Here is a 286782-nt window from a genome sequence, read left to right on the forward strand (position 1 = left end):
AAAAATATTACAATAAAAAATAAAAATAAAGTTTGCCATGGTGATGCAATTCTAAAGCAGTAGTTTTCAAACACTGTTCCGCATGATTATAGGAGTCCACAGAAGTTTACGGGGGGTTACTTAAATATGGTGTATAACTGAGCGGAAATACAGCTTTTCAAAACGACCGATCTTCTCATGCAATGCAGAGCTGCAAGAAAATGTGGGCATGCATTCATTGCAAGAATATTCCTCTGCCAATGGAAATGGCAACAAGTACAAAGAGCACAAGGGATGCGGGTGGCGTTGTGGGTTAAACCACAGAGCCTAGGACTTGCTGATCTGGAGGTCGGCGGTTCGAATCCCCACGACGGGGTGAGCTCCCGTTGCTTGGTCCCTGCTCCTGCCAACCTAGCAGTTTGAAAGCACATCAAAGTGCAAGTAGATAAATAGGTGCCACTGTGGCGGGAAGGTAAACGGCGTTTCCGTGCGCTGCTCTAGTTCGCCAGAAGTGGCTTAGTCATGCTGGCCACATGACCCGGAAGCTGTATGCCGGCTCCCTCGGCCCATAAAGCAAGATGAGCGCCGCAACCCCAGAGTCGTCCACGACTGGACCTAATGGTCAGGGGTCCCTTTACAAAGAGCACAGCCTTTTCAGTTTTGGCCCCAATATGTTTAAGTGCCCTCCCTCTCATGGTACCTATGTCCACCTGGCTTCATTTCTTACTTTCCTTTAGGTGAGCAGTAAATACAGTTTTGTTTCATGAGGCATTTGGCCCTACTGCTTCCCTGGAATATCTGGTCTTTTGTTTGTTGCTTTTATAGTCAGACTACATTTATTGTTCATTTAAAATGGTCTCAATGAACAATAAGTGTGTTTTTCAGCAGAAAGTTGAGGTGGAAATGCTGAGAGATACACAGTGCTTTTTTTAATTTAAACAATGTTTAGGGGGACTCATTAGAAGAAAATCCCTAAGTGGGGAAACAGCCCAGTGAGGACTGAGTTTGCTCAGCTGACTGCTGCTGTACAGAGGAATAAGCGAAAATGGAATTGAGGGGCTTGAACCTGCAACAGTAGCATTCTACAGTCTCAATTTTTTTTTTGTAGATCCCACTTTTGCCTGATAAAACTAAATTAACTGTCTTTTGGGCAGGACTTTGTACTTGCAGTTTGTACTTACTGCCTTTTGCGCATGCAAGTACATTCTAGTTTTTCCAGTTTAACAAGTTAAAGCATGGGGGTGGGGAATAAGACTTGCGGTCACCATCAACAAATACCAGCAGAGTAAAAAACAACACCAAACTGGTTAACCTTCCTTTTTATGTTTGTTACAATCATTTCCAGTGTGTTCGTTGCCGTTGCTTTGAACAAGTTTCAATTTGTTAGCTGATCCACATATAATTATGGCGAGGCAGAGTACAGTAGTACCTCGGGTTACATACGCTTCAGGTTACAGACTCCACTAACCCAGAAGTAGTGCTTCAGGTTAAGAACTTTGCTTCAGGATAAGAACAGAAATCGTGCTCCAGCAGCGCGGCAGCAGCAGGAGCCCCATTAGCTAAAGTGGTGCTTCGGGTTAAGAACAGTTTCAGGTTAAGAACGGACCTCCGGAATGAATTGAGTATTTAACCTGAGGTAAAAAAAGGTAAAGGCACCCCTGCCCGTACGGGCCAGTCTTGACAGACTCTAGGGTTGCGTGCTCATCTCGCTCTAGAGGCCGCGAGCCGGCGCCGTCCAAAGACACTTCTGGGCCCCGTGGCCAGCGTGACGAAGCTGCAGCTGGCGAGCCAGCGCAGCACACGGAACGCCGTTTACCTTCCCGCTATAAAGTGGTACCTATTTATCTACTTGCACTTAGGGGTGCTTTCGACTGCTAGGTGGGCAGGAGCTGGGACCGAAAGACGGGAGCTCACCCCGCCGCGGGGATTCGAACCGCCGACCATACGATCGGCAAGTCCTAGGCACTGAGGTTTTACTCACAGCACCACCCGCGTCCCTACTAACCTGAGGTACCACTGTATAAATAACATAAATATATGGCAAAGCTTACAGGCAGAATTAGAAACCAGGAAGAGGACCTCTTTAATAAAGAATGGGGAAAGTTTATAATTTAGTTGAAAAGCTATTGTAAAGAGTTACATACATTGGTAGGATTGACAGAAAACTTGTAGTAAAAATTTGAACAATGGATGGACAAAATGTTTAGGGGGATGCGTACCCCCAGAAAAAAAGCACTGAATATAATAAATAACGAAGACCTTGGGGGAAATATTTTAGAAGTCACAGACAAAAAACAAAGAAACAGGCAGAACAAGGTCATTTGAGTAGTCTGTGAGACTTTGGGATTACACTTTGCATTACAATTTTTCGTCTTCAGTTTGACTGCTCCAGAAATGCTTTATAAGGAAGGAAAGACTGTTTCTGGGAGAATATCTGGTGCTTAAACTTATTTGCTGGTGGTTTCAGTCTTCCTGAAGACAGAGGACTAATTTAGATTTGGAATTGTGCCTTGTTTAAACAGTCTCTGGTTGTAAAGACAAGCAGGAAAGAGAAACAACAATGGAGACTCTGCTCTTGGAAATACTCCTCCTTCTTCTTAGCATTAGTCAGAACTTGCAGGATTGGATCCTGTGCCCCTTGATCTAAAGAAGAGAATTAAAGCAAAGCGTTATAATGCTTGTGTTAGCAATGCTGAAGATTAATTTTAGATAACACACAAGGTTGAGTAGAAGCTAAAGTTCATGCTTATTCTAGAACATCAAGTAATAAAATATTTCACTTCTTAACTCTTCCCTCTCCTCAGTAGGGAGTAAACTGAGTTGCCAACACAGACTTTACGGAAGTGAAATATTTTACCAATGCAGTAATTCAACTGGTTTTGTTTTTTTAAAATTGGGCCTTTTTTGTCAGACAATGTGACAGATGGATAAATATTTGTGCCCCACTATAATTTTGTTTGATGCATTTCACATTATCATTGCTATCTGTGTAAACAGGGGCTGCCCACTGCTATGGGGGGACTTCCTGTAGACAATAAGATCTTATTTTTGTGTGTGAGAGAGACACAGACAGACAGACAGACACAGAGAGAAACCTCACAATGTTGCTGCATAATGCTGCAGCACGATTGCTGACAGCAGTGAAACCTTGTCAGCATATAACAGCTGCACTCACTCTGCACCGGGTGTTAGTTTGCTACTGGGGCAAGCTCAAGGTGTTACCATTAGCATATGAAGCCCTTAGCAACTTGGGACCAGTTGACCTATGAGATCTCGTTACCTCATATGCGCCAGCTCAGAACTGGCACCACTACAGGTGACATAAATACCCATTCCACATTTGTAAGAACTTGATCGTTCAGTGTTGCAACACCTGCACTCTGCCCGTTGAGATCCAGCAGGTACTCTTGCTGCACTGTTTTCGGCACCTGCCCCAAACATTCCTGCTTAAGGCAAGCCTATGCAGCCAGATGCTTAGTAAAGTCAAAGGAACTTTTAATCTGTTACAGTATTTTAACTTCTGTATGTTTTTAAAGGGGTGTAAGGGGTGTTACGGAGGGATGAGGGTGGCGCTGTGGGTTAAACCACAGAGCCTAGGACTTGACGATCAGAAGGTCGGCAGTTCAAATCCCGGCGACGGGGTGAGCTCCCGTTGCTCGGTCCCTGCTCCTGCCAACCTATCAGTTCAAAAGCACGTCAAAGTGCAAGTAGATAAATAGGTACTGCTCCAGCGGGAAGGTAAACGGCGTTTCCGTGCGCTGCTCTGGTTCACCAGAAGCGATTTAGTCATGCTGGCCACATGACCCGGAAGCTGTACGCCGGCTCCCTTGGCCAGTAAAGCGAGATGAGCGCCACAACCCCAGAGTTGGTCACGACTGGACCTAATGGTCAGGGGTCCCTTTACCTTTTAAGGGGTGTTACAGAAGGGGTAGTGGGGGAGACATCATGCTCCTCCTGGGGTAGTTGGTCCACCTTTGGTCCCCACGCTACATTCACCTCTCATCTGTGGCTCCTAGAAGCTGCCAGCATGCAACAGCAGCCACACCTCGGGAAAGGTGACTTTATGAGTTTGAGTTTGTAGTCTCTGTTTGAACTTGTGATCCTTGTCAGAATACATGCTTTTGAATGGATTGGTATTTGTTACTACTGACTATTGATTTGTGAGTAGGGATCACTCCCACTATTGAAGCTTACATTGGCCTGAGTTCTTGGCGTGTTTTTTTCCTGGTACACCTCAGGAGAAGGCATGGACTGGCCGGCTAAACCAGGTGAGGGTAGCTGATGGGTCTCAAACCCTCTGGAGTTAGGGACTTCCACTACATGCAAAGACAGGCTCCGGCAGATGGAGCAGACGAGACCAATAGTGGGTCCAATGGTCAAGAAGGTTTCTGCACCTGCTGTAGAGGGAGGGAAGTGAGGGGCAGATGGGGCTTGTCAACCTGGGAAGTTAGCTCACCTGGAAGATGGAAAACCCTGATCCTAAACCTCTGCTGCCTTGTGGGATATTTTGGGGAGAAGAAAAGGCTCGGGAGTAAACCCTACACAAATCCAGAGTGGAGTCCCAAATATGGTTGGATGGCGACTTATACAACTCCTTGCAGCAATTCCGGCAGCCAAGTTGGTGCCACACTTATTGCTCTGCTTTCCTTTGGACCACATCAGCAAGGCCAAGAGCAAGGTCTGAGCATCTGAGAACCTCCACACACACTCCCCAGGGGCACGGGTGGCACTGTGGTCTAAACCACTAAGCCTCTTGGGCTTGCCAATCAGAAGGTTGGCAGTTTGAATCCCCGCGACGGGGTGAGCTCCCGTTGCTCTGTACCAGCTCCTACCAATCCAGCAGTTCAAAAGCACGCCAGTGGCAGTAGATAAATAGGTACTGCTGCAGTGGGAAGGCAAACGGCGTTTCCATGTGCTCTGGTTTCTGTCATGGTGTTCCGTGTGCCAGAAGCGGTTTAGTCATGCTGGCCACATGACCCGGAACGCTGTCTGTGGACAAACTCTGGCTCCCTCGGCCTGAAAGTGAGATGAGTGCCGCAACCCCATAGTCACCTTTGACTGAACTTAACCATCCAGGGGTCCTTTACCTTTACACACTGCCCAGGTTTGCGCCTTGGGAAGGACGCTTTGGTGCTGCTATCACAGCGGTTTGACTTCATCCCTGGAGACCTGCTCCATTGTCTCTTGAGAAGGACTGATGCCAACATGTTTTAAAAGAAGGGTTCTGGGGAAAGAGAAGTGGGAAGAGAGAAAGGAGGTTTAGGACCAACAGTAAAATTTTATTCTTTTGCATAGTATATGAACAAAACTTTTGCGTAGGTGTCACTGTTAAGTTCTGGGTAAACATATCAGACGCCACAGCGATTCTTCAAACAGCTCTTGTTTATTCACAGGCCAGAACAGAACTGAAGGGTTCAGCCAGCCTGCTTATATAGTGCTCCACTACAGCGCAACAGTAACCACTTTCTGTAACTATCCAATCCCTGAACAGCCCTTTGATCCCTTATTTGCATATGTGGAGCTGAGTGAAAACTATCCACAGTATCCCCCTGCTGGCCCAGGGCGAAAACCTCAGTACATAACAGTCACATTAACAGGCACTTTATTTTCCATATTGCCTGCAGCAGTGATGCCTCTTTCTGAATATGACCGATTTGTTTGAGTGATTCTGCGACTTAAAAGCTTCGAAGAGGAACTTTTAACAGAAACGTACAGTATCTTTAAAAAACTGGGTTGTGAATTTTCCTTTTCCTTTTTTTGTGTGTAAACCGCTTGGGGGCTGCTTGGCGTTCAGAAAACCAAGCGGCTTACAGATCCTACGAAGTAAATAAACAGATAAAGTTGCCCTGCTTGAACAGCCGGAAGGGGGCGCGCCTTCGAATCCCTCTCCGCGCATGCGCCTTCCGAGGGGGGGGGAGTGACAGAGGCGGCGCCTGTCACGTGAACGCCGTCCTCCTCCTCCTCCTCCTCCTCCTCCTCCTGACGTCGCGCGTCTTTTGCGTCAGGGCGTGGCGAAGGTCCCGCTCCCCGGCCGGTTCCCGCGGGGGTGCCGCTGTCAGAGCAGTTGCCGAGAGCGGGAGCTGCTTCGCGCGCGGCGCCGGGCTGGGCTGCAGGACGCGCGCCTGCGTGCACGTGCACGGGAGCGCGCGAGATTCGGGGCATCCTTTCGCCGCCATGAAGCCCCGGCGGGTGAGTGTGGAGTCAGCTGGGATCGGGGGTAGGAGTGCCTAGTGGTTAGAGGAGGAGGAGGGCGAGACGGGGACCCGGGCCGGGCCTTCCTCCTCCTCCTCCTGCAGGTGGCTGGTGCCTGCTGACCTCGGGCAAGGGTAAGGCCAAGGCCCTTCCGGACCGCTCGCTGCAAGGCGGGGCTCTCTTGCTTCCCTGCCGCCTTCCTCTCGCGGTCTCGCTTTCCTCCCTGGCCTCGCCTCCTTCTTGCTGGAGGTGTTTTTCTTTGCCATTGTTGGGGAGGAGATCCTGTTTTGCTTGGGAAGGGAAAATATGAAATAATAAGAATTTGAAAGGCACAGGGGCAGAGCTGGCAAAATAACAACAGCAATAATAATAGTAATAATAATAGTAATGATAATATTTTGCTTTGAAAGGCGCAGGGGTAGGGCTGGTGAAATAATACTAATACTACTACTACTAATAATGTTTCGTTTTGAAAGGCACAGTGGAAGAGCTGGCAAAATAATAGTAGTAATAATAGTAATAATAATAATTACTAATGTTTTGCTTTGAAGGGCTGCTGAAATACTACTACTACTACTACTAATAATAATAGGAGGCAGAGCTGCCTCAAAAGTGTGGGAACATCCCCCAACCCCCACCCACATATTTTCGTGCACATAAGGGACATTTCCTGTGTTTGTTATGGTAGACGTGTGTTAGCAATACATATAATACATTTGTGGGGAGGGAACCTCAAAGAGAAATATTTTGATTCCCAAATGAATTTGAAGAGGATTTCCTTCCTGCCAACTTGCAGGGCTAAGGCTGCTTGGTAGGCATGAAGAAGCTGGCCAAAGAACTTTGGTTGAGGGTGTGGGGTGCAGGGAGGGGAGGAGAAACAGAATATATATAAATATATATATGCATGTGAATGGAGGATTTTCAATACAATGACTTAACCGGTACTCACATTCGATTTTCAGCAGGTGAGTCATAAGGTCCAGACATGCAAAATCTTATATAAAACTCTGTTATACCCAATTGCAATTTAATGTATTCCTGTTGTGTTTTATGATTTCCCTGATATTGTAAGCGAGCCAGAACTGGTCTGTGACCGTAATAATAAAAAAATCAATTCAACACCAGCACAGAGGGCATTGGCTTTCCACACCAGGGCTAAAAAGGATCGCAAACTCAAATATTTCCACGAAAGTAGTTGGTCAGATTTTTCTGCCTTCCTTGCAGCAGCTCAGTTCTTCACAAACCAGCCAGACTGTGTGCACAGTTTAAAGCGCATTCCCCCCCCCCCAAAAAAAATAATAATTCTGGGCACTGTAGTTTGTAGCGGGTTGCTGAGAATTGTAACTCTGTGAAGAGTAAACTACAGGTCCCAGAATTCTTTGAGGGAAAGAATGTGCTTTAAAGGTCTAGTGTATAGGCAGCCTCATCACCAAAGGATGAAAAGAGGCGTTTGGAGCAAAACGGCTGGGTTTCCTCCCCACTTCAGAAGTGGAAAGAGGGGTAAGAGAAAGAGAACAGCTGTCGTACCACTTGTCAGGAGGAGTGCAGAGGCCTGGGCAGGAGTTGGCAAGGTTTACCCTGCCTGGGCTAGTTCACACCAGCGGAGATACCTCTGCGAGCCAGATTTCCGGCGTCTGCATCAGCGCAGATGCGATTTCCGGCGCCACGGAAGCGAGTCCCCGTGCCGTGCTGCACTGGTTTAGCACAGCGTGCAGGCAGTGGCGTAGCGTGGGGGGTGCAGGGGGGGGCGGCTGCACCGGGCGCAACATCTGGGGGTTAGGGTTAGGGGGCGCAAATCCACGGGTTAGGGGGCGCAAATTACTTGCCTTGCCCCGGGTGCTGACAACCCACGCTACGCCACTGCGTGCAGGGACTCACTGAGCAGGCTGCTTGGTTTGGGGGCGGCTTGAGGACCGGTTAAATGCCCCCCATGGGCCGCTTGTGGCCCCTGGGCCTTTGGCTGCCGACCCCTGGACTGGGGAATGGAGAAGGAATCTGTGGCACCTGAACGCTGCTGCAAGGAAATAGGAACTTAACAGACGGAGGAAAATAAAGTGGAAGTTTTAAAATACTGGCTGCTGCTCCTGTTCAGTCAACCAGGAACGTGCTTGGGTGGCAAGATTTAAGACGCACCAGCAGCAGTTTCCTGCAACTTGTGTCCTGATGCACAGAAAATGAAATATATTTAGCACACGATTGGTGGCAATAGTGATCTACTTAGTCTGAGAATATATGAGGAATGACTCAGTTGGCAGAGCATGAGCCTCTTCATCTCAGGGCCATGGATTTGAGCCCCACATTGGGTGAAAGATTCCTGCGTTGCAAAGGGGGGTTGGACTACATGACCGTCATGGTCCCTAGAAGTCTGTGATTCTGCAATGTAGATTTGTTATTGACTGTTACAGTTTAAACATCGAAAAAGAATGAGTAATGGATTTGGCGGAGCTGCTTAAAAGGAAAATGCTGTGGGTTTAAATAAAAACGGCAAAACATTGGAGCTTTTCCTGGCTAGGCCCCAATTGTTTTAACCATACTTGGTTGCTATGTGGGTAGACTCTTGTAGACGCAGAAATGGACAGATTGACGGGGAGAATTAGGAACCAACGTGACCAGAGATTCTCCGAGGACTGGAAGAAATTTACAGAGTATATCAAAAATTTCTGTGATGAGCAAATAACGTTCTTTGGCTTTCAAGAAGCTCTGTGAAATTACTGTTAGAAATATTGTTTAAAAAATATGATGTGATTAAGAGTATTTGAGTTCAATATAATATTGGGAAATGTGAGACGAGGATAAAAAATAAACGGAAAATTATCAGACAAGCTGAGGGAAGTTCTGGAAAAAAGGGTTTAAGTTAAAAATGGATGTATAATTTTGTAAAAATGTTTTTTTTTATGGAAAATCTAATAAAAATATTTATTAAAAAAGAAAAAAAAATCCTCAGATAGTAAATCAGGGGTGTCAAACTCAAATTCATCGGGGGCCGCATCAGCAGTTTGGTCACCCTCAAAGGGCCAGTTGTAGGACTATGTGTCCACTCTTTATTATTCATAAATTATTGTCACTGCATTCAATTATTGATAATAATAAACCGCATCATGAAGCAAAAATATTTCCTGTTTGAAAACAAATATATTTACATCACTAAATTCTGAGCACATTAATTCTACATGATATGTTGTCAAATTATTATAATGGCCACAGATCTTCAAATTTTAAAAACAAAACTTTGATCCCATGCAAGAAAACAAGGTTAGGGCAACTTTAAAACAATTTTAATGTCCAGTCGTTAAAAAATAGCAAAACAGTGAGGGGATGCACAAAACTAATAATTAAAATGGGGGGAGGGAATGGAAAACCTTAGCATCATGGGTGTAGCCAAGGGGGGCAGAGGGGTAGCTGCCCCTCTCTAAATCAATAAAAATCATTCCCTCGCATTCCTCCGCCATGAATATGGAGAACTTCGTGGCCAGCGAGAGGCTCGTGAACGCGGCCTACGTGCGGCAGGGGTCGCAGGGGCGCCATGCGCACGAGCTCCGCTTGCGGGCCTTACCGGAGCAGATAAAAAGCTGGGCTCGTCGTTTCTTTCCCCGCTGAGGGAAGCGGGAGTGGGGGCGTGGCCTCGTCTCCAGAGGCTCCGCCCACCCGCCTGCCTGCTTTTCAGGCCGTGCATGCGCTGAAGAGGCGGCTTTCTTGTGTCAAAAAAAAAAAAGCGCGAGAATAAAAGGTGAAGGCTGGCGGCCGGCGGCGGCTACACGGGCCACATGACGAGGTCTGGCGGGCCGGATTCGGCCCGCGGGCCTTGTGTTTGACACCCGTGTAGTAAATGAACTTTGCACCGGTTGCTGGAAATATATGAATGTAGCCGCCACCTGAACCACCTTGGGGGTACAGTTCCATAAGTGGGGTGTTGTGGGGGGGGGGAAGCCCTCTCTCTGGTTTCTTACCACTTCATCTCAGTTGACAGAAGGGCCTCTTCAGATGATTATAATGCATGGACAGATTGATGTGGAAGGAGAGATTCTTCCACGTATCCGAGCCTCAAGTTATGTCGTATTGAATAATCTTGTTACTAGCCTGGGCAATAGAGTAGAGCAGCTTGGACCAGCCATTTCTCCCTTTCCCAACTTCCACTCCAGATACGGCCCAAAAAGTACACAGACATTCCCAGTGCTTCTCTTTTTAACCTGCCCTTTAAGACCCTGCCTTCTTTGTGAAAGTGATTATTTGGAGAAAGTTGTTTACCCAGAGCTCTGCAAGAAGAAAGTAAGAAAATGAAACTGTTTGGGAACTCTGGTGAAACTTGGAAGCAATTTATCTGTTTGCTGAGCTGAGTGAAGTGCGAGTAGATAAAAGAAGATAGCGAGCAGTAAGAAAGGGAACTAGGCTTGCAGGCTTCTGTTTTTCTTTTTGAAGAGAATGGTTTGCATTATACATGTTTTCAGTCCATGGAAGACTTAACTTTTCTTCCCAGTTACCTTCTGTAATTAAATGTACTATGAATTTTATGATAATGGTCCCTGCCAGAGAAACCTGAAATTAACTTTGCGTGGACCTAAGATAGTGGTTAGTGAAACGCAGGAATTAAATTGCATCCTAAAAAATCCAGACATGGGGTGTCAGTTGAGATGGGATGAGGTGAAGATTGCATAAGCTGATCAGACTACTAAAAATTACTTTAAACTTTTCTTTGCTGACTTCAGTATAAATATTTTCAGGGTGTTTCATACTATTACGGGAAAAATAGTTGGCCCAGACATGTCCATATATGTGTGTGTGTGTGTGTGTTTTCAAATTTAAACAAATCCATCCAAATTATTTAAATTCAATACATTTTCCCAAAAAGTAATTACTGTATTTTTTGCTCTATAAGACGCACCAGACCACAAGATGCACCTAGTTTTTGGAGGAGGAAAACAAGAAAAAAAATATTCTGAATCTCAGAAGCCAGAACAGCAAGAGGGATCTCTGCGCAGTGAAAGCAGCAATCCCTCTTGCTGTTCTGGCTTCTGGGATAGACGCGCAGCCTGCATTTGCTCCATAATACGCACAAACATTTCGCCTTACTTTTTAGGAGGGAAAAAGTGAGTCTTATAGAGCAAAAAATACGGTAGGTTTCCCACTCCCGTTGCAAGAATATGTCCATTAAATTCCTGAGGTTACTGCTTCATTCTTCTTTGATCACCTTCTCAACCTTCTGTTAGTTTTAATCCATTTTCATAGCCAGCCGATTTGGGCTCAGACATGTCCTCAATGCTTTTAAAGCCAGGTGTTCCCCTTTTACCCAGTGTTTAGGATAGTTTGGGTCTTTCGGGGGAATGCGTAGCAAAGTACATAAAACTAAGCCGAGTTACGTACAGCTTTGTTCACTCTTTTTGTAGGAGAAGAGAAGTCAACTGTGAAGACAGAACAAGCAGCATGATGGATTCAAAAGACCTTGTCCTGAACAAATCAACGGCAGACCAAGTCGGTCACCGCATTGTAAAAGTTAGCTCAGGCAAACATTACTTCTGTGGTTATTGCGCAGCCATCACAAATGTGGCCGTCACCTTCCCTGTCCAGAAAGTCCTCTTTCGGCAGCAGTTGTATGGCGTACGAACCAGAGATGCGGTACGCCAGCTGCAGAAAGATGGGCTCAGGAATCTGTACCGTGGGATCCTTCCACCGCTCATGCAGAAGAGCACAACCCTGGCGATCATGTTTGGCCTGTATGAGGACCTGTCTTCCGTACTCCTGAGGCACATGAGCGCGCCTGAAATTTTGACCCGCAGCTTGGCAGCCGTGCTCGCTGGGACCACGGAAGCGGTCCTGACCCCCTTTGAGCGCGTTCAGACACTTTTGCAGGACTACAAACATCACGACAAATTTACAAACACTTACCAGGCGTTCAGAGTTCTCCGAGACCATGGGGCCAGGGAATATTACCGGGGGTTAGTGCCAATCCTCCTCCGGAACGGCCCTAGCAATGCTCTTTTCTTCGGTCTCAGAGGACCTATCAAGCAGTGTCTGCCTGAAGCCACAACTTACAGTACTCACTTGATCAATGATTTTATTTGTGGAGGTCTGTTGGGTGCTATGCTGGGCTTCCTCTTTTTCCCACTGAACGTAGTAAAAGCTCGCATGCAGTCACAAATCGGCGGGGAATTCCAGTCTTTTTCCAAGGTTTTCATGAAGATTTGGCTGGAGCGTGACAGGAAACTAACGCACCTCTTCCGAGGCGCCCATCTGAATTATCACCGGTCTCTGATTTCTTGGGGAATAATCAATGCGACGTATGAATTCTTGCTCAAATTATTGTGAAAAGTGCTTGCGAAGTTCATTTTCTCAGCTGGGCGCCAGACAAACACAGAGCTGTCAATTTCTAGGGAGAAATCAAACACACTAATAACACTGAACTCCAGCATAATAGTTAATCAGTAGGTCAAGATGCCAGTCTTAATCAGTGCCTACTTAGCTCAAAATGTATTCAGTCATATTAATGGCCTTTCAATCTGTGGGTGCGAGTGAACTGTACGGCTAGAACAATTGTTTGAAAAGTTTCCTTGGATATGCCTGAAAATGGATTCACCCACGGCTTTTGCTCCAGATCACCGTCAACTATTCTCACACTCCTGGTGATCAAAAGAATGCACTTTGAAGAAATGTTTAAATGGGCGGAAGACTGATATTTAATTTGTCGCTTGGCCCTTTCGGAACAAACAGTGGCATGCTGTAATAAACTCCCAAGATGTCTCAAGTCTCCCCTTCCCCACTTTTTTAAAAAAATATTATTCCTTGAGCAGAGACTGCCAAATTTTGAAGAGAAATCCTTTCCCCCAAACCTTAAGGTTCTGTAAAAGTTGTCAAATAGCTTTTGCTAGACTGTTGATGCAAATGACACCTTGTCGAGATTTCGTATTAAATTTCAGAAACTGAATTCACTGTAAGCTCAGTGGTGGGAGTATCTGTTTAAAAATAAATAGGTGTGCGCTGCTGGAAAAGTGAGGAAAGCGTTTAAGTGCCCTTCATGTTACACTGCCACCTGACTTGTCAATGTGGTCTTTTGTGTGGCTCTTTATACTACTAAGTTTTGTTGCAAATGAATATACTTCTCCGAAGGGTTGCTTTAGGGAGGATGGTGCGAATGACAATTGGTGCAATCCAACCAAAATTATGCATTTCCCCCATCGAATTCTCTCCCCCCCCCCGGTGATATTTAAACTGCTTTAGCTTTTTCGGTGGGTTGTGGTCTATTTGTTAATACTTTCTACAATTCTGGCATAGCTAATTGGTATTCGGATCTGAAATGTTATGTGCTGTCACCTAAACTTTGAATGCTCTAGTTAAGCAAGGCTTTATGTGCTTGAATGAAAATGACTTACCCAGGTATTGCAATTTTAAGGCTATTTCACTGTGGTTGAAAAAGGAATTTAAATAGCTCCTTTCACACGCTGCTCAGGCTTGTTTTATCTTGGGAATGTGCCTCATACACGGCCCCCTCACCTGTATAGCATTCAGTATAGAATCAATACAGGTAAGGTCCAGTTCATGAGATCCGTCCACTCACTTTACAACAGAGAAGTTGTTGACTCAGGCCTTGCAAATATATATATATAAAACTCGCATCAAGCGTGCGAACTGGCCCATAGTTCGGTACGAAGGACCATGCATGTATGTAAAAAGGACATAAGCTTCTGCAAGCTGATTTTCTCTGTTTATTCAATCATGCTAATAAACATTTTTCTGCGCATTGGAATTCAGGTAAACAGCAAAAGATGAACAGAAGCAACCTAAGAGGTTTCAAGTCAGAGAGGAAAGCATGTCTGAATACCAAAATAATGCTCTTAACGGGGTGGGGGAGGGTGAAATTATTTTGTATAGTTTTTTTGTTTTTTAATGCAAATAGGAGTTAATATTTTCCTTATTTGTGGTACACAGGAAAGCTTTCCCTAGCTGAAGTGATAATCCTCCAAGCGTTTATCCTCAGAGTGAGGGTTTTTTTTAAAAGTGGAACTAATATCTCACTATTGAGATGGTGTGGTGTTTTTTGCTTCGTTTTTTACTTTATGTTGCCTGTTGTCAACCTGAAAATTGCCCTTCAACAGCAGTTTGTGAACCCGTTTTATCCTATTTCTTGATTCTTGTACTGTACCAGTGTATGCTGTTTAGCCTCACAGATTGCCAAGCACAAAATGAAAGAATGTTTGATATTTTGAATGTTGTGATTATCTGCATTTAAATAAAATGTCTGTTGGAATGTTTAGCTGGTAAAATCTGATTTTACCAGTGTGTTTTTTATTTTTTGATATCTTTCCCTTGATGGAATAAACAAACATGAATTTATTTGCTGCAATGAAGTAGACTAGCATTTTTCAAACATTATCTTACAAGTTTAGTCCATGTGAGATTAGAAGTATCTTGAACACTTGAAAAAGGAAGGCAATGAAGAATATTCTTCTTGTTGTCAGACTTCCCTTTCTTCTTCTCAATTTATATTGCATTGTTAGAAAATAATTGCATAAATAGCATAATTCCACGAGTGAGTTTTGGGGTGCAGAATTCTGTATAACAACATGGCGGAGTAGAGACTATACTACCATATTTAGAAACTTTCTCAGTAATAATAGGCATAGCCATCAGTTGGGCAATAACACAAGAGTTAGGTACCACCATGGTAATTGTCTGCCTCTTGCCCAGTTCATGGGGTTCAAATCTCACTACAGCCTCGCTGAAGTTAGAACAAGGCCCTTGCTCAACAAGACCTTGGCTACATTCAGCAGGAAGGCTGGTAGTACAATAGCTTTGTAAACAAGCATTTTGGTTTCCCTGTGAATGTCCTGGTCCTCAAACACACTGCACTTCAATCAGGAGAAAGCTGAACTCGCAGAGCTCAGGCGATGCTGAATTTCATCTTCCAAAGCAACTACTCTATTCCGAACTTTAAAATGGTAAGCGTAATGCTGGTGGTCAACAAAAGAGGTTCAAGGCAAATATTTAAAAATGTAGTATAAACACCGACAACTGAGAACCGCTTGCTTGCAAATTGGAGTTGCAATGTGCTTTTTCAGTAATGTTGGACTAGATTCCCTTTGGAATCCCGGCTCCACAATTCTAAGCAGGTTGAGAATTAAGTATGACCCCTAGTGGGGTTTTTTGAATAGTGCACCATCTGCTCAATACTGTGATTCCCTGGACCAGCACAACAGCGACCAGCTTCAGGTTCTATAGGTTTTGTTGTTCTTCCAAAATATAGCTAATTAATTTGCTTCTGGCCGGGCAGGCATGCTTCTTTTTGTCGTTTAGTCGTGTCCGACTCTTCGTGACCCCATGGACCAGAGCACGCCAGGCATTTCTGTCTTCCACTGCCTCCCGCAGTTTGGTCAAACTCATGCTGGTAGCTTCAAGAACACTGTCCAACCATCTCGTCCTCTGTCATCCCCTTCTCCTTGTGCCCTCCATCTTCCCCAACATCAGGGTCTTTTCCAGGGAGTCTTCTCTTCTCATGAGGTGGCCAAAGTATTGGAGCCTCAGCTTCAGGATCTGTCCTTCCAGTGAGCACCCAGGGCTGATCTCCTTCAGAATGGATGGGTTTGATCTTCTTGCAGTCCATGGGACTCTCAAGAGTCTCCTCCAGCACCTGAATCCAAAAGCATCAATTCTTCGGCGATCAGCCTTCTTTATGGTCCAGCTCTCACTTCCATACATCACTACTGGGAAAACCATAGCTTTTACTATACGGACATTACTTTACATTACTTTACTATACTGGCATTACTTTACTATACTATACGGCAAGGTGATGTCTCTGCTTTTTAGATCTAGGTTTGTCTAGGTTTGTCATTGCTTTTCTTCCAAGAAGCAGGCATCTTTTAATTTCATGGCTGCTTCACCACTGTCACCATCTGCAGTGATCATGGAGCCCAAGAAAGTAAAATCTCACTGCCTCCATTTCTTCCCCTTCTATTTGCCAGGAGGTGATGGGACCAGTGGCCATGATCTTCGGTTTTTTTTTATGTTGAGCTTCAGACCATATTTTGCGCTCTCCTCTTTCACCCTTTAATTCCTCTTTAATTCCTCCTCACTTTCTGCCATCAAGGTTGTGTCATGCTTCTTTAGGCTTATGGTATTCTGCAGGAATTAAAAGGTGACAAAACAATGCTTTCAAAGCATATGTGTGTGTACATTTCACACTTCAAAATCACAAGCAGAATTGCTAAAGCTTTAGGTTGTGTGTCCTAATATATAAATGTATAGGAATAATGCAAGGTCAACCCAAGAATAAAACACTTGGCATTAACCCATAACTTAGTTTACATCCAGATTTCATGCATTTTTCTTAGAAAGAGCCACTGATTTCTAAGGAACTTTGAATAAATAAGCATAAAATAGGTATTGCTCTCAATGCTGTGTTTTATAACCGGAGAACAAGTAGCTATTTCAGTGTGAATTTTCTCTTAACTGAGGGATGGAAAGTTTTTCCTTTCCTGAGGACAATGTTAGTTTCTACTAAGCCAGAGTAAAATTAACCTGAAAATGTTCTCACTGTGAATTTTTGCACCTCAATTTAAAAAGAAAAAACCAAGATGGGGTGATACTGCATATTCCATTTTGGGAGCATTAGTTTCCTAACAGAGTATAACTACAAGGCGTATAAATCATGCCACTGAAAAAGTTTGTAGTGAAGATTACACATTACTGATTCTAGAATGTATTTTAATTAATTGACTGTGCAATTTTATGTACTGTGCTATTTTTACCTGTTGTTAGCCACTCTGAGCCCGGCTTTGGCCGGGGATGTGGGATATTATCTATCTATCTATCTATCTATCTATCTATCTATCTATCTATCTATCTATCATCTTGCAGTGGCCTCTGCGGAAGAGCCAACAGCTCAGAACTCAAGAGAGAAAAGAACAAGATGTGGAGCGTTTTGCAAAAATATTTTTCCCCTCCACCCCTTTTCCTCCTCCTTTCACCTGGGTTTTTTTTTGGGGGGGGGAGGGGGCAGAGAGCTGTTCCCTATCTCCATGCCCAGCAGCCTTTGAGACTGTTAGCATAGCAGATAACCTCAAATATGGCAAATGGGTATTTTCTGGATTATGACCCCCCATTTTATTTTAAATGCCTTTGGTGCAAATGTATCCTCCTAGACCAGGCATGTCCAACTTCCAAGAGACTGCGATCTACTCCCACTATTTAAAAAAACTGACAGTGATCTACCCATTGTTGAGCTTTTTTATGGGAGGATGAGCCAATGTTGCTGAGCTTTTTGTGGGTGGAGGGTGGGTGTCTATTTTTATTTAAATCCCATCAATGCTCAGTCTTACAAATCAAGTCTCACCATTCAAAATGATGTCTAAAACAAAGTTTGTAGACAACAGAATAACTAGCTTTTGCAACACACATATACGTATATTGGATTCAAATGACATTTCAGGAAATAAGAAACCTGGGATTGCTGGTATTTAGGGCAGCTTCCCTGCAAGAGGAGTCAAGCTCCACAATCTCATGAGAAACAGATTCAGAGGACCAGAAATTCCCCATGCAGGCAACGCACAACTCTGAGGGTTCAGTCAAAAGGTTTGGTCAAAACTGTATTTGCAAACGTATTTTTATTAGCCAAATTTTATACAAGTTTAACACTTCAATATGGCCTCCTTACGAAGTTACATACCCCCCCAATGATGTATTTTATTTTACAAATTTATACCCTGCCATTCTTTTCAAAACAACTGACAGTGACGTATCGCAGCCGAAACCATTGTCTCAATTTCAAAAACTCCTTTCTTCGTAAAAACTACTTTTTGGTCTTCTAACCATAGTATCACTTTTCAGGGTTTCATCGTTAGATAAGAGCACATGCCACAGAGACTCTAATTTTTCAAACAGATAGTAATCAGATTGTTTTAATGGTCGTTTGAGCTGCCAGAGCACTTCTGTGCACTAATGTGGAACATACCCGTTTCTTTATAATCTCATGTAATTTAAAATCTGTTGCAATGGTCTCGTTGTAGCTCTCCTGCCAACCCCCAAATCGGTAAGAAATGCACCCTATCATCCCTCAAGATCAGCTTTCTAGCCAATTTCAGGATGCTGAACCTCTTTTGTGGGAGTGAGGCAACACACACACAGCATGCCAGCTCTCTGTTGCTTGCACCCTAGTGATGGACCTAGCATTCATTCGGAGCATTGATTTTTATGACATTTATCTAGATCTTTTTGCAATCTGCTCTAGCAGTTCAGGACAAATTACTTAAGAGACATTGCTGTATTCTCAGGAATATTGCTGGTTGTGTATAACTGGAGTGATCCAAACATTCAGTCTGTGCACAACATGTTCAATGGAGACGTGGGGATCCTTTATGATCACAGATTCTACTTTGGCCATCTCTTTGTTGTTATGGGGAGTTCAAAGCCTTCTGTTTCCTGGATCATCTTCAAAGCTTTTGCTGCCATGTTAAAATTCCACTGTCCAGTGTCTGATCCTGTGGAATGATGAGGCAGAGTCGCCATAATCGTATGCAGCAGGTGCTACTGATTGCCGGCAGTATTTACCCTTCCTTTTGTCAAAATGAAACTACACAAATATGATGGTTCAATTTATTTCACACAAGCGTATGTAACGGTGAAACAATTTAAAGCTATTTTAATGAAGATCTGCAGAATGCTTCTAAAGGATGTTAACAATTATGTGCTAAGAATTCTGTGTTGTTACTGCCACAGGAGAGAAAGTATCATTCTGACAAATCTTTTTGACCGTATACGGTGGGCCTTTTCTCAGATGGAGTAGCATCCTTTTGTGGCTCGCAAGGCACATAAATCACAGGCCAGCGGGCCTTTATAATGTTGCAAAATGGAAACAGTACGGGGCAACATTTTAGTTTGATATTGGAAAAAAAATGGTTTTATTAATTCCAAAAGCCTTCCACAATGATGGAAGCCATCATAGGGTTTGGACACAGTTCAACAGAAAATTCTGCTGTTCAAGTCTCATCTCAATGAGATTTGTGCAGGACTTCCTGCTCAATTGTATATCTAAGTTTTTGGGCACATATTCAGGTGAACAACTAACACCCCTTCCCATGCCCATACATTATTATAGAAGGTGCTCCTGTACAAGACTCGTGAGGGCAAGATGTTAAGCTATCCAGTTCTCAATAAATTTTATATCTAGTTAAACAAGGAAGAATAACTGTGCTTCCAGTCATTTTTGGGGTGGGTTGGGGGGGGAAGAACTGGCAATAAACAGCGTACAATTGTAGGAACTCCAGCCAACAGATTGAACTATAGCAGAACAATACCAAAATGGAGCAACAGCATTTCCCGTAGTTCACAAAAAAACAAACAAACAGAAAACAATGCATTTGCTGGCTGTATCTAACCTAGTGTGCGAGAAAACTGCTTCATTCCTAGAATAAGAAAAATACAGCGAACTCCAGGCAAAGGAAGCATGTGGGCTGTGTCTGGGGGTTCCCCCCCCCCCCTTCTCGTGCCCAGCTAGCATCTTGCACTAAGAGTCGCGTGGAAAGACAAGACTTAGAAGTGCTGCCATGCTACATCCAAACGACACAGGTGGAATCAGCAGGAGGAAAGAGGGAGAATGAGCAGGAGGTCTGGTGTGTGAATTCAGAATCACAGCACTCACACATACGCACACACACACGCACACATAAAGGGCTGGATTGAACCTGTCTTTTTTTTTTTTTGTTTCCCAGTCCAAGGGTCAGAGTAACTCTGTACTCGTCCAAATTTACAAGTTTTTCTTTTTTTAAAAAAAAAGAACACTCCAACTAAACCGAAGTAATTTAAAAAAGAAAAAGTCTAATGTTCTTTTCAAGGCAAGAGGTGCCTAGAACTTTGGCTGATATAAAGAAACACGACCACTAAGGCACCCGGAGGCAATCTGACAGTGCGTCGGCGAGAACTTGGTGGTCAGGACCACGTCGTTGTGCGAGTAGAGCGAGCGGATCTCTTGCAAGGGGGCGGCTTCTTTGGGCAAACAGTCCACCAGTTCACTGCACTGGGTGTCAAATCCCAACAAGCGAATCCCGTAGCCGTGCGGGGAGGAGATCATCCGGCCGTCGGGGCTGAAACAGAGTTCTTTGATATAGCCCCGGCCGACATTGGCTTCCTCAATGCAATGAGTCAATCGGAGGGAACAGCGAGGAGAAACGGGCCGGACCGGAGTTCCTTCTTGGAATTCGTAGACACAAGTCCACTACAGCAAGGGGCGAGGGGGAGAAAAGCACAATTAATCCACTTTGCTAACTGCCAGTTCATCCTACTCATGTGGGTCCAAGAATATAACTTGGATTACTGCAATGCGCTCTACGTGGGGCTACCTGTGAAGGTGACCCAGAAACTACAACTAATCCAGAATGTGGCAGCTAGACTAGTGACTGGGAGTGGCTGCCAAGACTATATTCGCTCCCGGTACATTTCTGAGTACAATTCAAAGTGTTGGTGTTGACCTTTAAAGCCCTAAATGGCCTCAGCCCAGTATACCTGAAGGAGCGTCTCCACCCGCATCGTTCAACACGGACACTGAGATCCAGCTCTGAGGGCCTTCTGGAGGTTCCCTCCCCATGAGAAATAAGGTTACAGGGAACCAGGCAGAGGGCCTTCTCGGTAGTGGTGCCTCCCTGTGGAATGCCCTCCCATCAGATGTCAAAGAAATAAACAACTATCTGACTTTTAGAAGACATCTGAAGGCATTTCTCTTCAAGAAAAGAAAATTATTTGCATATAAGGTAAAGTAAAAGGTAAAGGACCCCTGGACGGTTAAGTCCAGTCAAAGGTGACTATGGGGTTATAGCGCTCATCTCGCTTTCAGGCTGAGGGAGCCGGCGTTTGTCCACAGACAGCTTTCCGGGTCATGTGGCCAGCATGACTAAACCGCTTCTGGCGCAACGGAACACCATGACAGAAACCAGAGTGCACAGAAACGCTGTTTACCTTCCTGCCACAGCAGTACCTATTTTATTTACTTGCACTGGCGTGCTTTCGAACTGCTAGGTTGGCAGGAGCTGGGACAGAACCCCGTTGCAGGGATTCAAACCACCAACCTTATGTGATACCACACACACACACAAAAAAATACCTCTTGGTCATCAGTGTTACTTGAGCATCGAAGAAGTGTAGCCCATCCTTTGGGATGGAGCTGCAGCGATGTGATGCAGTTCCCACGGTCTCTCTCTCCGGGAACTTCTGGGGTTAAAACCTCAAGACTATTGCGCGGAGATCCACCTGCAGGGAGAGAAAGCATCACTGTCGCTATCCCCCTTTCATTTCCCAAACTGCTTGTCAGCCAAAGCAAACAATGGACCATAAGAACTATAGTATGAATGGAAGTCTACTGTACTGCACTGGGCCCAGAGCTCATCGAAACATGCAAGTGTGTGGCCTGTAGTTATCAAAGGACAAGCATGAAGTTCTGAACCAGTCCTCAAGCAGCCTACATGGAGTTGCAAGGCTGCATTAACTTTATTGAACCTGAATGTAGGAGACTGTTTTTAGCTTCTGGTACACCCTTGCTGGTAGAACACCCCCCCACACACACTTGGTTTAACCCTGTTTTAACACACCTTCTCGCTGGGTAGCTCGTACCATATGCTTCTCAGACACTGGGTTTGTGTCACTCTGATGACACGGTGACCCAGCGCTCCGAGGAATGGACGACGTGGCAGATGTCAAATCTGAGAAGAAAGCAGTAACATATAAAATGAAATGTACAGAAGGGATCCTGTTCAACCAGTCTCCTGTGTTCCATCACTCTAAACCAGTGGTTCCTAACCTTTCTTTGGCCATGCCCCACCTAAGCATCTCCCAAATCCTGACCCCCCCGACATATACCGTATTTTTCGCCCTATAGGACGCACTTTTTCCCCTCCAAAAATGAAGGGGAAATCTGGGTGCGTCCTATGGGGCGAATGCAGGCTTTCGCTGAAGCTTGGAGAGCGAGAGGGGTCGGTGCGCACCGACCCCTCTCACTCTCCAGGCTTCAGGAAGACATCCGCAGCCTAGAAAGCCCTGTGGGAATTCCGCAGGGCTCCCCTTGCTGCGGATAGCAGCCTGCCGCCCGGCGGGCAAGGCGCGCTGAAGCAGAGCGCCCCTCGCGCCGGGCAGACATTCGCAGCGTGGGGAGCCCTGCAGGAGTTTCCCGCAGGGCTCCCCTCGCTGCGGATAGCAGCCTGCCGCCCGGCGCGCAGGGCGCCCTGAAGCAGAGCGCCCCTCGCGCCGGGCAAACATCCGCAGCGTTGGGAGCCCTGGAGGAGTTCCCCGCAGGGCTCCCCTCGCTGCGGATAGCAGCCTGCCGCCCGGCGGGCAAGGCGCGCTGAAGCACAGCGCCCCGCACGCCGGGCAGACATCGGCCAGCCCCAGAAGCTCGGGGGAAAGCAGGGAGGCGCAGCGCCACCATCCCGCTGTTCCTCGACCTGGTTCGGTTTCCCCGACCTGGTTTTGGGGGGGAAATAAAGGGGGGGGGAATTCCTTTATTTCCCCCCCCCCAAAAAAAACTAGGTGAGTCCTATGGGACGAAAAATACGGTAATTCTTATTATTCAAAAAGTGAACTCCTATTCATGTGGAGGAAGCCTAAAAGGCATTCACTGTTAATAACTGGTTCTCGAATTGCCTCCCTTAAAAATCAAATTGCCCCCTGTGGGGCGTGTGCCCAATTTGGGGAACCATGGGTTTAAACTCTTCCCTGTGGATGTCTGCTAATGTCAGAGCCCATGGAACTTCTTGATAAGCTTCTAATTTAGGTTTCTCTTATTTTCCTCCTAAGGTTGTGGACAACAGTTTGTCTTAAATGGTTACTTGTCGTAGTCGCAGATAAGGAAAAAGTTAGCAGGGTTTTTTTTATTAAAAAGACACAACTCAAAACCACTACAAAGCAAAGATTTACAAACTGGCTGCTGTGAAACCCTGGGATTCTGGAAGCTGATCAGAGTTCTTCAGTGAGTAGATCAGTAATGGTGAATCTGAAAGGCATCTTGGACACACCACTACCAATGTTCCTTCCACAGATGCTGCAGCCACAGGGAAGGCTTGGGGCGGGGGAAGTCTAACACATTCAGTTCACATGAGCTGATGGTGGAATCACAGCAGGGACTATATATGAACTTTGAGCGCATGCCCTAAAACACTACCCAGAATCCAATGCATCATGTAAAGACTTTTCAGTGGACAAGTCGATCTTTTGTAAACCGCTTTGAGGTTTTTTTAAAGCAATGAAACGGTGCATAAACTTGATGAAATGCAATAAATAACAGATGGGTTGGCTAATTCACTGCTCACAGCACAGCACCCCCAGCGCTAGCTATCTCTTGTTAGGTGAATGAATTGCAGACATGACACGGGCATATACTAATCCAAACACAAGGACTTACCCGAATTGGATGTCGTTCTCCTAGCTCTTAAAATCGGATAGCTGACAACCTCTAAGGATTTGGTTAAGTCCAGATCGTGTAAGATCAGGAGATACCCAGAGGAGGTTGAGATCAACATTTTGGAACAGTCTGGTGTCAACCTCATGCGCATGAGAAAGCGGGTGTGAAAGAACTTCTTGTGAGGGCAACCATCTTCTGTGCACCTGGGGAAAGAGAAGCATCAAACCACATCCATTGTCGGCTTCTAGTTCCAAGAATTCAATTTATTTATTATATTTCTATTATCACCCTTCATCCGAAGATCACAGGGAGGTTTACAATATAAAAGCACAAAAATACATAACATAGTAACAAACATACACAATACTCCCTCAGTTTTAAAGGTCATAGATTATTTAATTACCCAAAGGCCTGGGAGGAGAGGAATACTTTTGTCTGGTGCCTAAAGATATGTAACAAAGGCGCCAGGCGAGCGTCCCTGGGGAGAGCATTCCACAAACGGGGACCACAGAAAAGGCCTGTTCTGTTGCTTTTCACAGAGTAGGCACATGTGGAAGAACCTCAGCCTTATATTTAAGGTGGTATGTATCTTAACAGTAATATAGTGCTCATTGTAACTCCTCCGTTTCTACTTCAAACAGTCTTACCTAATGTTACATTTGCTTCAGGTTACGTGTTTTTGGGTTGCAGACCGCGGGAAACCCAGAAGTACCGGAACAGGTTACTTCTGGGTTTTGCTGCTTGTGCATAAATGCCAAATCACGCTGGCAGCTGCACAGACACGGCGCTTCAGCTTGCGAACCCTGTGGGTTGCGGACGTGCCTCCGTCATGGATTACGTCCGCAATCCGAGGTTCCACTGTACAATGAAAGAAGGAGATAAGGCTGGTCTCACTGGGTTACTTTTCTGGTCTGGGGTTTGTCTATACACAAGCTCTGTTTACAAGACAAGGCTACCTGAGTCAGATCTTATGGAGGAAATTTTGCATTAACACATCCAGCTACACTGGGTGTTTTGCTGTGAATACTGAAAGACTGTTGAGACCAAACAACACAAATTCCAATGTTCTTTCATTCCTTCTCTCTTTCTCAACTGTTCCATGTTTTCAGGCTTAATACAATCACAATATTGCTTAGTAGTGACAAAGGATTACTACCTCTAGCCGTAGGATTGGTTAAGTATAAAGCATTGTAATTGTAATCCAGCGATTAGTATTTAAACTCCCTCTCACGCTTTGGCTCCCAGTATGTATCTGGGCACAAGTCAGTGTTGGTGCTGACCTTTAAAGCCCTAAACAGCCTCAGCCCAGTATACCTGAAGGAGCGTCTCCACCCCCATTGTTCAGCCCAGACACTGAGGTCCAGCTCCGAGAGCCTTCTGGCAGTTACCTCACTGAGAGAAGTGAGGTTACAGGGAACTAGGCAGAGGGCCTTCTTGGTAGTGGCACCTGCCCGGTGGAACACCCTCCCATCAGATGTCAAGGCATTAATTGACTATCTGACTTTTAGAAGACATCTGAAGGCAACCCTGTTTAGGGAAGTTTTTAATGTTTGATGTTTTATTGTGCTTTTAATATTCTGTTGGGAGCTGCCCAGAGTGGCTGGGGAAACCCAGTCAGAGGGGCAGGGTATAAATAAACTATTATCATTATTATTATTATTATTATTATTATTTGGAACTATCAAGGGTTGCTTCAAGTGAGCATGCTCAGAAGTTCATTCTTATCAACTGAAACCAGAGTTATATCTGTTATTTGAATTTTGAGAGGGATGCCTTGGCTTGCTGCAGACTGTGGGGGGATGGGGATGACAGCAGGCAGACTTTTACCCAGCCCCTTTTTCTATACACATCTACTTGGCACTTGTTCTATTTAACCCACACACTGAGTCTATGCAACCCCAAGTGCCATAACACTATGTTTGCAACAGGCAAGTTTGCAAATGAGGTACAGAATAAAGGCATTTCAGAGCAACAGACATCTATCTCCCTCAATATTTCCATATCAAGAGAGATGCCAGTTTAAAACCTGCTTACCTGTTGGTATCCCAAATGATAACATTTCCATCAAATCCCGATGTTACCAACAGTCTTGTGTTAGTGTCATATTCAATGTTCTTTACCCAGCTAGTGTGACCATGCAGAGTACACACTTTTGTGTCCAGCTTCCTCAGATCCCAAAGTGCTATGGTAGTGTCATCAGAGCAAGTTGCAAACAGTCTGTTATCAAGAAACCTACAAATAAAATGGACAAGGAGGGAGGCCATTTCGTATCTTGAAATTCATGCAAAACCTCTCTAAATCGCCCCCCCAAAAAAGAAACTTTGAGATGACAGCCACATGAAGAGAAATGCCAGGATATTGATTTTCATAACATCTTGATGTGGAAACAAAGACCGACATTGTCAGATTGGAGGTGTCTATTCGGGAGCTAGCTAGAGTTTCAGAAACAGATTTAGCAAGCTGCCAAAACGCATTCCCATGTTTGGATTGGTTTCATCATCCTTTCAATGCACATTTGTTCCCGAGATAACATCAAAACATGCAAATTTCAATAGAGCATTACACTGTTATCTGATGCAATGAGTTGTCCAAGATGTGCACACACCTGTGCTTCTTTAGGGAAGGCACCAGCCGAAAAACAAAAACGCTTAGCAATTTTTTGGGGGTGGAGGGAGAGAATGGCAAGTGACAATTACAACTATTTGGGGATGGGTGGTGAAGCAGTGTACAGAGGGAAAGGTCCGACTTGTACACCAAGAAGGCAGTTTCCTTGGTTCCATCGCAGACTAGCTTCAAACCAAGAAAGAGATTCAGGGATGGGCAATGCAGACAGGGGCTGCCTCAGTTTTCTGTGCCTGTTTATGGGCAACAGCATTCAAGTTCTGGCTTGCAGCAAAAAGTTAAAAATTAGTACCATGACTCTCATTACTAATTGATGGGAGGGAAAAACATAAAAGAGAAAACAGAAGATATGTTTGTCTCTACAGCATCAATGCTTCCAGAGCTTAAATAAAGCAAGTACTGGAATTTTAGATATCTGTAACTGGCTTTTATTTCCCAGCCAACCAACCTGATATTATTTACACAGTCCTCGTGAGCTTCGGAGAGAGTTTTGATGTGCTTTGAAGATATGGGATCAAAAAGAAGGACTTCTGTCTGTTCACAAGCAACAGTTAGCACTGACCTGGATAGGAAAGAAACAAGAAACAGGCTATTATGCCCAAAGAAACTCAACACCCTCTCAATGACGTCTGGTAAAGAACAGAAAGGTTTCCTTATTTAAAGGGCACACAAACACAAGAGCTGAAACGTGAATAATAGTTCCAAAGGCAGAGGCGTTCCATGGAGTAGTTTGCAGAATTTCTACGCACTGGATTTTTTAATTAGAACCACATTTATTTTCTCTCATTTGCTGCAATGTAGTGGATCGTGAATCAATTAATTAAATGCCACCAACTGATCACATGTTATATGACCACAATCAAATGATCCATGAAACCAGAAGGCAAAGGGACATGCTCCTCTCACTACCCAACCCAACCATATGTTTAATCAAAGTGTATTATACCACTTTAACTGTCACAGCAAGAATTCTGGGAACTTTGGCTTGTTAAGGGTGCTGGGAATTGTAGCCCTGTGACAAACTACAGTTCCTAGGATTCTATGGGGAAAGCATGACTGTTAAAGTCATATAACAGTATGGCGTGGATATTACTTTGCTCTCGCCTATCCCAAAAGGCCACTCCTATTTGATCAAACTTCAGTGTCCAATTCTCCTCCCCCAATTAGGTATGTGCAACAAAACTCTTAGGTGTGATGTCATCATGTTCATTAAGTAAAACAAAGATGAATACCACTCAGTTGCTTCTTCCACAAAACTCCACACTTCCAATGCCAATTGACTCACTAGTTGCTATGTCACTGGACTAAGCATTAGGACCACCATTTACCAAGAATCACTGGGGGTGAGGGGTGCAGAATGAAAGAAAAGAGGAGACAGAGAGAGAAGAGATGACTCTCATCACCATTATCTCAAGCACCCAATTTACTTTTCCTGTGAGTAAATGACTGGGATGGAAGGGGAAAGACTTCTCCACTCCTGGTGTAGACAATGCCAGGCTAGACAGACAATGGTCTGAATTGTTATCCGGCAGCTTCCTATATCCCTGCTACTAGAAAATGCACAGTAAGTACTGAAGCTTAGACTGGGAAGAAATGCACTTATGGACATCAGTTATCGATAGGCATCAGAGATATATCATGTGTTTCCAGGGATGCCCAACAGATGGGGTGAAAGAGCAGAAAACCTTGTTGAAAGTCAGGGACAAGTTCATAGAATCACAGAATTGTGGAGTTGGGACTCTGAGGGTCATCTAGACCAACCCGCTGCAATGCAGGAATCAAAACATGCAGTGCCCCCCCCATCCAATTTGAAACCATACCAGACCCTGCTTATTTGCAAATGTGCTAGCAGTTTTATTGCTGCACCACTATCTCTAGTTGACATAAGACTGAAATGAAGGTGGATTTACAAATCAGGTTTAGGTTATTTTAAAAACATCTGTATGTGCCATACGAATGCACACCAACAGCTTTAAATGTGGCACCAACCCTCATGTAGTTTATGAATACTGTGTTCTTATATTCATGCTGGAATACACTTCAAAAGTCTTGTGGGGCCAAGTACTCGAGTGTAGAATTCCTCAACACTTTCACAGGGGGCAGAAAGATCCTAAATCAGATTGCAATGCAATACAGTATTACAGAAGATTAAGATATGGGGACGAAAGTCAGTAAGCATGTGCAGGGCACAATTCTATGCTTCAAATTTCAATACCAGCTGCTAGACCCATACTTCGGGTTTTTGGGTGGGTGGGTGTAGCAGAGAGAATATAAAGAAGCGAAACATAATGTAGCTCCCTATCTAAATAGATCCCTTTTGAACACTGCAATACTATGTCCAGTTCTGGACACCGCAATTTAAGGATATTGACAGGCCGGTGTGTATGCAGAGGAGGGCGACCAAGGTGATCAAGGGTCTGGAAACCAAGCCTTAAGAGGAGCAGTTGAGGGAGTTGGGTATTTTTAGCCTGGAAAAGAGGAGAGATGATAGCCATCTTCAAATATCTCAAGGACTGCCACACGGAGGATGGAGCAAGCTTGTTTTCTCCTGCTCCGGAGGGTAGGACCTGAACCGAGTAACTTCAAGTTATAAGAAAGGAGATTCCAACTAAACATATGGGAAATTCTGACATTTACAGATTCTTCTGTAAATGTAAATTTACAGGTTCCTCTGTAAAATTTACAGATTCCTCTGTAAATGTGGATCTGAATGATTGTACTGTTATAATTAAATACTTGTAAAATCAAATAAAATCCATTTCAGGAAGGAAAAAAAAAACTTTCTGAGAGGAAGAGCTGTTCGACAGCGGACAGGGCTCCCTGGGAAGCTGAAGGACTCTCCTTCCTTGGGGTTTTTTTTAAAGCAGAGGTTGGGTGGCCCCCTGCCCTGTACGACCCAGCCGATCTTTCTGCCTCGCAGAGGGGGTGGGTCTAGATGACCCTCGGGGGTCCCTTTCCAAGATTTTACGATTCTCGGAAGGCGAGCTTCCCACCGACGGCAACCTCCGCCTTCCTTACCCGCCAGGGGAGTACTCCAGGTTGAAGACGGCGCCGTGCGTGCGGGTGATGGGCGAAACCGAGTCGGCGGGCTGGATGGCGCCGTAGAGCCCCGTCATAGCGCGGAACGTGTCCCTCGCCGGCTCCACGCAGCGGCCGCCATGGCCCAGGCGCCGCCCGCGCACCCACGCGAACAGGCCCCCGCCGGGCACCGAAACGGCGGCCGCCGCCACCGCTGCTGCTGAGGAGGCTGCTGCCGCTGCTGAGGCGGCGGCGGCGTCCGGGGGCGGCGGTTCCCGGGGGGGCGACGGAGGCGGCGGCGGCGGCGACTGGTCCCCCTCGCCGCGAGGCGGCCGCTCCGGCGTCGGGCCCCAGCGCGCCTTCCAGCTCATCCCGAGCCCGGCCCCGCCGCCACCGGCAGCGGCATTCCTCTCTCCCCCTCACACACCCTTCGGCCTCCTCCGCCTCCTTTCCCCCCGACTTCCGGTGCGGGGAGCACCCTTCGAAAAGGCGCCGGCCGGAAACACGGACCCGGCTCCTAAGGGCCGCCGCGATTCCTTTCCCCCAGAGGGGAAGTTCCCTGGCGCCCTGCTTTTAAAGCCTCGCCCCTTATTAAGGCCACGCCTCCCTTGTGGGTCGCCCCGCCCCCTGTGATTTCTGCCCCCCAGAAGCAAGCTGGGGGCGAGGCGGGGGGGAATAAAAAATAAATTGTTACAGAAATTACCGCCCCCCCCCATATTTAAAGTTGTTAAATATTACAAATATTATGTCTGAATGTATCCTTTCAACTTGACAGCTCAGGGAAGTTACCTAACTTTACAATAATATAAAATCAACTCCTTGCCATTCCAAAGCTATTTTCCCCTTGGAAAAGGACTCCAGGAAGTTCCCAGAGGTGACAATTGCTGGGCTCATTGGTAGCCAAGGGAAGCCAAATTTCATCACCTGACTTGCCTCAGGCTCCAGACATGCAAAGGAAGTTCTATTGTACTTTTGGGCGGTGGGCACTTCAGTCATATTTGTCTGTGCTAATCTTATACCTGAGTCTTGCCCTGCCATGTCTGCTTATGCTAATCTTGTACCAAAGACTTGCCTGGACATATTTGCCAAAGTTAACCCCTCCCCTTTTGTGACATGTCAGTGATGTAGCAATGATGCTGTACGAACTGTACTCTGGGATATGGTGGGAAAGGTTTAAAAGTCTTTGTCACCCCGTCCTCGGGGTTCAAATTTGCTCTTTGAACCTAGACTTTGGTCTACAGCTATTTGCTCCGGTTGGCTGGAATCCTTCCTTTATTCCGCAGTGACCCGCGGGCTCTGCCCGATGAGCTGGGTGACTGAGCTCCGTAAATTTTTCCGTAACAAAATGTTTGTGGGGGAACATTTGGAAAAGACCCTGAGGCAGTGAAAGACAGGAGGGCCTGGCGTGCTCTGGTCCAGGGGGTCACAAAGAGTTGGACACAACAAAACGACTAAACAACAAATTTGTAATTTACCTAGGAGACCCCTATAAGCAGATGGAAACATTAGCAGGATGGCAATACCACTTGTAATGTAGTAATTATTATTATGGACAAAATGGAGAGGCATAAAATACGGATTACTAAATAATACGGATATGCAGTTGAAAAGGTTGACAATAGGTCCCATGGAGGGGAAGGTGGGAAGTCCAGGGATTCAGAGAAATCTCTAAATATGGGTATGTATTTTGCATTGTTAGAACTGTAAAATCAAATAAAAACTATTTCAAAAAATATGTGTTGGTAACTTGGGAAAGAATGATCTTGCACTGTTGAGATTGCCGTGTTCCTTCATGCCATCAGATTTATCTGAATTTTTAAAAATAAACCATGTGTTTTTGTGTGTATTCTCACTGAGTAGCAGACCCATCTGAGGTGTAATTTCAGCACTTATTAGAATGATTTCAAATTGCCAGCTGGCTGCTAAGATAGTACACACAGCTATTGCTGCCAGAGTAAATAAAGGAGTAAACTGTTTTCAGGGATTTAGAAAGCACACTAGTACCACTATACTTGACAATTTTTATCTTGTTTATTTACCAGTCTGAAATGGAATGCAATGACCAAAGTACATCATTAAACCTGCAGAGATTTAACTTTCTTGCACAATGGGGTTGGTTATTTATTTAGCTGTATATTTTCACTGGCTTCCTTGCATACCAGGGTTAAATATTGACTTCCTGGAAGACACAGGATGGTGAAATGAGAGGCTCCGTAATTACTCTTCGTAGGCTCGCCCTATTTTTATTTAACAGATAACTTGGGAAACCTTTCACATCTTTATGATTTGAGTTTGAGATGGTGCAGATGGAAATGTTCCTAAGAAGATATATAGGGATATAGTTTATATATAGTAAAGGGCTATCCTCTTCAGCAGGGCTTTTTTTCAGGGTGGCTCACCTGAACTCAGTTCCGGCACCTCTCAAGTGGGTGCCATTATAAGAGAACAAGGGAGGCACTCATGGTGAGTTCCAGCTCCTCTTTTTCTAGAAAAATAGCACTCCTCTTCAGGACTTCAATAGAAAGTACATTTCCCTTCTCATTGGATTCTTTGCCTGCCACTTTTAACTTGTACCCGCCACTTACTAATTAGTGAACTTTGGCCCTAGCATCTGGAGTCCAATTTCCTTCCAAAGATTTGGGTGCTATTTGGTCTTCTCTTTCTCTCTCAGTGTCCTTCCCATGGTGTAGTATTCTGGGTTTGGCTGCATACCTGTGAACTGAGCTATGCGATTTGCCATGGCAAAAAAGGCTGAAATGGCGCCTATGTCCCAGGCATCTTCTCGGTCAAAGCCGTGTGCCTCCAGCTTCTGAAAGTGTTCTTTGGTGATGGTATCTGCTCGACAGACAGCGAGTGCAAACTCGAGCATGGCTAGCTCACGATCACTTAGGTCAGCCATTTTCCAGTTCACCATGATCTGCACAGAAACAAAGCAGTAGGAAATCATAAACACAGCTGCTGGGGTACGTAATGGCCAAGTGTGGGACATAAAGTGACGGGAAGTTTTTTCTGCCTAGAATGTTCAGTTCATATTAAGTTCACCTGTTCCTGTCCTTAATGTGTGGTTGCCCACATCTATGGAATGCGATCGATGGTTATGCCCTTTTAAGTTGTGCTATATCAATCATTAGTTTAATAAAGGAGTATATCAATCATTAGTGATAGTTTAGTAATGGAGGTTTTCATACCTGTCTAACTCTGTGTTCCTTTCCCAACCTTTAATCTATTGATGATTAATGCCTATATGCAGCCTATATGCAACCCTTGCTTTGTCTTTGTGTTAACCAATCAGCAACAAGCACATACGTGGCAATGCTGTAATATTCAATAAAAGGGACTCCCCGAGACATGCTCGAGTGATGCCTCCCGTATGACACTTGTCACTCGTCTGTCGTTTATTTCAACCCAACAATAAAGGACATATATACAGGCAGCATCAGACCAGTGACAAACAGACCGAGGGCTGAAAAGAAGGATTAGGGAGTGACCTTGAAGATGAACTGCAATGCATCGCTGCAAAGAAGTAAAGTGCTCCCCCAATCTTTGCTCTTGTTTTGGGTTTTTGGCATTCGGCAGTCTCAAGAAACAATGGAGTGCGCCTCCGTGGGTGAAGTCAAACCACTAAGTTAGCAGCAGTGATTTGACCTCCCTAGGACGCAAGCCTGGGCAGTGTGTATGGAGGTCCAGGGATGCCCAGACAACCAGACCCACCGTCTCAGCCTCGCTGATGTGGTCCAAAAGAAAGCAGAGCAACATGCTTGCAACCAGCTTGGCTGTACAGAAAAGGGAATATTGCCAAGTGCAACTCCTCAGCTTTGTGGCATGAGAATTAGCACCTAGCAAACTGCCCTTTTCCATACAATTCTTAGCCTTGGGCAATGACCTTTTTAAACACTGCCGCATGAGGCTTTTAAATGCACTTATCTAGTTATAAAGTGCCCAGCATCTTGTAATGTTATAGTCTTCCCCAAGCTGCTGCTTTTAGATAGACTCCAATTTCCATCTGCTGCAGCCAGCTCGGTCAATGATGAGGAATGATAGAAGTTCCACTACAAAACACCTGGAGGCCACCAGGTTAGAGAAAGCTAATAGAAACTAATCATAAAGGTAAAGGTAAAGGGACCCCTGACCATTAGGTCCAGTCATGACCAACTCTGGGTTGCAGCGCTCATCTCGCTTTATTGGCCAAGGGAGCCGGCGTACAGCTTCCAGGTCATGTGGCCAGCATGACTAAGCCGCTTCTGGCGAACCAGAGCAGCGCACGGAAATGCCGTTTACCTTCGCGCCAGAGCGGTACCTATTTATCTACTTGCACTTTGACGTGCTTTCGAACTGCTAGGTTGGCAGGAGCAGGGACTGAGCAATGGGAGCTCACCCTGTCATGGGGATTCGAACCACCAGCCCTCTAATTGGCAAGTCCTAGGCTCTGTGGTTTAACCCACAGCGCCACCCACGTCCCCAAAAGGTTTGTATAAATATGAATATAATAAATTATAATTCCATAATTTTTGTTCAGTAATCTTTCGAAGTTTCTTTTAAATTACGATACAGCGGTACCTTGGTTTACGAACAGTCCTGTTTACGAACTATTCGGTTTACGAACTCCTCAAAACCGGAAGTAGTGTCCCGGTTTGTGAACTTTACCTCGGTCTATGAACGGAAGCCGAACAGTGGAAGGGCACCGGCAGCGGGAGGCCTCATTAGGGAAAGTGCACCTTGGTTTAAGAATGGATTTGGTTTAAGAACAGATTTGGTTTAAGAACGGACTAAGTTCGTAAACCGTGGTACCACTGTATATGCTAAATTACAATCACATTTCCAGTGCACCGCACAAAAAGGAAAAAACCTACTATAAAGATTTCACCAGAATAATTTGCATAAACTAGCATTCAAATTCAGACTCAAGTCCCCTTCATGCAATTCATTCATCTCTCTCTCTCTATTTTGCAAGCTGTAGGTAGAGCCCGGATTTTTGCCTGAAGCTGGAACAAGCGCAGAAGCAAGGTCGCAAGTGGAAGCTTTCTAGTTAAAACCAGTGGCGTAGCGTGGGTTGTCAGCACCCGGGGCAAGGCAAGCACCCGGGGTTGTCAGCACCCCCTAACCCGTGGATTTGCGGCCCCTAACCCGTGGATTTGTGCCCCCTAACCCTAACCCCCAGATGTTGCGCCCGGTGCGGCCGGCCCCCCCTGCATCCCCCACGCTACGCCACTGGTTAAAACAGCACAGAAGTGAAAGGCGCACATACACACTAAGACTAGCAAATACGGGTTTCTCGCCTGATCTGCCAGCACTGGTTTCTTAGAGTACATCCGATGTAAGGCGCCGTGTGCAATTACACAGTAGGGAACCTTGTTTGCAACACTCGTAGCCACGATAATGAGCTCTTTGTCAGCCATGCTAAGGTTTCCTGTGGGAGGAAAGACATGCAATGGGTGGATAATATATCTAGTCATGGGAACGAGTCACTTAATCCTGGTCTTATGCGCTTATACCCTGTATCTGAGGGTACTATGCATCTGTTCTATAATTGCTTTCGTGCCTAGGTTTCCAACCAGTGTGCCGTAGCACCCTGGGGTGATTTGAATGATGCTCAGGGGTGCTGTGAACAGCACTGGCCCCATCCTGCCCTCATTCCTTCCCTCCTCTCAAGTTCTGGGTGTTGTCTAAGTCAGCTTGGTTTCATTTCTGATGAGGGGGTGGGAGAAAACTGAAGCCCCAGAGCACCTTAAAAGCTCCCAGGTCCACCTTGAGGCATCTCCTTCATGGTATGATGCAACTCAGAAACCGGAGGACCTTTCGCACATCGGCCCAATTTGCCCTATAATTTGGAGTGCACACAGAGCCGTTGCTCACCCCAGCATATTTTGGTGTGGACTACTCTGGGATTTCTCTTTTTTATGAGAACTGGTATAAAAATAGAAGAGTAGATGATAATAAAATTGCCACTGGGGGTTTATGACCGTTGGAACAGGAAAGAAGATCATAGTCTGATCGCCATGCTTACCTGTCTCCTTGTTCACGACGGCACTGAAACAAGCAAGGAATGCTCTGAGTTCTGTTGGGCGGTGAGACATCACCTTGAGCACATTGGGCAAAAACCCACGCTGTTCGGGAATCGAGGGGGGGAAAGCTAGTCAAGACACCTTAAAATTGCCATTAAGGGAAGAGTCTATACAATGTCATCCATTCTCAGATATAGCACAATTAGCTAAGGGCCATTCGCTAGAAAACTGCAGGCTGATGCCAAGTCTCTCGTTCCGAATCATCCAAGCAGTGGAGAAGAGCCACTTTGCAGAGAAGATCCTAATTTCTCAGCCTAATCTCTCCACTCAGAAGAATCAGGCAGTGGCAGAGATCCGCTGTCTGAAGCTCTGCAGAGCTGCTACCAGCCAGAATAGACCATACATGGGGAACATGCTTGATGCTTTACTGTGCTTAATGTGTTTAATTACCGTATTTTTCGCTCCATAAGACGCACATGACCATAAGAAACACCTAGTTTTTAGAGGAAAACAAGAAAAAAAATATTCTGAACGAAACGGTGGATGTATGATTTTTGTGGTTCTTGCTGTGGGCACAGACATGTGATTTGACGGTGAGTTTGGGGTAGCCCAGTGCAAAAATCCTGAGGATCCATGTGGAGCTGTGCTTTGTAACCACGTTTTTGCGCCATTGCGGCCCCACAAAACAGTGGGTGCATGTGTTTTTTGGTGCAGGCTGTAGCCATGGACATGCTATGTGATCTGATGGTGAATTTGGGGTGACCCAATGCAAAAATCCTGAGGATCCATGGGCTTTTACCTCCCCCCTCCCAGGCAGCCTCCTTTATCGCTAGCGTCCCTTATCTCCCTCCCAATCGCTTACTGATCAGCTGCTTCCTTTCAACACTCCTTTCCCTCTTGTTTGCCTTAGTGTCTTTTCCTTAGCTGGAGCAGTTTTTTGCTCCTCCTTTTCTTCTAATTTCTCTCCTCATTGCTTTAGTATTCCTGTCTCCTCTCCTTGCAAGTTTGCTTTCTTTACCTCCCTGCTCCCAGGCAGCCTCCTTTATTGCTAGCGTCCCTTATCTCCCTCCCCGATCGCTTGCCGATCGGCGGCTTTGCTTTACACCCACTTTCCTCTCCCCTCCCCAAAAAAGCAAGATCTGCTTTTTGCCCCTGGGCAATTCAGCTCCAGGGACCATGCATTTGCTCCATAAGATGCCCAGACATTTCCCCTTACCTTTTAGGAAGAAAAAAGTGTGCCTTATGGAGTGAGAAATTAGGTTAACCTTTGTCCCTCCAGATGTTGCTGAACTACAACTTCCATAGCCCTAGGAAGCATGGCCAGGGATGCTGTGAGTTGTAGTTCAGTTCAGCAAACCATGCAGGGCAAGGCGAGTAAATTGGCTGACCTGGGATTAAGGCAGCTTTTTAATAAAGTCTAGCGCGTATTCTTTGCCGCAATTTTGCAAGCCTCTGACATGCTAAACCTAATGGAGTGAACCGGTTGGCCTGCTAGGTGCTCAGCTGTCTTATAAGGTGATTCCAGTATATCAGTCTTACCTTTGCTTCTTCTCTCTTCATAAGCGCTGCTATATCGTTTGGCAAATCCTCCTCCTTAGGTAGCGGAAAGCGCTCAGTGGACTTAGTGGCGTTCCTCTCGCCTGTGCTATATGCATGGTTCGAAGCTGCAGTTCTGGGTCTTACCCCAAAGCTCCCCATTGCACCAGGAGGCAGGAGCTAAAACACAGAAAGGACGAAATGACCCATTTGCCGTAGTATCGTGCAAAGTTGGCTCCGTCAGCTTCAAGTGTTATTTGTAAAATGATTAACTGCACAGTTTAGGATCTGAAAAAAATGTTCGGCACAGGGATGGGGAACCTATAGCTGTACAGATGTTGCTGGACGTCCACTCCCATGATCCCTGACCATGGGCCATGCTCACTGGGACTTATGGAAACTGGAGTTTGGCCATGTTTGCTGGGACTGATGGAAGCAACATCTGGAGGGCCACAGGTTCCTCATCTCTGCAATAAAGCAATCTGATGAAAAGAGCTTGGAATCATAGAATTGTTGAGCTTGAAGGGACTCTGCAACCTTGGCGTTATCAGCACCATACCCTTATGGTGAGAACCAGTGTGGTCTAGTTGTTAACAGCGGTGGACTCGTAATCTGGTGAACCGGGTTCGCTTCCCCGCTCTTCCCCATGCAGCTGCTGGGTGACCTTGGGCTAGTCACACTTCTCTGAAGTCTCTCAGCCTCACTCACCTCACAGAGTGTTTGTTGTGGGGGAGGAAGGGAAAGGAGAATGTTAGCCGCTTTGAGACTCCTTCGGGTAGTGATAAAGCGGGGTATCAAATCCAAACTCTTCTTATTTAGGTAGAAATATCCTCTATTCTTTTGCAATGAAACAGACGTTTGTGCAAACAGAGATATGGGGAAATTGTGCTCTTAACGCTTACAGGAGTCAGGTATTTGTGTAATGGCTGGATAGCAACATAGGGAAACACTCTTTCTTCTGTTAAGATTAAAAGTTGATCCCATTGACATCTTGTTCCAAGGCATATTTATGGAGTAGTAAAGGCCCATTTAAATCAGCCTGACACTCTTTGGATAAACACAAGATTCTTCCGAATCCCAAGACTTCCCTCTTCCCCTCCGTGGGTTCTTTAAGTAACTTTTAAACTGCATATTATAAGTCCATCCAATTTACAGTCCTCCAAAAACTATGTATCATTGCAAGAGTTATTTAAAACCAGCCAAAGAGTTCAAGTGTTTACAGTGGTCTTTCAAATATAATATACATTTGTCCCATTCTTTGTTGAAGTTTTGATCCTCCTGGTTTCTGATTTTCCCGGTTAATCTAGCCATCTTTGCATAGTCCAATAGTTTCATCCAGTGCTTTTTCCTGGGGGTACACATACCCCTAAACATGAGATGCTCGGCAGCATTGCTGGAAGCATTGCTGGAGGCCCCCCCCCCCTTTCTCCCTCTTGGATTTACTTTAATGGTTGCGCATGGCATATAGGTGACCAGAGAGAGGTGCGGGGGGGGGGGGTGGAAACACTGCAAGGCAAAACTGAAGAAGTCAAGTGCCTGCGCCAGCCGGAAGTCCCTCGGCTCTGGCATTTGGCACTCACTCTCCTTAACAGGAGTTTTGCACCTCTCGCCCTCGGAGGAGCGCACCACCTTTTCAGAACCAGCGCTGCAGCCATTTGATCTCCCAGCCCGGCAAGCCGCCAGTCAGTGCCGAGCAGACAATATACTGTCCGAAGCGAGGGGGATGAATGGTCTGACTCGATGTCACCTGTCTAGCCAGGGGCTGAACTAGATCGACCAGATCTAGGCGCCCTGGGTCGCGCAAAGACGCAGGGAGCCAATGGCACCGCTGCGCCACGGAGACGCGCGCTCCTTTCTGGACCACTGCCATCCTCCGAAGCGCGCATCGACAGCCAGGGTTGAACGCCTGTGGCGATGAAGATACTCACGGAGGGAGAGCCCCGACGGCCGAGCTGCAGGAGGCTGCTGCGGAGAAGCCGCCACATTGCCAAACCGCGGCTGTTTTCCTTGCGCTCCTGGGCGGCACCGACGGAGGCGCAGGCGAGGCGGAGAGCCGTTTTCTAGTAACCCAGCCAAGCGCGCTTGCAGGACGACGTCTCCCCTAGCCCGCCCACATTTCGACACTTCCCCAGTGTAAGGGGGGGGGGGGGAATCTATTTAGACCACAAGGAACAGCAGCCCGTGGAAAAGTAATGAGTAGCAAGTCCCGCCCTGTTGAAATCCCTACATAGTCAACAACAAGTGTTCCGCAGGAGTGAATCATAGAATCATAGTTGGAAGAGACCACAAGGGCCATCGAGTCCAACCCCCTGCCAAGCAGGAAACACCATCAGAGCACTCCTGACATATGGTTGTCAAGCCTCTGCTTAAAGACCTCCAAAGAAGGAGACTCCACCACACTCCTTGGCAGCAAATTCCACTGTCGGAACAGCTCTTACTGTCAGGAAGTTCTTCCTAATGTTTAGGTGGAATCTTCTTTCTTGTAGTTTGGATCCATTGCTCCGTGTCCGCTTCTCTGGAGCAGCAGAAAACAACCTTTCTCCCTCCTCTGTGTGACATCCTTTTATATATTTGAACATGGCTATCATATCACCCCTTAACCTCCTCTTCTCCAGGCTAAACATGCCCAGCTCCCTTAGTCGAGTGGGCAGATTTCAAATTGTAGGCTCTGCTTCTGTTTTCTTCTGGAATCCTGAGATTCCCCTTAACTGGACCTGGTGCAAAATCCATGTACATTACTTACTTCCTAACCATATCTATGTAGAGGCAATTGAATTCAGTGGAATTCATTCTCAGGTAATTGGTTAGGATTAGGATCGCAGCCCTAGAATTAAAGAATTCTGAATCCAAGAAGTTGAGTTGGCAGAAGTGACAGGAGCTCATAGTCCTTCCACACACAAAAAGCCATTATTGGTTACCCAAGCTTTTTTTTATTTTAAAAATATAATTTGGGGTGGGAAGGCAGTTGTGCTGTTGCTGCTATTGTTAAAGAAAAGGGAGTCACATAAACGTTTTCCAATCTACTGCAAATCACCCAGAGATCAGGAGATCCAGAGATTTCCTGCCTGCCCCTAATCTAGTGATTGGCAGCTGTTCTCTGCAGTTTTAAGACAGGCTTTCCCTGCCCTTCCTGGGAACATCAGGGATTGGACCAGGGCCCTTTTGTATCCGAAACAAATACTGTACCACATGGGTAGGCAAACTAACATCCGGGGGCCGCATCTGGCCCAATAGCCTTTTAAATCCAGCCCGCGGACGGTCCAGGAATCAGCATGTTTTTACATGAGTAGAATGTGTCCTTTTATTTAAAATGCATCTCTGGGTTATTTGTGGGGCATAGGAATTTGTTCATTATTCTTTTCCAAAATAAAGTCCGGCCCCCATAAGGTCTTAGGGACAGTGGACTGGCCCCCTGCTGAAAACGTTTGCTGATCCCTGCTCTACCACAAAACTACAGCCCTTCCATCAATCAGAAAAGACACCACCCATGTGTTGTCAGCTGAATGCGGATATATTGTAGTCATGGCATGACTGGTTGTACAAGTGTTGTCAAATTGCACTTGGGCAAAAAAAATGAGAGGCACAAATACAAGATGGGTGACACCTGCTTGAGAGCAGTACATGTGAAAAGGATCTAGGAGTCTTGGTTTGACCACAAACTTGACATAAGCCTTCAGTGTGACGCGGCAGCTAAAAAAGCCAATGCAATTTTGGGCTGCATCAATAGGAGTATAGCATCTAGATCAAGGGAAGTAATAGTGCCACTGTATTCTGCTCTGGTCAGACCTCACCTGGAGTACTGTGCCCAGTTCTGGGCACCACAGTTCAAGAAGGACACTGGCAAACTGGAACGTGTCCAGAGGAGGGCAACCAAAATGGTCAAAGGCCTGGAAATGATGCCTTATGAGGAACGGCTAAGGGAGCTGGGCATGTTTAGCCTGGAGAAGAGGAGGTTATATGATAGCGAAAGCCTGCATTCGCCCCATGGGACGCACACACATTTCCCCTTCATTTCTGGAGGGGAAAAAGTGCGTCCTATAGGGCGAAAAATACGGTAGTTGCTTATTCCCCTTGTAAGAATGAAAGAAACAGTAAGACACCAAGTTTGCTTAACAGAGCTGTGGGATGCTGACTTGAGAAAACTTTCCCCATTTGTATAGGTTGGGAAAATGCAGATGGGATTGTTCCTGAGAAGACCTTCCAAGGAGACCAACGAGATTTTACACTTGTAGAGGAAAGGAGATCTTCCTCCAGATCTTCTCCAGTGTATACATAAAAAGCTCTTTCCAATTTCTGGCCGTTAAAAGATTTGCCACAGCAGATACGTATTTGCTCAAATACGTTTAATAGAAACAACAGATATGACAAAAGTGTTAACTCTGCAGTTATGAAGAAATCACAGTATACAGCTTATTACAATCAAAAGAAACTGAGCAGCAAATCTCCAATCTTGCTGTGTCTTCAGAGCACCTCATTACAATTGAGACCCTACCGGAAAACGTTTTTCAAAAGTATAGCACAACAGCAAGTGAAGCACATTTCATTTCTCAGTGGATGCAACATGTGCCCATCTTGACCTTCTGCCTGTCACTGACCCCAATGTCCTTGGAATGATTTGGGTGCCAGCAAGCCTTGTTAGGGGGCATCGTTCCTCTCTTTCTCTCTCGGTATCCTTCCCATGATGTAGAATTCTGGGTTTGGATGCATCTCTGTGAAGTGAGCTATGCGGTTCGACATGGCAAAAAAGGCTGCAATCGTGCCGATGTCCCAGGCATCTTCTCGGTCAAACCCGTTCGCCTCCAGTTTCTGAAAGTGCTCCTCGGTGATATTATCCGCTCGGCAGACGGCGAGTGCAAATTCAACCATGGCCCTCTCCCGATCACTCAGCTCGGCCATTTGCCAGTTCACAGTGACCTGCACAAAACCAGAGCCAAGGGAGGTTATTGGCAGTTATGACCAACCGCTAGACCAGTTACGGGGACCAAATTTACAGGCAGCATTACCGTATTTTTCGCTCGATAAGACGCACCTTTTCCCCTTCAAAAATTAAGGGGAAATGTGTGTGCATCTTATGGAGCGAATGCAGACTCCTTGGCTTCAGTGATAGCAATGCGAAGCCTCCGAAGCACAGAGGGAGAGCTCCCCCTGTGCTCTGGAGGCTTCGCGTTGCTTTCGCTGAAGCTGCCTGAAGCCCCCGGAGCGCAGCGGGAACTCCCGCTGCGCTCTGGGGGCTTCAGGCAGCTATCTGCAAGCCTTCGGAGCGCAGCAGGAGTTCCCGCTGCGCTCCGAAGGCTTGCGGATAGCCGCCTGAAGCCTGGAGAGTGAGAGGGGTCGGTGCACACTGCTTCGCTTCGCTGGAGAGGCGCTGCACAGTTTTCCCTCTCTATGCAGCACCCCTTCAGCGAAGCGGGAGGAGAAATGGAAGGGGCTCCGTTTCTCCTGCCGCTTCGCTGAAGGGGCGCTGAGCAGAGGGGGAGATTTTTTTTTTCTGTTCTCCCCCTCCTATGGTCCGGTGCATCCTATAGAGTGAAAAATACAGGAGAGAAATCCTAAGCAAGGGAGTGAAACAGAAGAAGATGGAGACAGACGAGCAAGACAGACACGTGTACCAACCTGATCTGCTATCGCTGTTTTTTTGGAGTATATCCGATGTAGAGCGCCGTGTGCAATCACACAGTATGGACACTTGTTAACAATACTTGTGGCCACAATAATGAGCTCTTTGTCAGCCTTGCTTAGGCTTCCTATAGAAGAAGAGACATGCAGACGGTGGGTCATATTTCTAGAGCGGCAGTGGCATTGAGTCACTTAACCAAAATGCAAAAATACCACCATATAGAGATAAGATAGGACTCCAAAATAATAAGGGTTGGAAGATGTCCAAATGCTATCCGTTAGAAGCAGCAGCAGGTATACTGAAAAAAGCTCTGGATGGCTTAGTTGGAACAGGAGGAGACTCTTAATATCAAGGTCATGGGTTACAAAACACATCATAAAAATAAAAACAAGAACCACCCAATCATCCCTCCTGCCCCCAACACATTTAATTTTTTTAAAAAAGATATTTATTAAAAGTTTTTTAGTTACAGAAAAAAAGTATATAAGAAAACAGAAACAATGAAAAATTTAACAAACAATACATCAAAAATAAGAAAAAAAGAAAAAAGAACATCAAAACAGCATAATAAAGAGAAGAAAAAAAGAAAGGAAAAAAAACTACATCCAAATTCCAGATCATTATCTTTCATTTACTTGTTTCCTCGACTTCCTCACACCTCCCTTTTTTGTATTCTAGTTCAAATTAGCTAATTCAGCAAATCCCTTCCCTCTTTCTCAATTTTTTGTTCTATAATTTGTCTTAACATAATCTAACTTTAAATTTTCTACTTTAGCCCATTAACAATCAATTCTGCCCCCAACGCATTTAAAAGGGCATTGACTGTCAATCAGTCAAAGGCCTGGTTAAAGAAGAACGTTTTCGCCTGGTGCCTACAGGTGTATAATGGAGCTGCCAGCTGAACCCCCTGGAAATTAATAATAATAATAATAATAATAATAATAATAATAATAATAATAAAAGTTTATTTCTACCCTGCCCATCTGGCTGGGTTTCCCCAGCCACTCTTTCAACAGAAGTTTAAAAATACATTAAAACATCAATCATTAAAAACTTCCCTAAACAGGGCTGCCTTCAGATGTCTTCTAAATGTCATATACCTTATTTTTTGTTCTATAAGACTCACTTTTCCCCTCCTAAAAAGTAAGGGGAAATGTGTGTGCGTCTTATGGAGCGAATGCAGGCTGCGCAGCTATCCCAGAAGCCAGAACAGCAAGAGGGATTGCTGCTTTCACTGCGCAGCGATCCCTCTTGCTGTTGTGGCTTCTGAGATTCAGAATATTTTTTCCCTTGTTTTCCTCCTCCAAAAACTAGGTGCGTCTTGTGGTCTGGTGCGTCTTATAGAGCGAAAAATACGGTAGTTGTTTATTTCTTTGACATCTGATGGGAGGTGTTCCACAGGGCGGGCGCCACTACCGAGAAGGGAAGTGAATTCCACAAACAGGGAGCCACTGCTGAAAAGGCCTCATCTCATTTTGCAACCCTCCATATCTCTCATGAAGAAGAGCCTCGGAAGATGATCTCAGGGTCTGGGTAGATTCATTAGGCGAGAGGCAGCCCTTGAGGTAATGCAGTGCTGAGTTGGGGTTCTGGAATGCCGTTATTTGTTTGTTGGTTGATTAGAGGCCTTTAAAGAATCTTGGAGCCGGTGGAAATTATTATTGCCTGGTACTTATTTCTGTTGACAGAACCAAGGAAGGCCTGTGGCATGAGTGCTCATCTTACCCATAGGTAACCCTAGTGGAATTCAGCGACAGTCACATAAGATAGACCAAGTATGGTTTCTGTTCTTACCTGTCTCCTTGTTCATGATGGCATTGTAATAAGCAAAGAATGCTCTAAATTCTGCCGGTCGGTGAGACATAACCTTAAACACGTTGGGCAAAAAACCAGTCTGTTGGAAGAATTAAGAAAAACACAGCAGTCAATCACCTTAAAATAGTTAAGAGAAGATGCTGATACAGTTTTCTTCTTCTTCTATTATTATTATTATTATTATTATTATTATTTCAATTTAGATGCTACCCTTTATCAGAAAATCCCAGGGCGGTGTACAACGTTAAAAACACATTACAGAACATCAACAATAAAAGCATAATAAAAACATGACAGACAGCCTAACAGTAAAATAATCATCTTAATAACATTCCACTCCCCCACAATTTCACGGGTCAATTCCTAGAAAACGGCAAGTCTCCCCTTCTCAATCCTCCTAGCAGTGTGGGAGGAAGTGGCAAAGCACATGTTTTGCACTCAGGTCTCAGCTTATCAATCCTTGGTTTCTCCACTTAAAAGTTTTAGGGAAGCAGGGTCTAGGAAAGACCCTCCCCTCTGCCTAAAACCCTGGGTAAAAAGGTAAAGGGACCCCTGACCATTAGGTCCAATCGTGACCGACTCTGGGGTTGCAGCGCTCATCTCTCTTTATCGGCCGAGGGAGCCGGCGTACAGCTTCCGGGTCATGTGGCCAGCATGACTAAGCCGCTTCTTGCGTACCAGAGCAGCGCACGGAAATGCTGTTTACCTTCCCGCTGGAGTGGTACCTATTTATCTACTTGCACTTTGAGGTGCTTTCGAACTGCTAGGTTGGCAGGAGCTGGGACCGAGCAATGAAAGCTCACCCCGTCGCGGGGATTCAAACCGCCGACCTTCTGATTGGCAAGTCCTGGGCTCTGTAGTTTAACCCATAGTGCCACCCACGTCCCCCTAAAGCCCTGGGTAACTGCTACTTATTACAGTAGACCATACTGGACAAGATCTACAAATTGGCAGAGCTGGGATAAAGGTAAAGGACCCCTGGACGGTTAAGTCCAGTCAAAGGCGACTATGGGGTTGCAGCACTCAAATCGCTCTCAGGCTGAGGGAGTCAGCGTTTGTCCACAGACAGCTTTTCCGGGTCATGTGGCCAGCATGACTGAACCCCTTCTGGCGCAACGGAACACCGTTACGGAAACCAGAGCGCACGGAAACGCTGTTGACCTTCCTGCCGCAGTGGTACCTATTTATCTACTTGCACTGGCGTGCTTTCGAGTTGGTAGGTTGGCAGGAGCTGGGACAGAGCAATGGGGGCTCACCCTGTCGAGGGGATTTGAACCGCTGGCCTTCTAATCGGCAAGTCCAAGAGGCTCGGTGGTTTAGACTGATGGGCAATGAAGCAAGGCACAGATGCCGGCCTAATCCTGCCACTCTCTTGTAGCCACCAAGCACACAGAAAACGTTTTGCTCATCCTAACACTGCTACTGTTTCTAGTGTGGGTCCAACTGTGACCACATGGAGTATAGCATCTAGATCAAGGGAAGGAATAGTGCCACTGTATTCTGCTCTGGTCAGACCTCACCTGGAGTACTGTGTCCAGTTCTGGGCACCACAGTTCAAGAAGGACACTGACAAACTGGAACGTGTCCAGAGGAGGGCAACCAAAATGGTCAAAGGCCTGGAAACGATGCCCTATGAGGAACGGCTAAGGGAGCTGGGCATGTTTAGCCTGGAGAAGAGGAGGTTAAGGGGTGATATGATAGCCATGTTCAAATATATAAAAGGATGTCACATAGAGGAGGGAGAAAGGTTGTTTTCTGCTGCTCCAGAGAAGCGGACACGGAGCAATGGATCCAAACTACAAGAAGATTCCACCTAAACATTAGGAAGACCTTCCTGACAGTAAGAGCTGTTTGACAGTGGAATTTGCTGCCAAGGAGTGTGGTGGAGTCTCCTTCTTTGGAGGTCTTTAAGCAGAGGCTTGACAACCATATGTCAGGAGTGCTCTGATGGTGTTTCCTGCTTGGCAGGGGGTTGGACTCGATGGCCCTTGTGGTCTCTTCCAACTCTAGGATTCTAGGATTCTATCTCTGAATGCCAGGTTGACGAATGACACCTCCATCTGGCTGGTCCCTCCAACTTTCTTAAGAAACTAAGCAGAAGAGCATATTTATTGCATTTCTCTCCCAACTTTTTCTCCAAGGAGTACATGGTTCACTCTCCTCCCCAGTTAATCCCTACAACGACCCTGTGAGGTAGGTTAAGAGGTTGTGACTGGTTCAAGGTCACCCAGTGAGCTGCATGACTGAGAGGCGATTTGAACCCTGAGCTCCCAGGTCCTTGTCCGACACTAACCGCTACACCACACTGCCTTTCTAGAGTACTTCTGCTATGGGCAAGCTACTTAAATTCGGTAGCTAAATAAATATGAGGAAAGCAAAATGCCACTTATAGACAAGGATCTGAAATAGTTTCCTCGAAACTTGAATTTGTTTTATTCTGGATTGTTTTATTTGATGCTTTGATGTGTTGTAAACTGCTTTGAGATTTTTTCTTTAAACGGTAAAGCGGTATAGAAATGAAAAATAGAAATAAATAAATAAATAAATAAATAAATAATTATTATTATTATTTATACCCCATCCATCTGGCTGGGTTTCCCCAGTCACTCTAATAACAAAGTGCATTGCAAAAAAAAAGGCGCCTACACATTCCATTTTGGCGACCATAACCTAGGTTTAAGGTGCCATTTGGTGATTAGCTTATATATTTGAGTTTCTAACACTGTTTCTAGTCAAAGATAAATCACACAGCTCAGTAACTTCTCGATATGAAGGTCATATCACCTAGTGTGCCAAATCAAGACAATCTAGTTTTTGGTTCTCCCTCCCTCCGAAATCCAACCATTCATTAAAATCTGGCTTTAAGATGGTTCCATGTTTCTTTGAAAGGACAAGATTCCACCTCCCCCAGCAGATTCCCCCCTTACCTTTACTTCCACTTCCTCCATGAGCTCTACTATATCATATGGCAAATCCTTCTTGTTGGGTACTGGATAGCGCCCGGACGGCTTGCTGGCACCCCCTCCCTCTGTGCTGCTCACATGGTTCTGAGGTGCAGAGTGCTGAGGAGTTTTCGGGGAAGACGCCAAACCGCGAGGCAGAAGCTAGAAACACATAAATAAAGGGAAATATCTTCTGTTTGACAAAGCGCAGCATCATGATGTTGGCTTCCTTGGTGTAGAAAACAAACCCAAACTGTAAACCCACTAGCGTGGGGATGGGGGAACCTGTTTCTGGATCCCATCCCATCATCCCTGACCATCATCAACCATCCCTGGTGTTGAGAGGAGCTGGAATCTAACAACATCTGGAGAGCAGCTGGTTCCCCATCTGACAATTCCATGTGGATCTAGAAAGCTGGATCTCTCTTTGGCACCACTGCAGGGCTAGAATGCAAAAAAGGCTAGGATCCAACGCAGTGGGGTTTTTTTAAAGGAAATCAACAAGGTAAAGGACCCCTGGGAGGTTAAGTCCAGTCAAAGGTGACTATGGGGTTGCAGCACTCATCTCACTTTCAGGCCGAGGGAGCCAGAGTTTGTCCACAGACAGCGTTCCGGGTCAGCATGCCTAAACCACTTCTGGCGCAACGAAGACACCGTGACGGAAGCCAGAGCGCATGGAAATGCCATTTACCTCCCCGCCGCAGTGGTACCTATTTATCTACTTGCACTGGTGGGCTTTCGAACTGCTAGGTTGGCAGGAGCTGGAACAGAGCAACAGGAGCTCACCCCGTCACGGGGATTCGAACTGCCGACCTTCCGATTGGCAAGCCCAAGAGGCTCGGTGGTTTAGACCACAGCACCACCCGTGTCCCTACAATGCTTGAAGAGGAGAGCTTCAAGCAGTGCTGAAACTGAGTGACTTTTTAAAAGCAAATACTGTAACTATTTGCCAGATGGTAAAGCCACTGGCCGCATGTAGAACCACTTTCATGGTTCTATGTGACTCCTGGCACAGATATATAAACCTGAGTGTCTTCAGTTTCCCAGGGCTCACATGCCTCAGTGTTTGGGGCTCAAATATCCTGGGTTTTTGGGTTAACTGCCCATCATCTCCTAAGCACTCTCTCCCATTACGCTTCTTCCAGCCTTCAGGGCTCAGGCTCTTCTCTTCTCATTATTGTGTAGGGCAGGGACAGCCAATAGCTCAGTTGGTTAGAGCGTGATGCTGATAACGCCAAGGTTGCAGGTTTGATCCCTGTATGGGACAGCTGCATATTTCTGCATTGCAAGATGATGGACTCGCATACCCTCCAACATTTCTCTGATAAAAATAAGGACATCCCATTCTGATAATGATAATTTTACTATTTATACCCCACACATCTGACTGGGTTGCCCCAGCCACTCTGGGCTGCTTCCAGCATATAGAAAAATATAATTAAACATTTAAAAAACTCCCCTATGCAGGATTGCCTTGCGGGCCGGATAACTCCATACCTGCCAACATTTCTCCAATGAAAATAGGGACATCCTAAGTGGGACATTCCGGGATCAAACCAGAAACCAGGACGGCTTCTCTTAACATCCCTGGAAAACAGGGACACTTGGAGGGTCCGCAGCATCAATTAGAGGCAAGAAACTGAGCATAGTCTTTCTGCTGGGGAAGCCTTAAGGGCTGACCTCTCAGAACACTGGATTAGATGGGAGCTTTAGTCTGATTCTGAAGGCTGCTCTTAAAATTCCTACATTCTAACACATTCCAGTTCCAGGCTTCTGTGAACGGAATGTGAGGCTGACTTATTGGTTCAGCAAGCTATCTCAAGATGGCAAGAAATATGATATGGGTAGCTCAGCTGGCTAGCGCATGGCGCTGATAATGCCAAGGTTGCAGGTTCGAACCCTGTAGGATAGCTGCATATTCCTGCATTGCAGGGGGTTGGACTAGATGGTCCACAGAGTCCCTTCCAACACTACAATTCTATGATTCAATGTGGTGCCTTCCATATTTTATGGACTACAATAAGTAAGAAGGCTTGCCAAACATTTTCCTACTTTAGAGCTCTTAAAATTAAAAGGTCTAGCGTGCATTCACAAGAGAGGGAAATCAGCTAAGCTTTAAAGTCAATTTGCATAGGCAGTAAAATTTGCTTGTGCTTTTCCAAATTGTATTTCTACTCTCGTGGGCTTTTTGCTTTCCTCTGGGCAAATGATGTGTTCGAGACACTGTGTTCTTATTTTTAAAAGCAAACAGACCTATTGTTCTAATCAAACATGGATGCTGCCTTTCCTAAATGCACCAAGCGCTTCGGAGGCAGCATACAGTGTTGCGATAGAACAATGGATTGACTGTTATGACTAATAGCTTTTAAAAAGAAGAACGGTATCACCAAATTCGAAATAAGACCTCAAGTGTGAACGTGCAGAATTGGGGGAAGGATTTACTTGTTGGGCTGTAGATGAAGATGAAGAAGAAGAAGAAGAGAAGAAGAGTTTGGATTTGATATCCCGCTTTTCACTCCCTTTTAAGGAGTCTCAAAGCGGCTCACATTCTCCTTTCCCTTCCTCCCCCACAACAAACACTCTGTGAGGTGAGTAGGGCTGAGAGACTTCAAAGAAGTGTGACTGGCCCAAGGTCACCCAGCAGCTGCATGTGGAGGAGTGGAGACGCGAACCCGGTTCCCCAGATTATGAGTCTACCGCTCTTAACCACTACACCACACTGGCTCTCATGGGGATGGGCAAATCTGGCCCTCCAAATATTGTTCAACTCCATCTCCTATCTGCCTCGGTCAGCATGGGCACAGGTCAGAGATTATAGGAACTGATCCAACAATATTTGCATGGCCCCAGGTTCCTGGTCCTTGGCATAAAGCAATGAAATGAGCTGTTCACAGTGTGAAAAAATACCAGCCATTCTTTTGCAATGAAACAAATACTTGTGCAATTAAGAGACACACAGAGCAATAAGCCATTTCACTTAGACTAGCAAAGGCAGAACTCGTCTTTCTGTTGAAATCTCCTTGCATTGTTTGTTAGGCAAACAACACCCAGTTAGCGAAATTTCTTCAGTCATCTCTTTATTCCTGACCATAATAGAAAGTCCGTTTCTGAATGTCAGTGTTATCAGGATGACCCCGGGTTAGAGTTTCACCAGTGGGTCTGCATAATTAAGCCTTTAACAAGCAGGTTGTTTGGGGAATATTTGAGGCAGTTTGTTGAAAAGTGCATATAAAATGCAACCCCAACATAAAGGTAAAGGTATAGGGACCCCTGACCATTAGGTCCAGTCATGGCCGACTCTGGGGTTGCGGCGCTCATCTCGCTTTATTGGCCAAGGGAGCCGGCATTTGTCCACAGACACCTTCCGGGTCACGTGGCCAGCATGACTAAGCCACTTCTTGCGAACCAGAGCAGCGCACGGAAACGCCGTTTACCTTCCTGCCAGAGTGGTACCTATTTTCACTTTGACGTGCTTTCGAACTGCTAGGTTGGCAGGAGCAGGGACCGAGCAACGGGAGCTCACCCCGTTGCGTGGATTCGAACCACCAACCTTCTGGTCGGCAAGTCCTAGGCTCTGTGGTTTAACCCACAGGGCCACCCGCGTCCCTAACCCCAACATAAAGCAATGCAAAACATTACATATTTCAAAAAGCAGGATTTTTTTTTTTTACTTTGCGGGGATTGCATTTATGTATTTCTAACCAAAAACTGCTAGAAGCTCTTGGAACTTCTAACAACAGCAGCACCACCCTCTCTCACCCCCCCCCCCCCGCCTTACACATAAACTTTTCCAAGCATGAAAAGAGAAATTGGTTAAGTAACAGAGGGGTCACTGGGGCAGCTTCTCTTTGCTGGACTGCATTCCAAAAAAGTGACCCCGTGAGTTCATTTAAAAAGCTACCCTGCCAGTGTCAGTGCAAACAAAGTCTTATCATTAATACCCTCATATTGGAGGTGTGGGGCTATGGCTACGCCAGTCCTGCAAAGTATAGAACCACAGAATTGCAGAGCTAGAAGCGACCTTAAGAATCATCTAGTCCAACCCCCTGCAATGCAAGACTACGCAGCCGTTCCATACAGGGCTTGAACCTGCAACCTTGGCCTTATCAGCCCCAAGCTCTAACCAACTGAGCTATGCAGGCTCCAGAATTCAAATGCTATACCCATTTTGCTGGGTGGAATTACGAGCCGCGTGTGCAAACTTTGAAGTGCTATCCTTGCTTTAAAAAAAATGAAAATGTTTCTGGAGGGGGGAGGGGCTTCTGTGCACCTGGTTGTAGCAAGAACGAAATTAATTAAGAGTTAGAGGGGGGCCAAGGGATTCAAGGAAAGAACAGAGGTTTTCAGCACTTAAAGTACAGTGGTACCTCGGGTTAAGTACTTAATTCGTTCCGGAGGTCCGTTCTTAACCTGAAGCACCACTTTAGCTAATGGGGCCTCCTGCTGCCGTCACGCCACCAGAGCACGATTTCTGCTCTCATCCTGAAGCAAAGTTCTTAACCCGAGGTAATATTTCTGGGTTAGCGGAGTCTGTAACCTGAAGCGTATGTAACCCGAGGTACCACTGTACATTCAAAGCACACGGTTCCCTCCAAAGGGGAATCCTTGGAGCTGAGGTTTGTCAAGGATGCTGGGAAGGGTAGCATCATTTTCTTTGAAGTAGCTTTGGAGAGTTTTTGGGAGGCTCTCTCTAATTCAGGCACAGGCAAACTCAGCCCTCCAGATGTTTTTGGGACTACAACTCCCATCATCCCTGACCACTGGGATGATGGGAGTTGTAGTCCCAAAACATCCGGAGGGCCGAGTTTGCCTATGCCTGCTCTAATTTATTTGTGGTTAAGATGGGACTGAAGGACCATGATGGGGTGGTTTGCGTTTCTTCTGTTTTAAGGGTAACTTCTACTGGAGCTTTTAAATTATTATTTTAATGTTACGTATGTTCGTTGATTCAACCAAGGGGATCAGACCTTACAGGAGCAGAATGCTATTTAGTCTGGACAATGTGCCCTGGCACCAGGACTGCAATGTGTGGCTGGTGTCTCCCGGGTGAGACGTTATAGAGACCCCTGGTTTTTTTTTTAGTATGTTAGCAATTTGTAATGGGGCTACATGACCCTCGGGATTCCTTCCAACTCTACCATTCCATGACCGGTCGCCTCCCCTTGCCTCCTGGGCGCGCCGGCCCTGCCTACCCCGAGCGCAAACGCGCAACCTGAGCAGCGCGTAAAGACGCAGGAAGCTGCGCCAAGGGGGAAGCGCCCCCTTCTGGAGCGCTGCCCGCTTCCCGGACGCACATGTCCCGCGAGGACATCCCAGCCGAGCCGGGCTGCCTTTTGCGCTGGGCTGGGGGATACTCACGCCCAGGGAGCCCCGACTGCGGAGCTGCAGGAGCCTGGTACCCAGGAGGAGCCGCCTCGCCATCATGGTGCCGCGATCCGGCCGCTGCGCGATTTGGGAAGGGCCGAAGGACGAGCAGGCGCGGCTCGGCGCCTCCTCCTTTATACCCAAGCGCTCCTCCGGAGGCGAGAGCATGCGCGCTTGGCCGGAAAGGCCTCCCTTAGCCCGCCCCACCCCCCCAAGCCACCGCCCCCCATGTCGACACGGGACCCTACTTCCCAACGATGGAGAACTTAGTTGGGTTTCCTCGCGCGCTCCCATGCGTGTGTGCATTGCAGTGGGGTGGACTAGATGTCCCTTGGGGAACCCTTCCAATTTTATGATTGTGTCTGTGGGTCACATTGCACCTTCCGAGAGCGAATGGCAAATGTGGCCAGGTGCTATTGCAGAAAAACTCATCTTTTCGCAGCCTCCCTGCAGCCAAAAAAGCCTTTTATTGCAAGGTGTGCCATGAGAGTCACGCGCCCCCGGCTTCTTTAATTGCACAAAACAGACACTTGACATTGTTCTTTTTGCAATCGAGCATTGTGCAGATTTTTTGAAATAAATAAAATAGCCAGGTTTCCCCACAGTAGGCTTTTATTTTCAGCCCGACCTGGAGATCTCGAGGGATTTCTCCATGCTACCATTGAATTGCAGCCTTTATTTAACACATCAGCTTCCACCCTGCCGCAAATAACTACTGCTTGCTCTGGGTCTGCATTGCCGAAGGGGAGCTTTTTCTGGCCGGCAGCCGGAGGATTGAGGATTGTCGGGTTTCTGTGGGCTTTTGAGTTTATGCGTGTGGTTTTTTAACATTACAGTCTGCTTTGGAAAGGCGTGGTAAAAATCTTCCAGGAAACTGTTTTAAAGATGCCATCAGTATCATGTCTCCGGCTCCTGGGTAAGCGGCTCAAGCGTTTAGCGTTAAGCACCAGAAATCAAAATATAAAATGGCTTTTCTTCCAAATCAAGTGATAACGCTTTTTGAAACACTCAAACGCTGCCTCGTCCCAAATATCACCGCAACCGGGATAGCTCACGAGACTCTTAATCTCAGAGTCGTGGGTTCAAGTTGCATACAGGGCAAAAAGATTCCTGCATTGCACGGGGTTGGACTAGATGACCCTAGGACCCCTTCCAACTCTTAGCATGCTATGAATCAGAGCCGTCCAATTAAGTGAACTACAACCCCCAGAATGCACCTTGACCGGTTTGTGACGTTAGAAGGAAGTCTCGCACGGTGATACCACATCACATGTTCAAAGCGATCTGCGCGTTCTCAAGGAAACAGCTCCCACCTGGGCGCCTTTAACTGCCCTGTTTTTGCAATCAGATTGACTCCGAAGCAGAGAAGAGGAGCCTGTTCAGCATCTTGTTATTTAGTCTCCGAGGGAGGTGAGTTGCAAACGTCCAGCAATTGCCGACCATTAAATGGCAGTAACTTCTTCAGCTGATTTGGGCGTTGGTGCGCCCGCGCGAGTCGGTTTTATTTTACATTTAAGTCTTTCGCTTGATCAAACGCTGGCCCTTTATTTTGTTGCAATGCTAATTAAGGCATCCTAGCTGATTGGATCCCATTATCTAGAAACAGCCCCTTTTAAGACGTTATATAGTGGGAGGGGAAGGAGGAGTCGTGTACCCCTGATCTCCTTGTGTTTATTGTAACGTCTGAAAGGGCCCCTGCGGGTACAAGTGGACATGCTTTGTTTGGAAAAGCATGTGGCCGGCGAGGGATGCAGCTGGGAGGCTCGTGGGCTGGCGGAGGAAGGTGACCTTGTGCCATTCACATATTTGCGAGGGGCTTGCCACGTGTCAAAACATGACACACGACCTCTCTTGTGTGCATGCACAGAGAGCAGCCGCATGTGCTTCTCCCCATCAATATTTTCATGCTCATTATGATCACTGTAAAGGTAAAGAGACCCCTGACCATTAGGTCCAGTCGTGGCCGACTCTGGGGTTGCGGTGCTCATCTCGCTTTATTGGCCAAGGGAGCCGGCGTACAGCTTCTGGGTCATGTGGCCAGCATGACTAAGCCACTTCTGGTGAACCAGAGCAGCACACGGAAACCCAGTTTACCTTCCCACCGGAGTGGTACCTATTTATCTACTTGCACTTTGACGTGTTTTCGAACTGCTTGGTTGGCAGGAGCTGGGACCAAGCAACGGGAGCTCACCCCGTCGCAGGGATTCGCACTGCCAACCTTCTGATCGGCAAGCCCTAGGCTCTGTGGTTTAACCCACAGCGCCACCCACGTCCCTTATGATCACTGTAGCAGACACATAAAGCACAGATAAAAATGCAAATCTAGTGCTGCATTGGCAGCAGTCTAGAGGGCCAATTTCTGCCAGATCAAGTTAAAATCTGTTTTTCAGCGTACTAACATCTTCTACATTTGTCTCTGCACAGCTCCCCAAATTGACCTGCAAGGGCATAGCAAAAATGACGACCTGCTGTGAGTATGCAAGCGAGACGAGCGCTTGTGGAGATCAGCAGGATCAGTGTGAGGTTGTTTTCCGGGAAAGTGGCGATGGGGAAAACCTCTGGGACACCTTTGAGCTTCTGCAGATTGATGTGGGATGTGAAAGCCCCAGGGACCAATTGGCAGAAAACAAGAATTGGTGTTCGGTATGTACAGTGCAAACGACAGACCTGTATTTTGAAATGAGTCCGTAAAGTTGTGGGGCCACAATAATCCACACAAACAGCAGCTGCTGCCAATATCATCATCATCAACCTTTATTACGGTCCAGAGACCCAACAAATCATTACAAAGCAATACACAATTCATACAGCCTACCTCCAGGTTAAACAAGCATTTTGTTCAGAATATAGGGATCATTTGTTCTTGCAACCACGATAAAAACTTTGCCACTGCTAATGTTCTAGCATTTGTCCGATCTTTCAATAGGAACCTGACATAGTGAGCCTCTGATTTTCCCGGGAAAGGTACCAGCAAGGGTAGTATCAGTTCAGCCCTGGCTTGCTCATATTTTGCACAATGCAACAAAATATGTTTTATGGAATTGATGTCTTGAGCACATGAGCAAAATCTGTCCTGGTAGGGAAATATATATCCAGCCACATGGTTTGAGAGTCCAAGCATTGATGACTGGCAATTTCTTTTTCAAACAAGGGTGATATTTTGCTTTCAGAAAGTCTGAAAGGTCAGCCACGTTGTCTCGGCCTGCTGGCTTCTTCACTTCCGAGGCAAGACACATGACACTCTTTAATCCATAGAATATAATCCATAGAATCGTAGAGTTGGAAGAGACCACAAGGGCCATCGAGTCCAACCCCCTGCCAAGCAGGAAACACCACCAGAGCACTCCTGACATATGGTTGTCAAGCCTCTGCTTAAAGACCTCCAAAGAAGGAGACTCCACCACACTCCTTGGCAGCAAATTCCACTGTCGAACAGCTCTTACTGTCAGGAAGTTCTTCCTAATGTTTAGGTGGAATCTTCTTTCTTGTAGTTTGGATCCATTGCTCCGTGTCCGCTTCTCTCCATTTGTTAACCGCACTTGTTAAGGCAGAGGGCAAGGGTAGTGTAGTGTAGTGGTTAGAGTGTAGCACTAGAACTGAGGAGACCAAGGTGCAAAGCTCCATTCAGCCATCAAGGTCCTTGTATGACCTGGAGGCAGTCCCTGCCTCTCGACCAAACCTACTGTACAGGGTTGTTGTGAGGATGCAATGGAGGACAGGAGAAGGAAATATTGGATATAAACATGGTGGGGGTGACAACTGTAGTAGTTCGCCTCTTTCTTCCTGGTGTGAACTGCTGTCGGCATAGTTTCCCCTTTATGCTTCTCAGCTGTTGACTCCTTTGTGTGTGAGCCAAGCTGGTGTGAAATGAGGGCAACTGGTGAATAGATTGTAAAAATGATATTATCCTAGCAGAACTGATTGATACTTGTGCATAATAAACAAATGGAATAAATATCTCAGAGGAATATATAGAAAAAGTTATAAAACAAACTCTGCGATAAAACCAAGACAAGATAGAAAGTACGACGAGAACAATTGGAAGTTTATTACAGAAGACTTTATTGGATAAGCTATGATGCCATATAAATAATTGGCTTTTTAACTGATATTCTTTTGTTATTGTTAATTCCTTTTTTATTTTTATTTTCTTTATATTCCCCCCCTCATTTTCGTGTATAACTCTGTTGTAATCATTTGTAATGTACGACTTTATCTGTAATACAAGACGGTATTTTAAATCAATAAAGACGATAAAAAAAAGAGAGGGTAACTGGTGAATAAGGAGGGCTGGCTCTGTCAGAATTCCTGTTGTTGCCTGCAGTGTGGAGGTGGATATTAAAGAGCCCAGTGGCTTCTCTTAACCTGTGTAAGTACAGATTTTTTTAAAAAGTGGGGTAACACACAGGTTACTTGCATTGTAAGGGGTTGGACTCGATGACTCTTGTCGTCCATTCCAAATCTATACTTCTGTGATTCTATGTGTCCAAATGTAAACATGATTACATCTAGGTTAAGACTAGGGCTGCAAGCCTTGACACAAGGAGAACAAGCAAGGTCAATCAAGTATCTCACCAGGTAATGTGCACCAATGGAGCTGTGTATGTTTAGGAGGGGGAAATTTGGGAGCTTTTAAAAGCACACACACCATTTTGAATTCTGACAAGACGGTTGTGTTGATGAATGCTCCCCTGAGTAATTTTAGACTTTTTTCTGTTTTCTTTACATTAAGAGAAACGTTTTAAGGAAGCAGAGGCACTGGGAGAAGATAATTTCGGCAAAAAAGAGCAAAAGGAAATACGAGCGAGAGCGGCGCAAAGCTAAGCACGCGGAAGGAAAAGGTACAAGCGAAATTGCATTTTTTCTCTCCACATCTCTTAAGACCATAGTATGGGGAGCCATGGGGTTTGGTCACAGCTGATCACAGGCCCTTCGTGAAGTGGGACAAGCCTCCCCAAAAGACAGGAGCAGAACATCTGCTTTGCACTCGGAAGGTTCTGAGTTCAAATCCTGGCATCTTGAGGTAGGACTGTTAAAGGCTGCCTAAACCTTGCCAACAAAGGTCCATATAGTTAAAGCTATGGTTTTCCCAGTAGTGATGTATGGAAGTGAGAGCTGGACCATAAAGAAGGCTGAAGAATCGATGCTTTTGAATTATGGTGCTGGAGGAGACTCTTGAGAGTCCCATGGACTGCAAGAAGATCAAACCTATCCATTCTGAAGTAAATCAGCCCTGAGTGCTCACTGGAAGGACAGATCGTGAAGCTGAGGCTCCAATACTTTGGCCACCTCATGAGAAGACTCCCTGGAAAGGACCCTGATGTTGGGAAAGATGGAGGGCACAAGGAGAAGGGGACGACAGAGGACGAGATGGTGGGACAGTGTTGTCAAAGCTACCAGCATGAGTTTGACCAAACTGCGGGAGGCAGTGGAAGACAGGAGTGCCTGGCATGCTCTGGTCCAGGGGGTCACGAAGAGTTGGACATGACTAAACGACTAAACAACAACAAAACCCTTGCGAGCTACTGCCAGTCAGTGTGGGCAGCTTGAGCCAGTGTAAGGCAGCTTCCTATGTTCCTGCTATCATTGGCCTTCTCCTGCAATGTGCAGATGCAAGAGAATGCTGTGTCTGTTTTAGGGCACACTTTCAGTTCCTGCAGGGTAATGTTGAGGCTTTTCAGGCCTGCCTCCTATTCTGCATGAGCTGAATTTACACACCAGAAGATGCTCCACCATCTTTTGCAACGTTCTGGAGTGCTGGGTTTGTTCGCAGAAAACATCAAATGTGGAAAAGCTTCTCTGAAGCTAACAGGCATGAGAACCACTGCCTTAAAATGATGGTGCTTGATTTAGAGGCATTGCTTATTTATTCTCTTAAAAACATCTTCCAATGAACTTTTACTGAGAAATCTGTTTATTTTAAGACTCCCTGTGTGCGTAGATAGTTTTAGATGTGAGATCCGAGCTTTTTAGATGTGGGATCTGAGGTTGAAGCAATCAACTTGGGATCTCTTAAGGGGCCTTGTTGGCACCCAAAACATTCAAATAAATGGAGTGTGGTTGTGGATCTTGCTCTCACATACATTCTGGTAAGATGCATAACTACTGTTCTTCCACGTATGAATATGAACCGTGATAATTCCTTCCAAACTCCACTATCAAGCTGTAAAAATGACCTTAGTACCTAGAAGGCAGGCGAGTAATCTCGCTGACTTCATCACACAGCCTCTCTGTACAGGGAGATTTTGACCTGTGAGGACTTTCAAATAGGGCACAATCTCATCAAGGACCTTGCTATACACCAATACTACGTCTGCACGTTTTAATTTGGCTTAGATGTGAGTGACTGGATGTTCTCTCCTCCCCCCCCCCCATACAATTCTCATATTTGCCTGGGTTTCAGATGCTGTTCCCCAGCTCAGCAAGCGGGATTTGAAAGTGATTGCAAAAGCGCGCCTTCTGGAGGCCAAGGAATCGGGCCCTCGGCTGTGTATCGATTTGAGCATGACCACTCACATGACGAAGAAGGTAGTGGCAGTGAATCCTCTCCACCATTTTTTTTCATGGCTAGCTTAAGGGTATTGTGGGCCTCTGCTCTTTGGCTGAGTAGCCACTACAGTGGTACCTCTGGTTACGAACGCTTCAGGTTACGAGCTCTGAGCTGTCCGGCCTGTGACCGCCGCTTCATGCGCAGTGATCACCTGACAAAACACATGACGACAAAGAAAGTGCCCAGCTGGCAGACAGAGGTTGGCAAACTGAACAGAATTGCAACCATGGAGAAGCCTAAGAGTGAGACTCCTTTGAGCATGCTTCTGCCTATGGTGTCTTCTGGCTAGCAGGCCTGCTTTGGAAGATGAACATTTCAAGAGGAACTTGGGTGGTTTCCAAAAAACCAGCTTTGACTGTTTTTTGTTTTCTTTTTTTTAAGTGTCCAAGAGTGGTTGCATTTATATTGTGGAGGAGGAGGAAAATCCTATAAAGACTTCTGCCCTCTCTTCTTCCTCCCCATCCCTTCGTATTAAGCCCTATTTAAATGTTAGCGTTTTATTTCTGTCAAAAAAATGTGGGGGAAAGTACACAAAGTGCTAGGGCAAAAAGGCCCGTTGCCGGTTTTCCTGATCATTTTTCTTTTCTTCCTCGCAAGGAGACAAGCCGGCTTGCTGCTCAGATAAGGCGGCTTTATGGGTCAAACAAGAAAGCTCAAGCCCCTTTCTGGATCTACCTCACAGGGTTTGTGAAAAACAGCCCAATTTACGAAGCATGCCAGAGGATGAATGATGGATTTGCCAGTTATCTTGTAAGTATGTCCCCCTCCTGCCTTCAGGAAATACAGTGGTACCTCGGGTTACGTACGCTTCAGGTTACATACGCTTCAGGGTTACAGACTCCGCTAACCCAGAAATAGTGCTTCAGGTTAAGAACTTGGCTTCGGGATGAGAACAGAAATCGTGCTCCGGCGGCGCAGCGGCAGCAGGAGGCCCCATTAGCTGAAGTGGTGCTTCAGGTTAAGAACAGTTTCAGGTTAAGTACCGACCTCCGGAACAAATTAAGTACTTAACCCGAGGTACCACTGTAAAGTCAGCGACATTTTGAAGAGCAAACAAAGCCATTCCTTGCTGGAAGAACTAAGAATGTTGAGGTGATTAATCCTGGAAATGTCCTTTCTAGAGTTGCTCAATGTTGAAGCCGTAGATAAATGCTAATTTCATTTCATTATCTGGAATTTGTAATTGCCATTTGCTTATTATTTAGCAGACCTTGGAAAAACAAATATCCCCAGGCTTGAATTGGGCCAGAGATGGCCTTTTGTTTCCAAAAGATGTCTGCCGACTGCCTTTTAAAAAATTAAATCCCATACATATGTGTTATATTGTTTTACTATTTTTCAGATGGATGTTACTCCAGAAAGTTACCTTGACCTGTTTCCTTTAGAAAGACTTGTGTATCTTACTCCAGACTCCGAGAACGGTACGGCGTTGCAGCTTTCTGTTAAAGCTTTTGATTCTTTTAAATGAATAAGTTCTTGCCTTGGGGATTTAGGTTTCAAGTCATCCTGAGCAAACTTGTCTCCAGCCTTTTGCTAGTCTCAGGCTGTGATATTCAGCTCTCAAATTTGCATCTTGTTTCAGCATCCTCTCAAACCATCAGTGTAAGGCAATGCTTTGTGATGATAGTGCTGGACGAGCATATCCCAGCCTAAGCAACAAATCTTAGATTTGGTTCTTGGTCAGAACAAATGGTGGCAAATGAGAGATATCAATGCAGCATTAAGTAGGCCTCTGTATTTTCAGATTCAGGTCTTTTTCTAAATGTGAAGTCCGGGATCAACTTCACTTTGGGGTGGGTGAAGCAGATCCCAGGCTCTCTACAGGTGTTTTTGGCCATGTTGGCTGGTGGCTTGAGGGGAGTTGGAGCCCTAACCAGATCTGGAGCTTCCACCACACTCTGGTGATAGTACGCAGTTCTGCCTATGTGCTCATTGCTAACAGAAATACAAGCAAACCTCTGATGTGAAGCGTGGAGAAAGTGATTATATTGAAAGGGGTCAGCAAACTTTTTCAGCAGGGGGCTGGTCCACTGTCCCTCAGACCTTGTGGGGGGCTGGGCTATATATTTTTTGGGGGTGGGGGAATGAATTCCTGTGCCCCACAAATAACCCAGAGATGCATTTTAAATAAAAGGACACATTCTACTCATGTAAAAACACGCTGATTCCCAGACTATCCACAGACCGGATTTAGAAGGCAATTGGGCCAGATCCGGCCCCTGGGCCTTAGTTTGCCCACCCATGATCTTGAAGAACGGAATACTGAATGGTATAGTTTTTGTAAAATATACAGGGATTCATGACATGTAAAATGAACCATGGAAAGAGAAGAAGGGAAGTCATTGATCTCTTAAGGATGTAAAATGAGTCTTTTTAAATTTTAAATCGGAAAATTTAATAAAAATTATATGTAAAAGAGAGAGAGGGAAAGTGATTATCTTCTGCAGCAAACTTCGCATGGACACTTCAGATTTCCAGAGTGCTTGTTAGCTTGCTTGTGGATCAGCTTCACGTGTCTGGAATGACACATATTTGTCTCTCCATGTTAGTCAGTAGAGCATGAGACAATCTCAGGGTTGTGGGTTCAAGCCCCAAAAGATCCCTGCATTGCAGGGGGTTAGACTAGATGGCCCTCGTGGTCCCTTCCAACTCTTGATTGAAAAGTAGTGCTGTATCCACAGTTGCCTGGCAGAATAGAATTTTTTTCAGCAGGCATTTAGAAGCTGGCACAGAAGGCGCCTGCTGAATCTCTAGTTGCAGAGAGTTTTATTTTATTTTATTTTCAATTTTTTTTATTCGTTTTCACAACATTATAAACAAACAAACACATAAAACAAACAAACATAAATCATAGCCTTATTAAAAATTACACTTATTAACATTGTTAAGTGACTTCCTCGCTTCCCCTTGGTTGAATTTCATTGCATGTCCTTCTAACGGTTTTCCAAATCACAGTTCTTAAAAAAAATTAACTTAAACATTAACATCCTTAGATCTTCACATTATGAAATTAAACATATTAATTCATCACTTAACTTAAATAAAATCCTAAGCCAATTAAGTATCTGCAAGCTGTTTTCAGTTAATTTAACTTAACATATTTAACTAGGTAATCATTAAATTTGATCCAATCTTCCTGATACTCCTCCTCCTTCTGGTCGCGGACTCTTCCGGTTAGGTTGGCTAGCTCCTAAAAATCCATCATCTTCATCTGCCATTCTTTTATTGTTGGTAGTTCTTGGGTTTTCCACTTTTTAGCTAACAAAATACGAGCCGCAGTTGTGGCGACAGTTGTAGTTGCAGAGAGTTTTAAGGAGAGTTTGGATGGCCATCTGTCGCAGATGAGATCCTTGAGATTCCTGCATTGCAGGGGGTTGGACTAGATGACCATCAGAGTCGCTTCCAGCTAGACAATTCTATAATGTTTCTGTTGCCATTCTAATGCTGTCTGTAATGGTTCTAGGGGTTGCTTGTGCGTAAGTTGCCGCCACTCCTGGCTAGGTTACCTGGTTGAACCCTTTCTGTCTGGACAGCCTCAAGTTTCGTGGCTGCCTCAGTCGCTGGCAGAATCCGTCAGTGGGCGTTTCTTGAGCCTTTTCCAGCATAAAAGCTGTTTGACGCCCAGTCTCCTCCTACTCTCCCTGCGCGGAAGTCTTCTGCGCAGGGAGGGTGTGGGCAGCGGAGTACCCGTACTCTCTCCGCTGGTCTCCGGCGAGGAGTCCTGGAGCCACCTCTCCGATTCCCCCATCTGCCCCCCTTCTCCACTGGTGTTACGCTGATTTCCTTCCCCAGCGGATGGGCTGCCTCTCTCCCTACTGGGACCCTCTCCGGCATCCCTCTGGAGCCTTCTCTCCGCCTCCAGCTCTGATGGCAGTTCCCTGACACTGTCATATAAATGTTCCACTGTTTTTTTGTTTACACACGTGCTCACGTTTCTTTTTTGCATTCCAGCTCTCAAGGAAGTCGACCCGCAAAAAGTGTACATCCTCGGAGGTTTGGTGGACGAAAGCATCAAAAAGGCAAGTGTGTGGCACACGAAATAAGCTAGGGTTTTGATGGAAACGTCTGCACGTTTTCAACTTTTAACATTAGTCATGTTGCGGCTTAGGCCTGTGCTTCGGTATCCTCTCGTAGTAAAAAAGCTCCCATACCTTTTCAGGTGGTAGTTGGGAAGAGGAAATTTCAGCGAGTGCTGCTTTCTTCACTTTTCCACAACACTGTATTCCGGTTCTTGCTGCTAGAAGAAAATTATTAGGGTGTCCAGCTGGAACTCTGTTCCTTTTAAAACTAGTGAACGCTCTGTGGGGTGGCTGTAGCAGCTGTTGGGTCTTTGTGTATAATTTTTCTGTTTTACAATTTAAAATACTCATTTTGCATCCTTAAGATGTCAATGACATCCCTTCTTCCCTTTCCATGGTTCATTTTACATATCGTAAATCCCTGCCTATTTTACAAAAAACTATGCCATTCAGTATTCCATTATTACATCCACCAAAACTTACGTGCACTGCTTAATTTATCTTAATGCTGCCAGCGTTTTCAGCTGCACAGTGGTACCTCGTTTTTTGAGTGTCTCGGAAGCTGAATGTTTTGGTTTTCAAATGCTGAAAACCCGGAAGTAAATGTTTATGTTTTCGAACGCGCCTCAGAAGTCGAACACGCCTCAGAAATGCAGCCTTTTGCTGCATTTCCCCCCAATTTTCTCCATTGACTTTGCAGACTGCCCTTTGCGCTTCGGCTGTCAAATGTTTCAGAAGTTGAACGGTCTTCCAGAACGGATTACTTTCAACAACTGAGCTACCACTGTACACAATTATTTCCCATATATTCAATAAACGTTTCCCCGTCTTCTTTAAACGTATGTTCTTATTGTTCTCAACTCAGCTGTTGAGTCTTTGGGTTGAATTGCAGCTCACTCACGGGCTCCTGGTGAGACAGTCCCCAAGGGACCATTTGTGTGACTTTTCTTTTATATATATATATATTTGCAGAGACTCACCTTCCAAAGAGCCCAGGAAGAACATCTGCAAACAGCACGGCTGCCGATCCAAGAGTACATGGTAAAGAACGTCAATGCAAAGAATTATCACTCCACAACATTGGCCATCAATCAAGGTGAGGTTCTTGCAGTGTTTGCTGGAAGTTTGTTAGAATTCCTGGTCCATGATTGCAGTCATAGGATTGTTGTCTTTCACATGACGGTGTATTTTGACTCCACAGAGTGGGAAGTGATGAAGACAGGATGTTTGTTTTACTGTGTTCTGTGAAGTGGGACTATTGTCCTTTGTTCTTTTTCTCTTTGCTGTCTGATGCTAGAGAGAGAGGGAGCCATGTTGCAGTGCTCCGCGTGTGTTTATACGTAAATAAAGTAGATTAGCCAAAATGCTGAGTTGCTGAGGTCTGTCACGCAAGGTGCGCAAACTCCCTAAGTGTGCCTGTGGCTGTTGGCATCGGTCACTGTGATGTTCGGGCAGAAGAAAGCTTATGAAGCTCCTGAACGATCGACCAGGAGAGAGGGAACATGCCAGTCAGGCATGTGTCTCTATCAGGGTCCTACTCGAGTGTAGGCTGAACTCCTGACAGGAATGCATCCCTTAAGTGATGTGTTGCTGCCAGTTTTCCAATGCAACCTGCAGCTGCTGTTTGTTCCATTAAATAGGAGGGTATCCTAAGGTATTTCCCCCTCTTTTTGAGCTGGGACACCATAATGACGCTGTCTGCTCAGGTCCCAATGCAATGGTCTTATTAATGTTGCTTTATGTCGTGCACAGTGGAAGCTGGTCCATTGATATAATTCCATAACTTAAACCATTATTTATCCTGATATAATTTCCCGTTGTCACCGATAACTGTTGAAGAGCTATAAGATTATATTGGAATTTTGTGTAAAAGAGTGTATGATAAAGTACATTTAGGAGATAAGAGAAATAGGCCTTTATCAGTTTGGGGAGGATTTCTGGGGGCGTTTTTCAATATGATGTTGGAGATCTTCTAAACCTTCTATCTATATGATATTGCTCATTTATTTTGAACAAAGGAAACAATAATTATAATCCCTGTTGCAAGAAATGTAAATGGAAGGGAGGTTTGGGCAGCTGGATGGGCGGGGTATAAATATTAAAATGATGATGATAATGATGATGATGAATGGGTTATTTCCCTACCAACCTTAGGCTGCCATCAAACCTAGTTGTCTGCCTTATTACTTCTAACCAGCTATAGCTCCCCCTGGTGTTGGTCTTCCAGTCTTATGCCCTACCCTTCCCAGTGGGTACCGGCCGCTCCTAGTAGCTCAGTCTTGTGAAGAATGGGGAGTTTGAGAAGCAGGGAAGGGAGGAAAACTTTGGATAAAGTAGAAAGCCTCCCATTGTGGTTAGGCTGGTAGAAGCAAGAGCATTCTAGAGATCTTACGTGGTTTGTTTTTTTGGCTCATTCTCGCAACCAGATGGCCGCCTGTACCTATACTAAAATGAGGGGCATAATTCAACCAAAGTTGAACAACTTCAGGCACTATTGATTTTACTAGGACACCGCTGAGCCTGTGCCTGACACTACTGTTGAAATCGACAAGTCTTGCTTACAGCAATGCTTATACCCCTTGCACATTTTAAGCTTGTGACAATTTTGGTGCTTGGGATTGAAGAATATCCATTTTGCTGTCTCTCACCTGTTCCTCAGGTTGCACTGTTATAAAAGGTACTGTGTAACTCGATAGTATGAGGACTACTGAGCTAGCTATGTGTTCATGGAGCATTAGATTTCAGCTAATTCTCTATATCAGAGATTTTAGGAGACTCGTAGAGAATTAGCTGACTCCCTGGAAAAGACCCTGATGTTGGGAAAGATGGAGGGCACAAGGAGAAGGGGACGACAGAGGACGAGATGGTTGGACAGTGTTCTCGAAGCTACCAGCATGAGTTTGACCAAACTGCGGGAGGCAGTGGAAGACAGGAGTGCCTGGCGTGCTCTGGTCCAGGGGGTCACGAAGAGTCGGACACGACTAAACGACTAAACAACAACAATGCTCCATGAGCACATAGCTAGCTCAGTAGTCCTCATACTCTCGAGTTACACAGTACCTTTTATAACAGTGCAACCTGAGGAACAGGTGAGAGACAGCAAAATGGATATTCTTCAATCCCAAACACCAAAATTGTCACAAGCCTAAAATGTGCAAAGGGTTTAAGCATTGCTGTAAGCAATGGGGAGGTTCCATAAACAAGACGTTCTAGCTGCTCTGCCGCCTAATAATAAAAAAATTCTGCAATGTCACAATTGTCTCCCACTTTTCATCCAGTTCCCACTAATCCCTATAATAATCACATGTGTTTCTCTCAGTGCTTGATGCCTTGTCAACTTTCTACGAGACCAAGAGCTGGGAAGAAGCCCTCAAAGCTGCAGTTTCTCCTGGAAAAGGATACGTTCTTCAAGACACAGCACAGTGAAGCGAGGAATCGGCATGCAAAAGCAGGAGAGAAGTTGATAAGGAGGCGGCTAGGTTAGGACCTGCCTTCAGTGACCCTCACCTGCTGAACTGATCCCCACTTCTCTGGAGCCAATCCGTTGTGGGGCTAAACAGTTGCTTGTTGAATCTGTGTTAGGAGATGGGGTTAAAATACCCTTGACCTCCTTTAATATTGTTGTTAGTGACCAATGACGAAAACATTTTTTCCTTAGGTAAACAGGGCATTTGTTCTGAGAGCTGCTGCTTTTTTTTGTTAGCGGTAAAGTGTTTAATAAATTTATTTAATAAACAAGCAAGTGTCCCAAAGCTTGGTTGCGTGGACACCGGTTACATAGCGCTGCGTACGGGGTAGCCTTGGGCTCAGTTTGCGGAACTCTTGACGGGAGAACGTGCAGTGGCAGCTTTGCATCCCTTCCTCTACTTTGCGTGCAGAGACCATGGGAGACGTTGAGAAGGGCAAGAAGATCTTTGTTCAGAAGTGTTCGCAGTGCCACACAGTTGAGAAGGGAGGCAGGCACAAGACTGGCCCTAACCTTCATGGTCTTTTTGGCCGAAAGACTGGTCAGGACGAAGGTTTCTCTTACACAGAGGCCAACAAAAGCAAAGGTATAACCTGGGGAGAAGATACACTGATGGTTTACTTGGAAATACCCCAAGAAGTATATTTCAGGAACCAAGATGATATTTGCTGGCATTAAGAAGAAGGGGGAGAGAGCAGATTTAATAGCATACCTTAAGGAGGCCACTTCTAACTACAGTGGTGCCCCGCAAGACGAATGCCTCGCAAGACGGAAAACCCGCTAGACGAAAGGGTTTTCCGTTTTGGAGGTGCTTCGCAGGACGAATTTGCTATGGGCTTGCTTCGCAAGACGAAAATGTCTTGCGATTCCTGGGGTTTTTTCCCCGCTCCCCCCCCCCTTTTTCTAAGGCACTAAGATGCTAATAGCCTTTTAGCAGCTAATCCGCTAATCCCTTAAGCCTTTAATAGCCGCTAATAGCCGCTAAACTGCTAATAGCGCTAATCCGCTAATAGGGTTGCTTCGCAAGACGGGAAAACCGCTAGACGAAGAGACTCACGGAACGGATTCTTTTCGTCTTGCGAGGCACCACTGTAATGGCTTCTGCTGCCTTATTTATTTCAGCACACAAATGGAAATGACTCTCTATGAGATTGGTTTTTAAACTTTCTATTTTTACATGTATTATATTTTAACAACTTCAAAAACTCGTCAGCCAGAGAACTTTTGATCATGGATGGTTCCTAACATATGTACTTGTTCTTGTATTATAATTTATAGAATTGTGCAGTCAGGCTTGAATGAGCACAGGCAGGGTGACTGTAGTGTTTCATGATCATGTAATTAAAAAACAAACAACCCCTGTCAAAAAACAAACAAACAAAAAACAATCAAGTGTCCCATCATTGTCTAATGGGTGGGTGACTTTTCCAACCTTTTAGCTGCAAGCAAGCTGATTATACGACATTCTAGTTCTGTGTGTCAAGAGAGCGGTGCCTTATTCAAAGTGGCAGCAGTTCTCCAGGACTGCAGATTGGGCATTCCCAGCCCTACCTCGAGATGCTTGGGATTGAGACTTTCCACATGCCAAGCTGATTGTCACAGAGTGAGCCGGACAGTCAATTACACAGTTCAGAGTTGGAGTTACGCAACTCTTGATTAGCAAAAACACAATGGCTGAGTGCTGGGCCTAATGAACACAGCAGCTCATTCCTGGTAAGTCTTCCTCCATGAAATCAGGTGCTGAGACTAAAGGTCCTCACTTCCTCACAGCCATCAATGTCTCGTTCTCTCCAGGGCTTTCCCCAAGCAATTGGAGACTGCGCCTGCATACCTGTCTTTGCTCCTCCTGTTTCATGCCTCTTCTGGCTCTGAGAATTGGGGAAATAGTTGCAACAGGAGGGGGAGACATCTCTTGTCTCTTCACCAGAGTAATCTCATGTCTCCTGGCTCCCATCCTCTTCTGCCTCTGATTCCAGACTTCTGTTACAGACTCTCCCAGCTCACTAAGCCCTGTTATCTCCTCAGCTTCCGATACCTCCTCTTCCCCAGTCTTCTTCTGATCACTCAACAACAGTCCATGACACAGAAACTGTGACCCTTCTATGAATGTGTAGCTCACGTAGAGGAGGACCTACAGTGATGGATTATGGGACTTTAGGACAGGACAGTAACGTATCAGTCATTTCATTTATTGTTGTTGTTGTTTAGTCATGTCTGACTCTTCGTGACCTGGACCAGAGCACGCCAGGCACTCTTGTCTTCCACTGCCTCCCGCAGTTTGGTCAAACTCATGCTGGTAGCTTCGAGAACATTGTCCAACCATCTCGCATTCAGGCGGCTACCCTCTTGCTCTCCAGGCTTCAGGTTCCTTTCGACCTGCTCTTTGGGGCTGGTGGGGGGAAGCCCACCACCAGCCCCAAAGAGCAGGTCAGGGAGCAGCGGAAAGGCGCAGCAGAGAGGCTCCTGCCATAGCCGCGCGTCACCTCTCCAACCGGGAGAGGGTCGCGGGGCTATGGCGTCTTCGCTCCATAGGATGCACACACATTTACCCTTCATTTTTGAAGGGGGAAAAGTTCGTCCTATAGAGCGAAAAATACGGTAGCTATGAATTATAAATTAACATGTGCCATTAAGGTAAGATGGGGAATACTCAGGAGAAATGATTTTGAGAAGATATGGAGGGTGTTTGTAAAATTTGTACCGTTAAAACGGAAAGGGGTCATACCATTGCAAGAAGTGCTGAAATTTTGGGAGGTTGGATAGTTACAATGGAATGGTCTTGGGGGGTGGGGTGCACATTTTTATTCATATTTATTTATGATTTATTATTTTGTCAAAAAAGAAAGAAAAAAAGAAAGTCATCCTGCTCAGACAGCACCATGAACCAGGTGTTCAAATAACATTTTAATATCGAGTAAAGAGCTGTTTTCCTTAAACTCAGTGCCATCAGCTCAGCTGGTTAGGGTGTGGTGCTGATAACGCCAAGGTTGCTGGTTCCAGAAGGGACAGCTGCATATTTCTGCATTGCAAGGATAGATGATCCCCTGGGTGCCTTCCAATTTTGATTCCTTGAGTACCACTTTGTTTTTTTACTATATTAATTTTGTGCTCACTTGCATCCTTCCTTGCCTGTCTATCATGAGTTTGGACTCCCCAAATCTATTGGTTCTGCCTCCTTGCAAGATATTTAATGAGGTTTCCACCAGAGACCTGGTTGGTTTCTAGTGAACAGTGATGGTTTAAAAGTTAGGGGTAGCCAACGTGCTGCACTTCAGATGTTTTGTAGTACAACGCCCATCACCCCTGACCATCAGCCATGCCGGGATGTCTTATTCCAAAACATCTGGAGGCAATTTCACTCACTGATTATCCTGCTTGGGGGAACCCCTGTACCCTCATGTCACCCGCAATCTATCATGTGGGTCCCAAATTCAAGCTCTTGTGGCTATTGCCAAAGTACCCTACAATTTTGAGACCCTAAATGTAGCTTTTGAATGGGGTGTGTGTGTTTATTTGCTTTTAAAATAAACCATTTGTGGTGAGGGCTGACTGATTGGAACTCAGATGACGAAAGCTCTATGACAAAACTAACTGGTTTATTGTGGCAGGAACTTTGAGAAGACAACAGCTCAATCCAAACGAGATGCATGAAGTAGACAAGAGTACATACACAGGAGGCCTGACAGATGAAAAGCTAACGGGGGGGGCGTCCCTCTATAAGTGCAGCTAAGAGTTTGTGGAAAGGTAACAAGCAGTGGCCTCGGCCCAGTATACCTGAAGGAGCGTCTCCACCCCCATCATTATGCCTGGACGCTGAGGTCCAGCGCCGAGGGCCTTCTGGTGGTTCCCTCATTGCGAGAAGCAAAGGTACAGGGAACCCGGCAGAAGGCCTTCTCGGTAGTGGCGCCCGCCCTGTGGAACGCCCTCCCATCAGATGTCAAAGCGATAAACAACTACCTGACATTCAGAAGACATCTTAAGGCAGCTCTGTTCAGGGAAGTTTTTAATGTGTGATATTTTAGTGTATTTTTGGGTTCTATGGAAGCCGCCCAGAGTGGCTGGGGAAACCCAGCCAGATGGGTGGGGTACAAGGAATATTATTATTATTATTATTATTATTATTATTATTATTATTATATGGACAGATTCTGCTTCTCAGGTAAACAACCTTTATGTCACTTTCAGAATACTGGCTGCTAATGGAATCCATTTTCCAAGGAAGTTCTGTACTGAAATCCAATGAGGAGGCGTGTCCAGCATGACAGCTCCTCCCTGTGGCACTGAAGCAAGTGGCTATAAGCAAAGGAAAGCATCTCACAACACTTCCTGTGAGGCAGGAAGTGTGCACCGTCAACCTTCTGGATCACTGCCAATCAGCCATGTCCACTGACAGGCTACTGCTGGGGAGCCATTAAGTCCAGGGTGGCTAATCTATGGCTAACCTGGACTACAACTCCCATCATCCCTGCCCACTGACCATGCTGGCTGGGGTTGATGGTCATTGGCACAGGTGCTGGGTTGCTCCAAAGACTGAGAGGGCCTGGCGTGTGTGTGTGCATGCGTGATGTGTGTGTCTCGCGAGGCCAGTGCAGCCTTCTGCTAGGACATGTTGGATCCAGCGCAGGGATGTTCAACAGGTCAGTCGCGATCTACTGGTAGATCCCCGGGAGGTTTTGGTAGATCGCGGTCGATCGCTGGGTCCCTTTCCTTAGCATTGGTAAAAGATAATCTGCTCCCGCCCCAGCCTCCATTGTTGCACAATCTGCAGAACGGAAGATGGAGTTTACTCAGTGAGGCTGTTTGTTTCCCCCAGCGATCTGTTGATGAGTGGCTGTTCCCCTTTCTCCCTTGAGCTTAGGCGTGAATCCTCAAAAATCAGGGCTTACCTGCCTAAAAAAAAGCTCAACAACTTTGACCCGAACCCAGTTTCTTGTGAGTTGGCCACCCCTGGTCTAGTGGAAGGCTGCACTGACCTTCGCAGTGTCGGGAGCTCCTGCGCAGTTCAGTACAACCTCACACCTGCACACTGGTCCCACGGCATTTCCCAACACTGCACACACTGTTGCAGCCTCCTGCTGGGCCACGCAGCACGGGAGATGCCCCGGGGACCAGTGCGCTTGGCGTGAGGTCGCACCAAACTGCACAGCATCTCCCGACACTGCCACAGCTGCGGGAAGGCCCAATGGGGCCTGCCACAGACACTGGAATATTGAACTTTTTTTGGGGGGGGCAGCTGCCCAAGATGGCACCGCTGGGCATTGGAAGTCCAATAGGTACAATGAGGCATTCTGTTCCCTACACTGGAGCCACTTGGATTAGATAATTATCTGCTCTCTGCGTTGTTTTGTCTGAAAATCCATCCCAGTCTGCATCGCTTAAGCACAAGGAGCCCTGATTTTTCACCCAAGCGCACGGAATCGTCTGATGCGCTTCCCTCAACCTTGGCTGATATCTGTGCAGTTTGGCACACCCAAACTATAACTTTAGAATGTTCTCAGTACTTCAGTCCGGGTGACAGGCAGCACTCTCTCTCAGCTATTATGGGTTAGCGGCAAATTGACACTGGAGACTGCATGCATATAACTGCAGCTGTTTACACCCTGAGTCACACAAAACAGATGAATCTCTTGTGTTCTTTACCTGTGACACATGGGAGGGGGGGAAAGCAAGTTGGACATGCACCAAAATACTATTCTGCATGAAGGCTGAGCAATCCTGTCAAGTTCAACTCATTTAAGCCATGAGCACTGATATCCATTAGAGAGGGGGACTGTTCAATTGCTTGCTTCAGTCCAGCTGTTACATATCAGCTTGTCTTGACTGGGAGGAGGGCTTTTAAGGGCAGACACCTGGCTTCCCCGTCGTTGCCCGTTGAAAGTCGGACAGGCACCTGTGCAAAATCCTCCCATCTCATACACAAGACGAGGCCCTGAATCGTTGCATGAGGCAGAAGAGGGCTGCACTGAGGGCAGTGTACTGGCACACGAGGAGTCTTATGCTCAGCTGGGGATAGCCCCTCTCCCAAGCTTGTTGTGCCGCTTGGACAAATTGGCGATAGCTGTACACGACATCTCTCAGGTTGACCGCGAGGTCTTTGTGCCTCTTGCTGCAAAGGCCACAGTTTGTGAACTGAAAGCACACTTCGGTCAGCCGGAGAAGGTTCTGGAAGGTCTCCCGAATGGCGTTTTGCGTCTCCGAGGAAGGCCCATGTGCTTTGATAACTTTCTGGCAACTGGACATCAGCCTTTGTGATTCTGTGTGCAAGGTGTTCTTGTTTTCTGAAAAATGGGCCAAACATTTATCCCGAGGGTGCTTGATTCTGCTTCCCCCAAACTGCCGCAAAATTCCCTGTAGGTCTATAATATTATCTAGCAACTGGTGGAAGTCAAAAGGTGAGGCACACGTTCTATCCTTTAAACAGCTCAGCACTTGAATATGAGAGTCTGGAAGCAAGACGTGATTTCTGCAGTCTTTGGGGTTACCATTCACGTAGTTATGCTCTAGAATAAATCTTGTGGAGTGAAAATCTAAAGACGGTGAACTTCTTGTTGTTGGTGGGGTCGTTAACGGCTTCTCAGAAGGACCACGTGCAGCTGGACTGGCAAATTCTAATTCTGCCTCGTCTAGCCCATGGAAACAACTTGCATAAGTCAACCGGCAACTGCACCTGTCTGTTTTATGTTTTGGCGAGAATGACTCTGCGGTGTTCACTGCAGGTGGAGACTCTGTGGTCTTAGAGCTCACTGGTCCTTTAGCATCATCTGCTGAGTTACCAGAACACAAAAAAGACAACTCTGAAATACCGCTTTCCTCACTGAGCCTCGTAGACAGATTGTCATGCGAAAAGCCATCCACCCCGTCTGAAATGCCAGCTTTTCCCTGCTTCATACTCTTCTCTGTAGGGACAACTTGGGGACTGGGCAGTTTATTTTTACAATCCACATGGAAGGCATCATTTGTGAGCGCTCTTTCCTCTGGCTTCTGGTCACCAGCAAGCTCTGAAGACCTATCCAGAGGAGGAGTCATGGTTGACGACGACCATTGACTTGGGACATCATTGTTTAAAGAGACCTGATCTGCAACCAGGTCACTTTGGCCAACAATTCTCTGGTGCTTGTCATCTACCTTCTGCTCTGTTTCTCTTCGACCTCCCACTGAACTAAAACCAAGCTGAGAGTGGTGTGTCTTGATCCATGAAGCACCTTCACACTTGGAAAGGAGCTCATTTACTTTGGAGAAACCCAGCCTTTTGTCATCTTCAGATGTTGCTACAGAGCCTTCACTCAGCGTTTTGCTGGTGTCTTCTTGGAGCAGTAAGTTTCCGGGAGGTGCCTGGCTTGAGCCACGTGAGGCCAGGTCACCTTTGATTCTTTTGCAGGGACCTAGCACAAGCTGCTCGTATTTCTCCACCTTCTCAGCAGCAAGGAGATCCTGTTCCGAGGTTGGCACGTGAGGCGACACTTTCCCTTGGTAGCTGTTCAGAGACCCGGAGGGTTTGGTAGTGGTGTGTATTATCTCCTCAATCAATACATAGCTGACTCCTCCTGCATTGCCAGATATTTTCTTTCCTCCAGAGACACAATGGTCCTGAACTCGGCTAGCTGTTTCTGGAAGACCTTCTGGTTTTTCTTTGTAAGTGGTGTCAAGGTCGTGAAAGGAGATTTCTGAGACAGCTAAACTACCGTCTTGCTTCACTGTGGAGAAAGAGCTACGGGCGAAGTCTGAACTCTCTATCCCTTCCTGAGCACCCTGAAGACGAATGGCCAAGACAGGACACACAACTGAATCGGTTAATGACTTGGTTTCTAGTGAATCGGGCTCCATCTCCATTAAGACAGGTGTATTTTTGGCTATCTGAGCTATCTGTTCGACCTCAAGGAGAGCAGAATCTCTCTCGGGGTCCCTCAAGGAGGCCACAACGGGTGAGGAGGAAAGACCTGAAGACCCAGGTTCTCCTTCACAGGACAACTGATCAGTGTTTTCCAGGGACTGAGTTGGAGCTTGAGGGAAAGTAACTTGGGAGGTGTAATTTGTCTCCAGGAAAGACCTCCTCTTTCTTAGGCTGTTGCCACACCTTGGTTCCTTTTCTGGCCTGTGTTTTGTCCTCCTGCTTTGCCTTGACAGAACATTTTCACCCAAGCTGCAGCTGGAAGACACTTTCAGGGTGCTGCAGTCTTGTACATTTGGCCGGGCCGGGCCTGCAGAACCTAAAAATAAGGAAGAGACTATCAGTGTGAAGAAAGAAATGTTATTAAAAAAAAAATTATGAGGATAAATGATCTGTTCGTTTAAAACCAGTGGCTATTGATACCTCAGTGTTTGCACTACCAGTTTTTAAGGCTTTTTAAACTGCTTAGATGTCGTCTTTGGCATTAAGCAATAAACAGTGGTACCTCGGGTTACAGACGCTTCAGGTTACAGGTGCTTCAGGTTACAGACTCCGCTAACGCGGAAATAGTACCTCGGGTTAAGAATTTTGCTTCAGGATGAGAGCAGAAATTGTGCTTTGGTGGCGCAGCGGCAGGCCCCATTAGCTAAAGTGGTGCTTCAGGTTAAGAACAGTTTCAGGTTAAGAACGGACCTGCAGAATGAATTAAGTTCTTAACCTGAGGTACTCTGTACATGCATGCATACATAAATACTTGCCTGAAACACTTTACAAATGTGAAAGCACAACATTTATGTTAAGAATTATTATTTGCAACCCACTACTATCCACTACTATCCTTGAAGGGACGCGGGTGGTGCTGTGGGTTAAACCACAGAGCCTAGGACTTGCCAATCAGAAGGTCTGCGGTTCGAATCCCCGTGACGGGTGAGCTCCCGTTACTCAGTCCCTGCTCCTGCCAACCTAGCAGTTTGAAAGCACGTCAAAGTGACCGATTCTGGGGTTGCGGTGCTCATCTCGCTTTATTGGCTGAGGGAGCCAGCGTACAGCTTCCGGGTCATGCGGCCAGCATGACTAAGCCATTTCTGGTGAACCAGAGCAGCGCACGGAAATGCCGTTTACCTTCCCGCCACAGTGGTACCTATTTATCTACTTGCACTTTGACGTGCTTTCGAACTGCTAGGTTGGCAGGAACTGGGACTGAGCAACGGGAGCTCACCCCGTCGCGGGGATTCGAACTGCCGACCTTCTGATTGGCAAGTCCTAGGCTCTGTTTGTAAAAGTAAAGCAACAGTTCAGTGCAATCTGTCAATCAATCCATCAACTGATCATGACCCCCACCCCAGGGAATCCCTTTGGCCTCACCTGCTTGCGCCTCTGCCTGTGTCACCCTTTCATAGAATTCCTCGTCTGAGCTGGCATCTCCGAAGCCGGGGGGTGGAGCCAAGATAAAGCCCCGCGTGCCACCTCCACAGAGCCCCTCGTCTCCCTCGGGGCCATTCAAAGAGCCACCCTCTGGGCTGTCGCTCTGGGCCGTCTTCTCTCCGCTGCTGGCCGGGGAAATGTTGGCACAAAGGCTGTAGTATTCCATGATGTTGCTCTCCGACAGCTTGGACTCCAGAGCAGTAGCGGCCAGCTCAGTTTCCCTTCGGAATTCTCCGTCCGGCTGCGCAAGCGGCTGGGGTGGCAGGAGGAAGGAGAACACAGACTCCTGCGTCACTCGGTTTCCCTCTTCTCTGTCTGCACCCAAGAAGGCCTTGCCGTTGCCCATCAGTTCCTGAAGGGTGGGGGCATACAGGTGGAAAAACTCTGGCTTGCTTGAGGAACACGTTTCCAAATCGTCCTCCTCGAGAGCGTCCAGAGAGTCGCTCGAACCGCTGGTCTTCAGCCCCCGACTCTCCGTGTTGGCCGAGTCAGAGGCTTCCGACAAGCTGTCGTTTGTGTTGTCGTACCCGTTGCAAAAGCTCGTCCCTTCGCCCTCCAGATCCTTCCTTTCTTGCTCCAGTGCCTCCTGCTCTCCTTCGTCCTCAAGCAGGGGGCTGGCGCAGTTGTGCCGGGGCGACTGCGTGTCTGAAAAACGGTCCAAGGAAGAGTCCGGCTCAGATGACTCTTCGGAATCACTGCAGGTCCTTGACTCATACCCTGCCAAGATGGAAATAAGGGCTTGTCGGAAAGGGGTAAAAGCGTCGCAAGAGGTGTTGAAATTTGGGGAGGTTGGATAGTTACAATGGAATGGTCTCGGTGGTGGGGTGCACATTTTTATTCTTAGTTATTTATGATTACAGTGCTACCTTGGTTCTCAAACACTTTGGTTCTCAAACGCCTTGGTTCTCAAACGCCTTGGTTCCCAAACTCCAAAAACCCAGAAGTAAGTGTTCCGGTTTTCAAACGTTTTGCAGAAGCCAAATATCCGGTGCAGCTGTCGGCTATTGTTTCCGGGGCGCCTACACCAATCAGAAGCTGTGCTTCTGTTTTTGAACATTTCGGACTCCGAAACGGATTAAATTTGGCGTTTTTGTTTTTGCTATTTATTTTGTGTTTTTGTTTTTTGAGGCTTTTTTGGTTAATTTGTTTTTGTGACTGTGTGACTGTGGAAATGGATAAAAGCCCCCCATCCAAACAATGACTATCATCAGTGCAGGTAAGAAAAAAAATTGATTTTAATTTTGATCATCTACAATACTGTCTTATTTATTTTATTGCACAGTACATTGATTATTGCTTTCATATTATGGATCAATGGTCTCGTTAGATAGTAAAGTTCATGTTAAATTGCTGTTTTAGGGGTTGTTTTTAAAAGTCTGGAACGGATTGATCCATTTTGTATTACTTTCTATGGGAAAATGCGCCTTGGTTCTGGAACGTTTTGGTTTTGGAAAGGACTTCCAGAACGGATTTATACCACTGTATTCCTTTGTCAAAATAAAAAAAAGAATCTATAAAATGTATTTTTTTTTTTAAAAAAAGGAAATACAGCTTTTGTGGAGTTCTTCAGGTCTGCAATACTGCTTAGAGCAGTGGTTCTCAATACTTTTTTCCTCTGGGCTACATATTCAAAATAAAAACCTACTTGTGCCACACCGATTTTTTAATTGATAAGAAATACATTGGAAGAAACTCCTAGCAGTGCTTGATTTATAACACAGAGCACAAATACCGTATCTGCCTGAATATAATCTGCATCTTTAAAATTGGAGGGGGGGGGGAGAAAAAAAAGGAAAAATACCCGAATATAAGCCACTCCATTCCTCGCTGCTCCTGGCTGCATACTTGGGGGGGGGGGTGCACACTGCGTTGCTGCTGGCCTTCCCCTTCCTCGCACTGTCCCTTCCCAGCCTTGGGGGAGAGGACAGGACTACGCATGGGGTGCATAGCTGCCAACTTTGAAAATAAGGGACCAGCAATCTCGAAAATAAGGGCTCAGCAGCCAAAATAAGGGATTTTTCAGACACAGGTATGTTCGACTTCTGAGCCCCTCCGAGCCAAAGGCAGAAAGCCCAGCCAGCAGTCAAATGAAGCCTCAAGCAGTGGTTCCCACAGCGCAGCAACCCGGCAAAGGGGATGCAGCAAGGGAAACCACCGTCACCTCTCCACTGGGGAGTGTTGAGCAAAGGCGAGTCCCCAGCCAATGCGGCCAATTTGATTGGCACAAGGCATGCAAGCTCCACCCCCCCAGTCGTTCTCAGACTCCTTATTGGTTGAACAACGCAGCCAAGCAACACAGTGGGAGCCTCCCTCCTCCCTGGCCGGCAGGGAGGGAGGGAGAGGAGCTGCTTCCTTTGAAACCCAGGAAATTTAAGGGACATCATCAACAAGGGCAGCAGCGGGACACAGCACTGGGATAAGGGACCTTCCTGCCAAATAAGGGACAGTTGACAGCTATGATGGGGTGGGTGCTGCTTTGCCCTGCTCCTGGCTGCAAACCGTGAGGTCGTGAATATAAGCTGCACTTCAACTTTTCATGGTTGGAATTGGGGGAGAAAGTGAGGCTTATATTCAATCCAATACGGTACTTCATAATATGTTCACGGGACTGTAAGAGTCTTCCTGTTTGGTCACTGCTCTCGGGTTGTTTTTACCTTCCTCGGCGGAGATACGATGCACCGGAGGCTTTTTCTCCCCCCAGACGAATATGGAACTGCTCGAATCGACAAACAGCCTGCAATAGCCATGGATGAGACAAGCGAGGTCTTTGGCGTTGTTCGTTTCCAGCAGCAAAGTCAGCAGCTTGAAGGAGGGGAAGAAAAAGCAGGCTGAAGACATCTGCACAAACCCTCACCCACACCAAGAAACCTTCTTTGCCTGTGCCACCTTTTCCTTTTTTTTAATAATATTTTTTATTAATTTTAACATATAAATTGTAAAATGTACCACAAAACTTATCACTTATACAATCTTTTTAGACTTCCATCAGCCCTTCTGATGATCCACCGTTTTAACGACTTCTTATGCATTTCTTAACTTTATATTGCCTTTACATCTCTTAACAAATCATCCTCCCCCTTGTCCATTTTTATAATACAGTGGTGCCCCGCAAGACGAATGCCTCGCAAGACGGAAAACCCGCTAGACGAAAGGGTTTTCCGTTTTTCAATGCGCTTCGCAGGACGAATTTCTCTATGGGCTTGCTTCGCAAGACGAAAATGTCTTGCGATTCTTGCAAATTTTTTTCGTTCCCCAACCCCTTTTTCTAAGGCACTAAGCTGCTAATAGCCTTTTAGCAGCTAATCCGCTAATCCCTTAAGCCTTTAATAGCCGCTAATAGCCGCTAAACCGCTAATAGCGCTAATCCGCTAATAGGGTTACTTCGCAAGACGAAAAAACCGCTAGACGAAGAGACTCCCGGAACGGATTCTTTTCGTCTTGCGAGGCACCACTGTACTTCTAATAATACTCCTCACAAAACTTCTTGCAACCCTACAAACAACGTCTGTTCTTCACAAATACTTTTCAAATAGTCCGTAAATTTACTCCAGTCTTCCGTGAATTTCTGGTCTCGCTGGTTTCGAATCCTTCCTGTTAGTTTATCTAATTCTGCATGGTCCATTAACTTCATCCTCCATTCTTCAATTGTCAGTAAGCCTGTGCAACCTTTTCCATGCATGAAATGCTCGTGTACATGTTACGACTCCATGCATGGTGAGTGTGTCCACACACATTGTCTATGCACACTCACACATGTGGTCCAAGGAGGAAGAAATGCAACGGGCATTTATTATGGTTTGCAAAACAAAAGGAGAAGGTGCCCTCAAACTGGTTCCAGCTTCTGGTTTGTTCATGCTGCGAACAAAATATACCCTGAAAGCACATTTGAAGCACATTTCCGCCCCCACTGGAGTTTGTTGAGGGTTGCTGGGAATTGTTAACTCTGTGAAGGCGAAACTACAGCGCCCAGAATTCTTTGAGGGAAAGAATGTGCTTCAAACATGGTGTTACAAAAGTTGGGTGCCTTCCATTCTCTCTGTCAAGCGGTGACAAGAGTCCAGGACTGTGTTCCATTGGAAGATTGAGACACAACAGAGACCATTGTAGCTTTAAGAAATACGGTCTATTCACCTATTTACACCTTCAGTCTGCATTGGGTGGGGGGTCCATTTCCTCTTTCTTAGTAAAGCACAGAATGGTGGATTTTGAAACGTGACGTAAAATAGATCTCCCTTCCACCCATAGTCCAAAGAATTCTTAAAGTTATGGCTCAGGACCACAATACCTCAAGGACGGCCTCTTCCCATATGAACCTACCCAGACCCTGATATCATCTTCTGAGGCCCTCCTTCATGTGCCTCCTCCTTGAGAGGTCTGGAGGGAGGCAACACAAGGAGGGCCTTCTCTGCAGTGGCTCCCCATCTGTGGAATGCTCTCCCCAGGGGAGTTCGCCTGGCGCCTTCATTATACACCTTTAAGCGCCAGGCAAAAACATTCCTCTTCAACCAGACTTTTGTCAGACATGCGATGCCCTTTTAAAATGTGTTGTGGAAATGTGTTTGTTTTTATTATGTATTTTCTGTTTTTTCAAATTGTGATTCTGTGTTGCGAACTGCCCTGAGATCTGTGGGTATAGGGTGGAATACACATTTAATAAATAAAAATAAGTAAGTATGCGGGTGGCACTGTGGTCTAAACCACTGACCCTAGGGCTTGCCGATCAGAAGGTCGGCGGTTCGAATCCCCGCGACGGGGTGAGCTCCCATTGCTCGGTCCCTGCTCCTGCCAACCTAGCAGTTCGAAAGCACGTCAAAGTGCAAGTAGATAAATAGGTACCGCTCTGGCGGGAAGGCAAATGGCGTTTCCGTGCGCTGCTCTGGTTTGCCAGAAGCGGCTTAGTCATGCTGGCCACATGACCCGGAAACTGTACGCCGGCTCCCTCGGCCAGTAAAGCGAGATGAGCGCCGCAACCCCAGAGTTGGCCACGACTGGACCTAATGGTCAGGGGGTCCCTTTACCTTTAAATCAAAGTCATAGTTACCTTGATATCTTGGAGGTAGATTTTCACCATGCTCACTTTGTCGGATTCTTCGGTCAGCTCCAGTCTGCTGATGTTCGCAAATTCTGCCAGCATGGTGACTATGTTCAGTTTGGTATTAACCACTTGGCTGATTCCATATTTGGCTCCCACCAGCAGGGCCACACATGATTCTCTGTCCTGCAACTACGTGGAGGGAAAGTTTGCTTATACTCCAGCGGACAACTTCTTACCCATGGTAAGATCCCATGCATGCATGTTCATGGTCAACGAGGACTTGCACGTGGGAATGAGCCCTCATGCGTCAAAGACCACAGACAAAACTTTCTACCACCGCCCTCAATATTTTACAAAGAAGAATGTAAACACACTCAACTGCAAATCAAGGAATGGAAATGGGTGACTCAGTGTCTACACTGATTGAGAAACAGTGGGCTCATTCCCAGAGAAGAATGGTTATTAAAGATGATGGACTATGCCAAAATGGCAAAAATGACCAGGAAGATCAGAAACCAACTGAATAATAAATTTAATAAAGAATGGGGTATTTTTTTAAAAGTTACTTAGAAGAACACTAAGCAATTAAAAAGACTGGCAGGATTTTGACAACACTTGTAACAAGAACTCTGGTAAGAATTCAGCTAAAAAGAAATATGGAGAACATTACACAATGCAGCTGGAAAAGAATAATTCTGGAACCCACGCAGGTTTGAGGGGAAATCCAAGGATTCAGAGGATTCTACTTGTATATGATTATGATCTATATATGAATGCGAATGTTAAATGCAAAATAAAAGAAAATAAAGAAAAGAGAAACAGTGGGCTATTGACCAAGTTAGTTTCAACGCCCTTTGACCTCAAACAGACGTTTCTGAAAAGTTCAGATACTCTTTTAAGCATAATTTTTGAGCTACCATCTAAAAATAATATAAATAATGGGCAGGATTCAACTAAACTGCTGCATGTGCAGAATAAATTTAGCTCATACAATGAGACATTTTGCCCTCTCCCCTTGCACCACCTAAATCTGCTCTGGAGGACTGGGGGAACCCCCCCCCCAAAAACAGATTTAGAAGGAGGGTTGGCGGCCGGGGGTGGGGGGAGTCTTGTTGCACAAGCAGACCACAAATGCTCCATTTAGCGCTATGTTGAATTCCACCCAACATTTTCCTATTCTGGAACCTGGTTCTACTATTCTCCTAGCAAGAGCATTTATTTTTGTGTTTCTATATTGTAAACTGCCCTGTGATCTTTGACTGGAGGGCAGTACAGTCGTACCTTGGTTCTCAAACGCCTTGGTACTTGTATGTTTTGGCTCCCGAACACTGAAAACTCGGAAGTAAGTATTCTGGTTTTTGAACGTTTTTTGGAAGCCGAACGTCTGACGCGGCTTCCGCTTGAGTGCAGGAAGCTCCTGTAGCCAATCGGAAGCCGCGCCTTGGTTTCTGAACGTTTTTGGAAGTCAAACAGACTTCCGGAACGGATTATGTTCGAGAACCAAGGTACAACTGTATAGAAATTTAATAAGGAAGTAATTTTGACAAGCTCCTCCAATGCCGTTCTCCTGTGAAGTGTGTGTGTGTGTGTGTGTGTGTGTGTGTGTGTGTGTGTATTAGTGGAAATAGCATTAAAATGCATTATATTAGGGAACGTAGCTTGCAAAGAAACATATATTAGGTAACATTGCATACAAAAATTGCTTTTTAGGTGAAATTCGCTCCAAGATGCTGATGCATTTTCTTAAGGACTTTAAAAAATAAATAAATCACAGACTGAGGTGGATACGTGGAGACGTGAAATCAAGGTTGGAAAAGTGAGAAACGACGAGTACCCAAAACTGACAAATTTGTCCATCCCTACCCTGGACCCAGACTGCTTCCACGCTCTTGAGTTCTCACAGTAAAGGAGCTGAAAAAATACATCAAAAGTGTCTTTCAGAGATTGCTGATACACTGTGTTAAACAGATAACGACCTTACCATTAGTGTGGCATTGAAGATCTTTCCTCCATAGAGTTTCAGATCCCCCAGGATCTGCAGATAACACAGACGCACATGTGCTGCTGAGAGGAGGTGCTGCAACGGTGGAGAGGAATGCTTAGCCATAGTTCAGAAAACCAGCTATTGTACAAATCAAGGTAAGCAATGGCAACGCAATGCTGAAACGATAATCTAAGACAGGGGTGGGAAGCCCTAGGAACTATTTTTTTAAAAAAAGATATTTATTAGAAGTTTAGAAATTACAGAAAAAAGAAAAAAGAAACAGAAAATACAATAAAAAAATTAACAAAACATACATTACAATTACAATTGCAATACATAAGAAAAAAAAGAAAAAAAGAAAAAGGAATATAGAAACATAAAAAGGCAATAAAACAATACAGAGAAAAAAAACAAGAAAAAAGACACTAAACACACACATCCAATATTCCATATCTTTACCTTTCATTAACTTGTTTCATCAACCTCCTCACACCTCCCTTTTTTGTATTCTATTTCAGTTAACTATTTCAGCAAATTATTTCCATCTTTCTCAATTTTTGTTCTATAATTTATCTTAACAGTCTAACCTTAAATTTTTCATTTTGTCCCGTTATCAACCAGCTTTTACTTAATTCTTTATTACATTTCTGCTAAAACCATATGGCTTCATTCCAGCATCCTTCTAACATTCATTAATTTTACAATGTTTTTGTAGAGGGAAGCCCTGGGAACTAATGCATACCTCCAGGTCTCTCCATATGACCTTTGGGAGTCTTACCAGACCCCACCCTCTTCCCAGACATACCCTCTTTCCCCAAACCACACCCCTTGCCAGCCCCTCTTCCTATGCTCCTTGACTACTTTTGCCTGGCTGGAATTTGTCCTTGGACCTACCTTCTACCCTGGTACAAGTGGCGGTGACTATACAATGGTACCTTGGTTCTCGAACATAATCCATTCCAGGAGTCCATTCGACTCCCGAAACTGTTCAAAAACCAAGGTGTAGCTTCCCATTGGCTGCAGGAGCTTCCTGCACTCAAGTGGAAAACCAGAACCAGGGAGCTTATTTGTTCGGCAACTAAGCTGTTCAAAAACCAAGGTACTAGTGTATTGCTCTACCAAGCCCCATCACTGTTAGCCAGGTGTTTGGATCAACCTCTAGTGTATGAGTCACTTAGTAGGCTTAAGAGTTTAATATTCTGAGAACATTCTTTCATATGCGGTGGACTTGTAAAAGGGTAAGAGTATTGGGAAATGATCCATAATGAATTGAAATAAATGTTTAGAAGTACTTCTTCCCCCACAAACCTTTCTGTTGGGGATAAGTCAGATGAAAATTCCCAGGTGTCAAAAAAGGTTATTTATTTATGTCACTACTGCAGCCTGTGTTTTGTTAGTCCCAAAAATAAAAAGTGAGTGAGGTCCCAACCAAAGAAGAATGGCAACTTAAGTTGACAGCATATGAACAGCTTGCAGACTTAACATATAGAAAAAGAGAACAAGAAGAACATATGCTTAGAGAATTATGTTTATTGAATATATGGGAAATAACTGTGTACAGCTGAAAATGCCGGCTGCATTAAGACAAATTCAACAGTGTAAATAAGTTTTGATGGCTGCAATAATGGAATACTGGATGGTATGGCTTTTGTAAAACATGCAGGGATTTCTGATATGTAAAATGAACCATGGAAAGAGAAGAAGGGAAGTCATGGATATGTTAAGGATGTAAAAATGAGTTCTTTAAATTGTAAAACAGAAAATTCATATATATATATATACAAAAAAGAGGAGAGTGTTTAATATTCAGCTTGCATCACAAGCATGCAGCCAAACCAATCTAACTCTTTCCCACATTGTGTTCTTTACTTTAGTCCACTAAATCTGGAATGGAGAACCTAGACTACTCTAGACTACTGATCAAGATCACTGAACAGATTTGTTCAACAGCAGCAAGCGAACTCCGTAAAACAAAGCAGTCAGGGATCTTTCTGAGATGTGCTAAAGCAGCATTACCTTTTGTCTCGGATCCAGCAAGAGCTGATTCCTCTTCATGTGAAAGCTAATGGCCTTTTTGATGTCTTTGCCTTTCATGTTTCGGAGCAAAGTTGGGGAAATGAAGTTTTCGATTCCCCAGTCCTTCCTGTTCAAAAACAAAACAACAACAACAACAAAACCAGAGAGCAAATGTCGGAGAGGATAACCCTACAGAACTGTTTGTGTTTAAAGAAAGTCATCCCAGAGAGGGAGGGGGGTCATTGGCTGCGTATGATAGAGGTGATCAGAAGCTGCTTGACTCTGCTTTCTGGTGCTAAAAGGTAAAGTTAAAGGGACCCCTGACCATTAGGTGCAGTTGTGACCGACTCTGGGGTTGCGGCACTCATCTTGCTTTATTGGCTGAGGGAGATGGCGTACAGCTTCCGGGTCATGTGGCCAGCATGACTAAGCCGCTTCTGGCAAACCAGAGCAGCGCATGGAAACACTGTTTACCTTCCCGCCAGAGCGGTACCTATTTATCTACTTGCACTTTGAAGTGCTTTCGAACTGCTGCTAGGTTGGCAGGAGCAGGGACCGAGCAACGGGAGCTCACCCCGTTGCGGGGATTCGAACCGCTGACCTTCTGATCGGCAAGTCCTAGGCTCTGTGGTTTAACCCACAGTGCCACCCGTGTCCTAATGGCATAGTGAAAGGAAGAATTTGCTTTTTCCTTTTCCCCCACCAGTGCCATCATTATTGCAGGGGATCATATGCAGTGGGGGAAAAATTAGCACACCAGGAGTTGCCATTGTGGCACTAAGACATAGAGATGGGAAAATCTGTCTCAGTTTCCCCAATCCTAAATTCAATTTGGGATAGTTTTCTAAGCCCTCATAAAAAATTGCTCAGCATTTTCCCCTAATACAATGCATGTTTGTATGTTATTTCCACTAGCTTTTATGCATTTCAACATCTATTTGACACTAGTTTTGCACATACCTACTTGGCTAGAGAAGTACATTGCCACATTCGGAGAAGTGTGACTTACTCTATATATTTCAGAGAGACTTTCTGTGGCTGAGCACAGGCGATAATCCGCTCTTGGATGTGCAGCGCAGCCAGCCGTAAAGCAACGCTGCACTTCATCTCGACAGCAAATCTCTCCTGAAGCACATCACTGCAGCTCTGAAAATGACAGAGCCAGGTTAGCAAGATGAGAAAGACACCATTTCATTCATGCAAGCTATTCCCATCCACAAGCAACCACTCCATCCGTTCTCTGCAAACCCAGAAGTTGGTGTCCCTGGTAAATGGTCCTGTCAAGCAGAACTTAAGGGCAGAAGTCTAGGGTCCCACTCAGCAAAATAAGTAGGAGGGCCCCAAAATGCAGCTGATCTGGCTTATAACATTTTAAAGTGTTGTTGTTGTTTAGTCGTTTAGTCATGTCCGACTCTTCGTGACCCCCTGGACCAGAGCACGCCAGGCACTCCTGTCTTCCACTGCCTCCTACAGTTTGGTCAAACTCATGCTGGTAGCTTCAAGAACACTGTCCCACCATCTCGTCCTCCATCGTCCCCTTCTCCTTGTGCCCTCCATCTTTCCCAACATCAGGGTCTTTTCCAGGGAGTCTTCTCTTCTCATGAGGTGGCCAAAGTATTGGAGCCTCAGCTTCAGGATCTGTCCTTCCAGTGAGCACTCAGGGCTGATTTCCTTCAGAATGGAGAGGTTTGATCTTCTTGCAGTCTCTCAAGAGTCTCCTCCAGCACCATAATTCAAAAGCATCAATTCTTCGGCGATCAGCCTTCTTTATGGTCCAGCGTTCACTTCCATACATCACTACTGGGAAAACCATAGCTTTAACTATATGGACCTTTGTTGGCAATGTGATGTCTCTGCTTTTTAAGACGCTGTGTAGTAATATACCATCTAAAGACCCCCTTTACCATAAGACCATTACATCCAAACTGTAAGATGACCCCAATCCACCACTGATGATGGTAGAGGACACCTAGCAACAATTCTAACAGTAATTGTTTGTTTTTCCCAGTGGCTTGCCAAAGCTGCAGAGTCATAGCATCTCCTACATATGCATACATGAATATATACATACATATGCAAGCACACTGGAATCCAAAACAATGACTCTCAAAACGTAATGGAACACAAATGTGAATAAACATGCTCAATGAATATACAAATACAAAATACTACGTACTTGCTTTTATATTCCTATTACTGTATTTGTTAAGATTTACAACATACATGCTTTGGGTTTTTCTCCTTGATAAAATCCAAGTTAAAAAAAAAATCATAGATCAAATTATCTGAGTCAGATTCACATCTGAATATGGATGCTGAAGTTCTCAAGAGCTGCAAATTTGAAAAGCCTACCAAGTGCATTGTGTTTTGGATCTTGTTTTAAAAATGCGTTTTTAAAAAAATGGAAAGCACCATTTTTGTGGGATCTATGAGCTATGTATGTGACGCACAGTTGCTAATCTATGCAGGCACTTCAGTGGGATGTGACAGCAGCAGAGCTGTGGCAAAAGTATAATATTGAGAAATACCTTTTGGGTTCCTGTTAAAAAGGTGAAGGTACCCCTGCCTGTTCGGGCCAGTCTTGACAGACTCTAGGGTTGTGCGCTCATCTCACTCTAGAGGCCGGGAGCCAGCGCTGTCCGCAGACACTTCCGGGTCACGTGGCCAGTGTGACAAGCTGCATCTGGCGAGCCAGCGCAGCACACGGAACGCCGTTTACCTTCCCGCTAGTAAGCGGTCCCTATTTATCTACTTGTACCTGGGAGTGCTTTCGAACTGCTAGGTTGGCAGGCGCTGGGACCGAGCGACGGGAGCGCACCCCGCTGCGGCGATTTGAACCTCCGACCTTTCGCTTTTACCCACAGCGCCACCCTTGGGTTCCTGTTAGGTGTTGCTAAAAACCCCAACCAAGGCACACAGGGCTATAGATTGACACATGATGGATTACCACATCACCTGCAAATAGAGATACTCAAAGGCAACTGGATCTTGCTGCAACAGATCCAGTGGATCCCTGGGTATAAAGCAGATTCTGAAGAGGCAGCGGTAATCATGAGACTCTTTCCTCTGAACTACCTGAAATGAAGAAAAAAGAGAATTACTGCCACAACACAGTGATTTGGCTCGGTATCCAGCTTCCTGAAAATGTCCACTCTCATTTTTGATTTTTGTAATAAGCAAGTTCTTCTTTTTTTTTGTAAATAATTTTTATTCAATTTTTCCAATATAAAATTTATACAATTCTTTTTTTTATATCCATTCTCTTTTTTGACTTCCCTCAACTTGACTGATACTCCTTCCCTTCTTAATTTCTTACACATTTCTAAAACCTTACTTCTATTATTTTTATAAATTAAATCTTATTTTACTCATATTCTAACGTTTCTTGTTACAGAGCTTCATTAAAGCTTACAAGCGTTATTTGATTTTCACTTAGTTTGTGCATATACTCTGTAAACTTTTCCCAGTCTTCTATAAATCTCTGATCTCATCGATTTCGGATCCTTCCCGTCAGTCTATCAAGCTCTGCATAGTCCGTCATCTTCATTCTCCATTCTTCTAATGTAGGTAGCTCCTCTTGCTTCCATTTCTGAACCGTAATAAGCAAGTTCTTACGGTTTGCAAAGATGGTTGCTTGAGAAAGTGTGGGCAATTCTTAATTTGTGTGTGTGCTCTAGTGGAATAACATTGAGAGAGCCTGTGTGGTGTAGTGGTTAGGAGCAATGGACTCGTAATCTGGGGAACCGTGTTCGCTTCCCCGCTCCTCCACATGCAGCTGCTGGGTGACCTTGGGCCAGCCACACTTCTCTGAAGTCTCTCAGCCCCACTCACCTCACAGAGTGTTTGTTGTGGGGGAGGAAGGGAAAGGAGATTGTTAGCCGCTTTGAGACTCCTTCGGGTAGTGATAAAGCGGTATATCAAATCCAAACTCTTCTTCTTCTCTTCTTTTAACAAAGCTTGTTTGCCATTTTCTTTCAAGATCAAATCAATACTATTTTGATCCGTTTTCATGGGGCCCCAAAAAGGAATGGGGCCCACAGGCAGGTGCCTATTTTGCCTATTTGGTAACCTGGCACTGGGGTAACTGTTGAATATGATATCTTAGGGCTAGGTGGGTGGAGTTTCACTATCCAGTTTAGCTCCTCGCACCTCCCTTGTCTATAGTGGAAGTGGAATAGATTTTGCAGAACAGTATATCAGGATTATCTGGAGTGTATTGGGGGGGGGACACCATTTGCCTGAAGTCTACCTGAAGTCTGATATGACTCAAAGGACATTCCAATGGTGTTTTAGACAAAGAACAAACAAACATATGATAAAGTCAGGACTTATGAGCTACCACCACCAGCAACACCTAGAAAGGGGGCCAGAGATTTGCTTGACAAACAGAATGCATGGCTGTTGTAACACTATTCTGAAATGCTAGCGGGAACAGATCCTTCTGAGAATTGGCATTTTGGAGGGCTCCAATGAAGCTGCTCTCAGTCACCCACACATTCTGAGGAGCCATCCCCCCCTTTTAGTAGCTGCTAGTCTAGACGGACTAGCACGACCAATCACTTATTTATATCTTCCGATGAAGTATCTCAAAGCGATTTCACAATACAACACAGGCAATTGCATATAGTGGTACCTCAGTTTTCGAACGTAATCCATTCCGGAAGACCGTTCAACTTCTGAAACATTTGAAAACCGAAGCATTTACTTCTGGAAGACTCAATATGGAAGCCGCGTGGCACATTCGACTTCCAAAAAGCATTCAAAAATCGAAGCAGTTACTTCCGGGTTTTGGGCATTTGAAAACCGAAATTTTCGACTTCCGAGACATTAAAAAACTGAAATGTTCAACTTCTGAGATGTTCAAAAACCGAGGTACCACTGTATTTTAAAAATCCAGCTGAAATAATTGCACTAACATTTAAACGTGGGCTCTGCCTTTCCCCTCAGAATGGAGCCCAAGGCTTGGATTAGTAAAGGAGCTCGTTAGGAGTAATAATCAGAGGGGCCGTTGTGCCAAAGCATTGAGGGTAGCTCAAACTCCCTGCAACAGGAAGTTATCAATCTGTAATGTACAGTGGTGCCCCGCAAGACGAATGCCTCGCAAGACGGAAAACCCGCTGGACGAAAGGGTTTTCCATTTTCTGAGGTGCTTCGCAGGACGAATTTCTCTATGGGCTTGCTTCGCAAGACGAAAATGTCTTGCGATTCTTGCAATTTTTTTTCGCTCCCCATCCCCTTTTTCTAAGGCACTAAACTGCTAATAGCCTTTTAGCAGCTAATCCGCTAATCCCTTAAGCCTTTAATAGCCGCTAAACCGCTAATAGCGCTAATCTGCTAATAGGGTTGCTTCACAAGATGAAAAAACTGCTAGACGAAGAGACTCGCGGAACGGATTCTTTTCGTCTTGCGAGGCACCACTGTACTTCCTGTTGCTCTTCCCATTTGTCCACCGCCCTTCGCTGATGGGAGCACCAAAAGTACTGCAACTGACCTGTCCGATGAGTTCATCCTCATGTAGAAGATACATCTTCAACACATTGTACTGCTCTTCCAAGACCAAGGCAAAATAACCAATACTCCGGATGGAGAGCTTCTCTTTCAAAGTGAGAATAATGTCCTGCCAATTATTGATGGGAAAGCAACAAATTAAGCAGCAAATCTATGCCCCTGGATAAATTATCTGGGGCTACGCGTGGATATTCCCGCAGCTGGGAGTACACGTCAGGCAACGTGAAGCGTCCATCTTGGGTGGCAGATCTGGAGCACCGTTAATGGCAGCAGAATGGGCGAGAGGCAGAGCTGACCCATGGGGAGAATTCCTTGGCAAACTACCCTTTCAAAGGTATCTGAGATGTTTCAGAGCACAGCAGGTTTCTTGATACAAAAGCTTACCCATTGCGATGGATTGTCTAATTCCAGGGGTTACTAAGCACCCCAAATCTCATGGGTTTCACTGGGATTTTATAATGATTTGGGGCGGGGGGGAGAATAAGTCATGCCTATATGGGTTAAAACAGATATTAGCATGGGGTACAACCCATCACAGAGTTATGGATGCTTGCCTTGTTTTTGTATTTTGCGTTCCCATTTTGTATTTGTATGTTGTGAACTGCCCTGTGATGTTCAGATGAAAGGCGACATACAAATTCAATTTAAAAATATAAAAATAAAAAGAACCAGTGGTACTTAAGCACGCATCACATAGATTTTTGTGATAAAACACATCAGGCCACAGCAAAATCTACCAGGCAGAGCATCCTACAGAAACAGCAAGAAATCAAAACTAGATAAGCTTACCAAATAAGCCCTAGTTGGGCATTTCTCTACCTACACATCAACTGTAGACCCATCACCTGGTCTCCTGCCAGCTCCACCCGCACTCTATCTATGCATTGGGGAACGTCTGAATAGAGAAGCCCACTGAATGTGTGTAGGATACCCACATGACCCTGTGCTCAGCAGACTCCCCTCATCAATTCTTCCCCCAGTGCATGGATAGCATGAAGGCAGGGCTGGCAGGAGGCAGGACAGTGGGGTGGCACTAGGATGCACAGCCCTGCTACTCCTTTGCACAATGTTACATGGAGAGGGAGCAAAATTGCCTGAATGGGGCTATTGATACAGGTAAAAAGGTAAAGGGACCCCTGACCATTAGGTCCAGTCGTGGCCGACTCTGGGGTTGCGGTGCTCATCTCGCTTTACTGGCCAAGGGAGCTGGCGTACAGCTTCCGGGTCATGTGGCCAGCATGACTAAGCCACTTCTGGCGAACCAGAGCAGCTCATGGAAATGCCGTTTACCTTCCCGCTGGAGTGGTACCTATTTATCTACTTGCACTTTGATGTGCTTTTGAATTGCTAGGTTGGCAGGAGCAAGGACCGAGCAACGGAAGCTCACCCTGTCGCGGGGATTCGAACCGCCGACCTTCTGATCGGCAAGTCCTGGGCTCTGTGGTTTAACCCACAGCGCCACCCGCGTCCCGCATTGATACAGGTAGGAAGTGCTTTATAATAATAATAATAATAATAATAATAATAATAATAATAATAATTTATTTCCCCAGCCACTCTGGGCGGCTCCCAATCAAGTGTTAAAAACAATACAGCATTAAACATTAAAAACTTCCCTAAACAGGGCTGCCTTCAGATGTCTTTTAAAGATAAGATAGCTGCTTATTTCCTTCACATCTGAAGGGAGGGTGTTCCACAGGGCGGGCGCCACTACCGAGAAGGCCCTCTGTCTGGTTTCCCGTAACCTCACTTCTAGCAATGAGGGAATCGCCAGAAGGCCCTCGGCGCTTTACTGGGGTGGCACAAGTCACCCATTCAAGACTGGTGTGTGTGTGTGTGTGTGTGTGTGTGTGTGTGTAACCTCCATATTCTATTTCCAAGACACTTCTCAATACCCAAATGTTCATTTATGCATCAGGCCCCAGCACCTTCTGCAATATAATAAAACTCAAAACATAACAGGTAAAATCTAGGGTCCGGCTCAGAGTACCTTGACAGTAGTGCTGGAGTCAAACTTGAAAGCTTTCGTCTGTCCGTTTTCCAGATACACCTTGAGAACGTTGGGCATACACAGCAGAGAACTTCCCTGGAAGACCAAAAGACACCATCTAGCCGCCATACAGTGTTTTCCTTTGGTTCAAGTGTTCTGCCTGGCAGATCTATCGGGAACATGTCATCTTCGGCGATCACATACGACCCAAAGGCAAACAACGGGATCTCTTAATACAATTATTATCACACCTACAAAATAAGCTTCACTTAGCCCAGGGTCGAGGACCCCAGACCTGGGGGCCTGAATATGGCCCCCAGTCCTCTCTATTTGGCTTTCGGAGCTCTTGCCTCTCCCCAGGTCACACTTCGCACTGGTCTTCCTTTGCACCTGTAGTGGTTTTCCCTGGCTGGAATGTGCTCTTGAACTCTGATAACAACTCTTCCTTATCTGGACAGAGGATAGGTAAAGGTAAAGGGACCCCTGATCATTAGGTCCAGTCGTGACCGACTCTGGGGTTGCGGCACTCATCTTGCTTTATTGGCTGAGGGAGATGGTGTATAGCTTCCGCGTCATGTGGCCAGCATGACTAAGCCGCTTCTGGCAAACCAGAGCAGCACACGGAAACACCGTTTACCTTCCCGCCAGAGCGGTACCTATTTATCTACTTGCACTTTGACGTGCTTTCGAACTGCTAGTTTGACAGGAGCAAGGACCGAGCAACGGGAGCTCACCCCGTTGCGGGGATTTGAACCGCTGGCCTTCTGATCGGCAAGTCCTAGGCTCTGTGGTTTAACCCACAGCGCCACCTGCGTCCCTGGACGGAGGATAGAGAGGGGTGAATGAGGAAGTTTTAACCAAACTGAATGTCATTGCTACATTCCCCATCTGCTACATCCCCAATGCCCACCAAAGTCAATAGGGCCCAAGGATTAATTTAAATTAGGGGAGGGTTAGGAATTCGATTCAGTTCCCATTTAAAAGTGAACTTGCCAGATTTTCCCTTTCCAAAACGATACAAAAACTGAAACGCAGCCGTCCTGTAAAAGGCACACTGCTGCGAATTTTGCAATGCACTTCCCGAGCCAAGTAACCTGTACAAAAATGCATGTGCCCGACTGGTGTGCATAAAAATGCCTACACCAGTGAAAATAATGTACAAAAGCATTCAGTATCATATTAGGCAAAAATGCTCTGTAAAATGTGTGACAATATTGCATACAAATGTGCATATTATGAAAATTTCGCCCAAAAATGCTAATGGAAGTGAATAAATTTGATTATAATTGGAATATTGTTGTTTAATAATGATATTGGAAAGCTCTTACATTCAGGTACAAGGAAACTCAGGAGGGAGTTACTAGAGGAAGTCAATTAATATGTTCATAAGGTTGGATTTTTAAACAATTAAGTTCGTTTTTATTGTTTGTTTGTCATCTTTTTTCCTTTGATGTATTCTTTTGTTTTTGTTTTGTTTTGACCTTCGGTTGTGCAATGTTTGATGCAATATTTGTAACAATTGTGGAAAATTTAATAAAAATTATTGGGGGGGGGAAATGCTAATGGATTTTTGTTAGGACTTTTTTTTTTTAAAAAAAGCAAATTGACACAGAAATGTGGAGAACTTAATCTGAGACAGATCAAATGAGAAACAGAGTGGAAGTGACCTTGACAATATTAACTCATTCCTATTTTAAATTGAGCTGCTATTATTAATAATAATAATAATAATAATAATAACATTATTGTTATTATTATTATTGTTTATTATTATTATTATTATTATTATTATTATTATTATTATTATTAATACAGTGGTACCTCGGGTTACATATGCTTCAGGTTACAGACTCTGCTAACCCAGAAATATTACCTCGGGTTAAGAACTTTGCTTCAGGATGAGAACAGAAATTGCACGGCAGCAGCAGAAGGCCCCATTAGCTAAAGTGGTGCTTCAGGTTAAGAACAGTTTCAGGTTAAGAACCTCCAGAACGAATTAAGTACTTAACCCGAGGTACCACTGTATTATGTATTAATTTATATGCTACTTATATGCCAGATTGGCTTCTAAGGGGTTTACAAAGTAACATGTCATGAGGCAGCACACCACCTCATGTCATTTTTAAATTTTTAAGTATTACGTTTGTAAACCGCCCTTCATGCAAAGGATCACAGGGGGCTTCCAGCATAAAAACACAAAATAAAAACGCAAAATATACAAGGTAACAATAGCAAACAAAGCAAAACACCCATGTTTGGGAGATGTCAAAGATTCTCTGCCATTTCCACGGATGGAAAATATCCTCTTTGCCATCTCCCAGACATCTGGCAGCATATTGCCCTCTCCAGAACACACTGTTTTATAGCAACAGAATCAAATTAAAGTGTTAGTCAAATTGCGGCACTGCAGCCCTCTCCTTTGCTGAGTTGCCCAATGCAGGCACGCTCTATTCTACTTGCCCCATGGGGCCAGGATCCTAGAAGATGTGATTTGGTCAAGCGCCATCAGTTTCCAGGCCCTTGGTGCAATGTGGTTTACTTATATTTCTGTACCGTCCTCCCAGAAAAAAGGTCAGGGCAGTGCACAGCCATACAAAAAATAAATAAATAAAAGAATCAAAGTCAGACCATTCGTCTGGCTACCTCAGTATTGTCTACAAAGACTGCTAACAGATCGCCAGTGTTTCAGACAGGGAACATTTTCACCCCACCCCGGAACCTTCTACACTAGAGGCCAAAATTGTGGAAACCTTTTGGGGAAAGTGTATTTCCGAGGTCTGATGGCTCATGGCCCTGTGGGTTAAACCACAGAGCCTAGGACTTGCTGATCAGAATGTCAGTGGTTTGAATCCCTGTGACGGGGTGAGCTCCCGTTGCTCGGTCCCTGCTCCTGCCAACCTAGCAGTTCGAAAGCACGTTAAAGTGCAAGTAGATAAATAGGTACCGCTCTGGCGGGAAGGTAAATGGCATTTCCGTGTGCTGCTCTGCTTCACCTGTATGCCGGATCCCTCGGCCAATAAAGCGAGATGAGCACCACAACCCCAGAGTTGGTCAGGACTGGACCTAATGGTCAGGGGTCCTTTTACCTTTAACACCTGATTGGCTCTCTAAACACTCATGCTCATTGGCTACATTCAAATGAAGCCAAGCTACTGCATATCAACCTAAGCAATTTGGGTTTCCTTTTTCTGGTTATTTGACTATAACTTTTGACAGAATTGAACAAACTTGTACATTCTTCATTAAATTATCTTTTCAATTCTTTGGCAAACTTTGAATAACTCTTGCAACGTTACAAAGACTTTGGAGGATTATAATTTGGAGGAACTATAATATGCAGTTGAATAAGATATTTAAAGGACCCACAGAGGGCAGGAGGGGGTCCTAAGATTCGGTAGAATCTTTATTCTAAAATTTAAATGTGCAAATTGTGTGTATTTTTTTGAAAAATCAATAGAAATTATTATTAAAAAATCTTTCCATTGGTAAATAATTGTATGATAATACTCCAAAAAGAAAGTGGTGTTATGAGCCATCAAACCTCGGAAATACACTTTCCCCAAAATGTGTTCCACAATTTTGGCCGCTAGTGTACATGCCAGTGGCATAGCGTGGGGGGTGCAGGGGGGGCCGGCCGCACCGGGGGCAACATCTGGGGGGTGGGCACGCTCGCACTCGCAGCTCTCTACCTGGCTCACTCACTCTCTCTCACTGCAGTGCTGGCTGTGCGAATCCGATCCGAGCCGCCGGGTCGCCGCCCACTGTGGAGGGGAGGGTGCCAGGCGTGCGGTGCGGTGCGGTGCGGAGAGAGAGCGAGGGACTATCTGGGGGAGGGACAGTGCAGTGGGGGGGGGGGCGCAAATTACTTGCCTTGCCCCGGGTGCTGACAACCCACGCTACGCCACTGGTACATGCAGAACTGATGCGCAACTGCTGTCCATTCCTGCACTAGTTTACTTACTTAAGCAGCTTGTACAGTCAGTCAATGACCATTCGGCTTCCAGAAGGCATTTTGTGGCTATCCATGCTGGATTATTTCTTAGCAGCCATTCTTTAATATTAATAAACTTCAATATTAAAATTCCCAACCGAATAGCATTTTACTGTTGGGTTTTATTATTCTGCGATTTTGGTTTTAAGTCTCCTTTGAGCCCTTTTAGCAGAACAGCAACTGGCAAATCATTTGTAAGCAGAAACCGAAGTCTTGGGTTGAATCAAAAGCCCAGGTTGCACAACGCACTTTCAATGGACATGACAAAGTATACGCCGATCCGGAGCTCATCATTTTTACCTTGCAAAAAATCCTTAGATGACCTCGTGCTCCCATATAGCTTTGTCTTAAAGCAATAAACAAGACTTACCCTGGAAAATTAAGGTTTTAAAAGCATTTGGTCTCATCAACAATTCATGCCCTCAGACCGAAGGTTCATATTTCAGCTGCATGAAAGCCCTTCTGGGCTTTTTCCAAGCAAAACTTTTGTTTCGGAACAATGTTCTCATTTAAACTGATCATTCTGATATGCATTTTTTTTTTTTTAAAAAAAGCAAGTTACTATGCCGTTTTTGAAAACCTGCTAAAATTACTTGGAAGTGCTCTTTTCCTGCACAGCCACAGTGGCTGTGCTCAGAGGGATCGCCATAGGGTACAACTATGTGTCATTCTCTCCCCCACTTGCCCTTTGGGGCCTGCATTCTGGGAGGTCAACAGTAGGTGGAGCCAGGGTCAACATTAAGCAGAGTCAAGTGGAGTTGACTGATAGTGGGGCAGTGACCCTTTTCCCTTAAAGGGCCAACCTGCACTACTATAGCTTATAGGGGACGCGGGTGGCACTGTGGTCTAAACCACTGACCCTCCTGGGCTTGCCTATCGGAAGGTTGGCGGTTCGAATCCCCACAACGGGGTGAGCTCTCGTTGCTCTGTCCCAGCTCTTGCCAACCTAGCAGTGTGAAAGCACACTAGTGCAAGTAGATAAATAGGTACCACAGAGGCGGGAAGGTAAACGGCATTTCCATCACGGTGTCCCGTTGTGCCAGAGGCAGTTTAGTCATGCTGGCCACATGACCTGGAAAGCTTTCTGTGGACAAACGCTGGCTCCCTCAGCCTGAAGCGAGATGAGCGCCGCAACCCCATAGTCACCTATGACTGGACTTAACCGTCCAGGGATCCTATACCTTTTATAACTTTACTCTAGCTCAGGGGTTGTCAACCTGGTCCCTACCTCCCACTAATGGGTGTTTCAGGATTCTAGGTGGGCGGTAGGGGGCTCTATGGCACAAGATGAATCCTCCTATCACCGAGCACTGAAAATTTTAACATCAAGAAAGATGCATTAGTGGGCGGTAGGTATAAAAAGGTTGACTACGCTGTGGGTTAAACCACAGAGCCTAGGACTTGCCGATCAGAAGGTCGGCGGTTCGAATCCCCGCGATGGGGTGAGCTCCTGTTGCTCAGTCCCTGCACCTGCCAACTTAGCAGTTCGAAAGCGCGTCAAAGTGCTAGTAGATAAATAGGTACCGCTCTAGCGGGAAGGTAAACGGCGTTTCCGTGTGCTGCTCTGGTTCGCCAGAAGCGGCTTAGTCATGCTGGCCACATGACCCGGAAGCTGTATGCCAGCTCCCTCAGCCAATAAAGCGAGATGAGCGCCACAACTCCAGAGTCGGTCACGACTGGACCTAATGGTCAGGGGTCCCTTTACCTTTACCCCTGCTCTAGCTTATACTCCTTGGGCTGGATGGGGCTGTGGACTGCATTCCCAGACCCCCCCATCCCTCGTTACAACAACCTGTTGCAGTGCTTGCTCCGTGTACATTCAGGCACCAAGAGGTTTTGTGATGAAAAACAAGCCTCTGTATGGGGATATTTCAAGTGTGGGCACTGAACGCCCATGGAAGAAAGTTTTCTCTTTATTCCAGCTGAACACAAGGCAGCTTGCAATCAGCACACACACACACACAAATGGACTAAATAATGTAAAACAATTTTAGTTTCCATTTTCTACCAGAGGAAATCTTTTTTAAAAGAACCGTAAAAGGTTAATTGCCTGACTTCAGTACTCTTTTACCATAGTAGGGAAATAAACTATTAAAGCAGCCCAACCCTTCTAAGAATGAGCAGTAGATTTTGTTTATTGTTGTAAGGTAAAGGGACCCCTGATCATTAGGTCCAGTCGTGATCGACTCTGGGGTTGCGGCGCTCATCTCGCTTTACTGGCCGAGGGGTCGTTATGCTTCTATTCTGTTTTTCCTATGTTTAGATCTAACCCAAGATGGACTGAAGCTGGCTTGTGGCAGGCTGGAATGCATCAAACCGCAGCATTTTGCAAGAAACCACAGGATGGTTCTGTGGATTAAAAAAAAATGAACCGTGGAAACGCACAGGATTCAGAGTAAACCGTAACGGGTACACAGCCAAAGAGGGGCACAAACAAGGAGGTTTTGGCAATACACAGATATATATAAATCATAGAATTGTGGAGTTATAGAAGGGACCGCGATAATCATCTAGTCCAACCCCCTGCAATGCAGGAATATGCGGCTGTCCCATACGGGGACTGAACCTGCAACCTTGGTGTTATGAGCACCATGCTCTAACCAACTGAGCTATCCTTAAACTGGTTATCAGTCCTAAGCACAACTTTCAATTCCACTAGCCCAGCACAGGGCAGCCAACAAGATGCCTTCGTGATGTTAATGACCGACAACCCCCATGCATATGTATTTTGACAATCTGACCATTGCTCCAAGGCTGTTTCTTCCGGCATAATGGCTGCGTTGGCACATACCTGAGTATGTCCGTTCACGACTACTTCCTCTGCAAAGCGGACTTTGACGGGATTTGTCTTGAGCCTGGCTCTTTTCTCGGCTGTAAGAAAGGAGGATTTAGGGCCACCCTGCAAAGACAACGGCATTGGGTTTGCAAATTACAACACCCTGACAGCAACATGGTAACATGACAACAAACCCTGTCGATTCGACATCATCACGATTTTCGCAATCTCACCTAAGGAGCAGCAGAAGAAGAAGAGTTTGGATTTTATATCCCGCTTTATCACTACCCAAAGGAGTCTCAAAGCGGCCAACATTCTCCTTTCCCTTCCTCCCTCACAAGAAACACTCTGTGAGGTGAGTGGGGCTGAGAGACGTCAAAGAAGTATGACTAGCCCAAGGTCACCCAGCAGCTGCATGTGGAGGAGCGGAGACGCGAACCCGGTTCCCCAGATTACGAGACTACTGCTCTTAACCACTACACCACACTGGCTCTCCCCCCATTGGTGGGGGTGGTCTGCCCCAGGTGTCATCACTGGGGGGGGGTGACATTCGGTGTGCCACCCGCCCGTGACTCCCAAGCCTGCCCCGATCTGTCAGGGGAAGGGGTGGAGCTGCGCTGCTTTTCCCCTTCTCCCCTTCGTTTTGACAGCTCGGGGGAGGCTTGGGAGTCGCTGGCGGGTGGCGCGCCATTGCCCCCCGCTCCCAGGATGCTTCCTGGGGTGGGGGGTGTTGGGATATTCCATTTCACCTTAAGGAACAGGCATGATTGTTGTGTGTCACATGTCTGTTTACATTCCAGCACAGTGTGCTGGGAACTTCCATTTGTCTATAGCTTTTGCTTTAGCCATTTTGCTTTGGACACAAAGGAGATCAGACATGTTTCCTTTTGCCCTGATGTACACTGAATAGCCTGCCTGTAAATATACTCACACAGCCTCTTCTGTTTGTGCAGAGTTTACTCTGCTGAGTAGTGTGCCCTAGCTTCTGAAGCTCAGGTCGCAGATTCATGCCGCACCAAGGACTGGAGTCCGCCTGGCACACCGGCCGGGGGGCTGGAGCCAGCTGGGGGCCTGCCAATTGCCCCCGTTTCCTTGGTTGCATGCCAACAGGGGGAGCCTCCCCCGAGCTGTCAAAAGGAAGAGGGAAGGGAGGAAGGCTGCTGGCAAAGGGGTTCACTCACCCCCAGGAAGCAGCCCGCCATGGGCGGCTCAATCTCTGGGACGCACGCCTCTGCACCCCCCTGGGACTCTCACCCCGACCTCCCTGTGGGCGGCTCGCCCCGCCCCTGGGAGCACAGCATGTGTCCGGCTCCAGGTGCCGGAGCAGCTAGCTCCGCCTCTGCTATCAAGCCATTAAAAATAGTCCTTTAAGGAGAAGGACTTCCTTTTCATTTGCCTACGGCAACCCAATGCAGAGAAATGGTAGCCTAATGATCTGTTGTTGTTGCTGTTTTAAAAAACTGCTTGCAGATCAGAAATGGAGAAATGTGTGGAGTGGGAGACAACGCTTTCGCTCTTTGAATTGCTCCAGATTTATTGACTGAATGTGCACTCTCACCCAGAAATAAATAAATAAGTGGCTTACAAAACAAAACCATGCTCAAAATGTGAAATGTCGTCATTGAAACCCACCAAAAAGCTGGGGCAATATCCAAGTTACAATGGAGACAGAGTAAAACAGATCAGATTGAATGGATTATTGCAATAACCTGCAGTTTCTATAAGAGTCTGCATTTAAAGCAAGTGAATAAAGGAGCAAATTGAGTGAATTTGGATATGCAGAGGAGATTAAAAATAAATTTAAGGAACGGCAGAAAGAGGGGGAAGGAAGTCCAGTTTTGAAATGTTAAAATGATTGTAAAATTAGGGAAATGTATAAAACTAGTGAAATGTATAAACTTGAAAAGTATAAATAAAATTTGAAAAGCTGGAAAAAAAACCCAAAATAGCTCAGATTTAAAACACAATGAAAACATCAGAGCGAATGAGAAAGTCTTCACTGGGCACCAAAGTGGACCCCACTCATATGGCTGTTCTCACGGGAGGGTTCTAAATGCAGGGAAACATATTTGGAGAGTGATTTGGAACGGGAAAACAGCAGGAGGGCAAGGGTTAAGCACCACCTTGTGCCTGCTTTTCTTTACCCCCTAGCTGCCCCCTGGAAGCAGCTTATCTTTATCTTGACAGGCTGTCAACAGGATACGGTCACACACGTTGGCATGCAATGGGTGGTCAACCCTCTGTCCATAATGTTGCACTAATGCCAGGATGGCAGCCACAGTACGGTGAGGGCAAAATGTCCGCCACTGATGTGTGTGGCCTCTCCAGAGCTGCAAAAAGTGCATGTTCCCTGGTCTCAGGGACATCTCCCCCTACCCATCCTTTGTAACTCTTAAGATTACCTCCGGGAGCATCTCGTTTGCGCACACCCACCAGGAGGCCAAACCCTGACCCCCCAGGGAACATTTCAAACCCCAGTGGCACATGAAGGCAATTTACCGAGGTGCATCGGAGAACTGTAAACTGCAGAGTGTCTTCTGATTCCCTATAAAAAAGAAAAGAAAAGAAAAGAAAATGAAAATATACAACCGCTGTTTCCACAAGGGAGATAATACATACCCTGGATAGTAGCAAAACTACCTTTTATCTAAAGACGTACTACAGTTGTACCTTGGGTTAGATACGCTTCAGGTTACATACGCTTCAGGCTACAGACTCTGTTAACCCAGAAATAGTGCTTCAGGTTAAGAACTTTGCTTCAGGGTGAGAACAGAAATCGTGCTCCAGCGGCATGGCGGCAGCAGGAGGCCCCATTAGTTAAAGTCGTGCTTCAGGTTAAGAACAGTTTCAGGTTAAGAACGGACCTCTGGAACGAATTAAGTACTTAACCCGAGGTACCACTGTATGAGTTACTGACTTCACCCAGACCCCATTGCTTTCAGTACCACTTATACACACTTATGATTTCCGGGTCATGTGGCCAGCATGACTAAGCCGCTTCTGGCAAACCAGAGCAGCGCACGGAAACACCATTTACCTTCCTGCCGGAGTGGTACCTATTGATCTACTTGCACTTTGAGGTGCTTTCGAACTGCTAGGTTGGCAGGAGCTGGGACCGAGCAACGGGAGCTCACCCCGTGGCGGGGATTCGAACCGCCAACCTTCTGATCGGCAAGTCCTAGGCTCTGTGGCTTAACCCACAGCGCCACCCATGTCCCTAAAGGGAAATTTATAATTTACCTTAAAAACCATTGTAAACAGTTAAAATTGTTAGTAGGATTGGAATAACACTTGCAGTTTAATGGTGGATTTTGGACATGAGATGTAAAAGATTTGGATTATTATGAAAGATGCAGGAGGAAATGATTAACAAGAGGAGCCACAAAAGGGAGGAGGGAAGTCCAAGAGATTCTTTGGAATCTTGTTTTTATGTTGTGTATGCGATTGTAAAACTTTAATCTGAAAAATCAAATAAATGGATTTATATATATATAAAAGGAGAGAACCAGTGGCGTAACGTGGGGGGTGCAGGGGGGGCCGGCCGCACCGGGCGCAACATCTGGGGGCGCGCGCTTGCACTCGCAGCTCTCTGCCCCTACCTGGCTCACTTACTCTCTCTCACTGCAGTGCTGGCTGTGCGAATCCGATCCGAGCCGCCGGGTCGCCGCCCACTGTGGAGGGGAGGGTGCCAGGCGTGCGGTGCGGAGAGAGAGAGAGGGACTATCTGGGGGAGGGACAGTGCAGCGGGGGGGGGGGGCGCAAATTACTTGCCTTGCCCCGGGTGTTGACAACCCACGCTACGCCACTGGAGAGAACTTAAGCTTTTCCTGGAGCCCAGCTGCATTATCTAATGCTTTGGGCATCCTCATGTATAGCACCTTAAAAGAGCGGTTGCTTGTTCCCCGGTAACGTCCTCTTCAGCTGCTTTGTTGTTTATTGCAATGATGTGATCCCCCGGCAAAAGCTTCCCGTCAGCGGTGCTGCCTGCAAAATGTCAGGGCCTTGTTAGGGACAAATGATCTCTCTGGGTTTACAAAATCAACTCGCATTGCAGAAAGCTGGAGCCTCACTTCAGACATCTTACAACATGAAAATGCAAACCAAAGTTACCCAAAGAGCCGTAACTGCACCATTGAGTGACTCCATCCCACCATAGTCGGCTCAGGAAGGAATGGTAGTGCTCATCCTCAGAAGCAGGAGATGAGTCATGCTGGCTATGTCCCCCTCTTGCTGCAACAAGCTCCCCTCTCCTCGGTCTCCCAGAACCAGAAGAGGTATGAAGAGAGGAGCAGAGACAGGCACATCGGCGTAGTCTCAGATTGCTTGGGAAGGACCCGGGAAGGAGGAGATTCACGCAGTGTTGTGAAGCTAGGGACCTTCAGTCTCCACAACTGTGACATAGGGGCAAGACCTATGACGAAGAGTTGCTGTTCCCAAAAATGGAAAGTAGTAGTCCCAGCAAAGGAAGAATGATACAAAAACTTATGGAATATACAAAAATGGCCAGAAGAATAAGAAATAAAGATAACAAACTTTTTATAAACGAATGGAAATGGTTTATTGAATATTTACAGATAAACTGTAAACAGATAAAAACATTGGCAAGATTATTGTAATAACCTGCAGCTATATAAGTGTGTGTGTGTGTGTGTATGTGTGTGTGTGTGTGTGTATGAACATATATATATATATGAACAGCTTTTACCAAAGGTGTCATGGACTTTGAAGACACTCGAACTCAGAACGCAAGGCAGAAACATGTTAAGAGGGTGGCACACTTGGCAAATCCACACCATGATCAACTCCCACCCGGGAACCAATGTCCCCACTGTGGAAGGACGTATGCTTCCAGAATTGGCCTCCACCGTCACTTACGGACTCATTGTTAAAACCGTGTTTATGGAAGACAATCTTACTCGGCTACGAGTGATCGCCAAAAAAGAAAGAAGAATATATGAATGATAAATAAATGAGTAAGTTAAGTTAATTTGGATATGCAGAGGAAATTGAAAATAAATTTAAGGAACTGCAGAAAAGGGGGGGGGGAGGAAGTCAAGATTTAAAATGTCAAAATGAATGTAACATCAGTGAAATGTATGTATCTGAAAAGTTTAAATAATTTGCTGTGCTCATTAGACCTGGCGCTCCTGAGCAGACCTTGTCAGTGGTGTAGCGTGGGTTGTCAGCACCCGGGGCAAGGCAAGTAATTTGCGGCCCCTAACCCGTGGATTTGCGCCCCCTAACCCATGGATTTGCGCCCCCTAACCCTAGCCCCCTAACCCTAACCCCCAGATGTTGCGCCCGGTGCGGCCGGCCCCCCCTGCACCCCCCACGCTACGCCACTGGACCTTGTTCCTTCGAATAAAGAGTTAACTTTGCCTACTCTGTGTGATTCATTCCTGCCACCCACCCCCACCGCCCTGTCATCATTGCATGTTATTTGGTGTTACCTTAGAGAGATATCACAGTCCCCATGTGGGACGAGGAAGGCATCCCTACCTGCAGCAACCGAGGTGATAAGAAGGGGAATATTCTGGGAAACTTCAAAGCCATAATGTCCAAGTAGCACATCTTTTTGGACCTCCACTGTGAGCTTCACGCGAGTTGGATGCTGATTAATGCCGTCCGATGCTCTGTCGCCCACTGACGCTCTCCCCCTGCAAAAAAATTTTTATATAAGAAAAATGCTTAAGAAAGTTGTTCATAGGAATTGATGAATTGGGGAAAAAATGTTTAACATAATTTTTGTTAAAAAAACAGAAGCTTTTTTTTTATTAGGAATTGTAGGTGCAGAATTACCAAAAGATAATAAATTTATTTTTATGTATGTGGCGACAGCAGCACAGATGCTCTCAGCCCAGAGACGGAAAGAAGACAAATATGAATGGCAGACCAAGTTGACGGAATATGCCGAAATGGCAAAAATGACGGGAAAGATCAGAAACCAGGAAGACCAAATCTTTATCAAGGACTGGGATGACTTTAAAACATATTTGAGAGATCACTGTAAACGGTTAAAATCAGGAGCAGGAATATAAAAAAACACTTGAAAAGAAATGTGGACTTTGGATATTATGGACATTTATTATTAAGTAGATTACAGTAAATTGGATATTATGGACATTTATTATTACGGTAGGTAGATTACAGGAAAAGATGCAGGAACAAAATTATAAAAATGGAACCCATGGAGGGGTAGATGGAGGTCTGAAGGTTTGAGATAACCTTTTGTGTTCTTTGTTGCTGATGTTGTTTGTTTGAATTGATATGTTTGTTATGTAAAACTACATAACTATTATGTAAAATTAAGTAAATAAATTTATATATGAAAAAGAAGGTTGTCCATAGGGATGCAGGCAGGTATCCTTTTCCATCCCACTCTGTAGTCCTTTTAATTCTGTTGGGAGCCGCCCAGAGTGGCTGGGGAAACCCAGCCAGATGGGCAGGGTATAAATAAAATAAATAAATATAAATACTTTCCGGTGCATTTTTGTGTCACTTTCCATATTGCCAGGAAGTCTGATCTTTTTGGAGAACCGAGTCTATTGCACAGGGCCTCCCAATCGACTAGAAATTCACAACCTGAATTTGCTAGGACGTTATTGATTCCTTCCTGAAAATAGCAACTGTTTGGAAGTGTCTGCCATGGACTGGCTTGGACACAGAGGAATGGCGAGAGGCACAAACTGGGGGACCCCCAAGAGAAGAAGGCTCAACTCTCCAGGGTTTCAGACAGGGCTCTCTCCCAGATGTACCCAGAGACACTGGGGATGGAACCTGAAATCTTCTGCATGCAGGAAAAAATAAGGTTAGAATGTGTTAAGATAATTATAGGATAGAAAACAGAGGAAGATGGAAAGGAATTGCTGAAACAATTGACAGAAGTGGAATACAAAAAGGGAGGTGTGAGGAGGTCGGTGAAACAAGTGAATGAAAGATAAGATATTGAAATTGTTTGAGGTGTTTTAAACTGTTTTTGTTTGGTTTTGTTTAATGTGTTAGTGTTATGTAGTGTTTTTGTATTGTATTGCATTGTTCTTTTCTTTTCTTTTCTTTTCTTTTTTCTTTTCTTTTCTTTTCTTTTTTGTTTTGTTTGGTAGGGTTTAAATTGTTGGAAAATAAAATAAATATTATTTTCACACAAAAAAAGAAAAAAAAATCTTCTGTATGCAAGGCAGATTCTCCACCACTGATGGGAAAGAAATCAAATACAACAACAACAACAACAACAACAACAACAACAACAGTAATTTTGTTATTTATACCCCACCCATCTGGCTGGGCTTCCCCAGTTACTCTGGGCAGTTCCCAACAGAATATTAAAAACACAGTAAAACATCAAACATTAAAAACTTCCCTAAACAGGGTTGCCTTCAGATGTCTTCTAAAAGTCAGACAGTTATTTATTTCCTTGACATCTGATGGGAGGGCGTTCCACAGGGTGGGCACCACCACTGAGAAGGCCCTTTGCCTGGTTCCCTGTAACCTCACTTCTCACATTGAGGGAACCGCTAGAAGGCCCTTGGAGCTGGACCTCAGTGTCCAGGCTGAATAATGGGGGTGGAGATGCTCCTTCAGGTATACTGGGCCGAGGCCATTTAGGGCTTTAAAGGTCAGCACCAACACTTTGAATCGTGCTCGGAAATGTAATGGGAGCCAATGTAGGTCTTTCAGGGCTGGTGTTATATGGCGGCCACTCCCAGGCACCAGTCTGGCTGCCGCATTCTGGATTAGTTGTATAGTGAGTAAATAATAAGTAATGGCAATGACAACAATGTGCAGGTATTGGGGCATAACATTTTTCTTTTTTTTCTGCCAGAAGGACAGCAGCTGTGGGAGGGGACCACTTGTTCCTGCTTCAGGTGAGGAACACCAGGATGATGTCACAAAAGCCACTGTTTGCATCAGAAAATGTCAGGATGAGGTCACAGCCTTTGTTCTCCAGGCAGGCAGCCTGGGAGCCCAAAGAGAGAGGCTCTTATTGAACTGGAAGGAAGGGGTAGAGTTAGGCGGAAATGACTGGCAGAATCCGAGACCAGGGAGAAGAGTCAATGGAAGAAGATTGGAAAAAAATTAAAGTATATTTACAAAAATACTGTAAAATTAATGAATGTTAGAAGTATATTGGAATGAAGTTACACGGTTTTAGCAGAAGGGTTATTAAGAATGATATGAACATTAAGTGTTAATGCGTTAAATTGGGAAATTGAAAATTAAATTGTATTATGATAAATTAAAGATTAAATTAAGGAAGAGGGAAAGGATTTGTTGAATTAGATAATTTGAACTAGGATACAAAAAAGGGAGGTGCGAGGAAGTCGAGGAAATAAGCTAATGAAAGATGTGGATATAAAATTTGGATGTGTGTTTTTACTTTTGTTTCTTTTTTTATGTTGTATTGTTGTATTGTTTTTATTTCAGTTTCTATTGTGGATGTATTGTTTGTTGAATTTATGTATTGCTTTTTTCTTTTTCTTTTCTTTTTTATTGTCTTTCTTGTTATAAGTATAAAATACCCAATAAAAATCTTATTAAAAAAAAAAAAGGAAGGGGTGGACTTGGCAGGCAAGTTGTTTCAGCCATTCTAGGACTTCAGCTTACAGCAAGTGCCCTGGGCAGGCAGGGAGGCAGGAGAAGCTGGCATGAAAAGAACCGGAGATAATGGAAGTAGGCACAGGAATGTTGGCAGCACTCCGGGTATCGCAGGGTGACAACTTCCAGAGCTTGCCAGGACGTAGCATAGTTTAAGTGGCAGACGGGCAGAAAGAATAGCAAGCACTGGCACAGCAGCCTGGATAGATTAAGGCTCCAGCTTTCAGCATATGCCCCAGAGAGGGCAAAGAAGGTGAGAGAGAAATCAGAGAGCAGCAGTGTTGAGTGGAGCAATTGCAGGAGGCAGAGGCTGGCATTTTCTGAGACCACACAGCCTGGTGTGTGTGAGAGAAAAAGGCAGGCGGGCAGACCAGGAACAGAAGGATATGTGAGAAGAGGTGTGATGGCCTGGGATTCGGACTCGGAGGCTGAACCTGAGGAATCCCAGCCTGCACAGGATTCCCCTCCTCCAGAACCAGCTGAGCCGGGGCTGGGGCCTGAGTCTGAAGGGTCCTTACCTGTGCTGGATCCTCAGGTGCAGGCACCAGCTGAGTCTGCTCTGGCTCCTGAGGGGATGGAGGACCCATTGCCTGCAGGTGCTCCACTCTCAGCCCCGTCAGAGGAAGCTGAGGTTGCCTCTGGGTCCAGTAACCCTCCAGCCTCACCTGAGCTGCAGAGGCTCAGGGCAGAGAGGCAGAGGGAACTAAGTTCCCGCAGGAGGAGTGCTCGCCTCCAGGCCAGGAGAGGCGAGACACCTGTGGACCGGGGCCGCCCTATGCCTCGGGGCAGATAAAAGCCAGCCAGCCCCAGTCCCAGGTTGCGGGAGCAACATTGTTGGTTGCTAGTTCCTGCCTGCACCCTGTCCTGCTCTTCTGCCTGAGTTCCCGACCTCACCCAACTCCCTGCCTTGGACCCAGCTACAGCTTTGACGGACAGCCTCCATACTGCACTCTTGATCTCGGACTGGACTCGGACCTCGCCGCACGGCTAACCCTCGGGAGCAGCACAAGAGGAGAATAAAGAGAAGACTGGCAGGGGAAACCAGGATTTGGACAGGAAGTGTGTGTGTGTGTGTGTGTGTGTGTGTGAGTGGACTGCCATCGGAACAGGGAAGGATAGCAGAGGGGCAGTTGGGTTAGAGGGAACCTCCGAAAATCTTGCGAAGCAGTTCCTCTTCCTGTCATGGGGAAAGCCACACCTCCAGTGGGGAAGAGGGGAAGGGACCAGGAGATGCTGCTGGGAGCCTCAGCACCGCTCCTGGTCAAGCCGGCCAGGAGGGAAGCACTGGGTGCCGGGAGCCACCCAGGAGCCACCCCATCAACTCCCCAGCTCAGCTTTCCACAACCAGAGGCAGCCAGCAGGGACCATACATGCCGAGGTTCATCACCACCCAGAGAAGGCGGGTGCAGTGGCGTAGCGTGGGGGGTGCAGGGGGCCCGACCGCACCGGGCGCAACATCTGGGGGTTAGGGTTAGGGGGCGCAAATCCACGGGTTAGGGGGCGCAAATCCATGGGTTAGGGGGCGCAAATTACTTGCCTTGCCCCGGGTGCTGACAACCCACGCTACGCCACTGGGCGGGTGGGATGATTGGGATCCGTTAAGAGAGATAGCTGTTTCACAGCCTCTCTCAACAACACCCTCCCGACTTTATGTGGTTTCACATATACGTGCAGAGTCCAGGTACATAATCCTCTCGTGGGGAGATGCCCGTTTCCAACAATCTATTAGAATGCGTTATACATAGGGCTGCCTCTGAAGACGGTTCGGAAACTTCAGCTGGTGCAGAATTCAGCGGCCAGGTTGCTCACCAGAGCAAGATGGTCTGAGCATATTACACCAATCCTGGTCTGACTGCACTGGCTACCAATTAGTTTCTGGGCCCAATTCAAAGTGCTGGTTTTGACCTATAAAGCCTTAAGCGGCTCAGGACCACAATACCTCAAGGACCGCCTCTTTCCGTATGAACCTACCCGGAACCTGAGATCATCTTTTGAGGCCCTTCTTCGTGTGCCACCTCCTTGAGAGGTCCAGAGAGTGGCAACATGAGAACAGGGCCTTCTCTGCAGTGGCTCCCCATCTGTGGAATACTCTCCCCAGGGAAGTTTGCCAGGCCCCTTCATTATACACTTTTAGGCGGCAGACAAAAACGTTTCTCTTTAACCAGGCCTTTGGTTGATCTAATTTACATTACTTTTAAAATGTTTTTTTTTTCTGGGGCTGGCTGGCTATTGGGTTGCTGTTTTTATTTTTATTAGGTATTTTTGTGGTTTTCTATATTGATTTTATTCCGTGAACCACCCTGAGACCCCCAGGTATAGGGCAGTATATAAATCCAATCCAATCCAATCAATCAATCAATCAATCAATAGAACACAATAAAATTAACCCAACATATCACCAAGTAATAATTAAACAGAAATCTACTCTTAATCACAACAAATAATTACTAAACTATAATCAATAATAACAACAGCAGGTTGCAATGCATAAAATGCTACAATCGAGGGTAAAAATTGAGGGTGTTTGCTACTTGCATAGTGAAGGACTGCTGTAGGAATATCAGCCGAGGGTCTGGTAATAGGTACTGCTTGCCATAACTACCACCTGAGGCCCAAGTGACAAGAGGAGGTACAAGAAAACACCCACTTCCAAACTATGCCCCTATGAAACTAGGGTATCCCACATCCCCCCTTTTAATGACATTTCCTTAAAATTCTTACCTGGCTGCATGATCCCGTGACCGCCGCAGCCATTTCGCTACCATCTGCTCTATCCGACGTGCCTTGCGTGTCTCCAGATCTTCCATTTACCTGTGCAAGAAACATGCCATCCCTATTATTATTAATAATAATAATAATAATAATAATAATAATATACCACCCTATACCCGGAGGTCTCAGGGCAGTTCACAGAATAAAATCAAGATATAAAACCACAAAATACCTAATAAAAATAAAAACAACAACTCAATAGCCCCCCGCCCCCCAAAAACCACATTTTAAAAGGACATAGAATGTCTTTATCAGATGACAAGAATTCATTGGATTTTCCCCAAGAAGGTTCACTTTTGGAGTCTTCAGGCAAGGAGACCCCACGTTCCTTTCTGTTACAGAAATATTCTTCATGTGCAAGGTTTAGTTAAGAGTTATTACTAAGACCTATCTCTGTAAACATAAAAGCAGAAGTTATCGGTGTGTAGATAATGAGTTCCAAACTCTTTTTAAAGGTAGGCATGCATAAAGTAATTTGGAAGCATGGGAGGGAGAAAGCAATCTTTTTCTAAGAATGATCTCTAACTAGGGAGCCAGTGTGTTGAGTTTGAGCTGGGGGAGACTGGATTTAAATAATTATTTCAGCCAAAATGCTTAGGCCCCATCTGCACTATACGTCCAAAGCAGTATCACATCACTTTAAAAAGCCATGGCCTTCTGCAAAGAATCATGGGAACTGTAGTTTGCCAAGGGTGCTGCGAGTTGTTTTTTTTTTTTTTTTTTTTTAAGTAATTTTTATTTTTCCACATAAAAAACAAACATAACAATAACATAAACAAAAACAATAACAAACATATAAAATGGACCTCCCCATACCACCCCTTTTCTGCATCCTTATTTCAGATTTTTCAGCAACTTTTTAGTCAAACAATGTATACCTTTTTTTCCATCAATTAAATTTTCTTTAACTTAGTATTAACAGCTGTAGCTCTTTACCTCTTATTGCCCTGAACCTTAGTTTTCATCCAAATTACAACGATTTTTAAGATATTCTTTAAATTTACTCCAATCTTCTTCCACCGCCTCCTTCCCCCGGTCTCGAATTCTGCCAGTCATCTCCGCCAATCCCATATAATCGATCACCTTCGACTGCCATTCTTCCAGCGTGGGTAGTTCTTGCGTTTTCCAATACTTTGCTAGGAGAATTCTTGCTGCTGTTGTGGCGTACATAAAAAATGTCTTGTCCTTCCTTGACACCATTTGGCCCACCATGCCCAAGAGAAAAGCTTCTGGTTTCTTGAAAAAGGTTCTCTTGAGAACTTTCTTAATTTCATTATAGATCATTTCCCAGAATGCCTTAATCTTCGGGCAGGTCCACCAAAGGTGAAAGAAGGTTCCCTCAGTTTCATTACATTTCCAGCATTTGTTACTGGGCAAATGATAGATCTTCGCTAACTTAGCAGGAGTCATGTACCACCTGTAGATCATTTTCATAATGTTTTCTCTTAAGGCATTACATGCCGTAAATTTAACACCAGTGGTGCACAACTGCTCCCAGTCAGCAAGCTCAATATCATGTCCAATATCTTGTGCCCATTTAATCATACTAGACTTCACCATTTCATCTTGAGTATTCCACTTCAGCAACAAATTATACATCCTTGATAGGTTTTTAGTATTGGGTTCTAACAATTCTGTTTCTAGTTTGGATCTCTCCATCTGGAAGCCTATCTTTCTGTCCTGTTTAAATGCTTCATTTATTTGTCTATAATGTAGCCAATCTCTCACCTTATCTTTCAACTCCTCAAAACTTTTCAGTTTCAGTTGTTCACCATCCTGTACTATAATTTCAGAATATTTAGGCCAATGTGGCCCCATATTCAATTTTTTCACCTCTTTGGCTTCCATAGGTGACAACCACCTGGGGGTTTTACTTTCAAGTAAATCTTTATATCGAATCCAAACATTGTACAAAGCTTTCCTGACAACATGATTTTTGAAACCTTTATGAGATTTTACCTTATCATACCATAGATATGCATGCCAACCAAATCTATTATCAAATCCTTCAAGATCCAAGATGTCTGCATTCTCGAGGCGCAGCCATTCTTTCAACCAGCAGAATGCTGCTGATTCATAGTACAGTTTTAAGTCTGGCAGGGCAAAGCCTCCTCTATCTTTAGCATCTGTTAAAATCTTAAATTTTATTCTAGGCTTTTTGCCCTGCCAGACAAACTTGGATATGTCTTTCTGCCACCTCTTGAAACAATCCATCTTGTCTATTATTTGTAAAGTCTGAAACAAAAATAACATTCTAGGCAATACATTCATTTTGATAACGGCGATTCTTCCTAATAGAGAAAGTTTCAATCCTGACCATGTGTCTAGATCTTTCTTAACTTCTGACCAACATTTATCATAGTTGTCTTTAAATAGATTCACGTTTTTCGATGTCAGATTTACCCCCAAATATTTAACTTTTTTTGCTAACCCCAAACCAGTTTCTTTTTGGAATGCCTCTTTTTCCTCATTTGTTAGATTTTTCTCCAGCACTTTAGTTTTTTGTTTATTCAATTTAAATCCTGCAACTTGACCAAATATTTCTATCAGTTCTAAAACTCTTTTTGTACTAGTGTTCGGCTGCTGTAATGTTAAGACTAAGTCATCTGCAAATGCTCTTAACTTATACTCTTTCGCTCCGAACTGAATTCCTTTTACCAACTGGTCCTTTCTAATCATGTTTAACAATATCTCCAAGACTGAAATAAAAAGTAAGGGAGAAATGGGGCATCCTTGTCGTGTTCCTTTCTCTATAGCTATCTCTTCAGTTACCACATTATTCACAATTAGTTTTGCCTTCTGTTTAGAATATATTGCACTTATACCATTTTCAAAACCTTGGCCTACCCCCATCCCCTGGAGATTCTTTTTCATAAAGCTCCAACAAATGTTGTCAAAGGCTTTCTCCGCGTCCACAAAAATCAATACTGCTTTTCTATTAATGTTTGTTTCCAATAACTCCACAATGTCAATTATATTCCTTACATTGTCCGACATGTGTCTTCCCGGGAGAAAGCCAGCTTGATCTTTATGAATCTCACCTATCAACACTTTCTTAAGTCTTTTTGCTAAAATGTCTGCAAATATTTTGTAATCCACATTTAAAAGTGAGATCGGGCGGTAGTTTTTAACCTGGTTCTTTTCAGTCTCAGTTTTTGGTATAAGTGATATAAAAGCCTCTCTCCACGATTCAGGTGCCCCCTTCCCTTCCAGTATCTCATTGCATACTTCTTTCAATGGTTGTACTAGACAGTCTTTCAAAACCTTGTAATATTTAGCCGTCAGGCCATCTGGTCCTGGAGATTTTCCCAATTGTGTCTTTTGAATGGCTTCCTCTATTTCTTGTTCTGTTATTTTTTGATTCAAAATCAGCCTGTTCTGTTCCGAGATTTTTGGTAGTCCATAATTTTCCAAAAATTCATCTATCTCTTGTTCCTTCACAGGCCCTTGTGAATATAATTTCCTGAAATAACTTTGAAAACAGTTACTTATCTCATTCGGCTTACATATACTCCTTCCATCCTCCTCCAGACAAGTAACAGTGTTCAGTTTCTGTCTTTTTTTCAATTGCCATGCAAGAAGCTTCCCACATTTATCTGCTGATTCAAATGTCCTCTGTCTCATTTGTTTAATTTTCCATTCTATCTCTTGGTTTGTAAGTTCCATATACTGCATCTGATAATATTTTATTTCTCTCAATATTTCATGAGACTTTGGATTGGACCTCAATTTCTTTTCTCCTTCCTTCATCTTTTCCAGAATTCTACTTTTCCTTTCATTTTGTTTTTTCTTCTTAATTGAATTCTGTTGTATCAGGAAGCCTCGCATCACGGCTTTACTTGCGTCCCAAATTATTCTTTTTTCAACTTTTGTTCTTAAGTTAATCTCAAAATAATCTTTCAATGTCCTTAGGGCCTTTTCACAAATTTGTTCATCTCTAAATAGGAAGTCATTCATTCTCCACCTAAAGGATCCAGTTGTTGTCAATTTCATTTCCATCTTCACTGCGTTATGGTCGGAGCAGGTTTTTGGGCAGATTTCCACTTTTTTTATCTTTGCAGCCATCACACTAGATACCCAGATTTGGTCGATTCTTGTCCATGTCATTTTAGATTCCGAGAAAAAAGTTCCCTCTCTTTCGAGAGGGTTTCTAGTCCTCCAAATATCTATTAGGTCCATATTTTCTGTCATCTCAAAAAAGATCTTTGGTAATCTACCTTCTTTAGAGATCATTTGTCTTTGTGCTTTATCCATATTTGTAGAGACCACTCCATTCATGTCCCCCATCATTATTATTTTGCAGTCGAGATAGTCCATCAAAGTCCCATGCAACTTCTTAAAAAATTCTGCCTTCCCGTCATTTGGCGCGTATACTCCAACAACCAAATACTTTTCTCCTTGAATCTGTACTTCAATTGCCAAATATCTTCCTTCTTCATCTTTAAATTTGATTTTTGGATCCAATTTTTCTTTTGCATAAATCACAACTCCTCTCTTTTTGACTTTGTCAGAAGATATAAATTCTTGTCCTAATCTTTTATTCACGAGCAATTTTCTATGTGTCCTGATTATATGAGTTTCCTGTAGACATATCAAATCCAATTGCTCTTTTTTCAAGATATGAAAAACTTGACGTCTTTTTCGGGGATGGTTCAAACCATTACAATTCCAACTAAGAAGTTGCAGTGACATCTTGATTATTAAGCGTTTGTCCCTCCGACTGCCCCAAGTTTGTCTTCTTCTTCAGTTGTTGATTGTGGTAGGCCGTATGATAAGTTTGCTATATCCACTGGTTCTCCCCCTTCTGCTGTTAGTCCTTGTGCCGTTCCTTTCTGCAGGTCCTCCAAATTTCTCTCCAAGAAATCTTCTTTCTCCTGTACTGTTCTTATTCTCACCTTCTTCCCTTTATAGTTAAAGGACAATCCCTGTGGGAACTCCCACCTGAAAGGTATGTAATTTTTCCTCAGCAAATTGGCAAGATCTCTATAAAAGGTTCTCACTTCCAAGATGTATCTAGGAATATCTTTAAAAATCAGAGCTTGAGTGTTCTCAATGACCAAAGCTTTTTGGTAATGCAGGTTCAATATCTTATCTCTCTCCTGCTTGGTTCTTAGGGTAATCAGACAATCCCTTGCCCTTTTAACTTGTTTTCTGCCAAGTCTGAAAGCCGTTGTTATTTCTATTTCATCATCTTCCAAATCCTCTCGCCAATTTTCCAAAATTGCCTCTGTGAGGAATTCCTTCAGGTCGTCCCCTTCGTTCTCTGGAACTTGCCTTAGTTTCAAATTTCGTTCTTTCCTCTGTAATTCCAATAGGGAGAGAGCTGCCTCATGCTCATTCACTTTTTTCTCAATCGGCGCAAGTTTCCCCTGTGTCTCTTCTGCAATTGCCTTCGCACTCGTAGCAATTTTCCTAGTTTCTGTAGATTCCTGAATCAGTCTATTAATAGATTCCGTATTAGTTGTCACAGATGTAGTATTCAAGTCCAGTCTCACTGTCAATTCTGTCAATTTTTTTGTATTTTCTGTGGATTGCTTTGTTAAAGCCTCAAGGGATTGATTAATTTTCAGTAGTGCCTGTGTCATAGAATCCATTGATGCAGCTGTTGAGCTTTCTGGTGCCGGCACTGTTTGGCCAGAAATTGAGGCTCTTTTCTTTTGTGTTACCTTAGTTTTAGATCTGGTTCTTATCTCCTCAGCTGTGCCGCTCATGTCCCAAGGTCGTTCTCACAGGAAAAACTCGCGATGGAAAATCCCACTGTTAGTCACACTTTTCCCCTCTTGATCCTCAAGAGGGAGCAATTAACAATGTCCAAATTCGGGGAAACAAAGAAACAGGAAGCCAAATGTGAAAAGTCCGAAGTCCGCCATTAAAGTTATTAAAAACACTTTTCCTCTGATGGATTTAATTAATCAGTTTCACTAATAAAGTCCCCTTCAAGTTCTACAACTTTATCCAACTTTCCGACTTTTTAATGATGCTCTTAAAAGACCCATTCCTCCCGGTGTTCACTCCTGGCAGGTCGTCCCGGGGGAGTCAGGGCGATGGGAAACCTTGTTTCCTTTTCAAATTAAAGAGTATCTTCACAAGACTGTCTTTCCCCCCCTTCTCTTGCCGATCGGGGGGGAAGGATACATTTGACAGGTCAGGGTTAAAAGTTCAACTGTAACTTTCTTGCAACTGCAGCGAGGTCTGACGTTGCTTTAGATTTCTGCAGTCCGGGGGGGGCAGACTTCCTTATTTTATGCCGTCCCGTTTTCAGCCAAATTTTTTAAAATTTTGTTGTACCGTCTTTTTTCCGCTCTTACTCACGGGTGTTCAGTCCGAATTTTCTTTTCAGGAAGGAATCGACGCTCTCCGCTTATGGCGACGCGGCTTCACTCTGCGAGCTGGGTTGCGACTCTCAGCACCGCGCTCACACCCGATGCCGCTACGGAGCCTTTAAAAAGGCTCTTTCGCAATACCGGGGGGCGCAAAAGGTGCCCGCCGAGTCTCCTTGTTCACAGGCTTCAGCGCCTGTGATTTTAGGGGTCCCCCGCTCGCCGTAGCGGGTCAGACCCGAACTCACAGAGCAGTCCTGCCTCGGAGCTCGAGGCAAGGACCGCCATTAAGCGCTGGCGCCGACCGGAAGTAGGGTGCTGCGAGTTGTTAGGAGACCCCTCTTCCCATCACAGAACTACACTTCCCAGAGTTCCCTGGGAAGAGGTAATCTGAGGCCACAGTCTGTACAGATTTGCTTGAAGGAGGGTTCAAGGTCCAGTTCTACAGCAAGGATAGGGAACCCATGGCTCATAACAACAACAACAACAACAACAACAACAACAACAACAGTTTATTATTTATACCGTATCCATCTGGCTGGGCTTCCCCAGCCACTCTGGGCAGCTCCCAACAGAATATTAAAAACACGATAAAACATCAAACATTAAAAACTTCCCTAAACAGGGCTGCCTTCGGATGTCTTCTAAAAGTCAGATAGTTGTTTATTTCCTTGACATCTGATGGGAGGGCATTCCACAGGGCAGGTGCCACCACCGAGAAGGCCCTCTGCCTGGTTCCCTGTAGCTTTACTTCTCACAGTGAGGGAACCACCAGAAGGCCCTCAGAGCTGGACCTCAGTGTCTGGGCTGAACGATGGGGGTGGAGACGCTCCTTCAGGTATACTTCAGATATTGTTGGACCTAAACTCCCATCATCCCTGACCACTGGTCATATTGACTTGGTCTGGTGAGAGGTGAAGTACAGTAACACCCAGAGGGAACTTTCTTTCTATTGCTGGTTAGCATCTGCTCAAGTTCTGCCCTCGGAAGATCTAGCTTAGATCCGGTTGCTTCCAAAAGCTGGCTAGAACAAGGCAAGCATGAGAGCGAAGGGGAGAGGAGTATAACCCGGAGAATAACTGCTGGATGTTAATTGCCTCAGGTCTTTATTATGAACGTCTAAGATGCATTGCAGGATGGTACTTCAGAGGACCAAAACCCAGAGGGGAAAGTCTTACGAAGGCAACAGTGGCGATCACGGACAAAGTATTTGTTCTCCGCAAATATGCATACATCCAGTTTCTTCCAGGAAGGCTGAAAATGTTCTTTGCTGGGAGAGAGAACAAGTTCTTTGATGAGTGTCTTTGATGAGTGTTCAGTATGGAAACATACACTGTGTCCTGGGTGCATGAAGAGACCGTAATGGAAACAAAGCCCATTGCTGCTTTGAAAACGCTAGCTAATTAGAGAAATTGGCTGACCCAAGGAGAGAACTGACGGCTCCGCTATGGGGTGGCTGTCTCAGGTGGGTCATTAAGGCTGCAGATGGGAAGACAGACAGATCTGACTCAAAGAGTCTGCCAGGAAACTACTTGCAAAACCCATACTGAGTTGCAAGACTCACACTTGGCTAGTTATCATTAAGTAAGCATTACCTCTTGCCCTTGATTGGCTCTGTGTGATGGCCTGGGACTTGGGCTCGGGCTCAGAACCAGAGGAGACTCAGTCTGCATCGGATCCTTTGCCTCAGGCATCATCTGAACCAAGTCTGGGGCCTGACCCTGAAGAGTCCCAGTCTGCACAGGTTCCCCTGCAACAAACACCAACTGGGCCGAGTCAGGGGTCGGAGCCTGCCCTGGCTCCAGATGCGGGGATTACCTCGTTGCCTGCAGCTGGGCCATCACTTACAGCTGCTCCACTACTGGTTGGGTCAGGGGAGGCTGAGGTGGCCTCTGGGTCTAGTAACCCACCAACGTCTCCCGAGCTGCAGAGACTAAGGTCTGAGAGAAGGAGAGACCTGAGTACTCGCAGGAGGAGTGCTCACCTTCGGGCGAAACAGGGAGGTGAATCTCCGGGGGGATCAGGACCGGCCGCTACCCCGACAAAGATAAAAGGCTGTCGGACCCCCGCCTCAGGTTGCAGGAGCAACGTTGCTGTATGCTAGATCCTGTCTGCGATCCTGTACCTGTCCTTGCCTGGTTTCCTGCCTCGTGTCCTGCCTTGGCCCTGTTGGACTGACTCCCAGAGGAACCTTTGGATTCTGGACTGTGTTTCATGGGTTACCCCCAGGCCCAGCACACTCTTCCTAAGACAGGGTAGGTAACATGGTGTCCATTGGATGTTGTGGGACTCCAACTCTCATCAGCCCCAGCCAGCATGGCCAATGGTCAGGGATGATGGGAACTGTAGTTCAGCAGCACCTGAAAGGTCCCATGCTAGCCCCTCCTGGCCTAAGCAATAGCTCCATTTACATAACGCCTCAAAGCAATACATGTGGGATATGTCATGTCACCTCAAACCAACAATGCATGTTTTCTAGATAGGCACATGATAGGAGCTGAAGCTCAGAGCTTTCCTGCAAGTTTGCTAGAGAGAACTCCCATTGTGCCCTGACAGGGGAAGGGCGTAGCCATATAAATATTCTCCTTGTGCGCAGGGCTGGATTTACGTATAAGCTAAATAAGCTATAGATTAGGGCCCCACTCTCTTGGGGGCCCCCAAAAAAAATTAAAGGGAAAAAACACCTGGATGTACATTTCCAAAATATAAGATAAAAATAAAATAAAACCTACATACAGCAACAGTGTTTTGTGTTGTGTAGGCTCCTATGATGTAAGTAATGGGCTCCGCCTGCTAGCCTGCTCCCTAAAATATCACTGGTTTGCTCATTTCTACATATAGGGTGCCTACATTCTGCATGGACTGGTTGCATGGCTACATGTGCAAATGGGTTCAGATACCTATTAGGTCCATAAATTACCATATAGCATATATTCAACGCAAAAAACAGTGACAATTTGTTGTTGACAAAGGACAGCTGGACATAGAAAGGGCCCCATTACCTTCAGTAGCTTAGGGCCTCATCAAACCTCATCAAATCTGGCCCTGGCTGTGTGGGCACATCCTTGGTTGCCTCTCTTCACTCTTACCTCTTCATCTCAACGCCAAGCCAGAAATGTCAGAACAATCTGTATATCTGGGCTTAACTGCTCAGACACCATCTTCAACCAGACTTAAGTATGTCTTTGAAACGGAATTACCATTTTAAGCCTGTAAAAGCTATGGTTTTCCCAGTAGTGATGTATGGAAGTGAGAGCTGGACCATAAAGAAGGCTGATCGCCAAAGAATTGATGCTTTTGAATTATGGTGCTGGAGGAGACTCTTGAGAGTCCCATGGACTGCAAGAAGAACAAACCTATCCATTCTGAAGGAAATCAGCCCTGAGTGCTCACTGGAAGGACAGATCCTGAAGCTGAGACTCCAATACTTTGGCCACCTCATGAGAAGAGAAGACTCCCTGGAAAAGACCCTGATACTGGGAAAGATGGAGGGCGCAAGGAGAAGGGGACGACAGAGGACGAGATGGCTGGACAGTGTTCTTGAAGCTACAAACATGAATCTGACCAAACTGCGGGTGGCAGTGGAAGACAGAAGTGCCTGGCGTGCTCTGGTCCATGGGGTCACGAAGAGTCGGACACGACTGAACGACTAAACAACAACAACGGACAAAGCTGCTGTATCTGATATTCTGCAACAGAAACTATAAGTGAGTAAATGTTATTTTTTTACCTTTTACAAGGCTGTTTGGGTGATTATGGTTTTAAATATATCCTCTCCTAGCATAGGTATTTCAGAGGCAGTCAAGATCTTTGTTTCACCAAGCGCCTTTTGGACAATTCTATTTACCCGTATTTGTGGCTTTATGGTGGAGCCTTCTGAGCTACAGTTGATGAACATTTTCTCTTTAGAATGTTGTTCTCTCATTGAGTGAGTCAAATTTATTTGCCTACCACCCCAGTTCATTAGAAAACAAGGCTCCATTTAGAACATGATAAGAGTCGTGCTGCACAAAGATGCAAGTCAAATGAATACAAGCACTGAGATTGCTATGGTTACAAAAACCAAGGGAAATGCTATCTGGAAGAGGAAGCTGATAAGGCATTTCCACAGCAGTTTATACCGAATGACACAGGGCATTAAATTAATATCCTCATTTCTAATTTTCTCAGCAAATCAGGTTTCTCATAGGTGGTAAACTTGCCTGAGTCAGATAAACAAACAAGCAAGAATATTGAACTTCTGGGAGCCGTGAGTCTATCTAGTAAAACACTCTGAAGGCAAAATGTTCTCTGGTCCTTTTCATTCATTCCCATGCTACACTGAGGCTCCATCTGCACCATACAGTTAAAGTAGTATCGTGCCACTTTGATCAGTCATTACTTCTCTCAAAGAATCCTGGGAACTGTGGTTTAAGAGAGCTAACAGTTGTTGTTGTTTAGTCGTTTAGTCATGTCCGACTCTTCATGACCCCATGGACCGGAGCACGCCAGGCACTCCTGTCTTCCACTGCCTCCCGCAGTTTGGTCAAACTCATGCTGGTAGCTTCAAGAACACTGTCCAGCCATCTCGTCCTCTGTTGTCCCCTTCTCTTTGTGCCCTCCATCTTTCCCAACATCAGGGTCTTTTCCAGGGAGTCTTCTCCTGAGGTGGCCAAAGTCTTGGAGCCTCAGCTTCAGGATCTGTCCTTCCAGTGAGCACTCAGGGCTGATTTCCTTCAGAATGGAGAGGTTTGATCTTCTTGCAGTCCATGGGACTCTCAAGAGTCTCCTCCAGCACCATAATTCAAAAGCATCCATTCTTCGGCAATCAGCCTTCTTTAGTTGTTAAGAGAGCCCTATTCCCTTTGCAGAGCTAGATGGGCCTTTAATCTGATCCAGCATTCATGATCTTACATTCTTATGCATTCCATGTAATGTAAGTTACGGAGCATGAAAATGTGCCTCATTTTTCTAACTTAGAGGTGAGCTTCAGTTACTTAAGTTTTTTTTTTGTGTGTGTGTGTGTGTGTGTGTGTGTGTGTGGAAAGCACAGAAAAGTTCATCCCATCTTCTATTATTCCCATTTAGAAACCACATTGTTGTTAAATATAGTGAGCAAATCACACGTAGATAGTTGCGTAATATAATGGTATGAGTTTGTGGGTGCCTTGACTCCCCATAATTCCTGGGTGCCAGATTCTCCACTAAATTCCATGCTCTAGTGAGTGTTGGGGTTTAATCATTGCTTGGAGTACCGAAATGGGCTGCCAGATGTTGAATTTAGCAGTGTCAAAATACAGACCAAACCAGTTTTTCTGTGCTCTGGAAATCACTCTGGAGAAGAGCCATTAGGTAAAGGTAAAGGGACCGCTGACCATTAGGTCCAGTCGTGACCGACTCTGGGGTTGCGCGTTCCTCTCGCTCTATAGGCCGAGGGAGCCGGTGTTTGTCCGCAGACAGCTTCCGAGTCATGTGGCCAGCATGACTAAGCCGCTTCTGGTGAACCAGAGCAGCACACGGAAATGCCGTTTACCTTCCCGCCGGAGCGGTTCCTATTTATCTACTTGCACTTTGACATGCTTTTGAACTGCTAGGTTGGCAGGAGCAGGGACCGAGCAACGGGAGCTCACCCTGTCGCGGGGATTCGAACCGCCGACCTTCTGATCGCAAGTCCTAGGCTCTGTGGTTTAACGCACAGCGCCACCTGCGTCCCTGGAGAAGAGCCATTAGGGAGAATTAAAAAAGAGGTAATAGGTGATTAACAAGGAGATACTCTGTGCTGGGTGGCAGTGAGCCTCCCGTTTCCCTGGGGGGTAGTTCGCAGGCAAAAAGCAGAGTTGGCTGAGATATAGGATAGACAGAAAAAGTGTTGGTTAAACGCAGAAAGCTGAGCAGGGGGACAGAGGGCCTTTCCGATTTCTGCTGGCATCCAAGACTGTGGCCATGGGAGAAGAAAGAACCTATTGGAGCGTAATGCTGTGGCCCCCTCCATCATTGGCTCAGGTTGTATATATACGTGTAAATAAACCATATATCATAAAGACACCACAGTTTCCACTGCCTCATTTCCAAAGGAAATACAAACCCTGGAAATACAAACCTAGACTCCTGGAATCTTGCACCACTGAGAGATTGGGATGGTGTGTAACCATATAGTGTAGCCCACTGACCCATGCAACCCTCATACAGGCCTCATTTCTACGTTGTGGCCAGCCATGGTTAATGCTGCACCATGTTTGTACCTTTCTAGGCTGTCGCTTTCCCCTGCTAATTCACAGAGGAAGCAAACCAGGACTGTATCCAAATCAGGGCTTTTTGGTTTGTTTCACTCTCAACAAACCACAATCTGTAGCTTGCGTTTGTTCTTGGCTTGCCAACCATGGTTTGTTGGAGTGAAACAAACCACAATCCTGAGTTCAAACACAATGCTAAGCCAGGGACCATGGTTTGCTTCCTTTGTGCTAGCTGCGAGGAAATAAATAGTTCAGAATGGCACATTCATCGCAAACTGTTAACTTTTCTGAAATGCACAGCTGGGCCAAAATGGTTCCTCCCTTTCTAGAGCTTTCTTTAGGGCCTAAGGTTTAGGCCAAAGTTATGCAAAAAAAAGTGCACTCCTGGACGAAACAAGCTGCTGAATTAAGTGCACACGCCTGCAAAGGAAGAGAGCTCAGCACTTCAGCAGCTATTGATCAACCTGTCATGATCGTTCCAAACTTGCTGTGGTTAAAAGGTAGCATGACTTCTGTTTGCTTTGGGCTTTTCTGCCCTCCCCTAGGATAAACGATCTGACTCAGAACCCAAATGAATAAACTGAATCCAACCGCGCCGCGAGACTTACGTGTGTGTACTTAATGTTGGCTTTAACCCAGAGGAGTTGTTCACGTGCTTCGCATTTTGTGAGATTGGCTCGCGCCTCTGGATGCTACCTCTTGCTTAGTGTTTGGGACATTGGTTCATCTGCCTTTCTGCCTGTGCAAGAAGATGAGAAGTATGTGATAATTCAGACAAGACTTTCAGTAGCACATGGGTCTAGGATATTCTCCCCTTTTTGTGCTATACAAATATTAGTATTCTAGTATGCTGGAGGGATGCGGGTGGCACTGTGGTCTAAACCACTGAGCCTCTTGGGCTTGCCGATCAGAAGGTCGGTGATCAAATCCCCAGGATGGGGTGAGCTCCCGTTGCTCAGTCCCAGCTCCTGCCAACCTAGCAGTTCAAAAGCACACCAGTGCAAGTAGATAAATAGGTACTGTTGTGGCAGAAAGGTAAAGGGTGTTTCCGCGCACTCTAGTTTCCATCACGGCGTCCCATTGCGCCAAAAGCGGTTTAGTCATGCAGGCCACATGACCCGGAAAGCTGTTTGTGGACAAACGCTGGCTCCCTCAGCCTGAAAGCGAGATGAGCACCACAACCCCATAGTCACCTTTGGCCGGACTTAACTGTCTGGGGGTCCTTTACCTGGGGGGTAAGACACATGTGCCTCCTTAATTTTCTTACCCCTACTGCAACTCAAGAACGTTGGATGCCCTGGAATCAAGCATAAGCTGAATATACTCGCAATTATTGCCTGTGCCACAACTGAAAAAAAGTAACAACAGAATGTCTGTGCTAAGTTGTGGGTGAACATATCAGACGCTACAGCGATTCTTCAAACAGCTTTTGTTTATTCACAGGCCAGGACAGAACTGAACTGAACTGAAGGGTTCAGTCAGCCTGCTTATATAGAGCTCCAGTACAATGTAACTGTAGCAACTTTCGAAAACTATCCAATCACTGAACGTCACTTTCGATCCCTTATTTGCATAACTATCTACAGTATCCCCCTGCTGGCCCAGGGTGAGAACTTCAGTACATAACAGTCTCCACTGATGTTCTAATGCAGGGATGAGGAACCTGCAGATGCTATTCTGCTCAGCTTCCATCAGCCCCAACCAGCATGGCCATTGGTCAGGGATGATGGAGGATCAGAGCTTAGCCACTCCTGTTCTGCTGGCACACGCAACTAGTCGCCTTCAGTTTCTATGGCTCCAGATGGAAAGAACATTTAGGTCTCAGTGAGCATTGCAATGAGAGAGCAAACGAGGGCTGCGCAGGTTATGCTTGTGCAGTTCCTTTGCTAAGGTAAAGGTAAAGGACCCCTGACCATTAGGTCCAGTCGTGACCGACTCTGGGGTTTCGGCTCTCATCTCGCTTTATTGGCCAAGGGAGCCGGCGTACAGCTTCTGGGTCATGTGGCCAGCATGACTAAGCCGCTTCTGGCGAACCAGACCAGCGCACGGAAACGCCGTTTACCTTCCCGCCGGAGCGGTACCTATTTATCTACTTGTACTATGACGTGCTTTCAAACTGCTAGGTTGGCAAGAGAGTTCCTTTGCTAGGTTGCGACTAAAGAGGGAGAAAGGAATCATTCTGCACTCCGCTTCATCACAGGCAGCCCTGTTTCTGTTCCTCTGCAGTTCATCTTCTGCCACAGACTATGTTATCTGTCCCACTGTTTGTTCTGGCAAAATTACATAACTGATGTAATTAATTAGGTAAATTACGTAGTTTACATTGTCATTGTGTTACTGCATCCTATTCATTTCAGTGCAAAGGAAACTCAAGGCAAATGAGGGGGGGACTATAAATGATGTATCATTTGTTGACCAAATGCAACAGCAACAAACGCTGAATTATATTCGCTGGATTGTTCTCTGTTCCAGACATGGGGCGAATAAGTGAGCGCTGGCAATTTCTGCTCCTGTTTTTGTCAGGATTCTCTGGCATCCCCAGTTGGAAGAACCATCTTTTTTTTTTTTTTTAGGAGGCGGTTGCAATGCTTCTCACCCCTCCATTCCAAGACCACCAGTGAATCCAAACATAGGCCAAAGATCATCTCAGTTGTCCCTGTCAATTTTGGTTCTTTCGGTTTCTCATTTTTCTAGTCTTAGATCCAGCTCTCTACCTTTCTGCAGCAATTTGCATTAAAAAAAAAATATTCGTGGGAATTCCTCAGCATTTTAAAGCGAATTTCTCCTAAAAAACACATTTTCTCATATGTGTTTTTGACTAATGTACACATTTTTTGCAAGCAGTTTCTCCTAATACAGTGGTACCTCGGGTTACATACGCTTCAGGTTACATACGCTTCAGGTTACACACTCCGCTAACTGAGAAATAGTACCTCAGGTTAAGAACTTTGCTTCAGGATGAGAACAGAAATTGTGCTCCAGCGGCATGGCAACAGCAGGAGGCCCCATTAGCTACAGTGGTGCTTCAGGTTAAGAACAGTTTCAGGTTAAGAACGAACCTCCGGAATGAATTAAGTACTTAACCCGAGGTACCACTGTATAGTGTACTTTTGTATGACATTTTCACTAATATATCTGCTTCTTAATATATTCATTTTTGTAATTATTGTTTGGTTGGAGAACTGCATTGCAAAATTCCGAGTAGTGAGGATAGCTGTGTTTCGGTTCTCATATTGTTTTGGAAAGTCCAAGTTTGACAGAGTTGGGTTTAAATGCATACCGAATCAAATTCCTACTCCATCCCTGCTCACTGCCCTTGCAAAAACCAACACAAAACTCCTTCCCAATGACCCTGGGTTCCTTAAACGATCTCCTTCCAGCAGAAGTGGTTAAATGTAATACATATACTTTAAGCAGGAAAGAACCACTTTCTTGCCACATCATGATCATTAAAAAAACCAGGCTTGCAAAACAGACCTTAGGAAGGGGGTGGGAAATCCTAAAGCTATAGCTGACAAGCTTAAAAGCTTTTGTGATGGGCCGAGAGATGCACTGCCTGTGATAATTGCCAACTGAAGGCACATGATGCTTTTCCATCATTTCAAGGACAGGAGCGCCGAGAACTGTGAAATCCCATCGGAGCCGATCCCTTGCATTAGCCACGCCGATTGTTAGAAATACGTCAGTTGCCATTTGGACGCAGACATCAAGCAGCCCGGCCTTGTCAGCGTGGGAACTGCAGCAAGCACGTCAATTGCATCCAAAGAGACCCTTCTGTTGGGAAATGCAGAAGAAGGGCAGGTAGTCACAGGCCACCCGACATTTTGCTCCTTTCTACGTGCTGGTAAATCACATCGGTTTCTGCTGCTGGAGGAGTGTGTGTGTTTGCAAAACCTGTTTTCCTGCAGTACATCCTATCCCGGGAACACAAGGCACAATGTGCACCATTAGGGTTTGTGGCAGGAAGCAGAGTCCCTCATTAAAAAATTGAGAACAAACCCTCCAAGCGTCCCCCGAGCCAAGGAGATAAGTACCGTATTTTTTGCTCTATAAGACTCACTTTTTCCCTCCTAAAAAGCAAGGGGAAATGTGTGTGTGTCTTATGGAGCGAATGCAGGCTGCACAGCTGTCACAGAAGTCAGAACAGCAAGAGGGATTGCTGCTTTCACTGCGCAGCGATCCCTCTTGCTGTTCTGGCTTCTGAGATTCAGAATATTTTTTTTCTTGTTTTCCTCCTCCAAAAACTAGGTGCGTCTTGTGGTCTGGTGCGTCTTATAGAACGAAAAATACGGTAACTATACAACCTTTAGAAGACACCTGAAGACAGCCCTGTACAGTGGTACCTTAGTTCTCAAATGCCTTGGTACTCAAACAACTTGGAACCCAAACACTGCAAACCAGGAAATAAGTGTTCCCGTTTGTGAACTTTTTTTTTGCTCCGTTTTGAGTGCCACATTTCTGTTTTGAGTGTCTGTCTGTTTTTGCTATTTATTTTGTCTTTTTGTTTTTGTGGCTCTTTTTTGTTCTGTTTTTGTGACTGCTTGGAACCCAGTTCAGCTACTGATGAATTAGTTGTGTGATTACAGTACATTGTTTATTGCTTTCATTTTATGGATCGATGGTCTTGTTGGTTAGTAAAATTCATGTTAAATTGCTGTTTTAGGGGTTGCTTTTAAAAGTCTGGAACAGATTTATCTGTTTTGCACTGCTTTCTATGGGAAAGCGTGCATTGGTTTTGGAACGCTTTGGTTTTGGAATGGACTTCCAGAACGGATTAAGTTTGAGAACCAAGGTACCACTGTTTAGGGAAGTTTTTAAATGGCTTGGGGGTTGTGTAACTCGATACCCTCCAGCGTTTCTCCAATAGAAGTAGGGACATCTTACCATACCCACCAACATTTTTCTGAGGAAAAGAAGGATGTCCTAAGGAAAAGCGGGACGCGGGTGGCGCTGTGGGTTAAACCACAGAGCCTAGGACTTGCCGATCAGAAGATCGATGGTTCGAATCCCCATGACAGGGTGAGCTCCCGTTGCTCAGTCCCTGCTCCTGCTCACCTAGCAGTTTGAAAGCACACCAGTGGAAGTAGATAAATAGGTACTGCTCCAACGGGAAGGTAAATGGCATTTCCGTGCGCTGCTCTGGTTCACCAGAAGTGGCTTAGTCATGCTGGCCACATGACCCGGAAGCTGTACGCTGGCTCCCTCGGCCAATAAAGCGAGATGAGCGCCGCAACCCCAGAGTCGGTCACGACTGGACCAAATGGTCAGGGGTCCCTTTACACTTACCTTTAAGTTAAAGCAGGACCAAATCAGAAACCGGGATGGCTTCTGTAAATCCAGGACTGTCCCTGGAAAACAGGGACACTTGGAAGGTCTGCATCCAGAAACTCAACAGACCAACACCTGCTTAGGTTCACTCTGACTATCTAACAGCTATGCAGAAGATGACCTTGGCAGATGCAGTCTCTGCCCCACCCCAAACTTGCATAACATATTTGCAGTTGCTGAAAACCCCTTTCTGTACAGGATGGGAAAGGTGTACAGGACGCCTCTGGTCAGACTGGAGTCTTTGTATGGAAAAGTCCCCTCCCACTCTGTAAACAAAAGACTCTGGCTAAGCATAATAGCCAGAACAAGACCGACACAGTATCTAATGTAAAAAATCTATCTGTTCAGTACAAAACAATGTGGCTTCTTCTGTCTGCAAAGGCTAGACAAATGTGCTTCCTTCAGGAACATTATAAAGCAACACACATTTAATGCATAATGGGCTGTATCTGTACAGCCGCTCTGGGGTTTGGTTCAAAATATTACAAAAAGAAAACCCTATGATTTTGAACAAGAGCTGCGCAGTTGGAAACAAGATGTCCGTTCCATTGCCTTCTTGACCCCCCCCCCCAAAAAAATCTCAACGTAACATTAGATGCTTGTGGCAGATAAGACTGGCAATTCATTTTTCATGTGGACTATATTTTGAACAGACAGTGACAGAAAGGCCCTTTGATTCTGCCCACTGACTCACTTCAGTGTAAGTGAGGGGAAAGACTCTGTAATATTCTGTTCTGTAGCTAATAGAAGAAGAAGAAGAGTTTGGATTTGCTATCCTGCTTTATCACTACCCAAAGGAGTCTCAAAGCGGCTAACATTCTCCTTTCCCTTCCTCCCCCACAACAAACACTCTGTGAGGTGAGTGGGGCTGAGAGACTTCAAAGAAGTGTGACTGGCCCAAGGTCATCCAGCAACTGCAGGTGGAGGAGCAGGGAAGCGAACCCGGTTCACCAGATTATGAGTCCACCACCCTTAACCATTACACCACACTGGCTTAAAGTATATTTATATAAGAGAATGAGTGACACTTTTTTTTTTCAGGTCAAGCAACTTGCACAAGCAATAAAGCAAAGACTGTTGGCTGACACAGCATGGGAAGCAACTTTTCTGCTTCGTATTAGAAGAATTTAAAAATAACTAACTTTCGAATCATAGAGCTTAAAGGGACCCGAGGGTCATCTAGTCGAACCCCCTGCAATGCAGGAATTTCAAGACACAGTGCCCCATCCAAATTGAAACCCTACCAGACCCTGCTTAGCTTTGCAGGTGTGCTGGCAGTTTTATTGTTGCCCCACTAGTCATAATAATAATCACTACCACCAATCATTTTCATAAGCACTATGCAATTAATTAACTGTCCTTAGGTTTCCCCCCTTTTTATATAAACTTCTCTTAAACAACCAGAATAGGAAGCCACAGTTGAATGAGGCTGATTTTTTTATTTTTTATTAAACTAGTAAGTGTGGTAATAACACAACCTTCATTATGGCCCAGAGCAAGATACGTAAGTTGTTTCCTTAACAAATTTCTTCACCTGTTGAGATCTAACCCCAGCTGGGAGCTTTTAAATATTGTTATAGATTTTGGGTGGGGACCCCCTAAACCCTACAAATTAATAAATGGTAGGATTTTGATTATTTGGAGCATTGAAGGGAAGATTGGAAGCCTGTGGGAAAACACAAGCTAAGTTTCCTTTCCGAGCCAGGGTCTCTTCTGGGTTAGATGCATTTACATGGCATAAGGCAGGGCTAGGCAACCTAAGGCCCAGGGGCCGGATGCGGCCCAATTGCCTTCTCAATCCACGGACAGTCCAGGAATCAGCGTGTTTTTACATGAGTAGAATGTGTCCCTTTATTTAAAATGTATCTCTGGGTTATTTGTTGGGCCTGCCTGGTGTTTTTACATGAGTAGAATGTGTGCTTTCTTTAAAATGCATCTCTGGGTTATTTGTGGGGCATAGGAATTCGTTCATCCCCCCCCCAAAAAATAGTCCGGCCCACCACATGGTCTGAGGGACGGTGGACCGGCCCATGGCTGAAAAAAGTTGCTGACCCCTGGCATAAGGTGTTGATGGCCCATCTAAGAGGAATCTTGGACCTGGGCAGACAGAGGTTGCCAAGGTGATGAGATGCATGTGTGAAGTGATGGGAAAAGAGTATCCTTAGGAAGGTGTGCTGGGAAGAAGAGGGGAAAGAACAGAGACTGAGATCCATCTTGGGCAGGCTGGCTGAAGGCTAGCTGGGAGAGATGCATTGGACTCCAGTGCTGTATTGCTATGGGGAACAAGCCCCACTTGAAATGACCACGCTGTAAGATCTGGACTCCCTCCATGCAGACTGAAGGTGAATAAATAATATTTCTTTGACAGCAGCACGGATGCTACTAGCTCAGAGATGGAAAGAAGATAAAGTCCCTACCAGAGAAGAATGGCAAATTAAACTGTTGGACTATGCCAAAATGGCAACATTGACCGGAAAGCTCAGGAACAAAGAAGACCAAAACTTTCACAAGGAACGGGGAATTTTTTATAATTTATCTTGGAGACCACTGTAAGCAGATGAAGACATTAGCAGGATTGTAATAACACTTGTAATGTAACGAGTACTATGGAGATAATGGAGTTATAAAAAAGCATGGATTACTGAAAAAGATGCAGTAGAAAAGGTTTAACAACAGAATCCATGGAGGGGAAGGTGGGAAGTCCAGAGATTTGGAAACTTCAAATCTCATTAACACAAGAAGTAATTTAATAAAAGCAATGACGTTATTTTTTTTAAAATAAATTCTTAAAGCTACGGCAGTCTCCGCCGCATCTTCAGTTCTTCAAAGCAGCACAAACCCTGGGTGAATGCTTGGAACCACCTGGAATTTTGCTACCGCTTGGCAGAGAATGGGGGGTGGCAGCCAACTTTGGTAACAACTTGGCTTTGAGCCACACAAAGCATAACTCCAATAAGTTATCCAGTTTTTGCCTGCCTGGTCTAGCCCTTATCAGATGGGACAATTGCTTCACCAAAACGGTTCCGCACATTCTGCGTTCCACTTTATGATTGAGGTTGCAGTCTTTTTGATTGTTCCCATAGTCAACACTGTTACCTAACAGCTGACTAGTTTTTGTGGTGGCATGGGAGGTCCTTTGCATCTATTAGAATTAATGGCAATTGTTTTGGAATAATTTCAAACCGATGTCCTGTAATCTTGCATCTATATCTCTATTTTAAAATGTGCATCTATTAAAAAATTTGGGGGGCGGCGGCGATTGGGGTGTTGTTTTTATTTTTATTATGTATTCTGTGGTTTTATATCTTGATTTTATTCTGTGAACCACTCTGAGACCCCTGGGTATATGGTGGTATATAAATTCAAATAATAACAGCAACAATAATAATAGCCATAATTTGTGGCAGTATCATTGCAGAGCACAACTTATGAAGCTGTGTTCACCCAGCAAGTGAAGAATCTGCAGTCTCTTCTCTTAAGAGTGCCTGGGATGATGTATAAATTGCACCTTGGAGGAACTTGCCCAGTTTTAACCAATACTAATTACCGTATTTTTTGCTCTATAAGACTCACTTTTTCCCTCCTAAAAAGTAAGGGGAAATGTGTGTGCGTCTTATGGAGCGAATGCAGGCTGCGCTGCTATCCCAGAAGCCAGAACAGCAAGAGGGATTGCTGCTTTTGCTGCGCAGTGATCCCTCTTGCTGTTCTGGCTTCTGGGATTCAGAATATTTTTTTTCTTGTTTTCCTCCTCTAAAAACTAGGTGCGTCTTGTCGTCTGGTGCGTCTTATAGAGCAAAAAATACGGTATTCTCCTGTGATGCATTTTATGAGTGGTCCTCTTTGTCTTCACTCTTTGCTACAGCTTTGTTGATCCTTCTTCTGTTCCTCAGGTGTTTTCCGTCCCATCACACAAGAAAAACAACTCCTCAGGAGCACATGGCCCGATCCTTACAAATCTCCTTAATCGGATTAGACTCTGAATTATTGCGTCAATTACTTATCTGATCGTTTCCCCCAGTGCCCTAATTTTGGTTACTTTGGTAGCAAGGAACAATTCACTTTTATGAAGAATGGAAACAGCGGCTGTGTGATCATTGCTCCTTCTGGGTGGGGGAAAGCAACTCTTGTAGACAATCCTCAGGACAAAGGCAGGCTCGTTCCGGCAGAGTTTAACAATAACACAGAACCATCCCAAAAATTCATTTTCAGGACACAGGAGCTTCCAAGCTGTTAGCCTAATTATGATGGACAATTAATGGGACTTCACTTCTGAGCCAGCAGCTTTGCAACCCAGAAACAATGTGGCATAACAAAGCCATCTGTTGCAGACAATACTGCTCCTGTCCTCTCAAAGCCTCCAAGGATCTAATAGAAGACTCGTTGCAACAGAGTGGGGGAAGAACATTTTCATTTGAGAGAATCTGGTGTTTCCAAGAAGCGCAGTTCAACTGGAACTCTGCACATGCCCCTGAGACCAGGCATGCCTGTTGGTTTTGGCCTGAGCAATGAGCCTGGGGCTCTCACAGGGGATCAGAGAAAGCTAGCAGACGTTCAAGCTGGGTTCTTCACAGTAGAGGAAGTTCAAGCTAAATATCAAGGGAAGCCGTCATAAGTTCTTGCAAAATATCTTCCTATAGTGGTTGCCGTAAAGGGGAATTTAACCCCAGTGATGCATAAGCTTCATGCGTCATGCAAATGTGCAGCTAATTGGTCCCCGGAACTTCTGCTACATCTTAATGCGAGTAAATACACTTGCATTTTTTCCATGACATGCTATCGATGAAATAATAGTACATCAGAGGTGGATTTATGCTGGACCATCTACACATCTACCATCACACATCTACAATCTACAAGGGACGTGGGTGGCACTGTGGGTTAAACCACAGAGCCTAGGACTTGCCGATCGAAAGGTCGGCAGTTCAAATCCCTGCGACGGGGTGAGCTCCTGTTCCTCTATCCCTGCTCCTGCCAACCTAGCAGTTCGAAAGCACTGCAAAGTGCAAGTAGATAAATAGGGACCGCTGTGGCGGGAAGGTAAACGGCGTTTCCATGCGCTGCTCTGGTTCACCAGAAGCGGCTTAGTCATGCTGGCCATATGACCCGGAAGCTGTACGCTGGCTCCCTCAGCCAATAAAGCAAGATGAGCGCCACAACCCCAGAGTCGGTCACGACTGGACCTAATGGTCAGGGGTCCCTTTAGCTCAGTGGCGTAGCGTGGGGGGTGCAGGGGGGCCGGCCGCACCGGGCGCAACATCTGGGGGGTAGGGTTAGGGGGCGCAAATCCACGGGTTAGGGGGTGCAAATTACTTGCCTTGCCCCGGGTGCTGACAACCCATGCTACGCCACTGCTTTAGCTTTACTTATCTACACATCATTCCAACTTATTTGTTGCTTTGCGGTGCTTGCTCAGTCTTCCTGCACTGTTGCCATCCGTAGGGGCACTGTTGCACTCTAGCACAACAAAAGTAGAACAAGAACAAAACAACAACAACTGCCCTCTTGGGACATTTGTGGTATGAAAAACGTTTACTTGATTTCAGCAGGACCAGCAGAATGTCCACCTCAAAACTTCTGCAGATGGAACAACGCTGGAAGCAGAATCATGCATAGAAGCCCTGGTACCATCATGAGCACAAATAATCTTGAACACAGAATGAAGTGGAGGGGTTCTTCTTCTTATTATTATTATTTTAATTTATTACTCCCCATCACCTTAAGCTGCCAAGGCAAGTTACAACAGTCTATAACACATTATTTTTTTAAAAAAACTTACAATTACAAAAAAACCTCACAAAAAACAACATCTAATAAAAAGCAACAAAAGTTCATACAATTGCTTATATTTAGATTTCCAATGTTTCTGCATTGGGAATATTCAAGGCCATATTCTAAAAAAAAGAAAAAGGCTACTTTCCCCATGCCATTTAGTTTTAAATTAATTCTGGACAGTCAATAAGGGACACCTGGGAAATTTTGATTTCCTGGGAAAACGCCCCTGTCCTGATGTAAGCAATAATTTACCATAAGAGCAGGCTATGATTGCCCCATAGACCCCATGTGACCTTCCTGCCACTCTTGGGCAGGAAGCACCATCATCTGAAGGGTCACGACAACCCACCCTCTGCCTTTTGACATTTGACATCCCTCCACCCAACGCTGTCCTTATGAGATGATGCTGTTTGACAAATCCCCCACCTGTCCGGAAGCCCCTTTCCTGAGACTGGGGACTGCTCAGACCCCAGTTTGGTCAGTCTTCCCCACGCCAGCTTTGCCATGCTTCTCGCCATGGTCAGCATGCTGCCCAGATGCCCTCTAAGGCTTCCACAAGAGGGCACTGGACATTGTCAGAGGGTTCATGAGCACGTGAGCAGATGGGCGAAGGTGCTGAGAGACGGCTGGAAGAGGCTTATCCACCGGTAATGACAGCAGCTGTCAGAACTGATAGCTGCTCCAGCCACACTGGAACGAGCCCAAATCGCTTAGGAGCTGGTAGGGTGACAGTGGAAATCCTCAGCAAACCCTCTTCCCTATAAAGTCCAGGGCTTCTTGGTGTGCAGAGGAGCGGTTTTGCTGACCACCTATGCCACACCAGAGTTATAAGGGGAGAAGATGGTGCTGTGGTCTAAACCACTGAGCCTCTTGGGCTTGCCGATCAGAAGGTTGGCGGTTCGAATCCCTGCAACGGGGTGATCTCCCGTTGCTCTGCCCCAGCTCCTGCCAACCTAGCAGTTCAAAAGCACAAGTACAAGTAGATAAATAGGTACCACTGTGGTGGGAAGGGAAACGGCGTTTCTGTGCACTCTGGCTTCCATCATGGTGTCCCGTTGTGCCAGAAGCGGTTTAGTCATGCATGCCACATGACCTGGAAGGCTGTCTGCGGACAAACACCGGCTCCCTCGGCCAGATAAGCGCCGCAACCCCAGAGTCGCCTTTGACTGGACCTATCTGTCCAGAGATCCTTTAGCTTTAGCTTTACATTGTTAGATTTCTTTTTTTAAAAAACTCCCCACTGCACTGGATCCTAGCCCTGCAGCGGTGCCAAACAGCAGAAAGATCAAGCTATTCTAGAACTGCATGGAACTGCTAGATTTGGAACCAGCAGATCTCCAGATGTTGTTAGATTCCAGCTCCTATCAACTCCAGGGATGGTTGATGATGGTCAGATTGATGGGATGGGATCCAGAAACATCTTGAGAGTTGGAGGTTCCCCCATCCCTATGCTAGTGGGTTTACAATTTGGGTTTGTGCTTTACACTGACGAAGCCAACATCATGATTCTGCGCTATGTCAAACAGAAGCTACCATATTTTTTGCTCTATAAGACTCACTTTTCCCCTCCTAAAAAGTAAGGGGAAATGTGTGTGCATCTTATGGAGCAGATGCAGGCTGCACAGCTATCCCGGAAGCCAGAACAGCAAGAGGGATTGCTGCTTTCACTGCACAGCGATCCCTCTTGCTGTTCTGGCTTCTGAGATTCAGAATATTTTTTTTCTTGCTTTTCTCCTCCAAAAACTAGGTGCGTCTTGTGATCTGGTGCATCTTATAGAGCGAAAAATATGGCGTTTCCATTTTTTCTGTGTCCTTTACCTTTTACCTTAGCTATGCCACACCAGAGTTGCACAGGAACACAGCCTTAGCTGAAGGCTGCTTTGAAACGGTACTCTTAAGAATCTCAGGGATACAGTCTGTGCCCAGATATGTTTAGACATTAAATCGCTGTTCCCGTCAGTCTGGTTATTCTGCTTGTTCCTGCCACACCACACAAGCGTCGCTTGGGCGTGCAAACGAAAGAGGATACACAAGCTCATTGCGGAAGTGAGCTGGGTGTGTACAGTGTAGAAGCTGTACTTTTAAAGCACATTATTTCCCTCAAAGAATTCTGGGCTTTGTAGTTTACCTCTCACAGAGTTAAAACCCTACAGCGCCCAGAATTCTTGCTTTGCACGCAGTGTGCTGTGCACACAGACCATTGTGCGAGGGAGAAAGGGGGGCTCTGATATCAACTGTGTGGCAGGCAGGTAGTCCTTCATGATTCTGTTCAAATTCAGAATCAAGTACAGATTCCTGTACTCCCCGCCCCCGATGATATCTACATTTCAGCCCACTTCTTCCACAAAAAGGACTGCCCCTCTACTCTCAAATCTGTGGGGTGCCACAGAGTTAATTTAGCATGAGCATAAGGGTCAAATGCCAACTGAAAAGACATTATATACTGTAGCTGTTGTAGTTGCAGGTAGATATAGTCCTATATATATATATATATATATGCACAGAACATAGCTGGACATCATCAAGGAGTGCCAAAAACACCATCTCCAAGATTACCCATGCATTTGCAGAAAAACAAGCCCGTCAATCATTTTTACGAGTTAAAAGATATGCCTTGATGGTGATTATGAAGACACATAGGTGTTGTCTAAGTCTGACAACTTTGTGACAGGGTTGCGAGATGCGCAACGGCTGCTCCAAAGCGGAGGATAAATTTTATTGAGGTCGATATGGTGCATTGCAAAGGTTTAATTGGATGAGTTAATTAAAGATTTAATGTAATGATTTAATTGGATGATTTAAATGTATTAATTCCTTTAACCATTTATTTATTTATATTGTTATATTTTAATGTAAACATATTTTGATTGATACTGCTCTTTAATACTGTATTAGTATATAATTTTTTGGACTTTTGAAACTCTAAATATATATCCTTTGGGGTTGTGTATACATTGTTGCATTAATTCTTAATTAAAGGAATATAATTTCAACCTTTTTTTTGTCTGAAATGGAATACTAAAATTTTACCCATCCTCTCACCACTTTCCCAGTACTTCTGGCACAAACATCTCACTGCAAATTCAGCTTTAACTGAACGTAAATTATTCAGTTTATATGTAAGGTAAAGTAAAGGGACCCCTGACCATTAGGTCCAGTCGTGACTGACTCTGGGGTTGCGGCGCTCATCTCGCTTTATTGGCCGAGGGATCCGGCGTACAGCTTCTGGGTCATGTGGCCAGCATGACTAAGCCACTTCTGGCGAACCAGAGCAGCGCACAGAAACGCCGTTTACCTTCCCGCCAGAGTGGTACCTATTTATCTACTTGCACTGGCGTGCTTTCGAACTGCTAGGTTGGCAGGAGCAGGGACTGAGCAACGGGTGCTCACCCCGTCATGGGGATTTGAACCACCGACCTTTTGATCGGCAAGTCCTAGGCTCTGTGGTTTAACCCACAGCGCCACCCGCATCCCAGTTTATATGTAGCACACTACAAATTTTGATAAAGACTCAAGGAAAGACATGATGCAAATTACTTAATAAAAACTTCAAAATCCAAATTCCTCCGGTGCTAAGCCCTGTGCTTCTCCTCCCCCTCATGTTACTCTTGCAAGACTCCTACTCAACATCACAGCACAAAACAGAACCTTCATTATTTTCAAAATATTCCTGAAATTCCGGCTCCCCCTGCATTTTGAAGTTATCACCAATCAAAAGTGTAACATTCAAGCATCAGGCAGAGGGTTTAACAAAATTAGGCAGCAGCATAATAAGAGAAAGTGGAGTGTGATTTGAAATAGAAATTGTATCGATATGACATGCTGCAAAATATTGAAGTAAAAGACAAAAAGTACTTTGATTTGAAATAATTTTGATACACTGACCAAAAAAGGTACAGCATCACTCTGTAGAGTCTGCTATGTGCCAGACATCAACAATTCCTACTTAAAAGTCAAAATGGGGAAGGATCTCACAGCTAGGAAAATTTACCCAGCACCCAGTCAGCTTTTGTATAACAAAATTACGGAGCGCCTCTTGAATGTCAAACATATGGCCCAGAAGACCACTCATCTTTTGCAGTGGGTGGGGCTGGGCATCCGGGCTCTTGCAGTAACCTGGCTCAGGGGTGGGGGAATTGATGTCCCCTCTGTGCCAACCCTGGCCATGTCACCCCCGTCTGGCCAATCTATGCTGGCGGGGGGCATGGCTGCGGGTATTTAAAACCGTGGCGTGGCTGGGGGCTTCCCTCTTCCTGCAGATGGGCGGGAGTAAAGATATAGCCTGGTTTCACCCAATGCCTAAACCAAACTGCTCACATCTGTAACCAATAAAGTTGTGGCCTGTTTCTCTTGCAAGACTCCCATTCAATATCACAGGACAAAACAGAACCTTCATTACTTTCAAAATATTCCTGAAATTCAGGCTGCCCCTGCATTTTGAAGTTATCACCAACATTCAAGCACCAGGCACCAGAGGATTTAACAAAATTAGGCATAATCATAAATACTTGTGTTGGTGTGTTTATTCATCTATGGGGAGCTGTGGGTCAGGGGCCCTGGCACGCAAATTGAACCAAAATCTGGGGAGTAGACCAACTGGCTGAGAGCAACTCTAGAATCAACAAGACAATGGCAAGAGGAGAAGAAAGTTCATTCAACCAACACCTTACAACTTCTTGAGGAACTTCTTGAGGACATTTCTTTTCTGGTTGCCAAATTGGACCATATAGCAGAACAAACAGGATTTACAGGAATGCATGCTTCTAATTAAGAGCAGAGCTGGTACGGTGAGCCAGTGTGCACATAATGTTTAAGCCAAAACCATGGTTTAGTGTGAATGAGCAAGCGTGGGTTTCTGGAGAGAAGTTCATTGGGACTCACTCCTCTTCCGGTGACTCCATGCTGCTGTGAGCTGTGTCATGGTTTGGCTTAGCATTACATCTACATGCGGGTGGCGCTGTGGTCTAAACCACTGAGCCTTTTGGGCTTGCCGATCAGAAGGTCAGGGGTTTGAATCTGTGCGATGGGGTGAGCTCCCATTGCTCTGTCCCAGCTCCTGCCAACCTAACAGTTCGAAAGCCCACCAGTGCAAGTAGATAAATAGGTACCACTGCGGCGGGAAGGTAAACGGTGTTTCCTTGCGTTCTGGTTTCCGTCACTGTGTTTCGTTCTGCCAGAAGCGGTTTAGTCATGCTGGCCACATGCCCCGGAAAGCTGTCTGTGGACAAACGCTGGCTCCCTCGGCCTGAAAGCGAGATAGCGCCGCAACCCCACAGTCACCTTTGACTGGACTTAACTGTCGGGGGGTCCTTTACCTTTACCTTACTTCTGATCCCAGGCTCATTGTTTTCATCTCCCCTGACAAACCACAAGTGGTAAGTGATAGAACAAAGCTTGGCTACTGTGCATGGTTTGTCTGAAGTAAGATAAACCACAAGTTCAGACATACTTTTGGGTTCAGGTCCCAGTGGAAAAAAACTTTTGGACTCCTCAGCAATGGCAGACTGGCTTTACATGGGATATAAAATAAATGTGTGGCCTCATTTTTATGTTAATAATAAATATATTATCTGTACCTGTTGATCATATTGAGATCCTAATGACTAAGATCAATATATAAGCACCCACACATTTGATGCTGAACTAACCATACACTTTAAGCGTTGAACTTGTATGCATAACACAACACAACACAACACAACACAACACAATGTGTATCATGCAACAACTTTGTTGCAGTTGCACGGTGTTCACTTAGCAAAACATGCAACTGCACATAATCAGAAGAGGCTTCACTGTCATGCTGTCAGAGTACAGAAGCAAAGGTTTGCATAGAGTCAGAAATGTTCAGAAGCTGCTGTTCAGAACGGCGTATGCACCGAACATGAAATATACATTTTGCTACGAATTACATGAAACAAGCTAACAATGGAAAAAAAAATTTAGACAATTACAATTGGAAAATATATGGGTTGTCAATGTGGACGAAACCCCCCCCCCCTGCAAAGTCTAGCATGCTATTTATTTAACGTTAATATAATAATTGTTTTTTTTAAAAAAACTCCACACGCCCCAGTGCTCATTGATGATGCCAGTGCGTTTGTACTTATTCAGCCAGTGCATCAGAAGATGGGAACATGTTTACTTCTTGCTGAGCAATTGGTTTGAAGACTGTCTGTATAATTTCCCCTTATCTAACTAAAAGGGCGAGAGATTTTTGTTGCTGTAAAAATATAATTAATAAAAAGAGCAGCTGAGACTTTAGGGAAGAGGCTTGGAATGCCTCTGAGGAGACAGCCCTCACCCCAACATTTATTATTCTTATATAGGCTGCAGAATGCAAGAGGGATCCCGTGCTGTTGTCACTGACAATATTCTGAAAGGCTAAAATGGAAATGGGCACATTTGGGTTATGGCAAAAAGCCCCTGTGGGGATCTGGTTTATTTCAGAACACAAGCATGGAAGATAATAGGAATATTGATGCCGAGGTCACGTTACTAGAGAACAGTGGAATATGATTCTAAAACAGAAAGGCCAAATGCGTGAGGGATGGAAGGAATCGATACGTCGCCTTTTAAAGGGTTTTTGGCTCTAAAAATATACCTAGCTGAAGTGTAAGGAAGACGTCAGTTCCTCGGGCAACAGCAGGCTGGGGTTGGAAAACAAATATAATATAGATCAACCTACAAATAATATTTTCCCTGACTCACTTTCCTTGTCTAAGGTCTCCTTCATTGCAGACCCCAGCCCAAAGAAGGTCATCAAAAACCCACTTTGGGAGGTAACTAGAGCTGCGTGCATGCTAACATTCTCCCAGAGCACAAAACATGGTCCTAGGTGCAAAATTCGGCTATCTGAGCATCTCTGCTTGAGAAGCAAACTTCTGTATCTTTTCGGTTGCTGAAGTATGCTTGAAAACATGCAGGCAGCGCTGCCTGCCGAAATCTCAGAAGCTAGAAGATTTCCTGAACCAGGTGGGGCTTCATGCCCTATCAGAGATGCTGAGTTCTGCCCAATGTTGCAGGGGACCAAGGCATTGCATGCATGTGGGGGAGATCATACATCATGTGCTATGCTGAAAGGCCCACCACTGCCACCATGAGCCCTAGTGAGGCTCACAGCCACCACCACGAGGGTCCAGTGAGGTCTGCCATCGCCAGACCCTGCCCCTCAAGATTTGCGGGTGAGGCTCAGCCCCATCCTGACATACTTTGGCTGGGGCTGAAGACACCACAGCATAGCTGTCAACCGTCCCTTATTTGGTGGGAAACTCCCTTATCCCAGCGCCGTGTCCCGCTGCTGTCCCTTATTGATGATGTCCCTTAAATTTCCCGGGTTTCAAAGGAAGCAGCTCCTCTCCCTCCCTCCCTCCCTCCCTCCCTCCCTCCCTGCTGGCTAGGGAGGAGGTAGGCTTCAACTGTGTTGCTTGGCTGCCCGGCCCGTCCCCCTCCAGTCTCCTCTCACCAGCCTCGGCCCCCGGGAGCCCCTCCCCACCGGGACTGGTGACGGGAGCCTTGGGCCCTTCCGCCACCATTCTCCTCGCGGCTGCAGAACTGAGCGTCTCTGCCTGGGGCCTCCCCTCTGCCTGTCACCGCCGCTCCTGCTAGGCCGTACTGCGGCTGCACCGCCGAAGGACCCGGATGAGATGGGCAGCCTGGCACAGCCTATGAATTGCTGAGGAACCTTGAGAGGGGGAGAGCGAGGGCAACCATAGAGAAAGCAGTTCAGAGAGAGGAGGAGGAGGCGGCGGAGGCGCGGGCAGGTGTTCCAAGGGCTAACCATATTGGGGGAAAGCGGAGGAAGGACCACAAGCACTTCTCCCATAGATTTGAGGTGGTAGACTAGCATAGATGGTCTGATCTGCGGGTTTACTTCGGGCGCTATTCCCCCCCCTTCCTCCTGCCCCACCTGATGGAACTGAGAGCTGCAGATGGAGCACGAGAGAAAAGATACAGAACTGCAGCAGCATCTTCGTAGTTGGACTTCGTTTTGCGCGAAAAGTGGTTGCTGCTTGTAGTTATTTCATTGCAGTGTTTCATCAGCTGGTGTCTTGAGCAGCAACCTCTGGAAACGAAGGGCTTAAAACCGGCGTCGTTCTCCGAAATTATCTGGTCCCTTTTAACTTTGTATTTCAGCTGGTTGACCAAAATCCCTTATTTTGGCTGCTGATCCCTTATTTTCGAGGCTGCTGGTCCCTTATTTTCAAATCTGTAAGTTGACAGCTATGCACCACAGTCCTATAGAGTTGGCGCCTATGTGCCCTATACAGGTCCTTGCCCCTTGCCATGACTAGCAGTTCCAGAATTACGTAGGTTCTCAAGATGGCAAAATGTGTTATGCAAAGTGAGAAGAGAGCCAGACAAGTTTGCCTGATCTGAATAACTCACATGGGCTGTGGAAGCCATGCTAAAGAACGGGCATATTTTTTTCCACACCATAAGATCCTGTTTCTCCACTCCCCTCCTTTTAAGAATATGCTAACCAGGGTGTAACATACATATGAGATTGGATCCGAGATTTAAGCTGATGAATTTAAGGATGAGGAAGTTTCCTGCAGTGGCCCCATGTCTTGGAAATCAGTTACCAGAGTGGTGCATGCTCTAGTTATCTCCCGCTTGGACTACTGCAATGCATTCTACATGGAGCTACCTTTGAAGGTGACCCAGAAACTACAACTAATCCAGAATGCGGCAGCTAGACTAGGAATGGCTGCCAAGACCACTCCTGAAAGACCTACATTGGTTCTCAGTACCTTTCTGAGCATAACTCAAAATGTTGGTGCTGACCTTTAAAGCCCTAAACAGCCTCGGCCCAGTATACCCGAAGGAGCGTCTTCACCCCCATCATTCTGCCTGGACACTGAGGTCCAGCACTGAGGGCCAGTTTGCTCACTGTGAGAAATGAGGTTACAGGGAACCAGGTAGAGGGCCTTCTCAGTGGTGGCACCTGTCCTGTGAAACGCCCTCCCATCAGACGTCAAGGAAATAAACAACTCTCTGACTTTTAGAAGACATCTGAAGGCAGCCATGTTTAGGGAAGTTTTTAATGTTTGGTGTTTTTAATATTCTGTTGGGAGCCACCCAGAGTGGTTGGGGAAACCCAGCCAAATGGGCAGGGTATAAATTATTATTATTATTATTATTATTATTATTATTATTATTACTACTACTACTCCAACAGGTCACTTCCATTCAGGTATTAGGAAAGCCCTGAAGACCCCATTGTTCCCACTCCTCCAAGTTCTGGTGCCAGTTTTGTATCGCACTGTAGTGCTTTGGGGCTAAAACATTTGTGGTTTTATTATAGCTGGGTGTTTTTTTAATCAATGGTTTATTTGATTGGTTGCATTGGCTTGATTATCAATTATCTGTAGCTGTATTCTACTGCATTCCTTCCAATGCTGCTTTGAAATGTTTTTTGATCCTTAAAAGCAGGCTAAGTAGGTTTCAAATAAAAATAAATAAAGATCCCGAGAGTGGAGTTCTCTCCATGGAAAGGCCGTGTGCTCCTGGCACCGACTAATGAAAGCAATTTCCACCAATTTCCCTTTTCCCCTGTGGCCCGCTGGAAATCTTCCCTTTCCAGAGCAGTGTGGCGAGGCTACAGAGAAAGAAGGAACTGGCAAAACACGATGAGACGCCTTCCTCCACTTCTGTCAGAGGGAGCCTCAGCAAGTCTGAAGGCCCTTCTGCGCGAGAAAGGATTTATTCCATGGATAGGCAAACTAAGGCCCGGGGGCCGGATGATCTGGCCCAGATCTGTCCCAATCGCCTTCTCAATCTGGCCCGTGGACGGTCCGGGAATCAGCGTGTTTTTACAAGAGTAGAATGTGTCCTTTTATTTAAAATGCATCTCTGGGTTATCTGTGGGGCATAGGAATCTGTTCATTCCCCCCCAAAAAATATAGTCCGGCCCCCCACAAGGTATATTGGACAGTGGACCGGCCCCCTGCTGAAAAGGTTTGCTGACCCCGATTTATTCTGTTGCTTTATTGCAGGCATAGGGAGGGGCCAGGGAGTAGACTTGTTGAATACTTCTCAGCTGCCCTCCAACTGGAGGGCACCATAAGAAGGGTGCAACAGTTGACGGCAACCTCCTTGCGAGCCCAGTGCCACTCGCAAAAGCAGTGCTGGGCTCACAGGGCCAGGGCGCATGGCTGCTCATGGTGCCCCGTGAGTCCAGTGTCGTTTTTGCAATTCTTGCAAAAGCTGGGCTCACGGGGAGTCTTGAGCGTGACCTGCTTTGCAGAAGCAGGCAGGACTCACTCCCGTGGCTTTGAATGCAGAAATCCCCAGGTTCGTTCCCTGATATCTCCATGTAGGGCTGCGAATCTTCCCTACCCCAAATCCCGGAGAACCACTGCCAGTGGTTGCAAACAATATTAGCCCTGAGGGATAGCTTGGTTGGCAGAGCATGAGACTCCTAATCTCAAGCTTGTGGGTTCGAGTCCCATGTTGGGTGAAAGATTCATTTGGATTAGAAGATGACCCCTGTGGTCCCTTACAAGTCTGTTATTCTGCAAGCTATTATTATTATTATTATTATTATTATTATTATTATTATTATTTGTATACGTCCCTTCATTTGCAGATCTCAAGGTGATTCACAACATAAAAATACCAGAGAAGAATCACAATGCACATAATAAAAAGAAGAACAAAAACAAACCAATAACCCCCTCTTAGAACACACACAGAGACATCACTTTGCCGACAAAGGTCCGTTATAGTTAAAGCTATGGTTTTCCCAGTAGTGATGTATGGAAGTAAAGAAGGCTGATCGCTGAAGAATGGATGCTTTTGAATTATGGTGCTGGAGGAGACTCTTGAGAGTCCCATGGACTGCAAGAAAATCCAACCTCTCCATTCTGAAGGAAATGAGCCCTGAGTGCTCACTGGAAGGACAGATCCTGAAGCTGAGGCTGCAATACTTTGGCCACCTCATGGAGAAGAGAAGACTCCCTGGAAAAGACCCTGATGTTGGGAAAGATGGAGGGCGCAAGGAGAAGGGGACGACAGAGGACGAGATGGTGGGACAGTGTTCTCGAAGCTACCAGCATGAGTTTGACCAAACTGCGGGAGGCAGTGGAAGACAGGAGTGCCTGGCGTGCTCTGGTCCAGGGGGTTACAAAGAGTCGGACACGACTAAACGACTAAACAACAACACATTTGAAAGGGTATTGGATGTTAATTGGCCAAAGGCCTAGTTGAAGAGGAATGTTTTTGCCAGGAGACCACAGGGGTTTAATGAGCTAGGTGGACCAATGGATCACTTCTGTGCAAGACAGCCTCCTACATTTCTTGTTGCTTTTTTAAAAAAAATAAACATAAAATAAAATACAATGTATATCCTAATCTCCTCACCACATTCAAGGCGGCTTGCAACAGTAGAAAATACATGTATCCCAATATATTAAAAACACAACAAACATCCCTGGATGTCACAGTGCTCAATATTTTGGTCCCATATTTGGATTCTTACTGTGATACTGACAGTATGCAATTTCATTTGTATTTTACTATTGCTGTTTTATTATAGTTATTTTGTAAACTGCTTAGAGACGTTATTTCTTGACAAAAATAGGCAGCCTATAAAACAGATTTAAATAAATAAAAGGAAGCAGATCAGCATCATATATCAGGAGTGAGGAATCTGTGGTCCTCCAGATATTGATGGACTACAACTTCCATCATCCCTGACCACTGGCTATGCCGGCTGGAGGTTAATGGGAACTGGAGTCCAACAACATCTACAGATTTCCCGCCCCTGCCATAAAGAATATTATAAGCTATTATAAAATAAGGTTGCCAGGTTTTCGTTTCTGCTTGTGTGCATGTAATAGTTGCTTGACATACACAAATCCAGCAGGTGAAGGTTTTCCTGGCATGGAGATAAGTGGTGAGAAAATTTATTCAAGCGTCTTCAAAAAGGCATCAAATCAAGGCCAGTACCGTAAGGCGGAAATGCTCCAAAGCTAGGCAGTTTGACTCAGAAATGTTTTATTCCACTCCGAGAGCCATGCAGGGGGCTTGGGAAGCTGGTGGGAAAATAAGCAAAGCACAATAAAATACTGCACGCAATGTATGCCACCTACAATCCTTTCAATTTTTGAAGAGCTGTTATGCTGCCAGCTGACAACCTCCATCTTTTTGAACTTCTCTGCCCCGTTGTTATCCAAGACTTATTTGCTAAAACGCCGTTCCCTTCAAATCCCTGCAGAGAGTTTGCAAACATTCCCGGCTACCCACGACGCCCAGCAAATGAAAACACGGCAAAAATTGCTGCAGTGGGCAGACACAGTGAAGCAGAACACAAAGGGAGCACTGTCCCAGGCAGGCCGTTCCAGTCTTGGCAAGATTGCCATCAGTAGCCAAGCCTGCCAGTCCTCCCTTAGCCGTCAGGTTTACAGCTGGTGTTAAGGAAGGGCTTTGTCAGCCCATTGTCAGAGACATGGGGAAGTGAACCCAAACCCGACTTAGGAGAAGGTTGTTTTTTAACACAGTGATCCTCCTTGTCCATCGCTGGAACAGGAGAAGTTGGGTTTGGGCCTCAAGTAGGGCTCACTTCATTCCGGTGTTTTTTTGTGTGGGTTTATTCTACAACAGGTCACTGGAGCAAAAAGAGAACAGGGGTGGTAGGTTTCTGACAGGAGCACCTGCACACCATTCCCCTTTATTAGAGGTTCTCTGACGGTAAAGGACCCCTGGATGGTTAAGTCCAGTCAAAAGCAACTATGGGGTTGTGGCGCTCATCTCACTTTCAGGCTGAGGGAGCCGGCGTTTGTCCACAGACAGCTTTCTGGGTCATGTGGCCAGCACGACTAAACCACTTCTGGTGCAACAGGACACCGTGACGGAAACCAGAGTGCACAGAAACACCGTTTACTTTCCCGCTGCAGTGGTACCTATTTATCTACTTGCACTTCGTGCTTTTGAATTGCTAGGTTGGCAGGAGCTGGGACAGAGCAATGGGAGCTCACCCCGTTGTGGGGATTCGAACCGCGACCTTCTGATCGGCAAGGCCAAGAGGCTTGGTGGTTTAGACCACAGCGCCACCCGCGTTCATGTAATAGAGCAGTACCTTCTGCCTGATCTAGGGCTCCTCTTGACATCCTTTCCATTGTGCATTTGTGATAATTAATGCTCATAGCAGTAGCAGGGTGGTTATATACGTAGTCCTCTTTCAATACTGTTTGATTCTGCAAAAGCTTCAAGGTGGGCATACTGCTTTGTGCGTACCCTGTAGCATCCATCTTAAATCCTGTAACTTTTCATACCACAAATGTTCCCTTGTTGTGGAGTTTCTATGTTCTGCTTTCATTGAGGTGCAGCAGAAGAGTGCAGTGGCATGCCGTGGATTGCTAGTACCCAGGGCCACATGAAGGGGTGTTTGGGAGGGAGGGAAATGGACGGAGGATGCATGCTCATTCAGGTGCCTAATGGCATCCACTTCACCCAGGAAATTGCAGCCACAGAGATGAGGCTTCATTTTGTTGTCTGGAGAGATCACTTCCTGGTTCGCACGGAGAAGCCGTTTTCAGTGGAGCCCTGCGACGGAAGCACACAGCTGTTTTGAGGCCACACAAATAGCTGTCTTGAGGCCCTCACTAGCAATTTTGCACATGGGGCAACTTCCCCTCCAGACGGCAATAACTGGGGAATTATGCAGGTGGCGCTGTGGTCTAAACTTGGGCTTGCTGCCACAATGGAGTGAGCTCCAGTTGCTCTGTCCCACCTCCTGCCAACCTAGCAGTTCAAAAGCATGCCAGTGTAAGTAGTTAAATGGGTAGGGAAGGTAAATGGCGTTTCCGTGCGCTCTGGCTTCCGTCACAGTGTCTCGTTGTGCCAGAAGTGGTTTAGTCACCTGAAACTGTTCTTAACCTGAAGCACCACTTTAGCTAATGGGGCCTCCTGCTGCTGCCGTGCTGCTGGAGCACGATTTCTGTTCTCATCCTGAAGCAAAGTTCTTAACCCCAGGTAATATTTCTGGGTTAGCAGAGTCCGTAACCTGAAGCGTATGCAACCTGAAGCGTATGTAACCCGAAGTACCACTGTACAAGTCATATGGTGTTTGAGATGGCAGTGAAGCATCCAGATAGGAATATTGGGGAGACAGTTGGAGATGCAGGACTTGAATGAGGAAGACAGTTTAAAAGTAGAGTGATAGAGGTGACTTGGGTGTCATCTGTGTGGCGCTGATGGTCTAAACCGTGCAACGGGGTGAGCTCCTGTTGCTCTGTCCCAGCTCCTGCCAACCTAGCAGTTCAAAAGCATGCAAGTGCAAGTAGATAAGTACCGCTGTGACGGGAAGGTAAATGGCGTTTCCGTGTGCTCTGGTTTCCGTCATGGTGTCCCTTTGCACCAGAAGTGGTTTAGTCATGCTGGCCACATGACCCGGAAAGCTGTCTGTGGACAAACGCCGGGTCTCTTGGCCTGAAAGTGAGATGAGCGCCGCAACTCCATAGTCACCTTTGACTGGACTTAACCGTCCAGGGGTCCTTTAACTTTTACCTTTACTGCTCTATTGAGCAGGCAATACAATACTACAAAACTATACTATAATTGCAACATCAGTAAAAGCATTGGTAGCATCTCAATAAAGGCTGGTCAAAAAAAGAGGGGGGGGGCAGTTTCCAAAGACCTGCCTGAACAGTAAAAGAAAGCCTTGTCAATCCAAATGCTTCATACTGGATGCCAGTGGCAGAATCCAATGCTAACAGATGCTAAATCGTACTGTGCCTGAATAGCAGTTTGAGGCAAGATTGCAACCACACATGAGTGAAACTGATAAGAGTTTCTGCAGCTTGTCAGTTTTGCCATATCAGGGCAGCAGGGAAGGATGTGGTGGTGGAATGAACCAGCAGGAAAATATAGAAAGGGGAGATTGATCACTCTTCAGGACTGTCATCAACTTCATCACGATTAGAGGACATCTCAGTCTAGTTGCAGGGTTATTCAGGGCATCCCCCGGGATAGGAAAGTGGCTGCATTTTCTTTGTAATAAAAACGGACTACTGAAAATTGATTCTTTTTTTGTAAGCACAAGTAACTTAACTTGCAGTTTGGCCCTCAGTCCATCAGGTTGTTACAAAAATTAGGTGCTACCCACATTCTGTGCAAGATTCCTCAGGGTTCCAGGCACTCTCATGGGGTCTGTGTTCCTTTGGAGACTGTCAAAGCTTTAAGAATTATGGTTTCTTCATCCCTACCAGAGAGGAATGGCAAACTTAGCTTATGGACTGCACCGAAATGGCTAAACTGACCGGAAAGCTCAGAAACCAAGAAGACAAAAATTTCAAGAAAGAATGGGATTTTTAAAAATAATTTATCTAGGAGACTACTGTAGCAGATGAAAAAATTAGCAGCATTTTAATGTCACTTGTAATGTAACAAGCACTATGGACAATATGGACAGATACAAAATATAGATTTTGAAATAATATGCAGTTGAGAATGTTGACAATACGACCCATGGAGGGGCTGGTGGGAAGTCTCGAGATTCAGATAAATCTCTATATATGGATATGTATTAAGTATTGTAATTAATCCACATTTGTAAAATCAAATAAAAATGATTTCAAAAATAAGATTAAACAATGGTTTATTCAACTATTTACACCTTTGGTGTGCTTGAAGGGAGTCTAGATCTTGCAGCATATTTTATGCCCCACCTTTCCTTCGCCGTGTTCAAAGTGGCCTGCATGATTCTCCCTCTCCATTTCACCATCACAGCATCCCTGTGAGGTAGGTTGGGCAGAATGGGGCTTTGAATCCTGGTCAATCAGATCCTAGTCTAAACTCTAACTGCTGCACTGCAACAGTTCCCAATTCAAGTTCAACGGTACTGGACACTCCTTGTTTCATGGCATGTGTGGTGCCAATTATCTGCTATTCTACTTGAAACCTGCATCCACAGCAGTTTTTAACTGTGGGCACAATCAACAATTATAGCATGTCAACCCCACTTCCTAGTTACCCCTGGAAGATCCAGCAGTTGCGTCCCAGTGGAACCAAACCCACATGATTCTGCAGCTTACAGTAGCTGCGTTTGCCTCCTTTGCAGGAGCAGCTGGCCAGAGCACACTTTTATCATAAGCTCTGCAAAAGGAATATGGGAGAATAGCTGTTGCCAGTCTGAAATGCAGGAAAAGAGAAACCAGATGAAATGAGAGGAAATTGCATCAGGAATAATTAGAGTGCATTAAATCTCTATCAGATCTGAGACAAGGCAGGGTTCCCATTCCTTTTAATAATTAGAAAGGAAGAGGAAGAGGAAGATTCTGGCATCGCCACCTCTTTTCCAGCTTTGCTTCAACAGCAGACCGAAGCTCAGAAATTTAACAGCTGAAGAGTACTACTATGCCAGGAAAGGCCTGCTGTATCAAATGCCATTAAAAGAACAACAGGAGTGGGCATGCTCAGAATGGACAAAGTTGCCTTAATATTTCGGCATTTAAGCTCAGGTGCACTTTTGTACCTAGTAAAGTTAAGGTAAAGGGACCCCTGACCATTAGGTCCAGTCGTGGCCGACTCTGGGGTTGTGGTGCTCATCTCGCTTTATTGGCCGAGGGAGCCGGCGTACAGCTTCCAGGTCATGTGGCCAGCATGACTAAGCCGTTTCTGGTGAACCAGAGCAGCGCACGGAAACGCCGTTTACCTTCCCGCCGGAGCGGTAGCTATTTATCTACTTGCACTGGCGTGCTTTTGAACTGCTAGGTTGGCAGGAGCAGGGACCGAGCAACGGGAGATCACCCCGTTGCGGGGATTCAAACAGCCGACCTTCCGATCAGCAAGCTCTAGGCTCTGTGGTTTAACCCACAGCGCCACCCGCGTCCCTCAAAAAAAAAGTACCCGCGAACTTTTGTACCTAGGGGTGGCCAAATGCAAGAGAGGACAGTTTTGCATCAAAGAGATTTAATCAAGGCACCTTTGAAATTCTCTCTTCAACATAATTCTTAAAGCCCTTGTCCTCCTTTGTGTATGGTCACCATAATCATATCAGTTTTTAAGATATGAAGTGGCTGTTACTTATTCAGCAACGCTTAGGGTCCTTGACTTACCACCCGCCTTTTCTTTTTATTTATTTAATGAAATAATGGAATACAAAAAGAAAAAAGAAAAAGTATGGTTAATGTTCTTTGCACATGCTTAGCGATGCACAAACTACAAAACAAATAATAATAAATTAAAGCATTAAAGATCAGAAGCCTTCTACAGGGTCAGAGAATCAATGAGAGTTCACAAATATCTTTGTGCCTAGGTATTCAGAAGTGTTTCTGGAGGACCACTTGCCTTTTAACCAAATTAAACTTAGGTAAATGTGCGCATCATCAAAACCAGAATAAAGACACCTTTTCAGTTATTCAACCAAGCATGAGTTTTTGCAAAATCATCATTCTTGGCATCTGTTTGTTAAACGGAATAATTGTCAGTATTTCCCTTTTTGATTCCTTTTGATTTGAAAAATAGCTTTGAAAATGTAAATACATGTAAACACATAGACCATCTATTATAACTGACCCCCACTGGTTATTCCAGTAAATCTCTAGTTGATTAATCAAGCGATCAAAGACTGCACACTTAGTAATGGGGTGGGGATGGTACTGAAAGCAGGCTCACAAGTTTAGACAAAAGCTGATTTGCCAAAAACACTGCGGCATCTACCGGAACTTTCATTTCTTCTGAAAATCCTTGCTAATATAGAGGTAAGCCACAAAGAACAATTTAGCACCCTATAACATCAGCGCCAGTAACCTTGGGTCTTTCTAGCTTAAAGCAGCCTAGAAGAGCTCTGAGAAACTTGCATTACTGTGCTACAAACAACAACAAACATGGATCAATTCGTTTTTTGGGGGGAACTATATTAATTTATAGGGACGCGGGTGGCGCTGTGGGTTAAACCACAGAGCCTAGGACTTGCCAATCAGAAGGTCGGCGGTTCGAATCCCTGCGACGGGGTGAGCTCCCATTGCTCGGTCCCTGCTCCTGCCAACCTAGCAGTTCAAAAGCACGTCAAAGTGCAAGTAGATAAATAGGTACCGCTCTGGCGGGGAGGTAAACGGCGTTTCCGTGTGCTGCTCTGATTCGCCAGAAATGGCTTAGTCATGCTGGCCACATGACCCGGAAGCTGTACGCCGGCTCCCTCGGCCAATAAAGCAAGATGAGCGCCGCAACCCCAGAGTCGGTCACGACTGGACCTAGTGATCAGGCATCCCTTTACCTTATATTTATTTATGGTTTATCTATGAAAGCACTCTATGTGGAAAGAGTATGCAGGATAGAATGGTGGGACCTGAAAAAGCCAGGAGATTCAACCTCCCTTTAAATCCATATCAGCGAAAAGACAAGAACGCACTCTGAAACTCACTTACAGGTGGTACCTAACACCATGGAAACTAACACCAATACGGCCAGGAACCTCATCAAAATGCTGGAAAGTGTGCACCTTCACAGACACACGTGGTGGGAATGTCCTAAAATCCAACTCTTCTGGACATCAATCATACAAGAAATATGCAAAATAACTAAGCAAGTATTAGACGTCACCCCAGAACTGGCCCTACTAAACATCTTCCAATATAAGAATGCCCACTCACATCACAAAGAGCTCATAACCCACCTACTCTCAGCAGCTAGAAACATCATAGCCAGACACTGGAGAGACCTGTCAGGAGTACACATAGACCAATGGTATCAAATCGTATGGGAAACAGCCTTATTCAAAAAACTAACCAATAATCTGAAACAGACATGGGAACAAATAGAAGATGCCTTCACTTCAATATGGTTACCCTTTATCACATACACAGCCCAACAAAACAACAAGCATCCTCCAACAGCACACAAATCAATACAGTGGTACCTCAGGTTAAGAACTTAATTCGTTCTGGCGGTCCGTTCTTAACCTGAAACTTTTCTTAACCTGAGGTGTGACTTTAGCTAATGGGGCCTCCTGCTGCCGCCACACGATTTCTGTTCTCATCCTGAAGCAAAGTTCTTAACCTGAGGTACTATTTCTGGGTTAGTGGAGTCTGTAACCTGAAGCGTCTGTAACCTGAGGTACCACTGTATGGCTAACCTGATCCAAAACACACACACACACACCCCCCCACTCTCACACAAAAACAAATTTCATTACAGCCGATCAAAGACAACCAACCACCCCCTAGGCCACCCCCAACTTCTCTCACCACCAAAGAAATACAAGCAAATAGTAAAGAGAACCCACAAAAGTGACACTGACACAAAACCCCACGCATACACTAAGCAGAAAAATAGAAGCATTGCCACTCCACCCCCCCTCACCCCCCCACCTCTTTCCCCCTTTTCTTCCTAATGTAATACTAATGTCTCACAACAAACAAAACTGATCGGTCAAAAACACAACTTGAAAAAAGAGGCATTGCACATACTTTCATAAACTGAGAAATCTTTAATAAAGTATATATTTTAAAAAGCCAGGAGATTCCAGCAGTAAAAGGGGAAACCCTTTAGTTTAGCTCAACGGAACAGAGCATCTTTACCCCAATAAGGATAGTTTACTTAGATTTACCTCTAATATAGGAGCAATGCTCAACCAATGAATGAGTTAACGTGATGCGATGCATTGAAGGTGGACTCGAGAGACCTCAGGTCACGTCGCTGCTCAGACATGAACCCAACACTTAGAGACAATCACTATTTGTCTGCTTATCCTAACTCACAGGGCTGTTGAGAGGATAGCAACACACAAAGCAGCCTTGAGCCAAACCATTGTTCCATCTATACAGTGGTACCTTGGTTCTCAAATGCCTTGGTACTCAAACAACTTGGAAGCCAAACACTGCAAACCCGGAAGTAAGTGTTCGGTTTGCGAACCCTTTTTAGAAGCCGAATGTGCTCCGTTTTGAGTGATACACTTCAATTTCAGAGTAACACTTCCGTTTTGAGTGCCACACTTCCAATCTATTTTGTGTTTTTGCAGCTCTTTTTCGTTTTGTTTTTGTGACTGTGTGGAACCCAGTTCAGCTACTGATTGATTGATTGATAGATTGTGTGACTGCAGTACATGGTTTATTGCTTTCATTTTATGGATCAATGGTCTTGTTAGATTGTAAAATTCATGTTAAATTGCTGTTTCAGGGGTTGTTTTTAAAAGTCTGGAACGGATTAATCCGTTTTGCATTACTTTCTATGAGAAAGCGTGCCTTGGTTTTGGAACACTTTGGTTTTGGAATGGACTTCCAGAACGGATCAAGTTTGAGAATGAAGGTGCCACTGTACTGACAACACGGATTGCCAGCACCTCTCAGGGTTTCAGATTGGGGATGCTCCCAGTCTTACCTATAGAGCTAATGAGGATCAACCTGGCATTTTCAGCATGCAAACCTGGCATCCTCCACAGAGCTAAGAACCTTCCCCATGCCCACTGCCCCAAGCTGCTTGGACAAAGGGCAAGAGACCCATGTGATTAAAAACTGGCCTTCTTTAACACCAGTCAGATGAAATCAAATAAACAAGGAATATTCGGTGTTACGTTGGAGGGGATGCCAGGAAACAGGGAATTACCTTCACATGTGGTGGGGGTGTCAATACGTACAATTTTTTTGGCAAAGGGTGTTTAAGGAGATAACAGAAACCACCGGGTTAAAGCCGACTGAAAGTCCAGAGGTAACATTATTATCAATCGACGAAGGGGTGGAAGGTTCGCAGGCTAGGAAGAACTTGCTCACAAATTTATTGACAGTTGCACAAATTATTATAGCCAGGAAGTGGAAGGGGCAAGTAGAATATACAATGGAAGAACGGTATAAAGAGGTGTGGGATATAGCTATTAACGATAAACTAACATGCGCCATTAAGGTAAGACGGGGAATACACGGGAGAAATTATTTTGAGGCAATATGGAGGGTGTTGATAGAATTTGTACTGTTAAAACGGAAAGGAGTCAAACCATCGCAAGAGGAAATTTTGGGAGGTTGGATAGGTACAATGGAATGGTCTTGAGGGTGGAGTGCACATTTTTATTCTTATTCATTTATGATTATTACTTTGTCAAAAACAAACAAACAAACAAACCCACTGGCCTTCATTTGGAGGATGAAATCTTTGTTCACATGTCCTGTTAAGAAGTGGCTGTCGAGCTTTCTGCTTTTCAGAGAACCCCTTCCAACTGGCTGGCCTGCCAAGGAATTCTTGCATGTTTGTTACGCAATCTGCACACACTGCAAAGGGTTCTGGGAAATTGTTCAAGGGTGTACATTCAGTTCCAACTGGATGCTGGCCAAGGCTCTTACCCTCAATCTTCTTGTCCACAGGAACTGATAACACACCCTAAGGCAGAGATGAAGAATGGGCAGCTCTCCAGAGACCAAGGGATAAGAGGAGTCGTATCCACCAACCCCTAGAGGGCTCCTGGCTCCCCAACCCTTCCCTAAAGACTCCCCCAATATCCCCTGGCACCCCCTTCCCTATAGCAGCATGTTGCCTTGGATGGAAGTAATGAACTGTCTTCAAAGGAAACACATCCACCACAACTGATCTTTTAAAGGAGCCATAGTTTTCCGCTGACCACGGTTTTGAAGCCAAATAGGATGGAGGAAGGGGAATAGTGCAGGCAAATCCGCACCATGCATTTAAAGTTCAGTCAGTGTGCATTGAAAGTACATGGCTTCCTCTACACCACTTAAGAGTTTCAATTTACAATCCAGAGATATATACAGTTTGCTAAAGAAACAAACCTTCAGTGGCCTGGTTTGCACATGATAAACCAGGGTTTATTAAGCCATTGATTGGCATTATCTGTGAACCCTGGCCCAGCGGCTTAACTAGAGTTTGTTTGCTGTCAACAAACTATGATCTGAAGCCATGGTTTGTTGTTGGCTTGCAAACCTCGATATGTTTAAAGCATAGCTGTGTGCGTGAACATTGTGCATGTTTAAAGCATAGCTTGGCATTGTGTGTGAACACTGTGTGTGTGTTTAAAGCATAGCTTGGCATTGTGCATGCTGGAAGCTGCCCAGAGTGGCTGGAGAAACCCAGCCAGATGGGCAGAGTATAAACAACAACAACAACAACAACAACACACTTTTCCTTAACTATGATTTGTTTGGCCACTTGACCCCAGAAGCTTGCCAAAGTGCCAAAGGACAAGGCACGAGAAGTTGGAAAACAAAGCAACTTTAGAGAAACGAGCCATGGTTTCATCATCTGTGGTTTGTTTGATCATCTTGAAAAGCACAGGGCCTGAAGTATTTCGGCAGAAATCGTTTGCATGATGAAATGTGCAGGATTTGATCTGTGAAGGCGTGCAACTTGTCACTTACTGCTGCTGTCACCGAGTGAGGAAAGTCCATGTTGAACTAGATCTAAGAAGACCATGTCAGGACAAATCTATAATTCCAAATCTATAATTTAAACAGTAAAGTAAAGGTAAAGGTACCCCTGCCCGTACGGGCCAGTCTTGACAGACTCTAGGGTTGTGCGCTCATCTCACTCTATAGGCCGGGAGCCAGCGCTGTCTGCAGACACTTCCGGGTCACGTGGCCAGCGTGACGAAGCTGCTCCAGCGAACCGGCACCAGAGCAGCACACGGAAACGCCGTTTACCTTCCCGCTATAAAGTGGTACCTATTTATCTACTTGCACTTAAGGGTGCTTTCGAACTGCTAGGTGGGCAGGAACTGGGACCGGAAGACGGGAGCTCACCCCGCCGTGGGGATTCGCCACCCGCATCCCTTAATTTAAACAGTACTGCAACTTTAACTCACTATAGCTCCAGTCCTGTGTACACTTTCTTGAATGCAAGTCCCCTAGAGCTCAGTGTGATTTTCCTTAGACTAAATATGTATAGGAGCAGCCCACCGGACTGACAATAGCCCTTGTGCCTGGGGGAAATCCCAGCCTTGCTTCCCTGTTACAGAAATATACAGATCTCCCAAAATCTATTTGAATAAATTCCACTGAGTTGCATCGCGAGAGTCATTAGTCCAATAGGCACAATTATTATACTGTGTGAGAGCCGTGGGTTCATCTCTGTAGGAAAATAGGCATGTACACACCCTTTGCCGTAATTTCTCTCAGAGATGTGGCACTCTTTCCATCACTGCGCTTCTGTGCACCTGGCAAGAATGATAGTTTTAAAGCTTCTTGTCTTTTAAAAAAGAAGGCAGATTCTTGGGGGTGGAGAGAGAGAGGCGTGTCTTTATTTTGGGGGCAAGCCCTACTCCTGTGTGTTTGACAGAAGGCTGATGCTGATATTTAGCATGTGTGATAATTTCCTCCATCACCATACCCATGTCAGGAAAAACTTTACCTGACGAGCTTCTAAAATGTCAGATGGTGATGGTGGGGAAAGTAAAGAACTTCTTCATCTGTCTGCTATTTAAACACAATACACACTTCATCCAATTCAATATAACACCCCACTTCCTGAATTTTATTTTTTTATCTTTCTCTTTTAACCTCCTTCCCCTCTTTCCCCCCATAACAATTACAGTCATACCTCATGTTATGTTTGCTTCATGTTACGTTTTTTCAGGTTGCGTGACCTGAAGTGACCCAGAAGTACTGGAAAGGGTTACTTCCGGGTTTCACCGCTGGCTCATGCGCAGTAGCGCTAAATCGTGCTTCACGCATGCGCACAAGAGCCACACCTGCACAGATACGGCGCTTCAGGTTGCAAGCTTTTCACGTTGAGAACAGGCCTCCGGAACGGATCCCGTTCGCAGCCAGAGGTACCACTGTATCTTTTTTAAAAAAGTTTTTATTTATACTTTTCAAATTGATACATTTCCTTAGTTTTACAGTCATGTTAACATTTCAAAGTTTGACTTCCTTCCCCATCTTTCTGCAGTTCCTTAAATTTATTTTTTAATATCTTCTGCATATCCAAATTCAATTAATTTGCTCATTTAATTATCTACTTTAAATATATACGCTTGTGAAACTGCAGGTTATTACAATAATCCTGCCAATGTTTTTATTTGTTTGCAATTTATCTGTAAATATTAAATAAATATTAAATAAACCATTTCCATTCTTTTATAAAAAGTTTGTTATCCTGATTTCTTATTCTTCCAGTAAGTTTTGGTAAGTAATTTTTCTATCTTTCTCTTTTAACCTCTTCATATATATATATATATATATATATTCTTCCTTCTCTATTTCTCTCCCCCCCATTCATGATTTTCTTGTATCTAAATAAAGTCTTGGTTTGGTTTAAAAGTTTCATGTTTTTCTCTATAAACCTTAATAAATTTTATTTTAGATAAATAAAATATCAGGGGGCAGTGGAGAGAAATGGGAGCAGAGCAAATAAAATGAAAAAGAAAAGAAAAGCTGGCAGTGCTTTTGTTGAGCTTTAAATTCACATTGCTAGTGGCACTATAGAACTAACGCCAAACTTTCTCCCAGCACAGATATATGCACATCCAAACAATGGCCCAACAACTGCCAAGCACACGCCTACCTAACGAACAGGCAGGATGTCAAATCCTGCTTTTACTAAACATCCAAACTTTAAAAAACAAAAGCAAGCCGTGCCTGATCTGTGCTTCTTTGTGGAAAGGGCAATCATTAGCCTGTGAATATTTCATGCTCTTGTTCCCAGCTGACAGCCAGGCATTCGCAACCAAGTTGTACTTTCAAATTTGCACCTGGATTGCTATTTCTGCAAGCTGTTCAGTCCTGAGGTCATGGAACTTTAGATGCAAGAATGGGATGATGCCGCGCACCTTTAACCCCTGTATAGAAGGGGTTGTGCCAGGTATAGCTCCATCGAGTACTGCCAGGTGTAGCTTTCCTCACTTCTCCATTACAGCAGTCTGAATCTGCAAAAATTCCCTCATCCACAGCATAGTTAAAAAGGAGCTAGCTAGCATGATCTGCTGGAAGGGGGAAAAAACCAGACAGGTCCCTTGTGCCTTTAATTAGCTGTGTAAACTTTTAGGCACAGCTATTAAAGGTACGGGGGACACGGGTGGTACTGTGGGTTAAACCACAGAGCCTAGGACTTGCTGATCAGAAGGTCGGTAGTTCGAATTCCTGCAGCGGGATGAGCTCCTGTTGTTTGGTTCCTGCTCCTGCCCACCTAGCAGTTTGAAAGCACATCAAAGGGCAAGTAGATAAATAGGTACCACTCCGGCGGGAAGGTAAACGGTGTTTCCGTGTGCTGCTCTGGTTCGCCAGAAGCGGCTTAGTCATGCTGGCCGCATGACCTGGAAGCTGCACGCCGGCTCCCTCGGCCAATAAAGCGAGATGAGCGCCGCAACCCCAGAGTCGGTCATGGTCCCTTTACCTTATTAAAGGTACAGGAGCACTGTTTACTTTTTCACCAGGCCGACCCTAACAGAAGTCCTGAGTAGCAGGAGTTCTATAAAGGAAGGACTTTGCATACAGAAGGTCTCAACTTCAATCCTGGGCATCAACCGGAGATTTTGCAGGTGGGATTTGCAAATTAAGGTTACAACGTTAAAGGGGATTTTGTGCTTTTCCGCAACAGCCCCCCACCCCAAATAAAATGAGTTGCCCCTTGTGGCAGGCAATAGGGAAATGCACTTGAAAGCACGGGTTCACAGTTGCTTGATGCAATTGTCATATAACCTCTTTGCAGACAAATCCGAATGACTGCTGAAGAAGCTGCTGCTGCTGTATGCCCTCCCCACAAACTGTGGGCACTTCCAGTCTAATTTTTGGGTGGGATTCAGTCACAAAGCAGAAAATCCAGGCCGAGCAGTTATTGTTGATTGGCAGTGCTTGCAACACAAACCTGCTCCCCCAAAATATCAGACTTTTTTTGCAGAAAGGAACATGTGGGATAACACTTGTTTTGACCAAGCATCATCTAACCTCCCTGCAAACAAATAGGAACAACGGTCATTAAATAGCCACGGTCATCTCATCTCCCTGGAAACAAGCTGGGAAGACTGCTCAATTGACAGTCATCTGGTAGCAACTGAAGACTGTAGAAAACCATCAGCAGTCGGTGATGCTTTGTCTATGAACACATTAGCAGCTTGAAATGCAACAAGGTTCCTTCCTCCTCTGCCTTGCTGCATTTCAAGCCATTTTTTAAAGTTGCTGTACAGACCAGAGAGAGGGCAGGGGGTGTCTTCACCTGATATGCATTACCTGACTTGTTTTCCCTGCACCGAACTCCAATTATTCACTGGCACTGTAATCTGAGCATGTGCAATGGCTGCCGGAAGTGTACACACCTCGGCCTAACTTCGCCTTCCATTTTTAAACTGGACGGAAGCTGGTTTAAGGGAAAGTGCACCAGACAGAAGTATTTCTCAAAAAACTACGGAGCACCTACGGATGTTGGCTTACGCCACATGTGCTGAGCTTCAACCACTGGCAGTGGTGTCACACTGGAGCCAGAGGAGAGGGTAATATGCATATAGCCTGGCCTAGATTATTGCTACTCAGTTCATTATGTGTTTAGTCCATTATGTCCTCAGTTCATTATGTGTTTAGTTTTAATACTTGGTGGAAAATATTTTTTGGCTGAGAACAATCTGCTTTGGAGTGATGGCATTTCTGCAGAGACTGTCTATTGGGGCTTAAATATCTCACACACTTTCACTGTTGCTGGGGGTTTTTTTGGAGGGGGGAATTATTGGGTTGTTGTTTTTATTTTGATTATGTATTTTGTGCTTTTATATTTTGATTTTATTCTGTGAACTGCCCTGAGACCTCTGGGTCTAGGGCGGCAGGTAAAGGTAAAGGGACCCCTGACCATTAGGTCCAGTCGTGGCCAACTCTGGGGTTGTGGCGCTCATCTCACTTTATTGGCCGAGGGAGCCGGGGTACAGCTTCCGAGTCATGTGGCCAGCATGACTAAGCCGCTTCTGGCGAACCAAAGCAGAGCAAGGAAACGCCATTTACCTTCCTGCCAGAGTGGTATCTATTTATCTACTTGCACTTGACGTGCTTTTGAACTGCTAGGTTGGCAGGAGCAGGAACCGAGGAATGGGAACTCACGCCGTTGCGGGGATTCGAACCGCCAACCTTCTGATCGGCAAGTCCTAGTCTCTGTGGTTTAAGCCACAGCGCCACTTGTGTCCCCTCTAGGGTGGTATATGAAGTCAATAAATAAGAGATGCCTCAAAATGTCTCCAATATGAAGGCAGCTACTGTATGTATCCTCACAGCGCTTTCCTAGCGTGTGCCCAGAAGAGACGTCGGGAAGATCATATGGATAGGGTCCAATACCCCATACTAGTCAACGCTGAGGATTTCACCGCCTCCTTTTTGCGAGGGGTTCGATATTGCGTTACAACGACAGAAACGAAGCACGAGAATAGCGTTTCCAAAGCAGACCTTGAAGGAGACGCGCAAAATTGCAGGTTACACTGAACTCAGCATCATTACGCAGAACGCCAATGCGCTCCCTGAGTTCCAGGCTAGGAGCAAAGCTAGGTTAGGAACGCGGCAGTCCCGAAGGCGTAAACCCCACTGAATGCAATTGGATCGACTTCCTAGCAATGGGATCTACTACTCTGCGCTGATGACACTAGGTTTTGGATGGGGCCACAGTCGAAGCGCAGTATCTCCATTTGGGGCTTGCTTGATGGAAGGCAGAAGTAAAGCACAACAGAAATACTGGGCGGAACGGGAGGGTCGCGTTATTTTTAACCAAAGCGCCTTACAATCGGGCTATCCTACTTTAAACTCACTCTCCGGCGACATTAGGAGGCGGGAGGGAGGAAGCGATTTCAGATCGGCAGGGAGTGGCCGGATCGCAAAAGTTAAAACGCACCATTTCAATCCATCCTCGCAGAGGACGGACAGAGGGACGCGGAGGGTGCGAAAGCCGCCTGCCACTTTCCGCCAGGGATAGGGATACTGAACGCCCCCTAGAAAGCAGCGGAGCACCCCAAGCGAGGAATGGGGTGGCACGGCAGCGCTTGACCCCCAGAGGTAAGCGCGCCCTGCAGCTTGGAGCCGCGATTGTCACCTCTCCCTGCCCCCTGCCTGCCTTCCCTGGCAATCGCAGGAGGCGAAGGGCAGCCTCGGCCGAGAGGAAGAGCCCCGTCGGACGCCCCTCCATCAGGGCGACTCATTTCCAGAAGCGCAAAATTGCCTTGCGCTCCCGGCGCTCGCTTCCCTGGAATTAAGTCCCCCTCCTTGCTTATTTCAAGCGCAGGATCGGGACGCTTACCTCTGCCGCCGAACCTGCCCGAGTGATGCTCAGAGCGCCCTTTCCCAGCTCCACGTCCCGCCGTCCAGGAGCCGGAGATCTGGGGAACTTTTTCCGCCGGCGCGCGCAAAGGAATTACGGTACCCTGAATTACGCCGCTCCGTCCGCACGAAGCAACTGCAAGCGAGCGAGAACTGGGAGCCTCCATCCGGCCAGCAGTGGCAGGTGGGGGCTGTGCTCTGGGGCCCCGCCCCGCCCGGGAAGCCCCGCCCCTGCCGGCTGGAGCCTCTGCTGCTTGGAGAGCCTGTGATTCAAGGCATTCAAAACTCTGTGATTCAAACTCCGATCTTTCCGGGAAGCAGTTTTGCTGCGCAAGACCTTGAAATCAGCTTTAATTGTGCAAGCTGAATTTACTAGGGTGTGACTGGATCTCACCTGATAAATAGTGACAAGTCCCAAAGTGCAATCCAAGTCTGCATCCAAACAAATGTTTTAATTACCTTGTACAAGGATAGAAATGGTCACCTGTCCCATTTAATTACAACATTGCATTTGTCAAGAGCAAAAATAATGACTAACCCCTTGATATATGAGCTACTGCATGTAGCTCTATCTTTTTCTAAATAATCTTTTTATGTGATTTTCAAAAAAAGAAAAAGAAAGAGAAAATAAACATACATCAAAAAATAGTACTAAATTGCTCTGAATCTCCAGACTTCCCCCCATCCCTTCCACGGGTCCATTCCATTTTCAACTGCATATAAATATATCTCCAATTTTTCATCTTCCCAAGTTATCTATACATTCTGTTACATTACAAGTGTATTTAAAATCCTGCTAATGTTTTAACCTGTTTACCATAATTTTGCATATAAATTATAAACATTTCCCGTTCTTTTTAAAATTTCTTGTTTTCTTGTTTCCTGAGCTTCCCAGTTAGTTTTGCCATTTCGGCATAGTCCATCAACTGGATTTGCCATTCCTCTGGTCGGGGCTGTCTCTTCCGTCCATCTCCATGTAGCTCTATCCTAAGCTTATTTAACAGAAACCCAGCCAGATGGGCAGGGTATAAATAAATTACTACTACTACTACTACTACTACTTGGATACAAGGTCTGCGGAGAGCAAACCAGCAAGTTAAATATGACTGCATGCAATCACACCCTAGGCCAACCCCAACCTCTCTCACCACCAAAGGAACACAAGTGAACAACACAAGCAACGCTGACACCAAACTCTACATACATTAAACATAATAGAAACACCGCCACCCGACCCCACACCCATCCATCTTCCCTCTCTCCACCCCCCCTTTCTTTTTTCTTTTTTTCCCTTCTCCCCCTAATGCCTCAACAAATGAAATGGATTTGTAAAAATGTTACATGGGGGAAAAAAATACGAGGCATTACACTTACTTCTGTAAAACAAGAAAATCCTTAATAAAATATCAAGATGGAAAAAAATAAAACCCCAATGGCTGCTTCTTCTAGGGAAAAGTAACTTCAGGAGGGAGGCAATTGGAAGCAGGGACGTTTCATGCCGCCCCACAAAATCTGCCCTCGCCACAGGGTCAGGTTTTTGCCAAAATTCCGACACCATCCAATTCACTCAAAACTGATGTCAACGACTGACATAGGGCCCCCTGAAACGTTTGGCGGTGGAAACAGTACGTTTTACGGAAGGCAAAAAACCCCAGCCCTTGGTGCCCTAACCCACAGGGTCAGGATTTCGCCAAAAATCCAACATCGTCCAATTCACTAGAAAACGGCGCCAAACACCTGCAAATGGTCCCCTACAACCTTTGGCGGTGCCAACTCTACGTTTCACAGTAGGCCATAAAATGAGCCCCCGGCGCCCTGATTCGTGAGGCAGGGATTTGCCAAAAACCCGACGTTGTCCAATTCTCTTCAAAACAGCACCAAACACCCAGAAAAGGCCCTCTGCAACGATTGGCGGTGACAATACTATGTTTCACGGCGCCCCACAAAATCTGCCCCTGGCGCCCCAACCCACCAGGGGTCATGATTTTGCCAAAAATCTGACGTCGTCCAATTCACTCAAAAATGGTGCCAAACACTTGCAAATTCTCTCCCGCAATGTTCAGTGGTGCAAACAACACATTTCACAGAAGGCCAAAGAACCAGCCCTCGACGCCCTAACATCATTGGGCTCAGGATTTTGCCAAAAATCTGAGTCGTCTGATTCACTCGAAAGTGGTGCCAAACACTTGTAAATTCTCCCCTGCAACGTTTGGCAGTGCAAACAGCACGTTTTACTGTAGGCCAAAAAATCAGCCCTTGGAGCCCTAACCTGCGGGCGGGGTCAGGATTTCGCAAAAAATCTTACGTTGTCCGATTCACTCAAAAGTGGTGCCAAACACTTGAAGATTGCCGCCTGTTCTATCACTGAACCACAAGCTCTTCCCCAAAGAGACGGTTCTCTTGGTGTGTTATTCTCAGAGAGTGAGTGGCATGTACTCCTCAACAAGAGCACATGATTGAAGTTTAAAGGCCGTGTTGTGTTGATGTGGGGACTTCCAATTCATCTTGCTCAGCTTCCCATCCTGATATTAACAATGCCTCTTGTGTCTCTGGCACATATTTTTAATAAGCTACTCCCTGCCCTGTAAGTACTGTTGAGATCACATGATCCCTTCCTCTCTCTGATAATAGCACACCAGATCTCTGTGTGATGCTTGATGCTGTATTCTGTTCTGCAGGAGATGCCTGTTTCATAAGTCAGAGAAGGGAGTTTTTAAACGGTATTCAACACCAAATTATAAACATGACTCACGATGACATTGGGGGATCAGGCTGAGCTGGCCTTGGCTTATGGGTTTGCCAGCTGATTTGGACTTAGCAGAGGCTGCCTTTTTTGAACTAAAAGCCAGGCTGAAAATCAGCTGGAAATGGCTCTTGAGGGATTACAAGATGGAACAGAACAGTGACATCAACTTCCCATTCCTTCTAGCAACCAGCTATTGCAATTTGATTTATATTAAATTACTCAGCATAAGAGTTTTCGTAGAAAAAGCTTATCTGGGTGACCTTCTCTCTCTCTCTCTCTCTCTCTCTCTCTCTCTCTCTCTCTCACACACACACACACACACACATGGTTGGAAATTGAATTTCTAGCAACAGATATTAACAAATTTTCACAGATTGCTCCCCAAATGGAACAAAATTAATGCAACAAAATAGATTCACAATTTGAATGTGAGCACGGTCTTATACATGTCTGCCCAGGGGTGAGTACCACTGAGTTCAATGAGACTTACTCTCAGGTAAGTATAGTATAGGATTGCCCTTTCTATCCATCGGCAGAGTACTTATCTGGGAGTAAGTCTGATGAGGAAAGTAGATTTGACTTCTGAGTAAACATGCATGGGATCTCACCGTTAACAATGGGTGGCATTTGGTGTTTTTGCTCTCGGGAAGAAAGGATTTCTGAGGATCCCAATTCCGTCTTTAACTCCTAAAACCTGCACCTCTCTCTGAAGCCCTTAACCTCAGAAAAGATTGTCACATCTCTCTATGGCATGTGTGTTGTCCATTGATGCTCCTCCACCTGCTGCTCCCAAGGAGCTCAGGATTCTGTGTCTGCAGTGCTTCCAGCCTCTGCCAAAGGAAGGAGTGAGGATGAATTATAGATAACTGCTAATTGCCAATGTGTGAATGTGTGAACTCCCTAGAGGCCGCTGCTTTCCTCAAACTTCTCATATAAAGTGCAGAGCAGTGACGAAGCACTTGCATGACTTCACTCTAATCCCTTAGGAACCTTCAAGCAGCGAGAAGATCAGGAGAAACTTCTCTGAACCTGTGAATTGAAGATCAATCTTCTTTGGCGATCACTCATAGCCGAGTAAGATTGTCTTCCATGAACACGGTCTTAACATGGAGTCCATAAGTGACTGTGGAGGCCAATTCTGGATCCACACGTCCTTCCACAGTGGGGACATAGGTTTCTGGGTGGGAGTTGATCACAATGAGGGTTTGCCAATCGTGCCTTCCTCTTAGCACGTTTCTCCCTTGCGTCCTGAGTTCGAGCGTCTTCAAAGCCCATGACACCTTTGGTAAAGGCTGTTCTCCAGTTGGAGCATTCGCAGGCCAGTGTTTCCCAGTCGTCGGTGTTTATACTACATTTTTTTTAGATTTGCCTTGAGACAGTCTTTAAACCTCTTTTGTTGACCACCAGCATTACACTTTCCATTTTTAAATTTGGAATAGAGTAGTTGCTTTGGAAGACGATCATCAGACATCCACACAACATGACCAGTTCAACAAAGTTGATGTTGAAGAATCATTGCTTCGACACTGGTGATCTTTGCTTCTTCCGGTACACTGGCATTAATTCGCCTGTCTTCCCAAGTGATGTGTGAAGTTTTTCGGAGACATCGTCGATGGAATCTTTCGAGGAGTTGGAGATGGCGTTTATAAGAGGTCCACGTTTCACAAGCATGCAGTAAGGTTGGCAGTACAATAGCTTTGCAACCAAGCATTTTGGTTTCTCTGCAAATGTCCCGGTCCTCAAACACTCTGTACTTCAATCGGGAGAAAGCTTAACTTGCAGATGATGATCAGTCTAAGGGCTTGGGTCTACTCTCTCTGTATTGTCCTTCTTAAGTCTCACACTGGGAGAGGCAAGGGAGGAGCTCGCATCTCCCCTACCAAGCACTTGTCTCTCCTTTTCTGGGAAGGTTCACAGCAGAGAAACAAGAGTGGTGAATGACACTCACCTCTTGCTGGGGCAGCGCCAACTACTGGCACCTTTTGGCAGCTGCTGGGTCCTGTGTGCCCCAGCAGGGCCCACTCACTTGTTTGCACATTTCCACAGTTCTTCTTCCTCCTTTTCCTCTTCCTCCTCCTCTTCATTGAATTTATATAGCTGGGGGGGGGGGGTCTCAGGGCGCTCCACAGAATAAAATTGAGATACAAAACCACAAAATACATAATAAAAATAAAAACAACAACCCAATTGCTCCCCTTCCCCCCAAAAACATATTATTATTTATTGAATTTATATTGAATTTGGGTTTATCTGGCAGCAGTGGCTGAGTCTGGAAAGCAGCGGTCATTAAAATTTTATTTTTTGATATTTATCTAACAAAATTTATATGCCGCTACCGGGTAGGTGACTTTAAACTGCTTCACAAAGGAAAACTGAAAATATCGATACAAGTTAACATAAATGTTTGAACTGTAAATGAAACATGCAGTTGCAAAACATGTGTACATAATCACTTCCATCTGCAACTGCGCTGCAGAATTCCTCACTAGATGTAGTTGGTTTCCCCGCAATGCCCTGCAACCCTGGAACGCCAGGGCATTTTGTGGGAAATTAAAATGGCTGTGGTATCTGAGACTCGGCTGCTGCTACCAAGTCAGCCAGCAGCCTGAGAAACAATGACCAAGCAGTCCCACTGAGAGGTATAGCTTTGGGAGTGACCTGGAACCTGGAATCAGCTGTACTATCTTTTTTTTTTTTTGTATATAATTTTTATTAAATTTTCTGTTTTACAATTTAAAATACTCATTTTTACATCCTTGAGATATCTATGAATTCCCTTCTTCTCTTTCCATGGTTCATTTTACATATCATAAATCCCTGCACTTCTACAGAAACCATACCATTCAGTATTCCATTATTGCATCCATCAAAACTTATTTACACTGTTGAATTTATCTTAATGCTGCCGGTGTTTTCAGCTGTACACAATTATTTCCCATATATTCAATAAACATTTTCCAATCTTCACTAAATGCATGTTCTTCTTGTTCTCTTCTTCTGCAAGCTGTGAATATTCCGTCAACTTAAGTTGCCACTCTTCTTTGGTTGGAACTTCGCTCGTTTTCCATTTTTGGGCTAACGAAACAAGGGCCGTAGTAGTGGCATACATAACTAACCTTTTTGACACCTGGGAATTTCAGTCTGAATTATCCCCAACAGAAAGAACTCTGGTTTTTTTGGGAAAGTACTTTTTAACATTTTTTCCAATTCATTATGGATCTTTTCCCAATACTCTTTCACCCTTTTACAAGTCCACCACATATGAAAGAATGTTCCCTCCACCTCTTTGCATCTCCAGCACTAGTCTGATTCTGTCTTACACATCTTACCAAGCCTACTTGGAGTTAAATACCAGCTGTAAATCATTTTCAAGTAGTTCTCCTTCAAAGAGTAACATGCTGTAAACTTCAAGTCACTTTTCCAGAGTTTCCCCCAGAGGTTAAAATCTATACTGTGTCCTATATCTATTGTCCAAATCAGCTGTACTTTCCGCTCCCATTTGAAAGCTGTGATCTGGGTGCCAGTCTATGGCCCAGAAACCTCTACCTGCAACCCTCCACTGGACATTGCTTGGCATCAGTTGCCACCACCCAAATGATCCTGTCTGACTAAAAACAAGAAGTGCGGCTCAAACATTCACCTGTGCTGCAATGTGGGTTTGCCATTATTCTGCCTTGCGCCTTTGGGATTTACATTCCTGTTGGACATACATGGCTACCTGCAATTGTGCCAATATGTGGTCGCACAGGGAGCCAGAATGAAGGAATGACCAAGTACGCCGTCTTGAGAAGGGGACGCGGGCTTAATTCCGTGCAACGGCAGATGTTGTCTTAAGCCAGAACCGACGGCTGCTCCGTTTAATCAGGTTACTGGCTGCAAGCAGCCAAAACAAAATCCACATTGCGCCACAATTGAATTACACCCCTGTTGTGATGCCTAGCTGCGATCGCAGTGGGACATGCAACTATCCTGCTGTCGGTGATTTGTGATCAAGGTCACACGCATTAGGGGATTGCCTCTCAACCTGCTCTCGTGCAAAACAGGCCCTTTCGACAGATGGACAACCAGGTACCACAGTTTTCCACCTGCGCCTGGATGCTGGTTCTTATAGGTTTTGAATTCCTGGGTAGCCTGGCCAAGCTAGGGCCATTAAGGGAAGACGGGTGGCACTGTGGTCTAAACCACAGAGCCTCTTGGGCTTGCCAATCAGAAGGCCGGCAGTTCGAATCCCCGTGACGGGGTGAGCTCCCGTTTCTCTGTCCCAGCTCCTGCCAACCCAGCAGTTTGAAAACACGCCAATGCAAGTGGATAAACAGATACCGCTGTGGCAGGAAGGTAAATGGCATTTCCATGCACTCTGGTTTCCATCATGGTGTTCTGTTGTGCCAGAAGCGGTTTAGTCATGCTGGCCACAACCCGAAAAACTGTCTCTGGACGAACGCCGGCTCCTTCAGCCTGAAAGCAAGATGAGCGCTGCAACCCTATAGCCACCTTTGACTGGACTTAACCACCCAGGGGTCCTTTATATTATTAATTATTAATTATTATTATTATTATTATTATTATTATTATTAGAATAGAGGGCCATTGAGGGCCTGTTGCCAGTGCAAGAGAACTCCTTCCCCCTTTGCCCTGAAGTGTGAACGGAGACAGAGGTTTGAAAGGTTGACAAGGTGACAGGAAAAGGGAGTCTGATCTGGGAGTAAGTGTTGCTGGAACGAAGAGGCAGGAAGAAGAGCTGAGGTCCATTTGGGGCAGGCTGGCTGAAGGCTGCCTGTGCTGCTGCCTCTTGAAGTGCCCATGCCATACGACCTGGATTTCCTCCATGCAGACTGAATGTGCAAATAGGCGAATAAACCATATTTCTTAAAGCAATGGCAGTCTCCACAGAGTCTTCCATCCCCCAAAGGGACACAGACCCTCTTTGGGTGCCTGGGACCCCATGGGCTTTTGCCACTGCTCAGCAGAAAGACGGGCAGGCACCCAACTTTTGCAACAATACTATTCCTTGCCTTTTTGTCTATCCCATCAATTTGCTCTTGACGTGTTTCATCTCTCTGTAGCTTTTGGGAACAGGAGCAAACTGAAAGATTCACTTAGGCAAGTGCTGCCATAGATGGGCAAAATGAGTTTCTAACAGAGAATAATGGAAGGCAGAGGATCTGGTCTGCATGCGGAAAGCCTCAGGTTCACCCTCGGTGTCTCTAAGTAGGATGGGGCAAGTCTCTTGTCTGGGAGCTGTCGCCAGTCAGTGCAGAATACTGGGCCATTGGTCTGATTCAGGATAAGGCCACTGCCTATGTTCCTGTGAGTCTTAAGAACATGGGAGGGAGTGGCAGATATTCACAGGAAGGTCCATGGAGGAGAGTTCAGATTGTACCAAAACTTGCTGAAACACCAGCACAACAGCAGCTAACGCCCCATTTCCCAGAAATGAATCTCTACCACTGTTGATATTAAGATACCTATTGTCACTGTCCAGTTCATGGTCAATCGACGTCCTGGCTGGGGACGTCGGGACCAGGGGCAAGATGGCGGGGTGGGAGCAGGAACGGGAGTCCAGAAGCCAGGAGTCAGAAAGCCAAGAGTCCGAGGGTCAGAGAGCAAGGAGTCAAGAAGCCAAGGGTCAGGAAGCAAGGAGTCACGAAGTCAGGGGTCCGAGGGTCAGGAAGCAAGGAGTCAAGAAGCCGAGGTTCAAGGATCAGGAAGCAAGAAGCCAAACGCAGCAAGGCAGGAAACATGTTGCTGTGGCAAAGAGCTGAAGGGAAAATGCTGACCTTAAATCCCTTCCAGGCTCTTGCCACCAGGTGCTGTGAGTTACCAGTCGGCTTCTTGAGAACAAACTTAGGAAGGCCCCAGTCCTGCAGAGTCCTATTGGTCACAGGGCCTGGCTTCTACACTCACACCTGACACCTAGTTCCTCTTCCTTCCTGTTTTCCACCTACCTTGGAACCTGTGTGTTTTGCCTAGGGATGGAGGCAGACCTGGGAAACAGGTGGGCTTTGCATTTCCAGATGGCGATAATGATAATAAAATTATGGTGGTGATGATAATGAAAGCAAAGCAGACACAATAGGTCCGTTTACACAGCGTGCAAAGGATTGCCACCTTTTAAGCTGCATTGTCAGTGCAGCCATTCATCATGCCATCGGGGGAAATGAATAGGTTATTTAGGGGCTTAATTTGACTAGTGTATAATCACAGCTATCTGGTCTCATTATTTAAATCTATTAATGACGGAGCTGGAAAATCGATGACTAATGCCTTCATTCAAGGGTCCTTCAGCCCATGTCATTTCTCCAGGGATTGCATAATTTGCTCAATCACACACACACACACGCACACGTACATTTGGCTGAGTGTGACTGGCCCATTGAGCTTCCCGGCTAAGTGGAAATTTGAACTCTAGTCTCCCAAGGTCCTTGTCCAGCTCTCTAACAACTACACCACACTGCCTCAGACTGTTGCATTTTATTAATTTCTGTTTTGTACAGAAACCAGCTGCTCTGAAGGACTTCAACAACTAGTTTAAGGTTGCAGAGAGGATGATGATGATTTGGAGTGGATGTTTAGAGCATAGTGAGGTGAAATCTGGGTCTGCATGAATACCGACAACTTTCCCTGCCCTCGTTTCTCCACTTCATCCCAGCTTGAATTACACATCTGATTTCCACCAGGGCAGTTCAGGGTGAAGAACCATAGAAAAAGGATAGTGTGAGATGCTCTTAATTTTAAATCTAACAGAGAACGACCCCTGCTGGCAGCGTAATAATTATTTCCATGCAGAATAGTAAAAAAAAACAACCATGCCTGTTGCTTTTGCCATCATCTGAACCTCTAGAAGGCTCAGCCAATAATAATAATAATAATAATAATAATAATAATAATAATATTTTTATTAGGTACTTCCCCCCATGTGAGTTACATAAACAAGGATAAAACAGCCCAATATACACAAATAATATGTACAAGATGAGATACTGCTCTACTGTACTCCTCTAAAATCAAGATCCAAAGGTGTGAATTTGAATGTTTTGCTTGGCCCCTAAGAGCAGCTCGTGATGGTGAAATAAATATGTTTATTACCCTGGGGAGAGAACTCCATAAATGGGGTGGGGGGGGCACCACTGAAAAGGCCCATTCTTGTGTCACCAATCTCTGCTCCTTGGAGGCAAGCACACACAATAGGCCTGAAGTGAAAACAAAGGTATTGGATTCATCAGAGCCTCCTTTCCCCTTCATCAAGGGAAGTAATAGTGCCACTGTATTCTGCTCTGGTCAGACCTCACCTGGAGTACTGTGTCCAGTTCTGTGTCCACAGTTCAAGAAGGACACTGACAAACTGGAACGTGTCCAGAGGAGGGCAACCAAAATGGTCAAAGGCCTGGAAACGATGCCTTATGAGGAACGGCTAAGGGAGCTGGGCATGTTTAGCCTGGAGAAGAGGAGGTTAAGGGGTGATATGATAGCCATGCTCAAATATATAAAAGGATGTCACATAGAGGAGGGAGAAAGGTTGTTTTCTGCTGCTCCAGAGAAGCGGACACGGAGCAATGGATCCAAACTACAAGAAAGAAGATTCCACCTAAACATTAGGAAGAACTTCCTGACAGTAAGAGCTGTTCGACAGTGGAATTTGCTGCCAAGGAGTGTGGTGGAGTCTCCTTCTTTGGAGGTCTTTAAGCAGAGGCTTGACAACCATATGTCAGGAGTGCTCTGATGGTGTTTCCTGCTTGGCAGGGGGTTGGGCTCGATGGCCCTTGTGGTCTCTTCCAACTCTATGATTCTATGATCTTCTCCTCTGGTGGGGGTTGATGTGCCCGCCATCCTGCCTGACAAGTGCAAGTGCGTGGACAAATTACCCCATTGCCTCTCCTCTGAAAGGCAACAGCACAGAGAAGTGTCCCGAAAATAAAACAATTCCCACAACAGAGCAGGATGCATCTGACAGAACCCTCTTTGAAAGTTTATGCTGTAATAAACGCTCGTCTGCGAGTGCCCCGGCTGCAAGACTCTGCAGTTTCTGCCGTGTTTAGAAAGACGTTGCTTTTTTGTGTGTTTGCAGAGTGAACACACTTTCACCCAGTCACAATTCATGGGTTTCTTCATTTGTTTTGCCCCACCCCACCCCACCCCACCCAGTAAGAAGCTTTCACTTCCTGTCCAGGGAGGGGAAAAGAGGTTTGAGGAACTAGGAAATGGGTGTCCTCCATTAATTAAAAGTCCATGCAGCTAAGACATGGAAAAAAAATAGTGTGACATCCATTGGAAATACTCAATGAAGCTTCATTCTTCTTTTTCTTTGCAAACACCTGTTCTTCATTCTTCTTCACCACCACCACTGATATTTAAAAGGTGCTCTTGAAGCCAGAAGAGCAGGGCAAAAGTCTTTTTTTTTAAAAAAAAAAAAAAAAAAGAGCAAGCACACACACATACACACTTTTTATTAAATCTTCTGTTTTGCAATTTAAAATACTCATTTTACATCCTTAAGATATTAATGACTTCCCTTCTTCTTTCCCTGGTTCATTTTACATATCACAAATCCCTGCATATTTGACAAAAACTATATACCATTGTTCTGTATGTTAACATAACATAGAGCAAGCGCTCTTTGATCCGATGTGATTTAAATATTTGCATTTTGCTTTTACAACTACAAATGTTCAGCTGAAAGCGGCTCACAATAATCCGTGGTTGACATCCATTTGTCTCGGGAGACAGTGGAAGAGTGCACCTTTTTGGGTGAAGTTAAACTGCCAGACATCTACAGCGCCTGCTGTGGCTGTAGAGTCAGATATGGGGGAAACATGTTTTGTCGCAGCTGGGGTTGCGCTGCTACAGACAAACCAGTGTGGTTATTCCTCCTCTGGTCACTGTTATGGATGCACAACTTGACTGCCCATCTCCAATGCTTGGAGTTTGTTTCCCCTTTCTTACACACACACACACACACACACACACACTCCCCTGGATTTTCCTCCTCTCCTTTGTGGGTCCTATTGTTAGATATTTGTGAAGGAAATAAGCAGCTATCTTCTCTTTAAAAGACATCTGAAGGCAGCCCTGTTTAGGGAAGTTTTTAATATTTAATGCTGTACTGTTTTTAACACTTGATTGGAAGCCACTCAGAGTGGCTGGGGAAACTCAGCCAGATGGGCGGGGTATAAACAATAAATTATCATCATCATCATTATTATTATTATCATTATTAATATTATTATTATTATTTCCTCCTGCATCTTTTATAATAATCTTTTATGTAATCTCCATTATACCCAAAATTCACCATTAAACAACAAGTGTTATTTCAACCCTACTAACGATTTCAACTGTTTCAATGGTTTTCAAGGTAAATTACAAGTTTTCCCCATTCCTTATTAAAATTTCGGTCTCCTAAAAGACGATTAATGCGATTCAGTGGAGTCACAGCAATTCAAAATGTTGTTTCCTCGGATTTAATAGGGCTTTTAATATTTCTAAGTAGACACGGCTTAGGGCTGCCCTTCATGCAAACCTAAAAAGTAATAAAAATCCCATGGGCACTCAAGAAGCATCGCTCCATCTTCTTATGGCTCGTAACGCTGCTACTACTTTTCCCATTCTTTGGTCGGTTCTGGTGAAAGGAAGGAAGATTGTCCCTAGCGGGCACCCATACGGAAGAGCGGTGCAGCGACGGGGAACGAAGCTTGTCCCTAGCGGCGACCCGTACACGGCACAAGGCAACCATGAGGAAGGAGGTTTGTCCCTAGCGGGCACCCGTACAAGAGAGCGGTGCAGCGACGGGGAACGAAGCTTGTCCCTAGCGGCGACCCGTACACGGCACAAGGCAACCATGAGGAAGGAGGTTTGTCCCTAGCGGGCACCCGTACAGGAGAGCGGTGCAGCGACGGGGAACGAAGCTTGGCCCTAGCGGCGACCCGAAGAGCCGACTCGTAACGCTGCGACTACTTTTCCCGTTCTTTTGTCGGTTCTGGTGAAAGGAAGGAAGATTGTCCCTAGTGGGCACCCATACGGGAGAGCGGTGCAGCGACGGGGAACGAAGCTTCGCCCTAGCGGCGACCCGAAGAGAGCACTAGGCAACCGTGGGGAAGGAGGTTTGTCCCTAGCGGGGACCCGTACAGGAAGTCGGCGCAGCCGCGGTGGGCGGGAACAGGAAGGCCCTTTCCGGGGCGAGTTCTAGCCGGCGGCCTTTCGCTCCAGCCGAGCAGCGAGGGGAGACGCTCGCCCAGCCGACGCCTGAGGGACGCTGTGGTGCGGGAGGCCATGTTCCGCATCGAGGGCCTGGGGCCCAAGCTGGACCCGGAGGAGCTGAAGCGGAAGATGCGCGAGGACGTCCTCTCCTCCGTGCGCACCTTCCTCATCTACGTGGTCGCGCTGCGCATCAGTGAGTGGCGGGCGGGCGAGGGGGGAGAGGCCTTGGGGTCCGGCCGGCTCGGGCGTCGGGACAAGCGAGGGCAGGCGGAGGCAGGGCCGGCCCAAGAAGGGTTGGCGCCTGCCAAAGCCTGCAGCAGCCGGCCCTGGTTTGTCTAGGGAGGGAGTTCCAAAGAGCAGCCCAGCCAAGGCCTTTATATCATCTCATTTTCCACACACACAAGGAGTCACAACTGGGTGCAGCTACCCACAGAGTCTAGGGCTTGCCGATCAGAAGGTCGGCGGTTCGAATCCCTGCGACGGGGTGAGCTCCCGTTGCTCAGTCCCTGCTCCTGCCAACCTAGCAGTTCGAAAGCACATCAAGTGCAAGTAGATAAATAGGTACCACTCCGGCGGGAAGGTAAACGGCATTTCCATGCGCTGCTCTGGTTCGCCAGAAGTGGCTTAGTCATGCTGGCCACATGACCTGGAAGCTGTACGCAGGCTCCCTCGGCCAATAAAGCGAGATGAGCGCCGCAACCCCAGAGTCGGCCACGACTGGAGCTAATGGTCAGGGGTCCCTTTACCAACGGTGTGCTTCTGTTGATATCTGTGAATTGGAAAAATATGTACTTGAAACATTGCATGTTTTTTGGGGAGGGAGAGAGGCGGGGGTCAGATGTAGCTAAATGGAAAGGACATTTGATTATGTGTTATTATTATTATTATTTATTGAATTTCTATATCACCCTATACCCAGGGGTCTCAGGCGGTTCACAGAATAAAATCAATATATAAAACCACAAAATATATAATAAAAATAACCCAGTAACCCCCCCCAACCCCCCCCCACATTTTAAAAGGGCATCGGATGTAAATCAAATCAACCAAAGGCCTGGTTAAAGAGGAATGTTTTTGCCTGGTGCCTAAAGGTGTGTAATAAATTACGTGTTCCCCATAAATTTTCCCCATAAAGTGCTGGCATACAAATGACTAGCTCCACAGCAGTGCAAGTGGAACGTCTGTGCAACCTTCTGGATGCAAGAGGGAATGTTGCATGGTGTGAAAACCAAACCACTGCTGTTTTAAGAGAGCTCCCTTTATGACACACCACTTCTCAGAGACGCGATTTTCACTCCACCTTGTAGATCCAAGATGCGACTGAATGTAATTCATGTGGCAGATGCGGCTCCAAACTTCAAAATTCCCAAAGCTCAATTCTACAAAGAATTTTGGGAAATAGTAGGAATGAAAATCCCATTAGAGCCACACACACTTAGCTTTATTCCTTTTTCTTTCTGGGTCTCTGAAGCCAGACAGTGGGCAAGACATGATGAGAGCAGCCTTGTAGGCCAGAGATTCCCCACTAGAGTTGTAATTGCAGTGTTAAGATATGAAAATTCAAAACACGAAGTTATTTTTCATCAACTCATGGTAGGTAGGTACAAATAGCTCACTTGTTTTTGCTGGGACGCGAAATGGAGATTCCATCAATACAGCAGTGAGACAAGAGAGTTAGGCAGCTGTATGTTGCTTGAAATTAATATATAGATTGAGTTGGAGAAGGGAAGAGCAAATGTATTGAGAATATTAGAATAATAGATACATTTTCTAGGAATGAAAATGTAATTGGCTAGATTGAGTATTCGAGGAGAGATGCTCTAATAGGTATATAGGAATTCTTTATGGAATAACTGTATCAGAAGCAACCAGTGAATATTGGGAGATGCTCAAGTGTAGAACTAATGTATAGTTCAGAAGCTTCATTTGTTCTAGCATGTGGTTGACCATATTCTGTGCCAATGCACAGTTAACTTATGGAATTCACTGCTATGTGGTTATGACTACAAACCTAGGTGGCTTTAAAAATGGGTGTATGCTTCTTTCTTCAGCTCCATTCATTTTAAAGAAGCTGGAAAGCATATGAAAACAAAAGAACATCAAGGACGGGCTGAATGGAAGACCCAGGCGGACAGTGGTTGCTCTCCCATTGAATGGGCTGCAAAGAAGAGGCTCTGTATCCTGACAAATGCATCCAGACATTTCCTACTGAAATATTTGGGAAGATTGTAGAAGAGCCAAAGAGAGAAAGCCAATAACCGTTATTTACATGTGTCACTATGTGGTTTCTTTATGTTTGGTACAAATTTATTGTTCTTCAGAGATTATATCAACCGATTTGGGAAAATTGCTACCTGTAAACAGAGTTCTTTGGAGCAGAGCTTATCTCTGAGATGTTAACGATATGGTTATCTCCAGAGTATCTCATTGTATCCTGTGCAATCTCGGTGGTTAAATCTTGAATGGCTGAAATAAAACGTGGCATATGTTCTAACATGGCATTCTACAATTACAGTCATTGTAGAGAATTTTATTCCCTTTGCAAATGTCTTTTCACATATAATGCGAGGAGGATAGTAGAAGCTTAGTGTGACTAGGCAGGAATGAAGAACAGTGAGGATAATGTTCTAGGCTTTTCAGAATGCAAAGATTTGAAAACCAATTGATGCTAAGTAGTGCCAAAATTGGGTCTGACTACTCTTCCTCTTTGCTTAATGAATCAGGGTGACATTGGAAAGAAGGCAGCAGAAAATGGTGACAAGCAGATAAGTTCATCCCCCTCATAATTGGAGATTGGGATCCTGCAGTGAAGTTGACTGGCAGGTTGTTTCTGGGCAGACAAAAAGAAGCCATTTATATCAATATGAGGGCCATGAATGAGAGCTAGGCTTAGGCGTGACAGGGCTGAGAGCATTACTCCCCATACCACCATTGGGAGCAGCCATATCACAGTGGCTTCTATGCTATTGCTTGCAGCATATGGATGGGGCCTGAGATGGCTTTTTAAAAGGATTAGACAAATTCTTGGGAGATGGGTCAATTAGCAGCCAGAATACCTAAATGGAACATCCACAGTCAGGAGAGGCATACTTGAAAAGGGCACCTGGCTCTTGGGAGACAGTTCTCGTCTTGGTTCGATTCCACAAGGCAATCCTTGAAACTATTAACAGGCTGGCAATCTTATTAGTGAGTCTTTCTTTCCCCATTTCAAATAGTCAGCGATGCCAGATTTACTACAGTGGTACCTCGGGTTAAGTACTTAATTCGTTCCGGAGGTCCATTCTTAACCTGAAACTGTTCTTAACCTGAAGCACCACTTTAGCTAACGGGGCCTCCTGCTGCCGCCGTGCTGCCACAGCACGATTTCTGTTCTTATCCTGAAGCAAAGTTCTTAACCCGAGGTACTATTTCTGGGTTAGCAGAGTCTGTAACCTGAAGCGTATGTAACCTGAAGCGTATGTAACCTGAGGTACCACTGTATAAGTGAGTTAAAAATCAATGACATACCAGAGTGTCAATTGCTCTCCTTAACGGAGAAAAGAAATTGCTGCGTGTTTCAGTGTATGAAAGTAGCCACCAGGTGTCAGCAGCCGGTAGCTTTTTCTTTGCAAAAATCTAGCGCGGCTGTTTTTAAATAGCTATTTCAGCTGTTGGTCACGCAGATTAGTGTAGATTTCTTTGATCAGGAATGAATCCTCTCTTTTGAGGCGTTGGAAGGAGAGAAATCACAGATCTGCTAGAAAACTGCGCCTTGTAAGCAATCACTATTTTGGGAAGGAAAGCTATGCCTACGTTTCTCATGCAGACTAATGCTGATAATGAAAAATGTCTTCTCTTTAAGCATCTGAAGATGCTGTTTTGGCCCACAAGTGCTACCAGAATGACTGAATTTGCCTGAAAGTTTGTGGCAGTGTCACAGCACAATTCTATACTTACGTGGAAGTACGCTCCATGGAATTCAATGGGACTTATTCCTAGTTAAGTGTATGTAGGATTACATTAATTTTTTTTGCTGTCCTGCTCTTCTGCCTTGCTTAAATTATGGAAAATGAGGGGAAAGGTCACAATCCTTTTCTTATTTAAAGATTAAACAAAGACAACTGACAATGTACTGCCAGAAGTCAAGACAACAACAAATAGTCTTTCTTTGGGTTTACTTTCAAAGATACAAGTATTATAGTTCTACTGTTGAGATTTGTCTTTTATAGTAAATTGCAGTGAGAAGCCAGTGAGACAAGGAGAGGCTGCTCGGGTGCTGTGTTAGAACTACATCTGAGCGGCAGTACAAAGAGAGAGAAAATTAAGAGTGTAAAAAACAACAACCATGCTTTTATTGAGCATTTATTACATCATTCACTACATGCCCAGTATTAATCAGACACTCTAAGAAAAAGGTGTGCAAATTGCACCGTTAATCAATAAGAATATCAAAATGGTATCTTCTAGTCTTCAGCAAGTTAAGAAAGCAAATCACTATTCCATGGGTTTCTAGTCTGCTTGGCTCTGATTCCCTCAGGTAGTCAGATCACGTCATCCTAGAAGGAAGGGATGGAGAGGAAAAGACAGTTATTGGGTGAGATCATCTGGAGATACATTAAGACTACTAGCCTCCACCCAAAGGTTGTGCAGCAAAATCCACTTTGAAAGTTACTTTGGCCAAATTAGAGGGCCACATTGCTACGGAAATTGTAGAAAAGCAAGTACAGTGGTGCCCCGCAAGACGAATGCCTCGCAAGACGAAAAACTCGCTAGACGAAAGAGTTTTCCGTTTTTTGAGTCGTTCCACAAGACGAATTTCCCTATGGGCTTGCTTCGCAAGACGAAACGTCTTGCGAGTTCTTGCGAGTTTGTTTCCTTTTTCTTTAAGCCGCTAAGCCTTTAATAGCCGCTAATAGCCGTGCTAGCGGGACGCGGGTGGCGCTGTGGGTTAAAGCCTCAGTGCCTAGGGCTTGCCGATCGAAAGGTCGGCGGTTCGAATCCTCGCGGCGGGGTGCGCTCCCGCTGCTCGGTCCCAGCGCCTGCCAACCTAGCAGTTTGAAAGCACTCTCGGGTGCAAGTAGATAAATAGGGACTGCTTATTAGCGGGAAGGTAAACGGCGTTTCCGTGTGCGGCTCTGGCTCGCCAGAGCAGCGATGTCACGCTGGCCACGTGACCCGGGAGTGTCTTCGGACAGCGCTGGCCCTTGGCCTCTTGAGTGAGATGGGCGCACAACCCTAGAGTCTGTCAAGACTGGCCCGTACGGGCAGGGGTACCTTTACCTTTACCTTTAATAGCCGTGCTTCACAAGACGAAAAAACCGCAAGACGAAGAGACTCGCGGAACGGATTAATTTCGTCTTGCGAGGCACCACTGTACTACTATTCACTTCTCTTCCTAACCCATTTTCTGATTGCTTTCTCTCTCAGATTGTCTCCAGGCTGTCAGTATTTTGTGGTAGGGATTAACTCTGAGATTTTCTTTCAAGTGGATATGTTACGCTAGGGCCACATGACACTTTAATTGTGCAAACCAAAAGCATCTGCATGAATCTCCTGCAAAATACTGACATGCCTAGAGGCATACCTGGAAGATGGAAGTACTCAGTGCATGGCAAGAATCTTTGCTCTCGGAGAATACTACTTCCAGCAACATGATCCACTCTATTGTGGGAACAGTGCAAATAAGAAAACCGCTTTCCCTATCCTTCTGGATTTTGGAGCATTTACATTCTAAGAATAATCTCAATGCTCGCTTGCTGACTTGTTTTGAGCCTTATTAACCCCCTCCCATTTCATAGCCTTAAAAGGCTTTCAAAGCAGCTTGCAGTGCTGTGAAAACGCAGTAGTTGCAATAAAATCACATTTAAATGACAAAGTCTGTCGCCTGAAAGAACATGTCACCAAAAAACTCCCAACCTGTCAGCAATAAATTGGGGAAAACCTGTCTACATGTCCACATTTCACCATGTAAAAAGTAGCTCAATAATGAACACTCCTCTCTAGGAAGGAAGTTCCACAGATGGGAGGAGAATGGAGTGCAACCCACCCATTTACTTGACGGCCAAGAGGCAGAGACACTTTAAGCTGGGCTTCCTTAGCTGATCTTAAAGTACATAGGGGGGAAAAGCAGACTGAGAGGTCCCCTGAACCAGGTGTGATATGTCCTCAGGTGTGATGGTGCCAAACTTGTTGACACCATCTCACAACACACTTTATCCTGCAAGGGGCTTTGAAAATGGGATGATGAGCAAAATGGAATCCCTCTATGATTCCTCTTTTTTAAATAAATAAATATTTATTTGGTTTTTCAGATTAAAGTTTTTCAATCGCATATTCAACATACAACATAAAAACAAGGTTCCAAAGAATCTCCTGGACTTCCCTCCTTCCTTTTGTGGGTCCTATTGTAAATCATTTCCTCCTGCATCTTTCATAATAATCCAAATATTTTACATCTGCATTATGTCCCAAACTCCCATTAAACTACAAGTGTTATTCCAGGGACGTCCAACTCCCAAGAGACTGATCTACTCCCAGAAAAAACAAATGGCAGTGATCTACCAGTTGTTGTTTTTTTTAGGGGGGAGGAGTTTAGAGTTGTCAAGCTTTTTTTAGCGGTTCAGGTCAAAGTTCAGCTTTTTTTAGGGGGGGCAGGCCAACGTTGTTAAGCTTTTTTGAGGCATAATCCATCAACTTAATCTGCCATTCTTTTCTGGTCGGGACTTTATCTTTCCATAACTAGGCCAATAATCCCTCTACAATTCCTTTTACCTGTTGTCAGTAACTACACTAAGTTGCTTAAAAATGAAACCTTTGTCTTAACCCCCCAGTCCTGGGGAAAAACCCCTTAAATACATTGGAATGAAGCATGATAGTAGACCATGGAGGTGAGCTTAGAATTCTAAGCAGGTGAGAGAGGGACAGATCTCCCAGTCTACTTTGTTTGCTGGCTGCTGAGGAAAGGAAACTCATCCATGTGCTCTACTCTATTCCACTAGCTTGTTTGGGAAAAGGCTTTTCCCAAACTGGCTTGCTAACTAGTATTTACCATATTTTTCGCCCTATAAGGTGCACTGGCCCATAGGACGCACCTCCTTTTTTGGGGGGCGGGGAATGAATAAAAAAAAATTATTCCCCCCCCCAGCCCACAGAACAGGCTGCTGCCCGCAAGCCTTGCGAGCCCGCGGGAGTTCCCGCCGGGCGCACAAGGCTTGCGGACACCTGCCCGAAGCACGGGGTGTCCTCCGGAGGATGCTTCGTGCTGCAGGCTGCCGCCCCAAGCCTTGCGCGCCCGGCGGGAACTCCCGCTGGGCTCGCAAGGCTTGTGGATAGCTTCCTGAAGCATGGAGAGCGAGAGGGGTTGGTGTGCACCGACGCCTCTCGCTCTCCAGGCTTCAGCGAAAGCCTGCATTCACCCCATAGGACGCACACACATTTCCCCTTCATTTTTGGAGGGGAAAAAGTGCGTCCTATAGGGCGAAAAATACGGTACATGCTAGTTGGTGAGGAGGGATTTCCCACGTTTGGACAGAAAACTGGCTGCCAGCCTCTTAGTGCACTATTATGAAGGCTTATTTTTAAGGCTGTTCTAGAAGTTCCTTGGTATTCATGCCTCTGCCTTTCTCTCCTTGAGTTGAAATTAACATTGTAAGCTCCTCCGGGCAGGAACCTTTTCATTAAGAACATCATGTAAACCATTTACAAATCAGTGCTGACTATGACCCAAGCTGGACCTACACAATGTCTCAAAATGGCACTCCTAGACTCAAAGAGGGTTAGTAGCATCAACATTACCTTGCTACTTCATGTCATCCGATGCCGGGAAATTACCCCTCTTATTTTTGCTTTGCTCTAGGACTTTAATATTCCCCTCTGCCTGTGTTTCTCCCACCATGTTTGTAGCATGGCACTGGTAAATGCCCTCGTCTTCTTTTGTCAGTGGGTTAATCTGGAAGGGAAACAGACACACAAAGAAGAAAAGGTGAACTGTAGCAACCAAAAGGGTTCCTATCTGTACAATTCATATATTCAGACTTCACGGCAGCTGCCACAAGGGAAGACTGGTGGTTTTTTTCCCAGGGATATTCTGCAACACTGATGCAATAACAATGGATTTATACCGGATAGTCCACACATCATCCTGCTCTATTTGTTGTTCAGCAATGCTGCTCCACAACAACAACAACAACAACAACAATTTTTTATTTATACCCCACCCATCTGGCTGAGTTTCCCCAGCCACTCTGGGCGGCTTCCAATCAAGTGTTAAAAACAATAAAGCATTAAATATTAAAAACTTCCCTAAAGAGGGCTGCCTTCAGAAGTCTTTTAAAGAGAAGATAGCTGCTTATTTCCTTCACATCTGAAGGGAGGGCGTTCCACAGGGCAGGCGCCACTACCGAGAAGGTCCTCTGGTTCCCTGTAACCTCGCTTCTCGCAACGAGGGAACCTACTGCTGTACGGAGGGGCACTCTTGAATTATATAGTGCAATGGGAACTTACCAAAACCCAGCCTGTGCTCTCATGTTTTGAAGGACCACCTCGGACCTGCACTGCCATGTTGACTCTGTCTCCAGGAAGTTCTTCTAAGAGCTTCACTCCCTTTGGGGACTCCGTGACCTGCAGAGTTATAGCAAGGTGAAAACACAGTAGACACAGGCTTTAAGCCCAGATCCAATTGTGAACCCCACCCTCCATGAAACTAAGCTTTCCCGGACATTTCCTGGGCCATAAAATTGGATGCTGTTTTTGCATTTGATGTTAGAATTCCTGCTCCATGATTGCAGTCATGGGATTGTTGTCTATCACATGACGGTGTATGTTTTGACTCCACAGAGTGGGAAGTGACGGAGACAAGATGTTTGTGTTACTGTGTTCTGTGAAGTGGGACTATTGTCCTTTGTCTGTCCTTTATCCTTTTTCTCTTTGCTGTCTGATGCCAGAGAGAGAGGGAGCCATGTTGCAGTGCTCCGTGTGTGTTGATATGTAAATAAAGTAGATTAGCCAAAATGCTGAGTTGCTGAGGTCTGTCACGCAAGCTGTGAAGACTCTGCGGATCCCTAATTGTGCCGATGTCTGTTGGCATCGGTTGTTGTGATGTTTGGGCTAAAGAAAGCTTTTGAAGCTCCCGAACGATTGACCAGGAGGGAGAGAACATGCCAGTTGGGCATGTGTCTCTACCAGGGTTCTACTCAAGTATAGGGTTGAACTCCTGACATTTGAATCCCCTGGTTCCTAATGCTAGTATTGTAAGCAACCTTAAGTGGTGCAGTTATACCACTTCAAGCTTGGTCAGTAGAGCAGGAGACTTAATCTCAGGGTTATGGGTTTGAGCCCCACGTTGGCTAAAAGATTCCTGCTTTGCAGGTGGTTGGAGCAGATGGTCCTTGTGGTTCCACCTCTACAATTCTATGATTCTAAATTTGATGTAAACATCTAGGCCATCTGAACTTCTTGGTTATGAGAACAGCCTTCCTTAAGCTAGTCCCCTCCAGAAGTTTTGGTAGAGGCTGATGGGAGATGTAGTTCAAAATACCTGGAGGGCACCAAGTTGGGGGAAGTCAGTTGTAGGAAAAGCAAGATCTGGAGAGGACAACAGCCTATATACCAGTTTCCAGATCACTGGCTCTACCTGAAAGTGAAGCTTCATCTTCTATAATAAATTGATTTTACAAATAACAATATAACCATCCACATCCACATTTAAAGATTCCTCCGAATCTCTAGACTTCCCCCCTCCCCCTCCATGAGTCCTAACCTTTTCTGCTGCATCTTCTTCAATAGTCCATATTTTATAGAACTCCGTTATCTCCACAGTAATTGCTACATTACAAGTGTTATTGCAATCCTGCTAATGTTTTCATCTGCTTACAGTGGTCTCCAATATGAATTACAAATTTTCCCCATTCTTTGTTAAAGTTTTGGTCTTGGTTCCTGAGCTTTCCGGTCAGTTTTGCCATTTCGGCATAGTCCAACAGTTTAATTTGCCATTTTTCTTTGGTAGGGACTTTATCTTCTTTCCATCTCTGGGCTATTAACATCTGTGTGGCTGTTTTTGCATACACGAAAAGTCTTTTCCTTTCCCTTGGAACATCATCACCTACAATTCCTAATAAAAAAGCCTCCGTTTTTTAAAAAAAAGTTAATTTGAACATTTTTTTCAACTCATTATATATCATTTCCCAAAATGACAGAAGCTTCAGCATCGAACATAAGAAACAAGGCTGGCTCAGCTCTAGATCTGTACCCCATAAAACACTTGGCATCTTTCACATACCTTCTTCCAGGTGATGATGGGTGTTGGGACTGCTTTCACTTCACAAGACAGGTAGACTTGGGCTCCAGTTACATTGTGAATCCTCTTTGGGGGTACAACAATAGCGGGAGCTGGAAGAGCAGGGAGAAAGTACATGCATTTCAGAATGGCAGTTTAGTGGGCTTGTCATATACATTGTCCTTTGGCATAATGAGTTCTGTATAGAACGGGAAGCTAGCAAAAAATTGATTGGCTACACTTTTTGTTGTGCTTAAAAGGTAAAGGGACCCCTCACCATTAGGTCCAGTCGTGGCCGACTCTGGGGTTGCGGCGCTCATCTCGCTTTATTGGCCAAGGGAGTCGGCGTACAGCTTCCGGGTCATGTGGCCAGCATGACTAAGCCGCTTCTGGCGAACCAGAGCAACGCACAGAAATGCCGTTTACCTTCCCGTTGGAGCGGCACCTATTTATCTACTTGCGCTTTGACGTGCTTTCAAACTGCTAGGTTGGCAGGAGCAGGGACCGAGCAACAGGATCTCACCCCGTTGCGAGGATTCGAATTGCCTTCTGATCGGCAAGTCCTAGGCTCTGTGGTTTAACCCACAGCACCACCTGTGCTAATTCTTTGTGTTAAGACAGGGCAAACAAAATGCATCCATTGGCTTTAGGACTGTGTTTAGTTTGCTGCCCTGTAAAGAAAATATCTGTCCAGCAATTTATAGCACGCCACATTTACAAAATCTGAATGCCATAAACTGCTACTTTTATTTCATTTTGTTCATCATCCAAGCCCTCACGGTTGTGGAACTGCCTTTGACAACAGAAAGGAAGCATCAAGAAAAGGCTCCGATTATCCAGCACGTGGAGCTGTCTCCCTTTCTCATAGATTCAAACTGTGTTTCCTCATACTGGACCCAGACTGCTTCTGCATAGCTTTCTTCCTGCCGCTATTGAACTGTTTGCAAATTGATTTCAGACCCTGAAAAAAAAACTATTTAAAATAAAAATAAAAATGTAAATCGAGCATGAAGAGAGGGTTCATCAATTAATATTCGGGACAACCAGAACAATGATGGGAAAAGTAAAACTTTAGCTCGATTTTTCTTCACGGCTGCAAGAATATTAATTTCTAGGTATTGGAAATATTTGGAGGGGCTCTCTATAAAGGCATGGTATGAAAAGTTGTCATTTCTAGCAGTTTCTGAGCAGCTAACCACTAAAGTGCGACAATTTAGGGGACAAATTTAAAAAGGCAAATTTTACGCCATTAGTGTAATGAGGTTGGCTTGAGATTCAGGAAAACACCTTCGCCCAACTCCTCCTCCTCTTCTTGTAAGGCCTTGAGGAGACCATAAGCACCTGTTCCCTCAGTTAGACTAACCACAGTTTGTCTTTATGTCGTGACTGGACCAATTTGTGTTAGATTCAAGTATAGCTTATTAAAGCAAGCCAAGATCAAGTTACGGTTTCTAATCCTGGCTTGTTTCAGCAGACCATCATTTTGAGCGTCTGCGCATGCGCAAACGGTGAAACCTGGAAGTAACACTCTCCTTTACTTCCAGGTCGCCACGGAGCGCAACCCGAAAATGCTTATCCCAAAGCGACTTCAACCTGAGGTATGACTGTAGCACTCACAATCTGAAGCCAATAAAATTGTGGCCTTTTTTAGCCTATTAACCTAAAATACTGGTGTCAAGTGTCTTTATTCAACCTCCGGGGGGGGGGGGGGCTTGCCACACAATGCGAAACTTATGGTTTAGCGTTGCATTTGAATTGGGCTAGTGGGTTGCAAGTATTCTGCGGTTGCAGCCAGTTGCGATGTTCTTGGGTGTCACTGAGCAGAAGAGCTTTCATCGCTGGAAGAAAAAATGTCGCAATGTCTGTGGACCAACAAAGAGCTTTTCATTGAGTTGAAACTGGTTTGAGAGTGGGGGATCACTGTCTGTGAAGCACACACAAATGTATTTTGTGTCGTGGTTGCTTTTGATCAAGGAGGTTTTGTGATACAACGGCAAAACCTTATTAACCAGAAGTAAGAAGGGGCTGAGCGTGCCTCGCATACCATCAGAAGCGAGTCCTCTTTCAACCTAGCTTCACTTCTATGAATATCTCTTGGGGGGGGGGCTGGGGGTGGCAGAGTTGCGTTTGTCTGCCAAGCCTGTGGCACAACAAAGGGAGCGCAACGGTTCAGGTGTCTTCATTTCCCTACATTTCCCCTCGTTTTATTTCACGCAGAGTGCTTTGTTGGCGGTATCTATGGCAACATTTCAGAACAACGGCAAACCTCTTTTGCGGGGACACCCTGGCGAAATTAAGCCAATTTTCTTCCGGCTTTGACAACGCCGAGGAAGACGCGGGCTCCCTGGATTCCCTCGGCATTAGCCCTTTCAGACGGCAATTATCTCAGGGGGAGACCTCGGAATCAAGTCTCTGGAAGCACAATGCCAACCCTGCTAGAGTTCCCATCTATACGGAGCTTAGCTCTCTGGAATCAACATGGCGGCACGTCTTCCATGGGGCTGCTGCCATCGCACTTGCCACCCGCCACAGATGCTGGGGGAATAGAGGACACGGCAGAGGATGCCTTAGGCTCAGGAAATAGGAAGGACACGGGGCTTCCTCCTTTGTTGGCACCTGTCCCTGGCTACACTGCTCTCGGGTGGGTAGGGGGAGGAAAGCAGGAGGCCATCTGTTAGGAGCTCTCCCATCTGTAAAATTACCATTGACAAATGAATATTTGTATTAATGCTACTTAACTGAGTCTGTAAGGAGATGAAGCGTCCCATACAGAATGCAGAGTAATTCCCTTTGGATCCCAGGATTAATACCTGCTGAGTCCCTTCTGTTCCAAGATTTTAGTGTGTGTGGTTTTTTTTTTTTTTTTGCAGTGTGTATGTGTCTAATGGCATAATTGTTCACACCTGCTTTGAGATGCGGTTGCCCCTCAGATGTAAATGTAACATTTTGTGTACATGTGTGAAAAACCTGCACCTGACGTAGAGAGGGCACAATGGGATCTTGTTTTATGGTTCTTCCACGGTTTAATTGTCGGCGGTTCATCGTGTAAGCCCTATCACTGCTCTTGGTTTGCTGAAAAGATCTGAAATATGCACCAAGGAGCACAATCCAAACCACCTGCAAAAATGCAAATGTCTGGGCTCTGTCTAATAATACAGTGGAACCTCGGTTTTCAAACGTAATCTGTTTCAGAAGACCGTTTGACTTCCGAAACGTTCGAAAACTGAGATGCAAAGGGTGGTCTGCCAATTCAATAGAGAAAATTGTGAAAAACAACAGATACACACAACAGAAGCTGTTTGACTTCCGAGGCACGTTTGAAAATGGAAGCCTTTACTTCTGGGTTTTTGGCATCCGAAAACTGAAACATTCTGCAACGGAGACGTCCGAAATCCGAGGTACCACTGTAGTAATAATAATAATTTATTTGTACCCCATCCATCTGACTGGGTTGCCCCAGCCATTCTGGTCAGCCTCCAGCACATATAAAAACATAATAAAACCTTAAACCTTAAAAAGCTTCCCCATACCGGGCTGCCTTCAGATGTTTGCTAAACATTATATAATTACTCATTCCACAGGGTGGGTGCCACTACCGAGAAAGCCCTTATAAACAGGTCTTCATTTGATTTGCTTATTTGCTTACTCTTGCATTGCCCAGTGCTTTCTGACTTTTGGAGAGAAAATTCTGGACCAGATGGGTTCAGAAAAGCATATTTATTTGTAGCTGTGGAGAGGGCAGCTTCATTCCCAGCTCTGCACACTTAACGCTTAATCCTTATGGACACGGGATGGGAAAAATCAATGACTGAGGTACAAAACAATGGGTGGACTTCTACAAGAATATTACAGTGCGTTTCTCTGCTTCTGAATGAAACTGTGGGCAAAATTTTTGCCATATCTTAATGCAAATGAATTGCCCAGAAATTGCCCTGGGAGTTGAATCTGGGCCACCACAGGCCACCAGTTTGGGACCTTTATACACCAGGAGAAAACATTCTTCTTTACCCAGGCTGTTGGCCATTATCTATAGCTTGCTAAAGCTGGTGTGTGTGTGTGCTGTTATTATGATTATTTTATTATTATGCTTCTTATTGTGTTATTATTAGGCTTCATAAAATGTGTTCTTAATGTTGTACACTGTCCTGGGGTCTTTTGATAAAGGGCAGTACAGTGGTACCTCAGGTTACATACGCTTCACGTTACAGATTCCACTAACCCAGAAATAGTACCTCAGGTTAAGAACTTTGCTTCAGGATGAGAACAGAAATCACATGGTGGCAGCGGGAAGCCCCATTAGCTAAAGTGGTACCTCAGGTTAAGAACAGTTTCAGGTTAAGAACGGACCTCCAGAATGAATTAAGTTCTTAACCCGAGGTACCACTGTATATAAATTGTATTAACAACAACAACCCTGATAATGTCCCTTGATTTCTTGGATGGAGAGAAGTTTGTATGTGTGCATGGGTGTAGCCAGGATTTGGGGGGGCGGGCAGGACACCCACCTGCCATCATCCTCTGCCTGGCTCTGTCTAGCAGATTCGGAATGAAAGGTCTTAACAACAGGCTTTTGTTGTTGTTGTTTTTTTACAAATTTATTTATTTATTTGGTTTTTCTAATTAAAAATTTACAGAGATCTATCAAACATAAATCATAAAAACAAGATTCCAAGGAATCTCCTGGACTTCTATCCTCCCCTTTGTGGGTCCTATTATTAATTATTTCTTCCCGCGTTGTTTATGATACTCCAAATCCTTGACCTCTTCCAGAATCAACCTTAAACTACAAGTGCTATTCCAATCCTACTAACAAATTTAACAGTTTACAATGGTCTTTAAGGTAAGTTATAAATTTTCCCCATTCCTTGTTACAATTTTGCTCTCCCTGATTTCTGATCCTTCCGGCCATCTTAGCCCTTTCAGCCTAGTCCATTAACTCCATCTGCCATTCTTCTCTGGCAGGGACTTTATCTTCTTTCCATCCGTCCGTGCAGCCGTGGTTGCATACATAAACAGTCTTTTCTGCTCCTTTGGGATTTTAGCACCAACAACAGTTGTTCTAAATTACTTTCTTTTGACTGCAAGTGCTCCAAAAAATCTGTCGAAATCTTTACTAGAATGCACCACAACATCATCCAAGTGACCTCAGTGAGCATTTCAATTTCAAACGCTTTCATTAATTATACTTTTAGTTAAGTATTTATATTTATTGACTTGATGGGGGGGGGGCAGCTCCTCCGCCCATCTATGCCCATGCATATGTGCCCAGAAATGTCAGAATCCTTAATGGCTCTGGTCATATTCACAAGTATGTGGTCTTCACAAAGTTGTCGAAAGGTTCCTTACTCCTAGTGGAGAAGTATACCTAGTGGACTAGGTCTCCAGTATATATTTGGGTTTTTTTATATAAACAAAAGGTTGGGGATGAGGTACAAGTGTTGGATTTTGGGAAGCCTTTCCACATAAAAGTGATGCGCTCTCTTTCTTCAAGCGTTCTGTTCCAGCCCTTTGTCTAAGCAACTTAGCTCGGCTTTTCTGTCTCAAACTGTATTGGCAACAATAGAATTGGCAGCAGGATTCCAACGTGGTGTTTCTAACAAACTGTTAATAAGCAAAAGGGGGGGGGGGGCTGGTGTGGCATTCTGGAGTGTTACTCGTGACTGCAGAGACAGAGATTGCTATGAAACTGGTCAGGGGGCCTTAGGCCAGCTAGTGTCTCTCTCCAAAGCTCAGCCTGCCTCACATGGTTGTGGTATAGAGAAGCAAAATGGGACAACTTACCATATTTTTCGCTCCATAAGACACACTTTTTTCCTCTTAAAAACTAAGGGGAAATGTCTGTGTGTCTCATGGAGCGAATGTGTGGTCCCTGGGGCTGGGGGGGGGGGGGGACCCAGGCTTCCCATGCCAGCCCTGGGAGCAGTGGACAGGCTGCGCACAGATGCCCCGCACTCCTGAGCAGCTCTGGGGTAGCCCGCAAAGCCTCCGCAGGGCAGTGGGATGAAGGCTCCCTCTGCCCTGCTTCGCGGGCTACCCCAGAAGCCAGAACAGCTAGAGAGAGCACTGTGCAGCGCTCCTTCTAGCTGTTTTAGCTTCTGCCTTAGCGGTGCAAAGCCTCCGCAGGGTAGCGGGGAGCCTTCATCTCGCTGCCCTGCGGAGGCTTTGTGCGGCTATCCTTGGCTTTTGTGGGAGGTGAGGGAAGGGACAGAGCGTGGCTCTGTCCCTTCCCCCACCTCCCGCAAAAGGCCCCAAGAGCCGCGCGGAGTGTGTGTGTGGCTCTTGGGGGCTTTTCCCTCCTCGGGGAAAAGCCTGCAAGCGCCGCACACACGCTCCACGCGGCTTGTGAAAGGGAGCGCTGAGCAGAGCCTGGGATGCATACAGGCTCTGCTCAGCGCTCCCTTTAAATACCGTATTTTTCGCCCTATAGGACACACTTTTCCCCCTCCAAAAATGAAGGGGAAATGTGTGTGCGTCCTATGGGGCGAATGCAGGCTTTCGCTGAAGCCTGGAGAGCGAGAGAAGTCGGTGAGCACCGACCCCTCTCGCTCTCCAGGCTTCAGGAGAGCCCCACCGCCAGCCCCACAAACTGGGGGGGAGAAGCCTGACTTGGTTAGAAGGCTGGCGGGGGGGAGAAGCCTGCTCCTCCCCGTCGCCAGCCCCGCAAACTCGGGGGAGAGCGGGAGAGACGCAGCGTGCCTTTCCCGCTGTCCCCCGACTTGGTTAGAAGGCTGGCGGGGGGAGAAGCCTGCTCCTCCCCGTCGCCAGCCCCGCAAACTCGGGGGAGAGCGGGAGAGACGCAGCGTCCCTTTCCCGCTGTCCCCCGACTTGGTTAGAAGGCTGGCGGGGGGAGAAGCCTGCTCCTCCCCGTCGCCAGCCCCGCAAACTCGGGGGAGAGCGGGAGAGACGCAGCGTGCCTTTCCCGCTGTCCCCCGACTTGGTTAGAAGGCTGGCGGGGGGAGAAGCCTGCTCCTCCCCGTCGCCAGCCCCGCAAACTCGGGGGACAGCAGGAGAGGTGCAGCGCGCCTTTCCCGCTGTCCTCCGACTTGGTTAGAAGGGGTGGCGGAGGGCTTCCCCCTCCTCCAGCCCCGCAAGCTCCCAGAGCGAGGCCAAAGCTGCACGCACCTTCGGCCTCGCTCTGGGTCCCGTTCTGGGAGCTGGGGGAGGGGGAAACTCGGGCTTCCCCCGCCCCAACCCCGCGCCTGGGGGGAAAATTTTTTCCCCCTTTATTTCCCCCCCCCCAAATCTAGGTGCGTCCTATGGGCCGGTGCGTCCTATAGGGCGAAAAATACGGTAATATTTTTTCCCTTGAATTCCCCCTCTAAAAACTAGGTGCGCCTATGGTCAGGTGCGCCTTATGGAGCAAAAAATACGGTATGTCCTACATTCAAAGCTCTTTAATGAAAAGTCAGGATCTAAATATCATCAATAACGAGGCCGATTTCAGTCCTCTATATTTTAATAAGATGCTTGTGTGTGCATTTCTGCTGTATTTCAAAACCAGCTGGGGACAGAACCTTTGATCCATTCTCAAACTTGACCATTACGAAGGCTTTCCCTTGTGGCTATTTTGTCCCTTTGCTCTGGCTCTGATCACTACCCCCCTCTCTCCTCCTCCTCCTCCTCCCTCCCCACACTACAGAGTGCACGTCTATAAGGCCGTTTCTTATCAGCACAATTTCTCACCACCACATGTCAACACAATTCTTTCCAGGCGCAATCCACCCCGGCCCCACTACAAAGACTGACTGTACAAGCTTTGTGCAGGGAGCTAAGCCAAGCTGGGAGGCAGATGGAGACACCCTGGCTGGTGCTCGCCTCTTGCAGCTTATCCAAGACTCTAAGCAAGGAGGGAGGGAGTGCAAATTAGCGCACAGCGCATCCTTTCCTGGAACTCCTTGATAATTACCATTTGCTGAATATGAGGGGCTGTCATATTTATTGAAACGAGTTAAGGCTCCTGCAGACAATCTGTTTATTCAGCATCCATCCATCTTTCCTTGCACAAAGTGCATGTGGTGGTCAGGCTATGCCTGGTCTTCATCAAGCATTTGTTCTGAGTGGGTATAGCATAATGAGCATTCATCCCGATGTGCTTGTGGGGTGTTTCCATGTCTTCCTAGCGCACCATGTACAAGGCTCCGTCCAACTGTCTTGGGATGCTACTCCAGATTTGTGTAAGGTTTACTCCTTTGCCAGTGTGGTGTAGTGGTTAAGAGCGGTAGTCTTGCAATCTGGGGAACCGGGTTCGCGTCTCCGCTCCTCCGCATGCAGCAGCTGGGTGACCTTGGGCCAGTCACACTTCTTTGAAGTCTCTCAGCCCCACTCACCTCACAGAGTGTTTGTTGTGGGGGAGGAAGGGAAAGGAGAATGTTAGCCGCTTTGAGACTCCTTAAAGGGAGTGAAAGGCGGGATATCAAATCCAAAACTCTTCTTCTTCTTCTTGCCTTTTCTTCTCCTGAGGACATCCCACAAGGCAGAAGTTTAGGATCAGAGTTTTCCTTCTAGATCGGCTGCCTGTGAGAATGTTGAGGATAGTAGGAGAGGATATATTGATTAAATATTATCCTTCCTTACTCATGCTAGTGAGCTAGTAGCCGAGCACATTCCCTTGTACATTGCAGGAAGCTAGTTGATGCATTCGTTAGATCCATATAAGTTGAGCAATCCAGTCTGGCTTGTCCAGATAGGATTCTTCCTGGTAAATTCCCCTTTAGTTCCCTCTTAAAAACAATAATGATACGACAGTCTTCTTTTAAATGTACAGTGGTACCTCGGGTTAAGTACTTAATTTCTTCTGGAGGTCCGTTCTTAACCTGAAATTGTTCTTAACTTGAAGCACCACTTTAGCTAATGGGACCTCCTGCTGCTGCCATGCCGCCGGAGCACGATTTCTGTTCTTATCCTGAAGCAAAGTTCTTAACCTGAAGCACTATTTCTGGGTTAGCAGAGTGTGTAACCTGAAGCGTATGTAACCTGAAGCGTATGTAACCCGAGGTACCACTGTAATGGTGAAGTTTACTTATGTTCAGTTCACAGTACAGTGGTACCTCGGGTTACCTACACTTCAGGTTACAGACTCCGCTAACCCAGAAATATTATCTTGGGTTAAGAACTTTGCTTCTGGATGAGAACAGAAATCATGTGGTGGTGGTGCGGCAGCAGCAGCGGGAGGCCCCATTAGCTAAAGTGGTGCTTCAGGTTAAGAACAGTTAAGAACGGACCTCCGGAACGAATTAAGTACGTAACCAGAGAATCATAGAATCATAGAATCATAGAATCATAGAGTTGGAAGAGACCACAAGGGCCATCGAGTCCAACCCCCTGCCAAGCAGGAAACACCATCAGAGCACTCCTGACATATGGTTGTCAAGCCTCTGCTTAAAGACCTCCAAAGAAGGAGACTCCACCACACTCCCTGGCAGCAAATTCCACTGTCGAACAGCTCTTACTGTCAGGAAGTTCTTCCTAATGTTTAGGTGGAATCTTCTTTCTTGTAGTTTGGATCCATTGCTCCGTGTCCGCTTCTCTGGAGCAGCAGAAAACAACCTTTCTCCCTCCTCCATGTGACATCCCTTCATATATTTGAACATGGCTATCATATCACCCCTTAACCTCCTCTTCTCCAGGCTAAACATGCCCAGCTCCCTTAGACGTTCCTCATAAGGCATCGTTTCCAGGCCTTTGACCATTTTGGTTGCCCTTCTCTGGACACGTTCCAGTTTGTCAGTGTCCTTCTTGAACTGTGGTGCCCAGAACTGGACACAGTACTCCAGGTGAGGTCTGACCAGAGCAGAATACAGTGGCACTATTACTTCCCTTGATCTAGATCACAGGTGTCAAACACAAGGCCCGCGGGCCGAATCCGGCCCGCCAGACGTTGTCATGTGGCCCGTGTAGCCGCCATTCTCACTGCTGTTCTCGCCCATCCAGTGCACCATCGCCTGGTTGTGCGCCGCGTCGCCTTTCAGCACGAAGGTGGAGGTGAGCAGAGAGGCTGCTCCTCCGCGCGCCCCGGAAGCCGCTGCTGGTGCCATGCTCGGCCTCCGCTGTGCCGCCGCCGGGCAGGGATGCGAGTCTGGCAGGCGAGGCGCGGAGGCGGAGAACGGGAGGGAGCGAGCCGAGATGGAGGCGGGAGCGCGACGCGAACGCGCGGCGTGGGAGACAACGTGCCAGCAGGGCTTCCACGCCCAGGCGAGGCGCAGCGCCGCCCTCTGCCGGCGGGCCCCACCGAGCCCCGGAGCCCGGCCGCCTTCCCCGACGGCTGCTGGCAGCTGGCAGCAGGGCTGCAGCGAGCGCACCGGAGCAAGTGGACGGAAGCCCGGCGCCTGGGCAAGCGAACGTCCCCCTCAGCCTCGGCTTGCCACGGAGGGCAAGGGAGGCGGCTGCCTCAGGCAGCAGGATCCACAGGGGCAGCTCGGCCCGTTGTGGAAATGTGCTTCCTCCACCAGCACCAGATTTGGGGCCGTGCGGGCGCCTTACCCGCCCCGAGCCAAGGGAGGACAAAATAATGATAACGATGCCTATTTATTCTATGGGGGGGGGGGCACCAAAGTTTGTCCTCACTCAGGGTGGGTGCCATATTACCAAAGTCCGCCCCTGCCCCCCCTCAATGGGATTTGAAATCCAGGGATTTGAAATCCAATAAATTCCTAGGAGTGCCCCTGTCCGTACTGAGTAAGCCCATCAGCCCCTAAAAGCAGACGATACCAACTTTTCAACATTGTGATAGTGATGTTGTGATACGGTAGCGATATATTGCAGTGTTGAAAAGTAGAGGGAAGAACAAGCAGCATTGGCCCCCGTCAGAAACTGGGTTGCAACCGGCACATCTCCCCCCCCCCCCCCCGCCAGCACCTGGCACAGGGAGGAGGCAGCACCAGGCGGAGAAGGAAGAGAAGGCGTAGATAAGCCCCAGCCACAAGACGCAGTCCAGTAAAGGTGCCCTCAGACTGGGCCTGCACAATGTTATGATACATCACCACAGGGGCAGACTTTAGTAATCTTTCATAACAGGGGTGTCAGGCTGAATAAAATATTGAGGGGGGCAGGTAGGCCCCACCTCACATCATCATCATCATCATCATCATCATCATCATTTATTACGGGTCAAAGACCAGCTCGAACCTCACATAATTTATCACATGCCACACACATCCCATTTAAATGTCAAAGCCCATCAACTTTGGGGGTCTCAGCCTGCTCAAATATTTTAGGCCGATACAACCGGCCCTTTGAGGGTGACCAAACTGCTGATGCGGCCCCCGATGAATTTGAGTTTGACACCCCTGATCTAGATGCTATACTCCTATTGATGCAGCCCAGAATTGCATTGGCTTTTTTAGCTGCCGCGTCACACTGTTGGCTCATGTCAAGTTTGTGGTCAACCAAGACTCCTAGATCCTTTTCACATGTACTGCTCTCAAGCCAGGTGTCACCCATCTTGTATTTGTGCCTCTCATTTTTTTTTGCCCAAGTGCAATACTTTACATTTCTCCCTGTTAAAATTCATCTTGTTTGTTTTGGCCCAGTTCTCTAATCTGTCAAGGTCGTTTTGAAGTGTGATCCTGTCCTCTGGGGTGTTAGCCACCCCTCCCAGTTTGGTGTCATCTGCAAATTTGTTCAGGATGCCCTTGAGTCCATCCTCCAAGTCGTTGATAAAGATGTTGAATAAGACCGGGCCCAAGACAGAACCCTGTGGCACCCCACTAGTCACTCTTCTCCAGGATGAAGAGGAACCATTGATGAGCACCCTTTGGGTCCGGTCAGTCAGCCAGTTACAAATCCACTGAGTGGTAGCATAGTCAAGACCGCATTTTACCAGCTTCTTTACAAGAATATCATGGGGCACCTTGTCAAATGCCTTGCTGAAATCAAGGTAGGCTACATCCACTGCGTTCCCTTCATCTACCAGGCTTGTAATTCTGTCATAAAACGAGATCAGGTTAGTCTGACATGACTTATTTTTCAGAAATCCATGCTGACTATTGGTGATCACAGCATTCCTTTCTAGGTGCTCACAGACTGTTTGCTTAATGATCTGCTCCAGAATCTTCCCTGGTATTGATGTCAGACTGACTGGGCGGTAATTATTTGGGTCCTCTCTTTTCCCCTTTTTGAAAATAGGGACAACATTTGCCCTCCTCCAGTCTGCCGGGACTTCGCCTGTTCTCCAGGAATTCTCAAAGATGACTGCCAGTGGTTCTGAGATCACATCTGCCAGTTCTTTTAATACTCTTGGATGCAGTTCATCTGGCCCTGGAGACTTGAATACATCTAAACTAGCCAAGTATTCTTGTACTATCTCCTTAGTTACTCTGGGCTGTGTTTCCTCTGCTGAATCATTTGCTCCAAATTCTTCAGGTCGGGCATTGTTTTCTTTATCAGAGAAGACTGAGGCAAAGAAGGCATTGAGGAGTTCAGCCCTTTCTGTGTCCCCTGTTTGCATTTCTCCATCTTCTCCTCTGAGTGACCCCACTGTTTCTTTGTTCCTCCTTTTGCTACGAACATACCCATAAAAGCCTTTTTTGTTGCTTTTAACCTCTCTAGCAAGCCTGAGTTCATTCTGTGCCTTAGCTTTTCTGACTTTGTGTCTACATGTGCTGGCTATTTGTTTGAATTCCTCTTTGGTGGTTTCCCCCCTTTTCCATTTTTTGTACACTTCCTTTTTTAATCTTAACTCAGTTAGAAGTTCTTTAGATAGCCACCCTGGCTTCTTTAGACACCTTCCATGTTTCCGTCTCATTGGTATTGCCTGAAGTTGTGCTTTTACTATCTCCCTCTTAACAAACTCCCAGCCATCATGAACTCCCTTTCCTTTTAGTATTACTGTCCATGGGATCTCACCCAGCACTTCCCTAAGTTTTATGAAGTCGGCTTTCTTAAAGTCAAGAAATTGAGTCCTAGTATGCTTGGCTGCTCCTTTCCACTGTATAGTAAACTTCAGAAGAGCATGATCACTCGCGCCTAATGATCCTTCCACTTCTACCCCACTAACCAGGTCATCAGCATTGGTTAGGACCAGATCTAAAATGGCTGTTCCTCTTGTTGCTTCTCCCACTTTCTGGACAATGAAGTTGTCTGCAAGGCCAGTGAGGAATCTGTTTGACCTTATGCTCTTGGCTGAGTTTGACATCCAACAAATATCCGGGTAATTGAAGTCCCCCATTACTACTATCTCCCTTCCTTTTGCATGTTTGGCCATCTGTTCAAGGAAGGAATCATCTATGTCCTCCGTTTGGCTTGGGGATCTATAGTAAACTCCCACAATGAGGTCTCTGTTATTCTTCTCTCCCTTAATTTTGACCCAAATGCTCTCACTTTGGCTTTGAGGTTCTAAATCTTGGATCTCTTCACAGGTATACACATCCCTGACATATAATGCCACTCCTCCTCCTTTCTTGTCTGGTCTGTTTCTCTGAAATAGATTGTATCCCTCCATTATTACATTCCAATCTTGGGACTTATCCCACCAGGTTTCAGTGATGCCTATTATGTCATATTTAGTTTGCTGTACCAAGAGCTCAAGCTCATCTTGTTTATTTCCCATGCTTTGTGCATTAGTGTACAGACATTGAAGTCCATTAATCATTCCCCCGTGTCTCTTATTTAAGGATTTTTTCCTCCCACCACCAGGTCTGCGTGCTGTTTGCTCCATTTGGTCTATGACATTTGGATGATCATCTTCATCAGTTGATAGACTCCTACCTTCAGGAGCACTGTCTCCCTCCCCCACATTAGTCAGTTTAAAGCCCTCCTGATGAGGTTTCTGAGATTTTTGGCAAAAACATTCCTCCCAGAGGTACCACTGTATGGTCCTGAAGGCAGGCTTTAGCTTGTAGTTACAGTTACAGAGAAAAGTGAGGGTTCATCCTCTGCGAGGGATGAGCCCATGTGCTGCTGGCTGAGAGCCAACAGAGAGGAAGATGGCAAAAGAGCAGTAGCAAAAGAGGAAGACAGCTGCGTGACTCGTTCCTTTATAGGGTCTGCTAGGGTCATGCCCATCTACCTGGTCACATCTACCTGCTCCAGGGCAGGTATGACAGGAAGTCCTCCCTGTCTGGAGCAACATTCCCCTGTATGTCCACTCTAGGAAACAGGAAATGTTGTATTTGACTGCTACAGTTAAGAGACCTGCTACACTGCCTTCCCAGGTTGACGAGACCCATCTGCCCCTCACTTCCCTCTGCAGCACGAGCAGGAACCATCTTCTTGACCGTTGGACCCATTATTGGTCTCACCTACTCAATCCATGGGACCCTGTCTTTGCAAACGCCGGCTCCCTTGGCCTATAGAGTGAGATGAGCACGCAACCCCAGAGTCGGTCACGACTGGACCTGATGGTCAGGGGTCCCTTTACCTTTACCTAACTCTTATATTCATTTCCACCAGAATCTCTTTTTCATTTGGGAGTGGGGAGAGGAAGAAGAGAGACATGACATTTCTGAACGTCGTATTTCTACTTGCACTGTTGCAAAGCCATAGCCGGCATCAGTTAAAGCTCAAGGTTAAGCCAGGCACCTGTCAATCAAGCTTGTGCAACTATTACATAGAAGAAATCTCTTCTACTCCCCCCCCCACTTGCATCTTTTCCCTCCAACTGGAGAAGGGAGGGAAGCAAGATGCAGATGGGAACTTCTTCAAATCCTCCAACTGGCTGATCAGGTATGATGTGCGTAGGAGAGATAAGCCGGCCCAGATGGCAAAATGCACCTGGTTTTTTTTAAAAAAGCTCCTCTATGTTATGGTACCAGCAGGTTTCACTCTGTCTTTAATCTCTAGTACATCCAAGGTCACAAAGCTTTAAAAAAGGAGTCAAGTGAGAGCTGGTGGTTAATACTTGATGGCATCTGCAGATGGTGACAGCAGCCACGAAATTAAAAGACGCCTGCTTCTTGGGAGAAAAGCAAAGACAAACCTAGACAGCATCTTAATAAGCAGAGATATCACCTTGCCAACAAAGGTTCATATAGTTAAAGCCATGGTTTTCCCAGTAGTGATGTATGGAAGTGAGAGCTGGACCATAAAGAAGGCTGATTGCCGAAGTGGAATTACAGTGGAATGCATAAGAATGTAAGATCATGAATGCTGGATCAGATTAAAGGCCCATCTAGCTCTGCAAAGGGAATAGGGCTCTCTTAACAACTAAAGAAGGCTGATCGCCGAAGAATGGATGCTTTTGAATTATGGTGCTGGAGGAGACTCTTGAGAGTCCCATGGACTGCAAGAAGATCAAACCTATCCATTCTGAAGGAAATCAGCCCTGAGTCCTCCCTCACCGGAAGGACAGATCGTGAAACTGAGGCTCCAATACTTTGGCCACCTCATGAGAAGTCTCCCTGGAAAAGACCCTTATGTTGGGAAAGATGGAGGGCACAAGGAGAAGGGGACGACAGAGGACGAGTGTTCTCGAAGCTACCAGCATGAGTTTAACCAAAGTGTGGGAGGCAGTGGAAGACAGGAGTGCCTGGCATGCTCTGGTCCATGGGGTCACGAAGAGTCAGACATGACTAAACGACTAAACAACAACAACATAAAACACACCTCAGCTATATGTACACACACACAATTGACCCCTTTCCTGAAGGCTTTCTCTCTCAATAAAACTACCTGTCTGAAACTACTTTCCCCACCTGCCTTGTTCACATGCAGACCTGCAGCCTAATGAATTTCATCGTCGCTTACGCTTGTGTGTATTTGGTGCTGAAATATTCTTTATTCATAACAAAGGAAAGAACATTTGGTGGTTAGCAGATGGTATGCAACAGAGCTTCAGATTTCTAAAAGACCCCCAAATAGGTTTCATGATAATTGCACGGGCTTCCCCCCTTAAACTAATAATACCCTCTCCCTAATAATGCAAACTCCTGAAACAGCATCTGCAATTTGACGCTTTTAGGCTGCAAATCTAAGCAAAGGATCAGCTTTCGTTCTTCCTCTGAAGCCACTCAGGTGGCGATGCTGCATTTGTGTCATCCTAGTTCCTGTCATCTTAAGCCATTTCTGAGATCATTAAAGTGTCAATCCCCATGCATCTAGAATATTCCGGTCCCCCAAGCCTCTTGAACCTTAACTCTTCACTTCCCTGGAATCTGATGGTTTAGCGCCACCATGGATGCAAATTCAACGATACTCAGCTGGTGTTCCACCCGCTAATTAGCTGTCCTATACATCACATGCAGATTGGGCTCCTTGCGTCTAAGTGACAAAAAGCTTGATGTTAAAACTATGACATATCTAAGATTATAACCATATAGAAGTACAACCGTAAAACCAGGGCTCTGAGCAGGTGATGTTGCATGGGGAATTAGAAAAAGCAAAGCTGATCTGAGATGAGAAGCAGCAGCCCCAGTTATCACGAGAAAATTATTGCCGTATTGTTATAGATTTAAGGGGGAGAACCCCCCCCCAAATCCTAGAAAATAATAAATGCTAGGATTTTGATTGTTTGGGACATGAAGGGAGAATGCAAGCTACAGAGGAATTCCTGTGGCTAAGCTAAGAAAGAATAAAGGTAAAGGTAAAGGATCCCTGGACGGTTAAGTCCAGTCAAAGGCGACTATGGGGTTGTGACGCTCATCTCGCTTTCAGGTTGAGGGAGCCGGCGTTTGTCCACAGACAGCTTTCCAGCTCATGTGGCCAGCATGACTAAACTGCTTCTGGCGCAGCAGAGCACCGTGACGGAAACCAGAGCGCATGGAAACACTGTTTGCCTCCCTGCCGCAGAGGTACCTATTTATCTACTTGCACTGGCGTGCTTTCGAACTGCTAGGTTGGCAGCAGCTGGGACAGAGCAATGGGAGCTCACACGGTTGCAGGGATTCGAATCACCGACCTTCTGATCAGCAAGCCCAAGAGGCTCAGTGGTTTAGACTACAGTGCCACCCGTGTTCCTTTTAAGGAACAATGGAGAGCAATTGAGGGACATTAACCGTACAAGAGAACTCCTTTCCCCTTGCCCTGAGTTGTGAAACAGAGACTGGGGATTTGGAAGGTTGCCAGAGTAAATGCTCTGGGAGCAAGGGTGGCTGGGAAGAAGAAGGAGGAAGAAGAGCTGAGATCCATCTTGGAGAGGCTGGCTGCAGGGCTGGCTGTAGAGAAGGACTGCACTTCTGTGGGGTACAAGCCCAGAAAGGTCTGTGCTGTCAGATCTGGACTCCTTCCATGCAGACTGAAAGTGCAAATAGGTGAATAAACCACATTTCCTAAAGCCGCGACAGTCTCCACTGTGTCTTCCATTCTCTAAAGACCCTGTGTGTGCATTTGGGATGCCATGGGCTCTTGCCACCGTTCAGCAGAGAGAGGGGCAGGCAGCCGAATTTTGTAACCATATGTGTCAGGGGTTCAGGAGCAGAGGCACAGGAAAGGGAGGAAATAGAGAGCGAGGGGGAGGAGTCCGAAGGAAATGTTAGCGATGACAGCGGTCCGAGGTCTCCGAGTCTTTCCAGCGAATCGGAAGATTCACAGAAAGGGGCACCCATGGTCAGGGCAAGGGGGGTGCCGAGGGGGACACCCCAGGAAGAAGGGGCCAGAGGGGACTCAGAGAGCAGCAGTTGGAAATCAGGACCAGCGTCCACACCAGAGTACAGTAGGGGGGAGGAGTCCCAGGCATCGGGATCAGGAGGCGCACTGCCAGCGGGAGGACATGAGGCAGGATTGGCCACGCCTCCATCGGGGAGCGAGGAAACGGTCAAGAGGAAGGTTGAAGGCTGCGCGCGCGCGCCAAGTTCAAATGTGCAGGAGGGCGGCACAGTTGGCAGCCCGGATAGGGAGCCAGGTCCCAAAGCCCGCCGGAAAGAGCGGGAGGAGTCAGGGGGGTCAACGTCAGCGTCAGAAGAATCCAGGAAGGAAGGGACCCCGGGGGGTAGCAGGACCCAGAGGAGAAAGGAGAGACGGAAGAGGTGGAGTAAGGCTAGAGTCTTAAACTGGTGTACAGGGGGCGGAGATTCAGATGGAGCTTCGCCGATCTAACCCTAGACGTAGAGCTGGGGCGCTGCGGCCTGAAAATGGAAACTGTACTTCAATAAAGACTTTTGTACATTACTGCCAGCTAGCGTTGGTCCTCTGTGAGCTGGGACCTGGAGCTAGCTCTGACAATATGTTTTCTGGAAACGGAAAAGGGTCTACTGGATCAGGCCCATCCAGACCAGCCTCCGGTGGCCCATGTCGATGGGAAGCCAGGATGGAGGACCTGGTTGCAACAGCACACTCCTCATTTGTGGTTCCCAGCAGCTGGTTTTCAAGCAGCCAATGACAGTCTTGCCCTCTTTTCCACCACACAGTGCAGCCTCTCTCTCGTGCTCAGTCGGATTTGCCCCGAGTTGAACTGCATCTGTGTGCTGTGGTGGGATCATCTTAACAGATGGTCCTGGTTGCGGGCAGGCCCTCAACCCGGTCCCTCCCACCCTGGCGTGGGTGGAGCCATCACCCTCAAGCCAGGGTGGCACCGTGATCACCCAAGGCTATTGCCCAATCCATTTGAATGGGTGATCATGGGGGAATGTATAAAAGCGGCAGCGCGACGTGTGCCAAGCACCTGTTTCACGCTGCCGAATACCCGCCCACCCTCCCTTTAATTTAAGTGTCCTTTGGCCTTATTTTGGACTTCGGTTGGTTGCCCGTCTTGGGTCGGGGACCGGGTAGGAATTTTTCCATTTGGCGAATTGGCACGGGCCACTTGGTTTTTGCCTACCTCTTAGCAATCGTCACAACTTTGTAAGGTTTGGCGGTTAGGCATTGGCTTATTGTTGAGTGGGGGAGGGGAGGTCGGTCATCGCCTGCCCCTCCATTGGTCAAGGGTATTCCGTTAAAGGAATCCGGGACCTGGTTCCTGTCCGAAGTCTGCTTGAGGGGCTAGGGCCATGCCAGGCCTCTGGGGACACCAGGGGAGATGCAGGAGGGTTCCCCTGAAGCAGTTTCCCTTTGGGTTGTTTACCCTTACAGACTTCCTGCAAAGGGAGCAGGAATCAGATACAGTCTTTTGCGCGGGTGGCGCTGTGGGTTAAATCACAGAGCCTAGGGCTTGCCGATCAGAAGGTTGGCAGTTCGAATCCCCGCGACGGGGTGAGCTCCCGTTGCTCGGTCCCTGCTCCTGCCAACCTAGCATTTCGAAAGCACATCAGTGCAAGTAGATAAATAGGTACCGCTCCGGCAGGAAGGTAAACGGTGTTTCCGTGCGCTGCTCTGGTTTGCCAGAAGCGGCTTAGTCATGCTGGCCACATGACCCGGAAGCTGTACACTGGCTCCCTCGGCCAATAAAGCGAGATGAGCGCCGCAACCCCAGAGTCGGCCACGACTGGACCTAATGGTCAGGGGTCCCTTTACCCTTTAAGCCAATACCGCTCTCATTTCCTGTAATCAATAAAGTTGTGGCCCAAAAAATTGCCCAATAACCTTAAACAAAAATTCTCTGTGTGAATTTCTTTATGCTAATGGGGGGTTGGGCTTGAGGGTCTTGCCACGCAGAATGGCGAGACGCTCATTTCTTCAGCTTTGGTGCTAAGATTTAGGCAACGGGTGTAGCATCCCCCGCAAGCTTTTCCCAGTCTCGGTGCTGAAATTCTGGGGCTCTGGCCTCAGCCTTGTGTCACTCTGGTAATTGTCCTTCTGTGAACGTGGAAAGTGAGAGTGATCATTAGCAAAGCTGGGATCAAAGCTGCCACTCAAAGAATAAGAAGGGGCCAGGGATCCCCTGCAATCTCAATTGACGTCTCTCCCCCCCCTTGATTTTCTGAGCAGCCTTCCCTCCTGGCTGTCTTCCTGAGAGGTAGTCCTACACCTTTAATGATGATAAATATTATTTGTGTCACTATTCCTTGGTGTGTGCTGTGCAAATGATAAGATAAAGGAGATAGTAGTACCGTTGCCTCAGGCTTACAGTGGAAAAAGATTTGCATTTTTCTACATTTCATAGAATCACAGAGTTGTAGAGCTGTAAGGGACTCTGAGGGTTGAGTCCAACCATACCTTAGGGCTGGGCAATATATCAATATATCGGCCCAAACCGGTTTGAAGTCCATATTGTGATATCGTTTTCATAATTTTTGACCTGGCAATATATTGTGAACTATGGGGTTTGTTTGTGTGTGTGTGTGTGTGTGTGTGTGTGTGTTATGCAAAAATCACAGTGCGGGAGGAAACGTAAAGCCATACTGGGAAATGATGCATAATGAATTGAAAAAAATGTTTAAAAGTACTCCCCCCCCCCAAACACCAGAGTCATTTCTTTTGGAGATAATTCAGACTGAAATTCCCAGGTGTCAAAAAAAGGTTATTTATGTATGCCATTACTGCAGCCTGTGTTTTGTTAGTCCCAAAATGAAAAATGAGTGAGGTCCCATGCAAAGAAGAATGACAACTTAAGTTGACAGAATATGTGGCAGCTTGCAGACTTAACATATAGAATAAGGGAACAAGAAGAACATACGTTTAGAGAAGATTGGAAAACGTTTATTGAATATATGAGAAATAATTGTGTGCAGCTGAAAATGCTGGCAGCATTAAGATAAATTCAACAGTATAAGTAAGTTTTGATGGATGCAATAATGGAATACTGAATGGTATAGTTTTTGTAAAATATGCAGGGATTCCTGATAGGCAAAATGCACCATGGAAAGAGAAGAAGGGAAGTCATAGATATCCTAAGGATGTAAAAATGAGTACTTTAAATTGTAAAACAGAAAATTTAATAAAAATTATAAAAAAGAAAGAAAAAACGTGAAGCCAGCCAATGCCTCTACATGCCTCCGTCCTTATTTCAGACATTGTGATGTATTGCGATATTTAGCAGGTGATATATCGCGATGTTGAAAACCAGATATCGCCCAGCCTTACCGCACCTTGAATGTTGATGGGACCAAAGAAGGAATTCACCTCAGGATCTTAGCACCTGGGCAATTTCATACAGGGAGATAATGATCTTTCAGGTAGTCAGTTGCTGTGATTGGCCTTGCTAGGTGAATAAGAACTGCTTGCAAAACACATCTAATCGTTTTGAAAAAATACAGCCCCTTCAGATATTTTCTTCCCTTTGTTTTCTGGGACTCCACTCGAGCCCCTGCACTAAGTGTCTACGCCATGTCTTATAAGGCTTATACCTGATTTCAGCAAGCTGAAATTCAGCAAGAGAATGCCAATGGGCTATGCTAATTGGTGGTGAGGTCGTACTTCAAACAAGAAATTGCTGAATGCACCTCGTGGCAAGACTCTGAAACATTTTCTCAGGCACGACGGGCTTCTCCCTCCTTTTGTCTCTTGCAGAATAGTTGTCTCAGCCACTTCATAGTTGCTTGGTAACATGCCACCAAACAAGATTCACTTGTTTAATCACTCACCATCTTTTAATTCATGCTACACTTTTGCTGTGACAAACATGAGCTGGAAAGTCTTCATTATTTACAGAGGTTACTGTTGCAGCGTCAAGCTTTTATTGGGTTGCATTCAAAAAGGTTTGCTTTATTTCACTTAGTCTGCTGAACCTCTGAGGTTGCCAAACTGAAGAGCATTAAATGCAAATTCAATCTGATACAATGCATTGCAATTATCTTCTTCTGTATCTGATGTCTACCTTCCAGGGGACTTTTGGAATTGTGACAATAGCCTTCTGAACAATTTTTTAAAAAAAAGGATACAAGGGTTTTTTTGCGGGGAGAAGAGCGGAATTTTCAAAGAAAATCCACGTTTTAAAACATTTCGGGCCGTCTTTTGCTGTTTGATGCTACTTATTCATCATCAACAGTTGTGGATTAAGAATAGCAACATTAATGGCTCGTGATGAAATCACCTAAAAATTCATTGATTTGAATGTAAAAAAAGGTAAAAAGGTAAATGACCCCTGGACAGTTAAGTCCAGTCAAAGGCGACTATGGGGTTGTAGCACTCATCTCACTTTCAGGCCGAGGGAGCCGGCGTTTATCCACAGACAGCTTTCTGGGTCATGTGGCCAGCATGATTAAACTGTTTCTGGCGCAATGGAACACAGTGATGGAAACCAGAGGGCACAGAACACCATTTACCTTCCTGCCACAGTGGTACCTATTTATCTACTTGCACTGGTGTGCTTTCGAACTGATAGGTTGGCAGGAGCTGGGACAGAGCAATGGGAGCTCACCCCATTGTGGGGATTCGAACCACCAACCATGTGATCGGCAAGCCCAAGGGGCTCAGTGGTTTAGACCACAGTGCCGCCCGCTTTAGCTTAGAGACCAATGTATTTGGTGGTTAGTTTCACAAGAATTTCATTTGCATTATTGGTGATGTCCTTGCTCTCCACCCCGCTTTTAGAAACAAGAATCAATAGTGTACCTGGGTGGAAGATTTGCACATTTATAGATCTGTTGTAAGATGTCTTGAAAGTCAGTTGGGCTAAGAAATTGGATAAAATATAGATTAAGCTAACTAAATGTCACTGTCCCAAGTGGAAGTTTCATAATGAAGCAACTATAAAGGAGAATTTCCAGTGTGGAAATCTTGAGGGAAGGCGAGGGGAAGAGACCAGGAGATGCTTGCAGAAAGCCTGTCTATCAAGCATCTGTTCTGATTTGTTTTTAGAGAGATTAAACTAGCATTGTCTATTTCAGGCATAGGCAAACTTCGGCCCTCCAGATGTTTGGGACTACAATTCCCATGATCCCTAGCTAACAAGACCAGTGGTCAGGGATGATGGGAATTGTAGTCTCAAACATCTGGAGGGCCAGAGTTTGCCTATGCCTGGTCTATCTTAATGATAATTCTTTCTGTTTTCTTCATGGGGAGGTTAAATGAGCATCTGTTTTGCATGCAGAACGCCCCAGGTTTTAGCATCTCCAGTTAGGGCTAGGAGAGACTGAGAACCCAAAGAGCCACTGCTAGGAGACTGAGCTAGATTCATTCTCAGTTCATTCATTCATTAAGCTTATTGTGCTAGCCAGAGGCCATGACAATTATGATGTACTTAAACACAAACACGGTAATAGCACAATGGGTGTTAGGGGAGGGGTAGTACTTCTGGCGGGCGACAAGTCATGCTCCTTCTGGGGTAGCTTGTCCACCTTTGGTCTCCACATTGTACTCAGTTCCTGGAAGATGTCAGCAGCCACACCCTGGGAACAGACTCGGCTGGCTGACTAAACCAGGTGAGGGATGCCAATGGGTGTCAAACCCTTGGGGAGTTACGGACTTGGGAGAGGCAGTGTGGTGTAGTGGTTAAGAGCGGTAGACTCGTAATCTGGTGAACTGGGTTCGCTTCCCCGCTCCTCCACATGCAGCTGCTGGGTGACCTTGGGCTAGTCACACTTCTTTGAAGTTTCTCAGCCCCACTCACCTCACAGAGTGTTTGTTGTGGGGGAGGAAGGGAAAGGAGAATGTTAGCCACTTTGAGACTCCTTTGTTGTTGTTGTTGTTTAGTTGTGTCTGACTCTTTGTGACCCCATGGACCAGAGCACGCCAGGCACTCCTGTCTTCCACTGCCTCCCACAGTTTGGTCAAACTCATGTTCATAGTTTCAAGAACATTGTCCAACTATCTTGTCCTCCAACTGGAGCACTCACAGGCCAGTGTTTCCCACTTGTCGGTGTTTATACTACATTTTTAAAGATTTACCTTGAGAGAGTCTTTAAACCTCATTTGTTAACCACCAGCATTACACTTTCCATTCTTAAGTTCCATTTTTAAGTTTGGGCAACACTTACTTTGACACAGCGTCACAGGGAGATAGGGGGCTGCTTTTTCCTGAGTCACATTGTTGGTCCAACTAGGTCATAGTTGGGTTTTAGCTAATGTTCCTCTGATTTTTCTTCTTTAATTATTATTGATTTTCAGGACAGGGCTGGCGCCGTAACCAAAGATTGAGCGAGAGCGTCTTTACATTGGCTCATGGAACTAGATGGGGACTCGCTGTCAAAGACAGCATCTCCATATTGATGTTTTTATTATGCTTTCATTGCTAATCACTTTGAGGTGTATCATGGGAAGTCAATTCATAAATGAAACGAAAGGAATGAACAAATTAAGAATATCTCCTTCTCTTGGGAGCACATGGTGCGATGTTATCACATTCCAAGTTTCGCCTTACATAAACTGCTCCCCTCGGTTTGTAGAGGAGGAAGAAGATATATTACCTATTTTATTTCAGTGTTTTCAGTTGTTGTTTGTTGTTTAGTCGTGTCCGCCTCTTCGTGAACCCCTGGACCAGAGCACGCCAGGCACTCCTGTCTTCCACTGCCTCCCGCAGTTTGGTCAAACTCATGCTGGTAGCTTCGAGAACACTGTCCAACCATCTCGTCCTCTGTCGTCCCCTTCTCCTTGTGCCCTCCATCTTTCCCAACATCAGGGTTTTTTCCAGGGAGTCTTCTCTTCTCATGAGGTGGCCAAAGTCTTGGAGCCTCAGCTTCAGGATCTGTCCTTCCAGTGAGCACTCAGGGCTGATTTCTTTAAGAATGGATAGGTTTGATTTTCTTGCAGTCCATGGGACTCTCAAGAGTCTCCTCCAGCACCATAATTCAAAGGCATCAATTCTTTGGCGATCAGCCTTCTTTATGGTCCAGCTCTCACTTCCATACATCACTACTGGGAAAACCATAGCTTTAGCTATACGGACCTTTGTTGGCAAGGTGATGTCTCTGCTTTTTAAGCAGAGTGTTTTCAGTAGTAAACCATAACTCCTGCTTGGTGGATCCACTTGGTGGATATTGTCAGTCATATACTCGTATGACAAGGACAAGTTATCTTTAGCACACTTCCTCCTGGGGTGACCTGATACTGCTTCAAACAACATATTTGGTTGAACTCAAACTGTCTTTGGCTCTCAGTCAAGACAGGCACAGTTATTTGAATGGGCAACACCAAAGTGAGTGGTTATTTCATCTTTCGGATTTAGCTGTGCTTAGACGCTTGGCATTTCCCTTCCACTTTACTATTTCAGTATATTTGCCACTGTCCCTTGCATTACTGCCAACGGATATAAACATAACCGGAGCTCCAATATGAGAGATAAATATAGAACCATGTTGCTCCTCTTTGCAAGATTGCATTTCAGATTTCTAATGGAGAGAGAGGGGTAGAAGAAGCATCCTTTGATGTCAGTGTCGTATCTGGAAAAGCAGCACATTTCATAGGAATGCTAGAAGCTCAAAACGAGCTGGGCATGATTCTGCTGCTTCCTTGCAGTATCCTGTCAGGACATGTGGCAGTTGAGATCACATATTCATTTTAGTTCATGTCAGGGTGGATAAAAACCAGTGATTTTTTTGAAAATATCACATTTTTTAAAAAAAATTAAACTGGATTTTTAAAAAAATTAAATCGGATTTTTAAAATTTAAATTGGATTTTTAAAAATAAAATGCTCTTGGAGGAAAAATCTTTCTAAAGATAGTTTTCTATTTAAGTTACATTATAGTCCAAAGGCTATTCATCAGGAAATAAAGATTTGTTTTTAATTATGTAGCACGAGGCTTTATATGCAATGCTTAAATATTTTGGTAAATGAACTCCATTAATCCATTCACAATATCTTCCAGAGGTTTCTGTAAGATTATTTGGGGCAGTTTTTCCAATGAGAAGATATTATCACAGATGTTTTTTTTTTTTTTGCAGTTCTCAAAAGTGTGAATTTGTGTCTGCAGCGATAACGTGCCTTTTCTTCACAAGAAAAATGTTATAGAATAAACATGCAGAGTTGAGAGAGAAACCTTAATCCCATTGTTTTTTTGCAAATTTATATACACAGAATCAACCCCTTACCTCTTAAATGCTAAGTTCCAAGAGGTTCAATGAATAGATTGTTTGGAGTGGAGTAGATCTGCAGAAGTAGCTAAGTGTGAAGCAGTAAAAATGAAAGTGCAACCTTGTGAGCAGAATACTCCACGAATCTTGGGATCTTTGTGTGATAATTGTGCAAGTCGGTAATTTTTGATAAAACTGTAAAAACTACTCTGAAAATCTACTATTCCAAAAATGAAACCTTCATCTGGTTGTAAATATTAAGATTACAGCAGCAAGAATGAGTCTTTCTGTAAAAATAATAATGATTTAAATCAAGTCTTACTGACTAGCGATTAAATCGATTTGATTTAAATCAAATCAAATCTATTAAGTTGTGGGTGAACATATCAGACGACACAGCAATTCTTCAAACAGCTCTTGTTTATTCACAGGCCAGAACAGAACTGAACTGAAGGGTTCAGCCAGCCTGCTTATATAGAGCTCCACTACAACGCAACTGTAGCACATTCTGTAACTATCCAATCACTGAACGTCACTTTCAATCCCTTATTTGCATATGTGGACCTGAGTGACAACTATCTACAGTATCCTCCTGCTGGCCCAGGGTGAGAACTTCAGTACATAACAAAATCCACTCTGGCTCATGTCAACATCAAGAGGACCTGAGCATTGACAAATGCTTGGACTGCCATGAGACACTTATGAGGATGGCTTGCAACAGAGGAAGGTGGGGCCTCCAGATGTTATTAGATTCCAACTCCCATCAGCCTCAGCCATCATGGCCAATGGCCAGAGGTGATGGGCTTTGTAGTCCTGCAACATCCAGAGAGCCCCCGCCCCGCCCTCTACAACCCTGTCATAGAATGAGAGCCAAATTTGGACCTCAACATTGGCTTAGTTTATCTGGTGAGTTTGCCTTTTGGAATCATAGAGTTTGACGGGATCTAGTTCAACCCCTTGCAATGCAGGAATCTGAACTGAACTAAACTCTTGGGGAAAGCGTATTTATTTAGCAGGCAGAGAGCACCCCCAGGAGATGACATCACTGTCCCTGCTGCGAAAGAACAAGTATTTCATCCCTGCTTATCCATGTTCCACTCTACCACCAACTTTTTTGGTTGTGGAAAGAAGAAAAGCAATCAAGAAGAGAGATATTGAGTGATTAACGGCATGGAGCAATGGAGAACTTCTGAAACAACAAGGGGATATTAGCTCTGCCCAAGGCATGATGGAGAACAGCAACAACTGGGAAAAGAGAGACATAATATTTTACAAGGACAGGAAGAAACATCACGGGAAGAACAAGGATATAGTTTGAATGCTTCTCCTGCAGCTTTATAAATCACTTAACATGTCAATATGAATGGAAGTCGCTAATACTGCAGTTGTTGTATAAGGGATTGTTATTTTGACTGGAGTGCAATTGAAATTAATAAGAGTTTGGAACGCAGAAATAAAGAAAGTCACCAAACCATCAATTATAGAACGTGGGGGGACGGGGGGGGGACCTTAATTATATCATTTGGCACCCGAATGATTGGTATTCGTAATTGTTTTATAATTTGGCTGAGGCCATTATTGGATTATTGTAATTGAAAACTATTAAAAATTAGTTGTTTAGTCGTGTCCGACTCTTTGTGACCCCATGGACCAGAGCACGCCAGGCACTCCTGTCTTCCACTGCTTCCCGCAGTTTGGTCAAACTCATGTTGGTAGCTTCAATGTTGGTAACACTGTCCCACCATCTCGTCCTCTGTCGTCCCCTTCTCCTTGTGCCCTCCATCTTTCCCAACATCAGGGTCTTTTCCAGGGAGTCTTCTCTTCTCATGAGGTGGCTAAAGTCTTGGAGCCTCAGCTTCACGATCTGTCCTTCCAGTGAGCACCCAGGGCTGATTTCCTTAAGAATGGAGAGGTTTGATCTTCTTGCAGTCCATGGGACTCTCAAGAGTCTCCTCCAGCACCAGAATTAAAAGCATCAATTCTTCAGTGATCAGCCTTCTTTATGGTACAGCTCTCACTTCCACACATCACTACTGGGAAAACTATTGGGAAAAAATAAATAGTTAACCCCCCTAAAAAACCCAAACACAGATGTTGGCAGTCTCCTGTGGATGCTTCTTGTAGGTTGGCAGGAAGAGAGAGTGGAAGCCATTTCCTGCTATTCTTCCACATTAACCCTTACTCTCCTATTTGAATTACATGCTATAAAAGTGCTAGACTTTGGACTGGATCGGGCCCATATGGTTTTGGAGGGCTGGGTTGTTGTTTTTAAAGAAGTTCCAAGCAAACCTCAAATCCTTTTGGTGCAACGGGATACCAGTTCGCTTGAAAGTGAAGTCCCCGAAGTCTCGCCCTTTCATTTTCCTGAAGATTAGAAGTGGATTTTCTGCTTGTAGCTGGCAATGTTATGGTTGTCAGAGAGCATCACCGTTCATAAAAGCCCTTTGAGGTGTGTGTGGGGGGGGTTGCCATTTCTCAGCTGACTTGCATGCCGTTTTCCTCTTTTAAGTCGTTTCTGAAGATTTTTTCTTCCGAGAGTTTTTTGTATTCCGAGAGTGCTGTGGCCGTGAGGCCTGTGAATATCTATATCCTTATTAATGCACGTAGCAGGATCAATAGAGAAGCTTCTCTCATTTGTTGTGAGAGATAAATATATAAAATTCTGCGAAACAGAAATAGAGGGGAGGGTTGCTAATTTCACAATGGGGGGGGGTACAGTATGCAAAATGCGGAATATGTGGATGCAATCACATCTTGAGATCAAACGAATTCAGAAAAGGGTAGCTGCTATTTTCTTCCTTGCACCCTTCAAAAATGTTTCACAGCCAATGGTTGTACGGAAGTAACTTTTACTCAAAGTTTAAATGAAAGGCCCTGTGTTATAAGAAAAACTGCTCCCTTTCCCTTATGGGGTATTCTGGAGCCTGTATAGAGTTCTTAAGTGGGTTCCCCTATCGGCAGGAGAAAATAATAGAGGCCAACCAGAGTATATTGAGAAGCAAAGCGGCTAGTAAGCCTGATCTTTATTAAAGGAACTGTTGCAACAGGGTCCCCACTCACCACACACAGGAGGAAGAAGAACCCTGAACAATGGTGCGCAAGCCCTTGTATAGATTTTTGATATTGCCCACCCTGTAGCCCAAGACCTCCCCCCCCAAAAAATAAAATCATACGTGTCAGGGGTTCAGGAGCAGAGGCACAGGAAAGGGAGGAAATGGAGAGCGAGGGGGAGGAGTCCGAAGGAAATGTCAGCGATGACAGCAGTCCGAGGTCTCTGAGTCTTTCCAGCGAATTGGAAGATTCACAGAAAGGGGCTCCCATGGTCAGGGCAAGGGGGGTGCCTAGGGGGACACCCCAGGAAGAAGGGGCCAGAGGGGACTCAGAGAGCAGCAGTTGGAAATCAGGACCAGCGTCCACACCAGAGTGCAGTAGGGGGGAGGAGTCCCAGGCATCGGGATCAGGCGGCGCACTGCCAGCGGGAGGACATGAGTCAGGATTGGCCACGCCTCCATCGGGGAGCGAGGAAACGGTCGAGAGGAAGGTTGAAGGCTGCGCGCGCGCGCCAAGTTCAAATGTACAGGAGGGTGCAGCAGTTGACAGCCCGGATAGGGAGCCAGGTCCCAAAGCCCGCCGAAGAGAGAGGGAGGAGTCAGGGGGGTCAACGTCTGCGTCGGAAGAATCCAGGAAGGAAGGGACCCCGGGGGGTAGCAGGACCCAGAGGAGAAAGGAGAGACGGAAGAGGTGGAGTAAGGCTAGAATCTTGAACTGGTGTACAGGGGGCGGAGATTCAGATGGAGCTTCGCCGATCTAAACCCTAGACGTAGAGCTGGGGCGCTCCGGCTTGAGAATGGAAACTGTACTTCAATAAAGACTTTTGTACATTACTACCGGCTAGCGTTGGTCCTCTGTGAGCTGGGACCTGGAGCCAGCTCTGACAATACGACACAGAAATCCTGCCATCTGGCTGGGTTTCCCTAGCCACTCTGGGCGGCTTCCAACAGAATATTAAAATACAAAACCTATTAAACATTAAAAGCTTCCCTAAACAGGGCTGACTTCAGATGTCTTCTAAATGTCTGGTAGTTGTTGTTCTCTTTGACATCTGGTGGGAGGGCGTTCCGCAGGGAGGGCGCCACCACTGAGAAGGCCCTCTGCCTGGTTCCCTGTAGCTTTGCTTCTCGCAGTGAGGGAACCGCCAGAAGGCCCTCGGAGCTGGACCTCAGTGTCTGGGCAGAACGATGGAGGTGGAGACGCTCCTTCAGGTATACTGGCCGAGGCCGTTTAGGGCTTTAAATGTCAACACCAACACTCTGAATTGTGCTTGGAAACGTACTGGGAGCCAATGTAGGTCTTTCAGGACCTGTGTTATATGGTCTCGGCGGCCGCTCCCAGTCACCAGTCTAGCTGCCGCATTCTGGATTGGTTGTAGCATAGGACTCCTAATCTCAGGGTTGTGGGTTCCAGCCCACGTTGGGCAAAAGATTCCCGCATTGCAGGGGGTGGACTAGAGGACCTTCCAACACTACAATTCCATGATTCTATAACACATGGACACTTGCCAGTCTACATTTTCCTCCACAACGGTATACAACACACTTCCTTGTCCAAACACACATGTGGGAGGGGCAGGGGAAATCAGTCATGAGCTAGCCAGAATGTCAGTCTTCTTAAAAGGGAATTATTCGGATAAGAGGGGTGGGGAGGAACCAGGGTCATGCCACGGAGGAGGCATCCTGGCACTTTTGTTAACAGACCTGGAAGAGATCATGGGTGGGGTTGTCACCATCCCTGTAACAAAAGATACAAGCAAGGAAAGGAGATTGCAGAGCTCAGAGCCAAGCTGCACGATTTCGCTACACCCATGGAAATATATTGTAGGGGAGGGGGGGAAATCTAATTTATGAAAATGTAACCGCACAGGCAGTGAAACGCGCTAAGCTCTGAACTAATCTTCTGCTGGCGGAGTCAGCAAGAGGATTAAAGAGTGCGAAAAGCACTGGCGGGGAGAAAAGGAATCTGTCATTTGTGACTTGATCTGTTCAGAGTATTGTAAAGCGAGCATCGGGTTGCGGCTCAAAGGAACCACAGGTCCTTCGAAAGATTCCCATCTCTGGTGAGATCCCAAGTTCTGCCTGAGGCACGGGAAAGGGAATAGGGGTGGACTTTGTTTCGAGAAAGTGCGACAAAGCCATGAATGAAAAGATCTGGAGACACACAGGCACAAAAACACACACACACCTTTCTTCAATCTGAACGGCATTCCATTAAATAAATCAGGGCGTCCTGTGAAGCAGGCAAAGGCGCAGACTTTGAAATGTACTTTTGAAGTTGGGTTGTGCTGGTATCAAAAGGAGAACAATAAAAATTATGGAATCCCCCAGATTCCTACAATGCTCATTAGGAAAAAACGAAAAAAAACAGAGAGCGTATAACATACTAGAAGGAATGGGCTTGATTACAAATGGGCAGAGAAGCAGCTGTTACACACAACCCTGCGTCCCAAAGGGGACTGTTAAATATTACCCCACTGATTATACATGAATAAATTAGTGCCCTTGGGTTAAGATATAATGAGGTACTTACTGACACATAAAAGCCCCCTCTTTGGCGGAGCTTTCATTATCATCAGAATGGACAGCCACAGAGGCAGTCGGTGATATAATAGCAAGCACCACCAAAAGCTCCATTCAGACAGCTCTTTGTTTGTTACATCCTTGTTATATCCTGCTCCAAATAACTCCGAGGCATCTCTCACCTGCTCCCCCTGGTTTTATCCTGACAACAACCCTGTGGGGTGGGTTAAGCTGAGAATGAACCCGGGACCTCCATACACATGGCCCAGGCTTGCGCATTCGAGAGATCACGTCAGTGCTGCTAACGCAGTGGTTTGACTTCACCCCCGGAGGTGCACTCCATTGTCTCTCGAGACAGAGAGGTGCCGGGAAAGAAAGATATCAGGTTACATTTATATATTGGGGGGAAACTGGGTGGCTTTTCAAGCTTGCAAACAGGGCGCCGTCAATGAGAGGTTAAAGATGCAGAATTTGCCAGCCATTATCTCAGACCCGCCCAGTGTCCCTTTTTCCAGGGACAGTCCCGGATTTACAGAAGCCGTCCTGATTTCTGATTTGATCCCAGAATGTCCCACTTTTCCTTAGGACGCCCCTATTTTCATTGGAGAAATGTTGGGTAAGTCACCTGAAGTCAGCCGTGTTTAGGGAAGTTTTTAATGTTTGCTGTTTTATCGTGTTTTTAATATTCTGTTGGGAGCTGCCCAGAGTGGCTGGGGAAACCCAGCCAGATGGCTGGGGTATAAAGAAATTATTATTATTATTATTATTATTGAAATGAAGAAGAAGAAGAGTTTGGATTTGATATCCCGCCTTTCATTCCCTTTAAGGAGTCTCAAAGCGGCTGACATTCTCCTTTCCCTTCCTCCCCCACAACAAACACTCTGTGAGGTGAGTGGGGCTGAGAGACTTCAGAGAAGTGTGACTGGCTCAAGGTCACCCAGCAACTGCATGTGGAGGAGCGGGGAATCGAACCCGGTTCCCCAGATTACGAGACTACTGCTCTTAACCACTACACCACACTGGCTCTCATGTTGGAGGGTATGCAGTTATGCAACCCACAAGCCAAGGAGATAAGTAACTATACAACCTTTAGAAGGCATCTGAAAGCAGCCCTGTAAAGGGAAGTTTTTAACATTCAATGTTCTGTTGCGTTATTGTACCTTCTCTCTTCTTTCTTCTTTGGCGATCACTCATAGCCGAGTAAGACTGTCTTCCATAAACATGGTTTAAACAATGAATCTGTAAGTGACTGTGGAAGCCAATTCTGGACCCACACATCCTTCCACAGTGGGGACATTGGTTTCCGGGCGGGAGGTGATCACGGTGTGGATTTGCTAAGCATGCCTCCCTCTTAGCACATTTCTCCTTTGTGTCCTGAGTTCGAGTGTCTTCAAAGCCCATGACACCTTTGGTAAAGGCTGTTCTCCAATTGGAGCGCTCGCAGGCAAGTGTTTCCCAATTGTTGGTGTTTATACTACATTTTTTAAAATTTGCCTTGAGAGAGTCTTTAAACCTCTTTTGTAGTCAGAAGTTACCCATAGTGGGCAGATAGGCAGGGTATAAATACTATAATAATAATAATAATAATAATAATAATAATAATAATAATAATAATTGAATAGGACGTCCCTATTTTCAGTGGAGAAATGTTGAAGGGCATGTTCTCCTAATGCTTAAAAAGCCCTGCAAGTCCAATTTGACCAGAGCCAGTTTCAATGCCAGCAAAATGAGAATTCAGCCTGGGCGGGGAGATCTGGTGGGGATTGGGCCCATGAGGCCAGTTCCACAAGCCATGCACATGTGACCCACACCTGAAATCATATACAACACCAGGTGTGGAGCAGGTGGAGGCTGGATAGGCTAAATGGCCGAGTTTGCCATAGGGAACTCGATTATGTAGACGATCTCTGCGGAAAGCTGCTTTCTCAGCCAGCTGGTTGTTGGGTATTTGGGAAGCACTGCACAAAAGACTCCGACAAGCTGGTGGGTCAAGCCACAGCCTGAGGCCTGAGCAGGTAAAAAAGGTAAAGGACCCCTGGATGCTTAAGTCCAGTCAAAGGTGACTAAGGGGTTGCGGCACTCATCTTGCTTTCAGGCCAAGGGAGCTGGCGTTAGTCCAGAGACAGATTTCTGGGTCATGTGGCCAGCATGACTAAACTGCTTATGGCGCAACGGGACACCGTGAAACCAGAAGCGCACGAAAATGCCGTTTACCTTCCTGCCGCAGTGCTACCTACTTATCTACTTGCACTGGTGTGCCTTTGAACTGCTAGGCTGGCAGGAGCTGGGACAGAGCAACGGGAGCTCACTCCATCACGGGGATTTGAACCACCGACCTTGTCCAAGTGACTCACACCTGATGTCATATACAACACCAGGTAAGCAGCAGGTGCAGGCTGGATAGGCTGAATGGCCGCTTATGCTGATTATGCAGATGATCCTTGCAGAAAGCTGCTTTCTCAGCCAGCTGGTTGTTGGGTGTTTGGGAAGCACTGCACAAAGGAGTTCAACAAGCTGGTAGGACAACCAACCAAGGCCTGAACATATTGCAGGCAAAGCCTCCTTGTCCTATGGTTCCCACCTGCCTAACAACTAGCTGGCTGTTAGGTACTTGGGAAACCTCGACGTCAGGTGATTGGCAGGTGGGTTGTCACACACACACATGCCAATGTTGGCCTGCAGAAATGGAGACACAGAATTATCTGGCGTGCTGGGCTAAGAAATCCCAGCTGGGTGCCGCAGCTCACAATGAGTGGGGAGTGTCTGACTCCATCAGAAGGCAGAATATTCTCCCCAGGACATTCCTGTGCTTACCACAGAAACCTGGACATGCTGGACCTTTCGCTAGTGCCTGTCAGCTGTCTAAGATCAGCAGGGGACCCATATGGCCTGCAGCACAACATGTGCCTTGGATTTGCAGGGGGGAGAGAAATTCTGAAACATTGCTAGGTCTCAAAATTAGAACCACAGGGAAAAGGGGGGTGGGGAATCCCCGAGGTTTAGATTCCCAGCTATAGACAGCAGGGGTACCAACTTGAATATGGGGGGAGGGGGGAATAAGCCCCACCCATATAATTGATATCGTGATGAGGTGCGTGCACAGCTCCATATTTCGCAATCAATATGGGGTCTTCAACTTTTCTATGGGCTTCATCTTCACAGCTCTCAATTCTTAAGAAAAAAATGTACCCACTATTCTGTACCTTTTTTCAAGGTAAAGGTCCAGTCGTGGCTGACTCTGGGGTTGTGGCGCTCATCTCGCTTTATTGGCCGAGGGAGCCGGCATACAGCTTCCGGGTCATGTGGCCAGAATGACTAAGCCGCTTCTGGTGAACCAGAGCAGCGCATGGAAATGCCATTTGCCTTCCCACCGGAGTGGTACCTATTTATCTACTTGCACTTTGACGTGCTTTCGAACTGCTAGGTGGGGAGGAGCTGGGACCAAACAACGGGAGCTCACCCCATTATGCGGATTCAAACTGCCGACCTTCTGATCGGCAAACCCTAGGCTCTGTGGTTTAGACCACAGTGCCACCCACATCCTTTACACCTTTTTGTGAGCTATGCTAAATCCATCAAAAGTGCCATGCATTGAAATACCCACAACCCCTTGCGTGTAGAATCATAGAATTGTAGGTATTTATTTAATTTCCTCTCCAAAAAAGAGACAGGGGGCTGCAGCTTAATGGCAGAAAAGGGTAACGGTAAAGGACCCCTGGATGGTTAAGTCCAGTCAAAGGCGACTATGGGGTTGCGGTGCTCATCTCACTTTCAGGCCGAGGGAGCTGGCATTTGTCCACAGACAGCTTTCTGGGTCATGTGACCAGCATGACTAAACCCCTTCTGGCACAATGGGACACCATGATGGAAACCAGAGCACAAAGAAATGCAATTTACCTTCCTGTCGCAATGGTACCTATTTATCTACTCACACTAGTATGCTTTTGAACTGCTAGGTTGGCAGGAGCTGGGACAGAACAATGGGAGCTCACCCCATTGTCAGGATTCGAATCACCGACCTTCTGATCGGCAAGGCCAAGAGGCTCTGTGGTTTAGACCACAGCGCCACCCGCTCCCTTGGACTTATTCACACTAGTCTGAAGTAAGTTTGACTGAATGCAGTGGGATGGACTTCTCAGTAAACATGGATTGGATTGCACGAGTCAACCTGACAACAAGACCGGACCAGAATACTATTTTCACTTGAACACTTGTCACGCCATTATTTCCCCTCCTTTCCAGCTGGGTCTGTAAGTCTTCAGCAGCCAATGGAGATAAAGAGACTATCCTCACCTGGATTCCAGGGGGTTTTCAGACAGCCAATGAGCTGCCTCTGTGCTCTTCCTCTGAAAGTGCAGGCGGTTATTTATGCATGCCATTACTGCGGCCTGTGTTTTGTTAGCCCCCAAATGGAAAACGAGCAAGATCCCAACTAAAGAAGAATGGCAACTGAAACTGGTGGAATATGCATAGCTTGCGGATCTAACTTATAGAATAAGAGAGCAAGAAGAACATAAGTTTAAAGAAGACTAGAAAACGTTTATTGAACATATGGGGGAAATCGTGTACGCTTGAAAACACAGGCAGCTTTAAGATAAATTCAACAGTGTAAATAAGTTTTGATGGAAGTAATAATGGAATACTGAATGGTTTAGTTTACATAAAATATGCGGGGATTTATGCTATGCAAAATGAACCATGGAAAGAAAAGCAGGGAAGTCATTGATATTTTAAGGTTGTTCAAATGAATATTCTAAATTGTAAAACAGAAAATGATAGATATAGATAGATAGATAGATAGATAGATAGATAGACAGACAGACAGATGGTGCAGGTGGAGTTGCTCTCTCTTTGGTACTGGCGCTGTTGGAATGGGGGCACCCCAGAGAGTGGGCTGCTTTGCCTGCGCTCCTGCCCAAAGCAGTGCATCACGTTGCAATTGAATGTTCCCGCATCAACACCCACCTTTCAGTGTCTCTGGTGATGGGAAAGTAGACAGCTCCCATTAAGGCTGCAAACGCACTTCTGAGGAAGGAACCTCCATTTAACTTGGTGGTACTTATTTCTGAATAAAGATGCTTAAAATTCTAATACAGTGGTTTCCAACCTTTTTGGGGCCATGCCTCCCCTAAGCATCTCTAAAATCCTGACCCCCCCCCCCGCCGCCACATATAATTCTTATTATTCAAAAAAGTGAACTATTCACGTGGAGGAAGCCTAAAAGCCCATTAACTTGGTCGAAACAAGCTTCCAAATCGCCCCCCTTAAAAATCAAATTGCCCCCCGTGGTTCTAAGAGGTGATTTTAACTGTCCAAACAGACAAGAAGGGTATTTATCTGGACCAAGCATTTCCCGATTGGCTGACTAACACTAAGGCGTAGAAATTTGGCGAGGGCCAGTCTATAGATTGCGACCTTCGGAGGGTGAGCGACACCCCAACCGCCGCCCCCCAGTGACCCCACAACCCACAGAGGCTTACCGAGCTTGCACTCGCCGTCGTGCGCCTTCCGGACGCGCTCCCGGCCGCTGTGGAGGGCGCGCCAGCTGTGCAGGTGCAGGGCGCACACGCTGCTGTAAGAGCGGCCGTCGGAGCCGCAGACGGCGCCGTCTTCCTTGCAGACGCAGCGCCCGGTGCCTTCTTCCTGCTCCTCTTCCTCGGCGGCAGGAGGCTCCGCTTGGCGCTGGCTAACGCACACCAGCCCCGGGCCGCAGCGAGCGCCCCGCGCCCCTCCGCACCGCTCGCCCTCGGCGCTCAGGCACCGCTCGCAGCAGCCGCACTCGTCCCGCGCCGTCAGCTCGGGCGCCGCGCACCGCGCCGTCTCGCACAGCTCGGGCCGGCAGGGAGCGCACGCCGCCGTCTCCGCCGCGCTCCTCGACGCCAGGCACAGCCAAAGCGCCAAGAGCGGCAGCAGCAGCAGCCGCGGCGGTGGCGTCGAGCCCCAGACGGCGGGCATCACGGCGAGCTGGGCAGGCAGACCAGGCGGGCGACAGCAGCTCAGGAAGGAGCCGTCTAAAGGGGCGCAGCGTCGACGGCAAGAGTCAGGGGAGGTGGGTGGGGATGGCGAGAGAGACGCCCCCTAGACGACCACGCCTCCGCACTAAGGCGCCTCAGCGCGCGAGCTGACTGCGACCTTCCTGCGTGCGATTCCTTAGCTCCAGTGTTGAACTCAGCGGAGCCCGACTGCCAGCACCTCGAGGCTCAGGATCAGGCGCAAGCGCTGGTTCTGGAGAGAGAAGAAAAGCTAAGCAGTACGAGAATGGACGGGGAGTGTCGAGAGCAGAAGCGGATAATGCGTCCTTGTGCGTAATTACCCTTTCTCCGCCTGCCTTTTCTCCTGGCCAAATCACCTCGGCTCGCCAGCTGCGCTAAGGGGTTTTTGCGTGTTTTGTTCTAGCCACGAAACAGTGTGCTGCTTCAGCTCCTATCTGCTTCGCTTTGCGGGTTTTGCACGGGGTTTTAAAAACATTACCAGGGATTGACCACGTGGAAAGACCTTCGGAGGCTTCCTTGTGCCATTAGCGAAGAGGTATAGCGCCCCCCTTGCACCCTGGGCAAGGAGCAACTGGCGTAGTACCCTGGGCAAGGAGAGTCGTTGCCCCGGGCGCACAGAGATGCCCGTCAAGCGGCTGGGTTTGTGCGGAAGCTGAAGAACAGCACCCTCTGCGCCCTGCCTGGGAGACGCGGCCTGGGCGAGCGGAGGGTGAAGAGTGCCCTCTGCGCCTCTCCTACCCGGTGCATGAGCGCCCGTCGGCAGGAGGGCTGGGCAAGGCGCAGCAGGTGCTCCGCCGCTCCAACATTTCGCCAATGAAAATAGGGATAATAATAGTAATAATAATTCCCCACCCGTCTGACTGGGCTGTCCCAACCACTCTGGGCATATATATAATGTGCAATAAAACATCACACTTTTTTTTAAAAAAACCACTTCCCTATGCAGGGCTGCTGTCAGATGTCTTCTAAAGGTTGTATAGTTACTTATCTCCTTGACTGGGGGGTGCATCACTCCCTACCCTCTAACATTTCTCTGATGAAAATAGGGATGTCCTAAAGGAAAGCAGGAGGGGCAAGGGTGGCGCTGTGGGTTAAACCACAGAGCCTAGGACTTGCCGATCAGATGGTCGGTGGTTCAAATCCCTGTGAGTTCTCGTTCCTCGGTCCCTGCTCCTGCCAACCTAGCAGTTCGAAAGCACATCAAAGTGCAAGTAGATAAATAGGTACTGCTCTGGCAGGAAGGTAAACGGCGTTTCCATGTGCTGCTCTGCTTCGCCAAAAGCGGCTTAGTCATGCTGGTCACATGACCTGGAAGCTGTACGCCGGCTCCCTCGGCAAGTAAAGCAAGATGAGCGACGCAACCCCAGCGTCCACCGCGATTGGACCTAATGGTCAGGGGTCCCTTTAACTTTACTAAAGGAAAGCAGGACATTCTGGGATCAAATCAGAAACCAGGAGGGCTTCTGTAAGTCCGGGACTGTCCCTGAAAAATAGGGACACTTGGAGAATCTGGAATTGTATCGTCACCCCCCCCTCTTGCACCCTTGAGCCTGCTGGGTGCTTCGCTCATACTTCTAATACTGTCATACCTGACACCAGTGGCGTAGCGTGGGGGGTGCAGGGGCGGCCGGCCGCACCATCTGGGGGGGGGGCGCTCGCTCTCGCAGCTCTCTGCCCGTACCTGGCTCACTCACTCTCTCTCACTGCAGTGCTGGCTGTGCAAATCCGATCCGAGCCGCCGGGTCGCCGCCCACTGTGAAGGGCAGGGTGCCAGGCGTGCGGTGCGGTGCGGAGCGGAGAGAGAGCGAGGGACTATCTGGGGGAGGGACAGTGCAGTGGGGGGGGGGGGGCGCAAATTACTTGCCTTGCCCCGGGTGCTGACAACCCACGCAACGCCACTGCCTGACACTATTGGCCCGGCCCACACCAGGGATGGGATTCTTCCACCAAGATGCCCAGAGGAGTATGGACACCTTGCCCAGCAGCCTAGACCAGGAGCAGCGGTGGAGCACAGAAAATAGCAAATGCAAAAGCACCTGAAGTTACAGTTTCAAATTAGGTAATTTGCTTTATTATATGAGATGAAGATAAACGTGACCCAGCTTTATTCAGGCCGTTTTGGACTGGAGTCCTGTTCTAGCTAGGTTTACAATATGTGCTATTTTTTTGCTCATGTGCGAAACCTGGCCATCGTTTTGCAAGGTGAGGCTGCCCAATCCAGCTACGCTCCTCAGTGCATTCATTTGCAGAGTGTCTTTGCTTAATCCTTGCTCAGTAGCAAGGGATTGTTTATCCAGGCGGCTTTCAGAACTGCATTGTACAGAGCATAATAGCAAGCTGATTCCCACAGCATTAGTGCTCGACTGGGATTAGCATTTTTCAGCCTGGCGCTTTTAATGGGATGGGGATATTGTGCTCTGTCTCAACACTTGGCTAAACAGGCTGGCCTCCGCTCCAGTCAAAGCAACACACAAGCTTTGATGAGTGTGAAAACGGCTCCGTAAGTTGTCTGTCTAGAAACTGAACAGTGGAAAGTGGAGTTGCCAGACTCCCGACTGCAACAACATTGGCTCTGGGGGCATCTTAAGCAGAAACAGGCTTTTGTGGGGTGGCTGTGGCACCAGCAGCAGTACTTGAATTATTTATTTCTTTATTAGATTTACATAAAGTCCTTCTTGATAAGATATCAAGGTGGTTCACAAAATAAAATACAGTGGTACCTCAGTTTTTAAATGTAATCCGTTCTGGAAATCTGTTTGAGTTCCAAAACACTTTCAAAAACTGAAAGCAGAAGCCTCCATACAGAAAACCCAAAATGGAAGCCACGTTTCCTGTTCCACTTCTGAGGCGTGTTTGAAAACAGAAGCACTTACTTCCGGGTTTTCAGTGTTCGAGTTCTGAAACGTTCGACTACAGAGGTGTTCGAAAACCGAGGTACAACTGAGAGGCAGGACTGAGATTTGGACATGCCTCAAGGTTCAGACTATGGGAAGCCATAAAATTAATAATTACAATTCAGAAGATAATTCAAATTTTTATTTTATTATTTTTATTGGATTATGATTTGATATGTTAATGGGATGTATTTTAATGGAAAATTAATAAACGATCTAACAAAAAAAAGAAAAAAAAAAAAAGAAAGAAAACGGAGGTACCACTGTACAGGTTTAAGAACAAGTAAATAATTAAAAACAAGCCAGTGAAACAATACACCCCCCCAGCCTTTTAAATGTGGCTGTGGAAAGGGGAAGTTTATTGTTCCACTAGTTTGTTTTTAATCATTTACTTGTTTTTATTCTGTAATTTTTTTTTGTGAACCACCCTGAAAGCAAAGGCCTGGTTGAAGAGGAACGTTTTTGACTGGTACCTAAAAATATAAAATGACGTAGCCAGGTGAATCTCCCTGGGGAAAGCATTGCACAAGCCACTAAAGAGAAGGCCCGTTCTCGTCTTGTCACCCTCCAGACCTCCTGTGGAGGAGGCACATGAAGAAGGACCTCAGATAATGAACACAGAGGCTGGGATGGTTTATTGGCAGAATTATTGGTGGGGGGGGGGGAGTAGATCCTCATATTGACACCTACAGACCTCACCTGGAGTACTGTGTCCAGTTCTGGGCACCATAGTTCAAGAAGGACACTGACAAACTGGAACGTGTCCAGAGGAGGGCAACCAAAATGGTCCAAGGCCTGGAAACGATGCCTTATGAGGAACGGCTAAGGGAGCTGGGCATGTTTAGCCTGGAGAAGAGGAGGTTAAGGGGTGATATGATAGCCATGTTCAAATATATAAAAGGATGTCACATAGAGGAGGGAGAAAGGTTGTTTTCTGCTGCTCCAGAGAAGCGGACACGGAGCAATGGATCCAAACTACAAGAAAGAAGATTCCACCTAAACATTAGGAAGAACTTCCTGACAGTAAGAGCTGTTCGACAGTGGAATTTGCTGCCAAGGAATGTGGTGGAGTCTCCTTCTTTGGAGGTCTTTAAGCAGAGGCTTGACAACCATATGTCAGGAGTGCTCTGGTGGTGTTTCCTGCTTGGCAGGGGGTTGGACTCGATGGCCCTTGTGGTCTCTTCCAACTCTATGATTCTATGATTCTATGAATATCTATCCCTGACACCTAATTTTAGCCCAATCATGCCCTTCATTGCCTCCTAAAAAACAGGGACTAAGAGGGCCAGTGCCGGATTTATGTATAGGCTAAGTAGGCTGAAGCCTAGGGCCTCTAAATCTAGGGGGCCTCACCAGCCCGCCCGCTCCCCAGTGCTGCAGTCTCCCCTCTCCATCTCTGATGAGACTGTGCAAGGGTTGGACTGACAAGCTCTGCACCTTCTAGGTCCCTGGTGTCACTATTCAGATAGAAATAAAGGGGGGGGGGGCACTTAATGGAAATCAGTTTTGTCGCCTTCCCCACCAAACCCCGGGACGATGAGCCCAGCCACCTTTTATTCACAGTCGCATAAGCACTACACTACAGCATGGCCATAAACTTGTACGTTCAACTGCTGAAATATACACCCAATATGTAGCAATGGAGATTTATGTTACTGCTTTATGAATAAACACTGTGTTTTATGAATGGTATTTTGTGAATTACCTAAGAGCCAGCAATAGGGAGCTCTAGAATCTGAAAGCTAACCAGTTGGGTACTACCAAACAGCGACCCCTATTGCAGAAAGCAGGTAACCAGCAGGGAACGCTTCAGCTCAGCCTTTGCACTGTTGACTGAGCACACCCTGCTGTGTAGATAATGGAGAAAGTTAGTAAATTGTATCCCTTCTTTCATCCTGGCCAACTCTATTACACTGGTGTAAACCCTGGTGCACCAGAAGCCCAGAATAGCAGCAAATAAAATCCGCTCATATGTCAGTGACTGATAAGACTTGTCAACCTGTTATTCCAAAGTCTTTCTAGATTATAAAGCTCCAAAATACAGGCCAAAAGAGAGCAGGTCTGGGAAGAGCGAGCCATACAATGGGCACCACCAGTGAAAAGGTCCTGCTCCATGCAGCTCCTGCCCTGTCATTTGATGGGGTGCCCACTTGCCCTCCTTCTTGACATGGAATGCTCTCTAGTGGAGTCTCCAGGTCCAATATAAAGACCATAAGAAGGGAGAGCAGGGACCTTGAAGTTCCCAACAGCTGTTAAGCAAGCAAGCAAGCAAGCAAGCACACAGGTCACCTTTGTCACCTGTGCATCACGCCTATGTCCTGGCCAGGCCTGCACCCAATTTTGTTTCTGTACACTCTTGTTTGTTCTCAGGAACCAAAAACATATTATCGACATATACAAGGAGAAAAGATATTTTCCTTCATTTGCAAGGAATCGTACAAAACAAAGTGGCACCACTAAGGAAAATTTCCAGGGTGGCAACAGAAAGCAAACTAAAAATGCTTTTGCAGTTCATCAAAACTATCCAGCAACTTCAAGTTATAGGAAAACTGGTGCTATTAACAGTAATCCTTCTAGTTGGTTAATTGGTTCAGCAACTTCCATGAACATGAAGTGTGATGCTAATTATTTCCCCAAAGAGTTAAATGATAACTAATCAGAGGCAGCTACAGTTGCAAATGTCAACAAAATATCTGTGAAAGGAAAAGGAGCGGGTTTGCTCATGTGTGTTGCAGGTAGAAATACTGTTTGTAATGAAGTGAGAGCTGTAGTTTACTTGCTTGAATTAACAAATAAGAAAGTTTTGAGAATTTAAATTCTAGATTAAAATTGATTACTTAATTGAGAAGGGGATTGTAACAAAAACACTGGGGCCTAATTTGAATAGTAGAGTGCCTGGTATCTGGTGGGCTATCTCATCCTTTATTTCCACACTGTGGCTGCAGACCAAATCATCTGTCAGGAGAGTTATGAGATTCAGGTGAGGGTCAGATGCCTTGTCAATCCCAGCAGGTATATAATAGGACGGCCGCCTTCACCCTGGCCAGGATTTCTTCATAAAGGATCACTTTGGGATGTTCTGAAAAACGGACCAGATGATACCCAGCCGAAGAGGATGTAATCTAGTTCTCTGTGTGGGAAAAAACCCTACAGACACGGCAGTTATGAACTGGGGGCTAGAATAGAACTAGATAGACACATAACCCTTGTGGATTCTGCCACCTGAGGCAGTTGCTTCACCTTGCCTCATGAGTGGACTATCTTGGTAGAAGCATCTTGCTATGGATTTCTTCTGTGAGATCAGTATATATGCTTTGTTGGAGTTTTTGTAGGTTGTGCCTCCACCTATATTGCATCTGTATATTTATAAATAAACATGACATATTACAAAATGCCTTAAGCTTCCAAAGAGAACCACTAAACTCACTGCTCAGACAAGTGGGATGCACATCACGATATCAAGTAACTGAGCAGAACTGAAAAACTTCTAACAGGAATGAACAGCTATTTCCCTAGGGAGTTACTCAGTCTAAGGGGGCTGGAAGGAGCTGCTTCCTAGGAAGGAGGTTGCAAGCCCCCCAAGGTGGTTATTAATTTCCCTTATCTTTCTGTTTCAGACACTACTTCTGCCTGTGCCATCAAAGCAGTTCAGGAGAGAGTCGACAGGCTCGAGAGGTATAGAAAATCATGATAGAAAAATAACATTGCTTTTGACTGGTGCCTTGCATAGAAAATTTTGCACCTTGTGAAAGCTGTAATGGTCTTCACTTCCACATTACTGAAAACCTAATTGGTTGTTGCATTCCTCCACACCGTAGTTTGTGATTTGAATTGATGCAGTTTTTTGTAAAGTGTGGAGCTCAGTTTATGCAACACTCACTGCGTTGATTGCCTTGGGAGAAGATGTGGGGGTATTGTTCCGTTCTGAAAAGCGCTTTGCCCTCACTCGACCCCAGGGCAAATAAGGACACACAAGAGGTCACTGTGCAGACTAGAATGAGGAAAGTTACAGGCACTTGCCTGTGGAATGAGCACCATCTACTGGGCAATATTAATCCTGCCTTCCTAGCTTCATGCATGCCTGTTTATATGGATTGGTTTTGTAACGGTCTGATAAAATTGTTTTATTGTCTGGTGCTTATATTTCATCTCTTTGTATTTATTTGTTGTCGGTTTCCTTAGGCAAGGGGCCTGTCGGCTGAAAGGAATTATATGAATGTAAGCCTACAAAATACGGTTGCAAAATATACTTACAGGGTTGCATCCAGTTGTGGCATGCTCAGGATAGAGCCACCGAAATTAGTGCTGGCTAAGTATGGAGACAAGGGACGCGGGTGGCGCTGTGGGTTAACCCACAGAGCCTAAGTCTTGCCGATCAGAAGGTCGGTGGTTTGAATCCCCGCGACAGGGTGAGCTCCCGTTGCTCGGTCCCAGCTCCTGCCAACCTAGCAGTTCGAAAGCACATCAAAGTGCAAGTAGATAAATAGGTACCACTCCGGTGGGAAGGTAAACGGCGTTTCCGTGCACTGCTCTGGTTCGCCAGAAGCGGCTTAGTCATGCTGGCCACATGACCCAGAAGCTGTACGCCGGCTCCCTCGGCCAATAAAGCGAGATGAGCGCCGCAACCCCAGAGTCGGCCACGACTGGACCTAATGGTCAGGGGTCCCTTTACCTTCAAGTATGGAGACAACCAGTGAAATCAATGCATGCACAAAATAAACTTACAGGAAAGTGCTTGAGCACAGCACTCAGGCACAGAGAGTTCCCTTTTTATATATATATTTAAAAATATTTATACTTTTTAGATATATACATTTCACTGATTTTACAATCATTTTGACATTTCAAAACCTGACTTCCTTCCCCCTCTTTGTGCGGTTCCTTAAATTTATTTTTAATATCTTCTGCATATCCAAATTAACTTAACTTACTCATTTATTTAACTTCTTTAAATATATACTCCTATGTAGCTGCATGTTAGTACAACAATCCTGCCAATGTTTTTTACCTGTTTACAATTTATCTGTAAATATTCAATAAACCATTTCCCTTCTTTTGTAAAAAAATTGTTATCTTGATTTCTTATTCTTCCGGTAAGTTTTGCCATTTCTGCATATTCTATAAGTTTTTGTATCCATTCTTCCTTTGCTGGGGCGACTTCTTTCCATTTTGGGGCAAGTAACATTCTTGCTGCTGTAGTTTCACACATGAATATATTTCTATACAATTTAGGTTGTTCTATCCCTATAATTCCCAAGAGAAAGGTTTCTGGTTTCCCCCCCAAACCTTATTTTAAACATCCTTTTCATTTCATTGTATATCATTTCCCAGTAACCCTTAACCTTACTACAAGACCACCACATATGATAAAAAACAAGCTTCTTTCTCTTTACATTTCCAGGACATATTTGATTTAGTTTTATACATTTTTGCCAGTTTACTCAGTGTTATAGGCCCAGAGAGTTCAGCTTAGTTTCTGGGCCCATTCAGAGTGGGTCTTTTTGCCTTCAAAGACCTTCGTGGGTTCCAACTAAAGTACCATCCCTCATAACTTATTCACACTGTTGAATTTATCTTAATGCTGCCAGCGTTTTCAGCTGTACACAGTTATTTCCCATTTATTCAATAAACATTTTTCAAACCTTAGATGCCTGAAGAAGAGGTTTCTCCATTGGGTGAGTTGGGTGAGTTAACATTCTATGGCCTTTAGCATTCCACAAACACATTTTAATGGCCTTTAACATTCCACAAACACATATGTAATGAGGGTACTAGGCAAGTCTCTGCAAGGAGAGCATTCCACAAATGAGGAGCCACCACAGAAAAGTCCTGCTCTCATGTTGCCACCCTCAGGAAGTCTTGCAGAGGAGGTACATGAAGAAGGGCCTCAGATGATGATTGCAGGTCTGGATAGGTTCATATGGAAAGAGATGATCCTTGAGGTATTGTGGTTCTGAGCCACGTAGGACTTTATAGGTCAAAACTAGCCCTGTGAATTGGGCACAGAAAGTGTGGGAGAAGCTGTGTGACATTAGACTCATGAGGTGGACTTGTATGAAGCTGGCCAAATTTTGTGATGAAGTGCTTAATGAATTTACTGGAAGAAGGGCAGTTAAATGCCCAGGACAGGCTTCGTTCAATCTATTTTGTGTGTGTGTGTCTTTGGGTAGGGGAAATGTAGATGTGTGCTGTATTATTTGTAGCAAGACTTATGGTAACTAGGTATTGGAAATATATGGAAGGAGCCTCCCTGATGAATCGGTGTAATAAGGTCTGGAAATTGGCACTTGCTGAGAAATGCACAATAAACTTAGAATGGCACAAGGTATAAAACAAAAGGACTCCTTTATGGTAGAGCAGTATGGTTTTATTATGCATACAGCGAAGAATGATTATGAAGGACTTCATAAAAGAAGTTTTGGTTGGTTTGACTACTTTTTGTCTTATGTTTTGTGGACCTTGTGAATTTGTATATTTGATGGAGACATGAATGGACTTCAGATTTGAATGCAGACTTTATTTCTCAGGGAGAAATCTATTTATATATATATACTGTATATGCCATAAATGTATGGTGTGTGTACACAGCCCCTTCTGTCTTTCACATTTGTGCTCTCGCACTATGCACGCATGTCAGGCTTCGGCGAATCAGATCCCTCCCCTGGTGGCAGTAAATAAGCAGATCAAATGAAAGGAGCATTCTTACCAGATAAGTTCTCTAATAATCACAGCGAGAGACAAAGGAATGCATATCTCTCTAGAAATAGTGTTGCTCCCACTAAAGGCTCACCCCCTCCGTCCCCATTAATCTATGTCACTTCTGCGTTGGGTAATCTGAGTTTGTTGCCACTGTGCTTTCTGTTCTGTCACTCTCAAAGCCCGTCTAGTCTTAGGTGAAGGGGGGTCAGGAACGCTGTACAAGCACACTGAATCTGCCAGCTGTCTCTCTCCTGGTGTTTCCTCTTCTAGCTGTTCCTCACCCAGTATTTCCCAGCTTTTCCTCTCTGGACTATGCCCCTCTGCAAACCACTGTTCTAAGTCAATACTGTCCTCCTGCCCTTGGGGAAGGTTCAGGAAAAGGGGTGTGTGTGCTCCCATCATTCCTCCTCAGTCTTGCCCCTGACAACACAGTAACACACATACACAACACCAGTGGCGTAACATGGGGGGTGCAGGGGGGGGCGGCAGCACCGGGCGCAACACCTGGGGGTTAGGGTTAGGGGGCGCAAATCCATGGGTTAGGGGGCGCAAATTACTTGCCTTGCCCCGGGTGCTGACAACCCACGCTACGCCACTGCACAACACACATGCTTACTAAACAAATAAGCAGATCTCTCTCTCTCTCTCTCTCTCTCTCTCTCTCTCTCTCTCTCTCTTTCTCCTTGTCCACGCTTCTGTTTCATGCTTTGTGGGCATGGGTCTGAGCGGTTTTGCCTTTACCCCACTGCTTTCCACTACTAAATCAGAACAAACAGCAACCTGCAGAAAACCCAATTGCAGTTTGTTCCAGTTCAGCGCTAGAGATAGGGTTTCCCTGGGGGACAGTGGCAGGGCAAAGGGAAGTGTGGATAAGCCCCTCCCCCCCAGTACATAGATATTGGCAAAACAACAGCAACACAGCACTCTCTTCTCTTCCTCCTCACTGTGATGGGAAGGAGACAGTGGCGTAGCACAGGGGCAGTTGCTCCGGGTGAAAAATTCTGATGGGTGCAAAATTTCAACCTGCGGTGCTGCCTCAATACAGCTGTGCACTTCTGTTGCTGGACTCCATTGAAAATGGCAAACCAGGAAGTGTGCTCTCCATACAAAGAAATGACTCTTCTTATCTCTGCAGCTGCAATCTACTAGATGACGCGGATCAACACTGTTCGGCAGTTGAATGCGCATGTGCACTTCGTCCATTTCCCTTGGAATAAAAAACCCAAACAAACCAGTACTTGAAGGTAGAGCCTAGAATATGTCTGGACGTCCAGGAGGCTAGAGCCCAGCAGGAGCCAGGAAGTTTCTGCCTGATCTAGATGATGGTGGAACAGTTTGTTCATCTAGGTTTTCACCCAAGATAATGGCAAACAGGTTTCGGAATGCCTCAAGGACTGCCTCTTTCTGTATGAACCTATCTGGATGCTGAGATCATCTTCTGAGGTCCTTCTTTGTGTGCCTCCTCCACGAGCGGAGAATGGGCCTTTTCTGCAGTGGCTCCTTGTTTGTGGAATGCTTTCCCCAGGGAGGTACGCCTGGTGCCTTCATTATACACCTTTAGGTGCCAGGCAAAAACATTCCTCTTTAACCAAGCCTTTGACTGATTGACATCCAATGTCCTTGTAAAAAGTGTTGGGGAGGGGATTTATTGGGTTGTTTTTCTCTTTCTTTTTGTTACGTATTTTGTATTTTCATACTGTGATTTTATGTTGTAACTGCCCTGAGACCTGTGGCTATAGGGCGGTTTACAAGTTAATAATAATAATAATAATATAATAATAATAGTGTTTGTGTTGGAGCTCTTTTAGAAATGCAACCAGATTCATTGCAAGACTAAACATTCTATTAAACATTATTCCGTTCAACAACAGCAGGAGGCTGCATTAAATAAATACAGCATAAATCTGTTAGAGAAGAGCCTTCAACAACATATAATGGATTACTCCGATAGTGATCCTCTGTCCGTTGAGTATGAGAGAGTGTCCCTCTCAAGTCATATGAGAAAAGCTATAACCAAGTAGCCACCAGAGGACGGTATATGCCAAGTTATCTATCACCAGCAGTGGCTGCCACCCCCCCCCAATCTAATTTGGAATCTCCTCAGAATGCTTCCTGGCAGAAATGTTTAATGGACAAGTTTATTACACAAGTCACACTACCTTATCTCCATGAATTAGGGGGAATGGAGACTGTACTGATGAGAGAACCTTTATTGAGGGTCAAATTAGATGTTAAGTAGAGAGATGGAACCCGAAATCCAGGGTAAAAATGTAAAAGTAAAATGTATGTGTGTTGTGGTTTCGAAAAGAAGAAACACAGAGTGGGGGGAATTGTGTCTTTCCTGGCTCCCAAGTAAACTCCCTGGCTTTGTGTTGGGAGTCAAGCATCTGGAAGAGGGGAGAGAAGGGGCATGTGGGTTAAGCACCTACATTTCTTTTCACCAAACTGCACCATCACCCAGTGGCGTAGCGTGGGTTGTCAGCACCCGGGGCAAGGCAAGTAATTTGCGCCCCCTAACCCGGGGCAAGGCAAGTAATTTGCGCCCCCCCGCTGCACTGTCCCTCCCCCAGATAGTCCCTCGCTTTCTCTCTGCACCGCACCGCACGCCTGGCACCCTCCCCTCCACAGTGGGCGGCGACCCGGCGGCTCGGATCGGATTCGCACAGCCAGCACTGCAGTGAGAGGGAGTGAGTGAGCCAGGTAGAGAGCTGTGAGTGTGAGCACGCGCCCCCCCCAGATGTTGCGCCCGGTGCGCCCGGCCCCCCTGCACCCCCCACGCTACGCCACTGCCATCACCCACAACATTTTGATATTTGGCCTCTGCCAAATCGGAGAGACAATGGGATGCACCTCCCAGGGTGAAGTCAAACTGTTGTGTTAGCAGCACCGAAGTGACCTCTCTGGCCGGGAACAAGACTGGGGTGTGTGCGTGGAGGTCCTGGACTGCCCAGATGACAAGACTCTGCTCTCGGTCTCGCTGATGTGTTCCAAAAGACAGCAGAGCAAAACGTTTGGCCCCAGCTTGGTTGCAGAAGTTGCTGGAAGGAGACATACAGGGATGCAGGTGGCGCTGTGGTCTAAACCACTGAAGAAGAAGAAGAAGAGTTTGGATTTGATATCCCACTTTATCACTACCCTAAGGAGTCTCAAAGCGGCTAACAATCTCCTTTCCCTTCCTCCCCCACAACAAACGCTCTGTGAGATGAGTGAGAGACTTCAGAGAAGTGTGACTAGTCCAAGGTCACCCAGCAGCTGCATGTGGAAGAGCAGAAAAGTGAACCTGGTTCACCCAGAGTGGTTCTACCGCTCTTAACCACTACACCACGCTGACTCTCCACACTGAGCCTCTTGGGCTTTGAATTTGTCCCATTTCTTTGTCCCAGCTCCTGCCAACCTAGCAGTTCAAAAGCACGCCAGTGCAAGTAGATAAATAGGTACCGCTGTGGCAGGAAGGTAAACGGTGTTTTTGTGCGCTCTGGTTTCCATCACAGTGTCCCATTGTACCAGAAGCGGTTTACATGACCCGGAAATCTGTCTGTGGACAAAGGCCGGCTCCCTCGGCCTGAAAGCAAGATGAGCACCGCAACCCCATAATCACCATTGACTGGACTTAACTGTCTAGGGGTCCTTTACATTTTTTTTACAAGGTTCTATCCAACCCCAGCAACTCTACTCTGGACTGATGTAGGGCTTACGCCTTAGCCTTTTTCTTCTCCTGAAGTTATCATGTAAGGTGGCTGAAGCTTAGGAACAGAGTTTTCCTTCTCCTAGATGGGCTACCTTCCCAAGTGGACGAACCCCAAATGCCCCACACTACTCTCTAGAGCACATTCAGAAACCACCTTCTTGACTGTTGGACCCACTATTGGTCTCATCCACACAGTCTGCCCTGACTCACAGAAAGTTTGAGACCCATTGGCTGCCCTCACCCCCATTAGCATATAATGCACAATGTGGATGTACATTTTGCACAGTGTGGATGTACATTTGGCACACCTTTCCATGTGCTATGAAAGTATTACTGGGGTCTTCAGTCAGGTTCTGGTAAAATGTTATTTTATCAATTTCAAAGAGGAGTCATTATTTGCCATTTACTTTTTGGTTATAGTGGTACCTCGCGTTAAGAACGTAATTCGTTCTGGAGGTCCGTTCTTAACCTGAAACTGTTCTTAACCTGAAGCACCACTTTAGCTAAAGGGGCCTCCCGCTGCTGCCGCCATGCGATTTCTGTTCTTACCCTGAAGCAAAGTTCTTAACCTGAGGGACTACTTCTTGGTTAGCGGAGTCTGTAACCTGAAGCATCTGTAACCCGAGGTATCACTGTACTTGATTGGCCACATTGCACGATAGACAGGCGGTCAGCTCTTGAAGCAGACTGGAGGCTGCGACTACCTCCCTAATTTGATTCTATCTCACTGGTTTAGCCAGCTCTGTAATAATCATGGATCTATTTCGAGTTTCCCTTTGCAGAAACCCATTTGGGATTCAGCTCCACATATTTTTTATCGATCTCAACTCTCGTGCAAGCAAGTGCCTTATTCTAATCTCCTCATTTTGAGCAGCATTACCTGCTAGATTTGCTACTTTATCAACTCGGTCTCATCTCGAAGTTTCGGAGGCCCAGTTTGAGAGCTTCCCAAGTTTGCAATGACAGAAAGGAGCCACGGTACTCCCAAATCTCTTACACACATCATCATAAAGCCTGAATTTATGTGTCGCCTAATGAAATATTTTCCATTCTGCTTGACTTTACTGCTTCATTACGGGCAGAACTTCCCAATCCATCACCCACCTAAGACCGCGGCAGTGATATTCGGCTATTGATTTTCCTCCTCCAGGGATCATAGGGAGAACTCTGTGTGGGTTTTTAAAAGAAGGCAGAGTGTAATAATCCCGAGAGAATGATTCATCTCTACTCAAAAGTAATTTCCACTGAGTTCAATAATAATTACTCCAAGGTAGGTATATGGTGTTTATGGGACGCGTGTGGCGCTGTGGGTTAAACCACAGAGCCTAGGGCTTGCTGATCAAAAGGTCAGCGGTTCGAATCCCTGTGATGGGGTGAGCTCCCGTTGCTCGGTCCCTGCTCCTGCCAACCTAGCAGTTTGAAAGCATGTCAAAGTGCAAGTAGATAAATAGGTACCGCTCCGGCGGGAAGGTAAACGGCGTTTCTGTGCGCTGCTCTGGTTTGCCATAAGTGGCTTAGTCATGCTGGCCACATGACCCGGAAGCTGTATGCCGGCTCCCTTGGCCAATAAAGTGAGATGAGCGCTGCAACCCCAGAGTCTTCCACGACTGGACCTAATGGTCAGGGGTCCCTTTACCTTTACATTAATTATTGCTTTCATTTTATGGATCAATGGTCTCGTTAGATAGTAAAATTCATGTTAAATTGCTGTTTTAGGGTTGTTTTTAAAAGTCTGGAACGGATTAATCGATTTTGCATTACCTTCTATGGGAAAGTGAGCCTTGGTTTAAGAACGCTTTGGTTTTGGAACAGACTTCCAGAACGGATTAAGTTTGAGAACCAAGGTAGCACTGTACATGGGCACCTTTCATCTTTCAAAGAATGCATGTGCTTCGAGTTTAGGTGAACGCGTTTAGATTCTTCCCTGCCACTGGGAGCGATGTGCAATCATGAGCCCCAGTCTTGGTTCAGGGACAATGTCTCCTTAGGAGAGTCCTGGTACCTTGTCAGCATCTCTCAGAATTGGGCTGATCTCAGAGCCCTGTGACAAAGTGGGTTGTTGTTGAGAGGGTAACTGGAAAATGGCAGTGCATCAGATATTGGCTGTCGAAGCCTGAAAGACTCATCATCAATCATAATTTAAATATCTATGCCTTTGGCAGTCAATTAAAGCCACTCAAAAGTCTTAAACGACCCATCGGCTGATTGCAAGCTTAATTCTGAAAAATGAACCAATTGGTGATCATTAGGGTAGGATAATGTGACATGATGACATTCCTCCAGATTGTAGAGCCATGGAGATAACATGCTAATAACCCCATGTGATTGTACGAAATATATGCGTGATAATTACTAATTGGAGGCATTGGTTGTCTATCAAGATCCTTGCCAAGCCGTTGCTTTTTCCTGGCATGAGGTCTTCCAGTATATCAGATGTCACTAGATATAAATAAAAATTCCCTTTTGTAAATGCAGGGTCTACTGATATGTTTACCACTCATTTGTGCCTTCACAGAGGTCGGCACAATTTGGATTCTATTATTTTTTTTTTGGAAGATATTTATTAAGATTTTTATGGTTACAGAAAAAAGTGTATAAGAAAAACAAAAAAAAAAAGAGAAATTTAACAAACAATACATCAAAAAAAAGAAAAAAAAAGAAAAGAAAAAAGAACAATACATCCAAATAGCATAATAAGAAAAAACACATCCAAATTCCATGTCATTATCTTTCATTTACTTGTTTCCTCGACTTCCTCACACCTCCCTTTTTTGTATTCTAGTTCAAATGCTAATTCAGCAAATCCTTTCCCTCTTTCCCAGTTTTTGTTCTATAATTTATCTTAACTCAATCTAACTTTAAATTTTCCACTTTAGCCCATTAACAATCAGTTTTTACTTAATTCTTTATAACATTTCTGCTAAAACCATATAGCTTCATTCTAGCATTCTTCTAACATTCATTAATTTTGCAGTGTTTCTGTAGATATACTTTAATTTTTTTCCAATCTTCTTCCATCGACTCTTCTCCCTGGTCTCGGATTCTGCCAGTCATTTCCGCCAATTCCATGTAGTCCATCAGCTTCATCTGCCATTCTTCCAGGGTCGGTAATTCTTCTGTCTTCCAATACTTTGTGATGAGTATTCTTGCTGCTGTTGTGGCGTACATAAAAAAGGTTCTGTCCCCCTTTGGCACCAATTGGCCTCTGGTTTCTTCAAGAAGGTATATTTAAATACTAAGAGCTCTACTGCTCTACTGCTTGCAAGGAAATTAATTTATGCTTGTGCAAATCAGTTTCCCTGGAATACAGCAATAGCCGGAGGAATTAGTCCATATGACAGGAAAAGAACACATCAGACAAGGGACCAGCATGTTCTGCAGAATGCTTTAGGGGAAGCATCTAGGACAGCCTTCCCTAACCTGTGCTTTCCAGATGTTATAGATGGTAACTCCCATCAGTCAGCATGGCCACTGGTCAGTGAGTTGTGGTCCCAAAACATCTGGAGGGTACCAGGTTTGAGGAGACCGATCTAAGGAGTGGTTTGTAACTATCAAGAAGGTGTGTTGTTGTCCAGCTGACAACTCTGAGAAGTTCAGGAGGACACAAGCAGCAGGAAATGGAGAAGTGTCCAACAGGATCTGAGCAGTGGGTCCTGAGTTAGAAGGGGCTAAGCAAGAGAGCTGTTGGACTATCAACGGTCAGACAGAGGTGGGAGAAGGACCTTGACTCACATTCTTGTCTCAAATGTGGTTTCTTATACACTGGGCATCACAGTTCAAGAAGGACACTGACAAACTGGAACGTGTCCAGAGGAGGGCAACCAAAATGGTCAAAGGCCTGGAAACGATGCCTTATGAGGAACGGCTAAGGGAGCTGGGCATGTTAAGCCTGGAGAAGAGGAGGTTAAGGGGTGATATGATAGCCATGTTGAAATATATAAAAGGATGTCACATAGAGGAGGGAGAAAGGTTGTTTTCTGCTGCTCCAGAGAAGCGGACACAGAGCAATGGATCCAAACTACAAGAAAGAAGATTCCACCTAAACATTAGGAAGAACTTCCTGACAGTAAGAGCTGTTTGACAGTGGAATTTGCTGCCAAGGAGTGTGGTGGAGTCTCCTTCTTTGGAGGTCTTTAAGCAGAGGCTTGACAACCATATGTCAGGAGTGCTCTGATGGTGTTTCCTGCTTGGCAGGGGGTTGGACTCGATGGCCCTTGTGGTCTCTTCCAACTCTATGATTCTATGATTCTAGGATCTGAGCAGTGGGTCCTGAGTTAGAAGGGGCTAAGCAAGAGAGCTGTTGGACTACCAACGGTCAGACAGAGGCGGGAGAAGGACCTTGACTCACATTCTTGTCTCAAATGTGGTTTCTTATACAGTGGTACCTTGATTCTCGAGCTTAATTTGTTCCGGGAGTCTGTTCGACTCCCGAAACCGTTCGTAAACAAAGGTGCGGCTTCCGATTGGCTGCAGGAATTTTCTACACTCAATCAAAAGCCACGGAAGCCGCGTTGGACGTTCGGCTTCCAAAGAACATTCCAAAACCGGAACATTTATTTCTGGGTTTGCGGTGTTTGGGAGCTGATTTGTTCGGGAGCCAAGCCGTACGACTACCAAGGTACCACTGCACACACAACCTCTTAGAAGCCATTTTAGCGAGTAAGCAGCCCAGAAAAAAGAGCCTTTTGGGAACAAGTCTCAGTGCAAAATTGCACGAGATCACAACACCCAAAATGGCCACCCTGATCTTGCACGTGAAAATGGGATGTCCCCTTTTTTTCTGGGATTCTTGCAGGATATGCAACAGTCTTTTCAAAAAGTAGCGTAATATACACCCCCCCTTATTGTAAAAAATGCTCTTCCTGAGGTAAAATGTGGCCCATTTTTCATGGACTTCTGTGGAATAAAATCCCACCTCTTTTAACAAAGCTGGAACGTACCCCAGGAATTTAGATCAGACTACCCATTTGGCAAAGGTGTGTAATTTTCAAATATAAACTATGCTGTCTTGGTAAAGCTTCTTAAGGTTGCCTTAATTCCCTGATTGGTTAGATGAGGCCTTGGCAATTTGAAACAAGCCTAATCTGAAATAATTTGAAGCCTGGAATTTTCTAAATGAGAGGGGATTAGCTATGTGTATGTGTGCAAGGGCAAACCCTATCTTCTGAAGCTGAAGCAAAGTGAGATATCACACACACCCCAGTGCTTATGGTGGGTTCTGAAGACAAGCAATCCTCTCGGTTTGGTTGTGGGCTTTCAGTGAACATCTGAAGTTATGTGAAAAACAATTGCTTGGCTTATGGAGCAACCCTCTTCTCATCAATAGCCAGAATCCAAGCCTAGCTTTAATGTGATTATTTTCCTTTTGGCTCACGGGAACACTGGGAGATGTTCGGAAAGCAAGCCTGCTTCTACAAACTGTCCAAGGTTATCTTATCTGTGTTTTTTTGCCTTCAGAGACAGATCAAAATGTTTTGCTGCCTGAGTTGGAAAACTGGAATTTCCACCCCTGGCATAAGGCAACAGTGAACCTCTGGATCAGTGGTTCTCAACCTTGGTGTGGCGATCACACAGGGCCCCTGGATGTTTGACGGTCTATTGACCCTGTGCCACCACTGTGATTGCCTTCTTCGCTGCCACCACCCCGCTTCTCACGGGGACACACGGAGTCCAGACAGTTGTTAACAATAACAAATAATCAAGTTTATTTTTAAATGCAGGAACAAGCATATGGTTTCAGTTAATTTTTTCCTTGACAGTTTCTTAATCTTGGTTCCTAACAACTCCAAACTGATTATTCCCAACTATCTATCCGACTCAACCTAACAATTCCTCTCACTTTCTCACAATACAACTTGACCAACCCACTGCCTATTCCTCCCTCTTCCTTCTCCAACACCCAAGCCTCAACTGACTTTCAAAACCTCCCACTCTAACTTTTACTCCCCCCTTGCATTCTCACTGGCCAATCACATCACACCCATTTTAACCCTTTCCTTATGACCCATACTAGGAGGCAAACGCCACACTTGGGTCCCTAGATGTTTTTGGCCTGCAACTCCCATGATCCCTAGCTCACAGGACCAGTGGTCAGGGATGATGGGAGTTGTAGGCCAAAAACATCTGGGGACCCAAGGTTGAGAAAGGCTGCTCTGGATGAACAGTAGTTCAGCCTATGGGCTAGTTTTAGATTCATGTTATCATGGCATTTATTACAGACTCTTTGCCATATAAATGGAGGGAGGGCCTCCAAATGTTGTGGAACTTCCATCAGCTTCAACCAGCATAGCGAACAGCAAGAGATGATGGGAGTTGGGAGCCCAGCCACATCTGGAGGGGCAATAAGTTCCCCACCCCTGATTTAAATCTTGGTTATCAAAAGCATCTTTTCAGAAACTCCGTTTAGCCAAAGTTCTCCTTACCCTAATCTTATAACTGTTTCCAGACCCTTCCTCTTCCTCTGTCCTGGATATGTGCTATAGCTTCAGATCAGGACCACAGGATCTTCTGACATAAATCTGGAGCTAGCATAAGTCGAGGGACATCTTTGGTGACTGCACAGCTAAGCTCAAATTACATCATTGCGGCCAGAACTCATGAAAACCACAGCTATATATAAATCTCTTAGATGAATGCCTAATCAGCGGAAAAAAAGAAACAAAGGCTAGGGTGTGGGAAAGCCTCGGCTATATTTACAATTGAATTCAGCAAGCCCCAAAATCAAATAAATTTGTGTCTGTACAGCACATGCAACCAGCAGCACGCCTGTAAATTAAAGACACCTACTCCCAAATATCTATGGGGCATAGATCTGAGATGATTCTTTTTTGGGGGGGCAGGGGGAGTCTGCATGTATCTTAGAAGACATTTTTGCTTCCACATCAATGCCGTAGGATTCTGTGCAGGAGGGAGGGGAGAGGAAAAGGATTAATAACTCCAAACCCTGCAGTTATTGTGAGTGATGGTTGTTTGCGCACAACCACATTCCCCCCCCCCTTTTTAAAAACATATATACATGAATATTTATAAAGTACTTTGAAAGTCTCAGATGACAGCAACTACATAAGAATCTTATTATTTTGACCTTAACGAGCAAAACCTACTGCCTAAGCAGTTTAACCATTGCGGGGCTGAAGTTGCACACTTGCGGGCAAGGAAAAACAAGCAACTTTAATGGGAACATGGATTATGTTCATGGCACGAATGCTAGGAATCCCTCCCCCTCTGCTCAAATCAGAATAGGATCAAGTACTATATCATACCCTCCAACATTTCTCTGATGAAAATAGGAACGTCCTATTTCCAGGCCTCTGCGAAGCTGCATGTTAGATGCTCAAACAGGTAAGGGATTTTGTGGCAGTGATGAAGCCCCAGGCAACAGCTGGATGGGCAGTGATGATGTCACAAAAGCTGAGGGGATGATGTCACAGGGAATCTGAGCAGCAGAGGAGAGCTAAGGAGTTGTAACCAGAATCAGGGTTGCTATCCACTCCATTGGATGAAGCCTACCCCCTAACTTTTCTCCGATGAAAATTGGGACGTCCTATTCCACAACAACAGCAACAGCAGCAGCAGCAACAACAACAACAACAATTTTATTATTTATACCCCACCCATCTGACTGGGTCACCCCAGCTGCTCTGGGCAGCTACCAACATATAGAAAACATATAGAAAAGCATAATAAAACACTAAACATTAGAAAAACTTCCCTATATAGGAATTCTTCAGATGTCTTCCAAAGGCTGTAATAATAATTAGATCCTGCCACTAACTCAGTATTTACTACAGTAAATAATGATGATGATGATGATGATGATGATGGAATAAAGGTAAAGGGACCCCTGACCATTAGGTCCAGTTGTGGCTGACTCTGGGGTTGCGGTGCTCATCTCGCTTTATTGGCTGAGGGAGCCGGTGTACAGCTTCCGGGTCATGTGGCCAGTATGACTAAGCCGCTTCTGGCGAACAGGAGCAGCACACAGAAACACCGTTTACCTTCCCACCGGAGCGGTACCTATTCATCTACTTGCACTTTGATGTCCTTTTGAACTGCTAGGTTGGCAGAAGCTGGGACTGAGCAACGGGAGCTCACCCTGTCGCGGGGATTCGAACCGCCAACCTTCTGATCGGCAAGTCCTAGGTTCTGTGGTTTAACCCACAGCGCCACCCACGTCCCTAATAATGGAATAAAAGGTAAAGGTACCCCTGACCGTACGGGCCAGTCTTGACAGACTCTAGGCACACGGAAACGCCGTTTACCTTCCCGCTAGTAAGCGGTCCCTATTTATCTACTTGCACCCGGGAGTGCTTTCGAACTGCTAGGTTGGCAGGCGCTGGGACCGAACAACGGGAGCGCACCCCGCCGCAGGGATTCGAACCGCAGACCTTTCGATCGGCAAGCCCTAGGTGCTGAGGCTTTTACCCACAGCGCCACCTGCGTCCCCCAAATAATGGAATAGGATGCCCCTATTTTCACTGGAGAAATAGGAAGGTATGATGTGGTTTCTAGCACAACCATGAGTTTTCTTCTGCTCTTGCTGTAACTACTACCCCACTCATTTCATCACTCCAGATCTGTGGGCGGCTGTAGCTCTGCTACACCAAAGAGGGTGCTAGGCCACTGAAGGATGAATTCCCATATAATTGCAAGACAAAAAAGAAGACCCACTAAACTGGCTTTGTTATAATAGCTCACAGTCTCACAGTCCTCAGTATGCAGGAGGGTTTCAGACTTAGATCTATCAAATGGAATTAAGGTTACATAGTGTCAGGGACCGTGCAGAGAAGGGCTGCAACTGAGGAGGAATGGTGGGAGCCTCCTCCTTCCCCCTGCTCCGGCTCCTGAATCTTCCCAGGAGTAGGAGGACAGTATAGATTTGGAACACTGGTTTGCAGAGGGGCATAGTTCAGAAGGCAGAAGCTGGGAAATACAGGATGGGGGACAGCTAGGAGAAGAAACACTGGGAGAGAGAGGATTAACAGATTCACAGTCTCTGGACAGCATTCCTCCGCTCTCCCCAAGGTCAAGAAGAGCTGAGAAAGTGGCAGAACAGAAAGCATGCAAAGCACAGAGGAGACAAGCTCAGATTGCAAGACATAGGAGTGACGTGCATTAATAGGGACGTAAGGGGGTGGGATTCTGAATTGGGAGCACCGCCATTCTTAGGAGATGGGTTCTTTGTTCTCTCGCTGAGATTAGTAAAGTTTCTAACTGGTAAGAAGGCTCGTTTTCCTTTGTTCTGCTTATCTACTGCCATGGGGGGAGGAAGCCAATTTCCTGAAGCCTGACACATAGCTTCCCCCAGGGAGCTGAGAGGGGGAGCAGGGGAATTGACCATTAAAGAGAGGCATAAAGGGTAAAGGTGAAAGAAAAGGGACCCCTGACCATTAGGTCCAGTCACGGACGACTCCGGGGTTGTGGTGCTCATCTCGCTTTATTGGCTGAGTGAGCTGGTGTACAGCTTCCGGGTCATGTGGCCAGCATGACTAAGCCACTTCTGGCGAACCAGAGCAGTGCACGGAAATGCCGTTTACCTTCCTGCCAGAGTGGTACCTATTTATCTACTTGCACTTTGATGTCCTTTCACACTGCTAGGTTGGCAGGAACAGGGATTGAGGAAGGGGAGCTCACCCCATCGCAGGGATTTGAACCGCTGACCTTTTGATCAGCAAGCCACTCGTGTCTCTAGCTCCTCTGGGTCTTGCCCAAATTCCTGTTCCCTGGTTTTTGCTGCTGATCTCCGGAAGGAGCTTTCAGAATTCCCCGTGGCTAGAGCCTGGCTTTCACATGGCTGTTTCTGACAATGATGGATGCAGTGTATAGCTGGCTTCTCAGATTACTCTCTCTATTCCTGACATGGGAAGGAAATTCTCTTGAAATTCCCTACCGCTGACCTGCCCTCCCACCTCCCACCTGACTCTTCTCTATTACTGCATCCAAACGCCTCTCTGAGATGCATGGTTTTTTTTTTTCCTGGCTTTTCCCAGTATATGATTCTTTCCTTTCTTTTCTTTTTTAAAAAAATTGTTTTTATTTGATTTTTCAAATGAAAAGTTATGACAGTACCAAATCTATATCCATATATAGAGATTTCTCTGAATCTCGAGACTTCCCTCCATCCCCTCCATGGGTCCTACTGTCAACATTTCCAACTGTATATTATTTCATAATCTATATTTTGCATCTGTCCATATTGTCCATATTGTAACACTACAAGTGTTATTAGAATCCTGCTAATGTTTTCATCTGCTTATACTGGTCTCCTAAATAAATTATAATTTCCCCCCATTTTTTTCTTGAAGTTTTGGTCTTCTTGGTTCCTGAGATTTCTGGTCAGTTTTGCCATTTCAGCGTAGTCCATCAGCTTAGTTTGCCATTCCTCTCTGTTAGGGACTTTGTTTTCTTTCCATCTCTGGGCTAGTAACATCCACGCAGCTGTTGTCGCATATATAAAAAGCATTTTCTGCTCCTTTGGGATATTGGTATCTACAATTCCTAACTGATACGAAAGGGGGGGGGGCATGTCTTCTTCACCTCCTTCTTCGCTACAATATATCCATTTATTTCCAATTGTCAATGTCAAAGGGACTAAAATCTATAAAATTCATAGAAAATCAACGTGCCAATTTGCTCAATTTCTCTAGGACTCCATGACACCTTCCCTGTCCTCCATAATCCCTCAAGCAAGGTGCCAAGACCCTAATCCTGTCAAATCACTCTGCCAAGCCTTCCCACGGGCAATGCCAGGTGGCAGACTATGCATACATGGACCATTGTCTTCTCATCACCGGTACTCAGGATGTGCTTATCTGCGCATATCTCCAGCTCTGCATATTCCCCCCTCCCTCCTCCATATGTTAATCCTGTGTAACCCAACCTCTTCTTAATGTATTCATGATGTAATCTGTGTAACCCAACCTCTTCTTAATGTATTCATGATGTAACTGGGATGTATTTTGCACTGTATTCTGGGACATGGAGGGAAGTTTCAAAAGTTCATGTCACCCCTTTCTCACTGTTCAATCTCGCCTTGAACCTGTTGCGCAATAAACTTGGATCTTCTGCAGTTTGCTTCTGTCTCCGGCTGAGCTCATTTTCCTCCGCAGGGACCCGCGGACTTAGTCCGACGAGCTGGGTGGCAGAGCAGCCTCGCACCCAGATTTTACCGTAACATAACAAAAAGGCTGCTGGGATTTTTTAATTATTTTTTTTAACGAAAGGTTATTTTAAACCTTTTTTAAAATCAGTTCATTGTATATCATTTCCCAGAAAGCTTTTATTACCTTACATGATCACCACCGGTACAACATTTTCATGTAGTTTTCTTTCAGCGTACAACATACCGAGAATTTCAACTCTGTTTTCCACAACCTTTCTCAATTTGGAAGCTGAATATTATGCCCCAGATCTCTTGCCGGTGATCCTTTCCTTCCTAATGCATCATCAAATATGAGAATACCTATCAAAAATAAAGTGTAAGATTGTGGCTGAGACTTTTTTATTTTTGTTTTTAGTCCAGTGTCTAGTGCATTTAAATTAAAAGTAACAATTGCCACCACCACCACCAACAATTTGATCATAGAATCATAGAGTTGGAAGAAACCACAAGGGCCATCGAGTCCAACCCCCTGCCAAGCAGGAAACACCATCAGAGCACTCCTGACATATGGTTGTCAAGCCTCTGCTTAAAGACCTCCAAAGAAGGAGACTCCACCACACTCCTTGGCAGCAAATTCCACTGTCGAACAGCTCTTACTGTCAGGAAGTTCTTCCTAATGTTTAGGTGGAATCTTCTTTCTAGTAGTTTGGATCCATTGCTCCGTGTCTGCTTCTCTGGAGCAGCAGAAAACAACCTTTCTCCCTCCTCTATGTGACATCCTTTAATATATTTGAACATGGCTATCATATCACCCCTTAACCTCCTCTTCTCCAGGCTAAACATGCCCAGCTCCCTTAGCCGTTCCTCATGAGGCATCGTTTCCAGGCCTTTGACCATTTTGGTTGCCCTCCTCTGGACACGTTCCAGTTTGTCAGTGTCCTTCTTGAACTGTGGTGCCCAGAACTGGACACAGTTCTTTGATATTCCATCAAAGGAAAGTTAAGACTGTTCAGTTACTGATTTCAGTGTCCTGTATCACATTGCATGAGCTTGAACAGAATCACACTAACATAGTATTGTATATAAACAGCAGAACATATCATTTGATGTAATAAACCAGAAATGGAAGCTGAGGGAAGTCAACGGTGGGGGGGGGGATGGGGATGAAAAAACTAATGTTTAGTATTGATATTGGATATTTGTTTTGAAAATGGAAAATCAATACAATCTTTTTTTAAAAAAAGAACAGAATCACACAAAGTAGGAAACCCTATACATACAACACAATTTATTTTCAATCTTGTGCTGTTTGCTGTTCTTCATCACCTTCCTCAGGCTGAAAAGTACATATGGCAATTATTCTGGCAGCCCCTTGATTTGTCTGCTCTGAGAACAAGCAGGATTTGCAGAAGTGTCTGCAAAATTTCAGCTAGCAGAACACTGCAAACACTCAACGAGGTGTATAAAACCATAAGCTTTCGACTAATTTATATTTTTTTCTAGGACAGCTGGTGAAAAAGCCAGGGATTTCTGTTCAGAAAACAACAACACACAAACCAGCCCTTAGCAGATTCAGAAATCCATTCTGGGCCATGTTTCTGTTCAATGGAGAGGGATGAATTAATGCAGATATCTCTGCAATTAGTGCAAATTGCTCCACTAATTCTCATGCAATGTAAATTTAATGACCATCTCCGTAGAACGGAACCCAAACATGTCCCATTTTTATTTTTTTCCCCGAGCACTGCATATAATTTATCAATAGGAAATGTGTACGATTATCATAAGACTGCAACCCACTCATTCCATCTTTGTCATTATGTCAGGGGCGTTTGTCATTAAAAAAAAAAGAGTCTGTCTGAAGGAGGAATTCTAAGATCCAGGAAGAAGCTTGAGTCCAATTACTACCCATGTTACATTGTATTGATTGAAAATGATACATCTTGTTTTCTGTCTAGCCCCTAATTACAGGCTGCATTAGTTAAATTAGAGAAAGTGTCAGAGTGAGCTGGACTGGCCATTAGGGAGAAGACAAATCCCCGTTCACATCTCATTTGTACCAAAATCAACTAAGTTAAAGATTCTTGGACAATTTTTTTTTTTTTTTGAGGAGGAGCAAACAATGGCTTTGGCAAATGAATAAAGATCTCACCCTAAGACAGGACACAAATCAATCACAGAACATCAAGTGGGGGCATGAAGGAGCAGCCAGGGTTTGCTTTAACTTGGACTGGAATGTTAAAATCTTAGCAGCTAATGGCAGTGCTCTTTTTTCTTAAAAAATGTTTAGGGGTACTCTCATTTTGACTCAGGAAAATCACCATTTTCTAGTTCAAATCAGGAAAAAATAAATACAGTAAAGGGACAAAAGTACAAAAGATTCACAAAATGTTTAGGGGGTATGTGTACCGTTGCGTCTACCCCAGAAAAAAAGCACTGGCTAATGGGGGAAATAAAGAATTTCCGCCATAAAAGAGTGTGAAGGTTTTCCCCAATACTGTTTTAGAATCCCAGTATGGTTTGTTTTGTGGGACGCGGGTGGCGCTGTGGGTAAAAGCCTCAGCACCTAGGACTTGCCGATCGAAAGGTCAGCGGTTTGAATCCCCGCGGCGGGGTGTGCTCCCGTCGTTCGGTCCCAGCGCCTGCCAACCTAGCAGTTTGAAAGCACCCCCGGGTGCAAGTAGATAAATAGGGACCGCTTACCAGCGGGAAGGTAAACAGCGTTCCGTGTGCTGCGCTGGCTCGCCAGATGCAGCTTGTCACGCTGGCCATGTGACCCGGAAGTGTCTGCGGACAGCGCTGGCTCCCGGCCTATAGAGTGAGATGAGCGCACAACCCTAGAGTCTGGCAAGACTGGCCCGGACGGGCAGGGGTACCTTTACCTTTACCTTTAATGGGGGAAATAAAGAATTTCCGCCATAAAAGAGTGTGCAGGTTTCCCCCAATTCCGTTTTAGAATCCCAGTATGGTTTGTTTTGGAAAGCGTGTTCTCAATAAAGGAGAGCACGTGTTGCGGATGGGGACGGTCAAAACACTCTGTGGTAAGTAGGCAGGTTGGTATTAATGGGCCTGTTTGGATCCTGTTGCTGGGGCAAAATAGATGTTGCCAATTTAGGGGTGGGATCAGAGGGTATTTAAGCAGGGTCCACAGCAAGCTACTTTCTCTTTCGCTGTGGACATCGGATCACCCGCCCGCCCTCCCTTGTTTGGGCTTGCGCTTTTGACCTTGCTATCGCCTGTCTAGGGGTCGTCCGCATTGGTGCGGGGGCATAGTAGGAATTTTCCTGATTGGCTGATTAGTGTGTGCCTTTCGGGTTTTGCCTACTACGTAGCAAATCGTCACAACTTGTAAGGTTGGCGGTTAGGCATTGGTTTAAATTGGTTGGAGGAGGGGTATGGATTGGCTGTGCCTGCCCCTCAAAAGCTGCTGCTGCACGGGAATTCCGTTAAAGGAATTCAGGGGCTTACCATCCTTTCGTCCAAACCCCTGGAATCGGGTTTGGGCCGTGTAAGCCCCTAGGAGCATGCGGGGAGAAGCTGAGGGTCTGTGCCGCAGCTCCAGTTATCCCTGATCTTGTTCCTCCACACTGGCTTCCGCTGGAATCCGGGAGTCAGTGCTGTCCCCAGGCGGGGGGGACAGATAGTCATAACCAATGCCTAAGCAACCACTCATAATTTGTATGATTAATAAAGTTGTGGCCAAAATTTATGCCAAAAACCTTAAACAAAAATCATGTGTGATGTGTGAGTTATTGGGGAAGGGTGTTTTGGGGGACCTCAGCACGCAACCAGTTGGTTAAGAGTGAGAGCATGATAACAACAACAACTTCTTCTTATTCTACTAAACATTAGTGGATATGCTAACACTTTAAATCCAAATGGTGACCTGATGTTGCTTTTGGTGTACAGTGGTACCTCGGGTTACAGATGCTTCAGGTTACAGACTCTGCTAACCCAGAAATAGTACCTCGGGTTAGGAACTTTGCTTCAGGATGAGAACAGAAATTGCGCGGCAGCAGCGGGAGGCCCCATTAGCTAAAGTGGTACCTCAGGTTAAGAACAGTTTCAGGTTAAGAACGGACCTCCGGAACGAATTAAGTTCTTAATCTGAGGTACCACTGTATAGGCCTCATGCAAGGATACAGACTGAGAAGTCTTCCTTGCCTGAATAATTTTACTTGAAGGCAGCATCACAATAGTCAATCCCTTTCTCTTCAGCCAGGCACTGTCAACATGTGGGGAGATTACTTCATTCTTGTGCAGACATATCAGGGCCAATCCAGGATGGGTTTTTAAATTATGTTTTTAATCAACTGGCTAGTTGCAGATTGCAGCAGTCAGTTGAGGAATTGTTTGGAATATCTAGCAGATCCTCCAACTGTCCCTATTTTCCAGTCCTGGATTTAGAGAAGCTGTCCCAGTTTCTGGTTTGATCCTGGAATCATAGAATCATAGAATCATAGAGTTGGAAGAGACCACAAGGACCATCGAGTCCAACCCCCTGCCAAGCAGGAAACACCATCAGAGCACTCCTGACATATGGTTGTCAAGCCTCTGCTTAAAGACCTCCAAAGAAGGAGACTCCACCACACTCCTTGGCAGCAAATTCCACTGTCAAACAGCTCTTACTGTCAGGAAGTTCTTCCTAATGTTTAGGTGGAATCTTCTTTCTTGTAGTTTGGATCCATTGCTCCGTGTCTGCTTCTCTGGAGCAGCAGAAAGCAACCTTTCTCCCTCCTCTATGTGACATCCTTTTATATATTTGAACATGGCTATCATATCACCCCTTAACCTCCTCTTCTCCAGGCTAAAAATGCCCAGCTCCCTTAGCCGTTCCTCATAAGGCATCATTTCCAGGCCCTTGACCATTAATGTCCTGCTTTTTCTTAGGATGTCCCTATTTTCACTGGAGGAACGAAGGAGGATATAGAGTTATGCAACCCCTAATCCATCTGAAGGACCCTGTATAGGGAAGGTTATTTAAAATTTTCAAAATTTTTATTATGTTTTTATATATGTTGGAAGTCGCCCAGAGTGGCTGCGGCAACCCAGCCAGATGGGTGGTGTATAAATATTATTATTATTATTATTATTATTATTATTACTATTGAATAGGACGTCCCTATTTTCATTGTAGAAATGTTGGTGGCTATGAGATCTTTCTGCCTTGGACCTGTGCAAGTTGACCTGATGACTACATCATTCCAACCTCTATCAAATGCATTTACTTTTTTCTTGGTGTTCCCTGTTTGCAAAGCTCTTCTGCATTTGCTAATTGTATTTACCCAGCTGGGATGAGTCTCTTTTCTTGCCAACCCAGCTTGGTAGCTATTCTGCTAATGCTGCGCATGCAATCAAAGGAGAGCTGATAGGAGCAACAGCATCTCTGCGAGAAGGAGCCGCATGTAATGTCGCAAGGTTGCTTTGATATGAAGTGCTGTACAGACTCATTTGCCCGCTTTTACACCCTGCCTAAACTTCAAAAGCCCAGCTTGGAATAACATTGTGGAATAGAGTTGTCAATGTTCTTCCACCTACGCTCTTAGTTCAGAATGCATAATAGATGAATGTGCTCTCTCTCTCTCTCTCTCTCTCCCTGGAGCCCAGCGCTTCCTTTGCTCCTTAAATGATGTTGGTCGGTAAAAGTCGGAAGGAAGATGTGTTAGTTTAACCAAAGCTGATGCACAAAAAGCTGCTTCAATCAGAATTCCGGCTTTATCCCAACATCTAGTAAAGGTAAAGGGACCCCTGACCATTAGGTCCAGTCATGACCGACTCTGGGGTTGCGGCACTCATCTCGCTTTATTGGCCGAGGGAGCCGGCGTACAGCTTCCAGGTCATGTGGCTAGCATGACTACAACGGCACATGGAAACACCGTTTACCTTCCCGCTGGAGCGGTACCTATTTATCTACTTGCACTTTGACGTGCTTTCGAACTGCTAGGTGGGCAGGAGCAGGGACTGAGCAACGGGAGCTCACCCCGTTGCGGGGATTCAAACTGCCAACCTTCTGATTGGCGAGTCCTAGGCTCTGTGGTTTAACCCACAGCGCCACCCATCCCAACATCTACATATCATGAATAGGTATGCCCAGAGGGGCATTGTGATGTGACTACTTCCTATGGCATGGCCAGTTAGGTGTTGAGTGAGGACATTAATTTGGGGAAGGGACATACTCAGTGGCAGAAGGTCTGCCATGCTAAGTTCAATTCCTGGCATCTTCAGGTTGGAAGCCTAGGAAGAAAACCACTAAATATATAGGACTGTAGTTGAGTAACGTAGCAAGGGGGTGATTTTTCTGTTCCTCTTGGCTGCCTGCTTCTGTGGGTGCCTGCCTGTCACATCTAATCTGTCCCATAGCTGGGAAATGAAGCAATTGCGTTCAGATTTCTGAAAAGCCCCTGTGACTACTTCTTCCTTCTGATGGTTTGTTGAAGGTGCTTGGCAGGAGGCCTTGATCACCTTCAGCTGTGTGCTCATGTAGTCTTTATTTCAGCGGAAATGGCATCAGATCTTCCATCTACGCTCCCCGTGGTTCCTTCCTGTCTTTGATATCATCCAGAAGTTATGCCGAATCCCTGCCGTAATTACTCCCAGGCTGCTGAGATCAAGCGTCTTCCTCTTGGAAATATGTTTCGGTGTGGACAGGAATAGTCCAAACCCTAAAGCTGTTGTATCATGCTGTTGAAAGGAACAAAGAGCCATAGGCCCAGAAGCATCAGCCGACAAGAGACAAGGGAATTCAGTGGAGAGGATCTTATGTACTCTAATGTGACTTCCTTCCACAATAGAGCCCTTTTGTGTGGCTGAGACAGGGAAAGATGAACTAAAATGGAGAGCTCGCATGATATTATAGAGCTATATTGTCCAGAAATGTCCTGCCTCAGGGCTGAGATTCTTCTAGGGTATTTACTCAGAAGGAAATCCCATTTAATAAAGGTCCCTTCCAACATTCATTGAAACTTTCCTGCATGATGGATTTGGTGGACATGTAAAAGGGTAAAAGTGTATTGGGAAATGATCCATAATGAATTGAAAAAATGTTTTAAAAAACCATAATCCTTTCTGCTGGGGATAATTCAGACTGAAATTCCCAGGTGTCAAAAAAGGTTATTTATGTATGCTACTACTGTGGTCCATGTTTGGTTAGTGCAAAAATGGAAAATGAGCGAGGTTCCAACTAAAGAAGAATGGCAACTTAAGTTGACAGAATATGCACAATTTGCAGAATTAACATATAGAATAAGAGAACAAGAAGAACATATATTTAAAGAAGATTGGAAAATGTTTATTGAATATATGGGAAATAATAGTGTACAGCTGAAAACGCCGGCAGCATTAAGATAAATTCAACAGTGGAAACAAGTTTTGATGGAAGCAATAATGGAATATTGAATGGTATAGGTTTTGTAAAATATGCAGGGATTTATGATTTGTAAAAAGAACCACGGAAAGAGAAAAAGGGAAGTCACTGATATCTTAAGGATGTAAAATGAGTATTTTAAATTGTAAAACCGAAAACTTAATAAAAATTATATACAAAAAAGAAAGAAACTTTCCCGGTTGTTGATTGTGGCTCTTTATGGCTTGCTATTTAGCATGACTGAGGTACTAGTGATGACTAGCCGGTTGATTCCCTCTTTTTGTCAGTTTCTGCCTCCCATGTGGGGGAAGAGGGGTTTAGCTGCTGATTGCCTCTCATTATGTGTTCTTTTCATTCTGACAGAGGGAAAGGGATAAAACAGAAGAGAAAATAAGAATGTGAGGAAATTAATAATTACGAGCCAAGTCCCAACTAAAGAAGCATGGCAACTTAAACTGATGGAATATGTGTAGCTTGCGGACCTAACATATAGAATAAGAGAACATGAAGAATATACGTTTAAAGAAGACTGGAAAATGTTTATTGAATATATGGGGAGAAATTGTGCACACTTGAAAACATGGACAGTATTAAGATAAATTCAACAGTGTAAACAAGTTTTGATGGAAGCAATAATGGAATACTGAATGGTATAGTTTTTGTAAAATATGCAGGGATTTATGGGGCAAAAAAATGAGAGGCACAAATACAAGATGGGTGACACCTGGCTTGAGAGCAGTACATGTGAAAAGGATCTAGGAGTCTTGGTTGACCACAAACTTGACATGAGCCAACAGTGTGACGCAGCAGCTAAAAAAGCCAATGCAATTCTGGGCTGCATCAATAGGAGTATAGCATTTAGATCAAGGGAAGTAATAGTGCCACTGTATTCTGCTCTGGTCAGACCTCACCTGGAGTACTGTGTCCAGTTCTGGGCACCACAGTTCAAGAAGGACACTGACAAACTGGAAAATGTCCAGAGCAGGGCAACCAAAATGGTCAAAGGCCTGGAAATGATGCCTCATGAGGAACGGCTAAGGGAGCTGGGCATGTTTAGCCTGGAGAAGAGGAGGTTAAGGGGTGATATGATAGCCATGTTCAAATATATAAAAGGATGTGACATAGAGGAGGGAGAAAGGTTGTTTTCTGCTGCTCCAGAGAAGCGGACACGGAGCAATGGATTCAAACTACAAGAAAGAAGATTCCACCTAAACATTAGGAAGAACTTCCTGACAGTAAGAGCTGTTTGACAGTGGAATTGGCTGCCAAGGAGTGTGGTGGAGTCTCCTTCTTTGGAGGTCTTTAAGCAGAGGCTTGACAACCATATGTCAGGAGTGCTCTGATGGTGTTTTCTGCTTGGCAGGGGGTTGGACTCAATGGCTCTTGTGGTCTCTTCCAACTCTATGATTCTATGATTCTATTATTATGTTATGCAAAATGAACTATGGAAAGCGAAGAAGGGATGTCACTGATATTTTAAGGTTGTTTAAATGAATATCCTGACATGTTAAACAGAAAATTTAATGTCATTTGTAGAATCATCATCATCATCATCATAGCCCCCCCCCAACATGGGAACAGAAACTGACTAAAAGGGCCTGTTAATAGTTTGTTCATCACTGATCTCCCAGCCATATTCAACAAGAAATAATAAAACAGACTGAACCTCAAACAGGCCCCTATGTGCACTTCTCCCAGCACCCATCAGATATCTGAATATTTGCACCAGCCTGTCCCTGACTCTCTCTCTCGCTGCTGTGCAACATTTCTTGCAGGTAATGCCTGTCTTCAGTTGAGTGCCTCCAACAGCCCAGCATTCCACCCCTAACCCCCAAATTTGTCCTGGATTTAAACTCTGTAGTGCTGCAAGATAAATCGTTCTTCATCTGTTGCCTTGTGAATGAGAGGGGATTGAAAATTAAAAGTCTGAATAATATTCCGAATGCGGCAGGCGTCTCCGTGTGGTTTTAATTTATGGCTTTCACTTTGAGTTTCCGTCTGATATGTGGTACCTGTCTTTTCTTCCAGGAGTAGCGCCTCCTCTAAATTGGATTGAGAGGCTCATTGTTTAGGAGCAATGCTGATCTGGTATGCGCAGAAAATTAATGCTCCTGTGCACATCAGATTTTCTGCTCAGTTGCTTGCGAATCTATCCTGGGCCCAGGCACATTCATGATGAAAAAAGGACCAAGGTCAAATGCAATCAGATGGGTCTGTCTAAATACACCTCTTCAGACTGGCATGTTTTACATTTCTACATGAAGCAGAGGAGCAAAAGGCTGTGTGTTTTTCTTTGTAAAGAGCTGATCTTAGAAAAGGGAGCACTTGAAGGAAATATTAACTAGGTGGAATGAAGCATGCAACTGGTTTTAATAAAGGAGCCCTGAATATAATGCTGCTACTTAGCATTTATATAGCTAAGAGTTTAAGCTGAGCTGTTCACATATATTGCCTTAGTAGTCGTAACAACGACCCTGTAAGGAAGGCTTGTGTACTGAGGTCATGGATGAATCTGCAACTATCGAGTTCTCTCTGTTTTTAATTTTCCCGTCTTAAATTCAGCTCTCTGCATTTGGCATCAGTTTGCAAAGGTTACAACTTATTGTTAAAAAGAAGTTTCTTCTTAAGAATTTCCCTCCCCCTCTGATTCCTTACTAAAATATTTTACTAGCTTCAAAAAGTAATGAGTCTGTTTTGAACTTGAGTGCCTGTTTAGGAGCCAGTGTGGTGTAGTGGTTAAGAGTGGTAGTCTTGTAATCTGGGGAACCGGGTTCGCGTCTCCGCTCCTCCACATGCAGCTGCTGGGTGACCTTGGGCCAGTCACATTTCTTTGAAGTCTCTCAGCCCCACTCACCTCACAGAGTGTTTGTTGTGGGGGAGGAAGGGAAAGGAGAATGTTAGCCGCTTTGAGACTCCTTAAAGGGAGTGAAAGGCGGGATATCAAATCCAAACTCTTCTTCTTCTTCTTGATCATAGAATTGTAAGAGATGCTGAATGTCATCAGCACCACACTCCAACCAACTGAGCTATCCATACTGTCAGGGACTAAGCAAAGGAGGAATGGCTGAGACAACCTCCCTAGCCTGCCCCTTCCAGAGAAGAAGACAGTTCAGAATTACAACAGGGGTTTGAGGGTGGTCACAGCTCATGCCCATAGTGTTTCAATAACTAGATATGCAGTAACTTACACACAGTGGACCCATTTACTGTATTTTTCGCTCTATAAGACGCACCAGACCACAAGACGCACCGTGTTTTTGGAGGAGGAAAACAAGAAAAAAAATATTCTGAATCTCAGAAGCCAGAACAACAAGAGGGATCACTGCGCAGTGAAAGCAGCAATCCCTCTTGCTGTTCTGGCTTCTGTGATAGCTGCACAACCTGCATTCGCTCCATAAGATACACACACATTTCCCCTTACTTTTTAGGAGGGAAAAAGTGAGTCTTATAGAGCAAAAAATACGGTATATATTGAGGATGCCAAGGCACTGCGGAAGGTGATGGGATTTGGGTGGATTTGCAGCTCTGCTAGTAGCACACTGTCATTTTAGGAGTGCGACTTAATTTTGGCAAATATCTTCAGAGACGGGTCTGCTCTTATTTTTGTGATTGGATAACATTCAGCTTGGTAAGTCTATGTTTGCTGAAGAAGCGCATAAACTGCTTTTGGGAAAAAAACAAGTAATTTTGCTTTTGCATTTTGAAACTAGATACTAGATAATGATGATGAAGATGATACACACCATCCTCTATCTGTCAGGGACTGGGCAGAGGAGGAATGGTGGAGATCGCCTCGCCAGCCTGACCCTTCCAGAGAAGAAGACAGTTCAGAATTACAACAGGGGGTTGAGGGAAGTCAAAGCTCAGAAGCAGATGAGGAGAAAAGCTGGGAAATAATGGGAGCCATCCTGATGACATTAGTTTGGTCACAGGCGGACATTGGCAAAACAAGTTGAAGGTGAGCCACTTTGTTTATGAGCCTCAATGTGAGCTGGCAATGGCATTGCTCCTTCTGCATCCCACTAGCTACTATCACAACATCAGCACTGCTGAGTACTATGGAGCGACTGCCAAGAGAAACACATCTTCACACTGCCTCTTTAGTGGATAACCTCTGCCTTGGTGTCTGAGGCTTTTTGTTTTGTTTTGCTTTGTGTGTGTGTTTGTTTACATGGAGCGTAAGAGGGTTGTCAGATAAGACCATTGTCTCAGGAAGAAGCACAATCACAGGCGCATTCATTCAGAAATAAATCCCACTGGCTTCAATGGATCTTTCTCCCAAATAAATGATTATTGGATTGCAATGTTAGTGGTTCCGTGGCATGCTATAATAATCATAATCATAATCATAATCATATTTTATACCCTTCCCATCTAGCTGGGTTTCCCCAGCCACTCTGGGTGGCTCCCAACAGAATATTAAAAACACGATAAAACATCAAACATTAAAAACTTCCCTAAACAGAGGTGCCTTCAGATGACTTCTAAAAGTCAGATAGTTGTTCATTTCCTTGACATCTGGTGGGAGGGCATTCCACAGGGCAGGTGCCACTACCAAGAAGGCCCTCTGCCTGGTTTCCTGTATCTTCATTTCTCACAGTGAGGGAACCAGTAGAAGACCTTTGGAGGAAGACCTCAGTGAACAATGGGGGTGGAGACATTCCTTCAGGTATACTGGGCTGAGGCCACTTAGGGCTTTAAAGGTCAGCACCGACACTTTGAATTGTGCTCGGAAACATCCTGGGAGCCAATGTAGGTCTTTCAGGACTGGTGTTATATGGTCTTGGCAGCCACTCCAGTCACCAGTCTAGCTGCTGCATTCTGGATTAGTTGTAGTTTCTGGGTCACCTTCAAAGGTAGCACCATGTAGAGCACATTGCAGTAGTCCAAGCAGGAGATAATTAGAGCATGCACCACTCTGGCAAGACAATCTGCAGGCAGGTAGGGTCTCAGCCTACGTACCAGGTGGAGCTGGTAGACATCTGCTGTGGACACAGAACTGACCTGAGCCTTCATGGACAGCTTTCCTCATGCCTTATCAGTCCTTTGTCTAGGTCAATGCTAGTGTGAGGCTTTCATTGAAACAAGTGGCAGACAGAGCAAGTGTGCATTCTTGGGAATATCACTGAAGATAATGTCAAGGCATACCTTAAAGCTTGTGAAACATTTTCCATGAGCGACAAGTTCTTTTGTGTTTTCTTGCGACACATGGTGCTCCTCTATCTGCAAAGAGCTTCCCTGTTCCCTTTTGGTGGAGGAGCAAGTGGGCAATTAAAGCAATGGAGCTGACCTCTCCATTGAACTGAATGGGAAATCCCCTGGGAGATGGACACTGAAAGTGAACTGTCCAAACCATGATGCTCAGCAAGCATTAAATGAATTATCAGCTGTAAGAGGTTTGATTTATGTTGCATTGTAACCCTTCAGCTCTACAGAAAGCAAATCTGAAAGGATATCTTAGGTGAATGAATGGCCGGAGAGAAGTATGCAGAGGGGCTGAAGTAATGGGTATTAGTCAGTGACATTTAAATGTTAGCTCACAGCATTTGGTTGGTGAAGTCTATGGAAATTGGCACTTTCATGCATTGTATTCAACCAGGAGTGTCATCGGCTGGAGCCCTGAGGTCAGCATAATGTCATGCCCATAGTGTTTCAAGTTAGGATAATCTGATATGCAGTAACTTACACAATGTGGATCCACTTAAATATTGAGGATGCCAAGGTACCATTTAGATGGGATTTGGGTGGATTTGCAGCCCTGCCAGTAGGAAAATCTGTCCAGAGATGAATGGCACATCATCATTTTAGGAGTGCGACTTAATTTTGACAAATTTCTTCAGAGAGGGGCCTGCTCTTATTTTTGTGATAACATTCAGCTTGGCAAGTCTATGTTTGCTGAAGAAGCACATAAGCTGCTTTTGTTAAAATAAGCACAGTGGTACCTCGGGTTACAAACACTTCGGGTTACAAACTCCGCTACCCCGGAAGTAGTACCTCGGGTTAAGAACTTTGCTTCAGGATGAGAACAGAAATCAAATCAAATTTTATTAAACGGTCACAGACCAGATTAACTCGTACAGCTAGTCAGCGAAACATAACACCAGTGTCCGACTCTTTGTGACCCCATGGACCAGAGCATGCCAGGCCCTCCTGTCTTCCACTGCCTCCCGCAGTTTGGTCAGATTCATGTTTGTAGCTTCGAGAACACTGTCTAACCATCTCGTCCTCTGTCTTCCCCTTCTCCTTGTGCCCCCCATCTTTCCCAAGATCAGGGTCTTTTCCAGGGAGTCTTCTCTTCTCATTAGGTGGCCAAAGTATTGGAGCCTCAGCTTCACGATCTGTCCTTCCAGTGAGCACTCAGGGCTGATTTCCTTCAGAATGGAGAGGTTTGATCTTCTTGCAGTCCATGGGACTCTCAAGAGTCTCCTCCAGCACCAGAATTCAAAAGCATCCATTCTTCGGCGACCAGCCTTCTTTATGGTCCAGCTCTCACTCCCATACATCACTACTGGGAAAACCATAGCTTTAACTATGTTGGCAAGGTGATGTCTCTGCTTTTTAGGATGCTGTCTAAGTTTGTTATTGCTTTTCTCCCAAGAAGCAGGCGTCTTTTAATTTCGTGAGGGGGGAAGGTGACAAATGAGGAAGTGGGAGAAAAGGGAGTGGCGAGTCACTCAGGGCAATGCCATTATTTCAAGAGGTTGCATTCCCATGCCTCTCTCTGTAAATGTTGAATAAAAAGTAGATGGTAAGAACTTTTCCTTGTCTTTTCTGATCCTGTCATCCTGCCAGGGGGTTTGTTCCTCTGCCGCCTGACACTATCTAAGCAAACAAGAGGCATAATAAAGACTCAAGGATACATCTTAGCAAACACTTTGAGGAGCAGGACTGATGAGGACTGGGAAGAGTCCCATTGGGCTCCCTCACTGCTGGTTTAGGCAATCGCTTTTTCCAGACAATTGCTGGCACAACATCCATTCCTGCTGCTCTGAGAGCCTTGCAGCCATCCTCTCATATCTGCTCTACAAAGAGCTGTCCATGGTACTGAACTCCTATAACCAGTTTTCCCTGTTGCCAAGTTTTGCCAGCACTCTTGCGGGTGGGGAAATGATCCAGCCTGGAACAGATCAATAGGCATCCTTTACTGACACGACACATTGATGTCATTGCAGTATAAGGCAATGTAACACAGGATGAGCCTGAATTCATATACTGGTGCCCATGAAACCTCAGAAGTATCTTCTTCTTTGGCGATCACTCGTAGCCAAGTAAGATTGTCTTCCATAAACATGGTTGTTTTTTGTTTGTTTTTGTTTTTTATAAACATCGTTTTAACAGTGAATCTGTAAGTGACTGTGGAGGCCAATTCTGGCTCCACACATCCTTCCACAGTGGGGACATAGGTTTCTGGGCTGGAGTTGAGGGTTTGCCAAGTGTGCCTTCCTCTTAGCACGTTTCTCCCTTTCATCCTGAGTTTGAGCATCTTCAAAGCCCATGACATCCTTGGTAAAGGCTGTTCTCCAATTGGAGGCCAGTGTTTCCCAGTTGTTCGTGTTTATACTACATTTTAAAAGATTTGCCTTGAGAGAGTTTTTAAACGGGTGAAGATCTGGCCAGGGCAAAAGCCTGGCCAGGGCGGTCGTCCTCTTATATACCTGCTGTGATTGACAAGGCATCTGACCCTCACCTGAATCTCATAACTCTCTTGGCAGGTGATTTGGTCTGCAGCCACAGTGTGGAAATAAAGGATGAGATTTCCCACCAGATACCAGGCACTCTACTATTCTAATTAGGCCCCAGTTTTTTTCTTACAATCCCCTTCTCAATTAAGTAATCAATTTTAATCTAGAATTTAAATTCTCAAAACTTTCTTGTTAATTCAAGCAAGTAAACTACTTCTCTCACTTCATTACAAACAGTATTTCTACCTGCAACACACATGAGCAAACCCACTCCTCTTCCTTTCACAGATATTTTCTTGCCATTTGCAACTGTAGCTGCCTCTGATTAGTTATCATTTAACTCTTTGGGGAAATAATTAGCACCACACGTCATGTGTATGGAAGTTGCACTCAAGTCCTTGAGTCTGTACTCTGAATAGTGACACCAGGGACCTAGAAGGTGCAGGGCTTGTCAGTCCAACTCCTGCACAGTCGCATCAGGGCTGACCTTAAGGCAATTGGAGTAATTTGGCCAAATTGGGCCCCATGTGCCGCACCAGGACAATCTAGATGGATTTTATTTATACAGTGGTACCTCAGGTTAGAGGGACGCGGGTGGCGCTGTGGGTAAAAGCCTCAGCGCCTAGGGCTTGCCGATCATAAGATTGGCGGCTCGAATCCCCGTGGCGGGGTGCGCTCCCGTTGCTCGGTCCCAGCGCCTGCCAACCTAGCAGTTCGAAAGCACCCCTAAGTGCAAGTAGATAAATAGGGACCGCTTACTAGCGGGAAGGTAAACGGTGTTTCCGTGTGCGGCTCTGGCTCTCCAGAGCAGCGATGTCACGCTGGCCATGTGACCCGGAGGTGTCTTCGGACAGCGCTGGCCCCCGGCCTCTTTGAGTGAGATGGGCGCACAACCCTAGAGTCTGTCAAGACTGGCCCGTACGGGCAGGGGTACCTTTACCTTTACCTCAGGTTAGGGACAAGGGTGGCGCCATGGGTTAAACCACAGAGCCTAGGACCTGCCGATCGGAAGGTTGGTGGTTCGAATCCCCGTGACGGGGTGAGCTCCCGTTGCTTGGTCCCTGCTCCTGCAAACCTAGCAGTTCGAAAGCACATCAAAGTGCATGTAGATAAATAGGTACCACTCTAGCGGGAAGGTAAACGACGTTTCCGTGTGCTGCTCTGGCACGCCAGAAGCGGCTTAGTCATGCTGGCCGCATGACCCAGAAGTTGTACACCGGCTCCCTTGGCCAATAAAGCGAGATGAGCGCCGCAACCCCAGAGTCGGCCGTGACTGGACCTAATGGTCAGGGGTCCCTTTACCCTTTTACCTCAGGTTAAGAACTTAATTCGTTCTGGAGGTCTGTTCTTAACCTGAAACTGTTCTTAACCTGAGGTACCACTTTAGCTAATGGGGCCTCCCACTGCTGCTGTGTGGCCGCCACACAATTTCTGTTCTCATCCTGAAGCAAAGTTCTTAACCTGAGGTACTATTTCTCAGTTAGCGGAGTCTGTAACATGAAGCATCTATAACCCGAGGTACCACTGTATCTATAAGATTTTCAGACTTTGGCTGTGAACTGGGGCCCTACAAAAATAAAAATAAAAATTCAAGTTGCACCCCACTGCTTCAAATTGGGCCCCACTGGCTAGCCCTGAGTCTAATACTTGCTGGGCTTGAGTTGCCCTGCCCTTGCATAAAGCCTTGGGTTTACAATTTTGGGAGAGGGGAGACTGCGGCACTGGGGAGCGGGCAGGTTGGTGAGGCCCCCTAGATTTAGAGGCCCAAGTTGTTCTGCCATCGCATGAAGTCTTGGGTTTGCCATTTTAGGAGAGGGGAGATTGCCCGCTGGGGAGTGGGGAGGCTGGCAAGGCCCCCTAGATTTAGAGGCCCTAGGTTCAGCCTACTTAGCCTATACATAAGTCTGGCACTGGGGGGGAATGAAAGCAGGGGAAGAATTGATGCTCAAAATTGTACGTGTCCAACTGAAGAATGACCAAAGAATCAGCAAATGGTGTGTACTGCAAGTAAGAGACCTGAGTGGAGGTTTCAGGAAGAAAAAAATGCTTCCAGTAATGTTCCTTGGGTTTGTTCAGAGCTCCCGGCAGCATTTACTTTCCATCAAGTGTTATGGCCAAAGGTTCTGTGTGGTGCATACAGAACTGTTACTGTATCTAATGATGGATTGCTTTTCTTAAATTATACTTTGTAATATATGCCACTGATTGGTTTACTATTGTATCGCTTACGACAGGATCTAATATTTCAGTTTTATAAATTGGTTTGCAGCCTTTGAAATTTATTTGGAAGAAAGGGTCTAGGTTATTTTTTGTGCAGCTGTCATGTTATTGAATAGGGATGTTGGAATAAGAGGCCCCTGTACGGACTTCCTTTGTACATCAGCAAGAAGATTCTGTTATGAGACAAGGCAAGGCGGTTGCTTTGGCTAACAAATCTGGGGAGTGATTAAGGAGTCAGAGAGCATTTACTCAAGAGGTGCAAACCAGTAGACATTCTGCTGCATAAGGCCTCTTGATAGCAACAGGCACTTCACAAGAGCACAGAACTACTCACAATCTAGTGAGTTGGATGCTAATCGGTGACCTGTGACTGCATGTAATCTTTCCTCAGAGCCTTATTTTGGTCACTGCAACATCGGCCTCTGAGATTGGCCAGCAATCTGAACCCCCTGGATTGGCCAGGCACAGTATAAATACCATGAACCTGGACTTGCCTGGTCAATAGTACAGGTAGATAGATAATTTATTACGGTCGGCACTTCCGGAGGCGGCGCGACCGGTAATGGCTGCCTTCTCCGAGTAAGGAGAAGGGAGCTTCGCTGTAAACGGGTCGTCCGCTACGGCGAAGCGGAGACCCATTCAGGAAAACCACAGGTGGCAGAAGCCTGTGGTCTCGGGACCCGGCGGGCGCCAGAAGCAGCCCCCAAAACGCTGAAGGGACCCCGTAAGGGGCTCCGGATCGCGGAGGGGGTAGCGGCGCTGTGGGTCGTTGCGCAAACAGCGAAGTGAAGCCGCGTTGCTGTGGCCGGTCAGCGCTGTCCTTTCTTCCTGCAACTTTTCTGAACTTTGGAAACTACAACCCGTGAGTAAATTTGGACATTGAAAACTTTCTGAAACTTTTGTCAACTTTCTGAAACTTTTTGAGAACTTTCTGAAACTTTTAAAACTTTTTTAAAAAAGTTGAAATCTGGCTGAAAACGGAGTGAGGATAAGCAGGAAGCCCATCTCCCGCTATACTGAACTTTAAGCAAAGAGCAGGAGGAGTGGAGACAAAAAGTTATGCGTTAACTAAATGCTGGCACCCTGTTAAAGCAGTTTTCTGAGTGAAAGACTTTGAGCTATTGACTTTTGCTGGTCATATTGGGGGTGCATTGATATCCTTCTTCTGTGGTACCAGTGGATTACAAAATAAATAAGAATCTCTGGTGCTGGAGCTGCCTGGATGAACACCAGTTTGCAACTTTGGATACATTGAATTCAGGTTTTGAAACATTCTGAGTTGGAACTGGATACTTTGAAACTGTTGCAGTCAAGGCACTGTAAGAAACACTGTTTTGCTTTAAGTTTTACTCTGCTAAAAATAATACATTGTGGAGGCGATGGACATGGATTTAAATTTATAAGTTTAACTTGGATTTGATCTTTTCCCTGAAGACGTATTGGATTTGATCTTTTCCCTGAAGACGTATTAAGCTCCCTCTAGAGGATTTTGGATTTACAGCAGTGACTTTGTTTTACTTTCCCTTTCCCGGCCTCTGTTTGACTATTGTATCTGGGACTCTGCTTTCTCATGGGAACAACTTGGATTGACCTTGGATTACAGATAACTTTGGAATGAGTGGCGCAAGGAGAAGAGGAAGGACCAAACAAACAACTCTAACTTTATCTGCAGCCTCACAGCGTAGATCTTCTGTGCCGGCCTTGCCTTCCACTTTGCCTCCAGACATAGAGGCGGCCTCCCTAATACAGGCAGGGGAGGGTGAGACAGAGGAGCTGCACCTGGGAGATATGGCTTCAGGGACAAGTAGCTCTGTCTTGGAGAAAATTTTGGAGAAACTGGAGGCTCTGGACAAGAAGGCTGATTTGCATACAGCTAAAATTGAACAGAACACAGAAAGCTTGAACAAGCTGACTGGACAAGTTGCACAGAATGCCCAGTCTATTGGAGAATTAAAGGAGGCTGTAGGTGAAAATCGTAAACTGGCTGAAGATACTAGTCAAAGACTGGAAGAACTTGAGAAAGAAGTAAGACCACTCAGCAAACAAGTTGGAGAACATCAGATTTACTTTTCGATGACAGAACTGCGAAACAGGGAGACCAACTTGAGGATACGGTCAATACCAGAGGTGGAAGAAGATAATTTTATTGAATTTCTAACTAAGGAATTTGCCAAGTTTTGGAAGTTAGAGGAAAAAGACTTTAAAATCGTATCTGCTTTCAGGCTTGGCAGAGTCAGAAGGACAGAGAAGCCCAGAGATTGTTTGATAACACTGAGATCAAAGGAGGAAAGGGACAAGATTTTGGGCCTGCACTACGAAAAGTCACTAGACATTTTGGGCAAGAGAATTGAAATCTACAAGGACATTCCTAAGCAGTTGCTGGACCTTAGATCTAACTACACGGAATTGGCAAGACTGTTGAGAAGCAACGCAATTATCTTCAGGTGGGAGTTTCCACAAGGATTATCCTTTACCTACAGAGGGAGAAAGATCAAAATCAAAACAGTGGAAGATAGAGACAAGTTTTTGGGAGCACACGGAGAAGACCTCCACAAAGGACTTGGATTGCCAGCGCCAGAACTTCCAGGGGAGCCCGCCCCCTCGGATCCTCAAGGACCGGAGAACAAGGTACCACCCCAGAAAGAATAACCAGACCTATCCAGGATGTCTCTGCAGCTTTTGAGCTGGAACATAAATGGCTGTAACAGTCCTGAAAAAAGGTTTAAAATTTTTCATATTTTAAAAAAGGAACAATTGGACATTATATGCTTACAAGAAACACATGTGATTAGGCTCCATAGAAAGGTGTTAATAAATAAAAGGCTTGGTCAAGAATTTATATCATCGGATACAGTTAAAAAGAGAGGTGTAGTGATCTATGCAAAAGAGAGCCTTTCACCAAAATTTCTTTTTAAAGATGAAAGTGGAAGAATCCTCGCAATAGAAGTACAGTATCAAGGAGAAAAAATTTTGATATTAGGAATTTATGCTCCAAATGAAGGTAAATCGGATTTTTATAAGAAGTTGCACGAGACTATGCTGGATTATCTGGATTACAACAACGTCATTATGATGGGGGACATGAACGGGGTCGCATCAACAAATATGGATAAGTCACAGAACCAGAACATTACTAAAGAGGGAAGACTACCTAAGACCTTTTTTGAAATGACTGACAATATGGACTGGGTTGACATCTGGAGAGTTAGAAACCCCTTGGGAAGAGAAGGAACATTCTTTTCTGAAGCTCAACTGACTTGGACACGAATCGACCAAATATGGATAACTAGAAGTCTGGCACCTAAGGTGAGGAAGGTGAAAATCTGCCCTAAAACATGCTCCGACCATAACGCCTTGAGAATGGATATGACATTGATCCCAACCGGCTCCTTTAGATGGAAGATGAATGATGGCCTGTTTAGAGACCAAAGAATTGTAAAGAAGGCCCAAAAAACTTTAAAGGACTATTTTGAGATTAATTTGAACACTACGGTGGAAAAAAGAACTATCTGGGATGCAAGTAAAGCTGTGATGAGAGGGTTCTTGATTCAACAGAATTCTTTAAAGAAAAGACTGCAAAATGAAAAGAAAGATAAAATTCTGGAAAGTATCAAAGAGTTGGAGAAGAAGTTAAGATCTAACCCGAAGTCCCAACCGATTCTGAGAGAAATTAAACTTTATCAGGCACAATATTCCAAACTGATAAATCAGGAAATAGAATGGAAGATTAAAACAATGAAACAAAAAACTTTTGAATCGGCAAATAAATGTGGGAAACTGCTAGCCTGGCAGTTGAAAAGGAGACAAAGACTAAATACAGTAACAAACTTAGAGGTTGAAGGAAGGAACATTCAGAACCCGGGAGAGATTAGAAAGTGCTTCCAGAGGTATTTTAAAAAGTTATACACTCAAGGGCCACAAGATGAAATAGAGATTACACAATTTTTGGAGAGAAATGGATTAGCAAAGCTGTCAGAAGAAAATAGAATAATTTTGAATGGCAAAATAACACGACAAGAGATTGAACAGGCCATCCAGAGTCTGAAACAGGGCAAATCACCAGGGCCAGATGGACTGACCTCTAACTACTATAAGACATTGAAGGATTATTTGATACAACCTTTGTTGGAGGTCAGTAATGAAATAATGGAGGGGAAGAAGGCGCCTGAATCGTGGAAAGAAGCATTTATCACATTGATTCCAAAGTCAGAAACTGAAAAGACACAACTCAAGAACTACCGTCCCATCTCCCTTTTAAATGTGGATTACAAAATATTTGCAGATGTTTTGGCACGAAGATTTAAGAAAGTTTTAAGTGAGATAATCCATAAAGACCAGGCAGGCTTTCTCCCGGGCAGACATATGTTTACTAACACGAGGAACATTATAGACATATTGGAACTTTTACAAACAAACATAAACACTAAAGCAGTTTTAATTTTTATAGACGCGGAGAAAGCCTTCGACAACATATCTTGGAAATTTATGAAGGGGAATTTAAAAGAAATGGGAGTGGGACGGGGGTTTGAGAACGGGATTGAGGCAATATATTCAGAACAAAAGGCTAAACTGATAGTTAACAATGTGGTTACAGAAGAGTTTAAAATTGAAAAAGGTACACGACAAGGCTGCCCGATTTCCCCATTACTGTTTATTTCGGTTCTGGAAGTGCTCCTGAATATGATTAGGGGGGACCGGTTGGTGGAAGGGATTCAGGTCGGAGCGAAACAATATAAACTTAAAGCTTTTGCAGATGACCTAGTTCTGACATTACAGGAGCCGGAGTCTAGTTTGAAAAGAGTACTACAACTGATTCAAAACTTTGGTCGAGTGGCAGGATTTAAGTTAAACAAGCAAAAAACTAAAGTTTTGGGGAAAAACTTGACAGATACTGAGTTGGAACAGCTTCAGAAAGAGACAGAACTAAATGTGGTTAAAAAAGTTAAATACCTAGGGGTAAACATAACAGCAAAAAATCTGAGTTTATTTAAAGATAATTATGAAAAATGTTGGTCAGAGATTAAGAGAGACTTGGATAGTTGGTCAAGACTAAATCTTTCTTTGTTAGGCCGAATAGCTGCCATCAAGATGAATGTATTGCCAAAAATGTTATTTTTGTTTCAGACACTGCAGATTGTAGACAAGACAGAGTGCTTTCGGAAGTGGCAGAAAGATATTTCTAAATTTGTCTGGCAGGGCAAAAAGCCCAGAATCAAATTTAAAATATTAACAGATGCGAAAGAAAGAGGGGGCTTTGCCCTGCCAGATTTAAGGTTGTATTATGAAGCTGCAGCTTTCTGCTGGTTAAAAGATTGGTTACTTCTTGAAGATACGGATGTCTTGGATTTGGAAGGTTTTAATAATGCGTTTGGATGGCATGCATATCTATGGTATGATAAAGCTAAGATAAATAAGGCCTTCAAGAACCATATTGTCAGAAAATCAGTTTTTAATGTCTGGACAAAATATAAAGACTTACTGGAGAATAAAACTCCGAGGTGGCTGTCACCCCTGGAGGCTAAGGCTTGGAAAAGAGCCAATATGGAGGCCAACTGGCCAAAATATTGGGAGATAATAGAAAAGGATGGTGACAACTGGAAATTGCAGAGTTTAGAAAAGATGAGAGACAAAGTGCGAGACTGGTTACAATATGCTCAGATTAAAGAAGTGTTTAAAAATGACAAAAAGCTAGGATTCCAAGTGGAAAAGTCAAAGTTAGAAACTGAACTGTTAGAACCTAAGACTAAGGTACTTTCAAGAATGTATAACTTGCTGCTGAAATGGAACACACATGACGAAATGGTAAAATCAACAATGATAAAATGGGCGCAGGATATTGGGTATAATATTATGTTTGAAGATTGGGAAAGGTTGTGGACCTCTGGGCTGAACTTCACTGCATGTAATGCGTTGAAGGAAAATGTGATGAAAATGATGTATAGATGGTACATGACCCCTGTTAAACTGGCTAAAATATACCATTCGTCTGATAGCAAATGTTGGAAATGTAAGGAAAATGAAGGAACATTTTTTCACCTCTGGTGGACCTGCCCTAGAGTGAAGGCCTTTTGGGAGAAGATATATAATGAATTAAAAAAGGTGTTTAAATACACCTTTACTAAGAAACCAGAGGCCTTTCTCCTGGGTATTGTCGGCCAGAGTGTGTTAAAAAAGGACAGAACATTCTTTATGTACGCAACAACAGCAGCAAGAATATTAATTGCCAAGAATTGGAAAACTCAGGAGCTACCCACTGTGGAAGAATGGCAGATGCAACTGATGGACTATATGCAATTAGCCGAGATGACCGGCAGAATTCGAGACCAGGGAGAAGAAAGGATGGAAGAAGATTGGAGGGAATTTAAGATTTATTTACAAAAATATTGTAATTTGGCTGAGTGTTGAATTGGATGCCAGTGCAGATAATTGTCTACCATTAAATTAGATTTAAGGCTGAATTATATGTCAAACCAAATTAAGATTATTAATTAAGATGAGTTAAATGATAATTTGTTTGAAATTAATTTAATAATGATGTAAGTGTATGCGGGAGGTGTGGGGGAGTCCCATGTAACAATTGAGAGATGTTAAATGGACAATGACAAGTTGTGCTTATCTAATATATGCTTTATTTGAAAACTTCAATAAATATATTATAAAAAAAAAAAAAAAAGATAATTTATTACGGTCGGAGACCAGCTTAGAAAACACACTTGGGGGTACATTCCCAGAAGGAAAACAAACATTTAAAACAATGTACAACAATAAATTTAAAATTTATAGATGCGATAAGTGTATAGACACTTAACACTTTAAGATAAGCTACTGCAGAGAGATGACCCAAGAGTCACCCATAGAACCGAGTTTGGGGATTTTCTTAACAAACTAGTTTGGGTTGGGGGGTGGTCTGTGCCTACAGATCTGTACACAGAATCTGGCGACCATCCGGGTCGTCTTATCATTTTTGCCTAACAGGAAAAAGGTCAATTTTTGCTTTTCCGGGAGGTCAGCGAGCCTCACCAGCAGGGGATCAATGGTCTCACTACGTGCCTCTTCATAAAAGGAACATCTAAAGAACAAGTGCTCTGGGCTTCCTATATCACCCAATGAACAGCACAAAGTCTCTGAGCATATGGGACTTTTTAAAAGGATCCTTCCAGGGCCGGTGAGGGCAGAGCCGAGCTTCTGGTGAGTGTAAAAGCCCTTCTTGCAAATAGTACAGTATCTTCTGTCTGCCTCTTTTCAGGGACTAGCCTTTGTCTTGATCTCAATGACTCTGTGGAGGAGAACAAATGCTCCACATCATCTGCCCATGGCTCTAGCATGACAGGGACTGCTCAGGTCTTGCACAGGCATCGACAATACTTTATTCCCAACACAGGATGGAGATTTAGTTCACAACCACGTAATTAGGCCTGAGCAATGTATTGATACATCGCCCAGGACAGGTTTGAGGGCCAAAGCGCCATGACGCCTTTACTCGGCAGTATATCACTGGTGAAACCGCTGCCACTTCCAGCACACTGAAGGAGGAATGAGCTGCATTGAAACCGCCACAGCTCCTGCAATGTTTGGCTGGTGATACATAGTAATGTTGAAAAGCTGATATTGCCTAGCCCCTACATGTACAGTAGTACCTCGGGTTAAGCGCTTAATTCATTCTGGAGGTCTGTTCTTAACCTGAAACTGCTCTTAACCTGAAGCACCACTTTAGTTAATGGGGCCTCCCACTGCTGTTGTGCCATCGGCATTGCATGATTTCTGTTCTCATCCTGAAGCAAAGTTCTTAAACCGAGGTAATATTTCTGGGTTAGCAGAGTCTGTAACCTGAAGAGTATGTAACCTGAAGTGTATGTAACCCGAGGTACCACTGTAATTGTAGGAGAATTGCAGTTGGACCTCAGCTACTTGTTAACAAAACACATTCTCTCCTTGCAGCACCAGCAGACCTATCCCATGGTAATATGCTCCAATTGTAACCTGGTCTTGGCCAAAAACCCAGTCCCATGCACAGCAGGTAAGATGGCAGATATTTCCCATTAGGCAAAAGGTAAAGGACCCCTGGACTGTTAAGTCCAGTCAAAGGTGACTATGGGGTTGCGGCGCTCATCTCACTTTCAGGTCGAGGGAGTTGGCATTTGTCCACAGACAGCTTTCCAGGTCATGTGGCCAGCATGACTAAACCACTTCTGGTGCAACGGAACATCATGGCAGAAGCCAGAGCGCATGGAAATGCTGTTTACCTTCCTGCTGCAGCTGTACCTATTTATCTACTTGCACTTGTGTGTTTTCAAACTGCTAGGTTTGCAGGAGCTGGTACAGAATTGGGAGCTCACCCTGTTGCGGAGATTCGAACTGCCAACCTTCTGATCGGCAAACCCAAGAGCATGGGTAGGCAAACTAAGGCCCAATCACCTTCTAAATCCAGCCCACGGATGGTCTGGTAATCAGTGTGTTTTTACATGAGTAGAATGTGTGCTTTTATTTAAAATGCATCTCTGGGTTATTTGTGGGGCATAGGAATTCGTTTATTCCTCCCCCAAAAATATATAGTCCGGCCCCCCACAAGGTCTGAGGCACAGTGGACCGGCCCCCTGCTGAAAAAGTTTGCTGACTCCTTCCAAAGAGGCTCAGTGGTTTAGACCACAGCGCCACCTGTGCTGTCAGAAGGATGCTACACAGGGCTACATCAACAAAGGGATGCAGTTCAAGCAGTGTCAAGTACCTGTTGTAACAGTTACCTGTTGTAACTGTTCATAGTAACTATTCATAGTAACTGTTCTTTCACCAGTCAACTTACTGAAAAAACGCCATCGGCAACTGTACACAAAAAAGAGCAAATCAGAATGCCTCCACGTTACTCCTACATTTCCACCTTGTGTTAATCCAATCCCACCTTGTCCACTGTTCCAGATTCTGCCCAATTAGGGTGGCAGAGATGGGGAACGGCAGCCTTCTTCTCAGGGAGTAGTGAACCAGGCACTCTGTATGAATGCACAGTTGTGTGGAGACCCAGTTTGTGTGATTGTCTCCTCACAACAAAGATGCATACATATGTTTGGGAGAGGGTCTCTTCATTCTGATTCCTCTCCCTTGCCATAAAGCATGTGTGTGTGTGTGTGGGGGGGAACCCTTGGCCCTTCAAAGGTTGTTAAACTACAACTCCCATCATTCTTAGCAAATGACTGTGCTGCAAAGGGCAGATGGGAGTTGTTGTTCAGCAAATAGCTGGAGGGCCAAAGGTTCCCAACAGCTGCCTTAAAATGTCTTTAAAAATATTATTGGTTTTACATAATGGTTGTACACAACAAACATAACAATTCCAAAAGAAAAGAAAAAGAAAAAGGTTCTCTCAAACCTTCTGACCTCCCTCCCTCCCTCCCTGGGTTCCATTTTTAAAATTTTATTCCTGCATCTTTTACTGTAATCTATCTATTATAAATCCATAGTATCCAAATTTCGTGCTACTTTGCAAGTGTTATTGTATTCCTGCTAGTGATTTCAACTGTTTACAATGGTCTCTAAGATGTGCTATAAAATTATTCCAATTTGGTCTTCCTGATTTCTGATCTTTCCCATCATTTTTGCCATTTTGGCATAGTTCATCAACTTGGTTGCCCACCTGCCTTAAAATATTACAGCATTTTGTCGATATCTTGTTCTTAGTTGAAGCATTCGTACCCGAATTAGTGGTATTTTTCAGACCTCCAAGATTTCCAATTAACAATTCATGCTGCAATTAATACATGTGAGAGACTCTCTCCACATCTTTATCTTTATCTTGCTGCATCAAATTAGCTTAATAACACAGTAAAACTGGAGTGCTCTTGGATAGATTCAAACTCGTTATCCGCTAGATTTTTATGCAATTTGCCAGTCCAAAATTAATGGATTTTTAAAAGATTTATAGTCCCCCTTTTGTTTATATTTGCTCTAGCAAAGCAGGATGATTTATGACTCATAAAAATGAATGAATTTTGCATGCCATCAGATAGCATCTTGAAATTCTCTTCTCTTGGAGCAGGTTATAGGGAGGGAGGGAGCCTGCCTGTCCTTTAACCAAGGACCTTTCCACATGCCATCTGTTAATTTCAAACTAGGAGGCAGGCAGGGTTTAAAAACACCTGGGAGGCCGCAGCGCATGGCTGGCGATTTCTGCTTGGCTTGGTTGATCACAAGTTGTGCAGCCCTGAGATAAGGAACCAGCAACCATGTGGTGGAGCTGTGGGGAATTTCAAACGCTGGGGGAAGAAGATTCTGTTTCCACACAGAGCCTCTCTCACACAATTCCATTACAGTGAGAGGAGGCCCAGAGAAATGTCAGCCTCTCAATGCAGACTTGTGTTATTTTAAGGGGCAAAGTGTCACGTTCCCCAGGGCCGACCCTACAATGAGGCAGTGTGAGGCAACTGCCTCAGGCAGCAGATGCTGAGGTGTGGGGCATGGCCAGAGCTGTGAGTGTCTTGTGGCCTTCCCTCTAACCCCTACACTAAACTGCTTCCTTCCACTGGTAAAGGTAAAGGGTAAAGGGACCCCTGACCATTAGGTCCAGTCGTGGCCGACTCTGGGGTTGCGGTGCTCATCTTGCTTTATTGGCCGAGGGAGCCGACGTACAGCTTCCGGGTCATGTGGCCAGCATGACGAAGCCGCTTCTGGCGAACCAGAGCAGCGTATGGAAACGCCGTTTACCTTCCCGCCGGAGCGGTACCTATTTATCTACTTGCACGTTGACGTGCTTTCGAACTGCTAGGTTGGCAGGAACAGGGACCAAGCAACGGGAGCTCACCCCGTCACGGGGATTTGAACCGCCGACCTTCTGATCGGCAAGTCCTAGGCTCTGTGCTTTAACCCACAGTGCCACCCGCGTCCCACCCTTCCACTGGTATTGGAGTACAATTCTACCAGTCCAATTGGCTTCTGTTTGTGCCTTGGGAAAGGCTGCCAGCGTGACCTCAGGCAGCAAAATTTCTCGCGCTGGCTCAGCTGTTCCCTCACAGTGCCATAGTGACAAAAAGAAGAAGAGTAAATGTCAGGTACTGGGCTGAAGGGGGCGAGATTGAGGAGGAATGGTGGAGGTTGCCACCCCCCACCCCCCACTTCTCCTGGAGCTTCCAGAAGGCACAGTGATTAAGGTTTTAAATGACAATTTTAGGTTATATTTTAGTGATCAAGATTTAATATATATTTTTAACTGCCACTATATCTGAATTGTCTCTGTTATACCCAATTGCAATTCAATGTATTCCTGTTGTGCTTTATGATTTTCCTGATATTGTAAGTGAGCCAGAACTGGTTTGTGACCGTAATAATAAAATTCAATTCCAGAAGGCAGTATTGAATTACAGCAGTGGTTAGAGGAAGGTCACAGCTCAGAGACAGGTGAACAGAAGAGTTGGGAGGGGGGGAGAGAGCCAGAGCAGCCAGCTGACACGTTATCACTGGAGAATATTTCTGACCCCCCTTCTCCCAGAACTTGGTGTTCATTGAGGGCAGTGGCGTAGCGTGGGTTGTCAGCACCTGGGGCAAGGCAAGTAATTTGTGCCCCCTAACCCGGGGCAAGGCAAGTAATTTGCGCCCCCCGCTGCACTGTCCCTCCCCCAGATAGTCCCTCGCTCTCTCTCTGCACCGCACCGCACCACACGCCTGGCACCCTCCCCTCCACAGTGGGCGGCGACCCGGCGGCTCGGATCGGATTCGCACAGCCAGCACTGCAGTGAGAGAGACTGAGTGAGCCAGGTAGGGGCAGAGAGCTGCGAGTGTGAGCGCGCCCCCCCCCAGATGTTGCGCCCGGTGCGGACGGCCCTCCCTGCACCCCCCACGCTACGCCACTGATCGAGGGTGCAAGAGCAAAGGACTCAGAGACAATTAGCCCCTGGCGGCCACCATAAGGGGAAGGAAGGGAGGTGGGAGGAGCTCAGTTGGAGCAACGCCATTGACGGGAGGCAGACTGCATTCCTTGTCTCTCGCTGTGATGACTGAATAAACTCATTAGGAAGAACCCTTTGTTTTTCTCTGCTCCTTGCGGCCACTGGGGGAAGGAGAGAATTCCCTGGAGTCTGAAGTGACGGAATGTCTTGTTCTATAGCAGGGGTGAGGAACTATAGGCCTGGGTGAGGGTGGTCAATTGCTGTCCTCTAGGTTTCTCTGTCTGGCCACTGGGAGTCTCCCATTCTCCCTATTGAGTTACCATCTTTTCCCGTCTATAAGACGCCCCCATGTATAAGACTTTTTGGGGACTCAGATTTAAGAAAAAAAGGGGGGGGGAGATGGCCCTTTTTGGGGGGAGGGTTGTCCTCAGTTGCTGAGCTTTTTTTGGAGGTGATTGCCCACTGTTTTTGAGCTTTTTTGGGGTGGGGGAGTGGCACAAACTGCTCACCCACAGTACCGCTCGCCGCCATGAAACACCATTCAGGTGCCCGGTCGCTGCCAGGAAGCACCATTCAACTGCCCACTCACCGCAGCGCCAGCCTATCAGCAGCAACCCTGAGATAAATGTACACCAATCAACATCCCTATCACCGCTCACAAAATCCTGCTTGCGGCAACAACCAATCGCAAGTCCATCCTCACCACTATCCATGTATAAGACACCCCCTAATTTTTTTGACATCATTTTTTTGGGGGAAACCTAGTCTTATACACGGAGAAATACGGTACTCCCTCCCCTTGCCTGGGATGCCACGTTGAGCTCTAAAAACGCCCCTTGATTGCCTGGATGGAGGATATTATTATTATTATTATTATTATTATTATTATTATTATTATTTACGGTCAAAGACCAGCTCGAAAAGCACAACTGGGACAGCTTTCACAAGAATAAAATATACATTTAAAACACTGTACAACAACAGCTTAAAGATTAAAATCTGAGATAAATGCATATACATGTAAAGACCTAAAAATCTGGGCTACCATACTTTATATATTGGCCCTGCCACCATGGAGGCTGACTTTAACCGTTTTCCTAGTGAACCAATTTGTTTCAGGTGGTGGGTCTATGCCTGGAAATCTGTGCACAGAATTTGGCAACCATCCAGGTTGTCTTGTGGTCTTTGCCTAAGAGGAGAAAATTGAATTTAGACTTATCTGAAAGGTCAGCAAGCCTCTCCAGCTGAGGGTCAATGGTATCTCTGCATATCTCGTCATAAAAGGGACATCTAAAAAATAAATGCTTGGGGCTTCTTATTTCCCCTAATGGATGGAGGATAAAATGGTGTGTGTGTGTGTGTGTGTGTGTAAATTAGAGTCATGAAAGCCCAGAAAAAAACAAAAAAAATCATGAAAAGACTATCCCCTGCTTTTTTTTGGGGGGGGGGGAGGAATGTTATTAAACATTTTCTTTGAGAATGATAAACAAAATGTTTAAGAAAAGGTGTTCATCTATTTACTGCCCCAAAATGATTTCTAAAACTGCATATCAGGAAGACTTTTATAGAAGACAATGTACAGTGTCAGATGATTACAATTCCTGTACACTGAGGATAAGCAAAAATAAAATAAAATTAATGTTCCTTTTTTAACAACCTCCCCAATCCATTTTCCCCAGCCTCAGTTTTTGAGAAATTTCACATTCCAAACTTCTGTATGAAAATAAAAATTGCATTTGCTCTTTGGCCGCTTTTGTCTCTGGCCCCACCCACTACTGGTCTGTGGCCCCTGGCACGTTGCGCAGAAGGCAACGTGGCCCTCTGAAATGTATCTCCACCTCTGGAGTAAGTGGTGGAATTGTTAGTTCTAGAGCGTCCCTAACAGTACGAGGGCAGAAGACTATTCGGTCAGCCTGTTTCTTTTCACTGGTATGAACACATATGGACACTCTTTTGTTTACTCTTTCCCCATGACAGCTGAAAGAAGAAGATGTGCTGGAATAAAGAAAATGTGCTTCTTTCCTCTCCCCTCTTCCACCACTGCTGAAATTGACACCTGACATCCTGAAATCTGCTAAGGGTTTTTATTTTTACACCCTCCTGTCACTCATTTTAATGGGTGCTGGGAGTCTAAATCCCCTTAGTAGCCTTGAATCTCTCAGTTCTTGGAAGATTATTTCTATGCTGCTACGACACCCGGTTTTATCGATTGCCCAGGAGGTCATTAGCTGAACTGTAGTGGCCACGCCATGTGGCTTACATCTCGGCTGCAACCGGTGTTGGCAAATGGACTGCACAAGCCTTTATTTGTGTGTGTGTGTGTGTGTGTGTGTGTGTGTGATGGCAGCTTAGCATGCACTCAGCTCTAAGGTCTTATATCCCTTAGCCACAAGGGCAATATGACAGTATGCGCTGCTAATTATTATGAACGTTATGATCAAATCCCTTCAGCCTAAAAGTTGGCTCTAACCTCAGAGGGGGTCAGTAAGATCTTCTTTTCTTTTCTTTTCTTTTCTTTTCTTTTCTTTTCTTTTCTTTTCTTTTCTTTTCTTTTCTTTTCTTTTCTTTTCTTTTCTTTCTCCCCCCCCCCAAATTTAAAAAAGAAAAACAAAACAATTTTTACACACACACACACACATTTACATTAAACCATAGTCCATATCTGTACCTTTTTGTGGTTATCTGAACCCCCAGACTCCCCTCCACCCCTCCCTTGACTTCCAAAAAATTATCTTGCATTTTTCACTGCATCTAATTTCATATGTCCAAATGGTTGCACTTCATTTTTATCCTTTGTTATTTTAAATTACTGCTCAGCAACTCTTGATATTCAAGACTGTCTCCTAATAAATCTTATCACATAAATGCCCTGCACTGTCTTTTGCAGGGAGTTTCCTCATGTCATTCATCTGTGAACATATTTCTGAACATATTCCTGTGAATCACCCTGAGACCTGCAGGACTAGGGTGGTATACAAATTCAATAGACAACAACACAAAAAGCAACACTGATATTACCTTGCTTGTGGGCTCAGCATACCTGGGAGCTGTGGGGCCTCCTACTTACACACCAACCAGGAAATGACTCTTTTCCTCAATTTTTCTATTAAAAAAACCCCTCTCCCTTCCTTCTACTTACTATGAGCCCATCTGGACTGAATGCTGAAGGAGCAGAAAATATGCCCCCCCCCCAACTGTCAAGGGAAACCAACATTTGTTAAAGTGACGACTCCTTATAGTTTCAGGCCACGACAGCCTCTTGGCCGCCTGCTGAGAGCTCCTGTCTATAATACTCGCAGTGACAACTCCTCCGTGAACGTGATGATGAACAACACCTTCACTGCAGTGCTCCAAGTGATGCTCATGTCATTAGCTTTGTGTAAGTGATGATGATGTACTTGGGCCTGGTGGGCTCTTTTTGCTATTTTGTTGGGTACTACTTCAAAGACAACGGACGCAGGTGGCGCTGTGGGTTAAACCACAGAGCCTAGGACTTGCCAATCAGAAGGTCGGTGGTTCGAATCCCCATGACAGGGTGAGCTCCCATTGCTCGGTCCCTGCTCCTGCCAACCTAGTAGTTTGAAAGCACGTCAAAAGTACAAGTAGATAAATAGGTACCACTCCGGCGGGAACGTAAACGGCGTTTCAGTGTGCTGCTCTGGTTCGCCAGAAGTGGCTTAGTCATGCTGGCCACATGACCTGGAAGCTGTACGCCGGCTCCCTCGGCCAATAAAGCGAGATGAGCACCGCAACCCCAGAGTCGGCCAAGACTGGACCTAATTGTCAGGGGTCCCTTTACCTTTTACTTCAAAGACAGGTTTTCTCTGTAGCCACTTCAGATAATTTCCAGCTCATTTCAGGCCAATGGCTCAGTTCCCCGTGAAAAGGTTTAATCAACCTCTGTTATAACCATTTGCATAATTGTTAACCAGGGTGTTATGAGAGTGGTAGTACCTCTGGTGCGGGACACAATGTTTTCCTTCCCCACCAAGCATTCAGTTCTCACCTGTGGCTCCTAGAAGCTGTCAGCATGTGACAGGGGCCACACCCTGGGAAATGGCTTCAACTGGCCAGCTAAACCAGGTGAGGGTAGCCAATAGGGCTCAAACCCTCAGTGAGTTAAGGACTTCTCTTGCATGCAAAGACAGGCTCTGGAGGATTTAGCGGACAAGACCAATAGTGGATCCAATGGTCAAGAAGGTGGTTTCTGCACATGCTGTAGAGGGAAGTGAGGGGTAGATGGTGCTCATCAACCTGGGTAGTCCATCTATTACAGGGGGTCAGCAAACTTACCACGTCTCGGGCCGGTGTCTCCAGTGCCGATTGCATGGCGAGCTGGAGGGCGGGGGAGCACGTGCGCACACACTATTTCCAGTGCACTTCCGGGTCGGAGAAGCACCGGAAATAGCTTGTGCGCATGTGCACGGGCCTCCTCTGACCCGGATGTGCACCAGAAATAACACTTGCGCATGCGCACAAGCTATTTCCGGTGCTTCTCTGACCCAGAAGTGGGCAGCTGCACAGTGCAGTGCCGGTAAGAGCAGGTGGCGGCAGCGGGCAGCAGGGGTCGCCGTGGCCCGGATAAACAAGTCCCTTGGGCCTTATCCGGCCGGCGGGCTTTAGTTTGGGGACCCCTGATCTAGGAGAAGGAAAACTCTGACCCTCTACTTTGTTGTTTATCTTCAGGAGAAGAAAAGTCATGGATGCTTCAATTGAGATTCCTCCATTGCAGGGGACTGGACTGAATGATCCTTGGGTTCCCTTCCAATTCTATGGTTCTATAATTCCAGGTAGAGTAGACTAACGGACAGGGGCTGGCCCAAGGTCACCCAGTGAGCTTCACAGCTGAGTGGGGATTTGAGCCCTAGACTCCTCAGGTGGAAACTATACAGACCTACTTTCTTTCTTTTCTTAAAAAAAAAAAATTAAATCATTTTTTATTGATTTTCCAATAAAGACAGTCAGTCAACATGTCCACATCATAATCTAATTAAAAATAAAAAAACAAAAATAAAAAAGACCAAACTGTAATTCAAATTTTAATTATTAATTTTTCCGGGCTTCCCATGGTCTGGACCTCTATACAGGCCTACTTTCAAGTTACTCTTGTCACCACTATTTAACTCAGTTCTTCCGACTCCCTTTCAGCTTCAGGGACCTGCCCTACATCTTCCACAGCAAAGACATAAAGAACATTACATCATATTACTTAGATAATGTACAAGATAATAAGAAGATGGTACTTTACACTTGGTCACTTAAGGCATATCTCAGCAGAAGAACTGTCAGCGTAGAGGAAGATTTATATGTTTTTGGTAGTCTGAACCAAAAGTGCAATGATTCTGAGCAAGAGAACTGCATTACCCAAGAAGAATCACTGGACACAGCTGACAGCTGGCAGTTAAATGGGGAAGCAATGTATTTTGAGAAATGCAATTTGAGAAAATCCTAGGCTTGCTCGTCTTGGATCTAATATCACACTAAATGAAAGCCCTGCAGGATCCGACTCATTTGGATGACTTCCTTGGCAGTTGGTTTATCTTGCTTCATAATTACAGAAAGTGATAATGTTCAGGCTGAACAATCAGTTTAGTATAACCTAGTATCTGTCTGTCTATCTGTCTATCTATCTATCATCTATCTATCATCTATCTTTCTATCTATCTATCATCTATCATCTATCTATCTATCATCTATCTATATCTATCTATCTCTATCTATCTATATCATCTATCTATCTATCTATCTATCTATCTATCTATCTATCATCTATCATCTATCTATCTATCTATCTATCTATCTATCTATCTATATCTATCTATATATATCATCTATCTATATCTATCTATATATATCATTTATCTATCATCTATCTTTCTATCTATCTATCATCTATCATCTATCTATCTATCATCTATCTATATCTATCTCTATCTATCTCTATCATCTATCTATCTATCTATCTATCTATCTATCTATCTATCTATCATCTATCATCTATCTATCTATCTATCTATCATCTATCTATCTATCTATCTATCTATCTATCTATCTATCTATCTATCATCTATCTATCTATCTATCTATCTATATCTATCTATATCTATATCTATCTATCTATCTATCTATCTATCTATCTATCTCTATCTATCTATCTATCTATCTATCTATCTATCTATCATCTATCTATCTATCTATCATCTATCTATCTATCTATCTATCTATCTATCTATCTATCTATCTATCTATCTCTATCATCTATCTATCTATCATCTATCTATCTATCTATCATCTATCATCTATCTATCATCTATCTATCTATCTATCATCTATCTATCTATCTATCTATCTATCTATCTATCTATCTATCTATATCATCTATCATCTATCTATATCTATCTTCTATCTAATCTAATCTATCATCATCTTCATACACGCCCCCCCAGAGACAGAGAGAGAGGGGGGGGTGTTCTCATGGGGGATATGAAATTGTTAAATTCTTTCCTAATAAGCAACAAATGCCCCTGAAAATATGCTACATGCACCTAGGTTTCTCTAAAACTGTAGAAAAAAGAGATAGTGTGCACATCTCCCTCAATGTGGGGGACACTGGAACCCTCTTCACATGCTATTCTATGTAAAGGGGCTCCACACCATTAAGGGGGAGTGGGGCCTCACTAATTATCCTACCTGACCCAATATCCTGTTTTGAGTGATGGCTCCAAATGGTACCATGGACAGCTCCAGGAAGAGCTCAAGCTGGAGAGCTCAGATGTTGCTTCAGCAGCAGTCATCAGACTGAGCCTTAAATAGAAGCTGCAACTCTTACATTATTGACAGAGTGGGATAGACTGTGGTTGTATGAGAGCTTCTCAACCTGGACTCCTGTGAGTCAGAGGAGAGGGATGCAACCTCATCAGGTCAGAGAGCTACTGGCACAATTGGCTCCTCTTCCGCCAGGGCAACTGGTTTGGTATGTACACCCTGAGGGCAATTCTCTCTTCCACTCCAAATCTCCAGCCTCCTGGGGTCAGAAGTAAGGGAGTCTGAGCCCAGGGTTGTGTCACTCGGATTGAGAGAAGGCCTGAAAGTGGGGCTGCCTCTACTTCTGGAGGTTCATCCAGGCAATTACAGAGCCCTGATCACAGATGGCTCTGAACAGTTAACACAGCTGGCTTCCCCTTCAAGCCTTTTCTATGCATAGAGGTTGCAGGCAGATCTAGATTATCAGGCACAACATTGCGGGTGGACCTAGCAGCACAGAACAGCTACCTTTTCATTGTGTGGAGCTCCTTTATTTGGAATAACATTGGGGGGGGGGATGCTTAAAATGAACCTCCAGGAAGCTGAAATTTGTTACCCAGGCAGCCTGATGCCCTGAAAAGTCAAGATTTTAAATTTCCATTTTCTGTATGTTAATTGTGAATGGGATTAACAAATACTATCCTTTTCCTTTATTAACTTTTCTTTAAAAACCTGGTTTGTTTTTGCTTTTGTTGACATTTAAAGTTGAAAAATCTTTAAAAGAAGTAGTTTAAAAGAAAAGAAAACCCTTTGCAGGAGAAATTAATTGAGTTCTCTAGATCCGCTCACCTGAAAACGCTACACAGATCAGCTGCTATTGGCACAGCTCCAGAGACTAATGTTATCATTATTTTTATAATTATTGTTGTACTTCAAAGCAATTTATGCATCAAAATTATAATAAGCCAGAAAATTGTTGTCTCTGGCTTTGCAGCCTAGATTTCCTGAAGGCATCCAGCCACTCCATGCATGCAAATCTGAAGAAGCAGCCAAGAGAGAAATTGCCAGCATAAGCATTGGAGACTGTATTGTAATAGCTTGCGTTTTAGAGGGTACATTTAATCACAAGGGTCCACATCGCACTTGCTCCTTTTTTCTTTTGTTTGGATTTATACAGGACTCATGTCCTACCCTCCTGGCATGCAGCAAACCCCAGCTACATAACCACTCAGCAAAATGTTTGAAAGCAAAAAATAAAATAAATATTAAGCTGTTCTATCAAAGCCAGCCAGTGATAGCATGGGAATTGAAATACAGTGGAATAAAATTATTGCTTGCTTTAGTTAATGCCCCAAGTCTTACAGAAGGCGCCATGGGAGATTTCATGAATGCATATAGCTAGAACCTCTCCTCCTCACAAACAATCTCATTGGAAAGATGGCTGTTGTACAAAGAGTGTTCCTTCCATTCTACTCCCGTAAAGACTTGAAGGCTGTGTGCTAATCCAGAAGAGATTTCATTGAGTGACCCAGTTTAGAAGACTCTCATATTATCCAAATGCTTTATCCACATGAAATGTGTTTTGCAAGTGATAGGAAGCCTTGGAATGTATGAGCTCATAAAATCCTGTCTACCACAAATGGCCCTTACTTACGGCAACTTGTCTCTGATAAAACACTGCTGCTATTTTGCCTTCTGAAGCTTCCTTCATGAAATGTTGCTAGTGTACATATGGATGTAGTAGAGATTCTAAGTATCTGAGATCTCTCAGTACAGTGGCTGATGGCTCTTGAGCCTAACACCATGCAATAGGAGGACTGGGGGTTTGCGTGTCGAGGTCCCCAAGCCACCCCTCAAATAACTCACAATTCACACATAATTTTTGTTTAAGTTTTTTTGGCATAATTTTGGCCACAACTTTATTAAAATACATATCTGTGAGTGGTTGCTTAGGCATTGGTTAAGAATATCTGTCCCCCCCCCACCTGGGGACAGAACTGACATCCAAACTCCCTCGGAAGCCAGTAAGGGAAAACAATATTGGGGAGCAATGGAGCTGAGTCACAGGCCCTCAGCGCTCACCCGCATGCTTCCCGGGGCTTGCCAGCCCTAGCCCCTCTCCAGGGATTCCGACGAAATCGTGGCAAGCCCCAGTATTCCATTAACAGAATTCCCTTCCGCAGCAGCATTGGAAGGGTAGGCCCAGCCAATCCTTACCTCTCCTCCAACCAAATTGATAACCAATTCCTAACCGCCAACCTTACAAGTTGTGACGATTCGCTACACAGTAGGCAAAAACCAAATGGCCCAGCCAATCAGCCAGATGGACAAAATTCCTACCAGGCCCCTGCCCCAACAGCAGGTGACCCCATGACAGGCATAGCAAGGTTAAGCAAACCCTCCAAACTCAGGGCAGGTGGGCGGGTGATCCGGCTCATGCAGCGAAAGAGAAAGCACCAAGCTGAGTGCCCGGAATTTAAACAGTTCGATCCCGCCCACCAAATTTGCAACAAGTAAATTCCCCCAGCAACACAGCCATCCAATTAAATGCCAGGGTAATTTTTTTACCACCCTACCTGGCAACAGAGGGGTGACTCAGTGGACCCCACCGCAACACGTGCTCTCATTTAGGGAGAACACGCTACGTAAAGGAAGAGGGATTGTCCAGTTTTTTCATTCATTGTCATTTAAAAATGTTTCATATGTCCCATCTTACATTTGTTTGAATCCATTATTCCTTTCATTTCTTCATTTCACTGCCTGTCATTTGATACTTCCCATCCCAATGGCAAGTGATTTCCTGATCTTCTGCAACCTCTTTCCTAGGCACCAGACATGCCAAATTTCAGACTGATGAGGTGATGGACCCCTCAGTAATTAAGACGATGCACATATAATGTTTGCATGTTTAACGAAGAAGCTGCCATCTTCAATTAAAGGAGGCGAAAGCCCATGCATGGATAAGCACGCGAATGTAAATACTTTGCATGCATTCTTCTTTAGCTATATGTTCTGCAGGTAAAAGCTTTTGAATAGTTTAACAATTGTTTGGACACTGTTTTACTTTCAAGACAGGAGTCCTCTTTTAATGCATCTAGGCTGATGATCCTAATTGCCTCCTGTAGGAGTGAGTTCCACAATTTAACCAAGCACTGCATGAAGAAGTCCTTTCAAAGTGTGGACAGTACTGTTTTGGAGGCAGTTTCCAGTCCTCCATTTTCTCACCAGTGCAACTAGAAGAATCCAATAAAATGAAACAGACTAAACCAAGGGGAAGGTGCAGCTCAGCCACCCCTTGCTTTCCCCTCAAGTCTTTATATTTCCTATAAAGTGCATTAGCGCAGGTAAATCAATGAAATTGTATTAAGATAAACTGAAGGCCTGAGGCATAGGCTATCAGGCAGCCCTCATATTTGATCTATTTCAGAGGTGTTGCTTATTGGATTTGTTTTACCGAGGGGTGATGTGTTTATGGAGAGGGTACACAAATGTTCATCTCTGTCATTTCTCATGGATTGATCACGGCGGAGGCCAACTGTTTAGAAAATGCAGGAGGCTCGGTGAAATCAATATTGTCTCTAGCATTTTGTGAAATATGCCTCCCTTGGGACGTGCCGAAATGCAAAAAGCCATAGTAATTGCGCTGTATGTCGTAGAAGCAAAGCAAAGCCACACTGTCATATTCCGAGCACCAGGGAGCCTTAAGCAAATATTGTGCTCTTTAAGCCGATGCTACGCCCCTTAAGCCAATATCATGCTTTCAACCAATTAAAAGGTTTGGCTGAAGGCCGAGCATAGCCTAAAAAA

General features: G+C 45.4%; 9 protein-coding genes and 1 long non-coding RNA gene across 17 annotated transcripts; 5 read left to right on the top strand and 5 right to left on the bottom strand.

Moving 5' to 3' along the window:
• Positions 1-5987: 5987 nt before the first annotated feature.
• SLC25A51 (solute carrier family 25 member 51) lies at positions 5988-14407 on the top strand. Of its 2 annotated transcripts, none has more exons than XM_083420620.1 (2): positions 5988-6168; positions 11553-14407. In XM_083420620.1, exon 2 carries the CDS (start codon positions 11590-11592, stop codon positions 12469-12471), a length of 882 nt encoding a protein of 293 aa, XP_083276746.1. In that variant the 5' UTR covers positions 5988-6168; positions 11553-11589; the 3' UTR covers positions 12472-14407. The 2 variants fall into 2 exon arrangements, with proteins under 2 accessions (XP_083276746.1, XP_083276747.1); XM_083420621.1 differs by lacking the exon at positions 5988-6168 and adding an exon at positions 6169-6305.
• A 780-nt stretch (positions 14408-15187) lies between these two features.
• LOC310668061 lies at positions 15188-16451 on the top strand. Its single transcript, XR_014506591.1, has 2 exons — positions 15188-15444; positions 16267-16451. It is a non-coding gene; the product is annotated as an uncharacterized lncRNA (long non-coding RNA).
• A 1292-nt stretch (positions 16452-17743) lies between these two features.
• On the bottom strand, positions 17744-29705 carry DCAF10 (DDB1 and CUL4 associated factor 10). 2 transcript variants are annotated; one of them, XM_083420224.1, is made up of 8 exons: positions 29574-29654; positions 29180-29420; positions 26610-26723; positions 25574-25771; positions 23540-23742; positions 21735-21845; positions 21251-21396; positions 17744-20368 (listed from the first exon to the last, which is right to left on the bottom strand). In XM_083420224.1, the coding sequence occupies exons 2-8, from the start codon at positions 29275-29277 to the stop codon at positions 20000-20002; spliced, it is 1239 nt and encodes a 412-aa protein (XP_083276350.1). In that variant the 5' UTR covers positions 29278-29420; positions 29574-29654; the 3' UTR covers positions 17744-19999. The 2 variants fall into 2 exon arrangements, with proteins under 2 accessions (XP_083276350.1, XP_083276349.1); XM_083420223.1 differs by having other exon boundaries at positions 29180-29705.
• A 1481-nt stretch (positions 29706-31186) lies between these two features.
• On the bottom strand, positions 31187-38809 carry LOC310667773 (uncharacterized protein). Of its 2 annotated transcripts, none has more exons than XM_083420708.1 (5): positions 38646-38809; positions 36721-36897; positions 35184-35283; positions 34456-34586; positions 31187-32096 (listed from the first exon to the last, which is right to left on the bottom strand). In XM_083420708.1, the coding sequence occupies exons 1-5, from the start codon at positions 38700-38702 to the stop codon at positions 31824-31826; spliced, it is 738 nt and encodes a 245-aa protein (XP_083276834.1). In that variant the 5' UTR covers positions 38703-38809; the 3' UTR covers positions 31187-31823. The 2 variants fall into 2 exon arrangements, with proteins under 2 accessions (XP_083276834.1, XP_083276835.1); XM_083420709.1 differs by having other exon boundaries at positions 34425-34586.
• A 2236-nt stretch (positions 38810-41045) lies between these two features.
• On the bottom strand, positions 41046-52626 carry LOC310668196 (uncharacterized protein). Its single transcript, XM_083421216.1, has 5 exons — positions 52450-52626; positions 47077-47253; positions 44129-44228; positions 42331-42461; positions 41046-41631 (listed from the first exon to the last, which is right to left on the bottom strand). Exons 1-5 carry the CDS (start codon positions 52621-52623, stop codon positions 41353-41355), a joined length of 861 nt encoding a protein of 286 aa, XP_083277342.1. The 5' UTR covers positions 52624-52626; the 3' UTR covers positions 41046-41352.
• A 1077-nt stretch (positions 52627-53703) lies between these two features.
• Positions 53704-66762, top strand: TRMT10B (tRNA methyltransferase 10B). Its single transcript, XM_083420554.1, has 9 exons — positions 53704-53865; positions 54880-55098; positions 57188-57296; positions 58859-58983; positions 59603-59755; positions 60348-60426; positions 62957-63024; positions 63997-64120; positions 66344-66762. The coding sequence occupies exons 2-9, from the start codon at positions 54913-54915 to the stop codon at positions 66448-66450; spliced, it is 951 nt and encodes a 316-aa protein (XP_083276680.1). The 5' UTR covers positions 53704-53865; positions 54880-54912; the 3' UTR covers positions 66451-66762.
• Positions 66763-66771: 9 nt separating this feature from the next.
• Positions 66772-67288, top strand: LOC310667866 (cytochrome c-like). Its single transcript, XM_083420902.1, is given in 2 exon segments — positions 66772-67117; positions 67119-67288. Coding segments are annotated over 2 exon segments (366 nt in total). The 5' UTR covers positions 66772-66907; the 3' UTR covers positions 67275-67288.
• A 2779-nt stretch (positions 67289-70067) lies between these two features.
• FRMPD1 (FERM and PDZ domain containing 1) lies at positions 70068-162816 on the bottom strand. Of its 5 annotated transcripts, none has more exons than XM_083419397.1 (19): positions 162243-162816; positions 123608-123738; positions 110417-110506; positions 104603-104760; positions 102982-103087; positions 101603-101648; positions 99119-99226; positions 92337-92432; positions 90330-90455; positions 87794-87913; positions 85848-85984; positions 84839-84965; positions 82820-82915; positions 80845-81027; positions 78458-78605; positions 75744-76520; positions 71126-74697; positions 70681-71083; positions 70068-70477 (listed from the first exon to the last, which is right to left on the bottom strand). In XM_083419397.1, the coding sequence occupies exons 3-17, from the start codon at positions 110500-110502 to the stop codon at positions 72401-72403; spliced, it is 4611 nt and encodes a 1536-aa protein (XP_083275523.1). In that variant the 5' UTR covers positions 110503-110506; positions 123608-123738; positions 162243-162816; the 3' UTR covers positions 70068-70477; positions 70681-71083; positions 71126-72400. The 5 variants fall into 5 exon arrangements, with proteins under 5 accessions (XP_083275523.1, XP_083275524.1, XP_083275525.1 ...); XM_083419398.1 differs by having other exon boundaries at positions 70068-70447; positions 70670-71083; XM_083419399.1 differs by having other exon boundaries at positions 70670-71083.
• A 12225-nt stretch (positions 162817-175041) lies between these two features.
• On the top strand, positions 175042-177696 carry TOMM5 (translocase of outer mitochondrial membrane 5). Its single transcript, XM_083420919.1, has 2 exons — positions 175042-175395; positions 177254-177696. Exons 1-2 carry the CDS (start codon positions 175275-175277, stop codon positions 177286-177288), a joined length of 156 nt encoding a protein of 51 aa, XP_083277045.1. The 5' UTR covers positions 175042-175274; the 3' UTR covers positions 177289-177696.
• Positions 177697-179502: 1806 nt separating this feature from the next.
• On the bottom strand, positions 179503-222746 carry IGFBPL1 (insulin like growth factor binding protein like 1). The gene is made up of 5 exons (XM_083420640.1): positions 222205-222746; positions 185458-185567; positions 183684-183800; positions 182976-183129; positions 179503-179737 (listed from the first exon to the last, which is right to left on the bottom strand). Exons 1-4 carry the CDS (start codon positions 222677-222679, stop codon positions 182980-182982), a joined length of 852 nt encoding a protein of 283 aa, XP_083276766.1. The 5' UTR covers positions 222680-222746; the 3' UTR covers positions 179503-179737; positions 182976-182979.
• Positions 222747-286782: the final 64036 nt, after the last annotated feature.

The sequence above is a fragment of the Podarcis tiliguerta genome (assembly GCF_965153285.1).
Source record: "Podarcis tiliguerta genome assembly, chromosome: 17".
Classification (NCBI taxonomy): domain Eukaryota; kingdom Metazoa; phylum Chordata; class Lepidosauria; order Squamata; family Lacertidae; genus Podarcis; species Podarcis tiliguerta.

Bases quoted from the DNA above. Each gene is read 5' to 3' on its own strand.
- SLC25A51 (XM_083420620.1), top strand. From the start codon at position 11,590: ATGATGGATTCAAAAGACCTTGTCCTGAACAAATCAACGGCAGACCAA.
- DCAF10 (XM_083420223.1), bottom strand. From the start codon at position 29,550: ATGAGCTGGAAGGCGCGCTGGGGCCCGACGCCGGAGCGGCCGCCTCGC. The intron at 26,724-29,179 runs GTAAGGAAGGCG...TTTCCTATCCAG, and splicing joins CTGGAGTACTCCCCTGGCGG to GTCAGTGCTAACTGTTGCTT. The intron at 20,369-21,250 runs GTATTTTTTTGT...CCCTTGCTGTAG, and splicing joins GTAACACTGATGACCAAGAG to TGGACTTGTGTCTACGAATT.
- LOC310667773 (XM_083420708.1), bottom strand. From the start codon at position 38,702: ATGTGGCGGCTTCTCCGCAGCAGCCTCCTGCAGCTCGGCCGTCGGGGC. The intron at 35,284-36,720 runs GTAAGACTGATA...ATTCCCGAACAG, and splicing joins TGAAGAGAGAAGAAGCAAAG to CGTGGGTTTTTGCCCAATGT. The intron at 34,587-35,183 runs GTAAGCATGGCG...TTCCTCCCACAG, and splicing joins CGTCGTGAACAAGGAGACAG to GAAACCTTAGCATGGCTGAC.
- LOC310668196 (XM_083421216.1), bottom strand. From the start codon at position 52,623: ATGCTCTCGCCTCCGGAGGAGCGCTTGGGTATAAAGGAGGAGGCGCCG. The intron at 44,229-47,076 runs GTAAGGGGGGAA...TTCTTCCAACAG, and splicing joins TGGAGGAAGTGGAAGTAAAG to ACTGGTTTTTTGCCCAACGT. The intron at 41,632-42,330 runs GTTGGTACACGT...GGTTTTGTGCAG, and splicing joins AAACAGCGATAGCAGATCAG to GTCACTGTGAACTGGCAAAT.
- TRMT10B (XM_083420554.1), top strand. From the start codon at position 54,913: ATGACGACCTGCTGTGAGTATGCAAGCGAGACGAGCGCTTGTGGAGAT. The intron at 58,984-59,602 runs GTAGTGGCAGTG...CTTCCTCGCAAG, and splicing joins CCACTCACATGACGAAGAAG to GAGACAAGCCGGCTTGCTGC. The intron at 63,025-63,996 runs GCAAGTGTGTGG...ATATATTTGCAG, and splicing joins TGGACGAAAGCATCAAAAAG to AGACTCACCTTCCAAAGAGC.
- FRMPD1 (XM_083419397.1), bottom strand. From the start codon at position 110,502: ATGGAAGATCTGGAGACACGCAAGGCACGTCGGATAGAGCAGATGGTA. The intron at 84,966-85,847 runs GTAAGTCACACT...GTTTTTGAACAG, and splicing joins GTCTCTCTGAAATATATAGA to GAAGGACTGGGGAATCGAAA. The intron at 78,606-80,844 runs GTAACTATGACT...CCCTCCTTCAAG, and splicing joins TCTACCTCCAAGATATCAAG to CTGCTGACTTTGCTGCTGGA.
- TOMM5 (XM_083420919.1), top strand. From the start codon at position 175,275: ATGTTCCGCATCGAGGGCCTGGGGCCCAAGCTGGACCCGGAGGAGCTG. The intron at 175,396-177,253 runs GTGAGTGGCGGG...TTCTTTCTTCAG, and splicing joins CGTGGTCGCGCTGCGCATCA to CTCCATTCATTTTAAAGAAG.
- IGFBPL1 (XM_083420640.1), bottom strand. From the start codon at position 222,679: ATGCCCGCCGTCTGGGGCTCGACGCCACCGCCGCGGCTGCTGCTGCTG. The intron at 183,801-185,457 runs GTATGTGAAAGA...ATAACTCTGCAG, and splicing joins CCATCATCACCTGGAAGAAG to GTCACGGAGTCCCCAAAGGG. The intron at 183,130-183,683 runs GTAAGTTCCCAT...TTTCCCTTCCAG, and splicing joins AGAGCACAGGCTGGGTTTTG to ATTAACCCACTGACAAAAGA.